The 288,358-nt window shown below is 41.9% G+C and overlaps 1 protein-coding gene across 5 annotated transcripts; it reads left to right on the top strand.

Moving 5' to 3' along the window:
* The first annotated feature begins 50,777 nt into the window (after nucleotides 1-50,777).
* Nucleotides 50,778-279,090, top strand: CADM1 (cell adhesion molecule 1). 5 transcript variants are annotated; one of them, XM_075839790.1, is made up of 12 exons: nucleotides 50,779-50,951; nucleotides 165,221-165,298; nucleotides 195,638-195,784; nucleotides 202,297-202,449; nucleotides 203,295-203,432; nucleotides 205,029-205,190; nucleotides 217,743-217,839; nucleotides 223,947-224,119; nucleotides 254,516-254,590; nucleotides 260,308-260,340; nucleotides 273,584-273,712; nucleotides 274,768-279,090. In XM_075839790.1, exons 1-12 carry the CDS (start codon nucleotides 50,876-50,878, stop codon nucleotides 274,884-274,886), a joined length of 1,380 nt encoding a protein of 459 aa, XP_075695905.1. In that variant the 5' UTR covers nucleotides 50,779-50,875; the 3' UTR covers nucleotides 274,887-279,090. The 5 variants fall into 5 exon arrangements, with proteins under 5 accessions (XP_075695908.1, XP_075695905.1, XP_075695906.1 ...); XM_075839793.1 differs by lacking the exon at nucleotides 165,221-165,298 and having other exon boundaries at nucleotides 50,778-50,951; XM_075839791.1 differs by lacking the exon at nucleotides 260,308-260,340.
* The last annotated feature ends 9,268 nt before the right edge of the window (nucleotides 279,091-288,358 follow it).

Here is a 288,358-nt window from a genome sequence, read left to right as displayed (position 1 = left end):
ATTACACGTCCCTTTTCTCAATGGTTAGAGATGTTCTTTGAGTCCATTATTGTCTTCCTTCCTTTCATACACGCTCTGATTCATTCTTGGACACAATAATTCTAAATCTTGACATTTAAAGTCTTTAAATTGTGTATTACTTGGAGTAAACAAGTGGCTGTCTTGAAAGCAGGCAAGAATATCAACTAAATCACCTCCACTTAGATACAATCTATGCCCCTTTTGCCAATATTTTACATAGAATAGGTTATACTCAGATGCTCCCATAACCTCAGCTCCACTTTTTTTTCCATTTTGCTGTGATTAAAAAAACATATTCTTTAGCACTTTATGTTCACAAATAAACTGCAATCTTGCACAAAAACAATATATCAAGAGTAGATGTGGCACATACCTTACCTACATGGCATTTAATCCATTCACTAATTGAGTAGAAGGCACCATGAAAAACTGGGAGTGGAACCTACACAGGAAAAAAATTGAATAGAAAGGTTTGTAACTCTTCCGTGTTTTGGATCGAAATACTGATGCAAAATACTGACCGAAATACTGCTGTATGAAAGATGCCTGAACAGAAAAACCTTTCCAAAGGGCTGATTTCAGTTTAGGGCTACGTTTACACGTGGCTGTATTGCTGCAGATTTTTTTCATCCAGATTTGCAGGCGTAAAACCTGCAGCGTATTACAGTAGCAGCAAAGTGGATGAAACTTAAAGAGGCTCTGTCACCAGATTTTGCAACCCCTATCTCCTATTGCAGCAGATCGGCGCTGCAATGTAGATAAGAGTAACATTTGTTTTTTTTTAAAAACAAGCATTTTTGGCCAAGTTATGACCATTTTTATATTTATGCAAATGAGGCTTTCTAAAGTACAACTGGGCGTGTTTAAAGTTAAAGTACAACTGGGCGTGTATTGTGTGTGTACATCTGGGCGTTTTTACTTGTTTTACTAGCTGGGCGTTGTGAATAGAAGTGTATGATGCTGACGAATCAGCATCATCCACTTCTCTTCACAACGCCCAGCTTCTGGCAGTGCAGACACACAGCGTGTTCTCGAGAGATCACGCTGTGACGTCACTCACTTCCTGCCCCAGGTCCTGCATCGTGTCGGATGAGCGAGGACACATCGGCACCAGAGGCTACAGTTGATTCTGCAGCAGCATCAGCGTTTGCAGGTAAGTAGCTACATTTTTTAACAAAGTGTTTATTATAAATAAAATTAGTAAAATATAAAAAAAACTGTATCATTTGGTATCACCGTAATCGTATTGAGCCACAGAATAAAGACAAGTTGTAGTTTTTACTGCACGGTGAAAGCGGTAAAACAAAACCCAAAAACTATTGAGGAATCACAGTTTTTTCCAACTTCAGCCCACAAATAATTTTATTTCAGTTTCCCAGTACATTATATGGAACTATAAAAGGTAACAAAAATAAAAAAGTTATGGCTCTTGGAATGTGGTGAGTGAAAAACAAAAATCAAAAAATGGCTTAGTCCCGAAGGGGTTAATGCTAAGTAGCCACCCCTCTCATGATTGAGGTGTGTTGGTGACTGTTCATTAGTATATATATTGCACCTGGGCTATCTCCCTCTATGTAGCATTTGGTCTGTCTGCGTCCTGTTGGAGGTTGTGTGTTTACCTGCCTCCTGGAATAATGTTTCATCCCATGTAACTGCTGCAGCCACCATGAGGAGTTTTAATGGAGCGGCGGTCGAACAGGCACTCTGAAGATTCATTCAAAGTCTATGGGGTTGACGGAAACTGCTAAGCACTCCATTCAACTCCTCCTCACCGTGGTCATGAGGAGAAACAGGGGAGATGGGTCCCAGCAGCCTCAGCTCCATCTTATGGAGACCACCTGCGATCATTCATCTACCACCTATCCTGTGTATACGTGATAAATGCCATTTGTGGGGAAAACCCCTGTCTATCCTGGAATACAGACAGAATTCAATCATTGAACTATGGCTGTGTGAAGGAGAAGCGAGAGATTTGGATGTGACAGAAAAACAAAACTTCAACCCCAATAAAGATATATTTTGAAAGTAATAAAAGCAGCAGAATTTTGGATCTAAAAATTAAATAGTCTTAAAAAGTGGGTGTACACAAAAAAGACTGGCATAAATTCTGGTAATATAAGCGTTTCATATAGAGGTATTGTGTCAGTTGCATACAGAATTCGACAAAACAAAAACCCAAGAGGAAGGTCTTCTATGGGAGAATATCTCGTAATATAGTGCCATATGAAGGCCTTAAACGGAGGCACCGAGTAGAGAATCCTCGTACCTCCATATAGGGCTCCGTGCACACAGCTCTGCCATGTGAATAAGGGGCACCGCTGCTCCCACTGTTGTATAACTGCAAAAAGCCGTAGCAAAAATCTGTTCATAGTGTTTCATTCAACAGGCACAAGGCTGTTTTGGAAAGCTTTTTATGGTAAAGGTAGAAAAATGTAGTAAAGTGGCATCTGTTTCTTAAAACATAGTAACCGTCTTTTAAGCTAGAATTACAGAAGACCATCCATACTGATCAGCTGCTGCATCTCTAAAGCGACGCATTCTCTTAAAAGGAGGAAAACTAACAAACTCTGCAAACTATTTAGAAAATGCAGCTTTGTTCTGCAATAACTCTTGAATGAAGTACTCTAGTGTATTTGGGAATAATCGCAGCAAATGAAGCTATACATTTCTGTTATTACTACTTAATAGGGTTCTGCTATGATGAATCAATGTATGCACGGTCTATAAATGTAAAGAATTTTAAATGTTTAGGATAACAAAAAGCTTTGAAGGAAAATCAATTGACTTTTAACTTTTTTTCATATGCATGTTGGTGATGTTGATATCACTGCTTAGTCAGCTATGCTTTTTAATACAGTTTAAAATAAGGTATTTCAACGTTTACTGGCCTAAAAGATGCCAAAATGACACTTTTTTAGCATCCACCAGATGAAGCTCTATGTACGTTTGGCGCATGTGTTGGTAGCTTTTCCGGCGCAGATATCAAACATAGGGCTCAAACGTAATGGAAGCAGATCATTACAATCCCAGTACAGAAATCATTTGGTCTATGTTACTAAAAAAACGATTAGTTGGTCGGAATAATTATTGTTCATGATTAAAAGTGTTATTGGTCATTAGTGGCAAAATCGTAATGTTTAATTTGCTATCGTCTCGGAAAATATGTGAGCAATAAAAATTCACCATTTTTTCATGATACGAATGATTGTTCATGGGAAAAATAATTTAGATTGTGGGGAAATATCTTATTGTGTATGGCCTTTTCCCGACATGCATTCTGATCTCTTGCAAGTCTAAGTCTATTGCAAAGCCTTATCTTCAATCAGACTGAGGTGTGTCGGCTTCATTGGTTGTCCTAATGTTTTACAACAAAGTAATTCTAATGAATGACCACAATTAAAAATAATTGCAATTTAATTACTATGAAAATACTTTCATTTTCATAATGTATTGTCATTTTATTTCTCACAGAAGTCCTCCCTTTGTAGATAAATTACCCCAACTTCAAAAAGCCTTTTACGGAAAAAAACACTGGTATAAAAATGGCAACCACACCATAGGCCACATTGGGTGGACTCACGACCACGGTAATTGAATTGATCAGCGTGTTTGGCACTCTAACCTATGAATACTGTCACGATCTGTGGGTATGTGGACCCACTGGGCCATACCGCCTTAGCGGGATAGCAGCTGGCCAAACAGTGTACCAAGTCAATGTCTATATAGTCCAAGCACAAGGGTACCTGTAGCAGTTCAGAAAGTAGTAACGGCTAGGCTCAAAATGGGACCTTGGCAGCAGACACCAGGCATGGTGTAACACAGCAGGCGTGACCGATGGCACAACACGACTCCAACTTTCTAAGGCACAGGAGCAACAGTAGCACGGGATACAGGTAGCAGGTACAGGAACATCGGCAACAGGATAACACTAAGGGACCATTTGCAAGGCTAACACGGGTAAACACAACAACGCTCAGGCAATGAATCAAAGGGCAGAGCCCTTTTTATCGTCCAGGGTGATCATGGGTTAATTGATGATTATTTTTATCCTTTGAGGCCGGGCACGAGTGTGCGCGCACACCCTATGGGACACAGAACGGAGCGGAAGTGAGCGCTGGCGTCTCCTGGGGAGGAGATGCGGGCCAGCGCTCACAGATCCATGGCTACGGCCGTCGGGGGGTGAGTAACGGTCCGTGTCCGCTACAAATACTTACCTAATTATTCCTGTAATAAATCAAAAGATGTAGAGGAAACATGTAGGGAATGGTTTACATGTTAGGGACAAAAATAAACTCTTCTCCTAGGGATAGCAATCTAGGATGAAAATAGCCAGTGTCCCTAGTGTAGTAACCCAGCTTTGACTTCTCCTACCTGAGTACCATTTTGAAGACATTTTATGCAAAATTATTCTCCATAGTACTACCATAGTACTACCTATAGTTGAAGACATTTTTGTAACACTGATGGTGGTATAGAATTCATATTTAATAAATGACATTAAATCAAAGTTATAATTTAATATTTATCCCATTGTTGTGTTTAGTGGAAGGGGTATTGTATTTATAGAGAAAAAAATAATAGAACAAAAACATAACGTGTATATATAATGTATTGCTGAAAGATCCTACAACCACAAATTAACACCAAAGATACCACATTGACAGAACATGTATGTTTGTCTTGAATTCCATAAAAAACAATCCCTATATAATGAGGAGTTATGCAAATTTCTTGCAGATCTAGCAGTTCCGGGGTTATTCCAGGAATATACATTGATGGCCTATCCTTGTTACTGGTGGTGGTCTGACCCACAGGACCCCCATCGATCAGCAGAATGAAGAGGCTACACAACCCGTTCAATGTTTATCCAGACACAGTGGCTCATCTGTATATGTGGCTTTTCCTGCTACTGCATTTATAATGCAGTCGTCTGGACAGGGCTGAGTTGCAGTACCAGGCATAGCTGCATACGTATTAGCGTCCATGTTACAGCCACAAGACCAAGACCTCCTGCGTTTCTACTAAAGTGAACTTAGATCACCGGAGGGTTATATGTATTTGGCAACCCCATAACCATAATGTAACGCACGCGGGTGCTGACCACGAACTCTTCTCATCCTGCTGACACACTTCTCTCCAGAGATGCCAGCACATGCAGCCGCCGTGTCCCGCAGTGACCACTAGGGTGTGCGCGTGAGCTCAGTCCAGCCTTAAAGAGCCAGAGAGCACACATGTGAGGTTGAACTGATTGCTCCCAGATCACCCAGGACTATATGAAGGGCCCTGCCCCTTCCTTCATTGCGTTGTTTGTACCTACCCGTGTCTGTCTCTGCAAATGGTCCCTTGAGTGTTCTCAAGTTCCCAGTGTTCCCGTTCCTGCTACCTGTATCCTGTGCTTCCGTGTTCCTGTAATATACAGAGTTGGAGTCGTGTTGTGTCGCCTGCTACACCCGCTGTGTTTCTCCGCACCTGTTGTCTGTATGCTGCAAAAGTTCCTTCCGAGCCTAAACCATCGCTACTGTCTGTATTGCCACACGTGCCTTTATCCGAACTATAGACATTGACTTTGTACCCTGTTTGGCCAGCTGCTATACCGCTACGACCCAGTGGGTCCACATACCCACAGCTCATGACACATAATAACCTGTATGTTATGACTCCTGAAATGCATCAGGGCAAAAATGACATAAAGTCCCTAAGGGGTTAAATATATAAGATAAATCTTGGGACACAATACAGCTAAAGTCACAATATTTTTTGCTTTGACTTTTATTAAGGCTATGTTAACACTGGCTTTATTTGCTTTCCATCAGGGGCTCCTAAATAGCATAGACTGCACCGCTATTCTTGCTGTCAAAAATATTGGAAGCCCAACAGCAACCTGAAGGGTCCCATTATCATGCCAATGGGATCCATCTAAGTAAAAGGATTGTCTGGTCTGATATGAAAATCTGTTGGTAATAAAAAAAACAATAGAAAATATGCTAACCTTCTGAAAACTTTCCCCACTACTGATGTTTGAGGTAAAATACTTCCCCCAATCAGAAAAAAATCGTTCTAGATTTATTTAACATCAGGACAATTCATCCTACACATTGACTTTCTCATTGAAAGTCCCAAACAAAGTTCTGAACTATTTACATTGTCCACTGTCCATGGGAAATTATTACTACTAGAGGCATAACTTGAAGCTCCTGTGTCCCAATGCAAAATCTGTAGCAGGGCTCTTTACCTACCATGTGCCATTTATAATCCTGGTGTCTTCTTATTTGGCAGAGGGGCTTTTCACCCAATGGAATATAATTCCTTTAGATTCTTCCAATAATCATATTCAAAAGCAAAGTAACAGATGCAAGCCCTCATGTAAAGAAGGCAAAAATGCTATAGTTTTCCGATCAGACTTGTGCTAATTTTCTCAAACCTGAACTAGATAAATTACAGTTGTTATCTAATTGGATGTTTTAGGCAACTGTAATTTAATCTAGACCAGTTTGCGTACATGAGACACTAAATATGACTGAGCTATGGCCTAAGAGGTGATCTTATTAACATATATACATATATGTGTGGTCAATACAAAGAACTGGCACATGATTTATTCATTCCAAGAACTGTACAAAGGACCAGGGGATATTCTTTACGTGTTGAGGAAATGCAATTCGGATATCAGTATAAGAAAGGGTTCTTTACAGTTAGGGCAGTCAAACTATAAAATTCCCTGCCACAAGAGGTAATATTGGCAAATACTACAACAGGATTAGAAAAAGGGCTTGATGCTTCTCTAATGACAAATGGCATTGAGGATTACAATTCATTTAACAATGAATGATACATACATAATCTATTGTCTACTGTGACGCAAAGTTGGCAACAGTAGGCCAGGGGATTTGTGTTTTGCCATCCCTTCATTATATATCTAGGTCTGGGAATGGTCGAACTTGATGGACTTGTATGTTCTTTCAACCTAATTAACTATGTAACTATATAAGATGTAACCAGCTCCATGTCTTTTACAAACTGTCTAAAATGGGAAAATTCTTCTAATCCGAGTTTTTACTGCAGCCAGTTGGCAGCTTCTCGCAAGTCCACCAAATTCATCAATATTCATGCCATTCAGGCCCTGTTCACACAGAGTGTTTTGCCGTGGAAAGCAACTCTCATTGATTTCAATGGGAGGTGGGGGTGCTTTTTTCATGCAAGCGGAAAAAAACTCTCGTGGGAAAAAGAAGCGACAAGCCCTGTCTTCGGGTGTTTCTGTCTCTGACCTCCCATTGACATCAATAGGAGGCAGAGAAAGCGTTCTTCGCACCTTTTCTTGCCCGCGGCGCTCAATGGCTGCGGCCGAAAAATTGGCAGATTTTTCTGCCTGCAAAAAAACTCTGTGTGAACAGGGCCTTACAATTTAGCCAAATGGATTTTGATATACTACGCACACTCATTTAGTAGGTAACACAATATTTATATCTTAATCGTTTGGTTTACAGATATAATATTGGAGCAATTTTCTAATTTGATAGTATGAACCTTATTTAAATGCTATTTTCGGAGTAGCATTCTTGATAATTGTGATGCTTTCAGGTCTAGTAAATTATGCTAATAGCCTATGCGTTAAAAACGCACATGGCTTTCCTTTCTTCAGCCATATAATCATCAAGTGTATAATATTCTGATATTCTTTTGTCATTATTACAAGTGATGCATTTCAGCACTATTGCTAATAACTATATAAGTATACTATTATACAGGTTTAGTATAAAGGTAAAATTAAAAGAAACCAATCTGCAGGACAGGTCTGTAGAAATCAAAGGAGTAGTTGTTCCCCTAAGGCTGGGTTCACACGTGGCGGAATTTCACTTAAATTCCGCTGCGGACACTCCGCAGCGTTAATCCGCAGCGGAGCCGTTTGTCCATTGACTTACACTTTAATTTAGCAGTGTTCGTTTAGACGAGGCGTAAAATTCCGCTGCGGAGCATAGGCTGCGGAGCGGAATTTGGTGTCCGCAGCATGCTCTGTCTGTTGCGGAGCAGTGGCGGACTCATGGCGGAATTTCTCCATTGACTTCAATGGAGATTCTAATTTCCGCAATGAAGTCCGCAGCTGTCATGCACATGTTATGTGTGCTGCGGATCCGTCTTGCTTTTTTAACTTGACATTTCTTCATTCTGGCTGGACCTATGTATTTCTAGCTCTACAGCCAGACTGAGGAAGTCAATGGGGCTCCCGTAATGACGGGAGCGTTGCTAGGAGACGTCAGTAAATAGTCACTGTCCAGGGTGCTGAAAGAGTTAAGCGATCGGCAGTAACTGTTTCTGCACCCGGGACAGTGACTACCGATCCCAATATACATGTATCTGTAAAAAAAAATGAAGTTCATACTTACCGAGAACTCCCTGCTTCTGTCTCCAGTCCGGCCTCCCAGGATGACGTTTCAGTCTAAGTGACGGCTGCAGCCAATCACAGGCTAATAACAGGCTGCAGCGGTCACATGGACTGCCGCGTCATCCAGGGAGATCGGGCTGGATGCCGAAGGAGGGACGCGTCACCAAGACAACGGGCGGTAAGTATGAATTTCTTTGACTTTCACAAGGGAAAGTGCTGTCCCTTCTCTCTATCCTGCACTGATAGGGAGAAGGGAAGTACTTTTACCGCAGTCCGCAGCAGCTAGTCCGCATCAATTTACTGCACATTTTGTGCAGATCCGCAGCAGAATCTGCAACGCAGATTCTGTGCGGCATTGATGCGGACAGTTGCGGAGGAAATCCGCCACGTGTGGTCATGCCCTAAACCAGGGGTGGGGAACTTTTTTTCCCCTTGGGCCATTTGGATATTTATAACATCATTCGTGGGCCATAAAAAAATTATCAGCCTAAAAATTTGCCTGCTATATTTAGTCAAACATTTATTTAACTCAACCCTAATATGATGGCAGGAACTGCTTCTCTTTGGTGAGGCGCGTGATGTCAGTCGGTATTGACGAAGTTGCTACTGCGTCGGTCAGTCTGGAGCGGTCGACTCTTTGGTAAGTTTTGAAAAGAATTGCTCGCAGCAGAAAATTGTTCTGACTTAGTTAGGCTATGTTCACATTTTTGCAGGCTGAATTTCCGCCTGTAAAATCCATTCAGGTTTTTCCTGTACGGTTTTTTACAGTAGACGCGGTTTTTGACGCGGATTTTGATGCGTTTTTCGACGCGGTTTCCGACGCGTTTTTTTAAGACATCCCACAGGAAGGCTGTACTTCCCAAGAGGGAAAAAAAACTCCTCCCAGCCTGCTCACAATCGCCATTACACACTGTTGGAGAAACAGCTATGGACCAAAATCAAGAGGAGCGCAGCAGTGTGGCATTACCACAGCCACGAATAAAGGTGAGGAGGCGTGAGATGCGCCTCCTCATGAAGGTGGTGATCAACGTCGTGCGTCGATGTAGGTTGCGTCAGGTAAGTTTTGACCAACACTTTTTCTACACTGTGTTAGCAATTGTTAGACAAAGAATTTATTTCTGTTCAACACTTCATTTTTCTCAGGAGGAAGAGCGATGGAGAGAACGGCACCGTCGGTACTGGGTACACCCTATAAATGAGCTTCGGCCACAGAGGGGACATATTGGGCATCTGTACACAGAACTGCGATGGTGAGTTTTTATTTTTTTTGTAGTTGCAATGGTAAAAAAATGTGAACAGGGAAGTATGATCCTGTCCATTTACGCACTAGATGATGTGATTCCACGGCATCCAGGCTATTAGCGAGGTTGTAACTACTACTGTAGCAACCATATCAGCTGCTACGGGGTACATTGCATGAGGATGCCCGTGCCGTCCTCCAACACAGGCCCCCCCTTGACCGTAGATGCCGCTAGCATCTGATATGGCCACACTACATTGAATAGTATCTGCTTCCTTGGACGCAGATACTATTGAACAGTATGGTATAGCAGGGAGGAATCTCCCTGCTCTGCCATAGGCTAGAGGCCATCTTTGTAATGCATCTTTATCATGCGCAGAGACAGGATCCCTGCGCCGGCCGGCGTGATGCCATCACTGCATCACGCCGGTCTATTCAAGGATCCCGTTGTTCTTGATGTTGTGGATCAGCTTAGTTCATCGCCTAGGTGAGTATAATGTTTTTTGTTTTATTTGGTTGGTGTGGCTGTATGGCGCTATCTACAGTGGGATCTATATGGCACTATCTACAAGGGGTAGTTGGGTTGCGCTATCCACAAGTGGGTTGTGACACTGTCAACAACAGGGGGGCTGTTATTTATGTTTGACAGGGGTGAATGTAAAAACTTAAAGATGCTTAATCCAGTGTGTTTTTTTAATTTACAGCTATCCTGAGAAATTTTTTGATTTCATTAGATTGACTGTGAGCGCATTCGATCGACTGGATGAAATCCTGCAGTGCCATTTGATGCGTCAGGACACCACCATGAGGAGGGCCTTCTCTCCTACGTATAGGCTGCTTATCACATTGCGGTGAGTTTCAAAGAAAAAACGAAAAAAAAATTCTGTGTTTTGCCTTCTTGACCATCGATTAAATTTGTATGATATTACTGGGTATGGTCAAGATAGGCTTGTATATACGCGATTGATCCTTGGACTAATTTTATTCTCTCTCTCTTTTTCAGATTTTTGGCAGCTGGGGAGAGTTACGCATTTCTGCACCTGCAATTCCGGGTTGGTAAATCGAACATCTCCGGAATTGTGAGTAGTACATGCCACGTGATCTGGCAGCACTTACAGCCGATTTCGATGCCCAGTCCGACCCAGGAGACTTGGTTGCAGGCTGCACCAGGCTTTTAGTTTGTGGCCAATTTCCTGAACTGCATAGGCGCCGTCGACGGTAAGCACATACGTGTGAAGCAGCCACCGCACTCAGGATTACATTACTTCAATTACAAGAAGTACTTTTCTGTGGTCCTGATGGCGGTGGCTGATGCCTCGTATAAGTTTGTTGCTATTGAAGTCGGCACCTATGGCAGTACTGGGGACTCCAGGGTGCTACTGACATCGACATTCGGCCAGTGAGTGCTGGTAGATCAGGTGACTCTGCCCCCTCCATGACCTCTTCCAGGTACCACGCATCCATTCCCTTTCGTCATGGTAGGGGATGAGGCTTTTCCGCTGATGACCAATCTGCTGCGCCCATACCCACGAAGGGGACTGGATGCCCGGAAGAGAGTCTTCAACATGAGGCTGAGCCGGGCACGGCGCTTCGTGGAGTGCACCTTCGGGATCATGAGTAGTAAGTGGAGGGTCTTCACCTGTGCAATGCAGTTGGATCCAGGTACAGTTGACATGGTCATTAAAGCTGCCTGTGTGCTCCACAACTATGCTCGGGACTATGACAGTTTGGACATTGGCGAGGAGCAACAGGCAGCTTTTCGTGACCTACCTGGCAATTGTTTTTTTGGCCGTTCATCCAACCGTACTGTACAGGTGAGAGATGCCTTTGCGGACTACTTTATCAGTCCCGAAGGTGCCGTGCCCCGGCAATTTGCATGTCTCAGCGAAGAGCAGCCTGTACAGGACTGATGGTTCTCCTCATGGGTCCCATCCAACCTCTATTCAACCAGCCTGCTATCAACTTTCTTCTGCTGGCTTTGGGTCATGTCGATTAGTTTCACTTTGATGTAAAGGCCTTGTATACTTGATTAAAAGTTTACTTTGTGTTGTAATGCATGTGTTGTGTTTTTTTTTTCATCTACGTTTGAATGAAGGCCTTGTCCACACGTAACGGAATTTGATCAGCAATTGCAGCAGACTTTCCGCTGCTGAAATTCAGTAGACTTGCCACAGCAGGAGTTGACGTGCCGTGGGCAAATAAATAGACCATGCACGTCAAGTTCGGCTTTGATTATGTGTGCAGTGTGTGTATGCGATTTGTTAAATCTCATACACTTTGCTGCTACTGTATTCAGCTGCGTATTTCCCATCCACAATTCTGTGCGGAAAATACGCAGCAATTCTGCTACGTGTGGACAAAATATGAAATGTTTGTAACCGATCCTGTGGCTATGTGTTAATTTTATGTGGTTGGATAATCCATATGTAAGTGTAAGGTTCTGAGATGTCATAGTGACATGGGCGAAGTTTTGCTTAGTGGGGGTCCAAGCACTCAGACCCCAACAATCAGTAAAACTAAGCAGTTGAAGTGCTTCTGTCTGCCATCAGACGCTTCGTGTGTGTTTAGCTTTTTACGTGAATCTATGTATCGGAGGATGGGCTGAATAAAAAGGCTATGAGCCCGTACTCTAATACATTTGATTTCGAGAAAACCCATACACAAGAAGCGGATGAGTGCTCACACGAGTACTTCAACTTGTTTGTGTAAGCAAGTGGAGGGGTTCTCCGTGCTTGTACCCCGCGCATCAAAACTCTACACATGACACTACCACATGTCAGAAGCTTCTAAAAGTTTAGATACACTTATTTTGTAATCTGAAATTTTATGAACAAATAGTTCACTACAGCTTACAAATTAAACTAGGGATTAGCCCTTCAGAAAACAGGTCCATTAATGCAACAATATAAGGTATAATTGTCATGGTCAACCCAAGTCTTTTCTTTCTGACCAGGACACTCTACAGTTGTGTTGTTGCGGAAATGTACCTCATGCTTCGTTCACATCTGAGCAGACACAAAGTGACACCGTCGGAAAACAGAGGCTTCCGTCTCCATCACTATTGATTTAAATGGTGACGGAGCCGATGCATGTGGTTTACGTTTGCCTCTTTTGTGCACTACATCAGTCATTCGCTGCACAAAAGAGTCAAATGTAAACCACTGGCACCGGCTCCGTCACCATTTAAATCAATGGTGATGGAGACGGAAACCTCTATTTTAGGACGGTCTCACTTTGTGTCTACTTAGGGTCCCGTTCTGATGGAAAACTCCCACGGAACGTAAGAACGGGACCCCAACGCAGATCTGAAGGAACCCAAAATAGAGTGGATTAAGCATAATGACATGTTTTCACATGAGGGACATTTATGAGCTATCCGCTAGATATGTCATGAATGTCAAGATAGATGAGGGTCCCAGGTCTGGGACCCACACCTTACATTTATGACATATTCCGTAGATGTATCATAAATGTCTCTCGTGTGAAAACACCAACAAAATTAACGTTAAAATAAATAGACACACACAATGTTATGACATAATTAACAAATAATTTATTACAAAAATAAATCAAATAAAAAAACAACGGATCCCTTATTACCCACCCACCATAATTTACCCGAATTGTAAAATTGTCCGCTGAACATAAACATGGACACCACCACCCAGAGCTAAACTATAAATTATAATAACTAGGTGGTGTGGTGGGGTTTGAGCAAGTAGGATGTGGCCCACTGTTGCGAGGGTGGTATGTCTGAAATGTTGGATAACATTGTGCTTCAGCAGTGGGCAGGGGAGGAGCGGGGTAAGTGGAATAAAGGGGTTGGCTGTGGGTCGCGGTGGTGACCGCGCCCGAAAGTTGGGCCAGATGGAGCTGTATGTCCTGCCGGAAATGGCTCAGAAATACACACAGTTCCAGAAGGGAGGGGGCGTTAGAGGAGTCTGCCGCCACGGCGTGACAAAAGGCAATAAATTGGTCTTGCCTATCCGTTGGCATCTGGCGGCAAGAAGACGCCAACGCGTACCCAAAATAATCGAACTAGTCATCGGCGTCCACCCTCCGGATAAGGGACATGGCCTCGGACTCCACATCCAATTGCCTGTCACTTACCCGGGGGCTCCTTCTACGCCCCTGCGTGGAAGAGGTGCTGGTAGGGGGGGCGGGATCACTGACCTGGGTGGCCACAGGGGGGCCTCACGATGAGACACCATCAAGGGTGAGGAGATAGTTGTCTCCTCCCCCAGCGGCATGTCTGTGGCCACCAAGTGTCCCACCAGATGATCTTCCCCCTCCGCTTCATGCTGGGTGGAAGTTGACGGAGTGGGTTCCCTCTCCATCTGCTGCTGTTCATCTTGGGTGGCAGGGGCCTCTGGCTCATGAAAATTGCCTTCAGTTCTGTTGAAAAAAAATTATTAAGCACCTAGGAAAATAGTTTTGGGAAATTAAAACATAGGCATCGATACTTACAGCCGTTGTCCCCTGCTAGGCAAGATGACCAGCAGCTCTTCATAATGAGGGACCTTTGGTTTTTTCAATGCAGAGGTCCCACTCCTCTCTGCCTTCCGCACCTCCTTCATAAAGCGGTCCCACACGCTCTTCCAACGTTTTTTCACATCTTCCTCTGCATTTAAAAATACTTGACAAAAAAACATAGCATGTTGGAAAAAAATGCAATTCTATAAAAACAAAACATACTCACCGTTACGACTTTTTTGAGCAGGTCAAAGACTACTCCAGTCCGGGTACAGTGCCTTACAAATCTCAATCCATGCATCCTCACGGACATTACGGTCACTGTACCCGTCCGCACCTTTGTCCCATAGGCAGGGATGTGAATGGACCTGTAATAACATATAATTGAAACGTCAGTTTATTTACTAAATTAACATTGTCCTGCAAACACAAGTTATCATACGCCACTGCGTATGTTCAGATAAAAGTTATTCATATTTGAAAATCTTCAGCGTACAGTAGAAGCAGAGTGGATGAGATTTAAAATCTCATCCACACACTGGCTAAAATACAATAATAACGTATGTTCACACAGGACGAACACGCTTGCGATAAGGGCCAGATTAGGTGACGGAAACCTACAGCTAGGTGTCCAAAACCATTCAGTGAAATCAAGGGGAAAGCTGCAGCGTAACTTTCAGTTGGCCTTTCCGTCAAGGGGATACGGAAACCTCCGTTGGAACCCCGGGACGGAAAGCCAACGCTGATGTGAACAACCCCTTAACCCAGTGTATCCAACCTGTCCGCACACGTAAGTGCCTGTTCACATCTGCGTTGGCTTTGCGTTGCGGGGTTCACCCCAAGTAAACCTCCGACGGAACCCCTCAACGGAAAGCCAACGCTGATGTGAACAGGCCCGAATTTAGAATAATCAAATTTCTGCTGGCATTGCCTGGTGCGGCCAAGGCAGATATGCTGTGTACATGATACTATGCATATCCGCCCTGTGTGAACATGGGCTAAACTAAATATGAAACAAATGTAAAAGCAAAAATGGGAAAAAACATACATTACACTTGGTTAAAATCTCACCATGGGCTCCATTCATGAATGGACCACCCATTAACGGAGTCCAAACTGAGAGTAACGTAAGCTGGAGGTTTGTGTTTGCATCACCATTGATTTCAATTGTGACGGATCGTGTCAAAATGGTTTTCGTTTGTCTCCGTTCTGCAGAAGACTGCGCTATTGATTTCAAAAAAGGAAACCTGGCGGAATGGTAACAGGCGTAAGGCATTAGCATTGTTTCCGTCACCATTGAAATGAATGGTGATGCAAAGGGAATCTGTGTTTTCTGCTTGACTTTCCGTTGCGGGGTTCCACAACGGAAACCTCCAACAGGACTCCTGAACGGAAAGCCAACGCTGATGTGAAACAGCGCAACACTTGCACAACAGAGCCAAACTAAAAACATTAGCGACAAATCCATCATCATTGAAATCAATGGTGATGCAAACGTAAACTGTATTTTGCGTTTGCCTTTCCGTTGAGGGGTCACACCAACTGAAAGCACTGACTGAACCCCTCAACAGAAACACAGCGCTAATGTGCACAGACACACATGGAAAAACATTGAATACTCACTTCCTGAATCATTTTCCCGACGTTTAAGTCCATTCTATGGTATGCCACTTGAGACATTTTGGTACCTGAAATGTAAATTTAAAAAAAAAAGTTAGTGAAATTAAGTGCAGCAAGAAAAAAAAATTCACATCTGCCCACATGTATGGCTTGTATGGCAGATGTGAGCAGTAATGTACTTACTTTTTCACAATTGCGATGGTGATTTTAAGATAACTGCAGCTCCTATCCGCATGGGAGTTCTTGCATAATTTTGATTTCTTGAAAATGGCTGCCTCCAGCTTGCATCAGATGCCAGCCCCTTGTTTGGGCTGGGCTTGTGTTTTACAGGCGGAAATAAGGCGAGCGTTATTTGACAAAATCTGTGTCAAATAACGCCTCGCCAGCTCGAGACGCTGTTTTTCCGTCTCTCATTGATCCCAATGGGGTTTTGGAGGCGGAAAACGCCTCAAGATAGGTCATGTCGCTTCTTTTTCCCGCGAGCGGTTTTTCTGCTCGCGGGGAAAAAAACGCCTCCGCCTCCCATTGAAATCAATGGGAGAAAATTACGGCCGTTTTTTTCCGCGGTTTCCGCGTCAAAAACCTCGTAAAAAAAAACTCAGTGTGAACATAGCCTTAAAGTGGTTTTCCCATTAGGGACATTTATGACATATCCACAGGATATATTATCACTGAAATAAATATGTGGGTTCCTCAAAGAAACAAGTAGTATCACAGAGTGGGGAACTCTTCATAAAACATAACCTTAAGGGTATGTTCACACGCACTGTTTTCAGATGTAATTCGGGCATTTTACGCCTTGAATTACAACTAAAAAAACAGCTCCATTACACCTACAAACATCTGCCCATTGTTTTCAATGGGTTTTACAATGTTCTGTTCCCACGAGGTGTTATTTTACGCGTCGCTGTCAAAATACGGCGCGTAAAAATACTCCCACGAAAAAGAAGTGCATGTCACTTCTTGGGATGTTTTTGGAGCCGTTTTTCATTGACTCCATTGAAAAACAGTTCCAATAACGTCCGTAAAATACGCTGCGAAAAACGCGAGTTGCTACAAAAACGTCTGAAAATCAGGAGCTGTTTTTGCCTGAACACAGCTCCGTATTTTCAGATGTATTTTGCTAAGGTGTGTGAACATACCCTTATTCATTATTAAGATTAAAATACTCTGGGTAATTCTTTTGAATGTAAATACCCCTGACATAACCAGGGTTGAATCCAATAAACAATACACAATACTCGCCTACAGTATCCAGAAAATTATATCTAGATGGTGCGGTACCATATACCACCTATGGAAAAACTCCAGGGATACAAAACTTTTTATCACACACAATTAGTGTAATTTCTAAGCACCAAATATTGCTCAGAAAGCTACGCAAGCTACGCTGTCTTCTTCATCATGGTCGGAAATCACAAGCTTCAGCCACAACACAAAGAGGTAGAACAGGGTTTAGTGGGTCCCGTTCTAGAGATAGATCTGGGACCCAGAGGTGGGACCCGCATCTATTTGACTTTTATGACATATCCTGTGGATACATCATAAATGCCATTGATGGAAAAAAAAAAACATTAAGTCACCTGACCTCACTTCAAGTGAGTAGGGCGGGCGGACGTAGCCAAGGAGGGAATGACACGGAGGCATCGGCGGTCAGAGTGAGGTCAAGGCATGCTGTGATGGGAGTGGACCGGTCCAGTCACCTGACCTGAGTCAGTGACGTGAGGTCAGGTGACTGGACTGTGCCTGCCCAAGTGTGGACCAGTCCGGTCACCTGACCTCACGACACTGACTCAGGTCAGGTGACTGGACCGGTCCCCTCTTGGGCCCGCACGCACCGACCTCACTGAGACCGCTGCCGCCATACTTGGCTCCGTCCGCCCTTCTCCTGCTCCTAAATGCGAGTGAGTAGGGTGGACAGAGCCAAGTAGCGAATGACGCAGCGGCAGCACGGTCTAAGTGAAGTTGGGCCAGACCAAATGATCTCACGGGCCTTATACAGCCCACGGGTCGGACGTTCTCCACCGCTGCCATAAACACCCCACCCCAGGCCTTAAATTGCCCATGTGGGAGGCAACACCATAGCCCTCTGCCGCTCTGTGAGCCCTCTTCACCACAGAATTGCACTGTAAGGGTACTGTACATGTGCCATTTTTACCCACTCCATGAGACACATAGAAAAGCCCCATGATAATAGATGACTTATTTTACAGGGGTCTGTCCTGGTGATAATCTAGAATCAAAAAGCAGGAGTAATCCAGTGTCTATTTTTGCTGTCTTCATATAAAGTTATGTATATGAAAAATTTAAGAAACAGTTGAGCAATTGTTGTCTGGGATGGCTCTCCTTTATTACACCCACCCTCTGGCTTCTGCAAAACAGGACCCTAGATCTCCTGATAGATGGGGGTACCATTGCTGGGACCCCAACTATCAGACACTTATGGACATATGCCTCAAATCTCTATGGTTGTAATACTCTTTAAAAGCATAGGTCAGGAGGAAGAAGCACGACAGGATGTGGGGCAATTTTGTCAGCAAAGTTTCTAATGGCTGAGCAGATTACTTTTTATCAACTTTATATAATTTTGCACAAGAATAAACAAAATTACAGCCACTTACACTTAGGAGTTGAATGTAGCTGCTGCATAGTAGTCAGTATGCCTTGGTTTTAGATTAGCTTTCTGTTAAATCACTACTATATGCGCCATCAGCCATAGCAAATATAAAGTACAGTACAATGCAAATCTAGTTGAGTGTAAGATCCATATCCATCTAAACCACGTGTCTTTATTTGCATAGATAGGACTATAAAACTGCTGAACCACAATTTACATTATACCTCATCACAGCTCTCTAAATAACAATATCCGCTAGACTGGATCAAATTGGGGACAGTGAAATTAAGCAAACTAAAATGCTATAGTGGTATATCCACAATGTATTCATCAAATAAATCTGCAAAAAACATGTTTTAGCCTTGATCACAGCACCGCTCTGTAGTTTGATTTTCAATTCTATTGCTATGAATATGAGAGCTACAAATGTTTGCATTAGTCTTGTATTTGTAGGAGGCTGCTGCTTAATGATGTCAATGGAAGGACTATATCCAGACAAAAATTGAGCAAACATTTTTCCTTAACCCAATTTAATAGTTAACCGAAGATAAATATGGACATTTTAGGGGACTTAAACGGTTATTGATTTATAAGAACAACTTCCTTAAAGGGGTTCGCCGGCACTTAAACATTGGTGGCTTTTCCTTAGGGTAATCCATTAATAGTTTGTTTGGTGTGGGTTTAAACTCTGTAACCTATGATGATCTGACAATGAAGGGGCCCCAGCACTCCTACGAGCGCCACCTTCCCTTTACTGTTTACACAGGCACAGCAGCTTGTCCATATGGGCAGCTTTGCTTGGCACTGTAGATTGTCATAAATTTTTTTGTCCCAGAGAACCCATTTAATCTCATGCATAACTCGTTGTTAACTCCTAAATAGCATATACACATTTTAAGAACATTTTTCCCTAAATTTACTATAAATCCTTGAGGGGACCATTCTTTTAACCAGTTTCTTATATCTTTCTTATATCCCTTTCTTCTAAAGATAGATGACAACCACTATGACAGACATTACAGTTCCCATGCAAGTTGTGACTCACATACCTCTCAACTATCCCTCTTGTAGGGGAAACGTCTGTACTTTGGACCCCAGATCTTCCTGAAACTATTTGCTCCTTAAAGGGGTTTTCCCATCAGAGACATTTATGACATATCCACAGGATATGTCATAGATGTGAGATAGATGCGGGTCCCACCTCTGGGACCCGCACCTATCTCTAGAACGTGGCCCCTAAACTCCGTGGATATGTCATAAATGTCTCAGTTGGGAAAACCCCTAAAATGTTCCTCTTTTTGAAATGAGAAATTTGAATTAGTACATTTAATATATTCTTTAGAAGGATATAATGCAATTGAATCTTTAAAAAGTCTAGCTACAGATGATTTTTGTGGTGATATGTGGATAAAAAAAATAATTCCAGCATATAGACATGAAGCCAAAAAGAGGAAATACAGGCATATAATGGAAAGCTTATACTTCTTCTCTTCTTTGCATCCACTCCTGATTTTAACTTCAAAACACTGATGCAAAATACTAACCTAATCTGCAAGATGTGAATGAGGCCTAAGCCTCCTAACTTGAACATCCAAAAGTTGGAAGGTGTGGACCAGAAAGGCAAAACCACCAAGATATACAGTCTGGATGAAAGTAGAAGAGGAGGACAACTTGTTTTTAAGGGGGTAATGCTCTTTATGTATAAACACATTTGATATTGTTAAATAGAGATTTAGCCAACAGATTTAGTCTCCCGAAAAACGACTGTTCCAGCTCTGTACTTTATTTTTACCCTAGAATAGGCAGGATCTCTGTTGAAATGTTTTGGGACCTATTGATCTTGAGAATGCAGAACCAATAGTAACTAATTTTATTGTAGTAAAGTCAATTTATTAAAATAAAGGGCTTGTTCATATCCAAAAATTGGAAGAAAAGAGTTAAAAATAATACATAAAACTAATGTTTGCAGTTGTCACGAGTTGACTTTTTACCAATACAATGTGTACTGTTGTGTTAGTAGAATGAGTACAAGGAAAAGCTTTACACAGCTGTCCCATTTTAGAAAGCAATGATATGAATTTTAATGCATTTTTCATGCATTTATTAATACATGTAAAGGGCATTAAAATGGATAGGTGTGAATGAGGCATTACAGGAAAGAAAAAATAGTGAAATTCTGATTTAACTAATGGACTTTGAGGGTCATTCAGAAAGCAGGAATGCAAAGATAAAGAAAACTCCATCATCCATATGCTTGCTCAAATGTTTTCAAATATAGTTATGGATTATATGTATTTATGTGATCTAGCTACACTCCTGAACATTGAAATTGCAACACCAAGAAGGAAAAGTTTTGGAATTGCAGAAATCACAGGATCGATAGACATGTTAATGATATGCAAATGATAAAAAAATGGAAACAAAATATTCCAAACATCTTGATTTATTCATTGTTTATTCGATTATGAGCACCACGCTCAGAAATACACACACTTACACACCTTGGAATGCTATCAATGAGGTTATTAATGGTTGCCTGAGGAATGTTATGCCACGATGAATGCACTTGGGCATGCAATTCATCAAGATTGGCTGCTGGCAGCTCCCTTTGCAATTGCCGACCAATGACATTTCAGATCTGCTCGATGGGAGACAAGTCCGGAGACGCTGCAGGCAATGGTAGCACGTTTAGGTCATGCAGGCTGCTCACAATAGCACGAGCAACATGCGACCTGGCGTTGTCCTGTTGAAAAACGGCTTCTGGGACACTATGGAAAAATGGCCGTGCCACTGGTTCCATGACCAAATCAATGTAATGCCAAGCTGTTAGTGTACCTGAAATTAAGACTAGAGGAGGCCAGCTACCATACATTATGCCAACCAAACCATAATCTCTGGAATAGGACCGGTGTGACGTTCCCTTTGTGAAGGCCTCTTCATGGCATTCTCCACATGGTCTCCAGACCAATCTCCGGCTATCATTGCACCCGAGAGAAAAGCAGGAATCATCGCTGAAGAGGATAGACCTCCATTCCAGTCTCCATTGCCGTATTGTTGTGCACCATGATAGCCCTTGAGAGCGGTGGTGTGCTGTCAATGGAACACCTGTAGCAGGATGTCTGGCTTGTAGCCCAATGTTGTGCAAACGCCTTCTGATGGTTTGTGTTGACACAGGTTGCGCACTAGGCTTGGGCTGTGATATCCAATTTCACTTGTAGTACAGAATGGACCACTACGCGCCATTCTTCCAATCAGACGATTCGTCCATGCAGAGGTTCGCCTCCGCGCACCTCTTTGCTGTCATTCCCATTCCTTGTTGTTCTCCCAACCTCTGGGACATGGAAATGTTGAACAGTGCTGACATGTCGGCCTCGGCGCGTAACGATTTGCCGGATTGATAAACCAAGGTCTCTCAGTTCAAGGATTCTGTCCCTCTCAGTTTGCGACAACTGGCACATTGACGAACAGGAGTCATTGTACAATCATCCCACACCACTTGATTTTTGAGGTTTCATGTGTCTAAAAAACTTTGCTTTCAATCTGTGTTATATGCCCCTCTCACATGCCACAGATTGGAGATTTGCAGATCTAAGCAACACCTGCTACTTCCTCGACTTGCATAACCTTATGGCTTGCCCTTCTTGGTGTTGCAAAGTCAATGTTTAGGTGTTATTAGGGTATATTCACACGGCAGCGTCCGTTACGGCTGAAATTACGGGGCTGTTTTTAGGAGAAAACAGCTCCGTAATTTCAGCCGTCATGGCATGTTGAGGCGCTTTTTCGCTGCGTCAATTACGGACGTAAATGGAGCTGTTTTTCCATGGAGTCAATGGAAAACGGCTCCATTTAACGTCTGAAGAAATGACAGGCACTTCTTTGACGCGGGCGTCTATTTACGCCCCGCCTTTTGACAGCGGGGCGTAAAAAAAATTACCGTCGGAACAGAACATCGTAAGACCCATTCAAATGAATAGGCAGATGTTTGCCGACGCTATCGAGCCGCATTTTCGGACGTAAATCGAGGTGGAAAACGCCCGAATTACGTCCGTAAATAAGCTGTGTGAACATACCCTTAATCTATCTAATGTCTGTCTATCTTTCCCCTGATGAACATTTTTTCTGTTGCTTTTGAAGCAGTTTGGGACTTTGTAGTGAGTGTTGCAAATAAAGAAGTTGAACTCTGCATGTTATGTGCTTCAGCGCTCCTGCTCTAAACTTCCAAGTCTACTGCTTCCAAGCTGAACTGGTATTGCTTTATGTGATAACAATTTTACCAATATAATTTTTTTTTATTAGCACCATAGATGCAGAAATTGTTGCTCTGATAGCTATAGGGGTTTTCTTAACTGGACAAAACCTTCTGAGAATGACTCCACCGCACATACAGCATGTCTGGCTTTTCTAACCTCACAAATCATCTGATATTGGCGTGTGAAGCTGCATGCAACGACTAGTATTTCATGCATTTGGGTAATTTTTCATAGCGCCCATTCAAATAAATGGTCAAATTACAGAATAATTAGATGCACCAAGTACTGCTCTTTCCAGCAGCTCTCCCAATTATGTTGTCTATATGCCACACAGGCACGTTTATGAAAGGCATATTTGTTGCAGATTTTCAGTGCGGAATCCACGACATACCCTATTTCAGACTATCTTCCCAAATTTGCTGTGGATTTCATGCGCAAAAAAACAGACCCCTTTAAATCTAACAGTATTGTCATGAGCAATATACCGCTGTCAGGCATTATGACTGGCATCTTAAAATCCTTCACACCGGTAATGAAGTAATAGTACGTTGCATTGAGCGGGATGCTCCTGTGAACCAACATATTGTTGCGTCTTGGTGATGGTGCTAGTATAGAGCTGTGCCCGCACCATCACCAGCGGGTGCTGGCAGTGAGGGGGCTCTTTATATTGCACAATAAACAGCATAAAAAAAATATTAAGGCAGGGTTCACACGAGCATGTTACGTCCGTAATGGACGGAACGTATTTCGGCCGCAAGTCCCGGACCGAACACACTGCAGGGAGCCGGGCTCCTAGCATCATAGTTATGTACGATGCTAGGAGTCCCTGCCTCGCTGCAGGACAACTGTCCCGTACTGTAATCATGTTTTCAGTACGGGACAGTAGTTCCACGCAGAGGCAGGGACTCCTAGCGTCGTACATAACTATGATGCTAGGAGCCCGGCTCCCTGCAGTGTGTTCGGTCCGGGACTTGCAGACAAAATACGTTCCGTCCATTACGTAACATGCTCGTGTGAACCCAGCCTAAGAGACAATCCCAAAGAGTTATATGTACCTCCAAAATGGTACAAATTAAAACCAGAACTTGTCCCGCAAAAATAAAAAGTCATCATATACCTATGTTGAAGAGAAAATAGAACTGTTATTGCTTTTTTCTTAAAAAAGTCTTTATTGTACAAAAGTAATTAAACATGCAAAAAAACTATTCATATCTGGTATCAGTTCACATGCCCTATTTATGGACGTAATTCAGGCGTTTTTCGCCTGGAATTACGGCCGAAAAAACGGCTCCAAACCGTCGGCAAACATCTGCCCATTGAATTCAATGGGTCTTACAGTGTTCTGTGCATGCAGGCTTTTTTTTTACGCGCTGCTGTCAAAAGACGGCGCGTAAAAAGACGGCCGCCTCAAAGAAGTGCATGTCACTTCTAGGGACGTAATTGGAGCCGTTTTTCATTGACTCCATTGAAAAACAGCTCCAATTACGTCCGTAATGGACGCCGCGAAAACGCGTGCACTTGCAAAAACGGCTGAAATTCAGGACCTGTTTTCGCCTGAAAACAGCTCCGTAATTTCAGACGTATTTTACGTTTGCGTGTGAACATACACTAATAGTAACAACTTGAAGAATTAAGTTATCATGTTATTAATACCACACAATATATGGCCTTAAAAAACTAAATAAATACCCCTGAAATTAATAAAAGTAAATAATAAGTTATATGTAAAATTAAATAATAACTCAAAGAATGTTAAGCTTCAAAACTGCCACAAAAAGCAAGTCATCATACAGATACATATACAGAAAAACGTAAAAAGTTTTTTGTTCTAGTAATGTGACGAAGAGAAAAACAAAAGAAATTCTGAATCCTGATGGTCTAAAAGACCAAGCAGGGCTAAGAAGACTTATTTATCTGCAATTGCAATACTACAGTACTGTCACTCCCCTATATAACACTATGTTGTCTGTCCTTGTGCCCAGTAAACATTGCTTCATTGATGCTTTTGACAGATAAACCAAGATTGCATCAGCATAATAATCTCTGTGTCTATGGCCCCTTAAAGAGGCTCTGTCACCAGATTTTGCAGCCCCTATCTGCTATTGCAGCAGATCGGCGCTGCAATGTAGATTACAGTAACGTTTTTATTTTTAAAAAACGAGCATTTTTGGCCAAGTTATGACCATTTTTGTAGTTATGCAAATGAGGCTTGCAAAAGTCCAAGTGGGTGTGTTTAAAAGTAAAAGTCCAAGTGGGCGTGTATTATGTGCGTACATCGGGGCGTTTTTAATATTTTTACTAGCTGGGCGTTGTGTATAGAAGTATCATCTTCTCTTCAGAACGCCCAGCTTCTGGCAGTGCAGATCTGTGACGTCACTCACAGGTCCTGCATCGTGTCGGACACATCGGCACCAGAGGCTTCAGTTGATTCTGCAGCAGCATCGGCGTTTGCAGGTAAGTCGATGTAGCTACTTACCTGCAAACGCTGATGCTGCTGCAGAATCATCTGTAGCCTCTGGTGCCGATGTGTCCCCGCTCGTCTGACACGATGCAGGACCTGTGAGTGACGACACAGCGTGATCTCTCGAGAACACGGCTGTGTCTGCACTGCCAGAAGCTGGGCGTTGTGAAGAGAAGTGGATGATACTTTTACTTTTCAGAAGCAAAAAAAGCAAAAAGCAAAAAGAAGCAAAAAGAAGTGGATTTACTTTTACTTTTCAGAAGCAAAGGAGCACCTAGAGGATTTTGGGCCTCCTTTTTATTAGAATATATTTTAGGCACCATGTCAGGTTTGAACGCCTCTTGCGGTGCCGAAACAGTGGAAATTTCCCAAATGTGACCCATTTGGGAAACTACACCCCTCAGGGTATGTGCACACGATGAGAGGCTTTTACGGCTGAAATGACAGACTGTTTTCAGGAGAATTAATTCCTCCTCCTCGCATTTTGCGAGGCTTGTCTGACAGCCGTAAATTTTGAGCTGTGCTTCATTGAGTTCAATGAAGTACGACTCAAATTACGTCTGAAAGAAGTGTCCTGCACTTCTTTTGACAAGGCTGTATTTTTACGCGTCGTCGTTTGACAGCTCGTCTGCACAGTACGTCGGCAAACCCATTCAAATGAATGGGCAGATGTTTGCCAACGTATTGTAGCCCTATTTTCAGACGTAAAACGAGGCATAATACGCCTCGTTTACGTCTGAAAATAGGTCGTGTGAACCCAGCCTCAAGGGTGTATAGTAAGTATTTTGGGGTATAGTAAGTATTTTGACCCAATAGGTTTTTTGCAGAAATTATTGGAAGTAGGCCGTGAAAATGAAAATCTATATTTTTTCAAAGAGAATGTAGGTTTAGCTAATTTTTTCTAATTTCCACAAGGACTAAAGGAGAAAAAGCACTGCCACATTTGCAAAGCAATTTCTCCCGACTGTGCAAAAAAGAGCACCATTTGGCTTTTGGAACTCAAATTTAGCAGGAATGGTTTGCGGAGGCCATGTCGCATTCGCAAAGCCCCTGAGGGAAAAAAAACAGTGGAAAGCCCCAAGTGACCCCATTTTGGAAACTACACCCCTTGAGGAATTCATCTAGGGGTGTAGTGAGCATTTTGACCCCACAGGTGTTTCATAGATCTTATTAGAATTGTGTAGTGAAAATAAAAACAATCCTTTTTCTTCAATAAGACGTAGCTTTAGCTCAAAATGTTTTCATTTTCTCAACAAATAAAGGAAAAAAAGAACCACAGCATTTGTAAAGGAACTTCTCTGGAGTACGGAAATACCCCACATCTGGTCATAAACGGCTGTTTGGGCACACGGCAGGGCTCAGAACGGAAGGAGCGCCATTTGGCTTTTGGAGTGCAAATTTTGCTGGATTGGTTTCCGGTCGCTATGTCGCATTTGCAAAGCCCATGTGAGACCGAAACAGTGGAAACCCCCCAGAAGTGACCCCATTTTGGAAACTACATCCCTTAAGGTATTCACCTGGTGAAGTGAGGATGTTAACCCCGCAGGTGTTTTGCAGAAATTAGTGTGCACTCGGTGTTGCAGATTGAAAATGGGATTTTTTTTACAAAGATATGCCAATATGTGGTGCCCAGCTTGTGCCACCATAACAAGAAAGCTCTCTAATTATTATGCTGTATTTCCCGATTTTAGAATCACCCTACATGTGGCCCTAATGTTTTGCCTGGACATTCAACCTGGCTCAGGAGTGAAAGAATACCATGCGAAGTTGAGGCCAAATTTGGCGATTTACAAAGTATTGGTTCACATTTGCAGAGGCTCTGATGTGAAATAATAAACGAAACCCCTGAGAAGTGACCCCATTTTGACAACTGCACCCCTCAAGGCATTTATTAAGGGTTGTAGTGAGCATTTTCACCTTACAGGTCTTATCCATAAATTATTGCACTGGGGATGGTGCAAAGTAAACATTTAAATTTTTTCCTAGATATGCCATTTCAGTGCAAATATGCGGTGCCTAGCTTGTGCCACTGGAGACACAAACCCCAAAAATTGTCTAAAGGGTTCTCCCGGGTATGCCGATGCCATATATGTCGAAGTAAACAGCTGTTTGGGTACACTGTAGGGCTCAGAAGGGATGGAGTGCCATTTGGCTTTTGGAGTGTGGATTTTGCTTGGTAGTAGTTTTCTTTGGAGTTTTACTGGTTACAGTTTATAATGTGGGGGCATATGTAAGCTGGGCAGAGTACATCAGGGACATAGTCCGGTGGTATAATAATGCAGAGGCGTAGCTAGGTTCTCCAGCACCCGGGGCAAAGATTCAGTTTGGCGCCCCCCCCCCCAACCTCTTTCCCGACATCTCCTTCCCCCTCGCCGTGTTTGTTTTCTCTACCAATCGACGTGTCATTTCTTTTTATGTAACGCGAGCATAAAAACATTTGTACATTTTACAAGTAATATGGTTCTATACACAACACCAGAACCAAGCTCGGTACATATATACAGCCCCAGAAGCAAACTCACTACATATATACAACACCAGCACAAATACAGCTCAATTTAGTGCAACCCCTGCCGTATAGGTATGTACGGCGTAAAACTACAGCTCCCTGCATGACCCGAACAATGGTAAGGATATGCTGGGAGATGTATTTTCACAAAAAATAAATCATATTATAATCACACCACCCATCATCTCACTGCAGATCGTTCAGTGACTACATTACTGATTAGAGGCAGAATAAACATTTACATTGAGCGACTCACCGGTGACGTCTCAGATTCTAGTTCTTTTTCTCCATCCGGTCCAGACCTATATGGTGGCTTCTCCCGGTCACAGACCATTTCTGCAGTTTGCCGCTCACATGTCTTCAGCATCTCACTTTTCCAATATTTCTGCACCTATAAATAAATATAAAGTTATCATTATACCACACACTACACCCCTAAATATAATAGCGCCATACACTGCACCTCTAATTATAATAGCACCATACACCGTGTCCCACACACACACACACACACTGTGCCCCCTGTAGATAGTGCCTGCCATAGAGCCCCCTGTAGATAGTGCCCCCATATAACTCCCCCTATAGTGCTCTACAGATAGCCCACCCCTGTATATAGTGCTCTACAGATAGCCCACCCCTGTATATAGCCCCCCTGTAGATATAGCCTACCCCTGTATATAGTGATCCACATATAGTCCACCCCTGTATATAGTGCTCCACAGATAGCCCAACCATGTATGTAGCCCCCCTGTAGATATAGCCCACCCCTGTATATAGTGCTCCACATATAGTCCACCCCTGTATATAGTGTTTCACAGATAGCCCACCCCTGTATATAGGCCCCCTTGTACATATAGTCCACCCCTGTATATAGTGCTCCACTAGATAGTCCACCCCTGTATATAGTGCTCCACAGATAGCCCACCCCTGTATATACTATATACAAGGGTGGGCTATCTGTGGAGCACTATATACAGGGGTGGACTATATGTACAAGGGGCTATATACAGGGGTGGGCTTTCTGTGGAGCACTATAGGGGGAGCTATTTGTGGGATACTATATACAGGGATGGGCTATATCTACAGGGGGACTATATACAGGGGTGGGCTATATCTACAGGGGGACCATATCTACAGGGGGTGGGCTATATCTACAGGGGGTGGGCTATATACAGGGGGTGGGCTATATCTACAGGGGGACCATATCTACAGGGGGACCATATCTACAGGGGTGGGCTATATACAGGGCTGGGCTATATACAGGGCTTGGCTATATACAGGGCGACTATATCTACAGGGGGTGGGCTATCTACAGGGGGGCTATATACAGGGCTGGGCTATATACAGGGGGACTATATACAGGGGGGCTATATCTACAGGGGGGCTATCTATGGAGCACCATATACAGGGGTGGGCTATATCTACAGGGGGCTATATACTATATAGCCCCCCCTGTAGCTATAGCCCACCCCTGTATATGGTGCTCCATAGATAGCCCACCCCAGTATATAGCCCCCCCTGTATATAGTCCCCCCTGTATATAGTCCCCCTGTATATAGCCCAGCCCTGTATATAGCCCCCCCAGTATATAGCCCCCCCTGTAGATATAGCCCCCTGTAGATATAGCCCCCCTGTAGATATAGTCCCCCTGTATATAGCCCCCTGTAGATATAGTCCCCCTGTATATAGCCCCCCTGTAGATAGCCCACCCCCTGTATATAGCCCACCCCCTGTATATAGTCCCCCTGTATATAGCCCAGCCCTGTATATAGCCCCCACCCCCAGTATATAGCACCCCCTGTATATAGCACCCCTGTAGATATAGCCCCCCTGTAGATATAGTCCCCCTGTATATAGTCCCCATGTAGATATAGTCCCCCTGTATATAGCCCCCCTGTAGATAGCCAACCCCCTGTAGATATAGTCCCCCTGTATATAGCCCACCCCCTGTAGATATAGTCCCCCTGTATATAGCCCACCCCCTGTAGATATAGCCCCCCTGTATATAGACCACCCCCTGTAGATAGAGTCCCCCCCCGTAGATAGACACCCCCCCCCCGTAGATAAAGCCCCCAGCGTGAAGATAAATTCCCCCCCGCAGATACAGCCACACTTTTATTACAATAAAAAAAAAAATTTTAACTATTCAAACTCACCTTATTCCCGCTCCCACGCCGTCCGGCAGCCATGGAGACCTGCTCTTTTCTGCGCAGGTCTCCTGGGGGTTGAACACAGCGTCCATGAAAGGCGCTGATTGGCTGGGCAGGATGACTTTCCCTGTCAGTCAGTCAGCGCCTTTCATCGACGGAAGCGTCACTGGTACAAAAGGTACCAGTCGCTTCATTCGGGGAAAGGCGCTGAATGGCCGGGCACATGCCCCGCCTGCCCCCCCCCCCTAGCTACGCCCCTGAATAATGGGGTGAAAAAAACAAAAACAATAAAATAATCCATAGATATTTGTTACGCTGTGAAGGAATCCTTTCTCCACAGGCCAGTTTCATCCCCCTTTTGGTACACACTCCGCACCTTTGCAGTTTGGGGAATTTTGCTGGGAAAGTGTTGTCCTGGTATAATACGGACACCGTCGCTTCCAGCAGATATGTTTTGGCCCTACCCTTCTTGGTTCCCTAATTTTAGGGACTTGATAAATCGCCTCTTGAAACAGAAGAAATGTTCCCCTCGTGCCTGCACAACTGCAGACTTTTTGGAGCCTTAACTAATTAATTTTTTCATAGATGTAGTGGTATGAGGGCTGTTTTTTTGCGTGACAAGCTGTAGTTATTATTGGTATCAATTTGGGGTATATGCGACTTTTTGATCACTTTTTCTTCCAATTTTTGTAGGGCAATGTGACCAAAAACAGAAATTCTGGCAAAGCTTTTTTTATACAGCATTCACCATGCGTTATATATTACATGCAAATTTTATTCTGCGGGTCAGTACGATTCCGGCGATACCTAATTTATAGCACTTTTTTATATTTTACAACTTTTTGCACAATAAAATTACTTTTGTAAAAATAATGTTTTTTCTGTCGCTAATTTTTTCGTCGACGGAGCTGTAGGAGGGCTTGTTTTTTGCGAGACGAGCTATAGTTTTTATATGTACAATTTTTGGATACATGCGACTTTTTGATTACTTTTTCTTCCAATTTTTGTAGGGCAATGTGACCAAAAACATAAATTCTGGCATTGATTTTTTACGTTTTTATTCTCACGCCGTTTACCACATGGAATAAATAACATAATATTTTTATAGTTCAGGCTGTTACGGACGCGGCAATACCAAATATGTATGGTTTATTTTTCAATAATAAAGGACTTGATAAAGGAAAAAGTGTGATAGCTTTTTATTTTATTACTTGAAACTTTATTTTACAACTTTTTTTTTACTTTTTATTACACTTTTCTTTAGTCCCACTAGGGGACTTGAAGGTCCAACTGTCAGATTTTTTTTCGAATACATTGCACTACCTATGATCTGTCAGGCATTCACTGACAGCAAGCCGATTAGGCTTCGCCTCCGTGCGGGGCCTAATCGGCTTCCGTAATGGCAGAGCAGAAGGCCATTGTTATGCCTCCTGTTGCCATAGCAGCTGCCGATCTGCTACAAAACTCTTAGATGCAGCGATCGCTGCATCTAAGGGGTAAATGGCAGGAATCGGTTAGCTCCAGTTCCTGCCGTTACAGGTGGATGTCAGTTGTAACATACAGCTGACATCCACCACTGATGACGCCAGCTCCTGAGCCGGCGCCATCTTGTCGGTGGCTACGGGGCCTGAAAGGCTTCGGTACTAGGTATACCGGGAGGCCTTTGCATCCACCGGCACCCCAGCAATTTCATTGCTGGGGTGCCGATGAGCTGCAAACCCCTTAAATGCAGAGGTCGCTTTTGACCGCTGCAATTAAGGGGTTAATGGCAGGGATCGGAGCAAACGTTGGTCCTCGCCATTACCCCAGGGTGTCAGCTTCTGAGCCGGTGTCATCCATGTGTCATACGGATACGGCAAAATGTGGGAAGCACTACCTTTCCATGATGTATCCAAACGACAAATGTCGGGAAGGGGTTAAAGTCTTATAGAGAAGCCGATAGAAAAATGATAGAAAAAACACATCATACCTAGAGTATACTACGTTTTGAATAAAACACCGCTGTCCCCTCAAAAGCCGCAAGCAAAAATGTTGTGCATGTAGGCTTTCTCATATACTATATGGACAAAAGTATTGGGACACCTTTACATTATACCTACAGGAGCTTTTAGGACACCTCATTCTAAATCCATAACATTAATATGGAGTTGGTCCCTTCACTGGAACAATTCCGCAGCAAAACTCGCAAGTAAGAAAAAAACAAAACGTTATACTTACCCAGAGTTCCCTGCTTCTTCTCCAGTCCGGGATCCTGGGATGACATTTCATCCCATATGACCGCTGCAGCCAATCACAGGCTGCAGCGATCACATAGCCTGCCACGTCATCCCAGGAAGCCGAACCACGAGCAGAGAAGAGTCAGGGGTTAAGTATGAACGTTTTTAATTTTTCTGCGGCTGCTTTTACGCAGTGGAAATTCTGCCAGAAAAACACACCACAAGGGGTGGTGTAATTTTTTGGATGGCATTCCCTGCAATGTTCAGGGCGGATACGCTGCGAAGCTTGATGCATCGTATCCACCCAGAACACGCCATGTGCGTTCCTACCCTTAGGCCTCATTTTGCTTTTCTCTTTACAAACATCCGAACGGAGTGTCTTAGAGATGAGCGAACCGAACTTCACCGGGTTCGGCCGAACTCGTTTTGACCGAACCCGGCAGGAGGCAGTCACTGTCCAGGGTGCTGAAAGAGTTAAACTGGTTCAGCACCCTGGACAGTGACTTCCGATCCCAATATACGTGAACGTGTAAAAAAAAAGTTCTGACTTACCGATAACTCCCGGCTTCTTCCTCCAGTCTGACCTCCCGGGATGACAATTCAGTCCAAGTGACAGCTGCAGCCAATCACAAGCCAAGCACAGGCTGCAGCGGTCACATGGACTGCCGCGTCATCCAGGGAGGTGGGGCCAGATGCCAAGAGAGGCGCGTCACCAAGGACGCGTCACCAAGGACGCGTCACCAAGGCAACGGCCGGGAAGTTCTCGGTAAGTACGAACCTCTTTTTTTTTTAAACAGGTTTCTCGATATGGTGATCGGAATTCACTGTCGAGGGTGCTGAAAGAGTTACTGCCGATCAGTTAACTCTTTCAGCACCCTGGACAGTGATTGACGTCGACTAGCCTCATCTCTATGATGGCGGCTGCGCGAAAATCACGCAGCCGCGCATACTGTTTGTTCCCCCTAAATCCATTCCTGACTTTAGCGGGGGAAAAAACGGCATGTATGATTACTGCCTAAAGATACTTTCAGGCCTCATTTACACGAGCGTATTATACGCGCGTGCGACGCGCGTGCTTTTCACGCGTGTCGTACGCACCTATAATAGTCTATGGGGCTGTTTAGACGATGCGTGAATTTTGCGCAGCGTGAGTGCGTTGCGTAAAACTCACGACATGTTCTATATTCTTGCGTTTTTCACGCAACACGCACCCATTGACTTCAATGGGTGCGTGAAAACAACGCATGCCACACTGACGGTCCTGCGTTGCATGCGCGAAAATCACGCAAGAGCTGTCAAACTCCTGAATGTAAACAGAAAAGCACCACGTGCTTTTCTGGTTACAAACATCCAAACGGAGTGTCAAATTAGAGATGAGCGCACCGAACTTCACCGGGTTCGGCCGAACTCGTTTTAACCGAACCCGGCAAAAAATGTTCGGGTACGCGACGTCAGGAGACAGTCACTGCCCACGGTGCTGAAAGACTTAAACTGTTTCAGCACCATGGACAGTGACTTTCGATCACAATATACATATACGTGTAAAAAAAAAAAAGAAGTTCTGACTTACCGATAACTCCCGGCTTCTTCCTCCAGTCCGACCTCCCGGGATGACAATTCAGGCCAAGTGACAGCTGCAGCCAATCACAGGCCAAGCACAGGCTGCAGCCAATCACAGGCTGCAGCGGTCTCATGGCCTGCCGCGTCATCCTGGGAGGTGGGGCCGGATGACAAGAGAGGGACGCGTCACCAAGGCAACGGCCGGGAGACCGGACTGGAGGAAGCAGGCAGTTCATGGTAAGTGTGAACGTCTTTTTTTATTCACAGGTTGGTGTAGATTGTGATCGGCATTCACTGTCGAGGGTGCTGAAAGAGTTACTGCCGATCAGTTAGCTCTTTCAGCACCTTGGACAGTGACGGGCGTCGACTACCTCATCTCTATGATGGCGGCTGCGCGAAAATCACGCAGCCGCGCATCATACACGGATGACACACGGAGCTGTCAATTGCCTTTTGCGCACGCAAAACGCAGCGTTTTTTTGCGTGCGCAAAACGCACACGCTCGTGTAAATGAGGCCTCAATCTGGTGTAAAAGAAATAGGAGATGATTTTTATATTTTTCTAGTAATTTCTTGTATACAACTGTTGTTGATTGTAACAATATTCCCCAATTCTAGCGGAAGTTACATTACATATAGTTTACAATTTAATTTGCATCCATTTCATATTCTTGTGTGCCCTTGCAGAATTCAAATTAAAACATGATTAAACAGGGGAAAAAAAGGAAACTGGAATTTTTAATTACACAGATGAATACAAAATAGACTTATTAAAAATAAAGTGGAAAATAGCTCTGTAAAGTGCTTGAATAACATATAAACATGCTGGATAGATGGACCTCACTCGTATGTGTCTACACTCTTTTAAAACACAAACAAAACTATACCAGTGGGAATATACTACAAACGAATGACAAATCACAGATGTTTTTCTTCACACCAGTGAAGGTATTGCTTTAGTTCTTCGAATAAAAACCAATTTTATACAATCTCACTGGTCGGGGAGTCCTATTGTACACGTCGGAAACACCACAAAAGATTACAGGTCTCTATATCGTATAATTTGGAGTCATTTGATTTCTCATCACTATTAGGCTATGTTCACACAGGGTGGATACGCTGCGTAAAAGCACACAGCGAATCTGCCCTGGGCGCCGCAGGGAATTCCGACCCAAAAAATGCACCAAATTGCGGTGCAGTTTTTCAGTCGGAGCGTCCACTGTGCAAAAATGCACGTAAAAAAAAAGTTTCATACTTACGACGCGTCCCTGCTGTCCTGCAGGCCGGCCACCTGGAATGACGTTTCATCCCACATGACCGTTGCAGTCTATCTAATCTAATAGGCGCTGTCACTGATAATGCTAGTGACAATTGTGTCCCAAAAAGATTATAATTTTAAAAGTTATGAGCTTTTTTTCTAAATATGCAAATGAGGCTATACTAGACTAGTGGGCATCAACACCAGCAATTTCTCCTGAGGTTGAGCTACGTCACAGCCTCTGACGCTGTCCTATCAGCATGAAGCTGCTTCACACAGATTGAGAGACTGAGACTGGAGGGAAGGGGGATCACTTCAAATAGCCATATCTCCAGCTGTGGACCACCTAGAACAGTGGCTCCAGTGGCATATGAAAGATGAGATTCTAATTTCGCAGTTCTAGCTGTGAAACAACCAGAGGTATCACTAGTTGAAAACACAGTTGGGAATGGAAGCTGTATAGTATCATATAGTATGATCACACTGTGTTGCTGGGCTGGGAAGAGGAGAACTGTATGACGCTGATTGGACAGCGTCATACAGAAAACATTACACCGCCCAGAGTGAAAAGAAAGAGTAACCTCCCATTTGGCAAATATAGACAAATTAGCATACTTAGAAAAATGCACATAAAACTTGGTAAGAAAAATTACACTGTTTATCAGCATCATAGTGCCTTCTAGATTAGTTAGGAGATAGGGCATTTTAAACTAGTGACAGATCCTCTTTAACGCAAAACAACGTAACAGTACGTTGTGTTTATGGTGCATCTATGGGGTTTACTAGCAGATTGGCACCCCCGAAGCGGTCGCGGGGTTCCGATGGCTGCTTTGGCAGATCGGAGGCGTAACAATGGTTTCCTTTCTGCTAAGTGCGGAATCCTGTTAGGCATCTGTCAGCAGAAATAATATGGTGCAGGCTCAGAAGCTGAACCTGCGACATCAGCCGCGGGTGTCGGCTGTATGTTACAGCTGACACCCTGCTGTAACGGCAGGGAACGCAGCTAGCTCCGATCCCTGCCATTAACCCCTTAGATGGCATGATCAAAAGCGATCGCGGCACCTTAGTGGTTTGTAGACGTACGTAATAAGGGTTAAGGGGAAGTATGGAACGAGCTCCCAGGCTTAGCTCGGTCCACCTCACTGCAACGGGCGGAATCAAAGTTCAACAACGTTTAACACCTTAAATGCTGCCGTCATTCGCGACTGCGACATTTAAAGTGTTAGAATCAGGGGGGCGCCCCCTCATACACATCATCTCGCCCCCCCCCACGGCATGATCGAATCGAAGGGTAACAATGGTTGCTATGGAAGCCCTGGGGGCCAAACAAAGACCCCCCCAGGTCTGCCATATTTGTACTCCTTTGAAGTTTTGCATCCGGCAGGGCTTCAAAGGAGACTGTCAGAATCACGATATACTGCAATACAATCGTATTGCAGTATATAATGCAAGCGATCCAATGATCACTGCTTCAAGTCTCCTAGTGGGACTAATAAAAAATGTTTTTATTTATGTTCCAAAAAAACAAAGAATTAAAAGCTCAAATTTTTTCCCTAAATCAATGTTAAAAAAAATTTAAGTTAACATAACTGGTATCGCCACGTCCGTAAAAGTCCGGACTATCACAATGTAGTGTTATTTAACCCGCCTGGTGAATGCCGTAAAAAAAAAAAAAAAAATCAAAAAAGTCGCATGTACCCCAAAATGGTATAGCCGAAAACTACGGCTCGCCCTGCAAAATTTAAGCCATCACATCGCTACATTTATTGAAAAATGAAAAAGTTATGGCTCTCAGAACATGGCGACACAAAAGATTTTTTTAATTTAGCTCATTTTTTTAAAAGTGGTAAAAAATAAAACAAAACATATAAATTTGGTATCGCCGTAATCGTATCAACCTGTAGAATAAGGTGAATATGTAGTTTTTACCGCCTGATGGCGGTGACATGCCAGACTTGAAAAAAATGGCCTGGGCCATTAGGCGAAAACAGTCGGTGTCCTTAAGGGGTTAAGAACTGTAAAACCTTGTTGGAACACAAAAAATCCATAACTCAATAATAATAGTAACGGGTTTCCTTGCTCATCCATTACAAGCTACAGAAATTCAAGAATCAGAGACAAAGGGTCCACTGGTTTATTGAGTGCTTGGATTCTGTTTCGGTTTGGTTTTGCCGTAATCGTAGTTAATTTGGAAAAAAAACAAACAGTATTAGGGCTTATTCAGATGAACGAGTGTAAACTCGGACGTGAAAAACGTCGAGTTCTACACTTGCGGGACCCGTTTTCACGGATCCCTCATATACGACTTGAGTCTATTGAGGGATCCATGAAAACAGACAAAAATAGGACATGTCCATTAAAACAATGGCTGTGTGAACAGCCCCATTTAAATACATGCAGCCGTGTGATGGCCGTTAAAACAACGGCCGTCACACGGACAAAATTTACGTTCGACTGAATAAGCTCTTAGGAAAATGTTCAGTGAATGGTCACTAGAGAGAATCATGTCACGGTATTACAATACAAACAAGAATAAAGAATAAAGTTTTACTTGCAGTTTTCATTGCAGCATTAGTTTCCCCATTGGGAAAAAAACATTTGCAAAAAAGTTCACAAATAGGGCTTGCTGCAGTTTTAAACTGCACTGTGTGAGTTAGATTTTATAAAGTACCATTTATTACAGTGAAGAACGTGGCCGATGCGGTTTTTACAGTAATACACAACTTGTGCACATACCCTAACATTGCTGTCTTAAAGTGAAGAATTCCAAAACAGCAACCTATAGAACATGCTACAGTTTTAGGCCTCATTTACACGAACGTATTATACGCGCGTGCGACGCGCGTGCTTAGCACGCATGTCGTACGCACCTATATTAGTCAATGGGGCAGTTTAGACGATGCGTGAATTGCGCTCAGCGCGTGTGCGCAGAAAAAAACTCACGACATGTTCTATAATCGTGCGTTTTTCGCGCACTCACGCACCCATTGAAGTCAATGGGTGCGTGAAAACCACGCATGCCGCACGGAAGCACTTCCGTGCGAACTGCGTGATTCGCGCAAGAGCTGTCAAACTCCTGAATGTAAACAGAAAAGCACCACGTGCTTTTCTGTTTACAAACATCCAAACGGAGTGTCAAATTCGAGATGAGCGCACCGAACTTCACCGGGTTCGGCCAAACTCGTTTTGACCGAAACCGGTAAAAAATGTTCGGGTACGCGACGTCAGGAGACAGTCACTGTCCACGGTGCTGAAAGCGTTAAACTGGTTCAGCACCATGGACAGTGACTTCCGCTCCGAAAATCCATGAACCTGTAAAAAAAAAAAGACGTTCTGACTTACCGATAACTCCGGTCCGACCTCCCGGGATGACAGTTCAGTCAAAGTGACAGCTGCAGCCAATCACAGGCCAAGCACAGGCTGCAGCCAATCACAGGCTGCAGCGGTCTCATGGACTGCGGCGTCATCCTGGGAGGTGGGGCCGGATGACAAGAGAGGGACGCGTCACCAAGGCAACGGCCGGGAGCCCGGACTGGGGGAAGCAGGAAGTTCTTGGTAAGTATGAAAGTCTTTTTTTATTCACAGGTTGGTGTATATTGTGTTCGGCATTCACTGTCGAGGGTGCTGAAAGAGTTACTGCCGATCAGTTAGCTCTTTCAGCACCTTGGACAGTGACGGGCGTCGACTAGCCTCATCTCTATGATGGCGGCTGCGCGAAAATCACGCAGCCGCGCATCATACACGGATGACACACGGAGCTGCCAAGTGCCTTTTGCGCGCGCAAAACGCAGCGTTTTTTGCGCGCGCAAAACGCACACGCTCGTGTAAATGAGGCCTTACAAAAACACAAGAATGCTCTTGAAAACCAGCCGCCATACTGCAACAAAAACAACCAAGACTCTTGACTAGCATGTAAAGCCGGGCAGGAGTTTTGCCTCTTGCACATTCAATGTCCAGGATTAGAAAAAAAGTCTGTTTTTTCCCCCACAAACAGCGCTTCTTGTTCATGGGCTGTGTCGGCTATTGAAGCGTATTTCCATTCAAGTGAACAGTGTTGAAATGCAGTACCAGAGACAGTCCATGGACAAGATAGGAGTAGTTTCTTAAAAAAGGGGTTTTGTGCATTTTGGCTCATATTATATTGTGTAGCACGAAACTGGGTCTGGCACATTGTGTGCCGTCATAAGGTGCCTCCGTATAATATTAGCAAAAAATACAATGGAGCGGACCTCAATAGTTGGTGGGCGTGCAACAGTTAAATTCAAAAAAGGCTGCCTGCCGGCAGAAATAAGCCCTGTTTTCCAACCATTATTAAAGAGTAAAAATAAAAAAGTCTTTATTCAATTTGCAACAAGGACAGACTACATGAAATTTAAAAGTTAATGTCCATTTCTGACAGCAATTAGCACAGTGCCAGACGTAAGAGCTCTGTCTAGAAAGGGTTAAGTACCACAACCACAGAGCGCTACATGCAGTTAGTTATTAGTTAGATTCAAAGGTGTCAATAGGACAATTATTAAAATAAAGGTAGAAGCCCCCCCGACATGTTTCGCTACGATGTAGCGTCCTCAGGGGTATCGGGGCCAATGACCATGGTACGAACAGCGGAAAGCCGTGAATGATTTCCTGATGCAGCAGACGGGCAGCGTTTGGAGCCAGTGTAATTTCGAGCTCAGGCATTGGCAGCTGGTTAGAGACGCATATCGCGTTTTGAGGCCCTTTGAAGAGGCCACACGATTTGTGAGCCGTGACGCTAGCGGAATGAACGTTGTTATGCTGCTGATATTCATTATGGAGCAAACGCTCACAGGGATGATTCAGCAAAGGATGGAGGAAGGATCACATCTGGCTATGGATGTTGAGGAGGAGGAGGATGAGGAAACAGGACCTGAAGAGGAGCTGGATTTGGAGATGGAATCACAGGAAGGGATAGGGGACGAGGCAGCCGTACAACATGACAGTGATGGTGATAACGAGTCTGACGACGACCTTGATGATGGACAACCATGGCAGTATGGGGCGGAGATGGAACCAACCAGGCCCTCTGAAACCCTGGCCAGGATGGCGAGCTGTATGCTTCGTTACTTGCGCGCTGACTGTCGTATTGTTAGCATGAAGCAAAGAGATGAGTACTGGATAGCCACACTTTTAGACCCTCGGTATAAAGCCAGAATGGGGGAGTTTTTTGCGCCTTCCGAGAGGGAGGCAAAATTGACTTATTATCGAGAGAAGCTATGCAGCCAGCTTGTCACGGCTTTCAAACGGCAAACACCTGCTGCAAGAATGTCTGACCGGGGGGCCACTCTCCGCTCCCCACTGTCTCATCGTTCCACCGCCTCTGGCAGAGCTACCTCTGCAATAGGCGGCAGCAGCAGCCAATTCAGTTTGGAAAATATGATGACAACATTTTTACATCCAATACCCCGACCTGACACACATTGTAGTCACCAAAGGGATGTTCACCATCACCAGGTGCAGCACCTAAACAACCAGGTTCACTCGTACCTGGACTGTGCCCTTTCTCCGTCAGAAATGCTGATCACAGACCACATGGACTTCTGGGTGAGCAGATTGGATCATTTTCAAGAACTGGCCGAGTTTGCCATGGGTGTACTGTCTTGTCTACCCTCCAGTGTAGCGTCACAGAGGGTATTCAGCACGGCAGGGGGCTTCGTCACCCCTAAGCGAACAAGATTGCCCGCCAACAGCTTGGAAAATCTCACGTTTCTGAAAATGAATCAAGCGTGGATCGGTGAGGATTTTAAAACCCCTGTGTCTGATGCCACTGATTAGATCTGACATTGCTGCTGCCGCCTGCTACTGCCGCCTGCTACTACGGGATTCTGTCCTGTCCATTCTTTTTTTAATGTGCCGCTATTGGTGCTGCTACTACTTCTACCACCAATCCACCCCCAGTGCCGTCTGCTACAAGCAGGCCTGCCCCACCACAGGGCTTTGTCCTGTGACTGTCAAGGCTCTTTTAATGTGCTGCTACTACTACTACCACCCTAGCTGTTTGTGTTGGCTACCTCTACTACCACCAATACACCTCCACTGCCGTCTGCTACAAGCAGGCCTGAGGCTTGCCCCACCACAGGGCTTTGTCCTGTGACTGTCCAGTCTCTTTTAATGTGCTGCTGCTACTACTACTACCACCCTTGCTATCCGTTGGCTACCTCTACTACCACCAATACACCTCCACTGCCGTCTGCTACAAGCAGGCCTGAGGCCTGCCCCACCACAGGGCTTTGTCCTGTGACTGTCGTGTCTTTTAATGTGCTGCTACTACTACTACCACCCTTGCTGTCTGTGTTGGCTACCTCTACTATTACCACCAATACACCTCCACTGCCGTCTGCTACAAGCAGGCCTGAGGCTTGCCCCACCACAGGGCTTTGTCCTGTGACTGTCCAGTCTGTTTTAATGTGCTGCTGCTACTACTACTACCACCCTTGCTGTCCGTTGGCTACCTCTACTAACACCAATACACCTCCACTGCCGTCTGCTACAAGCAGGCCTGAGGCCTGCCCCACCACAGGGCTTTGTCCTGTGACTGTCCAGTGTCTTTTAATGTGCTGCTACTACTACTACTACCACCCTTGCTGTCTGTGTTGGCTACCTCTACTAGTACCACCAATACACCTCCACTGCCGTCTGCTACAAGCAGGCCTGAGGCTTGCCCCACCACAGGGCTTTGTCCTCCTGTGACTGTCCAGTCTGTTTTAATGTGCTGCTACTACTACTACTACCACCCTTGCTGTCTGTTGGCTACCTCTACTACCACCAATACACCTCCACTGCCGTCTACTACAAGCAGGCCTGAGGCCTGCCCCACCACAGGGCTTTGTCCTGTGACTGTCCAGTCTCTTTTAATGTGCTGCTGCTACTACTACTACCACCCTTGCTGTCCGTTGGCTACCTCTACTACCACCAATACACCTCCACTGCCGTGTGCTACAAGCAGGCCTGAGGCTTGCCCCACCACAGGGCTTTGTCCTGTGACTGTCCAGTGTCTTTTAATGTGCTGCTACTACTACTACCACCCTTGCTGTCTGTGTTGGCTACCTCTACTACCACCAATACACCTCCACTGCCGTCTGCTACAAGCAGGCCTGAGGCTTGCCCCACCACAGGGCTTTGTCCTGTGACTGTCCAGTCTCTTTTAATGTGCTGCTACTACTACTACCACCCTTGCTGTCTGTTGGCTACCTCTACTACCACCAATACACCTCCACTGCCGTCTGCTACAAGCAGGCCTGAGGCCTGCCCACCACAGGGCTTTGTCCTCCTGTGACTGTCCAGTCTGTTTTAATGTGCTGCTACTACTACTACTACCACCCTTGCTGTCTGTTGGCTACCTCTACTACCACCAATACACCTCCACTGCCGTCTGCTACAAGCAGGCCTGGAAGGCTTGTGAAAAGCCATTGCTTGTTGCTTTTACATCCATGTATGGAAGAACCCCGGCAGGCATCTGCCAATAAAAAGGGTACATTTTTTGAGGGCTTGTCAAAAGCCATTGCTTGTTGCTTTTACATCCATGTATGGAAGAACCCCGGCAGGCATCTGACAATAAAAAGGGTAAATTTTTGGAGGGCTTGTCAAAAGCCATTGCTTGTTGCTTTTACATTACATCCATGTATGGATGAACCCCAGCAGGCATCTGCCAATAAAAAGGGTACATTTTTTGAGGGCTTGTCAAAAGCCATTGCTTGTTGCTTTTACATTACATCCATGTATGGATGAACCCCGGCAGGCATCTGCCAATAAAATGGGTACATTTTTTGAGGGCTTGTCAAAAGCCATTGCTTGTTGCTTTTACATCCATGTATGGAAGAAACCCGGCAGGCATCTGCCAATAAAAATGGTACATTTTTTCAGGGCTTGTTGCTTTTACATCCATGTATGGAAGAACCCCGGCAGGCATCTGCCAATAAAAAGGGTAAATTTTTGGAGGGCTTGTCAAAAGCCATTGCTTCTTCTTTTACCACCTTATATGTATGAACCCTGGCAGGCATCTGCCGCCAAAAATGGTTAATTTTTGTACCTTTTTTAACAATGCATTAAGCATACAACATGCACAAGTGCAGTGATTTCTGTTAGTTATCACCGTGTCCCATCCGTTTTCCTATAGCCATACATGTTGGCGTAACTTTGACACTAACTTTGTCTTAAAGACAGCTCAAAAGTACTTGGATACACTCATGGGTGACCTAAGGCTGGGTTCACACGACCATGTTACGTCCGTAAAGTACGGAACGTATTTCGGCCGGAAGACCCGGACTGAACACAGTGCAGAGAGCCGGGCTCCTAGCATCATAGTGATGTACGAAACTAGGAGTCCCTGCCTCGCTGCAGGACAACTGTCCCGTACTGTAATCATGATTACAGTACGGGACAGTAGTTCCACGCAGAGGCAGGGCCCCCTGCAGTGTGTTCGGTCCGGGTCTTCCGCCCAAAATACGTTCCATACATTACGGACGTAACATGGTCGTGTGAACCCAGCCTCAGAGTGTTATACAGGGTTTCTAGGGCTTTTAAACAGTGTTATACACGATTTTTAGGGGCTTTCTTGTATTACAGGTTCGGTCAGAACTAGTTCGGTCCGAATCAAACTTTTTCATGAAATTCGGCGAACCAGCCGAACCAAACTTTTCATAAGTTCGCTCATCTCTAGTCACAGGGATGCTATTATTTAGACGGAAGTCCTTCTTTACCCAAGGTTGTCTCTCCTACCAACCCTAGGCACTTGAGTCCCGAAGTGCGTCTGCGTTGTCTCTCCTGGGTAGAAAGTTTACACTGGTCCATCCTCCCAGACTCCTTAGGAGGGTCGGCATCAGAGGACAGCAGGGGTCGCTGCAAGGTAAAGACCGGACTAGGAATGCCTCCCTCCCAACGAGCTTCTTGGAGCCGTTCGCGGATCCTTATATTAATACGGGTGGCCAGAAGGATGAGGTCATCCAGGGTAGACAATAGATCTCAAGCGGCAAGTTCGTTCTTAATCTTAGGAGACAGTCCCTGCCGGAATGTAGCCACCAGGGACTCATTGTCCCACAACAGTTCTCACGCCAGGGTGCAGAAGTGGATGGCGTACTCGCCCACGAGACTCGTCCAGGCTCCTCAAACACTGTGAGAAATGTCCGGAGGAACCCCTGGAAGTCACGGGTCTCTGGTCCTTGTCTCTACCAGATAGGATTCACCCATGCAAGGGCCTTGCCAGTGATGGGAGAGATGATTAAAGCGACCCTTGGGCCATCAGACGAAAATGCCCTTGCATATAGGCTGAAGTGGATCTGGCACTGGTTCAAAAATCCACGACAGGTCCCTGCGTCTCCATCATAGCGGTCAGGAAGTGGCAAATAAAAACGGGGATCAACACTGCCAGGAGGTGTAGTCTGAGGATCAACACTGCCTGGAGGTGTAGTAGGAGGAACGGCAGTTGTCGCCTTCTGCCGACGTGCGATAATGTTCAAGGCCTGGAGGAGTTGGTCCTGTCGAGACCGGTGGTCTAGCATATCCGTCCGCATCTCTTGTGGAATCATCTTGGTCTAACCAGCGGGGTCCATGGCCTGAGCGTACTGTCACGTTGGGTTCGTGGACCCACTGGGCCGTACCGCCTTGACGGTATGGCAGCTGGCCAACAGGGCGCAGGCCACAGTCTATAGATCGTATAGTGTACCTGTGGCAGCTCGGACAGTAGAAAGGCAGGCTCGGCTGGGACTAGGCAACAGGTAGACGTCAGGTGTGGAGTAGCAGCACAGGCGTGGAATACAGCACAGCACAACTACAGCTCAGCACGGCACTTGACCAGGATAGCACGGGATACAGGAACGGGGAACACTAGGAACTGGAAAACACTAGGAGACCATTTGCATAGACAAACTTTACTGTACGACAACAACACTCAGGCATGGGAGGAAGGGGCACAGCCCTTCTTATAGCCCAGGGTGCTCTGTGAGCAATCAGCTCAATCTCCCACCTGCGTGCGCTTTGGCTTCTTAAAGGGAATGTGTCGCTAGAATTTTTTTTTATTTTCTTTTTTAGTTTAACAGTTAGTATATACATGATTAGACATTGTCTTATTTATTTTTTCACAACTCAGGAAATATTATAAATTAGATTCTAATTTATAACATTTCCATGTGCTGGTCACTAGAGGGAGCAATTCCCAAAATTGCAGCATTGCAATGTGGTAAAGCAACCTCATTGCTTTATGCTGCAAATTTGGTATAGACACACATGCTCTAGTGAGCTCACAGAATCCCCCCTCCCTTATCGTGGCTAGTGCCAGGAGAAAGGAGGGGGTTGAATGTTCAAACCTCCTACACTGTGTGCCGCCATTTTTTGAGCGATTGCACAGTGTAGTAGGCTTACATACAGTGGTAATCACACAGTAAAACCCAAACATAACTTACCTGCTCCTGCCGCCGTCGCTCCCTTCGCTCGCTCCGCTCCTAGTACTTGCTTCTAATCACATGTTCGGAAGCCGCGACCAGAAGTAGTCATCTTACTGTTCGGCCGTGACTTCCAGTCCACATGAAAACGGCGCCGGATGTCGCTCGGCTGAAGACCTTCCTTTTGGACTGTGTGGGAGCGGCGCATGCGCCGTTCCCACACAGACGGCGTACACCATAGTGAATGGAACGGCTCCCGTTCACATTCTCTATGGGGATGTATGTGCCGTATTCCATCTCTGTATGTGTCGTTAATCGACACATACAGAGATGAAAAAAAAAATGCCAGCCCCCATAGTGAAGTAAAAGTTAGAAAAAATAAAAAAGTAAAACACAAACACACAAATAAATATTATTTATTTTAATAACACACTAAAATCAAATTTCTATAAAAAAAAAAATTTCCGCAACACCCATCCTTTAAGTTTGGACTGAGCTCGCGAGCGCACCCTGGTGGTCAATGTGGAACAGTACGGCCGTGTAATGTCGGGGTAGGGAAACAGACAAGTGAGCCCTAATCTACCCGCCACTCAGTCCCTGCCTACTTGCAACGACCCGCCCTAGGCGACGGGGTACAACTGGGCGACAGTCCCTACACTCAATAGCTGCACGACAGACAAACAGACAAGGGTACAAAGAAGCCAGGGAAATGGGGAAGTTGCCCACGGGAACACCGTGAGCAACAAGCGAGGTGAACGAGCCGAGTCAAACCAGGAGATGAGCGAGGTACAAAAACGCAGAGCAGAAGAATGGTCAGTAAAGCCAAGGTCAATCACAAGCAGAGGATCAGTAGTTCAAGAAGCTGCAGCAGGGCCAGGAAACCAACAGAGAAGAATCACAAGCAAAGGAGGAACAGGAAAGGCAGGTATAAATAGACAGAGGGCAGGAGCTAGCTCCGTCTGGCCAGGCTGTGATAGGCTCTCCCACTCCTAAGCCTGCCATCCTGGGTGGTGGAAGATGAAGTCAGTCTCACAGACATAGAAGCAGGTGCAGACTGATTACCTATGGGAGTCGACACAGAAGTTGTGTCTGGCAGATCCTTTACAGGCCGTATGTGCAGACATCTCTGGAGAGAAGGGCGTCGACTGGATGGAAGGAGTTTGCGGTCAGCGACCCCGGACGTTACAATTATACACAGAGTGATTTATTTCCATCATATTTTTCTTTTAATGTTGATGATTATGGCTAACCGTTAATGAAAACCCAAATTTAGTGTCTCAATAAATTAGAATATTAAATAAGCCCAATTTAAAAAATGATTTTTAATACCGAAATGTAGGCCTACTGAAAAATATGTCCAGTATATGCACTCAAATACTCACATAAAGCTTGTCAGCAGAGGGAAGCATGAAGTGCTCGAAAATTTCCTGGTAGACGCTGCGCTGACTCTGGACTTGATATAACACCAGCAGCTGACATGGCTCCCCAAACCATCACTGACTGTGGAAACTTCACAATGGACCGCAAGCAACTTGGATTGATGCCTCTCCACTCTTCCTCCAGACTCTGGGACCTTGATTTTCAAATGAAATGCACAACTTACATTCATCTGAAAACAGGACATTGGACCACTGAGCAACGGTGTTGGTATCAAGTCCCGAGTTAACGCAGCCGTCTAGCAAGAAATTTTAGAGAACTCGTTCCCGGCCAGCGCGCGCATATGTAATTATTTCCCTGGACTATAAAAACGGCCCTGCCCGTCCACTCCTTGACTGAGCATTGTTGTCTATGTTCACATTGCAAACGGTCATTTAGCTGTATACTGCTCCCAGTTTTCCAGTACCTACAAAGCTGTATCTCGTGCTTTGTTTATCCCTGAGCCTTTGTAGTGTTGGAGTCGTGTTCTGTCGTTGCCATGCCTGCGGCTATACACGTCTTGTGTCACCTGCTGTTACGCCATGTCTGGTGTCATCTGCCACTCCTGGTATCCTCTGCCACGTCAAGTGCCATCCGTGCCAAAACTCTCTGCTACTGTCGGGACTTTCTCAGGTACACTTGTGCTACGAACTTTTGTATAGACTTTGCATAGACTGTGACTTGGTCAGCTGCCACTCAGCTACGGCGGAGTGAGTCCACATACCCCTGGATCAAGACAATAAGGAGAAATTGTTTGTGGCCACCATCTGAAAACATATTCCTTTTGGGGGGTTGTCTTGCTGATGCCTCTTCAGTGCACCTGCTGTCACTTTCAATTGCACCAAAGCAGGTGAAATAGACTTACAATTGCTTATGCCTTCTAACTGGACAGAAGTTTAATTCACTTGAGGTTATACTGTGATGTTTAAGTGTTCCCTTATTTTTTTGAGCAGTGATATGTAAAAAATAAATAAACAAATATATATATGTACACACACACACACACACACACACACACACACACACACACACACACACACACACACACACACAATGAATAAAAGTATTGGAACACAAACACATTACTCCTACAGGAGCTTTTATGACACCCCATTCTAAATCCATAGGCATTAATATGGCGTTTTTCCCCATTGCGGCAAAAACAGCTTCCACTCTCCTGGTAAGGCTTTCTATAAGGTTTTAGAGTGAGTCTATGGGAATTTTTGAACATTCATCATGAAGAGTATTTGTGAGGTCAGACACTGATATTGGATGAGACGGCCTGGCTCACAATCTCCATTCTAGTTCATCCCAAAGGAGTTGAGGTCAGGCCTCTGTGCGGGCCAGTCAAGTTCTTCTACACCAAACTCACCCAATCATGCTTCTATGGACCTTGCTTTGCGCACGGGGGCAGTCATGCTGGACCTAAAAAGGACCAAACCCCAAACTGTTCCCATAAAGTTGGAAGGATAGAATTGTCCAAAATGTCTTGGTATGCTGAAGTATTAAGATTTCCCTTAATAAGCCTAGGCCAACCCTTGAAAAACAACCCCATAGCATTATCCGTCCTCCTCCAAATGTTACAATTGGCACAATGCAGTCAGGCAGGTAACGTTCTCCTGGCATTCGCCAAACCCAGACTCATCCATCAGACTGTCAATAGAGAAGCGTGATTAATCAATCCACAGAACACGTTTCATTGCTCCAGAGTCCAGTGGCGGCGGCTTTACACCACTCCAGCCGATGCTTGGCGATGTAAGACTTGCATGCAGCTGCTCGGCCTTGGAAACCCATGCCATGTAGCTCCCGATGCAGTTTTTGTGCTGATGTTAATGGCAATGTTTTAAAACTCTGCAGGTATTAAGTCAGTATAGCGAGGGCGACTTTTATGGATTATATGCCTCTGCCCTTGATGAACCCACTCTGTAACTTTACGATGTCTACCACTTACAACTACCTTTTATTTCACAAATGTTTGTAAAGGCAGACTGCTTGGCTAGGTACTGGATATTATACACGTGTGGCAATGTGACTGAATGAAATACCTGAATTCAATGATTAAGAAGTGTGTCCCAATACTTTTGTCCATATGGTGTATGTCCAGTCATTGGACAAGCCTGTGAACTTGAAAAGAACAGGTCTGTTTTCGCAAATACTTGTATTCCCAATGAAATAATAATTCTGGAGAATCTTTTCTTAAAAGTATGCACTGTGCAATTCCTGTTATTCCTACTGGAAAATTATAAATAAATTGACAATGGGGCGCTGCAGTGATTGGACAGTGTCAGAGAGTAAGGAGACATTCTATAGACACCCCTGATCACACGAGATGTTAGTCTATTCATACATTTCCAGGAGAAATAATTGAGGAACGGCACAACACAGTTCTCAAAAAGCTGCTCTACAATTGTTGTCATGGGGAATGCAAGTATGTACTAAAACGAACACGTCAGGAGAGATGACAGGCCCAAGTTGTTGAATGTAAGATTATGATTCAGGGCAAACCAATCACCAGGCACAGCGGGCGGGGTCCAGCATCCATATAAGGAGGTGAGGTCACCTAAGGGGGGCATTATCATCTGACTGCAGGGGGGCACTCTCCTCTGACTGCTCGGGGGGCACTCTTCCCTGACCGGTCGGGGGTACTATTCTCTGACCGCTCGGGGACACTCTTCTCTGACCGCTCGGGGGCACTCTTCTCTGACCTCTCGGGGGTACTATTCTCTGACCGCTCGGGAGGCACTCTTCTCTGACCGTTCGGGGGGCACTCTTCTCTGACCGTTCGGGGGGCACTCTTCTCTGACCGCTCGGGGGGCACTCTTCTCTGACCGCTCGGGGGGCACTCTTCTCTGACCGCTCGGGGGGCACTCTTCTCTGACCGCTCGGGGGCACTCCTCTCTGACCGCTCGGGGGCACTCCCCTCTGACCGCTCGGGGGCACTCTCCTCTGACCGCTCGGGGGGCACTCTCCTCTGACCGCTCGGGGGCACTCGTCTCTGACCGCTCGGGGACACTCGTCTCTGACAGCTCGGGGACACTCGTCTCTGACAGCTCGGGGACACTCTTCTCTGACCGCTCGGGGACACTCTTCTCTGACCGCTCGGGGGGCACTCTTCTCTGACCGCTCCTCTCTAACCACTCGGGGGCACTCTCCTCTGACCGCTCGGGGGCACTCGTCTCTGACCGCTCGGGGACACTCGTCTCTGACAGCTCGGGGACACTCTTCTCTGACCGCTCGGGGACACTCTTCTCTGACCGCTCGGGGGGCACTCTTCTCTGACCGCTCCTCTCTAACCACTCGGGGGCACTCTCCTCTGACCGCTCGGGGGCACTCGTCTCTGACCGCTCGGGGACACTCGTCTCTGACATCTCGGGGACACTCTTCTCTGACCGCTCGGGGACACTCTTCTCTGACCGCTCGGGGGGCACTCTTCTCTGACCGCTCCTCTCTAACCACTCGGGGGCACTCTCCTCTGACCGCTCGGGGGCACTCGTCTCTGACCGCTCGGGGACACTCGTCTCTGACAGCTCGGGGACACTCTTCTCTGACCGCTCGGGGACACTCTTCTCTGACCGCTCGGGGACACTCTTCTCTGACCGCTCAGGGGACACTCTTCTCTGACCGCTCGGGGGGCACTCTTCTCTGACCGCTCCTCTCTGACCGCTCGGGGGGCACTCTTCTCTGACCGCTCGGGGGGGCACTCCTCTCTGACCACTCGGGGGCACTCTCCTCTGACCGCTCCGGGGCACTCTCCTCTGACCGCTCGGGGGCACTCTCGTCTGACTGCAGGAGTCAAAATTTTTGCAGTTTAACATATTTGCCATTTCCACTGTGAGGGGGGAGAAGCACAATTTCACTTTCGGACGCCAGATTAGCCGCCCCATAACGAAAATATATCAGTGCACAGTGACTGGGTGGCCGTCGTTGATCTTCGCATCAATAGTCTATTTTGCTACATGCATTTTTATAGCCGCACACAACTATTCCTCCCGGGCTCTGCTCCCCGCCTGTGTATAGTTTATTCCCGCCGTTATTTTCCACTATCAGCCGGTGTTGTGTCCTCCCCTCGCGCCCCATCCTCCAGCGGCCTCGCCCCCTCCTTCTCCCGCCGCTTGCTACTTTCTCACACACGTGGTTCCAGCAGTTCACAGAGCTCAGTGACGTCACGGGCCCGGCCCTCATCGACGTCAGTGGGCGGAAAATAAAGGCGTGTCCTGTTGTGTCGACCCAGCCTCCTTCTGAATGTGTTAGCATATGATTAGCATGTGATTATCGCCGAGCAGAGGCTGCAGAGTGAAGCAGGTGCCGAACATGGCGAGTCAGCCCGGAGCCGCTCTCCGCCTCTTTCTCCTGATCAGCGGGCTCCGAGCCGGATTACTCCAGCAAGGTACCGGGGATCGAGAGAAAGGGGAGGAGGACGAGGAGATCCAGAGGGAAGAGAGGAATGAATACCTGCAGATCATAGGACAATAGGCTTAGCTATGAGCGGCACTTCAACAGGGATCGGGAGGGAGAGTAGAGTGAGGAAGCCTGGAGCGGGGAATGGAACAGATGGGGGAGCTGGAGAGAGGGCTAACCTGTGAGGAGGGAGAGGGGGACGCAGGAGGGGAGAGGGGGACGCAGGAGCCTGGAGGGGAGAGGGGGACGCAGGAGCCTGGAGGGGAGAGGGGGACGCAGGAGCCTGGAGGGGAGAGGGGGACGCAGGAGCCTGGAGGGGAGAGGGGGACGCAGGAGCCTGGAGGGGAGAGGGGGACGCAGGAGCCTGGAGGAAAGTGGGAGAGAGAGCTGGAGGAGAGCGATGCAGGGTGATTGAGAGTCTGAGGGGCATTCAGGGTAGTGATGGGGCAGGAGCAGAGGTGAGGGGGGGAAATTCAGGAGATGACTGGAGAGTGGCAGAAGGACCAGACATGTGGAAGGGGTGAGAGAGGGCAAGTGCATTGGTGTGGCATAGTATTGGAGGTAGTTGTAGTACTGGAGCAAAAGTCGGGTATGCCATGGGAAAATTGGCATTATAAAAGAAGGGACATAAGCAGAGTATTTTGACAAAGACTGGCAAAGGCAGAGAATGGGCATAAGTGTTGTACAGTGGGGAGTGGAGTAGATGGGGACAAAGGTTTGTTGTTTTTCTGGGGAGAGTGGTACCTGAAAACTGATCAGGAGGATGTGAGGGTGTACTGGGGGATGTGAGGGTGCACTGGGGGTAGAGGGGCAGCTAGATGTAGACCATTGATCACAACCATGGGGCTCCTGGTAATAAGTAGGCGATGGCTGGAGAAGGTCAGTGCTAGAAGTGAGTTGAGTGATGTGGGAAAGATACAGACATGGATGAGTAAGAACACAATGTACAAGGGATAGATAATGGAACCGGCCGCCCTGGAGTATTTTAGAATATAATGGTGTATGTAAAAATTCTGTAGCGTTGAGTACAAATAGGGGGAAGAATGTTGGGGGAAGTAGAGGGTAAGAGGTAAAATGTATGATGGGGGTGGGAGGATAGCCGGAGAGGAAAGAGATTTCACTTGAAAGAGAGATGGAAGGATCAGGGAGATGAGAGGGAAAGAAGATGAAAGGAGAAGAACAAAAGGGAATGGGGAGAGAGAAAGGAGGGAAACCGGGAACTGGAGGGAGAGAGAGATGGGTAGACGGAAGAGAGAGTAAAAACCAGAAAAATGAGCGCTGGTGCAGGAGGAAGCAAGGAAATGTGATGCCCACAATGTTTAACCCTGTCTTCTAAGCACCCACTTGTTGCATGGCAGTTGTAGATGTGTAGGTCTTCGGTAGACCATCTTATCTTCTGGGGATCGAGCATTGTGGGCTCTCCAGATAGTTTGGGGTTTTACCAGTCTGCAAATGAAATCAAAGCATTGGGTATATTAATATTGGAGGCTCTGAATACCCTTATTATTGTATTGTCTCTTAGTTATTGGGTGTTGTTGGTACCATTGAAATACTGTAGCCCTATCTACAATGGTGTAGTGATGGGAAGAGGGATAAATCACTGCGTAGTAGACTGTGTGACTGCGCTCGAGCTCTGCATAGGGGGTTTGATTGTAGACGTATGGTCTTACCGCTCAGGCTTGTTTATTCTATGGTTTATACATTTTTTATCTTCTGCATTATATCATTGTCTTCAATGAATAAAATGTTCCATTTGTGATAAACTTGGAGCCTATGTCCCAGTCCCATTTTGACATGTTTTGGGTATTTTTGAGGGTGTCACACTTAGTTGGCAGAGAGGAAGCAATATTTACTATTAAGGTTTAAGTGTGATTGATTTCTAACTGCTGCTTGACCCCCCCCTTCCTACTCTCTGGGGGCACTGAGTGTGAATGGGGAGGACTGGATCCTGCTGGGGGCAGCGTTTTGCATGGGGGAGGGTATTGTATGTGCAGATTTAAGTCCCAGTATTGTTCATCGGGAATCTTTTCATTCTAGTATGTGGGTTGTTTTGCTAGTGTATCTTTTCCTGTCTGAGATAAACCCCAGCCCCCTCCTCTGCTGTTCATTCCAGTTGTGATTCCGCAGTCTGACTCCCTCTTTTTCGATCCTGATGCTTGTGTAATGTGTACGTTAAAGTGTCTGCAGAGCTGCTCACTCCAGCTGCTCTCCATGTCCCTCTTTTTAGAATTGTAGCTTTGCTTTTCCTTTTCTATCCACCAATTTAGCATTTAGGAGAGTCCCTCATGTGTGACATGGTTTGCAGGAGAAGATACAGGTTGTGTGATAAGGATGATAGGCTCAATGTGTATATTCAGGATGGCCTGCGTTGTCGGATTTTATTTTTGCTGCTCTCATGCCTTATCCGGGTCGTTCGTGTTCTTTCGAGATTGAAGCTGCGACTGTTCTGGCATAGCTCCGAATCAAGAGGGCAGTGTTTGCATTTGGAGAGCAAAAAACAGAAGAAATACTTCTCTCAAGCTCCATGTCCATCACACAGATGCACTCCCTGCAAAGCTTTTGCCCACCCTTTAGCCATTACTGAAAAATCCTCCATCCAGTCTCTCTCCGCCCATCATGCAGTAATATTCTCCCGTCCAGTTCTCTTGGACCCTCTAATAGAGAAAATATTGGTAGTGTGCCCACAGCAAAGCATGAAGACGTAGCCGTAGAACTGCCAGGCACCTGGAATGAAGCCTGCAAAGAGTAGAATTGTGTTCACCCCTTCTTCATAAATGTGGTCATATAAGTTCACAGCTGGTGGTTAATAGGGCATAGTGATTTGAGGTATTCTGTGTGTACAGATGTTAACCTGTTGGCATCTCTCATGTGTATTCTAGTTAAATTGTGCTTTTAATTTTTTACAATAGAGAAGTCCTCATACGGTACTACATTTCTTCTTGCTTTGTTAGTATTGACTTGAATGTTGACTGCCCCATATGGATACTGATACTCTTTGTTTTAGTAGGTTCCTCTTGTTTAAACAACCTTCTGATCTATAAGGATATTGTTATTTATGGCTATTAGGACCCCAGATGTAGAAAGTCTTAGAAGTCTTTGTTCTACCATGATTACAACCTCCATTCTTCCTGAAGCCTTTGATGGTCCACCAAAACCTTGCTTTTCCACCAACCCAAACCGTACTCCTCTCTCTTCTTCGGCTTCTTTCTTATAGCAACGTAAATGATTGGTGGCTATTTTTGTTCTGTCCTTCTCCATTCCAAAAGCAAAAATAATCAGTTGGATTTATTGGGTGCCCATGCCAATTTTGGGTTTAGCGGCAGCTTCATGTTTAGCAGGTGGAGACCGTAATTGTGAGCAACAAGTAGGAACATATCAACTACTGCTCTTCCAAGTAATGTACAGGATCCATGACTATGTGAAGAAACTATGTATCTATTGGACAAGTGTAGCCTTTACTTGTGATGGTAATTAATATTCCTAGCTTATATCTTTTTGCACATGTTTATAGGTGATGTGAAAAAATCTGACAGGGTAGGCAAGTAATCATTATGGATCGGAAGGTCAACATCTTGATGATAGAGTAGTTGTTGTGGATTCGTATCTGGTTATCATGATATTGCCGACTTCAGAAGTATGGTCTACGTTTTTCATAAAATCTCCTAACTAATAATAACAAACAACACAATATCTTGCTTTAGAAATCTTGTAAACCGTAATGTTAAGAGTTGATCCCATCTATTCGTATCCTTGAAATCCATAATGAGATATTTGTAAGAATTTTATAAATGTTCTTAATCACAAACACAGATGTGATGACATCAGAATTTACTATAGTCCCATTCATATCCACTGTAATTTCCATTTTCCTGGTATGAATAGATCTTATGTCAATCTTTTGTGTGTTACTGATTTAATTCATGGCCTGGTCCTCAGGAAAAGTTTTCCTTGCGATACATATGCAGTATTATTGTACTATCTTAATATCAGGCATGGTCGTCATGTCATTATGCTTCTTTGAATCTTTTAGTGTTTTCAATATTTAGTAGTGACAAACTATTTAAAATACATAAACTGGCGTTTACTCCAATGTTTTGTAAAAAAAAAAAATCATTTTTAAATTTGGGTCTGGATAGATACCAGGAGCCAGGTAGCCAATGCGCCAAGAAATGTGCTGCAACTTTCTAACTTTTTAGTTTGTTTTCTGTTGATTTCTATAAAGCTTATTATTGCTTGGTCACGTTCTCTTTTGGAATGGTGTAACTGGCTCCCAAATTTTGTAATATTTTGTCTGTTCCTGTTTCTAATATACTGTCTGGACAATACAGCATATGGACATATCCCAGGAGCTGGGTAGTCTGTGTGCCTGGAAACCTAATTTTTTTTAGGAGCTCTTATTGTCAGTCTACTAAAAAAAAAAAGTACAACTTGCTCATGGACTGATGTAAATGCCTCCGAAACTCTACAATAGTTTGGCACAGACGTTCCTTATATATCATGGCGGAATCCACAAGGGTGTCTTTGGTGAAAGTTAGTTCAAGTTCAGACATAGAGGATTTTTCTAGGGATTTGTAGTGCGGATACCACCGTACAATACATGTTGTTTTCAAAACTTCTTACGTTGCGGAAGAAATCCGCACGGATTTATGTCATGCTGTGAAACTTCAAATATGCTGCACGCCAATAATATCATGTATTTACATTGCGGATTTCACCCCTTTAATGTACAGGGAGAAATCCCTAATGAATCTGCAGCACGATTTGTTTAAAAATCTGCATCGAGCAGAGAATTTGTTGCAGAATTTCCGTGGATGTCCTGCACTGTGTGTGGCCGTTCCCCCTTGAGGTGCAGCATTTCTGTAACTAAGACAAGTTTGATTGGTATTCTGTATGTTCTTGGCAACGCTGTAGAAGATGAGACATTGTAGTGGGACTTGAGGAAAGGGATTAAAGGTGTGGTAAATCAGGATATGTTTCCAATAGACTGGAACAAAACATGATCATAGAGTAAACCTGTTACAGTAAAACTAGTCGTAGATGGATTATTCGGATCGTTTGACGTTAATCGTCCCACAAAACCATTTTTTTTGTAAGAATATTAGAATATGATCAACAAGCTGTATTTTCAATGTATCTACAGTGAAATATCAAATGTGTGTGTGGGAGGGGGTATATGTATTCCGATAATCCTGTGTAGGAAATGATCCCATGAACTGCAAACATGAGGAAAAAAAAAAAATTGAACCAGTAGTAGCAAGTTGTTACGTTCCTAGTCCCTTCTCGACTATCTCTTGTTGAATTAAAGCCGTTTTGGCATTCAACTGATTGCGACGGGTCCGGCTTTTTTTATACCCTGTCGACCAGATGTTGCTGCTCGGGAAACCACGTTTTGGTCACTTATTTTCTTTTCATTGGCTACTGCAGGAAAACTGTGCTAATGGAAAGCTAATGGATCTTGTGATCAGCCCAAGTTGCCCACAATATTTCCCTCTGCAGAGAAACATTGAGGTTACAAGGTTGTATCAATTTTACCAAAACCAAAAGTCACCACAGGCTACTTTCACTCAAGAGTCAGTTCATGGATATGTAATAAAAAATGAAGAGCACTCCACTTTGTGGCATGAGATATTCATATAGATAGTGTGGACATAACACTCCCCTTCTAAAACTGAGAGGAGCACACATTCTCTCTTCACAGTTGAAATCTCCAAACATTCCTTGCTGGTTCAATGTCTGCACAGTCTTCACACCAGACCCCTTATAAGTACAAACGTCATGTCACACTGCAGTACAGGAGCTCAGCTAAGCTGTTGGGGTTGTTTTCGTTGACATGCTTGCTGACTGTTTCTAACGACAACCAGCATAACTTTGAATGCAGCTTTGGGATATAATACAGACTGTAAGGCCTCATGCACACGAACATATTTTTTCCCTCCCGTCAATACTGGCGTAAATACGGGTCCGGTGTCACACGTATTCGACCCATTTTGCACCAGTATTTACGGACCCGTGCCCGGAAATACGGTTCCGGTGTCACCAGTATTCCACCCGTATTTACGGGCACGTTTTCTAATCGGCAGCCCCTTCTCTCTATCAGTGCAGGATAGAGAGAAGGGGCAGCCCTTTCCGAGGTAAAAGTAAAAGAAATTCATACTTACCCGGCCGTTGCCTTGGTGACCCGTCCCTCTCTTGACATCCAGCCCGATATCCCTGGATGACGCGGCAGTCCATGTGACCGCTACAGCCTGTGATTGGCCTGTGATTGGCTGCAGTGGTCACATGGGCTGAAACGTCATCCAGGGATGTCGGGCCGGATGTCGAGAGGGACGCGTCACCAAGGCAACAGCCGGGATACCGGACTGGAGGAAGAAGCAGGAAGTTCTCGGTAAGTATGAACGTCTTTTTTTTTAATTTTTTTATTTATATATATATATATATATATATATATACAGGTTGCTCTATATTCTGATCGGAATTCATTGTCCAGTGTGCTGAAAGAGTTACTGCCGATCAGTTAACTCTTTCAGCACCCTGGACAGTGACTATTTACAGACGTCGCCTAGCAACGCTCCCGTAATGACGGGTGCACACATGTAGCCACCCGTCATTACGGAAGCTCCATAGACTTCTATGGGCTGCCCGTGCCGTTATTACGGCCTGAAATAGGACATGTTCTATCTTTTTCAATGGCACGGGCACCTTCCCGTAAGAAAACGGGAAGGTACCCGTGGCCAATAGAAGTCTATGAGCCCGTTATTACGGGTCGTAGTTACGACCCGTAATAACGGGTGTTTTTACGGTCGTGTGCATGAGGCCTAAAGCCATGTTTTTTTTACAAATATAAAATGGTTCTCAAATGTGGACTTTCCCCTTTTAAATTATGAGCCACTGGTGGTCATTGAAGATAAAATATTAAAACCATTGTATATAATCTTTATCGGGACTTGCTCACCATAAAACAAAGTATGAAATAATGGATTTAGTGGATGGTCGTTATAAAGTCAAATTGACCGCAACGTGTGAACATAGACCTACCGTTTTCCGTTGAAGGGAGATAAGCCGAATGTCAGAATATATTTCTTAATAATACCACAATACGGTGTGTTCATACCTCTGCTGTACAGTGCCTAAAATAATAGTCACACGGCCCAAATATTATACCTGTACTCATCTCCTCTCACACAGTTCAAGGGACGCTTGGCAAGCCTGAAGTCATCGAGGGCCTATTGAAGTCTTCCTTCTAAAATGTATCCCTGGGTGGGGCTCCTGAGAAGTAAATGCCTAGATCCATGCATCTTTTCAACCCTTATTTAATAACTACATTGTAAAGTGGCCACATTTCCATCCAATTATGGGTTAGAGCTGTGTCACAAACCCTTTGAAAAAATAATTGCCCCTTCTTTTATGAGGGACCGTAGAAGTAGGCCAGGCTTTCCCACCTAAAGCGGCAGTGGGCATGGAAGTTTCAATCTCCTTTGAAGCCATTCACATGTGCGTCTTAAACCATTTATTGAATCTCCTTCATTAGGTCATGTCGAAGTTGTCCTGTGTTAAAACTATTCTACAACTTTCGGGAGCACATTGCTATGTCAGGTCAGCTCATAAATCTTTCACTGAGGATTTTAGCACAGGTTATGTTCACATCTGCGTTAAAAGCTCCATTGCAGATTCTATTCCATTTTCATTCAGCGCTATCTTTCCCATTAAAACGACGGACACTGCGGCAGAACCTAATGAACCCCATTATAAGTCAGTGAGGTCCGTCGGGCACAGCTGGTATCCGTCGAATCCAGCATTGCGTCCGTTATAAAAGCCGAAAACACCGATGTGGACGAAGCCTTAAAGAGGACCTGTCACTAGCTCCTATAAAATGAGTTATTAGACTCACGTGATTGCCGCTATGTCTGAGTCCAGCGGTGGTGATTGCTTACTTCTTTGTCCCCGCGTTGATGAGATATTGCCCCTCTTTATTTATTAATCAATATGTAAATGAACTGCTGGCTAGCCAAGTGGGTTTGGCCACCAGCTTTTCTCATTGGGCGGAGCTAGCAGACAGCCTCTGATGCTGACCTATCCGCGTGAGGCTGTTTGCTTCAGACATTTCTAGGCCAGTGTCATCATGTGAGTCTCCCGTGATGACACTGGCCTAGGAATATCTGAAGCAAACAGCCTCACGCTGATAGGTCAGTCAGAGGCTGTCTGCTAGCTGCGCCCATTGAGAAAAGCTGGTGGCCAAACCCACTTGGCTAGCCAGCAGTTCATTTACATATTGATTAATAAATAAAGAGGGGGGCAATATCTCATCAACGCGGGGACAAAGAAGTAAGCAATCACCACCACCACTCACGTTAGTCTAATAACTCACTTTATAGGAGCTAGTGACAGGTCCTCATAGAGACATATCAAAAGTTTTGATCGGTGGGGACTTGGGTGCCGAGAACAACACCATTGCTGAAACGAAAGTGCAGAAGTGCTCAGCTTAGCGATTTGCTCCTTTGGCTGCTCATCGTCAGGCTTAAAGAGGCTCTGTCACCACATTATAAGTGCCGTATCTCCTACATAAGGAGATTGGCGGTATAATGTAGGTGACAGTAATGCTTTTTATTTAAAAAAACGATCTATTTTTACCACTTTATTAGCGTTTTTAGATTTATGCTAATGAGTTGCTTAATACCCAAGTGGGCGTATTTTCACTTTAGATCAAGTGGGCGTTGTACAGAGGAGTGTATGATGCTGACCAATCAGCATCATGCACTCCTCTCCATTCATTTACACAGCGCATAGGGATCCTGTTAGATCGCTATGTGCTGTCTTATACTTACACATTAACAATACTGAAGTGTTCCACGGGATGTCTATTCACAATCTCTGCACTTCGTTACTCTGTCTGTGGTAGTTACAGCAGAGGAAGCGTAATCTCGCGAGATTACGCAGTAAATGACAGGTTACAATGAGATCACGCTTCCTCTGCTGTAACTACCACAGACAGAGTAACGAAGTGCACAGATTGGGAATGTCTATTCACTGTCTAAACACTTCAGTATTGTTAATGTGTTAGTATAAGACAGCACATAAGGATCTAGCAGGATCCCTATGCGCTGAGTAAATGAATGGAGAGGAGTGCATGAGGCTGATTGGTCAGCGTCATACACTCCTCTGTATAACGCCCACTTGGTCTAAAGTAAAAATACGCCCACTTGGGCATTAAGCAACTCATTAGCATAAATCTAAAATCGCTAATAAAGTGGTGAAAACGGATCGTTTTATTAAATAAAAAGCACTGCTGTCACCTACATTATAGCGCCAATCTCCTTATGTAGGAGATAGGGCACTTATAATGTGGGGACAGAGCCTCTTTAAGATGGCTTACATAGAACGCCTATGTAAGCTGCCTTCCTCTTGACAGGGAGCGCCATTCACAGCTGAGGGAGAAAAGTGCTCAGCTGAGCGCTTCTGCACTTTAGTTTCAGCAATGCTGGGGGACTCCGCACCCGGACCCCCACCAATCAAAACTTTTAATATGTCTCTATGACATATGAAAAGTTTGATGAAAGTGCAGTTACTCTTAAACCTCGGTGGAATAGACAGGTGAAGTTATTTCCTGGTATAAAATCGAGAGATTGTTGTGAGTGGTGTCACGGGTTCAGATATTGCTAGCTCTAGTTTGCTGCAGGCCTATTTGGATCAGAGTTAGTTTAGATTGCAAGTGAGGAGAAAGATCTTGGATCCTACATTTATGCTCAATTCACACAATGCTGCGTTTTTTGTGGCGCTGGGAAAAACTCATATACAAAATGACGCCGAATAAGAAATGCCACCAAAAATACATGTTACATTTAAAAAAACACTGGTGTTTTTACGTGCGTTTTTTTTTCTGCAGTTTAAAAACTCTGTGTGAACAGGGCCATATTAGTTTGGTTCCCTAATCTGTTCGTCTTTCCTGCTATCCTGGAGATGTCTTTGTATAAAGTGATAAATGGACAGAGGATTTAAGTCACTGGGATAGTGACTAGTTTTCCCCAGTGTTGGCTTTAACAACTTGGCATCTAATTACAAATAGGTGACCTTCGCAAATTCATCTGTTGCTGGGTTGTTTAACCCTGAATGGTCCAAAAGACGGCTATGAGCATACTTTACACTAGACTTAACCAACTGCACAATCTGCAGAACAAAGTAGCCCTGTCATAAAACCGTGTCTCAAGTACTCACCAAAGTGCATTACTGTTTACTAAATGTCATAAAGATGCATTACTGGACACTGCAACATGTTCTTGGGGCCATTTACGCCCACAGATAAAGACCATTGGCATATATAAAGTCTAGAAGCCGTAATAAGCATGGATTTATTTTCTCTTTTTTTTTTTTTGTACCGTGCATTGTAACTTTGTGATTGGCCATGTTGGCCACATCTACAGTGCACTAAAAATAAAGTTAGCGTCAATATAATTGATCCACAATGCCAGCTCACCTCGCTAGAATGTGGGCATAACCGATACCAGTTGTAATATTTAATGTGTGGTGCATGGACTTACCAGAGCTCTGAATGACACCCCAACATTTGATAACTCAGTGAACCCTTAATGTTTCATCCTGGTAAGTAAAGAAAGTATAAGGCTAGATTCACATGAGTGTTTCTGTTTTGCGCGCGTAAAATACGCAGCTTTTTTTCTTGCGTTGCAGTCCCGTGTGGCATCTGCTCCTGCCTTGTGTTTGTGTGTGTGTGTGTGCGCACACGCGGTCAGAATGATGTATACGGGCGGTGCTGCACTAATGATTGCCGAAGACAGAATGTGGCGGGCACACTACAAAACACCCTATGTTCTCTGTCTTCCATGCCTGCGCCACCGCTCATTAGTGCAGCGCCGGCCGCATAACCTCATGCTGACCACACGCGCACACTTATTGTCAGTGGCGGGGCAATGCCTGTAATAGACAGCCACAACCCCGCTCTAACGGTGGAGATCAGAGAAACCTCATTTCCGCCGCCATTTCCTTGAATGCTGCGATCAAAGCTGACCACATCATTCAAGGAGTAAATGAGAAGGGGGATGTCCTTTGGATTGCATCACAGGAAATCCCTGTAATGCGATTGAGGGACATACCATATATGGGCAGACAGCCCAGGGGCCATTGGGAGGACCCCAGGGCTGTCTGACCATATTTCCTGTTGTTAGGGCATACTTGGGTGTGTCCTAACAATTGCCTGTGTACTATCAGTCTAATGTACTGGCATATAGATATATTCCAGTACATTAAAGTTTAAAAGTAAAAAAAAATAGAGTAATGTTAAATAAAAAAAAATACACACATTTCTTACAAAAAATATTAAAGTAAGTCTCAATACATAAAATATACACACGTTCGGTATCGTCGCGACTGTAATAACAACTTTATAGCATCATTTATGATATTTACGCTGTTAAGAAAATAATAAAAACTTTCACTTATTAATGTGCCTCACATTCATAGTAATTAACCCCATAATGTACCTCACACATTAACCCAATGTTGTCCATTATGACTGTAAGAAACATGATGGGGTTAATTACTATTAATGTGAGACACATGGAGGTTCAAAATTCATCACACCTCGTGCCTCACATCAGAAAATGTCCAAATTCTTGTACCGTGACAACTCCACACGGATGTTGTCCGTGTGCTGTCTGTTGTTTTCACGCACCCATTTACTTCAATAGGTTGCGTGGTGCGCAAAAACGCACAAAAATAGGACCTGCGGTGAGTTTGACGCAGCGTTTGCCCGCTGCGTGAAAAACAACGCATGTCTGAATAGCCCCATTGAATTACGTAGGTCCGTGTGATGGCTGTTGTTTTAACGTCCGTAACACGGAAGTAAAGTACGCTCGTGTGAATCAGGCCTTAGAGTTTTTGTGATTGCAGTGCGGGTAGAATGTCCCCCAGGGGTCCCTTAGGCTTCGTTCACATCTGTGCTAGGGCTCCGTTCCGTCGGAACGGAGCTCTGACAGACACAAGCGGAAACCATAGGTTTTTGTTTTCATCACCATTGATTTCAATGTTGACTGATCCGGTGCCGATGGTTTCTGTTTGTCCCCGTTGTGCAAGGGTTCCGTCGTTTTGACGGAATCAATACCGTAGTCGACTACGCTATTAATTCCGGCAAAACTACGCACAATGGAGTCAAACGGAAACCATCGGCACCGGATCAGTCACCATTGAAGTCAATGGTGATGAAAACGGAAACCTATGGTTTGTGTCTGTCAGGGCTCCGTTCCGATAGAAAGCTCAGACGGAACGGAGCCTTAAACGTAGGTTTTTCGCTAATCTCCCTATGCTTCAAGATCCTCTTGCTGGATTTGTTGACGTGAGATATGACCTTGGTGTCCTAAGACATGCTGCATCTGCTGCTCTCACCCCTGATACTGCATGTCACAAAGGAAATCTGAGACATTTTGGGGTATCTATGGGAGGGAACAAGAGAGTCTTTGAGGGAACTTTTGGTTGACAAATGAGGGGGTTGTTGGAGGACGCGGAGGCCAGGAGCAGGAGTGCTGTAGCTGCCTTCTTCTGTCAAAACAATGCGCCTATTCATGACTGTGTTGTACATGCACGAAGTGAATGAGGTCTTTGCTTGCGGGTGGAGGAATTATCCCCCCTTTACTAATGAATGATCCATCCTGCATGTAACAAGTGACATTTACTGAGTTGTGCGTTTTTGTTAACCCCTTTCTCTCTAGTTGGCATCTATGACGGTGAGGCTGAGCAGTAAGAACCGTCTCGTTGCATAGGATACAAATGTCCGAGAGATAAAGAAAAAGATCAGCAATGCTATGGCTCTTGTAGCACTAAACGTCCCAGCAACAGACACAGATCACAGTGGTTTTAATTAAATCCACGACAGGTGGTGCTCAGTGGTTGGTAAAACAGGCCATGGCAAAACTTTTCCCTGCCTATATTGTCATAGGATATTGGCTCTATCCGTAGTAGGGCCTGAAGTGCGGTCCCTTGACCTGTAACAGGCGGTGGTACCCATTTATATTCATACCTTGCTGTCTAGCTCTGTAATATTCATTTAAAAAGTTCAGCTATGGCGTGCAAGGATTTACGGCCCTTATTGAAATACATAGATGGCAGTAAAGTCTTGAATTTTTCTTTTTTTTTTTCTTTCAATTTTTTTTTCATGGGTGTCATTTAAATGTAAAAGATAAAGATTGAGAAGGAAGGGATGTGAGGAGATAGGGACAGCGAGGGAGGGAGTATATGCAACGTTGCCCTAAATTGAGCGTTTCATTTTTTTGATATTTTATAAAACTCTGTCCTGATGATATTTCACGCCTCATTTGTTACTTTGAATTGCCAATAAAATGAACGCCGTTCCTTTTGTAACATGCTAAATCAGGCAGTGCACAAATAAAAATAACTCTGCATGCACCCGAGGGTTTGCCAAGCAGAGCGCTAGATCTGAGGTGGATTGCATGCCCGCTGTGGCGCACACACGTGTTCCGGAAGATTACATGGGACTGCAGGAGTATGGCTTTGAATGTGTGCATCGTTTGGATGTGTTCTCTGCAGCACGGCTGTTCTGTAAGGGGCTGCTAGAAGATTACTGTTCCTCGAAGTTTCCTCCCTGAGATGTTGTCGTTGGGCGTTTTTTAGGTCATTACATTTCATTGACGATAGTGGCGATTCTGGTGGTTGGAATAGTGTAGTTTACAGCGCTATTCCAAACCTTATTTTTTGCGCTATGCCAGCCCAATGAAGGCCAAGAGCACACACTTTTTGGCCTCCGTTGGGCTATTCAACCCCTATGGACACGTTTAGCCTGTACGTCGGGAGCTTTTCTGGAGTACAAGCTAAACGCATATTTCAAACGTAATGTGAACAGAGCCTAACACAAATAAAACGGTGAGAGCAGTTGTACCCAACCCTGCTTCCTAAGAGGGGCCATTGGCCTCTCTGCCACCTAAGAAGATACCAGTATGGCACAGAGTACGTGGGGGACCCTGTTACAGGATTTGCACTGGGGCCCGTGATCTTCGAGTTAGTGTTTTAGTTACCACAACTCTATCTTTAGTCACACATCACAACCTTGTTCCTTCATACAGTTGTTGGCCCTAAAATTGAGCTGTAATTTGGCCGTTTGGGTGAGGCATTAGGGTATGTGCACACGCAGTGTTTTCAGGCGTAATTCGGAACGCCTACAAACATCTGCCCATTGATTTCAATGGGAAATACGGCATTCTGTTCCGACGGGGCGTTTTTTTTACGCCTCATTTTTGAAAAACAGCGTATAAAAAGACGCCTGTATAAAAAAAGGGCATGTCACTTCTTGAGCCGTTTTTGGAGCAGTTTTTCAAACGCGAGTGGCTTAAAAAACTTCTGAAAATCAGGAGCTGTTTTCCCTTGAAAACAGCTCCATATTTTCAGAAGATTTTTGCTAAGTGTGTGAACATACCCTAAGGCTATGTTCACACGGAGTATTTTGGGGGAGGAATATCTGCCTCAAAGCTCCAAACGGAATTTTGAGGCAGATATTCCTCCCCCAAAATACTCCGTGTGAATAGCAATTATCGCGCCGTTTTTCGCCCGCGGCCATTGAGCGCCGCGGGCATAAAACACGCTTTCTCCTGCCTCCCATTGAAGTCAATGGGAGGTCGGAGGCGGAAGCGCCCGAAGATAGGGCATGTCGCTTCTTTTTCCCGCGAGGCAGTTTTACTGCTCGCGGGAAAAAGACGCCGACGCCTCCCATTGAAATCAATGGGAGGCGTTCTCGGGCCGTTTCTGGCGAGTTTTGCGACGCGGTTTCCGCGTCAAAAAACTCGGCAAAAGACCCCGTGTGAACATAGCCTTATAGTGATTTGACAACACCTGGTTGAAATGTTCACATTTGGTTTGCGATGGGCCACACATCCACTTTTTCCTTTTCCCCAATATTCTTCTATAAGCTCTGAACAATTCTGTGATCGTATCAGTGTCCGTGGACTGCGGCTAGACCACGGCCTAGCGATATACCATCCGTTCCAATAGTCAAAAAAACTGACTGATAAGCCAATATTTACAGTAAAATTCCTTCAATCCAGGAGCAACGAGACCTGATAGGTGTGAGATTATGAAATGAGTCCTAAGCTTCCTTCCCACACACTTTTTGTGTGGTGTCTTTTTTTTTCCCCCTAAAATGCATACAAAAAAAGAAAGAAATAAATTTTTTGGAGTCAAATGGTACTTTTTTTTTTGCTAATGGTGTGTTTTACTATGTACATTTTTTATATTGCTTATCATGAGGTACAAAGATTCCTCTTTGCACACATGATAAATTCTGAAAAACGGCATCAAAAAATCTCAACACGCATTGAGGCCGGATTCACACGAGCGTGTGCGTTTTGCACGTGCAAAACAAGCAGCGTTTTGCGCGCGCAAAAGTCACTTGACGGCTCCGTGTGACAGCCCTGTATGATGTCGGCTGCGTGCTTTTCGCGCAGCCGCCATCATTATTACACTCTGTTTATATGTTTGTATAACATCCTTTTCACAGCTGTTTGCGCAAATCACTCTTGTCCCACGGAAGTGCTTCCGTGTGGCATGCGTGATTTTCACGCACCCATTGACTTCAATGGGTGCGTGATGCACGAAATACACCCAAAGAACGGACATGTCGTGACTTTTTTTCAGCGGACTCATGCTGAGTAAAAATCACGCACATGTCTGCACGGCCCCATAGACTAATATAGGTCCGTGCGACGCGCATGAAAATCACGCGCGGTGCACGGACTTATATCCCGTTCGTGTGAATAAGCCCTAACATGAAGTGGCAAAAGAACCCTATAGAGGTTTATGGGAGAAAACCCCACTAAATTCTTGAAAAAAAATGCCACTGAGCCAAAAAACGCAAGACAAAAGAGAACAAACTGCCATTTAAAAAGCGCAATGTTTGCGGTGTGTTTAATATTTCCACAAAAAAACGGCAGGAGAAAGTTACAAATTTTTTCTAAAAAACGCTGTGTGAGAATCCACCCTTAGGGTATGTGCGCACACAAAATCAAAAAGTCTGAAAATACGGCGCTGTTTTCAAGGGAAAACAGCTCCTGATTTTCAGACGTTTTTTTTTCAAAGTAACATTTTTCGCATCGTTTTTAGAGGCCGTTTTTTGAGCTGTTTTTCTATAGAGTCTATGAAAAACCGCTCCAAAAACGGCTGAAGAAGTAACATGCACTTCTTTTTCGCGGCCGTTTTTTTACGCGGCCGCTTTGAAAAGCGGCCGCATTAAAAACGCCTCGTCGAAACAGAACACCGTTTTTCCCATTGTAATCAATGGGCAGATGTTTGGAGGCGTTCTGCTTCCAATTTTTTTAGCCGTTTTTCGGCGCGAAAAACGTCTGGAAACACTGTGTGTGCACATACCCTTATAATTGTTTTCTCTGCTCGATTTTCTACAACTGAGGTTCAGTGCTAAAAACAAGTGACGGATTATCAGGCTTCCTGTTTTATCAGATGCCGGAGTAAAGGAATTTTGCTTTAGCGGTTATTCTTGACCCAATGTCTGGGCGAGCTATCCCTGAAAATGTGAACCCCGATATAGATAACATCAACAAATGATTTATAAATCTACATTACGCAGCTATCCTGTTACGTGATTTCTTATAATGTTTTTATGAATTATTTTAGTATTCTGGAGGTGACAACCACTAATGGCAGCCATTGCAGTCCCCATAGGTGTGGCCCCACCTTATTCGCGCTCTACCAGTGGAAATATTTCTGCAGTCCCGTCCATTTTGAAGCTGTTGCATTTTCAAGTACCTAGAAGCTCAGGATGAACTTCAATACATCTAAGGGTATGTGCACACACACTAATTACGTCCGTAATTGACGGACGTATTTCGGCCGCAAGTACCGGACCGAACACAGTGCAGGGAGCCGGGCTCCTAGCATCATAGTTATGTACGATGCTAGGAGTCCCTGCCTCGCTGCAGGACAACTGTCCTGTACTGTAATCATGTTTTCAGTACGGGACAGTAGTTCCACGGAGAGGCAGGGACTCCTAGCGTCGTACATAAGTATGATGCTAGGAGCCCGGCTCCCTGCACTGTGTTCGGTCCGGTACTTGCGGCCGAAATACGTCCGTCAATTACGGACGTAATTAGTGTGTGTGCACATACCCTTAGGCTGGGTTCACACGACCTATTTTCAGACGTAATGGAGATGTTTTATGCCTCGAATTACTTCTGAAAAAACGGCTCCAATACGTCGGCTAACATCTGCCCATTCATTTGAATGGGTTTGCCGATGTACTGTGCCGACGACCTGTCATTTTACGTGTCGCTGTCAGAAGACGGCGCGTAAAATAACAGCCTCGTAAAAGAAGTGCAGGACACTTCTTGGGACGTAATTGGAGCCGTTTTTCATTGACTCCAATGAAGAACAGCTACAAATTACGTCCGTAAAAGACGCCTCCCAAAACGCCAGTTTCTCCTGAAAACAGCTCCGTAATTTCAGACGTAATTGCAGTTATCGTGTGCACATACCCTAAGGCTTGTTCACACCTGCGTTTTCTGTGTTCCGTCGTTCTGCTCCGTCAGAGGAGCAGAACGAGGGAATGACGGAGCCGATGGTTGTGCTGCACAACGGATAGCGCCGGTTGCCGACGGAACCCATTGACTTTAATGGGTTCTGTCGGGGTGTCCGTGATTTCACCGGACACAATAGCGCAGCATGCTGCACTTTTGTCTCCGGTAAGCTCTGGTAAAACCTGCCGGATCTGCGACGGAGGCCCCTAACGGAGCCTCTGACGCAGATGTGAACAGGGCCTAATCTGAGCTCCAATGCAAGGAAATGTGAAGACATCGTAAAATGGGAACTAAAATAGATGAATTGATTGATGAATTAAAGTGTGGTCCGTAAGGCGCGCTCCATCTATACATGGGGCCTGCTGGAATAGCGCGTCAACAATACAAATGATGGAAGTTACATGGCCACCTGTGGGATTATTAGTAAGTAGTCCAGGATTTTTTCAATAAAATACGTTATTAGGGCAGTCGTGAACTCGTTTCGATAGCGTTCCATATTCCGCATGCTTTTATGTGGCTCCTGAGCTCCTTGGTAGCATCTTTTCTTGCCTTTTACAGTAGGGGGTCTATTATTTCCATTACATACACTACCGAGGACTTGGATAGTATGCATTAGAATATAACCTGCAGACTGTCACAAATAAATATCATTGTTTCCTATGGTGAAAGGTACAGGTTGTTGGGGAATTTGCTCCGTAGGGGACAGTAATACTTGCTTATAGTCGGCACTAAGCAATCTTCCGTTTCTCAGCCTCGCCATTAGAGCGTGATGAGGTATGATTTTATTTATATTTGTAACAATTCTTCTCTTGGCTGAAATAAATGAGTCGCATACATTGTCCTCTTATCCTCTATATTTCTTTTTCCAGGTATGTCACAGCTGATTTTAACAAGTAATTTTAACCCTCTCCCACAGGGCGTGAAATTAATGGCCCGTCTGTGGCCTGTTGCCGGTGCCAATCTGCCACCGCTCATACAAAGGAAGCAACATGTGGTTGCCATTTGTTGAACATTGATTTTTCTTGCTTGTTAACAAGTGCTCACCTTGAACCGAAGCCTGTACTATCCGGGTACGGTAATTGAACGTGACAGGACCACAATGAGTCATTACTGGGGTGTGTGTTTACATACGTTCATTTTATGACATTTCCTTTTAACGTACAGCCTTCTCTCGTGAGCTTGTCTGGATCCTAAATCTCTCCTATGATGAATCTATTTTTTACTTCGGGTGAAATTTGTTTTCCCGTTTCTCGTGTGCTGTTCCGATGCCATATATACTATATTTTTGGAAGTTGTGTATGTTTTTGTAGTGTAGTTTTGAATGTTTGTTGGGAAGGCGAGAGGTTGCACAGTGGTAACTACTAGTCTCCTGCTGTCTTGTTAGCACTGGAGCAGATACAACCCGACTGGGGGATGTTCCTGGCCGTGTTCTCTTTATAAATACCCCACTGATCGAAGGATGGGGGCTCCGCAGGGCACACGGTGTACAGATGGTAAGAATGCTTTCTTTCCGTCTAGATTCTAGAAGAGGATTGGGAGGAATGCCAGAGATTTGTGTGAAGTGCTCCGTATGCTCAGGAGGAATATCTATCTCTTTGAGGTCTGCGAGAGATCTTAGGATTGTGCTAAGTAACTTTTCATGCCTCAGATTTGATATTTGTTTGAAGTTGGTAAATAATGCAGCGTTTGTTGTAATAGATGAGCCAAGTCCATCTTCCTTCTTAACCTTTAGGAGGTATTAAAGATTATAAAAAGTTGGGAACTTGAAAGTGGCTTCAGCAAAATTTGAAGACCAATCCCCATGTCTTCTGTTTTGTTGTTGAGTAAAAACTCGCCCATCTGGCCACTGTTAGGATTTAGCTTTGAAGTAGATATTCTGTGAAGGTTTATGGGACTGCAGGAAAATACATGTATATACTATTTACGAAAAAAAAGTACAACAGGAAATATTCCTACGCAAACAGTCCTATGTTGGCCATGTGGACCTTCTACCGCTGCTAGACATTTTACCGTTTTTATTCCCCCAAGGGCTGTATAACAGAAGGTATCTAATAAACAATAGATATACATATATTTTGCATTCTTAATTCTCTTTGCTATCACTGCTCGCTGGATATATCTCTTTTGCCTATTCAACATCTTTTTCTATTGGGGTTTGAGATTCTAAGTGTCGTCTACTAGAAAATCAAAATTGCCGCCTAAAGGTAATAAATATAAACAAACATACCGATATAAATAGTGAATTCTTATGAAATAGTGTTACATGATTAGCGTGTATAAACAACATTCCTCATCAATATAAGTGAAGTTCTACAATACAGACTAAAAAACTAATTTTATATTAAATTATGTCAATCACTCCTATTGAAGGGGGAGGCAGAGGCCAATCATATATTTAAATAAAATTAATAAATTGATGTGCATGGAACAGACCCCGGCATCTTATACTACATAATGCGCACGTGCAAATCCGTGAATGGAACGCATGCCTGGAACTCAAGGAAGATTCTGATAGTTTGCGCACGCGCAGAAAGAACATACTGTCCGCATGCGTCCGCATGCGTGAACAATAAAACTAAAAGGGAATAAAAGGGAATAATATTTATACAATAGTCGACTACGGTATTCATCCGGGCAAAACGACAAAACCCTTGCACAACGGAGACAAACTGAAACCATTGGCACCGGATCAGTTTGTGTCAGTCAGGGCTCCGTTCCGACGGAACGGATCCATGACGCAGATGTGAACGAAGCCATATTCATTTGCCGAATTACTACTCTACTTATAGAATAAATATAGTAAAAAAAAAAAAAGGTAAAAATATTTATTGAAACTTTTATATAATAATGTATTTCCCTGTAGTGTAGCCAAAAGATAATGGGGCATATTTATCAATACTGTTGTAAGAGAAACACTTTACAAGGGAGAGCAAGTGTTTAAATTTGTCATGAAAGATGGCACACGCTATGTTTGATGCAAGTTTGGGCGTTCTAGGTGTACTTCTCTTACTTACATTACCTCATATATACCAGTATTTTACACCCCAAAAATTATGGCAGTCCAATATAAATTTACCACACAAAATCTTACCATAAAGATCTTTCTTAAATATGACACATCCTTAATAAATATGGTGCTCGTCACTCATGGAACAAATGTTAAAGATATTTGTTTGATAAATGCCCCACAAAACGGTACACAAAATTGCTTCAAATTAGGGCATGGGACATTCTTCTCAGCTGTATCTGGCTGTATGTGGCTGTTAGGGTATGTTCACACGCAAACGCAAGATACGTCTGAAATTACGGAGCTGTTTTCAGGCGAAAACAGCTCCTGAATTTCAGACGTTTTTGCAAGTACTCGCGTTTTTCGCGGCGTCTTTTACGGACGTAATTGGAGCTGTTTTTCAATGGAGTCAATTAAAAATGGCTCCAAAAACGTCCCAAGAAGTGACAGCGACGCGTAAAATTACAACTCGTCTGAACAGAACACCGTAAAACCCATTGCAAGCAGTGGGCAGATGTTTGCAGACGTAATGGAGCCGTCTTTTCAGGCGTAATTCGAGGCATAAAACGCCTCCATTACGTCTGAAAATAGGTCGTGTGAACATACCCTAACAAAAAACAGGTAGTGCTAGCACCTGAAGGCAGGACAACACTGTGCACTACACTCCACCCTGAAAAGAGCTGAAAGCTAAAAACTATCTATAGTGTCGACCTACATGACTAAATGCTGCACATTCTAGTCACTTTGTGCTGTAAAAAAAAAAGTCACTTTGATTCTGAGATTTGAATAGATTTTTATAGCACTGGCGGGGGACCGAAAGTCTAGTTGCACAGTCTTCCTTTATGACGACACGACTCTTCGTCATGTGACCGACCCTGTTCTGCGCTATTTAATCGCTGTACTCCTGCTTGTACATAGAATACAGCTGGGCCGGTTACATGACGAAGAGTCCTATCGCCATGAAGGAAGATTGTGCAACTAGACTTCCGGTCCCCCGCCAGCGCTATAAAAATCTATTCAAATCTCATAATCAGCGTGTATGTATGTGTAATGTATATTGGTGAGTGTACTCACATACTACTGTGACTACACTGATAACACTTTTAGCTCCCCACATAATTAAGTTCCCTTTACATTTAAAGGGAACCTGTCATTAGTTTTGAACCCCTCAAAGCGCAACCACTGCTGTATAGGGGCATGTGTAGAAAGCTATTCAGCTACCCTTTAAGTATTAATAGCAGCGCCATTCATTGAAAGAGAGAATCTGATCGCCGCACGTGTCCGGCGGATCCGTAGTTGAAGCTGAGGACAGCACACCCCAGTTCACTTCACTGCGCATGGAGACAGTGGTGTCGTTCTAGGGGGGTTCAAAGCTAACGACCAGTTCCCTTTTAAGCCTTTGCATGCTTGCCGGTTATTTATTGTCTTCAGTGTTGGTTACTTTTTCGCTCTGCTCCTTAGGACACCGCTATGATCAGTGACTGCTACTCAGCTGGGTTATCTAATGGAAGTCTAAGGTAGTCTGAACTGTAACAATTCTCTTGTCTCCGCAGCAGCCTGGACCTTCTCCCATGCTTTACACTGCAGCTGTATGTGCTCAGATTGGGTGATGTACATAAGCTCGAGAGAGAGAGAGCGAGAACTTAATTGCCACACATATATTGAGCCATAGAAACCTCACTAATGGGGTGATTGTAGTCCCAGGACGTGTACCACAGAGGCTGGCATGGGGATAGAAATGTCTATTCTACAGGGTGACCAAAGTCACATCCAGGGGCTCATGCATAACAACCGTGCTAATGATAACTGGACTTTGCCAACTAGATAGAACATGCAAATTCGTGTCTTGAAACTCAAGCGAGTCACCCCCTTCATCTTGATCATGTGTTACTATAACTAATGTTTTGGTATTGCCACCTGCCCAATTATTTTTACTTGCTCGTGTCTTATATGTTGGCGCTTCTCGAGTGAGGCATCCATGATGCATACCTCCCAACGTATCAATCCCCATTTGTAGGAAATATTATATCCTGCCCACTATTTGCCCAGGAACACTTAAATTCCAGAAATGCCCACATTGGTTACGTTTTTAAAGGCCGCTTTGAGCGTCAATCCTGCAAAAAAACTGGACAGTTGAGGGTCATGCGCCTCTCGACCTTTTACAGGCCCTGAAATCTGATTGGACAGGCCGGAATCAGGATGGGGGTGACTATTACAAGTTGCATCTTATCTCTATTATCCCTATACTTTTCGGCACTGTTTGATTACAGTTGAGGACCCCCCCCCCCCCTCCACACCGGGACTTCAATAATTATAAAATGTTCATGTAAAGTTTGTCTTTGGGTGACTGTCCATATGGACTGCTGCCTTAATGTACTTTGTACACGGCCCGATAAACGAGTGCCAATAGATGATACAGCATGTATTGTCCATTCACAAGGAGCAATGTTAATGAATGGGGAAGAACTATCATTAATACGATAATTTGTCGCCATGCATTTGCGTCATGCCGGCAGCACATCTTTGTTTATACAGGGAGATGTGCTGCCGTCTCGCGACCTTCTTTTTGGCCACATAAAAGATCTGATCAGCCGATGAACGAGCGTTTGCTTACTCATCGGCTGATCGTTGCCCTGTTTACACAGGGCAACGAGTGCGAACAAGCATCAAATGAACACTCGTTTTCCAGATCATTGGCTCGTGTAAAAGGTCCCTTACTGTACTGTTGAGCTGAAGAGCGAGGCGGCTCTTCTGACCGTTTATCGCAGTTTACAGCGAAATGCGGAGCTAAAATATTTGTTAATACATAGTGCGTGCTACTAGTGCGTTTTATTACTGGCCCGTTGAAATGTTTGGCCAAATTTCTGATATTTTGAGTGTAGTAATAAGCTGAGGCGCATGCAATTTGTGTGTGTGGAGGGCATGTTTTCATTTCATTACTCTGGGAATATTATATCCTTTGTGGAAGGGGTCTGGGGGAATTGCGTGATTTCAGTTATCAGTAGGGGGCGTTGTTTAGGTTGCATATGTAGCTTTTGAATAGGAGTCCATCTTTTCCTTTTAAACTCATATTACATAAATGCCTCTCTCAAAGAACTGTACAGAACCATCATACATTTATATTAAAGTAAAGCTCCGTGTCACTTTCAATATTATGGAATTGTAAAAATGGCAGCTTCCTATGTGGTTGCCCGGACAGTTTCCTTTACAAGAAGGTGCACAACTGGACTGCAGGGAATTTTAAATAATCTGTAATCTAATGATGGCTCATACAAGACTTATTCAATTCCTGTCAGCAATGTAGATTATCGGGGCACCAACACACACAGGTGACACTGCCAGGTCACCCTGCCTGCATCGCAGGTCAAGAAAGTCAATCAGGCCGCTTTGCATGGGTTATCGCGAGACGACAGTCGCAAATAATCTAGCAGGTTCGCATTTCTAGCGACTGTCATGGTGAATCGTGGTCGCAATGCTTCCACATTGACTTTTTTTTATCTGAGATGCAGGGAGGGCGTCACAAAAAACTTGTGTCGCGGCCAAAGTCGCAGTGTAGCCCTAGCCCAGTGTAGCCCTAGCCCTGCAAACCACATATTTTTAAAAACAGCAGCTGTGTAAAGAAGTTGTACTTTGTAATATTGCTTGTCTACTACCATTAGGCACTTCTAGTCTTATGAAAAGTTATATAGCTTTCTAAGGGTATGTTCACACGTTTAACCAAAAACTTCTGAAAATACAGAGCTGTTTTCAAGGGAAAACAGCTCCTGATTTTCAGAAATTTTTTAAGCCACTCACGTTTTTCGCTGCGTTTTTTATGGCCGTTTTTAGAGCTGTTTTCAATAGTCTATGAAAAACTGCTCCAAAAACGTCCCAAGAAGTGACCTGCACTTCTTTTACGCGCCCGTTTTTTAACGCGGCCGCGCTAAAAAACGGCCCGTCGGACCTGAGCACCGTTTTTCCCATTGAAATCAATGGGCAGATGTTTGGAGGCGTTCTGCTTCTAATTTTTCGCCTGTTTTTCTGGCATTTGCGGCCCGAAAAACGGCCGAAAATAAACGTGGGAACATACCCTTATACCCTTTGTGCTTTAGTTTCCCATCGTTTGCAAAATCTCTGCTTGGTGCAAGTGAATGGAAACAGAGCCACCCTGACAAAGCCCTAGCTCACACAACTGATTGGGCAGTGTACAATGTATCCGTGTAATTAAAGGGGTATTCCCAGAATCGACAAGTATGACCTAACCTGTTGGCTGATCGCTGTGGGCCCCACTACTGGGACCCTCGCCAATTGCGACAATGCTGCTTCCGAATTCCCTGTTTATCCTCATTGCCTGACCGCAGTGAGGAAGACATTGCATGGAGCACCGGTCGAGCATGCGCTGCCGCTCCATTCAAAGTCTATGGGAATGATAGAAACTGCTAAGTACAGCGTTCAACTGTTTCCATCATTCTTATAGACATTGGATTGAGTGGCAGCGCATACTTGACCGGTGCTCTATTCAATGTCCCTCCTGTGGTGGGTGCAGTGAAGGGGATCTGGAGGTTTGGGACATCCGTTCTAGCGATCAGACAATCATCACCCATCTTGTGGAAAGGTCGTAATTGTCAATTGCGGGAAAACCACCTTAAAGGAACAGTCCAGGAAAAAACTGACACTGTGCTATGCCTAGAGCAGAGCCTGAAGGAGGGTGCATGACTTCTATCTCTATATTGTGCTGTGACAGAGATTTTATTTTTTTTTCAAACCTTCCAATCAATATAATCCTTTAGGAGGTCTGTGGTGTCAATATCATTTGATAGGTTGAAATGAAAGATCCTCAGTGAAAATCTGATTTTGTCCGTGCACAGTCCTCCAGCTGTTGGTGAACCACAATATCCAGTACACCCTTCCAACGTAAAGGTTGCCATACTTTTGATGTGACAAGTGCTGCAGCAAGTGATGAGCGTTCTCTGCACCATGTTCTTCCATGGGATCGTTAAAGGCCACTGCAGGCAGCTGGCAGTCGTGAACTGACAGCAGCTTGTCCCCTTGTCCCCTCTCCTCCCTCCTGCGTTCTGCGTTATCTCTGCCACCGGTGGTTTATGCCTGCGTGTTCCAGTAAACTTCTCTCCTCCATCGCTATTTTCCTAGTTAAAGACTTTGCATTTGATCAGAGCATTAATGTCAGAACGATTTGGCCCGTCTTGGATAACAGGAACACACATGCTGCTCCCTCTGCCGCCACTAATTTATTCGCCTTCTCTCTGAGAGATTTAGTGGGGTTTATTTCTCGCCAAATGCCAAGAGGGGAAGTAAGACCCATTGTATCTGATCGTAAACCTACTTTTCCTCCCGTATTAGTACTATTGAAAAAGGCTTTTTTTGTTCTTACGAGTCGCGGGGCTATTTCAATTGCATGGTTATCATCGCATGTTGCAGTCTTGGTTAACTCTGTGTTGGCTGTGAGCTTTCAGTTCTTAGACTGCAGGGTTGAGTACTCCACCAAAGCTTTTCAATAATATCTTTCATGGTAGCCTGGTTTTGAACTTTTGTAGGCCCAAAATTTGGTTGGGGCTATGGTTGTCAGTTCTTGCTCTTCAACCTATTTTTTGTAAAATATCTTTGAGAGGATTAACTGTTTGGCCCACAAATACCACAGGTCCAAGGTCACGGATTATGCCTGGAGCTAACTTGCGTGTCAGAATTCATAAAAGCTGGCCATAGTCAGTGTATTGTTTATACAATACGGCTAGTGATGAGTCCTCCGTAACCCCTTCACGACTGCCATATGGCTATATACGTTCTAACTGGCGAAGCCTTGTGCATTTAGCACGGGTATAAATGTTGACAGCCTGGAACGGGTTTAACGAGTGCAGTGCTGCTTTAGTGTGAGCAGCACTGCACTCATGTCGACCGGGAATACAACCCCCCACTGTAGATAGTGCCACCCACAACCCCCTAGAGGCAGCACAAAACCCTCTGTAGATAACGCCACGTAAGCTCCCTCCAGCATCGGAATCCCCGGCCGGCGCTCTGGCCGAGAATTTCCCTCCTAGAGGGAGCCCCTGCCGTCCCTCTATCCCTGCTGTAGATAGTGCCACCCCCCCCTGCATATAGCAACCCCCCCATGTAGATATCATCGCACCCCCACTGTAGATATTTAGACAGTGACGTTAGTGGCTCTCTCTAGGAGCGGAATCCCCGGCTGACACTGTCCGTGGATTCCGCTACAGGAGAAGCCCCTGGTGTCACTATCCATATATGGACAATGACGTCAGCGGCTCTCTCTAGGAGCGGAATCCCTGGCGTCAGATCGCTCTGTGTCGGGGTTTGCGCTACTGGATAAGCCCCTGGTGTCACTATCCATATATGCTCTGGCAGGGGATTCCGCTTTTAAAGTTAACCCCTGACTTCACTGTCCATATATGGACAAGAGACATCGGGGGCTTTCTGTAGGAGCAGAATCTTCGTCCAGAGGGATTCCGCTCCTACAGGGAGCTACAGTGATGCTATTTACAGGAAGGGGGTGCCATTTACAGGGGGTGGGGGGTTGGCGCTATCTGCAGCGGGGATGTTGCTAAATACAGGGGGGATGTTGCTATCTACAGGGGGGGGTGGCGCTATTTACAGGGAGTGTGGCGCTATCTACAAGGGGGTGCTATATACAGGGTTTGTGGCACTATCTACATGGGTACTGTGGCTTTATATTGGCACTAGCTACAGGGGACACTGGCGCTATCTACATGGGCACTGTGTGGCAATATGTGGGCATTATCTACAGGGAGAACTGTGGCACTATGTGGGCACTGTGGCACTATTTACAGTGGGCACGATTTATGTGGGCACTGGTACTATCTATGTGGGCAATGTGGCACTATCTACAGTGGTATTGCGTCACTATCTACATGGGCACTGTGGTGTTTTCAGGGGGTTGCAACGAAAAATCCTAACAAATAAAATTCATTCATTTTTTTAAGGTCCATGGAAAACGGATGGCAAATGGCTGTTAAAAACGGTCAGACCTCCGGGAAATGGACTCAAATTTTGAGACACATTGATGCAAAACAGCCATGAAAAACTGACCGTTGATTCGTTGTTGACTGCCATTTTTTGCACGGTCATGTGTATATTGCCCTCTACACTCTCCCCTCACAGCGATCCAGGGTGATGGATAGAGAAGAGGGCAATTATTATAGAGCTCTACAGTGTATGTATGTGTATATATATAATGTGCGTGTATATATATAATGTGTGTGTGTGTGTGTGTCTGTGTGTATGCTTCCGTCGCAAATGTGTGTGTCTGTGTGTATGCTTCCATCGCAAATGTGTGTGTGTGTGTGTGTATGCTTCCGCTCCATAAGGTTTCCTTTTTTTTTGCGGAAACAATAGCGTAGTCAACTGCGCTATTGTTTCCGCTAAAAGAAAACGGAAACCAATTGCAACGGAAACATTACCATTGAAATCAATGGTAATGCAAACGGAAGCTGTGGTTTCCGTTTGTCTTTCCGTTCATGGGTTCCTCCGACGGAAAGGTTTAATGGAACCCATGAACGGAAGGGTGATGCTGATGTGAACAGGTCCTTAGGACTTGTATTTGGGACTTGATGTAACGTGAATGAGTTGTGAAAAGAAATAAACAAAACTTTAAAAATTTGCTTCGCTATTAATACTGAGTCTGCAACAAACGTGCTATGTGTAAAAGTTGTCTGTGGGTGGCGTATTTGTATATTCACAGCAGGTTTTTTTGTTCAATGGGAAAAATATTCTGCATCTCAGGCAGTTTTCTGACTATTGATTTACAGAATATTTTTTCTATAGGTTTACAATGTAAAAGTTTCTTCAGCAGATTTTTATGCTGCTGACATACAAGGCAAATACACCTCGTGTGACTGCACCCTAAGGCCTCATTCACACGGCAGGGTTTCCCGGCCGGGTGCCGGCCGTTCATAAATCGGCCGGCACCCGGCTGCATTAGGAATAATAGACCCCTAATGGGGCTATTCACACGACCGATTTTTTGACGGCCGGAAAAACCGGCCGTCAAAAAATAGGACATCCTCTATCTTCACCCGGGTACCATAGAAGTCTATGGGGCCGGGTAATACACGGCCATCACCGGGATGTGTCCCGAGTGATGGCCGGGTTTTCCGGAGCCTGCGCTCTATCTCCTCCTCCTCCTCACAGCGCAGAGTGCATGTGAGGAGGAGGAGTTGATGCCATTCTGACGAATGGCATCGCTGTACACGGTGTGGCAGGGCCGGGGTGTACAGCAGGTGGAAGGGAGCGCTGCGCTGGCTCCCTTCCCCTGCTTGAAAAGCACCCTGGCCCGGCGACACCTTCGATGGCGCCGCTAGCAGCTGCAGCTGCTGCTGCTGCGGCTGCTACTACTGCAGCGACACCACTATAGCAGAGGTATCTCCCCGCTCTGCTATGTGCTAGCCGCACTTTAGCTCCTTGAAGGAGCGGAATCCCCGTGTTTTCGGGGATTCCGCTCCTGGACAGAGCGCTTGATGTCTCTGTCCATATCTGGGCAGTGACATCAGGGGAAACTCCTGAAGCGGAATCCCCGAACACATGGGGATTCCCCTTCAGGAGTTGCCGCTGATGTCACTGTCCGGATCTGCCCGGCCCGGCACGGATGCAAAACTGAATGCAAACCGGCCGGGCAAAATGGCCGATTTTACCGGCCGACACTCGGGCTCGGGAACGACCCGGTCGTGTGAATCTCGCCTAAGGCTGGGTTCACACCGAGTTTTTTTCAGGCGGAAAATCTGCCTCAAAATTCAGTTTGGAATTTTGAGGCAGATTTTCCTCTGCATGCATGCCGATTTTTGCGGCGTTTTTCGCCCACGGCCATTGAGCGCTGCGGGCATAAAACGCCGCCAAATACGCTTTCTCTGCCTCCCATTGATGTCAATGGGAGGTCAGAGGCGTAAACGCCCAAAGATAGGGCATGTCCCTTCTTTTTCCCGCGAGCCGGTTTTTCCGCTCATGGGAAAAAAAGCCTCCACCTCCCATTGAAATCAATGGGAGGCATTATCGGCCGTTTGTTGTCGCGTTTTGCGGCATGGTTTCCGCTTCAAAAAACTCACCAAAAAACTCAGTGTGAACTCCCCCTATTGCTTCTCCTATGTATAAAGTACCATGTATAACCACTCAAGAAGGAAAGCCTCGCCTATAGGTTACTTTTACATTTGGTGGTTTTAATGCATTTTGCCCAGCAAGATATTATTTAATAGTTTTTTTTATGTTTGTATTTTTTATTTTATTGGACATGGGTCTGTTTACATTTATGGTTGCCAATTTTAAGATGATTTTGGAAGATTGACTACAGCTGCCAACAGACAGGACTGCTAGTTCCCAATCCGACCAGTGGTACAATATTTTTCCCTTTCTGGGCACTGGTTGATACAAGGCTTTCTCTACTTTGGACAACCACTTCTCGTTACAAGGGTACCTTGGCAATCAGGTCACAATGTGTCCCCCTTCTGGGAACCCCAGCGATCTGTTGTAATCTGTGGGGAAAACTAGCAGTAAGTGATCTGTTTCCCTGCAGTGCCACCACAGGTAAAATGAAGCATTACATAAAGCACATTCAAACCAATGGGTTGTCTGTATAATGCAGAACAGGACTGGTCCTCCAGTATTGATGAAGATTTTTAACATTGGATGCCCCTTATTCAACTTAGAATTTCCTGGGGGTTTTCTAAACTAGACATCGCCTTGAGGCTAGGTTCACACGTAGCGTAAATACTGCAGGTTTTCCACAACAGATTTAATTGTAGAAAATCCACAGCGTAATACAGTAGCAGCAAGGTGGATGAGATTTGAATAAATCTCATCAACATGCTGCGTAAAAAAACCCTGCAGAAAAAAACTTTCACAAATTGACCTGCAGTTGGGCTTTTTAATCCGCAGCATGTCAATTTATTCTGCGGAATCGCTGGTTTTCTGTTGCTGGTTTTCCGCTTTGAAGTCAATGGGGAGGTAAAACCCGCAACAAAAAGCAGATGTTGCAATTTTTGCGGCGGAAAAGCTGCGGTTCTGCAGCAAAAAAATCGCAACTCAGAAAAAATAGACTATACTTACCCAGATCTCTATGCTCCTGCGTCCAGCCCGTCCTCCAGGGATGACATTTCATCACATGTGACTGCTGCAGCCAATCACAGGCTGCAGTGGTCGCATGGGATGAAACGTCATCCCAGGAGTTTGGGCTTCAGGACATCAGAGGGAGGCGTCGCTATGGGTAAGTATAGAGTTTTTTTTAGGTTTTTTTACCTGCTTTCCGCAGCGGACATAACGGCTGAAAAACTGCACCACAAGTTGGTGCGGTTTTTCGTCTGGAAATTCCTGGCGGGCTCCAGGGCGGATACCCTGTGTACCTTTCATGCAACATATCCATCCTGTGAACATACCCTTAAGAGGCAAACAATGTACTGTAATGTATTTTCAACGATAGGAAGGATTTTTCCGTACTGACTGTTGCAAATATTGTCACGTGTATTGCTGTGAGTGTATTCTCTCATCTGATTACAGGAACAATTTAATTCTCTGTTCTAACCGGTGGAGCAAATTTTCATTGGGTTGAAACCAATTATAAAGTGTTGTAGTCATTATTATTGTCAGTGTTGTTAGGGTCATCTTTAGGCCGTATTCAGACGACCGTAGTATACGGACGCATGTATTTTAATGGGGCCGTTCACACGGCCGTTGTTTCAATGGACTGTGTATAGGGTCCGTTGAAAAATAGAACATGTCCTATTTTCTTCCGTTTTCACGGGTCCCTCAATAGACTCAAGTCTATGGGTATCTGTGAAAACGGGACCCGCACGGGTGCTACTCGGAAGCGAAAAATTTCAGTTTTTCACGTCTGAGTTTGAACTTGTTCGTTTGAATCTGGCCTTAGTTGGATCGTTCTCCATTATCATCATTATGTTTTTGGCCAACTTTATTGTAGTGGGTACATCTTCAGGGAGTGGGCAGCATGCGGGGAACTTTATTACGAAACTATTGATTTTTGGGAAGAATTGTTGATTCTTGTTTACAATTGAGAATAAGAGAAGCCTTATACCCTGCTCTGCCCTCAACGTTCAACAACGCGAAGAGGGAAGATATAATCTGTGGTTCAGAGTATAATTCACTATTTAGATAGGAAGAAATGTAAAGGACGAGACTCTAGGCAATAAATACACTAAACACAGAGGGTGCAGGTTCTGACTTAATGGGGTTCAGCCACGACAGGGGCCATGAGGTCCAGCAGCAGATACCCCCACGTTAGGCTTAGGCTGGGTGTACACGTGAATTTGTGGCGGGCGGTTTTTGTAAAAGTGACAGGGCAAAAAAACCATCTAAAACCGTGGCAAAACCAGCAGACGTAAACCCAGACTATGTTCACATGTGTCAGACAAATCAGACTTGCAGATTTCGAGGACGAAAGTAAAGTCTACTCTTGGATCTCTAGCAAGGATGTGCAATGGCTTTCCCACGTCCAATAAGTGACATGTCACGTATATTTTAATGCAATGCAGATCTTAAATCCGCGCAGAAAACTTCTGCGACGTCTGCACAGAGAGGGAGGCAGATTTGTTCCCGGTATCCGCGTGAAATACCGAACTTGTGAGTTGAGCAGTTAATTTACTTTTGGATAAATTGTTAGGCCAAGGCCAGACGTTTCAAAAAATAAAATACGCCGTGGATTTGGACAAAAGTCAGCGGCTAAATACGCACAGAAAATCTGTGCCAAATCCGCAAGAATTGACTTGCTGCGCATTTTAAAAGCGACAGCATGCCCTGAATTCCGCGCAGTGTTTTAACGTTACACGTGGATAGGAATTTTGAAAACCCCATCTACGGGCATTGTACTCTGAAATTGTCGCTGATTTTAGGTGTATTTTCCGCACCGAGAATCTGCAACTTATTCATGATGTGTGAATTCACCCGTACGATTATTTAAACTCCTGTGCAATTAAAAGGGGTATCGCTGTATGTCCAGTTCTTCTGTGGGCCCAGGGTACCCCCATTTGACACTATGTTGATCATTTTGCTGCTGGAGGCCTGTTTTTTGCTGCTGTATTCTTAGTATTTCTGTTATTTTTATATAGAAGTACATGAATTTGTAAGGAAATACCTCCTTTTTGTGCCGAAATTCAGTTTAATTGAGGTCCAAAGTTTTTTGTAATATATTCAAGAACAGTTCCCCTTTGTCAGACAGATACCTGTAAATGTAAATCCTTGAATTAACAGATGCTGGATATGCAAAGCTGCCAACTACTAATGCCCTTGTAATGCCCAAAGGAATTTTTACCAGGTTTCCGCTTGGCATTGTTGAAATAGAGTTATAATATACTTCCAGCTTTGACTATCTGTGTGTCAGTCTTCACTGCAGTTCTGGAATTTGATTCATGAACCAGAAATATCATGTAATCCTCTACTCCTGGCTGTAATACACAGAAGGAAACCAGTTATAACCTTTTAAAGGGAATTTCTCAAATTTTTTGTCGAACATTGCAGATGGCTTCATGTGGATTTGTGCACGTTACATTGTATCTACGCAAAAGTTTAATCAAGGTAGCTTACTTATGTATTTGTCGTTCCTTTTAAGATGTAGTAGTGGTCTCTGAAATGGAGCGAGGCAGCAATCAGATGTAAAAATAAGACGTGTGATATTTCTCCTTGTCTTCGTGTTCCAAGGACATGGATCCTTGTGAGAAATGAATGAAGTATTATGCAGGTCCGGGCCTGTGTAACCAAAACAATGTAACCCAATCTGTTTTATACACACTGAACGTTACGGGGGTTGCCAGACGTGTTTTAGTTGAAGATCACCATTTTGCACTTCGTAACTACTGTCTGTACCACCCAAATCAAGTGCTATACATAGTAACTCGTTCTTAACTTCAGCCAATCCAGTTAGTAACAGAACCGATACCCGAAGCTCAGTGTAGATAACACTGCTGTGGGGACCCTGCCGCTTGTACTACTGTGGGGGACCTGAGGTCGGCACTGTTATGAGAGCATATGAGAGATTTGCCACAGCTTTATCTATCGATCGATCGATCTTACCAAAGAGTTGGCCTTAGGCTAAGTCCACATCTCGTTTTGTGCACACGTTTGTGGAATACGACGACGTATACGTTTTTGAAGTTCCAAAACGTATGCATTTGCAACATACACTTAAGTTTTTGTAGTATACGTTTTTATACGTTTGTGTCCGTTCTTCTAAAAACGTATACTTTTTTTGTTCTTGCGCTAAATCAAACTGTGTAAAGTCAAGATTTCCTGTATATGGTTACAAGAAACGTACACATACGTCGTTCATACATCGCCCCTTTCATCCGTCCTGACCGTAGAAATCAATGTACACGCTGTGGTACACGTTTTGACACTTTTTTTTATATGTCGAAACGTGCACGTCAGACGTACTGTAAAAACGAGATGAGAACTTCGCCTAAGGCCTCATGCCAACTTCAGTTTTTTTTAACTGATAGCACCCTGACACATTCATTTTAATGGGGCCATGCACACTTCCGTTTTTTTAACGGAACCGTGCGGCCATTCTGTCAAAAATAGGACAGGTCCTACTCTTGTCCGTTTTTGACGGAACAGTCTCGGCCTTTTCATTGATTTGGTCCGTGAAATTAACGGAAGCCATCTGTTTGCGGTCCATATTTCACAGATACGTCATTAGCAGCCATACAACGGCCGACGGATGTGTGCATGCAGCCTTAGAGTTGTATCTATTTTTTTATTTCAGCTGCGGGGAATCGTGCCGCTATATGGGGATGTATGTTAGAGATTACTTCCACAATGGCGCATGCCACAATTTATTTTTTTTCCGTTGAAAACACACACGGCAATCTTTGTTAAATAATGGACAGAAATCTTTCTTTTGATCATAAAAACCATAAAGTCTATTGTGGTTTCTTAGTGCCATAAAACGATAAAAGTACAGTAAAATCCTGATCACCTAGGGCTAATGTTTCTGAAGTCTAGAAGAGAACCGTAGCACACTAAGGAATTGTGTGGAGCACATACTAACTCTAAGGCCTCATGCACACGACCTTAGTGGTGTACACGGGCCGTGATTTGCGGCTCGGACGACCGCAAATCGCAGGCTGTGCACATTGCCGTGTGTGCATTCATTTCAACGAGCCTGGACCGCAAAATGTGCCCGTAATAAGACATGTCCTATCTTTTTGCGGTCCAGGCTCCCTGACAATGCACGAACCTTGGAAACCACGGTAGTGTTCATGGGCCCATTGAAATGAATGGGGCCACAATTCTCCAGCAGATTTGAGGGTGAATTGCGGCCGCAAAAATACGTTTGTGTGCATGAGGCCTAAGTCCTTGGTTGGCGTATTCACCAAGCGAATTCTGCAAACGCAGTGAGAATTCACAGAGATAAATACGTAGGCCCAGTAGCTGCTTGGGTTTGTCGGGAATGATTTGCTGAATAAGATTAATAGCCTATTCTCAATGAGTGTGAACTCTGCTCATGGGAAGTTTCCGGAGTCCTCATGTCTGGGTTGTGTAAACTCCGGGGTCAGCTAATGTTCACATTGCTGCACTGAGTGGGAGGATTTCTGTGTCTGGTCAGAAGTTTGTTTTACCTTGTCCCGGTTGTAGGTTCAGGACCATCACAATGATGGGTGAGGGACTGCTCTGCGGTTTTTGAAGACTTATGAGACCATTCTGGGAGCTGTGGGCCATAACAAATAAGTAGGAGGCAATGGAGTGTGTCTGGGAGAGGCGTCTGATTTCTTGACGGTGATTTTGACTTGGCGTATTTTAATGGCTTCTTATTAAAGGCTAGTTTGCTTTGGCTAATTAATTGCTTTTTAGTTTGTAACAATACAAGGATGAAAGTTTAAGTTGCCGCACGCACACAGGACTTGCTTTTGGATGGGACGGAGTTGAAATACCAGTTAGGACTCTCGATGAGTGGCGCTGTTTTTGGAAGAAAGATGCCATCTTTTCCTAATCTCATACAACCCCCTTTAAATAAAAATAAACTGTTTTGTTAAATGTTCCTCATGACAAACCCAAATAGGCTCCATAGGAAAACTCCAGTCAAAACTGCTACATTATGTTATGCCTAGTACAGGGCCTGAGGGGCGCTGCATGACACAGGGATTCTCTCTTTAGTGATGTTTAATCCCTGTGTCAGGCACCGCCCCTACAGGTCCAGCAATAGGCATTACCTAGAGTGTTCCTTTAATTGTCATACAGTGTATCATATACACTTTGCTCTGCCAGGCACCCTGTTACCTGTGAAATCTGCCAATCTCCCTGTATTTTGGGTGACTCTGCTAGGTGGTACTCCATTCTCTCATTGTAGATTTTCTCTCTGTTTCTCCCTCCTCTTCTTCACGCTATCATTCTCCTTATCCTCAATTCATCCATTCGGACACCTTCATTTACTTTTGCCTCACCCCTCGTCTTGTCTTGTACACAGTTATTTTCTTTGATATGTTTCTTGGGTGCTGGCCTTGTGTCCTTGTGATTTATAAATTTTTTTTTTCTCTGTACACTTTAAAGGTGCTGCTTTTTATTTTCATTGTCCGATAAACTACTGGATTTATGAGTTTGTTCCTGTTAAAGAAATTAACTGAATTTATTAGCACAAAACGTGCGCGCTGTAACGGCATTGTATTTACTGCGCAGGCAAATTGGATGGCTTGTGGCGGTTTTAAAGATGCAGTATATACACCGATCAGCCGTATCATTAGATCCACTGACTGGTGAAGTGAATAACATTGAGTATCTCATGTCATTGGCGACTGAAAATGGGTGTGATATATTAGGCAGCAAGTGAACAATCAGTTCTTGAAGTTGATGTGTTGGAAACGGGAAAATTGGGTAAGGATCTGAGCGAATTTGACAAGGGCCAATTTGTGATAGCTAGACGACTGGATCAGAGCATCTTCAAAATGGCAGGTCTTGTGGGGTGTTTCCGGTATACAGTGGTCAGTACCTTCCAAAAGTTTTCCAAGTAAGGACAATCCGTAAATTGGCCCAAGGCTCATATATGCACGTGGGGAGTGAAGGCTAGCCCGTCTGGTCCAATCCCACAGAAGAGCTACTGTAAAATGATGCTGTCTGTGATAGAAAGGAGTCAGAACACACAGTGCATCACAGCTTTCTACGTTTGGGGCTGCGTAGTCTGCCCGTTAGAGTGCCCGTAGTGACCCCTGTATGCCACTGAAAGCTCCTACATTGGGCACATGAGCATCAGAACTGGACCATGGAGCAATGGAACAAGGTGGTCTGGTCTGGTGAAGCATGTTTTCTTTTACATCATGTGGATGGCGAACTGCGTGTGCGTCCTTTACCTGAGGAAGACATGGCACCAGAATTCACTATGGGATAATGGCAAGCCGGCAAAGGCACTGTGATGTGGTGGGCAATGTTCTGTTGGACAACCTTGATTCCTGGCATTCATTTGAATGTTACTTTGACCATTATCTACCTACCTGTACCAACTACTCATACCACCTTCTAATGGGAGGGGTATCTGGGATTGAGCATAACTAAAAGCCAATAGTGTATTCGGTGTGTTCCTTTACATTGTTTTATGTATATGGTAAATGTCTCTGTTGGCAGTAAGTGTTATATTTTCATAATTAGTGTGGAAAACTTATTTCCGTCAAGGCAGACATTTGTGTGTATTATGTAAAAGGCTTTAGAGCAATTCTGATAATTGAAGGGACTTGTCATCTTTGGACAAGATCCTTTTATAAGAAGGGTTACCTGGCGATAATCATAGCAATCTGCTGTGGGGGACGCTGACAACAAGTGTTTAATTTCGCTGCAGTGCCTCCACAGGTGAAATTCAACATTACACAGTTACCATGTAATACGCAGACATGCCAGGTCCTCCAGAGTGAGAGACTGTTTTTGTAGCTGTCCCTGCTCTGACTGAGAGATGAAAATCTTGAACAGGGTATCCCCCCCCCCACATAATTCTCCGATGCTCTACTGCTTCCTCCTAATGTATGCAGCAGTTTTATTTTTATATCTTAGCTTTATAAAGTAATTTATATACCTAGATGCCTCATGTTAAAACCATGGTTTGCATTTAACCTGTTAACATTATTTTCCTACAAAGTGTTTTGTTTTTTTTTTTTTTTTTTACATATTACGGCTTCCCAACCTTTTTATTCTGGGGCCTCACCCGCCAGAACACGGGGGAATCTGGTCCTCGCTTATCATCAAAGTTCGTGCCAAAATTAATAATTAATCTCAATTTATCTTTTATTTGTCTCCTGAACCCGATATAACGCTAAAATAAACATAAAATCAGTTTGTTGCGTTGTTAAAACTTGGATTGCTGCAATTGGAGAAAACCTTGTGCGTATATTGTCACTTCTGTTAAATCTGCCTTCCCAGCTGCACCTCACCAGTAACTGGGGGGCACCTCACCAGTGCGGCCTGCCTCGCAGTTTGAGTACTGGTCCACATCCAGTAATACTTAATGCAAAGGCTGAATAGAACGCTATATAGTGTGTGTCAATTGCTTGGAAACATTATTCTGAGGATTAGGTGATTATAATCTGTCTGATGCAAGCCGGTTCTATGAGCAATGGCGTCGGCGGTAATAGACTTTACCCGTACAACCGTATCATAAGCATTTACTATATACAAAGATTTGCAAGCCATGCACAGAATCAATGTTAAGTAAAAGACGTAAGAAATCGCTATCAATTCACTAGGGTATCTGTAATCAGCATAAATGTGCCCGCTATAAGATTAGCCTCAGACATTATTGGCGTGGGGCCATTATTCCGCCATCTATGGCTAGACAGTCTAGCAGAGGTAGTTGGATTGGGGGGCCATTAGGCTTATGAACAAGACTGTAGAAGTGATATACTATATTTCCGGGGCTGTGTAGATAATCAAGCTCTTTTGTTATACAGCTTTTCAGTGTTGTTAATGTGATATTCTTTGGATGAATATTCACAAAATCACTTGATGATTCTCCAATGTTTTATGTGGTTAGAAATGGCTCCATGTGGATACTCGGGATTAGTTTGAAAAGTTTTATTTGTGCTTGCTCCTTCCAAAATTGTTGGGTCATCTGGTTCTTTAGATTGTCAGTCATTCGTAGAAACTTATTACAGAATTTGGTGTTTGTGCTCTCCTTTATGTGTAACCTGATTGTAACCTTTGTTGTTTTTTTTCTTTTTTCTTTTAGGTAAGTTTTATCTCTTGAAGATTTTGTGCCTTGATTTGGTTTTCAAGACTTCCGATGGGTAATGTCTAGCAAAAAGTTTACTTAAATATGATCCATTCAAATGAGTTGTTTCATATATCAGGGTGAATTCTTAGTCGCTCACAATGTAAGAACGGACGGCAGTACTGATTCATGTTATAGAAGACTTGTTAGCTCTCCTGATTGGTCTGTGTTAGTAAATACTTGTATTCAATGAAATATCAATTCTGGAGTATCCTTTCTCATGACCCTTTATTGTGCTGTTCCTCGGTTATTCCTCTAGGAAATATATAAATTAACTGGGCGTTACATTCCTCCTGTCAGTAGGGTATGTCCCTACACAGTAGTACAAATAGGACAGTGCCAGAGTATGTAGGGACACACAAGGGGCACACACAGGGCGCCCAGTTGTCAATCTATTCATAATTTTGCAGTAGTAATAACAGAGGAACAGAGAATGTAGAGTCCTAAGAAAAGATATAGAAGTATTTACTAAAACCGACAGGACAGGAGAACTTGGAGGTTTTTATTTTCTCACCTGTAGTTGTGTTCTGAAATCTTAAAGAGGTTTTCTGGGTAAAGTTTTTTTGGTGCTTTAAATGACAAGTGAGGACTAGTAACTTATAGATGGATGCTGTGTTGGTCAGATGCTCCATACAAGTGCTTTTAGTGCCAGTCATCTGTCCATGTCGCCCGCAGTTCGTCGATAGTCAGCGGAACGGCACGTTCGACCTACGCAGCATCCATCTATAAGTAAGTAGTCCTCATTTGTCGTTTAAAGCCACAAAAAAACATTTTTTCCCCGGAAAACCCCTTTAAGTTGGACGTAGATCTTTGTCCTAAAAATGCTAAGGCTCTATTCACAAATGTCAGTTTTTGGTCCAAATCTGTATGATTTTTGTGACCAACCAAACTGGCAACATTTGGGGAAATCTTTTAGAGCCGCTTTGGTGTTTTAAAAGGTATTCACTGTGTCGATAGATGTTTTTTTAACCGCGCAAATCGGACACGCTCGTCTGAATGTAGCCTTATGTGTTGAGAATCCATGACCTGTATATTCGCTGTGCCATCTCAGTAAATTATAATCCACAGTTTTGCAATTTGACAAATACATTTACATTTTCAAGATGATTCTAATAAGTTCTAAGGATTTACAGGATTTCAGCTGTTTATATCCGACACATCGATACCATAGACATAATATCTGTTGTTTTGGGGATTTATTATTGGTTATTTTATATGAAAAATCATTCCATCTATAGCCACCTATTTGCTGTGTATCCAGCCGTATGGATTCTGAGGGTCTCTTTCTCAGGGCTATTTTTTTGGTATTGCATTATTACACCCAAGCAGCAGTGGTATTATCTTACACAAAAGAAACTTCACTTTATTGACGGCTGGAGTTCCCAGAAGGATTTATGTACTGACCCTTCCGTCATCCATAAACCTAACCCTTTGTGAGGTCCGGTATATCTCCGCTGGGTAGTATGTATTAGGCTGTCAAGCCCGCTCCTTGTCTTTCACCTGCCCGTCTATAACAGATCGTCGTTGTCTTAATGCAGTGTTTTAGTGGCGCTCTGCTGTCAGAGTTATTGTCATACTGATTGCTAATTGACTGACGGCTCATCTCTGCTTCCGTGTGATGTCATCTCATCTCTTATCTTTGTTTTCCCTACTTCCTACCATAGTGCCCAAGCATATCTTTATCTTATCTGTCATCTCCGTCTCTCTATGATTGACGTATATAAGGTCAGATCTCCAGTCTACCTTCTACGAAGCGGATGGATAATGCACCTTGAATTTTATCTTCTTCCACACATTTAGGCTTGTGCTTGTATGCTGGCATAGACACCATTAAGGCTACATTCACACGAGCGTGACGTGTGCGTTGCGTTCTGCATCAGTGTGCTTTGCGAGTGGCATGTCTTTTTCACTCACTCTCAATCACTTCTTTTTTTTTCTTCAATGTAATTGATGCGTAAAACACGGACAGCACACAGATGTGCGTCCGTGTGCTGTGCATGGTTTTCACGCATCCATTGACTTCAAAGGGCGGCATGTGTGAATAGCCCCATTGAAATCATATATAACATAAACTATAGTATATGTTCTATTTACTCTATTCCACATAAGCATTTTTCTAGATATTCAATCTTTACCATGAGTGCCAGATTATTGGGGAATTGCATATATAGCAAATCACTTATATAATTTCATATATAAGGGGGGGGGGGTTATATTTCTCACCATTGGCCTGAGCGTTCAATATCCACTTGTAGATGGGTGTTTGTTGAACTCCTGTGTCATGCACCGCCCCCACACACACTCTGCGTTGGGTATAACACGGTATATATGTCTTGCCTGGAGTGTCCTTTGTTCTCTATCTGTTGGATACTTTACTGTATTTGCAATTGCTGCTAACCAGAGTGATGCCATTAATATTAGGGAATAATAATTTAAGCACTTTAGGTGCACTTTAAATGCTGAATTGCCTTTCCAGCTTATGTTAGGGGTCCCCTTTAATATAGGTCTTTGCTGCGTTTGTATTACTAATTGCAATGAGCAAGAAAATAGTTTCATACATATTTTACACATTGCTTCATTTGCACAGCAGTATGTGTGTCTCCTTTCGCTTATGGCTGTATGTATGTAAGAAATATCCCTTGAGGCATAACTCAATGACCACATCATTCGTAGCGGGTTATGTTGACCATTCTGGTAATGTAGACTACTTGAATAATAGTGTGTATTAGACATCCAGCATTAAATTAAAAATATGTTAAAATAGTATAGATATGCTAAGAGTTTTACTTTTACATGTCAGGCAAATGTGCGTTCATATGAAAGCTCCTTCCCGATCATTGCCCCGTCTAAACAGGGCAATGATCAGCCGATGAAAGCAAACACTCGTTCATCGTATAGTTTATGCAGTATGATATATTATCGTTTTCGGAAGCACATCTCCCTGTGTAAACCTGCCGACATGATGTAAATGTATGAAGACAAGCGATCGCAGTAATGATCGCTCGTTCCCATTCACTTCTCCTTGTGAAAGGAGCAAGCGGGCGCCGATCAACGAGCTGTCTCGTTGCTCAGCACTCGCTTACACGGCCTATGGCGGGCCGTGTAATAGAACCCGAAGTCCCCATGGAAGTCTATAAGTGCTGTATTATGTCTCCGTGCAACTCTGAGGTACTACAAATCTTGGTAACTAATGCACATAGACATCTGCTATTAGTAGCTGACTTTGCTTTCAGTTGATATTCATGAAAGTTATTTTTGATTGGCCACATTGGCTCTTATAAAGACTATATGATTTTGTCCACCAATATATCAGCAAACTTCTTAAATACGAATTACCTACTATAATGCTGAAAGAGGTTTGTCCTTGACATACTGACCCCCCGTGTATGAGGGTGAAAGGGTGATCTGGAAATAGTCAAGTAGATACCGGGGTACCCTTGTTCTCGGGATCAGAGTGGCCTTCCTGTAGTCTGATGGACCTGTAGGGTATCCATTATAACAGTTTGGGGGCAAAAAAAGTGACAGGCATTTTTAGTATCGCCCAGAGCATTTGCAATTCCCATTAATACCAAACAGTAATGGAGGGGATTGTAGCTTTTCTTTCTGGGAACGGAAGAGAATCGTAGTCCCAAACGTAACTTTTCCTAAGGCCAGGCTCACACACGCAGTTTTTTGTTGCAGTTTTTGCCTCACTGTTTTGAGCCAAAGCCAGAAGGGGATTCTTTAAGAAAGGAAAGGAAAAATAAAAGACGTATGCTTTTATTTTATTTTGTGTCCACTCCTGTGTTCGGTTAAAAAGATTTCAATAAAAACATTTAATTTACTGGTTCCCGACCACCGGCTGTGCATAAACATCCGGTGGTCGGTGTCTTTAAAACTCAGATAGATGCCTGCCCGAGCGATGTCCGGTCTCTTGCAGTCAGTGACTGCTTTCGCCGCTTCTATCTTCTCTGATCACTTGTGTACATGATCGCTGGGATGCCACTAGTGGCAGGCTGTTGCTGGGTCTAACTAGACCCAGCACAGCCCTATTAGTGACAATAGTCACTATAGAGGGCTGATTTCCCCTGTAACTGTGCAGCCCCAGTTACAGTGGGAAAATAAGGTGTAAAAGAAGAAAAAAAATAATGTCCCTGAATAGTCTTTTTTTGACCTTTTGATGGACAGACAATAATAATACATAAAATACCCACCTAAAAAAAACGTTCCCCACAGCCAATCATTTTCGTAACAGCCCTGACCCAAATACCCTAAAATAGACATGTAATATATCAAAATTTAAGGTAGACAATCACGATCGGAAATAAAAGGTCTATTTCAGGGTAAAACTATATTATTACCGGTGAAAAATTAGCTGAAAAGTAAAAAAGCATATTTCTTTTACTATTATGTTTAAACTTTAAGCCTAGAAATTCTAAAATAGCAAAAAGGATGTGTATAAAAATGATACAAAAAAACCTGCATTGTCTACGAAACAAACTTTGCAAAACAATCACATAGTTAGCCCAACAAATAAAAAAGTTATAGCCATTTAACTAACTCATGCTAAAAATGCCTAAACGATGCCTGGTTCTGAAGGCTCAAAATAGTCCGGTCCTGAACCGGTTAAAAAAACAAAACACAAAAACTGCATCAAAACTCTGTGTGTGATCATGGGCTAAAATATTTTTAGATGCCTACTGATCACATCCACCGTCTTATGTGTATTATTGTTTGGAATTACTTTTTCGAAGTTTACCCGCTCTAACCCAAAACTTGGACTGTTGGCCACCATTTGTCTTTCTCTCGCTGCTTCTTCTTGAGACGTGAATAGCACCGGTGTATTATCGGCTTTAAGGCGGTATTTAGGCACATTAATGCCCGGCTAACAAAAGCCTCAAATCCGTTTTTCCTTAAGATACAGTAAACGAGGACCTGGTTAGTCTGAAGCTATTAACCTGAGTGCGTCTTTGGTTTGTGGAGAACACCCAGCCTATATATATATACATGTAGTATCTTGTCAGAGTCAAGCCCAAGCTCCCACCACAGAGAAGCTGCTGTGTTCCTGCAATGTATTATTTATCTCTTCAGGCTCATTTGTCCTTTAATGTCTTCCGCTTTCATATTGCATTAGGAGTGATATTATAATCCACAGTTAAGAGTCCTATTTATGGCTGAATGTAATAGCACATGCTCCAATAATTGATGTTTTGCTTTGCAAATCTGCTTCTTTTGCTTGCGCATGTCTCACCCAGGGTGGAGTCTTTCATTTTCCTAATAAATCACATCGATGTCTACGTCTTGTGCGGATCATCGCTGTGTTTAAAGGGCCATGTTCTAATACACGGCTGCCTAAGCCGAGCCCTGAATTCTCCATTGCACGCCGCTGACCTGCAGCATTCCATTTCTTCTGTTCTTTGCTCCTGTTTTTTATTTATCCGATTGTCCCCTCGGGGTGGGACTGAAAATAGATTAAGAGAAGCGTGTTCTGTAAACGGTGCCTGTAACCGCCGCCTGTAACCGCCTGCTACTCCATTTGTTCTTCTCTCCTGCAAGCAGATTGTGCTCCCAGGTCCTGCAAACAGATCTGGATCTCCGACCATTCACATGACGGCTTTACATTGAATCCTGCTTTAACTCTATCATGTACAGCGCCTTAAAACACGTTCTGTTCACCGTTTCCACCCCTGTGTGTTATTGAGACTGTATTGTTGAGTACTACAAGGTTAAGGCCCTCGTAACTGTTGAGGGGTTAAGCTAATGACCCTCTCCTGATATTACGGCAAACAGTGCCTTTTTTTTTTCTTCTCGGAAGCGGGAAGCTTTTTCTTTGTGAGTGTTCATTCATGTTGATGGATTCTCTAATTGCTCCCAATTATTACAGTCTGGTGCTGTGGTTCCCAGACAGAACAGTCCATTGATTTTGCTTCATAAATGTAAAGACAATAGGGTGTGTGTGCCAGACCCTGGGGTCATTATTAGTCTTTGCACGGCCCCGGTGGTTGTAGAGAATCAATGACAAATCGGTGCAATATCCTACATGGTGCACCGTCATTGCTTTTCACCCTTCCTCAGGCCAGCGCTCTCCCCGATGACACAGACGCGTCTTGCCTGCCCAGCCTCTAGCATATGTTCTCCCGCACACAGCATGGTCCCTCACTAATTTATTCCATTACTTGCTCATCTCCGGTGCTACATTTATGTTCTGTTTGTTCTCCATCTCTCATTTTCTTTTTTTCTCCTGGTCCCGTCTTTCTTTTTTGGATTTAGTGTTGTTAATTCTTCACCGGGCACGCCTGCTATTACTCTTCATGAATATGGCTGCTTTTGTATCGCTGCATGTTTTCCTCTCTGTTTCTCCTTCTTCTCTTGGTTGCCGTTCTTCACCGTTGTCTTCTGTCGGTTTTCCAGTTCTGTCTCCGGTTTGCTGCTTTTTTCTGCCCGATATAAACTCGATATCTTTTTATCTGTCGTTGTTTGTTTGTTCTCCTTGTGATCAATGTGACTTTTCTTGTGCTCCTTTTTGCATCTTAACCTCATTGTGTGGTGTTTTCGGCTGGCTTGTCCATTCTTTTGTTTACTTATTGTTATACCCACCTATATGTCACTTTACCTTGCCCAGTTTGGTGATAAAGCTAAAAATGAGTCCATGTATATGTAGCGCTTGTTCTTGCATGTGGAAAATAAGAAATATTTGGCACCTGAAGATTTTTTTTTAGAAAAAGATTCTAGTGCTGCCCCTAGTGCATAGGAGGTCTGATGCAGCGGGATTCACACATGCAGTCTTTGATACACCAAAAACTGCATGTGTGAATACAGCCTTAGGGCTTGTCCACACGTAGCAGAATTCATGCGTTTTTTCCTTTCGAAATTGCGGACAGAATAAACCACAGCAGAAAAAACAGTAGCAGCAAAGTGGATGAGATTGAACAAATCTCATCCACACGCTGCATAAATAGTGAGCAGAAAAAACACTCAGAAATTGACCTGCGGTGCGGAAATTTATTCCGCAGCATGTGAATTGTATTTGCGTAAACGCTGCTTATTGGTTGCAGGAATTCCCTATTAAATTCAATGGGGAGCTAAATCCCGCAACAGATAGCAGTTGTTGTGTTTTTTTGCGACGGGTTTGCAGTGGTCCTGCTGCAAAAAATGCAACTCAGAAAAGGAAAAAAAAAACTAATACCCAGAAGTCTGTGTTCCTTCCAAAAGCATGACGACCTGGGATGACGTTTCATCCCATGTGACCTCTGCGGTGGCGGTCACGTGATAAAATGTAATCCCAGGAGGCCGGCCTGGATGACGTCAGAAGGCCAGCTTCCTGGGATGATGCTTCATCCCATGTGACCACCGCTGCAGCCAATCACAAGCTGCAGCGGTCTCCTGGGATGAACTGCGGCGCACGGGTTGGATACGCTGCGTGCTGTTACGCTGTGTATTCGTCCCTTGGGAACTCAGCCTTAGGATTCAATCACACAAGGTAGTGAGGGTGCAACTAAGAGCTGCACAGCGCCAAAACGGCATGTAAATTTATTCTGTTTATGCCTTGGTGTTGTTGTGATTGCGCAAAAAAATTGAGACAAAATAGCATGTATTTACATGAGGTATTGCTGTGTTGTGGCGATGGCTTCTCTGCCGTGCAGTTACCACATAGTATAAGGCCCCATGCACACGACAGCAAAAAACCTCAGTTTTTTGCGGTCCGCAAAAACGGAGCCATTCACTTTCATTGGACACTGACACCTTTCCGTAGCACTACGGAAGGGTGTCAGTGCCGTGGAAATGTTCCGGGAATTATGGAACATGTCCGTTCTTTCGCATTTTGCGGGCCGTACTCCCATACTTTGTATGGGAGCACGGCCCGAAAATGCGGCTGTCAGTCAGCGGCCGGCCGTGCCCGCAATCGCGGGCCGAGATTGCGGGCACGGTCGTGTGCATGGGGCCTAAATGTTGCCCTAAAACTGTAGATGTAACTTTTAGCATTAATGATCCATCACTATCGATTATCAATAGCAAGCATTTATTTGGTACTAAAATGATTGGTTTCGTCTGATATAACTTTTTCCATTGAAGGAAACATTTATTGTACATTCTTTGTATTATTTTTCCTGGTCTATGGTAGTAAATGAAACCTTTACCGTAAGTCGCAGCATTTAACGGTTTCCGGGTAAAATCCATGTAGGATAATGCAAGGGACTGATATGTTTCATGATGTCAATAATTGACCATGTGAAAAATTGTTGGCAAATAATTGTTCATAGAACACTGTATTGGGGGAAGATAAGACTTTCACATGTGTGGCTATATATATATATATATATATATAAATAAATAAATAAAACGAATACGTCTCCATGGAAACAGACAACAAATACACTGTATAGTCTGATCCTGCAGTCATACTGCCTTCCATCTGTCCCTTGTACCCATTAAGTTAGTAAGGGGCACATAAAAGGGAGTACGACTGCAGGATCAGACTATACAGAGTTTATTTTGTCATTTACCATGAAGACATATAGGAAAAACAAAATGATAGCAAATTTTTAATCAAGACCTGTTGCAAAGTTGCTTCATTTTTCGTTTTAAATTTACATAGTCTTTAAGGATTAACCCTTAGCTGCATTACTGGAACTTTAGACACACATTGGATCCAGAAACAGGCATGTGCCACACAGATAGACATCAGCCTGGGCATGGCTGCCTTATCTGCACCCACAATTACTTACTGATCTCATGTTGTTCATGTTCTAGTCCAGATTCTAGCTCTGTGTATATCAACTATTGCATTTTGTAGATAATAGTTTTTTCTAGATGCAGATTTCCCCCTCTCCACAGCTCATTGTCCTGCCTGCCCCCCTTTATAATAATACTTACACCCAATTTTCGTTATGAAACCTGACTTCATTCATTTATTTCCCCTGCATCAGCCCTCATGTTCTCCCTCCCCCTCTGTAATCAAGACATTTCCTCTCCTGCCATTAGAAATCACTTTTCCTGATTACCGTGATTCTCAATGTAAAAATGTTTTTGGAGAATGATCAATAATTCATCTCCGCTTATTCTCCCAGTGGCTTATCTTTTTTTTATTTATTTTTCTCTCCTATATGTTTACTTGCTCGTTTTTCACATTTGCAACTATTTATGTTCTTCATTTCTGAGAAAATTTTAGGCCTCTTATTATATTTTTGAACATGCCAGCCAGATTCTCCTGTTTCGTCTCCATCCCTGCCCCTCTGTTTATGTCAGTCCGCTATTTTACTCTCTTCAACTTTTTGGTTTTCATGATCTGCATCTTAAAGGTATTTTCAGAGATCCCCCCCCCCCCCCCCAAAAAAAATATAAACCTATAAAAATCTATTTCCCCAACTGTAGGCAACTTGATGGCCATTTGTCTGTAAAAGAAATATAGTTACTTACTGTGACCCATATTCCTGTCATGCGGCACTTGTCACGGATTTGGGGGCATTTACGTTTGCTTTATTGCACGCTCTAAAGAGGCTCTGTCACCAGATTTTGCAACCCCTATCTGCTATTGCAGCAGATAGGCGCTGCAATGTAGATTACAGTAACGTTTTTATTTTTAAAAAACGAGCATTTTTGGCCAAGTTATGACCATTTTTGTAGTTATGCAAATGAGGCTTGCAAAAGTCCAAGTGGGTGTGTTTAAAAGTAAAAGTCCAAGTGGGCGTGTATTAGGTGCGTACATCGGGGCGTTTTTAATACTTTTACTAGCTGGGCGCTCTGATGAGAAGTATCATCCACTTCTCTTCAGAACGCCCAGCTTCTGGCAGTGCAGTCACAGCGTGTTCTCGAGAGATCGCTGTGACGTCACTCACAGGTCCTGCATTGTGTCAGACGAGCGAGGACACCGGCACCAGAGGCTACAGTTGATTCTGCAGCAGCATCAGCATTTGCAGGTAAGTAGCTACATCGACTTACCTGCAAACGCCGATGCTGCTGCAGAATCAAATGTAGCCTCTGGTGCCGGTGTCCTCGCTCGTCTGACACGATGCAGGACCTGGGGCAGGAAGTGAGTGACGTCACAGCGATCTCTCGAGAACACGGCTGTGTCTGCACTGCCAGAAGCTGGGCGTTCTGAAGAGAAGTGGATGATACTTCTCATCAGAGCGCCCAGCTAGTAAAAGTAGTAAACACGCCCAGATGTACGCACATAATACACGCCCACTTGGACTTTTACTTTTAAACACACCCACTTGGACTTTTGCAAGCCTCATTTGCATAACTACAAAAATGGTCATAACTTGGCCAAAAATGCTCGTTTTTTTAAAATAAAAACGTTACTCTTATCTACATTGCAGCGCCTATCTGCTGTAATAGCAGATAGGGGCTGCAAAATCTGGTGACAGAGCCTCTTAAGCATCGTGTATTAGGCTCCTGCCTCTTGTTCCTGTGTATCTCCCTGCTCATCACCGCCTGACATCCTGCCCCATAGAAAGTACAGGGGGACCATGCATGCGTGCCCCTTCTGTAAAGATAAACACATGCCAACGAAATGTTACTAATGACGTGTGCTAGTCTAGGACTTTCAGCTCCTAGCCCATGTCAATGGTATACAACACATTACTAGAGACTAAAGGAAACATGACATCATAGGTCACGTTCTGCGCGGCGAGAGCAGAGAAACGGCGCGCTTTTGAAATAGTATGTAAGTTCAAGTGTTAGCATGGTGGAGAGCCTCAATATAGTGACAACATAAAACGCTAACTCCGGAAAAGCCCTTTAAGAATACATGGTGAGATTTTCTTTTTTTCTTAAGATTCCACTGTGCTGACAGATGATCAGGTCCCCCCCCATCGTGGCGGCCTACCTGATCTTGCCCTATTCATGGTTTACAACTGGCCAGCCCTGATTCTTCTACGTGCCCACCAGCATGCTCCTCACTATCTTCTTCTTGCCTACTGTACATATTATTTATATTCTGAACTGCAACCAAACTTCTTTCTATTCTTTTTCACACCCTCCAGGATACTCTTCCCTCTTTTTGCAGACATCTACAGGTATACCATACATTGCGGAATAGGACCATGTTCTTCCTCCGTCTCTTATTTTCCTTTCGATCAGCCAACCTGTCTACTTCTTAATTACAATTTTGCTCCCTAGTGTTGCTTTTGCCCATCTCTAGGGTTTTCTTTTTTGCCTTTTATACAATAAGTAGTGTCAAATTCTCTGGTACTGGCCCTAGGTCATGATGTGCCGCCAAAGGAAGCTTTGTTTAGTAGCCTTGCACATTCACCGATTGTGAGAACATTTATAGTTATGCATTCCCAGTATAAATTGTAGACTTTTCATAGAAAATGGTTTTTGTCTATTGTTTGTATGTGTAAAGCAAGGCCTTCAACATTGATACTTTATTTCCCCACGTTACTTAAACTGTGGCTTTTAGATGTTCATTTTACTTGTTGGGTTATATAAAATATTTTGTTACAGACAATAGTTCTTTGACCTTTTCACCCAGTCAGCCTTTAAAGTGTAACCATCATTTTTTTTCACCTTAAATCAATAGTACCAGCGAAGATAAGCAACTTTGTAATATATCCTATTAGAGAGAATCCTCGCCCATTCCCCCCTACCGCCTAACTGTTCACTCACTCTGAATTCACTACTAAATCTATATTCATTGAGAAAGAACTGAAGACAGCTCCTGAGATTTTAGGTTACTTGCTGCCCATAGAAGTCTATAAAGAGTGGTGCAGGAGGGGGGAGCTGCTGGAAGGAAAAAGAGGAGAGAGGCACAGACATTACTCAAATCCAGCACTAGAAACAATAAAACACTTAATAGAAGCAGCATGGAGGACAATACACAGTAAGGAACAGTGTAGCTGCCAATTAAGGGTGAGATAAATACCTTACCCAAAACTTCTTGCTCCCTCCTCCTGCTCCTCTCCTCCCCCCATAGACTTATATGGGCAGCATGCAACTTGACCTCTGTGAGTTGTCTTTATCTCTACCTCACTGATTCCAGATTTTAGCAGTGAATTGACAGAGAATGATCAGTGCAGGGAGAGGGGGAGAGGAGCCTGAAAAGTGGAAAAAGAGGCAGTTTTCTCTAATAAGATTTATTACAAAGTTTCATATATTCGCTTGTACTATTGATTTATGGGAGAAAAATTTGAAATGACGGTTACACTTTAACTCTTGTTTTGCTCATCCATGCTCCCTCACCAATTAAACTACTTCAACTATTGACAATTGTTCTCTTTTTCATGAAAATGTCTGGCAGGTTGTCATAGTCCTGGCATCATTACAGGCATCATGAAATTGTGACATATTGTCAGCTAATGGCATGACCAGAAACTGCATTACATGATAATACCAAGTGAAACCTTTCTCTATCGGTTCCTGGATTTTAAAGGTTACTAGACCTCTCCACACAGGCTTGTGGGATTAAAATAGAGGGATATTTTCTGTTTTGGAGTATTTGCCCTACTTTGCTCAAATAATTTTGTTTTACTTGGCTGTAAAATGAAATGCATGTCTAAAGCCTCTTGTACATTATGTGAGTACAAGGGTCTAAAGGCCCTTTTACACTGGCCAATTATCGGGCAAACAAGTGTTCACCAGATCGTATTGTTTTAAATACTGAAAAAGCACATCTCCCTGTGTAAACAGGGAGACGCGCTGCCGACATGATCAGCACTACTTTACACGGCCCAGGTCGGGCCGTGTAAAAGTACCTTAGCTCATTCACACGAACGTGAATCTCGTCCGTGTGACGGCCGTTATAACAACGGCCGTCACACGGACCCACACGACCGTTGTTTCAATGGAGCGTGTGAACGCGCCGTTGAAAAATAGGACCTGCTATTTTACTGCGTTTCATGCATCCCTCCATAGACTGTAGTCTGTGGGGGATCCGTGACAACGGGTCCCGCATGGGTCCACCTCGGACGTGGAAAACGGCAGTTTTTCACATCCGAGGTGGGCTATGTTCGTGTGAATGTAGCCTAAGTCTATTTTACACTTCATGGGGTTATCTGAGATTAGAGAAAAGTGTCTGCATTTTTCCTAGAAGCAGCGGAACTCTTTTCCATGGGCTGTGTCTGCTAGCCCAGCCCCATTCAGCCACATAAAAATGATTCACAAACCATACAACCCCTTTAATCACGGTATCATACATAAAATGTTAAAGGCGGTTGTCCAACTTCTGACAACTGATGACCTATCCACCGCATAGGTCATCAGTATGTCATCGGTGCGGGTCCGACACCGGGACCCTGCACCGATAAGCGACTCCGGTGGCCTTCGGGCACCGGATGTTGTGGCACATACTGCTATGGACGGAACCCGGAAGCAGTTGGCTCTGTACATAGCATAGCAGCCGTGCTGCAGAACTGCAGGTCTGCTCCTATTCACTTGAATAGGAGCAGAGCTGCAGTACTGCAGCTCGGCCGCTATTCCGTGGCCGGAGCCAACTGCTTCCTGTTCGTAGGTCCGGTGCACGGAGGCAGCGGACCAGCTGATCCGTGCGGGGCCCGGGTGTCGGACCCCTGCAGATCATGTACTGATGACCTATCCGGTGGATAGGTCATTAGTTGTCAGAAGCTGGAAAACCCCTTTAATGCTTTTAATGGTTTATTTGTGTTTAGGTGCTCTTCTAGATATGTGATGTTTGAGCAATTGTTTTTCCATAGAATTGACTTTTGCTTTGAATAAAAACTTACTTAACCCCTTAATGACCTAATAATCCTATATGCCACGGCTATATTCCTAATAGGCATATAGCCATGACAGGCCTATACAAGCCAGGGCAACCCGTCGGCAGCCAGAGATCGTGTTTGCGGGTGGCCGATGGGAAAAGCATCTGTGCCCGCATGAATATGATCATGTACATGCAAGTCGGAATATGCGAAGGGAGGCCTTAACTTACGTGTATGTACGTGATTCTACATTAAGGTGTTAAAGGCTATAGACTATATACAAGTTCATCTTGACAACTTGCCAATAAACTCATTGGTGGGATTTTATTAAGACTGGCGTTTCATACCTAAGTCTTGATATAAAGCACGTTGGAGTTAGGTGTGCTTAATTTATTAAAAGGTGCATGCTTCTTAATAAATGAGGTGCATCTCTGGCTGTCCGTGTGTCAGTAAGGCCTAAGCCCTTATTCACACCACAGGGTTTCCCGGCCGTCACATGCCCTATTTTCGGCCGTTCTCCCGGCCGCCCGGCTGCCTTGATCACTTGTGTTCTCCAAGTGACGGCCGTGTCTTCCGTCGCTTGCTCTCTCTCCTTCTCCCCACAGTGCGAAGTGCATGTGAGGAGGAGGAGGAGAATATGTCTTTTACTCCCTGTAGGAGCTTCGGCAACGCTGTGGCCTGGGATTAGGGATTCCGCTCCAGCAGAAGTCCCTGACTTCACTGTGTCCATATATGTCTGTGTGCTGTCCGTGTTTCATGCATCAGTTGCTAAAGAAATGCAGAGAAATAAAAAAAAAAAGAAAGTGCTCGCAGAGGAGAATCACGGACGTGAAAAACGGATGCCAGGCGCAAAGCACACTGATGGCACACGGACATGAAATACGGTGCGTTTTTTGCGCACGCAAATCGCACATGCTCGTGTGAATGAAGCCTTAGGCTGGCGTTGTTCCCATGGGTGAGGCAAATATATGACCGTGTATTCATGTATTTGTGTTAATACTTTGCTCTCGGTGTAAAAGACTATTTAATTAAACCTGGGGTTCACCTTGCCTGATGCAGGAGGGGGAGTTCTGCTCTGAGGACCAGTGATATAATGCCCTTCACGCCTCTGTAAGTCAGGTCTCTAATACTTGATCGCCTCCTCCTCTTCCTTTTCATGTGCCTATAAATCTTTTGACGGAGAATATGAACATTATCACGTTAATGGGATTTGGCTTTATGCTGACTCATTGTAATTGTAACATTGCAATATTTTATCTTCTACCCTACGTAATCATCTATTGTACATATTATTTAAATGGGGCCCACCATGTACTGGACACGTGTCTGAATTGATGCACATTTTTTACCTTTTTTTTTTTTTTTTTTGTTTTTTAACCCCTTGACCACCAGGCCTTTTTGAGCCTTAAAATTAATGACAAACCATTTTCTTTCGTTACTTCATCATCTCATTCCAAGAGCCATAACTTATTATTATTTTTTTTATGCCGCTGTAGCTGTATGAGGGCTTGTTTTTTTGCGGGGCGAGTTGTATTTTTTAATGGCACCATTTTGGGGTACATATAATTTATTGATTGGCTTTCCTTCATTTTTTGGGGAAAAGAATGCTAAAGAACAACAATTCTGCCATTTGATATTTTGTATTTATTTTTTATTTTTTTTGCAATCTACCATGCAGTAAAAATAACTCTACAGGTCGATATGAATGCGGCAATACGAAATATGTCTGGTGTTTTTACGTTTTAGTACTTTTGAAAAATAAAACATGTTTTATAGAAAAAAGTCATTTTTATGTCGCCACATTCTGAGATCCATAACTTTTTTTTATTTTACCATCAATGTGGCCGTATCAGGGCTGTTTTTTTTTTTGCGTGCTGAGTTGCAGTTTTTGTTAATACTATTTTGGGGTACATATAATATATTGATTATGTTTCCATCATTTTTTTGGGGAAGGGAATGCAAAAGAAACAGTAATTCTGCCAATGCTTTTTGCGTTTGTTTTCTTTCCGCTTTTTACCGTGCGGTAAAATGAACTTAACTTTATTCTACAGGTCTGTAGGAATTCAGCAATGCGAAATATGTAAAGTCTTTTTTACGTTTTAGTGCTTTTGCTCAATAAAACATTTTTTTATGGGAAAAAGTCATTTTTGTGTCGCCACATTCGGAGATCCATGACTTTTTTTTATTTTACCATCGATGTAGCCATATGAGGGCTTCTTTATTTGTGGGATGAGTTGCAGTTTTTATTAGTACAATTTTGGGGTACATATAATTTATTGATTAGCTTTCATTATTTTATCTTTTTTTTTTTTGTGGGTTGAAAGCAAAAACACCCAACAATTCTATAATTGTTTTTTTGCTATTTTTTTTTTACACCGTGCAGGATAACTAATAAGTTGTGTTTGTTCTACAGTTCGCTATGATTGCGGTGGTACATAATATGCAGGTTTTTTTTTTTTTTACGCTCACCCATTTTTAAAGAAATCAAAAAAAGGTTTTAATTTTTTTTCGTAGGGGTAATTTTTAATCAATTCCATTTGTTTGTTTTTTGTCCCACTAGGGGAAGCAGCAAATCTTTTATCGCTTGTATAATGCTTTGGTATACTTATTATTCCAAAGCATCATTGCCTGTCAGTGTCACTGACAGGCAAGGAAATTACTGCTGGCAGACCTGGGGGCCTTTGTTAGGCTACCGACTGCCATGGTAACCCATTGGCACCCAGTAATTGTTGCGCGGGGTACCTATTCGCTGACAGGGAGCGACTCCGACCTCTGTCAAATGCCTTTGATTTTGCAATCAATCTACCTAAATTCTTCCTCTAGGCACTGTAGATAAGCCGTAGTCACATATCACAGCTCTGCCCTAATGGAGCCAAGCTAAAAAGCTGCTGAACCGCAAGCACTAAGGAAAATTGATAGCAGGTAGGCATCGCCTATAGGTAGAGACTTGTATAGCATTTTTGAGTTCACCACTGGATGCCCACATCAAGGACTGTGCCAATGCTTATATAGTTGCGGTGTGTATGAATTCATTAGTAACTTCCTGCATGAATTAGATATGAAGTGCCATTGGTCATCAAGTGGTTGTTGACTTGTAGTCCTCTGTTGTCAGTTGCAAGAGCAATAAGATGGTTTAGATTCCCATGGGATCTCTTGGGTAACAGCTGTGAGAAATAATTCCAAATGGTTGTCATTAAGGTTGGTACTCTCATCCTGGGCTGGCAAATTTTTATTTGAGAGTCTTTTAACAAATTAAGGCCCTTAAAGAGGCTCTGTCACCAGATTTTGCAACCCCTATCTGCTATTGCAGCAGATCGGCGCTGCAATGTAGATTACAGTAACGTTTTTATTTTTAAAAAACGAGCATTTTTGGCCAAGTTATGACCATTTTTGTAGTTATGCAAATGAGGCTTGCAAAAGTCCAAGTGGGTGTGTTTAAAAGTAAAAGTCCAAGTGGGCGTGTATTATGTGCGTACATCGGGGCGTGTTTACTACTTTTACTAGCTGGGCGCTCTGATGAGAAGTATCATCCACTTCTCTTCAGAACGCCCAGCTTCTGGCAGTGCAGACACAACCGTGTTCTCGAGAGATCACGCTGTGTCGTCACTCACAGGTCCTGCATCGTGTCAGACGAGCGAGGACACCGGCACCAGAGGCTACAGTTGATTCTGCAGCAGCATCAGCGTTTGCAGGTAAGTAGCTACATCGACTTACCTGCTAACGCCGATGCTGCTGCAGAATCAACTGAAGCCTCTGGTGCCGGTGTCCTCGCTCATCTGACACGATGCAGGACCTGTGAGTGACGTCACAGTGTGATCTGCCAGAAGCTGGGCGTTCTGAAGAGAAGTGGATGATACTTCTCATCAGAACGCCCAGCTAGTAAAAGTATTAAAAACGCCCCGATGTACGCACATAATACACGCCCACTTGGACTTTTACTTTTAAACACACCCACTTGGACTTTTGCAAGCCTCATTTGCATAACTACAAAAATGGTCATAACTTGGCCAAAAATGCTCGTTTTTTTAAAAATAAAAACGTTACTGTAATCTACATTGCAGCGCCTATCTGCTGCAATACCAGATAGGGGTTGCAAAATCTGGTGACAGAGCCTCTTTAATTTCATGGAGGATACTCCGCAAGAAGTATTTATACATGGGTGCGGATAGCATTTATGTACTTACGCTATCTGTGTGGAATTGCAGAGTTAGGCCTCATGCACATGGCCGTGCCCGTAATCCCTGTCCGCGATTATGGGAACGGCCGGTGGCTGCGGACAGCCACTCGCATTTTCGGCCCGTGCTCCCATACAAAGTATCCTATGTCCTATCTTTTGCGGTACATTTCTACAGCCCGGACACCTTCCAGTAAATAAACTATAGAAGTGAATGGGTCCGTAATTGTGGTCCGCAATTACGGACGATTTTTACGGTTGTGTGCATGGGGCCTCATAGCTAATGGCTAGGGCTACACGGCGACTCTGGCCATGACACAGGTCGATGGGTGCCCCTGCTTTCATTGCACATAATGACAGTCAATATGGCCGCGCTGCAACCCGCATGTGACCACATTGACAGGGGAACACAGTGTTCTTTGGCCGATCGACCTGTGTTGCGGCCAAAGTCTATGTGTAGCCCCAGCCTTATTGTTGCCGTTGTCTGCATGAGGACATGGCCTGCATGAGCAATGTTTTGGCCTCTGCTGAGGCCGTTCCCAAGCTTGATAATGTCCTCAACAGAGGCCGAAACATCACTTTTTTTTGTAAATTTTATGCCTGAATAAAGAAGTTGAAAGTGATGTTGAGGTCCATTGGCTCTTTACTGGATTTACGTGGACGGTTGAGGACTGACCTGTCTGGATGGACTGTTGCATCTTTATTCTACTTGAGACGCTGTGCTATTGCTAACCAGTTCTTTGCATTTTTAGATAACCATTTATCATCTCATCAACAACAGCGTGTTACAACGTTTTCAACATGAAAACGCTTTGTGATTTGATGAGGTGGATTCTAGTAGGTCTCTCTCTATCAGTGGTAGATATATTTCTTCAGTTGGAACTTAATTCGGATAAGCTTAAGACAGGACTAGGCTACAGTAACGTGTTATTTATTTCAAGGCATTAGTAATATAAAAGAGTTGCTACATGGCATCTAAAGTCAATTTCTATGTACGTCTTTCCTGTATTATTACAGGGTGAAGTACAGCAGTTCTATCATGGTCCTGTTTTGTTTTCATTACAGTAGAAAACTAAACCATAGTGACCAGTGATGGCCACTCGGCAGGCACATTCATTCTTCAATCTAATTACAAGGTTCTAGATTATACTGGACTTCAGATGGTTGAATCAAAAGAGGCCACGCTATCAGTCAACCGGAGTCGTATATAATTACCTTCTTACGAGGAATGTGATCCTTCAGGCTAAAATTGTTCTCTGTGTTTCGAATCAGATGGTAGATTTCTGAAGACTAGATTTACCAAAATGTATTTTGGATATCCTACAATTAAATTTTGTCCAAATTGCAAGCTCCATAACTAGAAAGGATTTAATTTGTGCATCGTGCCTTCGTAAATACAGCCTGCAGTTCAGTGCAGGGCTGAAAAAAACCTCAAGAGCCAGCTGTCTGCAATTCCTTAAGTTTTCTTCTAAGATCTATGCGTTGATGCTTCAGAAAAATATATTATTTTACAAGTGTAACTCATGCTTGCTGGGCTATGAATGCTAAGTCCCCTATGCAAAATGTAATATTGGGCAGATTTAGCTGACGTGTTGATATCACACTTTTTCAGCCTGGGATACCATGAGCCCATCAGCAGGAAGGATTCTCGTGGTTTACCTAGTTCATGTCCAGTTTAATTTGCTTCATAAGCCTTATCAGCAAGTTATCCGCACTATATTTTAGGATGAGATGGGGTTGTATACTGCCGGACGTGATGGGCCCTATTGTGATTATATCCCTCCACCATGTCAGAACCTGAGCCCACCGGAAGGCAGTCGTACCTTGGTAGCATAAAATAATGTACAGTCATATGAAGCTTCTCTACATGAGTTGTCTGTCTTGGAAATAACACTATATAATGGGATAAAGTATACTGCTGCTAGCCCATTGACTACCTTTTAGAAGGCTTACTTTTGGCCTTGGAATGCCTTGATGATTTCCTAGATAACAGACCTGCAACAATACAATTTTGACATGCAGAATATGCAACCTTCAAAGAATTTATTCAAAATGACTGGTAGGAAGCTCCTCGTGTGAGCTGATGTTTAAAAGTGTGCAAAGAACGCAGTGTAAATGTGCAGTAACATTTCAAAAATGTACGCAACTTTTTAATTTACTTACTGTTAAAATGTGTTTCATCAATGCAAATTCTGTGTGAAGTCACTGCCAGAGAGGGAGCAGGAGAAGAGAAAGACACAGACACACTGCCCATAGAAGTCTATGGAGAGGGGAGGAGGAGCTGAATGAAAAATCATTAGATTTCACTCTGTGGGGCATAGCAAGGTAAAGGCCTCTACTGGGAACCGTATCTTGCCCCCTCCTGAAAATCAGACCACCCCCCCCCCCAACCATCGAACAATTAAATTTAAATAAAAAAATAGTATGCTCACCTCACCGCTCCACTTCTCGCCTCTGGATCAGCTCAGGTCCCTCAGCGTGACACGGCTAATGCAACGTACTGTAGCCAAGCAGCATCAGGACCTTGTATGAGGACCATCCGTTTTTTTTTTGGACGGAAGCAAAAGTAGAACTTTTGTTTCCGTGAAAATCGAAAACCTAGCGAACGGAGACAAACGGAAAGCAGCTGAAAAAAAAGAATTACCATTGAAATCAATGGTAATTCTAACTGAATCATTGCTTTCCGTTCAATCTTTCGATCCTCTCTTCCTCTGACGGAAGAGAGGTAAACGTATACTAATGCTAGTGTGAACTTAGCCTAAGGATAGTAGAGGGGTGTGAGTGTAAACGGGGTGCCTAAAAGAAGTTTTTTTCACATCTTGTAGCCAATCGTACAATTGTTTTTTTATCTATTTTTTTATAATTACCTATAAATTATAATTGCTTGACGTTTTCAGTTTTTCATACACAAGTTAGTCTTGGAAACCTGCAGGCTCTGGAATGGATTTTTCTTATATTGAAAGCAATTATCTAAATTTGCACACCATCACAATTGTGGAATAGAGATCTCTTCACTTAGGTGGCAGACCTGCCTAGATCAGGAGATGCTCTGTCAAATTTGTACAGGTATATAGGGCAGCATGATGGCTCCATTATCTCTTTTGTCTTGCAGCGCTGGGGTCCTGAGTTCGATTCTGACAAAATCTTCATAGAGTTTGTATGTTCTTCCAGTGTTCGCGCAGGTTTCCTCTGGTTTCTCCGGTTTCCTCCCACACTCCAAAATCATACTTTTAGGTTTGCACACTTCCCATGATATTGGGTCTAGTTTACATTTAGAGCCCCATTGGGAACAGAGATGGATTAGCTATACAAGCAACGGGAAATAAATAAATATGTCAATCTTATTTCGATGATCGACCTGAACTAACAAATCTGAGACTATCTAGAATACATACCTGATTCATGATCATCCCCTCGGTGCTACAGTTCCTTGGTTGCAAACCTGAAATAGACGGCTTCGTAGGTCAGTAGCAAATCAAAATGCTTTTCAAAGCGAGAAAAATAAAACTGACTTCAAAGGACAAATCTGACACGGTCAATTAATAATTAAAGCACTTTTTTTTTTTTTTAATGAGCAGCGCAATTACCTGATAGTCCCATGGGTGAGACTTTATGGTGTGTTTGTGAAGTGCCCTTTATTTCGTTGGTCATAGCACGTAGCATTTTGTAAATGAAAGCGGGCGAGACATGCAACAACGCTTTTATTAACCTTGTCTAAAGGCTCTTAATGATAAACGGATGCTTAAGAAACGCTTTTTGTCAAAAATACTGGAGGCCTGGGGTAATTAATGGCTTTGAAGGAAGATGAGTTGAGCGACACTGAATTGTAACATCAGAGAGCGAGTTCTACCTGCCGAACCATTTTTTTATGTTCTTCGTGTCCTCGCGTCTGGAGGCCATTTTTAACATTGTAAAATATCACATGGCAGGGTTCTAATCATTAAAAAAATCATAGAAAAATATACACAAGGCTTGGGACGCTAGGAGACATGGGAACATATATATTTATACATACACACGCGCACACACTCTCTAGGATGGAAGCTGCTAATTAAAACACAATGGCAAGCGATGGGAAGCGTGAAGATTAATTCTGCTAATTAGTGCGGTATTCAGAGAGACCGAGCGTTTCCTGGTACTCTGTGTCCCTCACATCTGTGCACAACCCGCACGTCAGTGCAGCTGAGGTCCTGAACCCGTTCTGCCAGTCAAATAGAGCCTTGAAACATGGGCATGAGCTATAAAACCGTATAGTCTTATTTAAGTAAAAAAAAAGGAAACCGCAGTTAATTTATCTTCCGATCATAACTCTCAACATTTAGATCTGTTTGGTTATATCGTCTTACCCTCGCACAGAATTAAGGCCTTATTCACATGAACACATTTCTCGTCCGTGTGCTGTGCATTTAAACATCTGACCAATGCAATTCTATACACTTATTCACACACCCGTGTTTTTTTTGAAGGAGCGTGTGTCCGTTGCGTGAAACTTATCGCATGTCCTATTTTTGTCCGTTTTTGCGGATCAGACTCGCTTATTGAAGTCAATGGGTGCTTGAAAAAAACGGACAGCACACGGATGACATGTGTGCTGTCTATTTTTCACGCATCAGTGGCTAAAGAAATACAGAGAGAAAAAATAAAACCAGGAAGCGCTCGCAGGGGAGAAAGTGGACAAGAAAAACGGATTACACACAAAAACCACACCGACGCAACACAGGCAGTCATGTGCTTCAAAAATAGCGTTTAGTTTTTTTTTGCGGACGCAAATCAGACACGCTCGTGTTTTGCTTGACTGTGCCACATGATATTTCTTTACTATACATTAGTGGATAATGGCTTTATAGGATAATTATATAATGTGTGGGTTTTGTAAGATATTTATAGTTTTAATGAAAAAAGAAAAAAGTATTCACTTTAAAAATCAACCTCCTATTGTTTCCTTTGATGGATCTGTATTGGTTTGGGTCCCTGGTCAGAAGAGCTTGCGTATACTTCTTGCACTGATTTATAGGTCTCCTCTAAAGACCAGCTAGAAAAATGTCTGCTAAATGGATGTGTATTTACCTTAGGGATCTCTAGACGTTCGTCTCGGTAGCTCATTAAGAGTCTCTGTATAGAGATGCATTGTTGGCAGTAGAATATTAAAATTGCTCAGATTTATAGGTCCAACTCCTGACCTACTGACAGGATGCAGCATGGGCGCAGCTTGCAACAGACTGATCACGGGAAGCTTTGCGTGGATGCTGGGATGTGTGCGATCATAGATCAGTGCAGTATATAGAGGACAGAGTGGCTGTCATCTGAGCAGCTCCGCTCCCTATATAAGGGAGGAATAGTATGGGGACAGGTTTGCTCTCCTATGGTCAAAATGGCACAAAGATTTATTGTGCAGTTTGGCTAATAGGAGCGATTTAAATAATACACTGGATTCATAGTGATGCGGGGAGCCCTCCCTCCTGCCCCTTTCGGCAGTGAATGACAGCTGGGTGCTGTGTAACTGCAGCCCGTCGCTCACTGTGAGGAGGGCAAGGAGAGGCAGGAGCGCTCCCCTCATGACTATGCCAGACTCAACTATTAGTCCGGTGTATTCTTCTAACACTCCTATTAGCCAAATGGCACAATTTAAAAAAATAAATAAATAATGGTGCCATTTTGGCAAATAGGAGAGCTGACCTGACCGCATATTATCGGGCAGCGTAGTCGGATGACATATCCGCTTTATGACTTATAATCCTTTTTGACAAGCTGTATTGTCATTTAAGGTACACATGTACAAAGTTGCGGCAAAGTAACATAAAGCATTTTAACGTAACTGACTATCAAACTAATTTGCTTTCTGCATTATTTCTGCTTTGTACCACCCAGTTTATTCAGTGGCTAAAATGTGAAAATGAATAGCCACTGCCAACTTTCAGCTAAAACTGGCATTGACCACAGTCTTTGTTGCAGTCATGACTTTATGCCCCAATATTAATTTGCTGCAACTTGCCAACTAGAGGAGGAGTAGTGGAGTAGTGTTGCCACCATAGAACCAGTTACCAGATTTAACCCAACAGGTCTGTGGCTGTGTAGATATAGGTATGGTTCTTTGGTTAGGATCATACAGTTCTCTGGACACCATATCCTATACTCTGCTCACTCTGTAATCATTGTATGGATGATGTTTGTGTTGCACAGACTGCTGTGCTCGGAGAGTCACCAGAGGAGTAGCTGAACACGTTAATGGTATAATGTGTTACTTCTTGTTTCGCTTCCTCTCTGTATTGAGCATTTTTTGTCTTGTCAGGACTTGAGACATAAAATTTATAAGACAAGTTGAAACTGGAAACCCCCGTAATAATGATTTTTCTCAGATTTTTTTTTTAAGTTGCACATTATTTTCTTGACCATATATATGGAAGACCGATTATTACAATGACTATTAAATCCAAAATAATGTCAATGCTGGTGTATGGTCTTGTGTGGGAAATCAGTATTTTGTGTGACCAGTAAACATGGCCATCTATATCTCTATATCCCTTTTTTGTTGTAGATATTACATTTATAACCCAACTTTTAGATAACCTCCTGATATAGGAGCTATGGAAGAACTTAAAGGGAACCCGTCACATTAAAATTCAGGCTAATGTATGGGAAAAATGCTATAGAGCAGGAGTAGGTGAACACGTTGATTGTAAAATTTTCTAACAAAAGACCCAGTATAACTGTGGTCCTACATGGGAATTGACAGCCTTCCCTGTATGAGTGTGAATACAGAGACAGCTGTCAATCAGAGGTAAAGACCGCCCACTGGACTCCTAAGCCCAGAATGGGACAGTGCTGCAATAACTTTCATATACTGCTACAAATGTAACGGCACGTGCAAGTACGGTTGGAGAGGAGAACCATGCAAACGATGAGGAGGCTGCGGTGCTCGTACGAAAAGCTGATCCTCAGGGGTGCCGGCAGTCGGGCTCTGCTATCAATTTCAATAACCCGGATAAACCCTTTAAAGAGGCTCTGTCACCAGATTATAAGTGCCCTATATTGTACATGATGTGATCGGCGCTGTAATGTAGATTACAGCAGTGTTTTTTATTTAGAAAAACGATCATTTTTGACGGAGTTATGACCTATATTAGCTTTATGCTAATGAGTTTCTCAATGGACAACTGGGTGTGTTTTACTATCAAGTGGGCGTTGTGGAGAGAAGTGTATGACGCTGACCAATCAGCGTCACACTTCTCTCCATTCATTTATACAGCACATAGCGATATATATATATCGCTATGTGCAGCCACATAAACACACTATAACATTACTGCAGTGTCCTGACAATGAATATACATTACCTCCAGCCAGGACGGGATGTGTATTCAGAATCCTGACCAGTTCTGTAGCGTCTGTGTGAGATTACAGCACAGCACAGCACAGCGAGATCTCGCTGTAAATGACAGTTTACAGCGTAATCTCGCGAGACTATGCCTGCTATGCTGTAAATCACAGAGACGTGCAGAGAAGTGGTCAGGATTCTGCTGAATACACATCACGTCTTGGCTGGAGGTAATGTATATTCATTGTCAGGACACTGCAGTAATGTTATAGTGTGTTTATGTGGCTGCACATAGCGATATAGCTATATCGCTATGTGCTGTATAAATGAATGGAGAGAAGTGTGACGCTGATTGGTCACTGATTGGTCAGCGTCATACACTTCTCTCCACAACGCCCACTTGAGCTGTTTTTCATTGACTCTGTAGAAAAACAGCTCTAAAAATTGTCCGTAAAAAAAGGCTGAAAATCATTATTTTGAATAAAATATATTTTATTGCCCCTACATTACATAAAAACAAAAAACCTACTCATATTAGGTATCTACACGACTGTAATAACCTGAAGAATTAATTTAACAGGTTATTTAGTGTGAAATGTGAATGGGATAAAAAATAAACCTGCAGAGAATTACTTTTTCCTGTATTCACGCAGTAAAAATTTATTTTTTCTACCCCCAAACTTTGAAAAAACAAATCATATTTCTCACGCATAAAACAAGGCCTCATACAGACACATCAATGAAAAAATAAAAAACTTTTTTCAGGCCCGGTCATTAGGGGGTTAAGGTGTGTTCCACTTTTTCAAAAATCTTTACATGTTGGGAGATGAAATACAGTAAAGAATGAAAGAATGTTGTTTTTTTATTTTTATCAGAGACCCTCACTATTTCTTACATGCAATGTGTTTTGGAACCGTTTAGCTGACCCTTAGGGTATGTTCACACAGAGTTTTTTGCAGGCAGAGAATTCTGCCTCAAAATTCCGTTTGGAATTTTGAGGCAGATTTTGATCTGCCTGCACACCGTTTGCCGCGTTTTTCACGGCGTTTTTCGCCTGCGGCCATTGAGCGCCGATAGGCAAAAACGTTGCGAAATATGTTTTCTCTGCCTCCCATTGATGTCAATGGAAAAAAACGCCTCCGCCTCCCACTAAAATCACTGGGAGGCATTTTCGGACGGTTTTTGGCGCGTTTTCCAACACTTTTTTTTTCCGCGTAACAAAAAATTTGTCAAAAAGCTCTGTGTGAACAAGGCCTTACTCCAAAAATTGGTAGTTTATGAGAATTCATGTTGATTGGTTGGGGGTATTGATTCTGCGAATTACTGGGAAATCTGTTTAGATCGCTTTTTATTTGCCCTTTTATTGACACTGCTTTGTAACTTACCTTCATTGTTTCAATTGTAATTTCTAATTATTGACAGTGGCACTTGATGCAAATTTCATGTATCTCATGTATATTCAGATACTGTACAAAACAAAAACTCCTGGCTCAGTGCTTTGGTGACAGTTAAGCTGCATTTTAACTGAATCATCTAGAGAAATTCATGCTTCCATTTTTACGCCTCGCTATATATAATTGGTCCACTTCTTTTTGTCTTTTTTGGGGTGTTTTTTATTTTACCCTCATTTATACATTTCAGCCTCTTACGGGACTCTGTTTTTTGCCCCATTACCTACTATTGACTCCAAAAGGTGGTTATATGTGAGGTACATGGTTTCCAAGCTAATCTCCTTCTTATGATCTTATCGTTCAGTGCCTCCGCTTTATCTGTGACTGATGCTCTCGGCACAAACAGATCTCTCTGGCTGGTGAGGAGGCGGACGGTGGATAATTCCTTTTTAAGCCTTGATCCCTGGTGTCCTCAGTTTAGGAAATAAATACATTTGTTGATGTGACATTTTTGTAAGTCTGTGACAGTGGCTCACACTTTAGAGATTCATTGTATCCTTATCATAAAGGGCAGACTGGCCGGCAGATTAAAGTTCACCCATACATTATAAATCAGTGGTATTTGGAGAACAATAATGTGGATCAGGCGTGTCTGGAATCTTTGGGGTTCTGTGTCATGGTGGGGAGGGGGGGGGGGGTGACTCAATGGCGCTCTCTCTTTACAGAGAGTGATATAAACTGATTTTCGCTGCACTAAAGACCACCCTATCTCATGTGGGCCCTTGACACTAAATAGGAGGAGATGCCAATTGATTCATACACAATTCATAACTGCTAAATATACGGAGCAGTAAATAATTGTGCCATGGAGCTTTCCATCCCATGCTATTTCTTGAAGATCCCTCCCTTGCTTATGTGCATGTTCAAGCCTGAGGTAGAAGAGCTGAGATTTGTAGTTATAGTCACTGCTTCGGCGCATTACATTTATATATTGCTGTATTAGAGCGCACAATTAATAGACCAATCCTCTCTCCGTTCTCGATTGCGTGTTATAATTCCTTGGTGCATCGTAACATTTTTACTGTATATATAATGTCTAGCCAAATCCTAAAGCCAGACAAAACTCCAAATATAAGTGGATATTTGTGGAATATTATTTTGTAACATTTCAAATATACAAAAATCTTGACATTCTGCAACAGCTCGAAGGGACAGTAAATGTGGGAATTAAGAAAACTACAGAAAATATTAGTTGCATAAGACATTTACATGTTCCATTAACAGCAAAGTCATAGAATCCTCCCCTAAATATTTGGCTTTGGTACAGGAATAACTGAGGGGATGATTCCTGTGTGGTCACCTTGCCAGATATGTCAACTGCAGAAGGTTTCTCTTTCAACATGCTGCCCCGCGCCATGGACAAATAACTTAGGCTCCTTTTCCCAAACTTACTGTTTTACATGCACTAGCACTGGAGGGGGGATTGGAAAATATATACTTCATAATAGTTTTTTGGACCCCGTGTATTGCAGTTTGGGACTGAGGAAGATCAAGGATAATGTCATAGGAAGATAATCTAAAGTTGGGCATAAATATTAAAGGGGTTTTCCCATGAGGGACAATTAAGACATATCCGCAGGATATGTCATAAATATTAGTTAGATGTGAGTCCCACCTCTGGGACCCGCACCTATCTCTAGAACAGGGCACCCTAAGCCCCGTTCTAGCTTTTTGTGCTCACGCTGCCTCCCGGCCACTTCCTGACTATATGGTCTGGAGTTACGGAAACAGCGGAACTCGCTGAGCGACGCTTTTTCCGTAACTCCCATAGTAGTGAATGGCAGTTACGGAAGCTACGTAGCATGCTACTGCTATTCAGTTCTATGGGAGTTACAGAAACCGAGTAGCTCAGCAAGTTACACTGTTTTAGTAACTCCCGACCATGTAGTCAGTAAGTGCCCAGGGGGCAGCCTGAGCACAAAAAGCTAGAATGAGGTTTAGGGTGCCCTGTTCTAGAGATAGGTGCGGGTCCCAGAGGTGGGACCCGCATCTATCTGACATTTATGACATATCCTGTGGATTTGTCATAAATGTCTCTGATGGGAAAACCCCTTTTGGTTCTTGTTGGTGGATCCCGCTAATTTAGTTGCCCCAAAGACATCAATTTGCAGTGTTTCTAGCATATTCAAATATCGTTCTTCTTTTTTTTGCTTTCCTGTATCCCCATTGGTGTTGCTTCTAATTTGTGCTGCTGGTGACGGGCTCTGAATAGAACCCATCTCCTTCCCCCTCTGGCAGCTGGCGATATATTGTGCTTTCTTATTTTTCCAGCAGAAGGAGTCTTCTGAGCTATACTGCCATGCCACTGCAGAGGCTCTGCTCCTTCCCTGACAAGCAGGACAGAAAGGTATTTCTATTTTCTGTGCTGCAGTGAACAGAGGATCACTGTGCAGAGACCTGGCTGTGGGGAGAGTGACTGAGTATGCGTCTGCACCAGCGCTCAGCTCATAAGTTGGACATTCACGTTGTTATACATCTTAAACACAAGGTGGCACCATACTATGTAAGTAAATGTCATAACTCTTCACTGGATCGTTTTGTTAACAGTGTATAAATGGCAAACCGTGTTTACTTTTTATGATCTAGGTAATAAATATTATATCTAATTGTGGGACAACCTCTTTAATTCACTTCCAGCTTGAAAATAGTTACGACAGATGTTGGTGTTATTGGACTATTTGCTCAGTTGGATGATATTGACTCTGTATGTGTCTGCTTTTGTGTAGATTACAAGGTTTTTTGTAAATGATTACCTATTTTCTGTGCCATTTATCCATTGCTGGAGTCTTAAACATGATCAGGAAGCTTTTCATGTATTGTCATTTGGTCCAAAGTGCATACAATTATAAATTTATCTGCCAGTTCATTACTTACACATTCTTGGGTCGGCAGAGTGCGAGGACTGTCCATGTGTCTAATTGAATAACGTCTCTTGCGAGAGCGGGTGCACACCTGTCTGTCCGTTCACAATCAAAACTGCATAGTTACTAAGCCTGGATTGGACAAGTCTGAGATATTAAAAGATCGTTCTCCAAGTTGGTTCATGTGTAGTTAGGCCAGGTTTACCGCCGTAGTTGTGGCTTGGTATATCCTGTATGATGACTGTATTATTTTTTTTGTTGCAATAACTTAGTTGTGTATTGACAGGCACGAGATATATAACGGCTAAAACGTTTGAAAAAAATGGCGATGGTGCTGGAGTACGCTGTAAACCAGGATGTGTGATCCCAACCCTTAGGAAGAAATAAACCTAAAAATACAAGAATGAGTTGAATCATTGGATTTACCTTCTTAAAAATTCACCCATTTTCATATCTACTATAGTTTGTGATTTTGTTTTTGCCAAATAAAAGTGATTGGTTCTTCCATTGAGCTCTACTGGCTCAGGGCAAATAAAATAAATCGGTATATTCATCTGTATCAACGACTCTGACAAGTGTGATAAATTTAAGGCGCTTATCACAAGTGAAAATATTGGGGAACAGTGCAGTCAGAACCGCGCAATTTGCACTTCAGTTAGATCTTATGCGGACGGCAATACCGTGTGTACAGACACCATTACGGCGACACACAGTCACTGTGGGTCTGTATTATGTTCTTTCAGGAAGTCCGTGGATTTCTAGGAGGCACCTTATTCTCCCCTAAAAGCAATGATTGAAGGCCAGAATACCGCCATAATACAACATATGATGGAGCACATGGAGGTGCGATGTACAATATGCAGTATGAACCTATGGAAGGCCATGTGCATCAGGTCTTATGGGGAGATCTTCCATTACTAGAGGACTATTGTGAGCCATACTAGCGGCCAACCAGCTAAGAAACAGTACGTGAAGATCTGCCTGGACTAGGAGAAGTTAGAATTTTTTATTCTGCAAAGAGCTCTATCAACACAATGTTTCTCTATCATTACTTCAAAACGATCTGCATTCAGCACACATGTAAAGTATAATCTGTTGTGCGACGTCTCTGCTGCTGACATGGTCTCTCTTTCTAATCATTTTGTTAACAGAAAGTTTTTGTGTACATCCGTGCAATATTTCTCAATAGGAATTTTGTGCCCAGTGATAGTTGTCTTGGGTGCCATGGCGTTCAGAACAATTTAATATAAATGGTGTAATAGTGTTGAACCTTGTCTGAACTCCTAAGACACTATTAGGAAACAGTCACCAGCATAAAGTATGGGAGCGTGGGCCGTAAAATTAAAAAAATAGGACATGTCCTATTTTTTACAGATGCTTTCTACGGCCCGTACACCTTCCCTTATACGTTAAGGTGTCCGTTGATCATAGAAATGAATGGATCAGTATTTTGATCCGCAATTATCGTCCGTAATTGCGGATCAAAATTAGTCGTCTGCATGGGGCCTTAGTCATACACATACATGTCCTGCAAACTGGCATAAGAACACCATCAAAATTAGCAAATTTGAGGGACACCTACACTATATGGGAAATATTAGGACACCTACAGGAGCTTTTATGACATCCATTCTAAGGCTATATTCAGATGAACGTAGCCAACCTTGGACTTGAAAAACTACATTTTTTCAGGTCCGAGGTGCATCCGTGGTGAGCCCATGCTGGACACGTTATCACGCATCCCTCATAAACTAGAGTCTATGGGGGGATGTGTGAAGCACAGAAAAATAGGACATGTCCTATTTTTTCACGGACCCTTCACGCCCCATTGAAGTACGGTCATGAGACCGTGTGACGGCCATTGTTTTAACAGCTGTCACACGGACTACATATACGCTCGCCTGAATGAGCCCTAAATACATAGGCATTAATATGGAGTCTACCCTTACCTCCCTTTTGCTGATAAAACAGCTTCCACTCTTCTGGGAAGGTTTTCTACAAGATTTTGGAGTTTGTCTGTGGGAATTTGTGAGGTCAGACACTGATGTTGGATGAGCGGGCCTGGCTCACCATCTCCATTCTAGTCCACCACAAAGGTGTTTGATGGTTTTACATGCTTTTTTTTATTGTTTTAGTTAAAATATAAAGCAGCATTTGGTGGTCACATCATTTTGTATAAAATGATCACAATTCCTTTTGTTTGGTGGTGGTTATACTGTTCAGGAGGTTACTGTTACTCCTACCTAAGCACTCCCTTATAGATGATATATGTGGCTGTCAATTAAACATGACCGTTATAACCAAATAATGGCAACCAGAGCTGTTACTGAACCATATCCACAAAATATTGGATCGTAAATGTCATAGAGTGTGATAGACGGGCATCTCCAAAGCTGGACCAATCCATCATTCACCGAACAGATACTCCAGGCTCATAGTCCCGCACTTCACCCACGATAAGATGGATGTGACTCATAGAGCGAATATTGGTCAGAGCCATTGAGAGCACAGGTCCAGTCTGCTGCTGTGTTTGCCCACACTGCAGCGGATAGGCTTAGAGCGGCTAATAAATAGCCATTTTAATGTACAATTTTCTTTTAAAATTAATTTATTCCTAAAGCAAAAGCTCTTTACAGTTGCATGCTGATCTAAAGGAGCACCAAACCTAAAGACCGCCGCTTATAAAAATGCAGCTTATATAAAGCACCCCTAATATATGTAAATGTTTCTCAGAACTGAATGTATGTATAATAAAGTACCGATTAAGGGGAAAGGGTGACTTTTCTGGACTTCCTTTCAATTAATCCCATTGAAGGACAGTACAGGCAGCCTGAAATGGCTGATAATGGGGAACAATAGTTTGCATTCTGCACAGCAAATGGAGATAAGACCGACTTTAGGTTTAGTGTCTCTTTAAGTTCATCTGAAAGTCATTTTGAATGAGTTGCAGGTGTCAAAGTTGGTATTAAGAGTCTGTAAAGCGCTTTTAGTCATTGGATTACTGAAAAGATAACTAAAGCCTAAAATCTCATTAACCAATATAGTACAGGAGGTGTTGTAAGGGAACACAAAAAAGAATGTTTTGAAAGTTGTATTTCCTCCAGATGGAAGAAGAGTCTCTCTCTAAAGTGATATTTACGGTACGGGCCTTACCACCCTCTACTGATGCTGTACTGATCAGGTCCAAAAGCCAGAAAGGGATCTGAATACACGACACTCTGATTCTCTTGTAAGCTGTTACGTCTTAAGACTCCCGGTTGGAGTTGACTTATAGGGTAGCCATGTAAAGGAGACCATCTTACGGACGGTTTTATTTATTCTAGAACCTACTGGTTCTCTATAATGGGAGAAAGAAGTCTTCTGAGACCCAAAAGAAAAAAATGCATAAAAGTAAATAAAATACAAATATTCTTGAGTTTTGACCCCATGCACACGACCGTATTATTTCCCTCCCATAAATACGGGTCCTTTGTTACACCTTCTTAACCCGTATTTACGGACCGGTGCCCGTAAATACGGATCCGTTGTCATCCGTATTTCACCCGTATTTACGGGCACGTAAAAAAAGGGCTGGAAATGTCACATGATCGCTCTGACGCCATTTTCTCTGTTTCTCTTTTTTCAAAAATTGAAACCTCCCGACGTCGCCTAGCAACGCTCCCGTAATTACCGGTGCACACATGTAGCCACCCGTAATTACGGGAACCACATAGACTTCTATGGACCTGCCGGGGCCGTAATTACGGCCTGAAATAGGACATGTTCTTTATTTTTCAACGGCCCGGTTACCTTCCCATATGCGAACGGGAAGGTATCCGTGGCCAATAGAAGTCCATGGGCCCGTAATTACGGGTGTTTTTACGGACGTGTGCATGGGGCCTTACTCTTGGGTGACAAATCTTGTTACTTATGCTGCGTTCTACATCCCTCACCCCGATATTGCTGCATAACATGGCTGAGTTGCCTTGAGGAGTTTAGAAAATTTGCATGATGGACATATTGGTTGTCATCCAGCTTCTCCATAAACAGATATTACTGAGAGTTGCTGAATATTTTTTTCTTAAAACTTGACAGAAGAGGATGACAGCCTAAAGGTTTATATGTGTAGGTATTTTTGTATTATTATTTGAGCTGGAAATATTCTTGATACTTTTTTATTTTAGTATAAATATTGCCGTTTCTATTATTTTTTTTTGGATATACGCTTCTATATTTACAAGGGGGTGTGGGGTGCTTGAGGAATGTAATTTTGCTTTGCTGGATGTTTTGCCAGTGACCTTCGCAGGGAATGCGAAAAGCTGGAGGCCTGCTGTTAACCTGCTGCCCATTTATATTAAAGATTTTTAATACATCTATAGGCTCTCAGAGAAGCTTCAATCTTGTGCCCGAGAAAGATGCAAGCTTACAAAAAGCGACGGACTATTATAGCGGGTACCAGACCAATTACATCTAGCACTCTCTATTATAAGTAGTGTACTGGGCTGGGATCCAAATCACAGTGATTGGATTGCAACCCTTTGATGGTTTGTACAATATCGTCCACATACAGTTAGCCGCTTGTTCATCAGCCTGTGCCCCGCTGCAGATATATTGGCTATGAAATACTGTCTACAGTGGAGAAAACAGAAGATGACCTATATCTTTCTGACACATTCCCATAGGACAGCCATTTATTATGAGGGATGATACACTGGGATGCCTCAAAGAGGACCAGCTAAGCTTCATCTCCCCAATAAAAGGGAATATATTTTCGAGGGCTCCACACAGACACTTGCGGCATGTTATATAAAATAAAGGCAAAACATTCGCTTTAGTTTATTCTTATTTTGCTAGATCTGCCTTTTTTATGCAGGTCTTTTAAGTTGCTTAGTTAATTGGCTTAATTGGGTTCAAATTTCGAGCAGTTCTGATGTTGCGATTGGCTGGGTAACCTTGTGATCTCCAGAACATTTAATAGTGATTTATGCTAGAGATGTAGTTACTCTATTCTGTTTGATCCCCAGTCTGTTAACATTATAGACTTGGTTAACATTATTGCCGAAATAAATGGTTTTCCTATAGATATACATGGAATGGGTCCTTATTTAAATTAGTTGTTTAAGATTAGATCAAAAGTCTGCATCTTTTTTTCCAGATACAGTGCCACCCTTGTCCATGGACTCTGTCTGATATTGCAGCTTAGATCAATACGAGTGAACATGGCTGATTTACAATACCACACTAAAATAGTCTAAAAGCAGATCTGTCACTTTACTTTGCCGCCCTAGGTAAGGGCAGCATATTACAGGGTCTGGTCTGTTTTCCGATTTAGCCAAAACAGCACATAAATATTTTGCCATTTGGCTAGTAGGAGTAATCAAAGAATACGCTAGAACCATATTTATGACTCCAGTGTCTTCGTGAGGAGAGCGCTTCCGCTGCCCCTCTCGACAGTAATTGATGGGCTGCTGTGTATGCAGCAACCAGTGTCAGTCACAGTGAGGATGGTGGGGCGAGCGCTCTCTTCATGAATGCACTGGACTCTAACTACGAGTCTGGTGTATTCTTTAATTGCTTCTACTCACTGAATGGCACAATGTTCTGTGGAGTTTTGGCCTATGGTAGACATACCTTCACCTAGGGCAGCATATTGAGGCGACTGATCCGCTTTAAATTAACTCTCCTTTCCATTATGATTATTTTGGTATGACCAAAAGTTTATAGAGTGGTTTCCACTCTGATGTGCAAGGGGGCTCCTATACTGTCCCCAGATGGCAGATATTAGGTGGGGGGGGGATTGGGCAAGTTGGATTAACATTTTTCCGATCCTTAGTTCTTGTGGTAGAAGAGAGGTGTGTGGCAATAGCTTATTCCCTTCTTTACATTATAATGAAAAATCAAACTTGGCCGACAGGTATCCTGTGTATGGTTGGCTTCAGTGCCATTGAATGACTTCACTGAAAAGTTATAAGTGCTCACTGAAGGTCATTGGGAGGTTCTGGAGGTTAAAAAGTATTTCTTACCTTTTTCACCAGCTGTAAATAAAAGATTTCTTTAAACTGTCACAGCTATCTCCCTGGACTCCACCATGAGAATGCCCATTGAAATATTTTCTGTGGTGAGAGTGGGATAAGAAGCTGCCAGACACATGTAGAAAAGGGATCAGAAAGTTTTAAATCCAGACCCTATCCCTATTTCCCCCAATGACAGACATCTTGGGAAGATTTACCAGTCAACATAAACATGAGCGTTGATAAATCTCATATCTGTGGCTAACGTTACTATTTTATGGTTAATCCCAATTTGCATCAAGAATGCAGCATTTTGCACAGTCATTATATCTATTCAGTCCACCGTTTCTACACAAGTTATTTCACAAAAAATCTGAAATGCGCTTGAATGGACTTAAAGGGGTTGTCCCAATATAGCAACTTTATCACCTATCCACAGGATAGTGTTTGATCGCTGGATGTGCCACTGCTGGCCAGAGACCAAACACTCATGCCGCCCAATTGTCCCAGATACAGCGGGACAGTCCTGGTTTCCAGGCGCCATCCCGGGAGGCCGACGGCATGTCACAGTTTAAACTGCATCACTATGTGACGGCTGCCTTGAGCGGCTTGGTGCAGTCAGGCGTGAAGATGTCACTGCTTCATGCCTATCTGCGCAAAGCCACTCACGGCAGGTGTCGTATACTGAATGCTGGAGCAGGGAGCTGATGGCTAATTGACCCACCACCATTGGATTCAAAGTAATCTGCGACCTGCCTGCACCAAGCCACAAAGAGCGCAAATGTAGGAGACCAGCAGAGGGATCTCCTACATTCGTTATGGGAATGGGGCTAAGTAAGTATTTTGTTATTTTTAGGCGGCACTATGGGGTCATTATACTGTGTGGGGGCAATTATTCACACAGTATAATGATACTGTGTGTGTGGGGAGACACTATGGGGGCATTATACTGTGTAGGGAGGCACTACGTGGCATTATATTGTTTGTTGGGGCACTATGCCAGCATTATATTGTGTGTTGGGGCACTATGGGGTTATTTTACTTTGTTGCGAGGCACTATGGGGCATTATACTTTTTGAAAAGGCACTATGGGGGCATTATACAGTGTGGGGGTCACTATGGGGGCAGTGTACTGTGTGGGAAGCACTATCGGGGCATTATACTATATAAAGCGGCACTATAGGGGAATTATACTGTCAGAGGCACTGGGGCATTGTATTATGGGGCATGATATTGTCTTGGGGTATTATGCTGCTTGTTGGGGCACTATGGGGGCATTCTACTTTGGGGAGGCATTGGGGGCATTATACTGTGTGGAGAGGCACTGTGTTGGCATTTTACTGTTTGGTGGCACTATGAAGGCATGATATTGTGTGGGAGCACTATGAAGGCAGGATGCTGTATGGGGGCATGATGCTATGTAGGGCACAAAGGAAACTGGGTGTTTTTGGACAGGGATTGAATGGGGTTAGAGACGTGGCCTAACAGTAGCAAAACTGGTTGTGGCGCATTTTGCGTGCTACATGAGTTGTCTCTTTTTACCATTGTTGGGAGGTATGGAAACACTTTTCACTTATCCTGTGGATAGGGAATAAGTTGTTATGGTGGGACAATCACTGTGACCCACTTGTAAAACTCTGTCTTTATTTTACTGGGCCCAGTTTTATCAATGACTTTAGAGAGGACAAGGCTAGTGAGAATGCAGATTGAAGGAGGTAGAAAGGGATTTTTAAAAAAATTGTTTAAAAAAGAGGATTTAACCTTTATATTAAGAATAATTATGTAGGCCGACTTGGCAAAATAAAATAGTGTCTGCACGCAGCATGGTTTAAGCTCCTATAGTTTCAGTACTGAAATTCAAGGCATTAATGTGACATTTATTTTTTTCACAACATGAAAGTCACCCCATGGATCTTTTTATGTGTAAATGCAATAAAAGAGATGAAGTATCAGAACCCCCATCCAGTTTTTTGTTTTTTTTACTTCGGATGAATCAGCAATCAGGATTTAGGAAATTAAACATTTTAATTTCAAGAGGTCTAAGAAACCAAAGTGCTGTGCACAAAACATTACAAAGGCCTCGGTTTTTACCGAACGTTTCTTTTTCTTAAGGAGTTTAAATGAGAACAGCCCAAGGCAAAGAGTAATTCCAGCAGTTTGTAATTTGTAGGCCTCTAGCACGTGGCCGTACTATAGATCTGTGTTAGATGGATGGTACAAATACTGTACCTGGACTTCCATGTGCCATGATTTGTTATGGAGGCAAACCCAGGTGTTTTTTTTCCCCTCATGGATTCATACTGAGTCCGGGAGAAAAAAAATAATGGTGGAATGCCCTATTAAAGAAGTATTCTCCCTTAGGGACTCTGTGTGCTGTTGTACATAGTCCATGCACACAAGCCCTTACTGACGCCCAGTTAACATGTATAATGGCAGTAGGAAGAGTCAAAACTGGTGGCGTCTTTGTGGGTACTGTGCTGAGCTGGTCACATACAGTGAAGGAAATAAGTATTTGATCCCTTGCTGATTTTGTAAGTTTGCCCACTGTCAAAGACATGAACAGTCTAGAATTTTTAGGCTAGGTTAATTTTACCAGTGAGAGATAGATTATATTTAAAAAAAAACAGAAAATCACATAGTCAAAATTATATATATTTATTTGCGTTGTGTACAGAGAAATAAGTATTTGATCCCTTTGGCAAACAAGACGTAATACTTGGTGGCAAAACCCTTGTTGGCACGCACACCAGTCAGACGTTTTTTGTAGTTGATGATGAGGTTTGCACACATGTTAGATGGAATTTTGGCCCACTCCTCTTTGCAGATCATCTGTAAATCATTAAGATTTCGAGGCTGTCGCTTGGCAACTCGGATCTTCAGCTCCCTCCATAAGTTTTCGATGGGATTAAGGTCTGGAGACTGGCTAGGCCACTCCATGACCTTAATGTGCTTCTTTTTGAGCCACTCCTTTGTTGCCTTGGCTGTATGTTTCGGGTCATTGTCGTGCTGGAAGACCCAGCCACAAGCCATTTTTAATGTCCTGGTGGAGGGAAGGAGGTTGTCACTCAGGATTTGACGGTACATGGCTCCATCCATTCTCCCATTGATGCGGTGAAGTAGTCCTGTGCCCTTAGCAGAGAAACACCCCCAAAACATAATGTTTCCACCTCCATGCTTGACAGTGGGGACGCCGTTCTTTGGGTCATAGGCAGCATTTCTCTTCCTCCAAACACGGCGAGTTGAGTTAATGCCAAAGAGCTAAATTTTAGTCTCATCTGACCACAGCACTTTCTCCCAATTACTCTCAGAATCATCCGGATGTTCTTTTGCAAACTTCAGACGGGCCTGTACATGTGCCTTCTTGAGCAGGGGGACCTTGCGGGCACTGCAGGATTTTAATCCATTACGGCGTAATGTGTTACCAATGGTTTTCTTGGTGACTGTGGTCCCAGCTGCCTTGAGATCATTAATAAGTTTCCCCCGTGTAGTTTTCGGCTGAGCTCTCACCTTCCTCAGGATCAAGGACACCCCACGAGGTGAGATTTTGCATGGAGCTCCAGATCGATGTCGATTGACAGTCATTTTGTATGTCTTCCATTTTCTTACTATTGCACCAACAGTTGTCTCCTTCTCACCCAGCGTCTTACTTATGGTTTTGTAGCCCATTCCAGCCATGTGCAGGTCTATGATCTTGTCCCTGACATCCTTAGAAAGCTCTTTGGTCTTGCCCATGTTGTAGAGGTTAGAGTCAGACTGATTAATTGAGTCTGTGGACAGGAGTCTTTTATACAGGTGACCATGTAAGACAGCTGTCTTTAATGCAGGCACCAAGTTGATTTGGAGCGTGTAACTGGTCTGGAGGAGGCTGAACTCTTAATGGTTGGTAGGGGATCAAATACTTATTTCTCTGTGCACAATGCAAATAAATATATATCATTTTGACAATGTGATTTTCTTTTTTTTTATATATAATCTATCTCTCACTGGTAAAATTAACCTAGCCTAAAAATTCTAGACTGTTCATGACTTTGACAGTGGGCAAACTTACAAAATCAGCAAGGGATCAAATACTTATTTCCTTCACTGTATGCCGCACCTATTGACCTTAATCATGCGTTACATGTCACCTTTGGATGTGCAAGTCTTTAAGCATAATCATTTTAGTTGCCATCACAACTTCTTAAAATGACCAAGCGCAAAGAGTTAATGGGAATCTGGCAGCAGTATATAGAGGATGGGGGACAGTGTAATGATACCTGCTGTGTCGCTCATTCCCCTGATGCCGCGATCACAAGTGCCACTGAGGCGGCCCCTTCGATGTTGAAGAGCTACAGACTCTCTTTACTGAAGGCTGCCAACCCCTCCCCTCTGGTCTGAGTATCGGTTCTAGCGGTTGCCTGATATAGAATCCAAGAGCCATCACTCAGAGCAGAGAGTGGCACTTGCGAGCGCGATCCCAGGGGCATTAACTGTCATTTTCTTGGTCATGCAACTTGCATGACCGATACAAAGCTATCGTTGCACTGCCCTCCCCCTCCTCTATATAGCGCAGTCGGCAGTTTTAAAGGCTCGATGCTGCTGACGGATCCCCTTTAAAGGAAGTCCTCTTCTGATTGACTGTTGCATGGTAACATGCTACAACTATGGTTTGCATTAAGTCGTTGCTACTTGGTGTATATTTATAATTAAATTTAAAAAATGCAGATTTTGCTAGGGTTATCCTCTCATGTCCATCCCTCTAAATTAAAGGGGGTATCCAGACAGAGCGATGTGCATGGATCAGTACAGCCTCTGTGCAGTGCCATACTGGCTTCCCATGGAGCTATTCTATTCTGTAAATATGGAGTCTAATGTATGAAACCAGAGGCATATGGAGGTACAGTAGAGGGCCCATGGACCTGTATGGGTGCCCTATTCCAGCTCTGGACAAAACAGAGCTGTATTACAGCGGTGTGCATGAGCCCTTATGTAACTAAAGTTTCAATATTATAAGAAGCTATGTGACTTTCTAATATACTTTGTCTTTCCAGTTCTCATTATTTTCAAGATCTCTTCTGTCTGTGAGTAGACAGAGGAAGAAAACTTGTAGTTAATACGTTCTCATGTCTGATGGTTTGCTACAATGTCTGCTGTCGAGGCAACATGTGAGTTAGGCCCTGTTCACAACTGCATCAGTGTTTCCGTTGCTTTGCTCTTTCAGAGGAGCAGAACGTTGGAAATACTAAAAGCGGCAGTTCCGTTGCATGGCTGACACCATCGGCACCCATTGACTTTAATGGGTTCCGCTGGGTTTCCGTCAGGGCGTCTGTCGTTTTACCGGAAACCGGTACTTTCGGATCTACGATGACGGCCACAAACAGAGCATCCAACGCAGATGTGAACTGGCCCTAAAACAGACCAGTAGTACAAATCTCTCCTGCGTTGATAGTTTGCTACAATATATTACTTTAGATAAAACATATTAGCCTGGAGTCCAGGCTGTTTAGTTCACACAGGATTGTCTTGACTAGATACAGCCGTAGGAAACATCTGTGATTATCCTTTTACACAAGCAGGTTATCCTGCCTGTTAAACATACACCTATCGACAATACAGCGTTTCGATCTGCTCTCGTTTGCTAAATTTACATGGAGCAATGGTTGAAATGTATGGGGATGAGCGATCGCTGATTCCGTTATATTTGCCGGAAAAAATAGTGCAGCATGCAGTGCTATTTTGTTCTGCAAAATTACAGAAATCTGACGGATTGCATTAAAGTCAATGGATTCCGTTGGTCGCCGTTTAGTGCCTGTCGTGATCCATTGCTTCCATTTTTTTGTTATTTTTTTTTTTTTCGTTTTTCTGTTCCTATGACGGGACAGATAAATGGAAATAACAATACAAGTGTGAACTGAGCTTCAGAAGTATTAATATGTTCAGAGTTTTATTTCATTATACAGTTACATACATTAAACTGGAAACTTCTTTAATATCCCCCACCATTTGTTGAATTAAAGGCTATGTAAACCTTTTGAAAAAGTGTTGTTTTTGTTTTGTTTTTATAAAAATGTGTATCTGTGTGTTTAGTACAACTTTCTAATTACTTTTTATTAAAATAGATTTTTACTTTTTGAGATACAGCTGCTTTGTATCCTGTATACAGAGCAGCTGTATATTTCGCTGAGACCTGTTACCGATCATATCTAAGTTCATAACTTAGATGTGATCAATTACAGGTGGATCTTGCGTCAGAGACACAAAGACCCGCTATCGCTGAACCCGTCAGTCCCGCTGACCTGACGGATTTAGGCCTCAGCGCAAGATATAGCTGCCCTGTATACAGGATATTAATGAAAAGGATTTCGAAAGTCGCACCAAACACACTGATACACATTTTTTTATATATAGTTCAAAGGTGTACATAGCCTTTAAGTTACAAATTCCTTACTACGCGGTCCTAACAGAAGACCCTAGGAGACCACCCTCACTAGAGCCTTTAAATAATGGTCATTGAGGCTGATATTAAATGTCCTTTTCACCATTATCTTCACGTAGTTTGTTGTTGCAATGTACAATTATTGCCTGAGATTGCAGATTCTGGTCATATTGTGGTGCAGTGCTTTTCACTGAGCAGTCCCACTGCACCAAAGTCTCTGTGTATTATCTAGATAATATATGGAATTTTCTCCATCGTTATTTTTCTTTTTTGTTGTGTTCCATCATGCGGCACGTCTCCTCTTTGTGAAGTCTATGTATGTGTGTATAAGACCCTTTCAGTACAATTTCTGCTTTTGACAACCATACACTGAGGTGATGTGGTTGTGGCTTGTTCAGGAATGTTCATTTATAATTGCTGTGGCTTTTATGAGTAACATTTTTTTGGTTGTGTAACATTCCATTTGAATTTACATATAGACCTACTGAGACTGTAGAGCATATAACCGGTTAATATCTGTTGCCAATATCCATAAAGCGACAACATGTTCCGCAGCGCCGTGAAAAAAGTGCGCTCATGTTGGTCATAGTCGAGCTCAAAATCTAATTCTGTCTCAAGCCCAGGAGCAAATTCAATAGGAATCTAGGTAATTACTGTATGCCTCAAACTCTAATACCTGAAGGAGCCTCTCCCAAGGGTATCATTCACACTCCATGCACTTGTTGCCCAGGTTGGGTTCAAACCAAGGGCACCAGTACTGCAGTAGAAGAATGAGCGGAGGTAAATAATTATGAGACTCCTCTAGTAATCAAAAATAGAGGGGTAGTAGATTTTATATTTAAAGGGGTTGAGCGGGACTAAGAAAAACATGGCTGCATGCGTCTAGAAATCGCGCCAGACCTGCCCATAGGTTCTGTTGAGTTTTAATGGTCCATTGAAGTGAATGAGGCCAAGATGCAACACCAGACACGACACACGGACAGGTGTGGCACGGTTTCTGGAAGAAAACAGCCATGTTTTTCCAATCTTGGACAACCCCTTTAAGGAATACTCGATGAAAAATTAATACACTATGAGGAGTTATACTGAGCTTAACTGGCGAATTTGCAAATTGAACTGGTGTACATGCCTTGCACAAGATTTGTGTTTTTAGACACTTTTTGTGCCTAATTAGACCGTTTTGAAACGTGTCTAGAAAAGGGGTGTGACTTAGTGAAATCGAGCGTAGTTTAAAATGCGCTAAAAATGTGTTTCAAACTTTTGGTCTAAAATAAACCGACCAAGAGGTAGGCTAAGGCATCGTTCACATGACCGTTTCTGTTTTTCGTACCACAAAACACGGCTTCTGTGTACTGTCCCTTTTTTTGGGCGGACTCATACAATGGATGAGACTGACCGCAAACACGGACAAAAATAGGATCTGTTCTATAATTTTATGGAACGGACATATGGATCCGCAAAAAAAGTGTATGGTTCAGTATGCTAGCCGCAAAAAAAAAACAGATAGGACACTGAAGAAAACAACGGTCGTGAGGAAGAGAAACGTTTATCATACAGACTGGCTAGTCTAGATTTAAACTGTCTAAGTTTAAGACAGTAACAAGATGTCTACCCCTATGTTATTCCTAGTGCAGGGCCTAAGGGGGCGGGGCATGACACAGTGTTCATCTTTGGTGCTGTTACAATCAAGGTGTCGTGCACCGCCCCTTCAGGCCCTGCAGTAGGCGTAACATAGTGTTTCCGTTCTGTCCGGAGTGTCCCATTAATATATCTTAGACAGCCTTTATTTCTATGACCACCTGATAATCCAGAATATTTGTTAATCTGGTACCAATTTGGCGCCGTTAGTGCTGTATTGCAGGCTGTATTCATCCCATTGAAAAAAAGACCCCAGTCATAATGACGAATTGTTTGCTGTGACACGTGTAAGATTTTAGTGATGGGCATATGGATACCACTGAAATCTTACACGTGTCACAGCAAACAATACGTTATCATGACATATGGATAGCGCAGTGTTGCTAGCTGCTCTCCTGGACCTGTGTGTGGGTGATTTATGGTATGGTTTTAGTTATATTAGCAGCAATCTTTTTTTAAACAAATATTCCTTGCGGTGTTGGTTAACATTAACTGCTTTTCCTAATGTCGATGCCCGTTTAATTAAATGCATTAATAAAATATACTGCAAGTGCGCCACTAACCATGATTTTAATTTACTAAATGGTGTAGACTACATTCTCCAACCCTTCAAAATTGTAATAAAATTTTGCAGCAATATATTCTCGATCTTTCACGTTTACATGTGAGCACGCCTACTCCTATTTCTGTGGTATAGTCTGGAGTAAGACCGGGTTGACACTGGATTTTACTACAATCCGTCATTTATGGTTGGATAACCGCTAGTTGTACGTGGTTACAATCACTAGATCGATAATGCGTTGAGTTGCAAGAACAACGAGTAAGCATTTGCCATTATAGCGAGATTAATCCCCCGAAATTGTTCTCGGCAGCAAAACATCGCTGTGTGTAAATGATCAGTTCTTCATAATGAAATATCACAATATAAGATGCGACGATACCAATGTGTACGCACAGTATAATGGCAGGTTTACTCAGTGATTTTTATTGTGACCAAGCCAAAAACCAGTCATAAACCAGTAAAAAAACATTAATCCAGAACTGAAAGTACATTCTACTATTCAGGTATGCAACACCAGTCAATCCTCCGTGAAGAAAACGGCAGCACTCCGTGGTATTATCCAGACTATAAATGATATTTTATTGCTTCATATCCCAAATTAAAGACCTCATCCCGAGACAATAGTTAAAATCATAGCTCACGCGTTTCAAGCGCTAAATCCGCCCTTATAGCATAATATTGAATTATTTTACGGTGTTTTTCAAGGCAGGGTCGCTTGTACTTTCCTACCATGATTGCACATACCTGCGTCACTACAACAGAGATCAAAGGTCAATAAAACATATAAACCCTTAAAAAGCCTTCGTTTGATCATAGTAATAAGCCAACTCGAATATATTTACATATATGCTCTTATCAAGGATTTATTGTTACCGTTCCATCCCATTTTACAGCGGATCCGATAAGACACTATAAGTTGCCAGTACTAGATAACACTATAGCATACGCCACACGCTTTGTGGGATTTTTCAAAACCTTTTAATTATTATGATTTATCACGTATAATCGTTATCCTGTAAGGTCAAAAGTGGATTGACATGATACATCTTATATATACGAGCTATTTCATTAGACCGAATCTCTTTTCACTGTTGAGCCTAATGCACACGACCAAAGTGGTTTTGTGGACTGCAAAACCACGGATCTGTGGCGGTCCACTTTTCAGCAAAAAATGTTCCGTAAGTGCATCTGTGTGACATCACTATTCACGGATCTGCAACAAAAACAATTGATGACACCAGTTTGTCAAGCTGCATATCCAGACCGTGTGAATGAAAGTCCTGAGCTTTTGCGGCCCGGATTTGTGGCCCCCACATTGATCTGTGAAAAATCAAATCATGGTCGTGTGCATGGCTCCATAGAAACAAATGGGTCTGTGTGCTATCCGCAAAATTGCAGATTGCACACAGACAAAAAACTAAGGTTGTGTGCATGAGGCCTTATAATGTGGGCAAGTAGTGTCACACGATGCCTGAACCAAATGTACAGGGAGTATATGCCCGCTGGGAAAAAGTGTACATCTAATATCCTATGTATACTGTATTTGGGTAAATACCAGCTCACTTATATGCAACACACATCAATGAAAGATTAAAAATTTTTTTTACTAGAAAAGCATTATGTTTTAGCATCATATTCGAGATCAGTATGAGATGGATCCCAAATATTTTCACACGGCATATGGCAGTGTTTTTTAATGTGGAGTATACATAAAAAAATAAATTAAAAAAAAACTGATGCATGCTCCATCAGATGCTGTATTCTCTTGTATGCCATATTCTATTCTGAAACCAGTGCTGGGGGGGGGGGGGGAATTTGGAGCGATATATACAGTACATAGTACAGTACTGACAGCAATATGGTGCTCAATATGGCTTCTGTATTACAAACTGAAATACGCATGGTCGAGTACATGAGCTTCTAAAATGGATTGTGCCACCAGCACTCGCCATGTGGGATCAGAAATAGATCTAGTGAACGTGGCGGAAGTGAACAACGGGAATGTAGGTCCATGAGTAGGCATAGACATTCACTCTTCTACTAGTCCACGGCTTCTGATAATCCAGCAACTCTGTCACCCCGATTATTAGAGTATTACTTTATTAGATCCATGAAATCCTAATTCTCTGACATCATTTTTTTTTTCCAGATACAAATTCCATTTTGTTGGTGACTATAGGGTAATAACCGTATTTGGAGCAGTAAAGCGCACCACAAGGACAAATAGCAGGGTTTTATTTTGTTGGCCTACTCAGATATGGTAGTTCCAATGGTGAATGACCGATTGGGATCAGAATCTCAATGTTTGGTCCCAGGCTTGCATGCTGTGTTTTCTATAGAGGGAGGTTGCGTGTGTCTCTGGAGGATATATCCCCTGTCAATCATGGCGTTTGTGTGTGTGTATCATAGGTCTGCATCTCCGGTTGTTTTGCATATATTGGTTCCCATAGGGTTTTGGTGACAGCTCAGGTCCTGATGCTGCAGCGTACCACTCCCAAATGTTGAGCTTTTCGGAATGCTTCGTATTTAGTCTTGCACTTCTATTTAAATCCTTGGCAGTCTGTGAAAAGCAGACGGGGCCTAGTGATACAGAACTGTATCCCAGGGCTGGCAGCAAGACGGGGGAGGGGGTGAGGAATCTGTCGTGTTTAGTATTGATGGAGGTTTATAAATCTGGCTAGGGTCTTCACATTTTTGACGTTTTTAATAGGAACCGGAGTGAAAGGTAGTCTGGGACTAGAAGCAACCCTCTTGATGGCGTGAATGTTGCTGTGGAGACATCTCTTCAGGGACCAGTAATTAAAAATGAAAGTGTAAGATTCTCTCAAGGGAGAGTATATAAATAAAATGTGATAAGATGGAAGAAGAAACTGCTTCCTTGTGGATGGCCGGCACTGCAATGAGACTGTTTTGTTGGCTCCCACTGTCTCCGTCTGGAATTGGTGACAGATCTGATGGATGATGTGACCTCTTTGTGAGGAGCTCGGAAAACTTCCTGAACGGCCCTCAGATTCCATTAACATGCTGCCAGGAGTCACCTTTCCACTACCGAAATAAATGAGAGGCTACAGAACTGAGATATCAATTACAAAATGAATCCTCGCGCTAAATTGGACTAATAAATGGCCCTAATCAAGCATCCATCATCGTTAATTTTGCAGAAGATGAGAAATGAGTGAAATCTTTATGATGATGTCCTTCAAGCAGGATGTCCGGTGCAGGCACAAATCCACCCAATTCCACAGTCGTCTAGCTCTCCGTGCATACGTTGTCTTCAGGAATAAACTGCCCCCTGCTTCATAGTGGGGCAGCATTATAATTCCTGTGGACTTAGTGATACTTTATTGTTACCTAAGGTATTGTTTCTCATTTATCTCCTCAGCTTTGCAGGGGGAGATTTTGATCTCCACATCATTTTGTTCATAAATTATTGGCAAACTCGCTTTTTATAATGAGACAGCAGCCATTGCTCTTTTTGCAATTGTCCAGATAAGCATCCATATAATGATCGCAGTATGAAAGCCCGGTTATAATAATTGTTTTCTGTAGGAAATGTAGAAATTCATATGATCCCAAAGATACTGAGACTTTCCTTTCGATAATCTAAAGTTTAGCGACTACTGTTTAGTGACAGTTATTGGTAAATGGAGAATGCGCAGAGCGCTAAGTCAAGTGCAGGTAGAATACTACGATGGAAGAATTTTGTAAGCCGCACCTTTCCCGATAGTTGGTTTGGTTGACGTCATCAGGACAAAATTATAATACAAATACTTTCGAAATATTAAAAAACTAGAACCAAAGACATAAACTTAAGCCCCAGCCCCCACCTATATTTTTGCTGTTGGGTTCTGCCGATGATCTTACCTATTTTTTGGGGGCTGCCAAACACCCTTGAGTATACACTCCGCATGTTTTACAAACAAATCCATTAATAAACAAATAAAATTATAATTTATGCACCAATCTGATCACCTACAGCAATGTAACCTTAAAGAGGTATTCTCATCTTAGACATTTTTGGCATAGCCTTAGGTATTTGTGGCACATGATATGCCATAAATCTTTAATAGGTGGGGTCCGACCTATGGGACACTCGCGTATCGGAAGAATATTTCAATGGAAAGATGGTCATTCAGAGGCACACAGAGTCCCTGCATCTCCATACTATGTTTCTAGAGGAGAACACCTCCATAATAAGGCATGTGATGGAGCATGGCCTAATGTCTGGAGGCACTCAGATGTACAGTAGGTCCCATGGACTTCTATGGGTGTCCTATTATATAACTCTGTACAACCAGAAGATTATATGTACCTATAATATGGTCATGTGCCAGACAAACAGGTACATACATTGTATCTGTTCCCTATTTTTCTATTTTGTATTTTTTTTTTTTATATAATAATCTAATGTCTGTGTGGCCCGGCAGACAGTTACCTTAGGGTTGCTATTTGGGGAAAACCGTGATCCCACAGAATGGATTTTTCCCCTCGATCGCCCTTTTTTTCCCAATGAGATAAAGTGTCACATGTATCTGGCAATTTCTTATCCATTCCCCATTGAAATAACGGGCACATCTGGCGACAGTTCTTCGGTGACTATAGCCATGTAAACACCTGACACGAGAAATGTGAAAGGATGTCCAAATTTGTATTTTTATTATTTTTGTATTTATTTATTTTATGTTAGTCCCTTCCTTCTGATTAGCAAGCTTATTATACTGACAAAATATCTGCTCACATATTAGCAGTTTTGACCTCATGACTATGTTAATGTTTGGGCCCCGCATAACCTTGACTTAAACCTGCATCTGACCTCTAAAAAGAGGTGACGTCTTCTCAGAATTATATTTTTACATCTTGTTTCTGTGTTCCAGTTGAGTACAAACCCTCCTTTATACACTTGTATGTGAAAATGTGACTCCTATTTAATATTTACCGAGGTTTGCTTCCAGAGGTGTCTGTGCACTTCTCTCCCATCAGAAGTATGTATGCAGCGCTTTTGGTCCAGTGATTTCATAGACGATGAGCCTCCCCCAATCCTTCAGTGTGTGTTTCTCAGAAATGGGTCATAGATTTTTCTTTTGGCTTCACTCCAAAGTGTTAGTAAAATGGGATTCTGAGTGAGTTGCTGATTCTTTGCTTTAGGTTTATATATGTATTTTCATTCATGCCCATTTTGGGTAAAACACTTGAAAACCCAAGAGCCTGAAATCTAATTTCAAGGGATTAATGCGGCCACTTCTTACTATAGACTAATCTTTCATCTTGAAATGAGGATCAGGGACTGTAAATCCTGAGCAGTTTGTCTTGGAGTTTCTTTGTGTCGCACTTTAAATTATTGAATGGCTCTGGACTACAATTTGCAACATTCATGGCGACTAGTTGCTGACAAAGACTTCAATCTAGCCTTATACTTCAGATCAATATCAGCTACTGGATGACCACAGACTAGATGACTCTCCCATCAACATTTTTGAATGCAATGTCTATTTCCTACAACCAGTGTTGCGGCTGTAATACAGAATCTTAGGAAGAACATCTGAAATGTGCTATAGTCTTAGTCTTCCTTTACAGACTTTCATCTCATACGTAGCAATCTTAAAGGGGTTTTCCGGGACTTTTATATTGATGGCCTGTTTTTAGGACAGGTCATAAATCTGAGATTGGTGGGGTCCGACTCCTGGTGCCCCCACTGATCACCTGATTGATGAGGCTGCGACATTAATCATTGCAGACTCTTCACAGTTCTGGGATTGCTGTTCCAGTCCCATTCAAGTGAATGGGATTGAGCTGCAATCCCAGGCACAGTCACTATGGATGTGTACGGCACTGTGACTGGTGAGGATTGAAGAAGCTGTGGCGATCGTCGACATTGCACCTTCAGTCAAATGATCGGTGGGGGTGCTAAAAGTCGGACCCCCACTGATCTTATATTGATGACCTATCCCAATGTTAGGCCATCAATATAAAAAGTCCCAGAGAACCCCTTTGTTTAAGCTGACCATAGACATTAAATAACTGTTGGCAAATGCTAATTCGGCTTACTACTATTTCACTTAACTCCCCTCTTATGTACATGTTTATTTTAACAGGGAGAGGGGGAATAACCTGCTTTCAGACCCCTCTGGCAGTGTTGATCTCCTTTGGGAACAAAGGACCTGACATGTTGAAATCCAACATGGCCGATCCTTCTGTGCCCTGACATTTGGCCACAAAGAAATCGGCAAGTTCGGAGTTGTGTAATGTATGTGGGCACTATTAAGCTGGCCATACATATTAGATAAATGTCTCAAGGATCGGCATATTCGTTTTTCATTCTAAAGATGTGCCTGGTAGCTTGTCCTCCCTCTTCTACACAGGGAAACCTGGTTGGCTGATCCTAACGTCTGTATTCTTTTGTCTGTAAGCAGCCGTTTGCGACAAATATTTTGTTTTTCTGTCGTATCTCAAATTCTTAGAACCTCCAGAAACAGTTCTATACACGTCTTCATCAATGATATAACTTATAACAGACTTGCAAGCTTTCAACTCTGGGTTTAAGAACTGACGTAAAGATCAGCCAGATGCTGGAAGTCTACTCACTGCTGCTTTGTATGGATGGGATTTATTAGTTACATTTTTTTTTAAGTTCTATCAAGTGTATTCTTTTTAGTCCATGTTCTCAGCCCCTAGATGTCATATATCAGAACCCCCTGGGTGTTATAACAGGACCATGACCAATTAAACATCAAGTGATTATTGTAATTGTGCTTCGTTCTCCATGATTTCTCTGGAATTGACAGCTCTTAAGACATACTTCTCACAATTTGCATATTGAGATACATGAACTGTCCTGGATGTTTCGGGACAACACTCAAGCAATGGGATCTATGCAGCGGATACTTATATTATACGGTTTCTACTGGTCACATGATCTACACATTGTAACCCATGAATGCATGCAAGGGTTATGACAAATGTATGTGGTTTTTTTTTCTTTTTGTTAATATGTCTGTGGTTGTCTATGTTTTTACAGTTGTTGAGAATTGATCAATGGCCCTTTTCGGGAATGATTGTCAGTAGCTGTATGATAGTAAACTAAGTGTTTACACGTTCCTGTCTGGGAATGGATCTTAAGTTCTCTTGAGGATTTCCATCCCCTTGTATTATTCAGATCATCCTTGGGAATAGGATGCGGGAGCTGTAGGGGCTTCTGAGAAAGCAAACAAAATAATGTTATAATTTAACCTCCCCTGCCCCGTATATACAAATAATAAAGTAAGGCATTCACATCTGCGTCAATATTTCTGTTGTTCTGCTTTGACAGAGGAACAGAACAATAAAAATACTAGAAGCGCCGGTTCCGTTGTACGATGGACACCATCGGTGTCCGACGGAAACCATTGACTTTAATGGGTTCCGTCGGGTTTCCGTCAGGGTGTCCGTGGTTTTACCAGAAACAATAGCTTTACATTCTTTGCTATAGTTTCCACTATTTTTTGGCCAGCTCTGTGACGGAGGCCCTTAATGGAGCCTCCAACGTAGATGTGAACCGGGCCTAAAGTCTCTGTTTTAGATTATGTTCTCATGTAGCAGTTTAAATACGTTTTACTGCAAATCGAGGCAAAATTGTGCCATTTAGCGACAAAAAAGAACGCATTGAGGCCACGTTGTGAGAACCCTGCCTTAGTAGGGTTACTGAAGCATAGTCTGGTGACAGATCGTTAATTATAAAATAATCTTCTACACATTCCTTGGCTAACGATCTGTGGCCTGATTAATAGCGTTGTGTGGAGCTGCTGCAGGCAGATGGGATCTATTCGATAGGGGGACCAGCCGACGAACAAACATCTTTTAAGAAATGAATTATCTAAAATGTGCTTTAAAAAGGCTAATTGCTGTATTTTACCGTCCCAGGTTAATATCTCTCTCTGCTCCGTCATTTACGCTCTCGTTAATACAACATTTGAAATAATCAAAATGAAATACACTTCTCTTTACTGGCTGTTATGTTGTGGAAATGTTGATGTATGAGGGGCATGAATAATCCATCTTGTCGGGAGCTCTTCCAAACGTACAAACATGTTTTATCGGCCCAAAACGAATTCAGCACAAACATCTTGCATTGAAATATTGGCATCCCAAGACATGTTCATCCACACTGGATACAATGACTTCATTGTCGTGAGCTTGGGGGGTGTCTCTGTCAAATTTTATTGTTTATGGGTTTTAACAATCTGTGAACCTAATTATCTTGTTTGTGTAGCAGTCTGAAACTGTTAAACCGCACAAATGATGGAAAACCAACACAATTCTATATTAAAAGGGAATGGAATATAGTTCACATCATCCATTTATGTAGCAACCCGAGCAACTGGCTAGAGAATATTACTGCTAATCAACATAGAAAATAATGGTCCAATAATCTGACACATTTGGGACTATATTCCAAACTATTGGAAGTTTTAAAACTTAATCTTGTAGATAACTGCAATACAAAGGGCCAATTCAAAACGTTCCTCCACTCAAAGCCTAAAAATTCCGGTGTATATGGATACCCTGTAAACTAAACAGAGCAGCACGTGCTGGCGCAGAATACAGGAGCGCCATACATTGTCACGAGGAATGTCTACAACTCCAGAGCCGCAGGGACCTGTATGGGGCAATACGGGACCCATGTCATTTGTTTTTTTTCTTAGCCACGGAGAGAAGCGAAACAAAGACTTCAGTGTTTCTTCCAAGTTTTTAGATGGGTTGCTAAGGTAGTATGAAGACCCCACCAAACTTCCCGACGCTCTGTGCGGTTGACATAGGCGAAGAAACTGGATTATTGGGGTTAACTGTGCGCACCCCAGAATTGTAGGGGTTTTGGTGGAGTTTTATGACTAGTACTCATTTAATATTTACTGAAATTGCTCCTCTTAAAATGAGAGTGATCTCATACCCTTGCAGAATTGTATCTCCTATATCCTGCCCGCCAACCGTTTCGTATCCACATTAAGGAATTGCCAGTTAGTCACCTTTTTGCTATAATCATTAGTAAATATATTTTGAGCCCCCCTTTTGTAATATAGGAAATAATACTTCGGAAACTCACCTATGGCTTTATCTTGTAGTTTCAGCCTCTGTTCCGGACCGCCGTTCGGTCATATGACCCCCGCTCTGACTAATCGAATCTTACAGCGTCTCCAGGAGGTCAATCTCTTTATTCATTCCTATGAGACTCGCATTTTTGCCACCTCAATGAATAGAGAATATACCAATGCGGAGAACGACCACAATCCTCTTCCACATGCAGGGGGGAGGCATGCCTTTTCCAAATTATTCGATGGTATCAATGGTGTCAACTCAACGGAAATAATAACATACAAAGAAATGGAAATTATTTTTATTTTTTTAATTGAAGTACAAAAACATAAAACAAACATGTTAAAATGTAGAGATGATTTCCACAGTGTAATAAATGGACACCAGGCAGCAGCAAGCCTCCATTTCTTTGTAGATTCTTATCAATGAATAGACAGACAGACTTGCCGTCTTCTAGCCACAGTATAGTTTATGCCACCTCAATTACAAACCGGAGGCCCAAATCATTTTTTGCTGGGAGTGCTTCTGCTTTGCTATAAAAAACAAAAAATTACCAATCCCATTGGATAATACAAAATGTTGGACGGAGCTTAACATATATGACGCCTAAAACAAATAAACTAAAGGGGACATCAAAAGACAGATTTATAAATACATCCCTCTGTGCGCGCTATACCAGGAGCTAAGCCATAAGCAGCTTGTACTGGTGCCGAGCAGCTTGTCTCAGGAAACGGTTATATACGCGCTACAGTGCAAATGTTAAATGTTAGTTTGATATTGAAGGATAATCCTACAGAATAACTCAGCACTCCATCTTATTTATCTCCTGGGAGATCAGAAAGGCCCTTTGAGGAAAATACCTCTGAATATCTAATTACTTCTACAGTCGTGGTACTGTCATTTTTAGAGAATAGCTAGTGTGCTCAAAAGACGTCAAGTCATCTATACGTTTCATTTTGTAGACAGACTTAGAAGAAGTTATTAATGAGTCAGTGAACAGACAGGACATTGACCTTGTCATTAAGACGCTGCCATCAAAGTATGCAGAATTTTGGTGGATGTACTTTTTATTGTCTCATCGAATTAAATGATTGCTCAGCTGTTTTTTTTCCCTACTTCAGACGGAATCAATAGCGCAGTCGACGGCGCTGTTGATTCCGTCACACCGACAGAACTCTGTCACAATGGGGACAGACGGAAACTATTAGCTAGGTTTCCGTCACCATTGAGTTCAATGGTGAGAGAAACAGAAGCTGATGTTTGACTTTCCGCTGAGGGGTTAACCCGAAGGAAACCTCCGATGGAACCCCTCAGCGGAAAATAATGCTGATGTGAACACACCCTTAATTAACTGGGTGTTACTATGCCCCTTGTCAAAGAAGTGTGTCCCCATACAGTCAGGCACTGTCAGCACTGATTGATCAGTGTCAGATATCGGTACCGTTATACTGGCAAGGGGGCTGTGACACTGTCCAATCAGATATGGACAGTGTTACAGCAAGAGCACACATTCTCTCACTCTTCAGCTTTCAAGATCAGTCTTCTGCCGAACTGGCAAGGGGGCGTGTCACTGTTACGGACAGCGTAAGAGCTGGGGAGAGCATGCACTGTCCCTAGCAGTGACACGCCCCCTTGCCAGTTCGGCAGAAGACTGATCTTGAAAGCTGAAAAGTGAGAGTGAGAGTGTGTGTGCGCACACACTCCTCGCTCTTGCTGTAACACTGTCCATATCTGATTGGACAGTGTCACAGCCATAGTAACACGCCCCCTTGCCAGTACACGCCCCATTGACAGTTCAGGGGGTTATTTAAATATCGGGCACCAAATATAGCGGCACCGATATCTAAATAACAGAGGGAGGTAGAAAAAAAATGGAAAGTGCCCCAGGGTTTGTGCAACCCTCCCCATTACATGCTGCACTCAGCTACACATATATGGGGAGGTGAAAGGTTCTCTTTAAACAGAAATGTCCGGAGAGGTGACCGTTCCTTTTTAAAATATCCGACCTAAAGGACTCAGGACTTCCCCTGCGACGTAGCTCGTCAATGTCACAAGCGTACAGGCTCATGCTGTCTCCTTAAGTTTGGTGGAGCGGATAGGAAGTAATTGCAGCTAGGAAATAACTTGCAATTAGCTCATTAATTAAGGGCAAGCTGTTAATGAGGGCGCTGTGTGAGCTTTTTCCCTCCACTCCAGGTTCTCTGGGAATTAGTCGGACCATTGTCACTGATGAATAATACTTGTTAACCCTACAGCTACCCTAGAGATCAGTGGACCCTTTTTGGCATTACAATGACCAACTAATCCCACCATTTTTTTTATTTTCTGTAACAAGATTTTACATTTGCATTATCTAGAATATATGTTGGGAATAATTGGTATTTTTGGTTAGGTTACCACTAAATCAGTGGTTGCGTTGACCCACAACGAGATCAGATTTATAATTGTAAATATATTCTGTATATATAAAAATATCACTAAGAATGAATCATAAGCTGAAATAAGATGTAGATGTCTTGTCTACTCTATCGATGGATGCCATGAGACTCTGTTCACATCTGCGTTGGCCTTTCCGTTTTTCATAGATGCGTAAAATTTAACAGAAACTGATGCCAAACTCAAAAAACAGAAGGTAAACGTTTTTTTGATGTATCTGATGTAGGACAGAACGGATCCGTTGTACAGAATAACTATTGATTGTAAACAGAAGACCTTTTGTGTCCATCATCCATTGGCTTAAGTGTTAAATAAAAAGAAAACGTATAGTTCCTTTCTTTCAACTTTCCGCCATTTTGGATAGAAAAAAAATAGCGCTGCAGCCTTCACTATTGTTTCCTGCAAAAAAGATGGAAACCTGATGGAATGGAGCCAAACTGAACACAACTGAAGCTGAAAAAAAATCCGGTGAAGGAAACGTTTTTTTCCCCCGTATTTTTGTTCCTGTAGAATAACGGAAAATACAACGCAGATGTGAACAGAGCCTAATTAGATACAGGGATGTGGGGAATTAAAAATTCACAATTTATGTTTTTATTTCCCATTACTTATACAGCGCCAACATATTCTGCAGCTCTGCACCTCATCACTCACCTCCCTGCCACCAATTTCATATGACGTTAACTGACCTATCAATATGTCTTTCCAGTGTGGGTGGAAACTCGCGCAAACACGGAGAGAACATACACTTTCTATGCAGATGCTGCCCATGTCCAAATTCTAATCCATGACCCCAGTCTACATGGCAACAGTGCTAACCACTGCGCCACCGTGCTGCCCATTTCACACTACAGACTGCTGTTTACAGCCTGGAGTCTGCTGGTAGGAAAACTTTGTGGAATTTTAATTCACTGTTGAACTTCTTCACTATCGGGATCCTTCCTTTACAGCAATTTATGCACTTCCCTAATATACTGGTGTAGTCTTAAATGTAAACATACATTTAATTCATTCTTATAAGCAAGAGATTGCTGCCTATGGATAAGAATCATCTGACCACCAGATTAGGATTATTTCTAGGTGTCTCTTTTATATTTATGCAGCATTGTGCTGTATTTGGATGCAATGATTTTGCTCCGCAGTCCTTCGTGCCGGATGAATTTGCGCAGTCCACGTATCCGTGCAGCATGTACCGTACGTACGTTGTGTTTAGCTTCTTTATTATTCGAGCTTATTTAGTAAGCTGTGGGGGAAGCGGAGAATCCCATCCTCTTATGTTTACTCTTGCCCAACCCCTGGGTAGGATGAGATTTGATCTGTCTATGTCAGATAATCCCAGTCCTGTTACTGATTGTATCGGCCGAGAGACGCGCCTGATTCCTGCAGTGCAAACGCTGTGTACCGATGATGCAGGATTCCTCCGTATCCATGGCAACTTAAGGGGAGATTACAATTTTAGCCGTACTTTCCTGCGGTCTGTCTCTACTGCCCACACATCGCTGCATTGCTGGGTTTTCAACTTTGGCCTTAAACAGCATAGAATTTTCTCTTTGTTTCCTCTTACTTTTGGATGATGTACCTCTGCGCCCACTAATCTTTCACCTGGAACAAGATGTTCTCCTTCCATAGTGTATGTGCATAGTGTATTGATCAGTGTATTATTTGTGTGAGACACTTATACATTACATACAGCAGATATATAGCCAGTATGCTTTGTAGTGGTGGGGACTATGGAGCTCACGGGTAGCACTTACAACCCTGAGTTTTCAATCTGCATGGAGTTACATTGTCCTTGTGTGGGTTTCCTACTCTGATCTTTTCCCACACTCCAAAAACATACTGAAAGGTCAATTGGCTTCCTTTGTTGGCCTAGAACAGGGGCCGGCAACCTTCGTCACTCCAGCTGTCACAAAACTACAATTCCCAGCATTCTCTGACAGCCTTTGGCTGGAATAATAAAGTTGGTGGCTGCCAGGGTATGCTGGGAGTTGTAGTTTCGCAACAGCTGGAGTGCTGAAGGTTGCTGACCACCTAAAATGTAAGAGCTCATTCTTTCATACTGTATTTAGGTCTGTGTTTTGGCCACATATTAAATAATGTGCTGGATCTTGGCATCGGAAAGTCCAATCTGTATGGAGCTATGATATAGCACCCATAATCTACAAGTCCGTACTGTTCCTCCGTTCATCATACAGAAACATTTTTTGCTGTGTTCCACCAGATGACATGTTACAGAGGTATTATCCTCTTGAAGCAATGCTTGTGTAATATGGTGCCGTACAGTGCACCATGCACTAGTAACGCATGGACATGTGCTCTGCGGTCTGTATGAGGCCTTAAAGGGGTTTGCCCATCAGGGATATTTATGCCATATTCCAGCTATGGGACCCGCACTTATCTCTAGTACGGGGCCCCCATACCCCGTTCTGTTTTTCACGGTTCCCACTGCCACTTATAATTTCCAACCATGTAATCAGAAAACCGCATAGCTCACGTGCTACGCTGTTTCCATAACTGCCATTCACTTCTAAGGGAGTTACAGAAACAGCGTAGCTCGGCGAGCTACGCTGTTTTCTGGTTACATGGTCAGAAATTGCAAGTTGCAGCGGGAACCTTGAAAGGTAGAACGGAGTCTAGGGGACCCGTTCTAGAGAGAGGTGCGGGTCCCAGAGGTGGGACCCACATCTATCTGACGTTTGACATACCCTGCGGATATGTCATAAATGTTCCTGATGGCAAAACCCCATTTGAAGTCAGGGAAAAAAAATACCTTTTATCTACAGACAACAGTTCTAATTGTGGTTTCCTTTGTAATTTTTTTTAAACTAAATGTGTTAAAAAATAAATACCTGAACAAGGTTTTCTACTCTAATTGTGTCCTCTGCTCCAATTATTTCCCGACTATACTTTTCCTCCACAGGCCCCTGTTTGGGAGGATGGGGGCATGATCCATACTTTCAGCTCAATGGATTCTGGGAAAAGCCATCAATGCAGTAATCACGCCTGGTGATAGAGGTGACACCTCTGCATCGGTGTTCCCAGATACCGGCATCCTCTTCAGGATAACATACGTGATATCATTTACATTGTCACAGGCCAGCACAAGCCGCTTTGTATTGCAGCATCAGCGATGAATGAGATCAGGAGTATATTCTACTGTGGGCTGGAGTGACAGGACGTGTTACGTGAATAGGGCAGACCCTAAATAGCACAAAATGACACAAAGTACCAGCCGTTAGAATGAACAGATGTAGTATAAATATCAAAAAATTAGGGTACTAGTAGGGGGTGACTTGGTTTTGCCTTGCAGAAAAATATTAAGGTAATGTGTCGATTTCTTGACAAAGCTTAGTTATCCTACTGAAGCGAATTTAAAGGGAAGGGAATAGCAGTATTTATACCGACCATTTACCCCACTACGTAACAGGAGGTGACACCAACGATGGCGCAACTACTCAATAGAATCAGTTTAAGGCCCCATGCACACGACTGTAAAATCCGTCCGTATTTACGGACCGATTCACTTCTATTGCCCACGGACACCTTCCCGTATATTTATATATATATATATATATATATATATATATATATATATATATATATATATATATATATAGTACTGTGGATGTGAACTCTGATCTTGTCACTCCATTAACCAATTGTTCTGTCACTATTGATCAAGTAGGAACAGATGTAAATATATTGTGGCCTAGTAAAACCCACAAATACCTCTTATTTTTGTTTCTTGAGTCATGGTTTACTTTGTGCCTATATCGCCTCGACTTACATTGGAATATGTTATTACCAGTTTTTATGGAAAATATTAGTAATTGGAGCACTTTCATAGTTCATTTGATTTCATTACGTGATCTAATGTTTCTCTCATCTATTATGTTTTTTTACCATCTTTTGCAAACTCCAGTTCAAAATAGTACCACATGAAAGTTCACAATGGACAAGGGTCTCTCATGCTCGAGTAAAGGTCCACTGTCCCCAGTGGCAGAAGCAACAAGCCATCTATATAAGCTCCCATAAGAGGCAACACATTGATCTTGATGTGGTCAGAGGTATTCTGTTTTTGGTTCTTTAAATGCCTCACGAGGACTGACCCTTTTGTTTTTGTGTCTCATCCATTTGTCTTTGTCAACCCCAAGACAAACACATTATGATTGTATGTAGTGGAGTATATAAATATGCCATCAAATGATGAAGTGGATGAGCCAAGGATGCAGGGTTCTATTGACACTAGAGGTTAGGTGTTATATATTACCAAGATCACTGAAAATATTAAGTGGATAAGATAAAATGTTTAAAGACCAGAGCAAGGTCATCTCTTTTGAAGGACACTTATACTATGTGGAAGCCCAGTAAAGGAGAATGCTGCTTCATTTTTGTCTTTATCATTGAATATCCATTTGGTTTTGGTGGTGACATCAATTGACTTGTTGAAACAGCAGTGTGTAGATGTTCATCATTATTTTGCATCAATGATACCTCCCCCATATAGCATTGTGGCTTGTCTGCATCCTGCTGGGAACTATTTTTCAGGAGGGCAGGGAAGAGTATGAAATAATAGACTAACAACTACTCACCGTTTGAAATGCCCTGTTCCAGCGATTGCACCCCATTTGCCACTGCTCCAGTTCCAGAAGCTCCTACAGAAGTCACGTGCTTGGCTGCAGTTGCACTTGACCAATGAATAACACGTGACCGCTAAAGGAGCTTCCGAGACCAGAGCGGCAGCGAATGAGATGTCAGCGTTGGAACGGGGGCCCGCCTGCAAAATTTTAAAACTCTCACATAACCCCTGTAAATAGGGGAAACCCTTTCTTAGGACTTATTCAGAAGAACGTGATATGATTTTCACACGCCTCGCACGGACCTATATTAGTCTATGGGCCAGTGCAGACAGTCCGTGATTTTTACGCAGCGTGTGTCCGCTGCGTAAAACTCACGACATGTCCGTTCTTTGTGCGGATTTCGCGCATCACGCACCCATTGAAGACAATGGGTGCGTGAAAATCACGCATGCCACACGGAGGCACCTCCGTGGGACGCGCGTAATTCGCGCAACAGCAGTCAAAGTATGAATGTAAAGAGAAAAGCACCACGTGCTTTTCTGTTTACAAACATCCAAACAGTGTGTCATCATGAAAAGCACGCAGCCGCGCATCATATGGTGATGACACACGGAGCTGTCAAGTGCCTTTTGCTCGCGCAAAACGCACACGCTCGTGTCAATCCGGCCTTAGAATGAGTGCCCTTGTCTGATCGTTGTGTGCTCGGCTACTCAAATCAGCGGCAATAACATCTGCGTGCAGCCACTTATTGCATGGGCATATTGCAAAGTCCTATTGTGAGGGCCACCATCTCTGTCCGTGTGCCATAATAGGCTCCTACAAGTTCATAATTTTAGCATCCAGTAGATAAAAACTTCCAAGAACATCATTAGAAAATAACTCACATAGCTAGGCGCCAGCAGCAAATTTCTATGCTCATTGGCTACCTTTTGAGATTTTGTCCCGCCCTGCTCTGATGTATTATTTTGATGGTCCCTAAAGTTGTAATTTGAGATGAGCGTAATGACTGAAATAGTCTAAAAATGTATAGAACATTTATTACCTGCTATTGCTTTCTGCAATCTGCTGTCAGTCAGTGCACTCATGTAGCTCATATGTAGCAAAACATGGATTCATGGTCTTCCACCAATGTGGTAGGAATGGGGTGAAAAGATGGTAAGGCCGTATTTCGCACTTAATTCAGTACATACAGTAGCATTTGGGAAATTGCTGGATCATGTCGGGAACTGTTCGCAATTTCTATAAGAACATTCTCCTAGAAGACTATATCTTGTATGCAGAGGGATGGGCTACAACCAAGAGCAGGTTTCTGTGAACTCTCTTCTTGGGAATAATCCTGAAGGTCTCGGCAACAAGAATTCTGCATCCAATTCTAGGAGAGCTCACCGGTTTGATCATAGGATCATTGTAATCTCTTTGGCTTTTTTATACTTGTTGTTTTTTTATTTTACTTCAAAGCCATTTTAGTGCTTGAAGGCAGCTGGTAACTCCAGAAAAGAAATCTTTATCCAAGTCTTTATCAGCAAAGTATAGCAGAATTAATGTCTTGTTAACAGTATGAAGCAAACACGGGGATCATTTGTCATCTTTTCATAACACGCACTTTTTTTTTTTTCATCTATAAGAGATGGCTCTTCATTATTTTCATATCCATGGAAGTAAGAAACAAAATCTTCCATGTTCGTCTGCTTTGACTTTTTAATTTTTACCCCATTATAACCAGTGACTCCAGTTCACTACAGTGTGTATTGGAGTCAGAAATCCACCTACTGTCACATTTCAGATTCTAAACCTGCTGCTTTCACCCTGTCTTTCCATTTTACTTTACACTGCAGCTCAGCTTATTAAGGTTGGCTGCTATGTCTAAGCACAAGCTCTTTCTTACATCACCCACAATACCAGGAAGTCATGGCACGGAAAGCTTTTTTCTATGACGGCAAGGACAAATTTTTACAGACTACAAGATACTATATTTACCAATGATTAGTGAGTAAGTGTTACGTATGTTGAGGCACCTGGATCCCGGAGTTCCTCTTTAATATGTACATTTCTAAATACCCTTAAGAAGATTATTATATTTTCTTGCTAGTTATACAGAACCTTCCTTCTTCCCCCTGCAATGCTTCTCCAATAGTCATATAAAAGATTATTATAAGCCAGAAAACATTCTATTCATGGTTTGCAACATTTTTATAGAAACGTGGAACGTGTTAAATCATTTTACATGCAGTACAATGCAAAACCTTGAAAAGCGATGCCCTTTGGGGAGTGTATTTTGCAGATCTCCTTTGCAGGGTATTTTTTGTTGAATAATAGAATGAATCCTATTGTCCCTCACACTTGCCTTCTCCTCGAGTCAGCTTGAATGTGAAACGCGTATGTCAAATATATCTATAAACAGAATTTGTTATAAGCACGATGTGTCTTACGCAGATGGATCCCATTTCTGTACAGGAAAAGTGTGTTTATGAATGCCACCTGCCGTAACAATGCCATGCTCCTTTCATACACCTAATAATCTGCATGTGGTGAAGGCGAGATGGTGAAGAGCCATTTTATTTTTCACCTTGACTATCGGAAAGGCCTCCAAGCAGCATTATGAATGCACCACAACGCACTTTTCCATGGTGCAAGAGTTTGATTGTCAGCTCTGCTGTGCAAGCTGATCACTTAAATAGTTCTGTGTGCAGCCCACTGCATGAGACTGATTATCAACAGATGGTGTTTAGCCCTCCGAACAAAATGAAAGGAGGGAGCGGGAGGGCGGTGTGTATCCTAACCTTGTCCATCTGTCGCCAAAATGAATATAGAAACCTCACCTGAGGAGTAAATGAAGAGACTGCTATTGCTGTTCTAGTTAACGCTTTTGGGGTTCTTAAACGGACATAGGTGAAAATCCTGATATTAGGATAAAGTTGTTTATAGATGATCTTTGCATGTATTGTAACAAAACAATTGTTTTATGGGGAGGCAAGGGGATCTTAAAAATCTATTACGTGTTTACTCTGAAGAGGGTCATTCTCCTTGCCATTAAGATGCAACAACATAAGCTTAAAGTAGCACTCCGTTTTTTTGTTTTGTTTTTTTCTATCATTAGGTACCTATCCCCCCAAATATATATCCTCAGCGAGTATTATCTTATTTAGTTCTTCTTTTCTATCTGAATTCTTCTCTTTAGCTGGGTCATGTGACCTCACTGTGACCTGATAAAATCCACAGCAGTTAAAGGGTTTTTCCCATTAGGGACATGTATGGCATATCCGCAGGGTATGTCATAAATGTCAGATAGATGCGGGTCCCACCTCTGGGACTCGCACCTGTCTCTAGAACGGGGCCCCATAAACCCCGTTCTACTTCTCTGTGTTGTGGCTGAAGCGTGTAATTTCCGACAATGAATTACGGAAACAGCGTAGCTCGCTGAGCTACAATGTTTCCATAAGTCCCATAGAACTGAATGGTAGTTACAGAAACCGTAGTTCGCATACGCTGCTTCCGTAACTGCCATACACTACTCAGCGAGCTACGCTGTTTCCGTAATTCATGGTCGGGAATCACACGCTTCAGCCACAACACAGAGCAGTAGAATGAGGTTTAGGGGGCCCGGTTCTAGAGATAGGTACGGGTCCCAGAGGTAGATCCTGTGGATATGTCCTAAATGTCTCTGAGGGGAAAACCCCTTTAAAGAGGCTCTGTCACCACATTATAAGTGCCCTATCTCCTACATAAGGAGATGAGCGCTATAATGCACTTGAGCATTAAGCAACTCATTAGCATAAATCTAAAATAGCTAATAAAGTGGTGAAAACAGATCGTTTTTTTAAATAAAAAGCATTACTGTCACCTGCATTATAGCGCCCATCTCCTTATGTAGGAGACAGGGCACTTATAATGTGGTGACAGAGCCTCTTATATGTAGATAAGTCAGCCTCTTCACTTCTGCATTTATGGACTGTACCAATCCGGTTCTCCACAGAGGGGATACAGAAACAACTGTCACTAACTACTGTAAGGCCTTGTAAGGCCACGTCTACTATTTGCGCAGATAAACAGGTGGTGAGAAATGTACATATTTTCCTCCTAATATTTTTCATATAGGTGTCTACCAGTTTTAGCAAGTAAAAGAAAGCCGAACCCAAGAGACCTTGTGGGCTGCTAGTCACTGACTTATTTTTTTTGATCAATAGAGCAAGTGACTGGTCTGCAGAGTCCTTTGAGTTGTCGTACGATACAAACAGTTGTAGGAGATGTTCCTGGTTTGGGATGCAGCAGAGGTGTGAATGGCCAACTGTGCCCAAGCCCCGTCACCCATGGCATATATGTTACACTGATTATTTTATGGTCGTTCAATACAGTCCTACAAGGCCTAACCTGTAATTATAAATAATATGTTCCTGTATGGGTTTTACACTGGCCAATTATTGGGCAAACAAGCGTTCAAGGAATTCTCGTTCCTGATCATTTCCCTGTGTAAACGATCAGCCGATGAACGAGCAAATGCCGATTCCATTGTTTTAAATGCCGAAACTATTATCGTTGTCGGCAGCACATCGTCCCCATACTAGCTCCTTGTGAAAGGAGCAAGCGAGCGCCGATCAACAAGCTGTCTCGTTGCTCAGCGCTCGTTTACACAGCCCACGTCGGCGGTGTAATGTTACCTTAAGAAGGTTCTGATCTAGTGATTAGGTTCCGCTGGGAAACATAATATTACAGCAATAATTAAATATGCCAAGTAATTCTAAACCCTGGACCTCTCTATTGCTAAGCCCCACTGGGCCTTGTGGTAGCCATCATGTACATCTTACCAATGTTCTGAATTATGTTATTCATATCAGGCCTTACAAAGCAGAATCTTTCAATCAAGCCACCTCTCCGAGTTGATGTGGCCTGTGTAATTTCAGTGTAGAGTTCCTTTCATTTAGTTTATAATTATAGTATATCCATACAAATGTTTAATACCTCTGACATGTGCGCTGCCTTATTAGCCCATTCCTCAATTCTAACATTGAGCCACAGCTGCTAAATGTCTGCCAGGCGGACTATTTCACCAGGGATGCCAAATCACAATGCATTTTCAGTATACATCATTAGCAATACTTGTTAATTTAAAACGTAAGTACAGTTTATTCTTTTTAGTTACTGCCCACTGCTGTCGGCACTGCCAGACAATATGCACTCCATTGCGCTGCTTATGTTCTGCAATTTGATTCACCGCTCGCATTATTTTATGGACTGAAACTCCATCCTGGTGTCTTCACAATACACACCTTTTAATGTGCTATGTAGTGGGCCTCATGGGATCTGCTCAATGTGCTTATTGAGAAGTGGTGAATTACAATTTTATTTTCGTTTGAGCTGCATTTTACGTTACCGGACTCTGTGCCGTGCGGAAGAGGCAGGCGGCTTGTAGTATGTCAGACCCATCCAAACGACAAATCTCAGCAAGACGCTACTGTGGTCATGAACACGTTGTTGTTGTTGGAACAAGGTCTTCGTTTACCGATGATGTCATCAGAATAATTTCAAACTAGTCACAAGACTTTTATTAGTAATGTCATGTTATGTGATCTGGAGAGAAGCCTGAATTTTTCATACCTTTTTTTTTTTACAGCGAGAAATTGCAGTATACATGCCAAAGGATCACTGGTTAAAAAAATTACCCAAAGGGTTTGTAAGGTTTCTTAAACGGTGGTATAATCATAAATATGGCACCCACTTTTTTTGCTCAACGTTTCAATGCGTACCCCCTGATAAATAAGACTTGACTTGCCACGGCACAGATTACTCTATAGTTTCTATACACAAGGTCACATGTTATGGATTTTCTGCCTCAGTATATGTTCTGGAGTTCTGATTCCGCTATGGTTGTCAGTATTGGCCAATTATTTGCCGTTGCCCATTGATCTTTGTATATCACCCCAGTCTTTTCCCATTATTTTACTATATAATGAGGTTCTGTTGATGGTTTTTGGCTGCACGTCTAGTAATTCTATGTACGTTAGGGATCTAGGGATTTGGCTCTTTGATGGGAAATAGGACTTTTACCCAGGAATCTTCAGATGATCTTGTACCCGTTGCTCTGGCATACAGTGCTCTTCTTGTTTCTGTCTATTATACAACCATTACGGTGGTAGATTTTAAGGCTTTCTTCTTGCTGTCGCTCACATCTCTCTTGTGCTGGTGCAGTGAGAGGCTGCAGGTTTTGTGCTGTTATTGAGTGACCCCCGTCTTCGAGACATTCCTCGTTATGAATAGTGAAGATTGCTTGTTAAGTGGAGAGAGGCGCTGGGCACATTTTATTCCGGCTCCTTTTGTGTTTTTCCTCTTGCTCGGTCTTTGCATGGACGCTGCCAGCCTCCCATTAACACTGGAGCCAAATGACTGTCAGCTGGATCCTCCACTTCCTATTCCTCTGCGCGTTTAATGAGTTTGCATTGTGCTGGACTCTGCGCTAAACCCTTTCCTGTCCAACCTTTGCAGAAGCTGGCAGCCTGGTGATTGTCAAAGAGGGCGAGGGAGATGAGGAAGAACACACGTAGAATATCCTCCCTGTTTATCTATGATGGTCATGCATACTGTATGTGTATGTATGTATTCCCACCTGGATGTACATGATCATTGCTATATACGATCCACATATAGTCTTTAGTTGGTCTTAGCCTGATCTCCCCCAATGGCAGATGTTGGGGGAAAGAGGGCATGTTGGATAAACTGCTGCCAGAGGTGTCGGCCGATTATGATGAAGTCGGGAGAAATTTCTATCCGCAGACAGTTATCTCATGTTTTTGGCCAGCTTAAGGCCATTTTACACGAGCCACTGATCAGGTGGACAAGCGTTCGTACAAATTGTCGTTCCCGATCGTTGAACTGTGTAAACAAGGCAAAGATCATTCGATGAATGAGCAACACTCAGCTGATTGCTTCTTTTATGCCGCCAATTTTTTTTCCCGCTTGTCGGCAGCACATCCTTGTTTAAGCACAGAATGTTCTGCCGATATGATGCAAATGCATCATTCGCCCCCAAACTTAAAGATCATTGCTCCTTGGGAACGGAGCAAACGAGTGCCGATCGACGAGATGTATTGTCGCTCGGCGCCTGTTATAGGTGGTTAAGCATGGGCAATATCTGCCCATGTAAAACCACCTTCAGGCTGGGATACCTCTGCAAAATACCGCCTGCAATGTTTTGCATGCGATTTCATACAACGTTGCAGGGCAAACTTGCATTCAATATTATATCTGCCTTTGTTGCCACTTGTTGACCTCAATTGGATTTCTGTGATAATCGTCCTTTAACCTAGGCACCCTTTGACACTCCAGGTTACAAGTTCTGTAAAAATTGTTATAGTGACCATATTGGTTGCATTTTGGGGGGAAATGCTTTTATAAGCAGCATTATATTGTATCCAAAGCATCTGGTAATGAAAGGAGTTCAACTATATCTGTCATAGCCACCTGGTTTCTAGGAATCCCTTTTATAATTTTACATCCCTATAGCAACAAATGGAATCCACATGTATGATCCGTGCCCCACCTGCTCTAAACATCCATCCTGCATCTTTACTGCATCTATTTGTACTGGCTACAGGTTTAAATTGTGGAGCACTTCGAGAAGGTGTTTGTGGGGATCATCATGTGTCCTGCATAAAAAAATTACTCGATCTGATACTTTTTCCAATCTTAGGGTGTAAGTAATAACTATGAGAGAAGCCCTATTATGAAGAATCCCAGGGCTTCCATGTCATATGTGCGGCTTTACAGAGGAAGCACATTAAAATGATTTGCTTCATCGGTAATAGCCGCACGGCCAAAGATATTTTCTATGTTATCATGAACAAGTTGCAATTTATTGCAACTTGTCTGCGACAAAACATCTAGTTGTATTTCCTCAATGAACGGGTGCTGTCTACTCCTGTCAATTACAGTCCTGATTTAGTCCCAGCCTAAATGCTCAGTCACAAGGCCATATTATGGATCCATCGGGCACTTACTGGTACTACGGCAGCCGTGCAAATCTATGGAGTCATACCATATCCTCTCATACAAAGGCATAGAGCATCTGTGAAAGAAATATGTACCATGATCCAGTACATGCCATATTACCTACCCTAGAAGCATTGATTGAGAATATGGCGCTACAGAGTAATATGGATCGGCTGCAGCTCCGATAAATGCGTGTGCATGCGGACTACTGTGCCTCCCTAAATACTATTCGAATTGCAGTTCACATTTTTCTCCAGGAACCCTTTTTACCTCAGTAATAACATGTTTTGCTGCTATCATTTTAAGAATATCCCCTAAAGATAAAGGTAAGGTATAGACCGGCAACTCTTGCTGCTGATCTATATCTCCCATGATGCCTCATTTCACTCGGCTATCCTGCAGCTGTGTTTGTATTACATTATGTAGTTCACCACAAGTTGGAATATTGATCATCTTCTGCTGTCAGAGAGGTCAGCAAACATTAGGTTGTGCCGGGAATAATTGGTTTCTGACTACTAAATATAATAAAAGATAATCCTCCTAATTGTCAATGGACGGAACACCATCTTTTATATATATACATACATACACACACACACACGTATATATATGTTGTCCGTTGCCATAAAATGTGGAATTCAGCGGCACGTGTCTGTTTAAGATGAAGACGCTGTTAACTAGAATGGGATTTTGAGAATTCCTGTGATGTTGAATGCTTCAGGAAGAAATCTTAATGAGACCCTGCTGGGTTACTACCTGGGATCACAATGTCAATATCTACTATGTATTTGCAGCCCATAACCCAGGAGTAAACACATGCGACTGCACCAGCTTGCTTGGCTGGCGCGTCATATTTGATTACTATGGCATAAGAGCAGGATGACCCTGCGTTAACTCTTCTGGGCTGCAGTGAGGACTCAGTGGGGAGATTCCAGCAAAGCACAGGTCCTGCTGACAGTCTGTGGAGTCCTGCAGGGACCTTTTTGTTTTTATTGTAATGTGGAAATGATACTAAATGTTCTCAGCTGCGAACAAGAAGCAATAAAAAACAAGCCCGTGCTCTTATGGCGTGCAGTCTCATGTCTCTGATGGAATGCCTGTGTTTTCTCAACACACCGACCCCTTCCATTCACATACTGTTAGGAGAGAATGCACTGAGGAACAAGTGCGATACCGTTGTGCCAGTGGGTACCTCCAACCTGGCGCAAGTTACAGCGCTGCCTGTTTCTTTATTAATTGTAATGTGCTGCAAGAGTAGCCGCTGCCATCATGGTGAGCTGTCCTACAGGAAGGAAACCATAAGGATAAGTGGAAGCAGAAGGTGTCTCTTCATAATACACTTGTGGGATCAGTGCTCTCAGGATTGGGTTACTGTGGATTCTCCATTAGGCAGAGATTGGCGAGCTTAACAGAAGGATCCAATAACATTGTAGCAGTCCGCACCTCACAAGAGGGGATTAAGCTTCATCTATCTATAGATTGTCAAGTTTATGTTAAATATATATAAAATAAGGTACAATTTATACAGACTTATTAAAGGGAACCTGTCACCAGCATTTCACCTATTAAGCCAGCAATACCTGGTGGAAGTGGGTGAAAAATAATTTTTATTTAACCTATAATTATCTTCTAATTCGGCTCTGTACCTTTAGTATTCAGTTTTTAGTGTTCCTGCACCATTTTCTAATGAGCATAAAAGTCATATCTTCGTATGAAAAGAGTCATATCTTCATTCCTCAAGTCTTTCCGAGTTAACCCCGCCTCCCTTTGATTGACTGCTCCTCACCCCCCCCCCCCCAGCACACATGAAATCCCGCGCTTGTGCATCGATGTCCTGTTCTGGTGCGTGCGCACAACGGGACAACATAGTGGCAAAATGCGCAGTATCTAGATTTGAGGCCCGGACGAAGCTGGGAAGGGTATTGGACCATACATGACAGGTGCAGGCGCAATTTTGGCATTCAGAGCGGGCCAGTTTTCGGCGGAGGGCAGGCATTAGAAGAGGAACGAACGAGGCTGCCGGATTATTACCATAAAAGGCGCAACATTTTTGCAGACCGTTATTTACGGTCGGAGGACAAGTTTAGGAGAGGGGATAACGGCAATGAACTTTTCACAGCAGTGGGTAGAGTTCAATAGGTGAAATGCTGGTGACAGGTTCCCTTTAAATGAATTGCCTCCAGTAAACGCCAGCTACAAGACCAGCGTTTCGAGCTTCTACTGAAAACATATGATCCTGAAAATTAACTATAATTAATATAAGTTGTCTTCATGTTTTTTCCCTTCATAAAATTGTTTTTATATACTCACTTTTTTGTTAGAACATTATTTATCATACACAGACCCTGTTCATATACCATTTGAATCTACCATCTGAGGATCCCCTGATGGATAGCTGCGACGTATGCCACTGTATAGGCATACGGTGGCATACGTCGCCAGTAGGCTCCGATTCTTGAATACAAATACTGCTATATATAAAAAAAAAAATTGTAGTGTAGTATGCTATGCCTCCACATATAGAACAAATGCCGCAGCACTCACCGATTCTGCAAAATTAATTCCTTTATTGGATCATCATGGTCTGTAGGATGAGGAAAGAAATAGGCCTACGGCCAGTTTGCATGGTCCCAGGCTTTGTCAAGGCTTCGGACAGAGTCTACTATGCTATTCTATATACAACAAAAAGAAAAGGTATGCTAACGCATACCAGCATGGTGTATACCTAAATGACACCCCTTTGGCATACGCCAGGTAAATAGGGCCCTATGGATACATATTCCCTCATTGCCCCTATACCTCAACTGAACATGGCTTTAAAGTGACAATATTGTGACATCACGCCGCCAAGTGCATGGCAGGTTTATCTGCATAGCAACAAAAATAAATGTCATATAATATCGATACCTGACTTCATCTGAGCGCTCGTCTTGCTGGGATTGGTCCATGTATACTTATCTAACCTTTAACAAGTAGCGTTCTCCCAATCAAGCTAATAATCTTCATTTTTGTAACAGTGGGATTGAAGCCTGAAATTGGTATGGGATTAGTTTCATTGCGTCAAATTATTTATCACAATCTTTGCTCATAAGAAGGGATTTGCTCTTGAAAAGCCTGCGGTATATTGCATTAATGTGGGTAGATACAGCTTTAGATGAGATGTATTAATGCTCTTTTAAGTTGAAGAGCCCAGGGGTGTATAGCATACATATTCTGTAGCATTCAGTTAATGCTTGGCCCTTGCGTTCATTATTTTATGTTCCTGGCTTTCTGGAGTAGGATGTATTTATTTTCTGAGGTCTGTTCTTTTGCCGTAGAGGGCACACGTCTTATTTCCTCTCGTAGTGATCGGTTTGATTTTCTGTCTTGACTTATTATGGGAGGGGTTGGTGAGAAAGGTGGAGGAATATATAACCGGTGCCGAGCTGTTTGATTGCGGGCCCTTCCATGGGAGGAAGCTCTGCCTGTGTATAACTAGGGCGGACATATTATAAAGTGCCTGTGGCTGCGCTGCACAGTGGCTCTGCTGCTTCACATTAATGTCACTGATCCAGTCACATTTTGGCAGGCACAAGTTCCGGAGTTTAGAAGTAATATTTCTTGATCACGGAGTTAACAAGATTTCGCCAGCTGACTGCTGAGCTTTCGGATGGGGAGGTGGAAGGATGTCTGAAGCTTACGTCCTGAAATATCAAATGACCTTAGAAAATCTCTTGTGAATTACCTTAGCCCTCTCTTACACACCTTTCCCTATTAGCTCACATACAGGAACACACAATCTTCCAATGCTTGGTACCAAAAAATAAAGCATACCATACATAACACACCCACCATAATAAAGAAAAAGCCCTAAAAATAACATGAGAATTTGATGTCGCTGAGTTATCCTGTGGAGTGAAGTTATTTCCTGAGTTATCTTGGGCTTCGGATTATTTTTTTGGTGCTTATATAGCGCCAACATATTCGATAGTGCTGTGCAGATATGGTCCTCACTCGCTGTCCAAATTGGGCTCACAAACTAATATTCCTATCTCAAAAACGTACACGTCCATCTTCATATTGAGCCGATTAACCTATCAGTATGTTGCTGGAGTGTGAAAGGAAACCGGGAAACCCGGAGGAGAGCCACAGAAACACAGGGAGAACAAACAAACTCCATGAAGATGTTGTCCTTGATCGGATTCGAACCCAGAACTCCAGTGACAATTAGTAACCCACCAAGCTGCCATAGAACTGTTATTTGCAGTCATTACAATAAACTTACGGATGTCACATGGATTTCCAAAGACCCTGACTTGATGTGTAGCTTGTTCACCATTGTAACATCCCTTGTTTGCATTTTTCTTGGTATTTTGCCTATGGAATTTTTCTCTAGAGTTCTAGCTTTTTCTGTATGTACCAGGAAGATCAGGATGAAAATTCCTATAAGTTTCTCCTAGATAGAGGGTGCTTAAGCAAGTAACATTTGTGGCTAGCTGTCAAGATTGGTAACTTCACTATGCACGTTCCTCATCACAACCCATTGGCCTTAGGGTCCTCTTACAAGGCCTGACATGGACTGTGTAAAGCAGCACCAATCAAAGAGACAACTCGTTGATCGGCGCTCGTTTGCTCCTTTCACACGGAGCTATGTATGGGGACGAGCGCTAGTTTCTACGATCGCTCATCCCTATATATTTCTATCATGTCGGCAGGGAGATGTGCTGCCGACAACGATAATATTTCTTGAAGCATAAACTATACAATCCGCTGATGACGTTGGCGCAATGATCGGGAACAAGAGTTTAAATGAACGCACGTTTGTCCGATAATTGGCTCATGTAAAAGGTCCTTTGAAGTCAAGGCTATAATTTGGCATGGCCAATTTTCTACATTTTTTTAAAAATTAAAATGCCCCTAAAAAATAGGCGATTGTTTTCTTACCTTTGAATCAGCACAACTCCAGCTTTTACATTTATTGAATTTACGACTTTTCCATCATATGGAAGATGTCCATGTACATTTTTTTTCACTATAGAAGCACCAGTGTACTCTCCTTGTACTCGATATTGGTCAGATTGGCCGACCTATTGGTGCGTCTATGGCCACCCTATATAACTGCAGATGAATAACGCTTATCCAGCAGATGTATTTCACTACGTGAATATCCACTTCTGAATTATATAAAGTACAACATATGGAAATACATTCTAGGTCAATATCACTTTTAAGAACATCTCAGGTTTTTGCTTTAAGGGATGTAACCCGGAGCTGAAATGCTGGAACTTCTTACATAATTACTGTACATTTTTATCAGATGCCTGCGAAATGTCCTTTACCACTCTCTGAATGTCTCATTTTTAACATTTGTATCCGTTGTTTCAACACAATTTAATAGGCTGCTTAACATTGTCAAAATGCAGTACAATGTTGGCACAGAATGCAGGTTACTGTACATACTGTAGAGGTCTCCGTACTCAGAGTCTGGTGAACTGTGAATGAAAATATTGTCTGCCACATACTCTTCCCAAGCTGCAGGGAGCCGCGATATGTTAGAATAATGCGTTAACTACGTGTGGGTAATCTGGACGGATGCAGATTCTGTGTCATTTTCTATATGTATGTATAACACTGTCATTTTCTCCTGCAGCGTATACATGCAAGCAGCTTTCTGCTAAACTGTGCTCCCTCCTGACCTTTGTTTGCTGTATTAGAATTAAATGCAAACTCACACCTGCCCGACATACCTGCACACTGCTTCCCAGATGGTTGCTGCCAATGGCTTGTGCCCCTGTGCCAGCTCCTTGTTTGGCAGGTCAGCATGCGTGGTATTTAATCTCCTGGCTGGGAATATGTGGGCCGTACATTCTCAGAAGAATCTCTGTACAGGAGCGTTCTGATATCCAGGCCGGGCAGCCAGTTTACTTTACTAATTAGGACAATTCCGGCAGTAACTGGCGTTATTAACAAAGCAAATAGTATGTGTAATATGTAACGGCAACATTACACCACGGTGCCATTACCAACACACTGCATTCCGTATTCAAAGCAAATCTTCTGATGGGAAGATGAGGAGACAGTCAGTAGGTTTACGTAGAGGATAAGGAACCCAACAGTAAAAAGAAACAGAATAAGATTTTTTTTTTCTCCCTTTCTTTCCAAACCCTGCAGGAAAGTTGAATGGTGTCACTCTCAAAACTGTTCCTTCTTCTATTGTTTTCTAATGCAAGAGAGAAGTGGAGCTCTGCATAGATTTACACTGCCTATAGAGGCGTAACTTAAAGGGGTATTCCCAGAATCAACATTTATCGCCTATCCTCAGGATAGATCGTAAATGTATGATCACCGCGTGTCCCAACGCAGGGACCCCAACCAATCGCAAGAACGATTGTTCTAAACCCTCTGTTTCTTCTTACTGCACCACCCTGCAGTGAGGAAGAGCTTAAATGGAATGGCGGTCGAGCATGCGACTGCCACTTCATTCAATGTCTACGAGAAAGACGGTAACAACCGAATGCTGTACTTGTTTTTTTTTTTTGTATTTCTCATAGACATTGTCAGGCAGTGAAGAGAAACACGAGGTGCGGCATACCTGTTCTCACGATCGGTGGGGCCCCTAGCGTCACACAATTATCACCTATCCTGTGGATAGAAAACTTTTGATTCTGGTACAACCTCTTGAAAGCTCCCAGGCCCTAATGAAAAATCTGTTACAGGGCCCCCAACCATCACACTTTATTTAAAGTACTTGTCTCCTCATATAGGGAAAAGGGACCTTTTGGGCCCTCTCAAACTCTAGAGCTCTGGTGCAACCTCTGAATCCTCTATAGTTACGTTGCAGTCTGCACAATAGGATGGGGCAAAACTAGCCCATAAGGGGGCAACCACTGTGCTACCTGCACCATGATGGTTACGTACTTGCCATAAAAAAGAAAAAGTCCATGAGGTAGAAGATGGTAAGACTGAGGTGCAGTAAATGGCGGAGACTAAAGGTTGGGATAAATTGAAGTACAGGCAAATGGAGGGAAAGATGATGAGTGATTGTTGACGGCTGACATACAAGTTGATTAAACCCGTAGGAAATAAATAAGTGTAGTTGTGTCTGAAAACGAATCCTAAAGTGCAAGCATTAGTATCTGCATTTCATTTAACATAAAGATTCTGTTTGCTCCGTGTTTCGGTTTAATTAACTGCTTCTAGTGGAAAATCCAGGGTCTGGAAGGTAAAATGAAGAACATTAGGACAATAGGGCACAGCGAGTAATTGTGTGCGATTACAGGCTTCAGGAGCACAACAGGTTGATTTCATGATGAATGTATGAGCAGACGCCATGTGTGTCCTGGTGTCAGGAGGAGACCAGAAGGTATGCTGCGTACACATCTGCAGACGGTTCACAGTGTATCTTGTCTCTGTCAGGGAGAAGTTCCAGTCTCCATGGGTCCTCAGAAAACTTTGCCATACCTGATTCGTTTTTTGAGCAACTTCAAAGCTCTGGTACGTGACAATGTGTATACACGTTGTATTGTGTCTGTGTTGCCAGGCGTTGACCCCTTGCATTAACATCTGTATTGACTACCCTGTGAAGGTGACCCTTTTATTCATTAACCTTTCCATTTTCATCATACTGTTTTGTATCCCCCCCCCATGTTGGTGAACATTATGTCCTTAAAATTAAAAATGATCTTGTAAATTCCGTTTTCTTCTGTCATGTTGAAAAAAATGTCTTCAGCCACCCTTTTCCAAGCTGTCATGGTGGCTACATTGGTGGTCACAGATATGTCTCACTACGAAAATGCAAATTTTTTTTTTTATCAAGCTTAGTTGTATGCTGTCGAACAGTATTCCCCAACTTGTGGATCTCCAACTGTTGCAAAACTACAACTCCCAGTATTCTCTGAGAGTGGCAGGCTGCTGGGAGTTGACGTTTTGAAACAGCTGGAGAGCTACAGGTTGGACACCATTGAATAATTTCTTGGAGGAGTTCGATGGAGTTATTTACATAACTGGCCTAGGAAAAAAGGTCAAATGATGATTTGCTGCAAACAAACCTCAAGATCTTGGTCCAGAAGTTCAAGTATAATCTATATTGAATCTAAAGAATATGATCTTCCAAAGTCATCATTCTTATGTATACGACTATGTTCACAACTGCGTTGTGTCATTCCGTTGTTCTGCTCACTTAACGGAAGCAACGGTTCTGTTGCACGACCGACACCACCAGCGGCTGCAGGAACCCATTCACTTTAATGGATTCGGTTGGCTTTTCGTCAGGGTGTTCGTGGTTACCGGAGACTATATCGCCGCATTCTGCACTATTGTCTCTGGTAATCTCAGCCGGATTTGCTATGGAGGCCCCTAACGCAGATGTGAACGAGGCCTACCTGGAGGAAGTAAAGTACTCAAAAAAAATTATTACAAAAACAATCTAATTATTCAATGGCTTTTTTTTTAATAAACCGTTCTCACCATGTAGGGAACGGTTTGTTGCTATAAACATTGTAATGTTTGTTTCTATAAACATTGTAACATTTAACCCCATCATCTTATTGTAACCTTTTACTTTTATAATTTGATATATTGTACAAATGGTTTTGAAGAACATCAGTGGTGCTAAGTCAGAACTAAACTTTACATGTAGGACTGTTCACATCTGCGGCGTGGTTTCCATTCATAATGTCCCGTGTAGGATTTCTTCTACAACGAATACCACCGGCCCCCGACGGACCCTATTGACTTCTAACAGAGTTCGTCCGTTTACGCCGGGTGTCCGTCATTCTAATTGGGAAAATAGCCTTTTATGTAACACTATGCTTCCCATCAAATCTTACAGAATCTGAAACTGAGGCTCCGACACAGGCAAACCTCCAATCAGCTTAAAGAAGCACACTTTTTTTTTTGGCCACTTACACTCACTAGCTTACCAGTGATATGAAAGACATGCTGCAACAGACATCAGCCTTACTGTGGCATACTCTGCCCCACCGCTGATTCCCCCATTCTTCGGCCATTTTAGATGTCTCCATGGCCTTTTTCACAGCATACCTCCCAACTTTCAAGTATGACAAAGAGGGACAACCGATGCAGCGCGTCGCTTCAAATGTTTTTTTTTTCATTTTAAGCCACACCTCAAATCCCACCCAATCCCCGCCCATACACACCCGGTTCAGCCCACACAGTATCATGCTCCCATAATGCCTCCCGCATAGTATAATACCAAATAGCTGCTCCCACACCGTATAATGCCCCCTTAGATGCCACCATACAGTATAATGCCCCCTTAGCTGCCACCATACAGCATAAAGCCCACATAGCTTCCCCCATACAGCATAATGCCCCCATACAGTATAATGCCCCCTTAGTTGCCCCTAGTGCCAGTGCCCATGTACATAGCACCACAGTGTCCATGTAGATAGTGCCACATCCCCCTTGAGGATAGCACCCTCTGTAGTGCCACACAGCTCCCCTCCCAGATAGAGCCAAATAGCTCCCCTCCTAGGTAGTGCCACAGTGCCCCTCCCCCTGTAGATAACGCCATTGGGACTTCCTCTGGGAGCGGAATCCACAGCCAGAGCATAGGCCGGGGATTCCACTCCTAGAGGGATGCCCTGGTGCCATTGTCCATATACGGACAGTGACGTCAGTGGCTACTCCTTAAGCGGAATCCCTGTTGCCGACTCTGGCCGGGGATTCCGCACCAGGAGGAGCCCTGATGTCAATGTCCATATATAGACAGTGACCTCAGGGGTTTCCTGTAGGAGTGGAATCCCCGGCCAGATCATCAGCAACAAGGAATCCGCTCAAGGAGTAGCCACTAATTCTGAAGCAGGGAACAGTTTGCTCCCTGCTTCAGATATAGTTCGGAGCAGAGGGAGCTCCTCCGCTCACCGAGGACTCCCTGGGTACAACGCTACTTTAAGCGCTGTGCTCGGGCAAGCCATTAACATTACTGTCCATTTATGGATAGTGACGTCATTAGCTACTGGTACTTTATGGACAGTGACCGCAGGGATTTCCTCTACGAGCGGAAACCCCGGCCAGATCATCGGCAACGGGGATTCCGCTGAAGGAGTAGCCACTGACATCACTGTCCATATATAGACAGTAGCGCCAAGGGCTTCCCCGAGCACAGCGCTTATAAGTAGCACTGTGAGCTGATGGTTCACTGCTTCAGAGTTGGCTTCAATTGTATCTTCATGACATATCCTCGGCTGCCCGGGACACAGCCCGGAATCCGGGACTGTCGCTCTGAATCAGTGACGGTTGGGAGGTATGTTCACAGCAGAGGAAGTAGTCCCCTGTGCATGCCTACTCTGTAGCATGTCTGAGAGAGGAGCTGAGTGGACGTGTGGAGCCAGCTCTGTGTGTGTCTGTGCTGCAGCAGGTGTGAGGACTGTGAGACTAAGCAAAAGGGTTAAGGAGGTGCTGTTAGAGGAGACATGTCACAGTGAGGTAGGGGGGGGGGGGTTCAGAGACGCGGGGAGGGACTAGATGCCGGTAGAGCTGTAGTTCTCAGGTAGTTGGGGACTGACTCCCAAGTGAATACAATAACTGCAGGAGATATAGTGGAGTCAGTGCAGGGTCACATGACCTGCCAGCCAGGAAAGGATTGCAGATTACACAGCCTGCAGGAAACAGAATATACTGCCCTCCTCAAATGTGACATAGCCACAGATTTAAAGGGGTTTTAAAGATAGTAAAAACGTATGGCCTATCTTCAGGATAGGCCATCAATCGCTGATCTGTTGGGGCCCGAGACCCCCGTCGCTCAGCTGTTTTGAATGTGAAGGGGGTGCAGCACAGGTACGAGCACTGCTTCCCCTTCATTTCTACTTGCTCACAGTTAATCGTCACCACACATAGCGGTGAGTCACAGGTATTGCAGCCTTCGTCTCCCATAGGAGAAAATGCTGCAATACCTGTGAATTGCACCTACATCCGTGTTGATGATTCACAGTGAGCAAGTAGAAATGAATGGGTGCAGCGCTCGTACGAATGCTGCACCCCCTTTAAAGCTGCTGATTGGTGGGGGTCCCGGGAGTCGGACCCCGACCCATCATCTACTGATGGCCTATTCTGAGGATGGGACATTAATTTTTAGTGACTGGACAACCCCTTTAATTTTACATGAGACACTCCTCATCGTGATGATGGGTCTTTAAAATGGAATGTATCTATTCTACATTTTTGTTAGGACACATCTTACATTGCCATTTCCTGAATCTTTCCTCAGTCGATAAATACGGGCTTGTCCATATGTAGCGGAATTGCTGCGTATTTTCCGTCCGGAATTGCAGACAGAAAATACGCAGCAGAATAAAGTAGCAGCATAGTGGATGAGATATAACAAATCTCTTCCACATGCTGCATATAATGCGGGGCGTATTTTTCGTACCGCAGCATGTCAATTACTTCTGCGGAAAGTGAATTGCTGCATTTTTCAGAGGAGACGTCATCATCTCCCAGCATTGAGAAAAACCAAGCAAAATACGCACCATTTTCTGCAGTAAAAAACGCAGGAAATGGTGCGTTTTTTCCACAGCAGAATTTTTGCTAGTTTCAACGGAATTGCTGCAGAAATTTAGTTTCAACGGAATTGCTGCAGAAATTTTCTGCAGCAATGCCGTTAAATTTGGACAAGCCCTGCCTGTGTGGGAAAGGAAGCATGACATATTGCATATGACATATTTTTGGTTTGAGACAATTTGTTGTGAACAAGAAACCTACTAGTTACTACAATGTAGAACCCAATTATAGGGATAGTTCACACAGAGTATTTTGGCGCTGTTTTTGATGTGAAAACCGTGTCGGAAACAGTGCCAAAAATGCCCGAAATTGCTTTCAATGGAATACAGAGGCGTTTCTTTCCCGCGAGCGGTTTTTACATCGTGTCCTATCTTTTGGCGTTTTGGTCTCTGACCTCCCATTGACATCGATGGGAGGCAGAGAAAGCGTTTTTTGCTGCGTTTTTTGCCCACGGTGCTCAATGGCCAAGAAATGCGGCAAGCAGCGTGCAGGCAGGTCAAAATCAGATTTTTTTTCCCCCTGCAAAAAACTCATGTGAACAGGGCCTAACAGAAGCTTTACACCATGCAGATAACAAACACGTGCTAACACTATGTGATTTCAAATTTTTTTCCCAAGCGTGAATGTTTTCCCGAATACAATGTCTCACATGGGTATTTGCTAAGAACCAGTGACAAGGCTCACAGTGGCCATGTGAACTCAAGCTCCTGATAAATGCATAGTAGGCATTTTCATTATTGCTGCATTAGTTCCACATGACCACCATGAAAGAACTCACATGAAAATATATTAACATTATGGGGGGATTAATAACAGTTGTCTACAGCAAAGTAGTCTATAGCAAGCAGTCCTCTTATGACTTCGGGTATGTTCACACGGGCTATTTTCAGACATTTTTCGGGGAGTTAACGCCCCGAAAAACGGCTTAAAATGCGGGAGCTGAATGCCTCCAAACATCTGCCCATTGATTTCAATGGGAAAAACGGCGCTCCGTTCTCACGGGGCGTTCTTTACACGGCAGTTTTAAAAAACGGCCGCGTAAAAAAAACGCCTCGTAAAAAGAAGTGCATGTCACTTCTTGAGATGTTTTTGGAGCCGTTTTGCATTGACTCAATAGAAAAACAGCTCCAAAAACGGCCGTAAAAAACGCAAGTTGCTTAAAAAATGGCTGAAAATCAGAGGCTGTTTTCCCTTGAAAACAGCTCCGTATTTTACGGCCGTTTTTCGCTTGCAGTGTGAACATAGCCTTAAAGGGTTGTCCATGTTTCATATGGGTCACAATTTGACATCTCTGGAGATCTGGGAGCATAGAACTAGGGTTGTCACGATACCAGAATTTGGACTTCGATACCGATGCTTCGTTTAGTATTGTGATTAGGGATGGACGATGCATCGAAACTTCTATACTGTTTCGATACTGTGCATCCTCAAACGGTTCGATACCGTTATTTCATGTATTTCGATACTTAGCTGCACAGCCGCACAGCTGCGTATTGTAATACATTAATGTATTAGAGCGGGGCTGCAGCTGTGTAATAGTCATTGCCCCCTCCGGAGTCCTGACAAGTGCGCGCCGTCAGGATGATGCGATGTGGCCGGCGCTACACTAATGATTTCCGGTATTGAAGACAGAACATGGCGGGCGCACTGCAAAACACCCCCATGTTCTGTGTTCAGTGCCTGCGCTCATTAGTGCAGCACCAGCCGAATCACGTCATGCTGACCGCGCGCGCACTTGTCAGGAGCGGGGCAATGGCTGTATTACACAGCCGCAGCCCCGCTCTATAACGGCGGAGATGAGAGAAACCTCTCATCTCCGCTGATATTCTCCGGAATGCTGCGATCAAAGCTGACTGCAGCATTCAAGAGGAAAGTGAGAAGGGAGGATGCCGCTTGGATCGCATCACAGGAATGCCTGTGACACGATTGAGGAACATACCATATATGGGCAGACAGCCCAGGGTCCATTGAAGGACCCCAGGGCTGTCTGACCATATTTCCTGTTGTTAGGACATAGCTAAGTATGCACTAACAACTGTCTGTGTACTATCCGTATATAGATATATGCTAGTACGTTAAAAATAAAGTAAAAACAAACTAATATTAAATAAAAATAAAATACACATACACCTTTTTTTACAATAAACATTAAAATAAGTCTCAATACATAAAATATACCCATATTCGGTATTGGGCTGCCGTAATAACCTGCACAACAATTTTTTTGCATCATTTATGATGTGTGCGCTGTAAAAAAAGAAAATAAAAACTGCTTTCTATCACTTCTTGTGAGGCACAAGCTGTGATGAATTTAACCTCCATGTGCCTTACCATGCCTTTAAGGGTATGTTCAACCGTCTTAACAAAATACGTCTGAAATTACGGAGCTGTTTTCAGGCGAAAACCGCTCCTGAATTTCAGACGTTTTTGCAAGTGCACGCGTTTTTCGCGACGTCCATTACGGGGAGCGTAATTGGAGCTGTTTTTCAGTGGAGTCAATGAAAAACGGCTCCAATTACGTCCCAAGAAGTGACATGCACTTCTTTGAAGCGGGTGTCTTTTTACGCGCCGTCTTTTGACAGTGACGCGTAAAATTATACCTCGTCTGAACAGAACATCGTAAAACCCATTGAAATCAATGGGCAGATGTTTGCAGGTGTAATGGAGCCGTTTTTTCAGGCGTAATTCGAGGCGTAAAACACCCGAATTACGTCTGAAAATGGTGTGTGTGAACATACCCTAACCCATTCTGACTGAGAAACATGATTGGGTTAATTACTATTAATGTGAGGCACATTCAAAATTCATCACACCACGCGCCTCACATCAGAAAATGGAAGAGCTTTTTTTTTTTATTATTGTTGGCAAAGTATCGTTTCGGTATCGAAATCGCAATACTACACGAAGTATCGGTATCGAAGTCCAAATTCTGGTATCGTGACATCCCTAATTTTGATACTCGATACCAAAACGGTACTTTGCCAACAATAAAAAAAACAAAGTTCTGATTTGAGGCACGAGGTGTGATTAATTTTGTGCCTCACATTAATAGTAATTAACCCCATCATGTTTCTCACTGTCATAATGAACAACATTGGGTTAATGTGTGAGGTACATGATGGGGTTAATTACTATTAATGTGAGGCACATGGAGGTTCAAAATTCATCAAACCATGTGCCTCACATTAAGAAGTGAAAGAAAGCCGTTTTTATTTTCTTTTTGTACAGCGTACGCATCATAACTGACACTATAAATTTGTTGTGCGGGTTATTATGGTCGCAACGATACCGAATATGTGTACATTTTATGTATTGAGTCTTTTATTTTAATGTTTATTTAAAAAAATGTGTGTATATTTTGACAGTTTATTTGACTTAACATTTGTTTTTTTTACATTTCTATTTTTAAACTTTAATGTACTGGCATATATCTATATGCCAGTACATTCCCTGTGACGTGATCAAAGGGGTATCCCCCTTCTCATTTTCCCTTTGAATGCTGCGTTCAGCTTTGATTGCGGCATTCAAGGGAACAACAGCGGAGATCAGAGGTTTCTCTGATCGCCGCTAGAGCTTGCCCCGCTCCTGATCCTGCGCGCACACTTGTGCCTTCGCGGACAGCATGATGTAATGCAGCTGGCGCTGCACTATTGAGCGGCACTGAAGACAAAGAACATGGGGGTGTTTTCGCCAGCCATGTTCTCTGTTTTCAGTGCCAGTGCCGTCGCCCAGTAGTGCAGCGCCAACCGTAACGCATGCTACTGACTAAATTGATGTTACAATACTAAGCTGTGTGGCCGCACAGCTTAGTATCGAAATACATTAATTAATGGTATTGAGCCGTTTGAGGGTGCACGGTATCGAAATAGTATTGATACTTCGATGCATCGTGCAACCCCACTTAGAACATGTCACCGATTAACTTAACCCCTTCCCGACATGCGCCGTACATGTACGGCGCTGTCGGGAGGTGCTTCCCGCAAAGCGCCGTACATGTACGGCGCAGTGATTGTGCGGGCTCAGAAGCAGAGCCGGCACCATCACCGCGGGGTGACAGCTGTATTATACAGCTGGCACCCTCCTGTAACTGCCAGGACCGGAGCTACTCTCCGATCCGGCAGATTAACCCCTCAGATGCTGCGCTCAATAGAGCGCAGCATCTGATAGGTTTTCACCCGATCGGCAACCCAGTGATGCAATCGCTGGGTTGCTGTGGCAATCGGACGCCAGGCGTCCAAGTCTGCCTTGTACGGGAGCCGATGAGGACCCGCCTTCGGCGTGTCCTCATAGGCTTGCTGTCAGTGAATAACTGCACTACGTATGTAGTGCAGTGTATTAGAATAGCGATCGGGGCATCAGGCCATCATGGCCCCTAGTAGGACAAGTCAGAAAAGTAAAAAAAAGTGAATAAAAATGTGGTAAAACAATAAAAACACACACATTTGAAATAAAAATAAAGCTAAACTGACTTTTTTCCCATAGTAAGTCTTTTATTATGGGAAAAAACGTAAAAATTAAAAAAACTATACATAATTGGTATCGCCGCGTCCGTAACGACCCAAACTACAAAACTATTATGTAATTTATCCCGCACGGTGAACGCCGTAAAAAAAAACATGAAAAACAACGCCAGAATCTTTGTTTTTAGGTCACATCTCCTTCCAAAAAATGCTATAAAAAGTGATCAAAAAGTCACATTTACTCCAAAATAGTACTAATAAAAACGACAATCCGTCCCGCAAAAAATAATCCCTGACACCGCTTTGTGCACGCAAAAATAATAACGTTATGTGTCTTAGAATATGGCGACACAGAAAACAAATGATTTTATAAAAAAAGTGATTTTGTTGTGCAAAAGCCGCAATACATAAAAAAACTATATAAATTTGGTATCGCCGTAATCGTATCGACCCGCAGAATAAAGCTAACATGTAATTTAGGGCGCACTGTGGATGCCGATAAAAAAAACAATAAAAAACGATTCCAGAATTGCTTGTTTTTGGTAATTTCCTTTACCAAAAAATGAAATAAAAAGTGATCAAAAAGTCGTATGTGTTCCAAAATGGTACCAATGAAATCTACAGCCCGTCTCGCAAAAAACAAGCCCGCACACCGCTCAATCAACTGAAAAACAAAAAAGTTACGGCACTAGTAATGCGGTGATGAAAAAACATCTCAATGCGCAGGCCGGAGGGGAACATTCCTGCAGTTTCAGGGCCCCAGGATTTAGGAACTAGGAAAGCGAAGGGACATCCGCTGGAAGCGAGGGCGCCCGTATTATACCAGCGCAAAACTTTCCCAGTAATATTTCCCAAACTAGGAAGGAGAAAAAGTCCCCAAAAGGTGCAGAGCGTTACAAAAGGGGCATAAGAAAGAAAACCGTTTATCAGTGTGACACCGGCCTGTGCATAACGGATCGCTTCACATCGTACCACACATCTATGGATAATTGTATTATTTACCCCATTATTATACCCTCTTATTATACCCTGATGTACTCCGCACTGATTACATATGCCACCACATTATAAACTGAATACCAGCAAAACTCAAACAAAACTACCAAGCAAAATCCATGCTCAAAATGGCGGTCTTTCCCTTCTTAGCCCTACAGTGTGCCCAAACAGCAATTTATGGCCACAAGTAAGGCATTACCATACCCGGGAGAACCCGCTTAACAATTTATGGTGTAAGATTCTCTAGGGGCACAACATCTTGTGCGGTGAATGGGCAGATCAGTGGAAAAATTGAAATTTTCACTTTGCACCATCCACTGCGTATTCATTTCTGAAAAACACCTGTGGAGTCTAAATTCTCACTACACCCCTTGATAAATGCCTTTAGGGGTGTAGTTTCTAAAACGGGGTCACTTTTGTTTGGTACATCAGGGGTTTTGCAAATGCAACATGCTGTCTGCAAACCATTCCAGCAAAATCTACGCTCCAAAAGATAAATACCGCTCCTTTTCTTCTGAATGCTCCCATATACGTAAACAGCCGATTATAACCACATATTACCACAGTCCTCGGGAGAAATTACTTTACAAATGTTGGGGTGCTTTTTCTTCTCTATTCCTTGTAAAAATGAAAAATGTTGATCTAAAACGACATCTTGTTGGAAAAAAAAATTATTTTTCATTTTCATGGCTTAATTCTAATTAATTCAGCAAAAAACCTTTGGGATCAAAATTTTCACTATACCCCTAGATGATTCCTCAGGGGGTGCAGTTTCCCAAATGGAGTCACTTTTGGGGTGTTTCCACTGTACTAGTACTACAGGGGCTCAGCAAATGTGACATGGCGCCCAGACACTATCCAAAATCCAAATGGTGCTAGTTCCATTCTGAGCCCTACCGTGTGTCCAAACAGCCGTTTATGACCACATGTGGGGTATTGTTTTACTCGGGAGAAGTTGCTTTACTAATTTTATGGTGCTTTTTCTCCTTCAGTCCTTGTGGAAATGAAAAAAAAAACCTAAACCTACATTTTATTTAAAAAAATGTAGATTTTCATTTTTATGGCCTACTTCCAATAAGTTCTGTAAAACACCTGTGGGGTCAAACTGCTCACTGTACTCCTAGATAATTTCCTCATGGGGTGTAGTTTCCAAAATGGGGTCACTTGTTGGGGTTTTCCACTGTTTTGTCCCCTCAGGGGCTTTGTAAATGTGACATGGCCTCCGCAAACCATTCCTGCTAAATTTGAGTTCCAAAAGCCAAATGGCGCTCTTTCCCTTCTCAGCCCTGCCGTGTGTCCAAACAGCCTTTTATTACTACATGTGGGGTATTGTTTTACTCGGGAGAAATTTCTTTACAAATTTTATGGTGCTTTTTCTCCTTTAGTCCTTGTGGAAATGAAAAAAAATTAGCTAAACCTACATTTTATTTGAAAAACTGTAGATTTTCATTTTCATGGCCTAGTTCCAAACATTTTTGCAAAAAAACTGGCCGGTCAAAATGCTTGCTACACCCCTATATAAATTCCTCGAGGGGTGTAGTTTCCCAAATGGGGTCACTTTTGGGGGGTTTCCACTGTTTTAGTTCCACAAGACCTGTTCAAAGCTGACATGGTGCCTAAAATATATTCTAATAAAAAGGAGACCCAAAATCCACCAGGTGCTCCTTTGCTTCTGAGGCCGGTGCTTCAGTCCAGTAGCACACTAGAGCCACATGTGGGATATTTCCTAAAACTGCAGAACCTGGGCAATAAATATTGAGTTGCATTTCTCTGGTAAAACCTTCTGTGGTACAAAAAAAATGGATTCAAAATTAATTTCTGGAAAAAAATAATGAACTTTGTAAATTTCACCTCTACTTTGCCTTAATTCCTGCGCAATGTCTAAAGGGTTAAGAAACTTTCTAAATGCTGTTTTGAATACTTTGAGGGGTGCATTTTTTAAAATGGGGTGACTTATTGGGGGTTTCTAATATCTAAGGACCTCAAACCCACTTCACAACTGAACTGGCCCCTGTAAAAATAGCATTTTGAAATTTTCTTGAAAATGTGAGAAATTGCTGCTAAAGTTCTAAGCCTTGTAACGTCCTAGAAAAATAAAATGATGTTCAAAAAACGATGCCAATCTAAAGTAGACATATGGGGGATGTTAGTTAGCAACATTTTTGTGTGGTATAACTGCCTGTCTTACAAGCAGATACATTTAAATTGAGAAAAATGCTAATTTTTGCAATTTTTCGCTAAATTTTGGTGTTTTTCACAATTAAATACTGAATGTATCGGGCAAATTTTGCCAGTAACATAAAGTCCAATGTGTCACGAGAAAACAGTCTCAGAATCACTTGGATAGGTAAAAGCATTCCGGAGTTATTACCATATAAAGTGAAACATGTCAGATTTGAAAAATGAGGCTCTGTCAGGAAGGTCAAAAGCGGCCAAAGAGGGAAGGGGTTAAAATAAGGGATCCAAGGTTTTGGTAAACGGCCAAATCGCTTTGACTTCTACTCTGACCAATATCCGCAATGGAAACCCAGCAATTTTATGCACGGCAGATATGTAGGTATTCTCATCTACGTTGGTCCATAGCGCTGTCATTCCCTCTACACAAAGCCAGAAACAGTACGTTCACACAGTATATAAAAATAATGTAGCAGGATTAAAGATACAAAGTAATGTTTTAGTTTGCATTGAATTACTTCTTCTAAGGCTCTGTTCACACAGTTTTTTGGAGGTAGAAAAAAAATCGGTCTCACAATTCCTTGCTGCTTTTTGCTTCCGCAAACATTGAAGCTAATGCAAGATCCGCGGGCAAAAAATGCTGCGAAAAACGCTCAGAGACAAGCGCAGTGGTTTTATTTTTCTGCCCCCCATTGATTTCTGCCCCCCCCCCCTTGAGCGGCCCAAAGCCACCCGCGAAGTAAAAACTCCTCTGCCTCCCATTAAAATCAATGGGGGAGATTTCGGACATTTTCTGGCACTGATTTCGCATTGAGTTTTCTCGTAGATTTCATGTTTTTTCTTTTTGTCAGTGGAGGTAAATGGGTTTAACTATTTGCACATAACTCGGTCATCTGCAGAGTAAACCAGCACTGACAGATGTAATGAAGTGGGCATTTTTTCCCATTACCCCTGTAATGTTTTCGAACATTGAAAATTGCTGAATTTGAACATTGCTGCACATCATGTTAATGTAGTGAATTGTAGGAGTCTGGCATCTTACACTATCAAATATCGGGTTATTTTATTTTTTTACATTGGACTCTTCAATCAGATCAGAGATGTTTTTTGTTTTGTTTTTTATACACAAGACTATTGGCACATGTTTATTCTGACACTCGAGTCCTGATTTATAACCACAGGACCAGTGAACTCTACTGGAACTCCTAGTATATTATGTTAAACCAGAACATTTTATACAAAATTCAGATGCACACAAAAATAGATCATTGGGACCCATCAGAATTCGTTTTGATCGGTTCAAAGCACATTTGTCAAAGCGGTCATGGATTCATAACACGTAGTGTAAAAATACGCTGTTCAACTAGCCTGAAAACCCACAACAAAATCTGTATGTACATGCATGGCAAAGGGTGAAATCTGTGGCAAAAATAAACAAAATATATGGCATTCTACAGATTTGGGGATCCGCAGAATGCCTAGAATCCACTATTTTTTTTTGGCGGTTTAACATGTTATTCACTTGCTACTTTACTTTCATGCAGAAGTTCGGTGCAAATTCCACATCCAGATAACCCTGTTCAACTTCCTTTACACATTTTTTGTATGGCATTTTTTTGGGCAAAAAAAAAATGTGTCTAAAAAACCTTGTGTTCTTAGTATTATGGTACATGCGGTTTTTATGGCTTTTTTTGTGTTTTACTATCTGCGTTTTATTTATGTACCTCATTTCACATTGCAAATGATGTGATGCAAAGATTCCTCTTTTTAGCTCATACTTTATTTTGAAAAAACACCACAAAATACGTAACACAATTTTTTGGTAGAGGGGGGAAAAAAAGAAAGAAAAAAATAACACCTAAAAATACGCAATATTTGTAGTTTGGTCAATATTTCAGCGTTTTTTGGGGGGTTTTTTTTCCAGGAAAAAACATGGTGTTTTTCATAAAAACAGTGTGTGAAGGTGCCCTTAAAGGGGTTCTCCGGGACTTTTATACTGATGGCCTATCCTTAGGATAGGTCATCAATATAAAAATAGTGGGGGTCCGAGTCCCGGCTACGGAAGTCTACAGCGGTGTTCCTGGCAAACATTAAAGACGCCTCAATGTTTGTCGCCGCGGCCCCTTCAGTCAGCTGATTGACAGGGATGCCAGGAATTTGACCCCCACTGATCAGATATTGATGGCTTATCCTAAGGATGCCAGATAACACCATTAATGTTAACCTAAGCAGGTATTGCTGTGTATGATGAACTAAAGAAGCCGGGATTAGGAGAGTTGCTGTAAATTAGCATGTTCCTTTAGCATGGAGGAAAAGAAGTGGTTTCCTTTAAAATTCATGACTAAAATAAATCGGTCATAATTATTATTTTTTTAATCACAATCTACTTCCATGAGAAGGAAATCCCGCTGTTATGGCACTACATTAATAGATATGGGCAACGACAAGATGCCCATGAAGAGTTAAACAGTCGATCTGGAGATCCAGTCAATAAAACTTATGAAGCATCTTCGCCTTTTTGGGGGCATTAGTCACTAGTTCACTTTAGGACTACGCGTGAGGCGGCTGTAGATCTGAATTCCTGTTTACGGCACAATGGCCTACTCAGCATTCTCCTGATGTTCAGTGTAAATTCTCTCTAACGAGATGCCGGCTCTAACAAGCTCACTTCATTAATTTTTACAGTTTATTAAAAACATAAAGTAGAGTAGCTGCAGGCTGCTCAGTATCTCAGAGTCCTGCAACAATTGTGTCATAGCCTGGGAATTTGCAAAGAAATAACGTCCACCATTGCCGGGCTGCAACATCTGTCTTATGCTAGAGGTTTATGCGCTGGTTCGGAGAAAAAATATTGTAAAAAAGGAGGCCAGTGTGTCAAACCTTGTCTACACGCGGCCTTACAAATGTGGGGCACAGGTGCGTTTAGTCAGTCAATGAAAGAATCTAGGGGCAATTGACAAATGTTGTTTATTTCTGGATGGGTCTAAGGTTCATACCATGTTTTTACATCCTGTTGAAAGATACTGTTTTTTCTTGTTTTGTTATTAGGATTAGGGATTAAAAGGAATTATTTAAACAGGATTAAAGTACCTCAATTTTTCTTAATGTGTCTCCTGAACCCAGTAGAACATTACAATAAGCACAGAAGGAGTCGGTCATGTTTCTAAACCAGAGATTGCTGCAGTCTGTGTGAGAGAGAGAGAGAGAGAGGACTGCGCAGCTTATATTCACTTCTGTCACAACTGCCTTACCAACAACTGGATGCACCTTACCAACAGCTGGGGGTTGCCTCACCAACAACTGGGGGTTGCCTCACCAACAACTGGGGGGCGCGTCACCAACAACTTGGGGGCGCCTCACCAACAACTTGGGGGTCGCCTCCCCAACAACTGGATGCACCTCACCAACAACTGGGGGTCGCCTCACCAACAACTGGGGGGTGCCTCACCAACAACTGGATGCACCTTACCAACAGCTGGGGGTCGCCTCACCAACAACTGGGGCTCGCCTCCCCAACAACTGGGGGTCGCCTCCCCAACAACTGGATGCACATTACCGACAGCTGGGGGTCGCCTCACCAACAACTGGGGGTCGCCTCACCAACAACTGGGGGGTGCCTCACCAACAACTGGATGCACCTTACCAACAGCTGGGGGTCGCCTCACCAACAACTGGGGCTCGCCTCCCCAACAACTGGGGGTCGCCTCCCCAACAACTGGATGCACATTACCGACAGCTGGGGGTCGCCTCACCAACAACTGGGGGTCGCCTCACCAACAACTGGGGGGTGCCTCACCAACAACTGGATGCACCTTACCAACAACTGGGGGTCACCACCAACAACTGGATGCACCTTACCAGCAACTGGATGCACCTTACCAACAACTGGCGGTGACCTCACCAAGAACTGGGGACACCTAACCAACAACTTAGTGGCAACTCACCAACAACTGGATTCACCTTACCAACAATTGGGGAGAACCTCACCAATAACTGGGGGGGCACCTCATCAACAACTAGGGGCACCTCACCAGAAAGGTTTACCTCACTGTTTGAGAAGCACTACACTGTCTCTCTATGTTTGGAACTATCAAGAGAAGAAGTTTCCGAGATGAGCCCAGTCCAGGCTTAAAACTTGTTGCGCTATATTATATTTGGATACAATTAGACAAGCAGAGTCATTCTCCTGGGACCCTTCCTTAGAAGACTGAAATCACATTTAGGGTATGTGTACACTGGTCAGATAAGCTGTGGAAAATTGAGCAGCAAATCTGACCCAGAAACTTCAGAGAAATCTCCCCGAATGCCTGCACCAAATCGTGTCTATATTGGTGCAGATATTCGGGGTAAACTTGCCACTGCAGTAACCGTTAACAGAAAAAAGTAGGGAGTGCCCTTCCTTGGCACTCCCATAGCAATGCGTTCCTGCTTCTGCTACCAGGACTAGTCTCTAGACAGAATGCCTCCTGATATGTCGTTTTGTCAGATGTGACTGATGGAGCCGGGGGAGCAGGGATGTGTTGTTAGGGGAATGCCAGGGAGGTAAGTATATTTTCTGTTTTCTTTTAATCTTTTAAATTAGTCCATTTGTTTTTTGATTTTTTTTTACTTGTGTGTTTTGCTGCAAATGCGCAACTTATTCTGCAGCAAAGTCCGCAACGATTGTCATTTGTGCATATTTTTACTTTCCCGTTGACTTCAATGGAGAAAATACAAAACAAATCCACGGCGGTTCCACAGCATAAATTGACATGCTGCAGATTTAAAATCCACACCGCACGTCAATTTTCACAGATATTCTGAGCGCATTTTCTCTGCAGCGCGTGGCTGAAGTTTTGCTGCTACTGTAAATGCTGCGTATCCGCCTTATGTGAACATACCCTTGAAAGTACAAAAGGAATTCAAGGGGGCCATTCTACTATTCATTATGCTTCTAACAATGCCACAGCGACATGCTTTGATGATGTCCTCATTAGAACAAGGTAAAAATGCAATTGTTGGGCCATAAATATTCCAACTCTTCTTGCATGATGCCCTGGGAGCCGTTCCTGAAATGAGTATTTTCTACAGTTACAAGCGTAATGAATAGATTCCACTTTTAAAAGTCAAACTAATTCTGAGCAAAACAATCGTCTTCCTACCGTCTTCTTATGTTCCTTAAAGGGGTTGATTGTCCAAGTTTAGAAAAAAGGGTCGGCTTTTTTTTTGTCCCCCACAACTACCACCACTAATGTCTGTTTGCAGTGTCCGCTATTACAGCTTATCTCCATTTAAGTGCTGTCTATTGGCAAAAGTGGCGCTGTTTCTGGGGAAAAAAAAGCATAGCCTTTTTTTTAAACATGGACAAAACCCTTTAATGAAAAAACATATTTCTAAAGAGGTCTCCCACACACGCCAAAAAGCATATTTTGTTTGATTAGCATCCTATTAAATGGCCCTAGAGTATGTCTAAGCGCTCCAGATAACGAAATTCGGTTATGAACCTTATTGGGTGAAGGGGTCTATGGGCCTTTTTGTGCCTACCCTCTACAGTGCTGTTGACTATTTAGTGCTGATGAATAAAGGGTTAATAAACATAGGTAATCTATTTATTATTGGGGCCATTTTCCCTATGTCCATACAAGCGGTTTGCCTGATCTTATCATGCTTTACGGAGGTCTAGATATGTATAGTGCATGCGTATTTTAAGGGGTTTTTCATCACACTCCTTTATGGCATATTCATTCAATATACTATAAATGTCCTATAGGTAGAGGTCCAATCACTAGAATAGATCAGACATAAATGGAGTTTCCAATTGACATACCATAAATGTGTGTGATGAGAAAAAACCCATTAACCTAGTCCCGTTAATGCGCATTGGATAGTGTATTATTAATGTGCACATGGTACTACAATAACAGAAACGTTACTTTATAACCGCGTGTTTTTTTTTTGTTTTTTTCTAACCACAAACTGTCTAAAATAATGGCTTGGAGCAAAATTTCCCCCATTACATATTGGAAGGATGGTGATTTATCAGCTAGATTTAATGCCACATCTAAAATACATGACAAGATGTTATAAAGTCTCTATCAGATATAAGAAAGCGTTTGATTTGTTGAGAAGTTGCGGTATCAAACCTCTAACATTATGATGTGTTCAAGAGACTCAATGTCAGACGTTAAAGACAGGATTATGGGTTTTGAGACTAAGGGTTGTGTTCATCAAAGGGTTTTATTTTTTACTGTGAGGGAAATAAGAAACATTTTATGTTCTATGGAGCCTATACAGCTGTAAGATGCTTTAAACTAAAGTGAAACAAATAAGGATCTTTGAAAAGAACCTTCAGTAACAAATGTCAAAAATTCAGTGATGTTTTTAGAGGACATGGTCTCGCTTTACTGGAGTCTTTTGATTTTGTGCAATGTGGGCAATGAGGTATTTTTCCAAGACCTCCTTTTAACCTCCTACCCAGACCACACAGCACTTGAATGTCCTGTGGCTTTAGTGCTCAATGGAGATGGACATTTTGTACGGCTTCATGGAATCGGGATATTTCTGAATTTTCAATTGATGAAAAGTTAGACTTTGTATACGGATTTCACAAGCAATGGAAAGGGCATTTTTGTATTATGTGGAAGACCAAAAAGTTTAGAGGCCATAGATTGACCTAAAGGGATAATGCTTTTCTGTATACTCCGTCTACAAGCTATTTTTCAGAGAAAGAAATATACCAGGAAAAAGAGGGGTATATTTAGTAGATATTGTGAGATACAAGAAGCCGTTTAATAAACTAATGTTTTTGTGAACTTAAAGGCCATGAAAACCTTTTGTAGCCAATTTTTTTTTTATAATTTACAATTATTAAAAATGTTCTATTGTTTTTGAGATGAAGCTTTTATGTATCATTTATATATATAAACTGCCACAAGCGCAGTCAGCCGAATCCGTCAGTTCAGCTGAACTGACGGCTCGGGTGAGATCGGCTCATTTGTCTCTATCAGACAGGATAATAGCAATCACATCTTCTCTAATAACGAATAAAAGGTTTGGGCATATTGAAATTCAGCATTCCTGACCCTTCTCTCTCCCGACATCTGCCATCAGGGGGAGCGTCAGGACGCCGCCATTTGCATTAGATGGTAGTCTGGTCCTGCCGAAATCAGAGGGTATTGCAAAAAGACATCTAATTTGTATGGCCAGCTTAAGTTCGTGATCGCTATTAGGATAGGTTCACACAGGGCGGATACGCTGCAGAAAGTACACAGCGTAATTGCCCTGGCGGCCGCAGGCAATTCCGTCCGAAAAAACGCAACAAATTTTAATGCAGATTTTCGGCCGGAATGAAAACAGAAGAGGAAAAAAAAAAGAAGCTCATACTTATCCTCCGACGTCCTGCAGACGGCCTCCTGGGATGAGGTTTCTTTCCATGTGACTGTTGCAGCCCAGAGGCCGGCCTGGACGAAGAAGCACAGAATTCTAGGTAAGTATAAGATTTTTTTTTCGGAGTTGTGGTTTTTGCGGTGGATGCTCAGATTTTCCGTCACAAAAATCACAACATCTGCTATTTGTTGTTGGTCATACCTCCTAATTGAATTCAATGGGGAAAACGAGGAACAAAAAATCAGCGATGACGCAAATACAATTGACATGCTGCGGATTAAGCAAACGCACCGCAGGTAAATTTTTGAGTGTTTTTTTTCCCGCTTATCATTTACACAGCGTGTGGATGAGATTTGTTTAAATCTCATCTATTCTGCTGCTACTGTATTATGCGGATTTTCCGCAACTAAATACGTTGCGGAAAATCTGCACTATTTACGCTACGTTTGAACCCAGCCTTAGAGTTATCCTGTATTTTAGAAACACAAAGGGACACAAATCATATCGACACATCATATTACCTGAACGGACAGTTTCGTCTGACCGCGCTTGATGCCCCTCTATATATAGAGGATACATAGAATCTACATCCCAAAATCTATAGAACATTTTTAATAAATTTAAATTAGAAACATTTTTGCAATCACCAATTACATACATTTAATGAAATACAAAGGTTTTCATAGCCTTTAAAATAATGGTTTTTGAAGTCTTTTGGACTAAATCGACCTAAATATCTCAATCATTTTGGAGGATAGAGGAAATTTGTAGTGACAACCAGAGGCATGCATAAAAAAGAGAGGGCGTTCTAGCAAAGATTAAAATGCCCCCTTGCCCCCATTATAGTGCTGGATTGCCTGGTGTTTGCTTACCTCTCCACGCCCTTTACGTTGGTCAAAGTCCCACCCTCTGGTTTGCTATCAGTGCAATTCCTTTAGAGAGGGAAATCCTACACTGGTTCTCAACACACATTAACAAAGTGGATGGCCCCCTCCCTCCAAGGGCCCTATAGCAGCCACATAGTCTACCTTAAAGGGGTATTTTCAGCTTGGACATTTATGGCATATTCACTGGGTATATCATAAATGTCTAATAGATACAGGTCCCTTCACTGGGACCCGCACCCATCTCTGGAGTGGAGCCCCCTGACCCCCGTCCTACTTTCTCTTGCTCTCATTGCTTTCTGGCCACTGACGGACTAGGTGGTAAGGAGTATGGAAACAGCTGAGCTACGCTGTTTCCGTAAGTTCCATAGAATTGAATAGGAGTCATGAAAACAGTATAGCATGGCGAGCTATGCTGTTTCCGGGACTTGGGTGCTAGGGAATCGACGTAGCTTGTAATGCTATGCTATTAATGTAACTTCCATTTACTTCTATGGGAGTCATGGAAACAGATTAGTTTAGCAATCTGGGCTGTTTATGTACTCCTGACCACCTCCTCATTAGCCAGTGGCCAGAGAGCAAGAGATGGTAGGACGGGGGCCGCTTTGGGGTGGGCCGCTCTCTAGGGATATGCTGTGGATCTGCCATAAATGTCCAAGTTGGGATATACCCCATTAATGATATGTACAAACTTGATGACAACTTAAAAATAGAGTGGCAGTGTCCGATCAAGTAGAATTTATGGTGGTTCTAGCCATAAGCTACTTGGTCGCTGATCCTGCTGCTAAATATCATATATATGTATAGAGTATAGACCCCATACATATTGCCATATTCCTATGGATTGCCGTAGGCTCGACTTATGTTTACAGTTGTGTGTATGACGGCTCGGCATATCTGAAGTCTTCACTTCACTGCTGAGATTGTAATTTCCTCCGCTATGGCTCAGCAGTTGCAGTCATTATTGTGTCAGTGATCATGTGACTTATTTTATTTGTCACCTAATCAATGATTAATAACCATCAGCTGCGTAGCGAGACAAGGAACAGATTCTCTCCCTCTGCTTCTAAAGTGTGTATTATGTTATGTGTCTCACTCAACACCTGGCATACCTATGATATGGAAGGGATTATGCGTCACGCGTTACTGATCTACTATCACGTAGACCCTCACTGGTGCTTTTATAATACAAAAGAAGCTAAAGTCTGTCATGGACTTGTTGCCACTTTATAAAACACGTATGCATCATTAAGCCATCGAGAGAGGATTTATCATGTTTTTTGTGAGCAATAAAATAAATTCCTTAACATCTGTACCTTTTTGGTAATATTACAATCTCTAAAAATATATGGTTTAAAATGAGACTTCATTCACAAACTTTCTTTTGCCCTCAGGAAGCAAAGACGTTTTTCCTTATGTCTCGTTAACTCTACATTTCGACCTCATCCAATGTAGAAGAGAAGGCTGGTGTGACCATTCTTCCTTCCCTTTTTGACTCATGTTGTGGTTCCCATGGTATGCATTTCCCATAGGAACAGGTGCCAAACTCAGCTAAGACTATCTACTACACTTAAACTAAGGCTGGATTCACATGAGCATGTTACGTCCTTAATGGACGGAACGTATTTCGGTCACAAGTCCCGGACCGAACACACTGCAGGGAGCCGGGCTCCTAGCATCATAGTTATGTACGACGCTAGGAGTCCCTGCCTCGCTGCAGGACAACTGTCCCGTACTGTAATCATGTTTTCAGTACAGGACAGTAGTTCCACGGAGAGGCAGGGACTTCTAGCGTCGTACATAACTATGATGCTAGGAGCCCGGCCCCCTGCAGTGTGTTCAGTCCGGGACTTGCGGCCGAAATACATTCCGTCCATTACGGACGTAACATGCTCGTGTGAACCCAGCCTAAGACTTTACTTGTATACGCATACTCTTCCAGGACTTTTGTGGCAGTGGTTGGTCCCATCTTCCTTCCCATGGGAACACTGATCAGATTTACTTTATTAATCGGAAAGGGGATGGGACCAACCTCATCTGAGACTCTCTTCTTCACTGGTCCCATAGCAGCTCTCTATATGATATGTATGCACTTGCATATTTTGTCTGCAATGTAAAAGAAACATGTGTCTCAAAGCTCTTGTTGGGTATATGTAAATTCTTTATTTGTATAGAAAAAAAAAACTTGATGAAACCACTACATAAATATTACACCTTACACCAATGCTTTCCAGCCACGTTACCAGTATCCTTGCTGTTCTATGGAACCAGGTCAGACGTTCCATAAAAAGCAGCAGAGAACAGTCACTTTTACAATAGGGTGAAGATTATCTCATAGTAGTGGAAAAAACAGTCAACAAATCTTCGACAGAACACAGCGTTAAAAGAGTAACTAATAAAACTTTTGATATGCCATAGAGACATATCAAACGTTTTGATTGGTGGGGGTCTGGGTTCTGAAACCAAACTGTCACTGAATCGAAGGTGCAGAAGCCCCCGGTTGACCGGCCTGCATCTTCGGCTGTGATCGGCGCTCCTCGTTAGGCTGAAGACTCACAAAGAACGTCTTTGAGCACTTTTTCAACCAAACAAGGAACATTTACTTTTTTAGGGTTCCACCATGGTAAATAGTTGGAAATCGCTACCTTGGGGACTGCATGTATAGATGGTCTGTTCGCAGCTTACTTTGAGGTCAAATACTTGTTAGCCACCTACATTGAAGCATAGATAATAGTGTGACCATTGCTAATAATATAGACTTAAGACTGTTGTTGGCCAAATGACTTGCCCATTTACATGGTTGGTCAGTTTGGCCAAACAGGCATAATATTTCTATAGAGGGATGAAGAAAAGTAAGATCTGTCTAGATATGAAGAAAATGGTTTATGTACCAACTGTTCTACTGCCAGGAAACTAGTTCACCACTATGCCATATCCTATAGAGCTCCCGTGTCTCGGTTTTCTGAATTTTCTCACCCCTTAGGCAGGGGGAAAGTAAATAGGAATGTTTATTTTCCTCGAATCATGACTCCTGGTCGTAGACTCGTATACCTGCTTTATTGCTACTCATAAGAAAGTGTGATATTGCTTTTATGGACTAAGAAAACCTCACAGCTCCTAATATGAGAACAAAGTGCATACTAATAAAAATGGCTTTTTCTAGAAACACATGGAGGATTGTTTTAGTAGCATGGTCTCCTCTCATGGGATGTGGTGGTGAATACTACATTAGACTAATGCTCTTCCCATACAGATTCTTACATTATGCAGTGCCAGCTAATTCCATGTCCATGTACTGAATCTCACGTGTTTTACGATGGAGCTTAGTCTATTGTTATCCCTCTTAATGTGATGCACGGTAATGTAAAGGCTTTCTGACAGACCTACGCTTCCTGTTCAGCAGGGGACTCCTGTTCAACGGGCAACGTACAGTAGGACTGACTTATTTGAGTGCTGGTTCACCGTCAGATTTTTTTATTCGGACATGCTTAATGCATCACACTACAATGTGGTCATTATGGTGTTCTATAATGCATCATTTCTTGTGATGCATAAAAACGTGGCGTGCAATGACTTTATCATAGAGCAAATCTACAATTTTTTTTTAGTTTACCAAGGAATGGATTCGTAAAAGAACAGTACCATTATACTGCTAAAAAGCAAGAAATCATAAATCCAATTTCATGGTAAATCCTTCATACTTGGAGTTGTTTTCAGTTATGAGTAAACCATTGACTTCCTTAGGCTATGTTCACACTGAGTATTTTGGGGGAGGAATATCTGCCTCAAAATTCCGTTTGGAACTTTGAGGCAGATTTTCCTCTCCCTGCACGCCGATTTTCGCGGTGATTTTCGCGCCGTTTTTCGCCCGCGGGCATAAAACAGCGCGAAATACGCTTTCTCCTGCCTCCCATTGAAGTCAATGGGAGGTCAGAGGCGGAAGCGCCCGAAGATAGGGCATGTCGCTTCTTTTTCCCGCGAGGCAGTTTTACTGCTCGCGGGAAAAAGACGCCGACGCCTCCCATTGAAATCAATGGGAGGCGCTCTCGGGCCGTTCTTGCCGAATTTTGCGACGCGGTTTCCGCATCAAAAAACTCGGCAAAATACCCCGCCTTAGAGGTTGAGTTGTACCTTCCTACTATTTTTTTGTTTTCACATAGACCCTTCTGTCAAAAAATGCAAGTCTTAAAGGCCATGCGCAGCTGCTTTGTGTCCTGTATACAGAGCAGCTGTATCTTGCGCTGAGACCTGAATCTGTCAGGTCAGCGGGACTGACGGGTTCAGTCAAAGCGGGTACTGCGTATCTCTGACACGCAGGATCCACCTGTTATCGATCACATCTAAGGTTAGTTTTTTTAAAACCTTCCCCAGTCAAGTGTCAATTTTAGTATTCTGTATAAATAACTTATATGTAAATTACCAGAAAAGAGTCATGTGGGTGGCTCCAAGTCTCCTGTCCTTGTCTGCCGAGAGCTGAAAAGTGAGTGAGAGCGTGCGCGCATGTGCGCCCACAGCTCCGATGCTGCTGCCGAAGGTACTTCCGCCGCCATGGAACAGAAGAAGAAGAATTCACATGCCCTCATGAGTGTACTCTACCCAAAATTTAATGATATTTTGTGCGTCCTGCCTGATGTTTGTAGCACCGTTATTTATAATTTGTGTACAGTATACGTATGTTCATATCGTCCTGATTTATTCACTCCTTTAATTTCTTATCTGTACATTTTATCGCCAGATAAAAATAATTCCTGTCCACTGCATTTTTCTGGGAGAGAGTCTATACTGAATGATATTGGACTGTTACCAGTGCCGTCTGAGCGGTAAACTTCACTGTACTTTAAAAATAATTTCTGCATGTTTTTTTTTTTGAGAAATTGTCTCAAGCGTGTGACATTTCTATAAAATGATATCTCACCGTGTATGATGCGCTATAGCATTTTCCACATCATAAATCTTTTCTAACATGAGGCCCTGTATTCTCTATAGATTTTTCTTGTGATGTATATTGAATTACACTATAGCTTGAAGCAGAAGGCTCAACGGGTGTCGTGCATGGTGCTATATGGTGTTGTGCATGTGTAATGGGGACAGTAGAGCTGTGTGCACGACCTAATAGCTCACATAAGGAAGCAGTCACTGCTGCCCTGCTGGGAATCGGGGTCATTACTGCTGAAGCATGCCCAGCTTCATGTGACGCCCACCACATTCTCTGGCGTCCCTTGGCCCTGCTGCGGACCTGAACCTATTTCTGGATGATTAGTATAGCACTTTATTCCTCAGGTCTGTGCCATGGCTCCAAGTCACACGGAAGGAGTGGAGAGGGGAGAGTGAGAATCCATACTAATAGAATCCACCTTGCCAGCTGCAGCTGCACAAAGCATCTTTTATGCAAATGGCAATTTGTAATATATACGGTGTACCTGTATCAAGAAAGGACGACAGTGTTTTTTCCCTGACTGGTTAACATCGGTGATGATTCTTTTTCAAGGATGAATGATTTTATGACACACACAGCTGCAAGTGTATGTGTGTCGGTGATGAAAATTTCCACTTGCAACCAGTAAATTAGGGGTTTGTACGTTACGATTCTGGACCTGGCTTGTGTTTATAATTTAGCGAGGCAATTTATTTTTATTGTTTTGTTTAATAATATACTTAATGTCTAAGAAATGGTAACGTAATTATAACGGCATGCATTATTAATTAAAGATGAATTACAGGTGGTGAACCCAGAGATTTACAGAATCTCATTTATAATCTCATTTAGAGAAAACGGATAGGGTTGTATACCTTGTACCACTTCTGCCCTTTCAGTTGACATAAGCCTGGCCTCTGACGGGAAGCTTTAACTAGTTTCACACGAGGATAGGATGTTGCCAAGGACGGGATTGGATCCCATCCTATGAGATCCGGAAAACCTTTACCAAAACAGTCTTTCCTGATCTCATAGGACGGAATTTGATCCCATGCATGGCTAGAAAAATGCACCAGATGTAAATGTGAAATCAGCTCTAGGCCTGTTTCAGATGGGCATGTAGCTACATTCTAACATCCGTATGACAGCTGCAATACCCAGGCCACCCACGGTTCTCTGAACTGGGCTTGGATCACCCAAGATATATAACTGGGTGAGCATTCTGGTAATAGGCATGGCTGCAGGGAATATTAGGACACACAAGCTCTGTTTTACAACAGCCTATAGTTTGCAGTCCATCCATAGGCTACAGGAACAACAAAGTGGAATCTGATATTCCCGACAATCTTATTATTGTAATATGTCCCACAACAACAGGAAGCATTTCCGATTACATGGTATTAGGAAATTGCTACTTAAGCCATACTTAAAGCATACGTACCTTTATGTGACTATTTTTGGTCATTATATGACTTGTATTCTGCAGTATTCCCCTCTGCACACTCTATCTCTAATTCTCAGTTGTCTCTGAGCTAGTGGGTGGATCGTAACCGCTATCATGTATGTATGTATGTATGTATATATATATATATATATATATATATATATATATATAGCTAGCTGTAATGATCAGTGTAGCTGAGAATCCAGCACTGGGGTGACAAAAAGAATCTTAACCACAGCCTTTGTCTTTCTCTCCTGCTGCCTCTCCCTGCTTCCCCCTTCCTTCTCCATAGACATGTATGGACAGGCAGTGAAGATACACACCCCCCACCTTCTGCAGTCCATTTCCTCTGCTCTGTAACCAGAGACAGACTTCGCTTGACAATAGAAGGTGGACAGCAGATTACAGGAAGGGAGACACCTAGTGGCAGCAACTTCACACAGAATTTGCATGAATGAAATAGCTTAATGCTACACTTACACGACAGTGGAAAAAATGGCCATTAAAAACAGATCAACTGTCAGTTTTTCATTGCCATTTTGCATCAGTGTGTCTCCAAATTTTCATCCACTTCCAGTCTTTCTGTCTGGTTTTAATGGCCGTTTGTCATCCGTTTGCCATTCATTTTTCATGGCTGATAAAAAAAAAAAAAAAAAAAGGGATGGACTTCATTCATGTAAATAGTGCCCACATAAAACCACAGTACCCACATATAAAGTGACATAGGTCCATACTGCCCACATATAGAGTGCCACAGTGCCAACATAGTACCGCAGTGCCCACATAGTGCCACAGTGCCCAAATAGTACCACAGTGCCCACATATAAAGTGACATAGACCTGTAGATAGCACCCCCATGTAGATAGCACCACCCCCAAATAGATAGCACACCCTTGTAGATAGCACAACCCCCTTCCTCTGTAGATAGCGCTACTGTTTCTCCCTTTAGGAGCAGAATCCCTCTGGCCATGGACTCATAGACAAAGCCCCTGATGTCACTGTCCATATATGGATAGTGACGCCGGGGACTTCACCAGGAACGGAATCCCCGGGCATAGCGGGGTCTGAATGCCAGGATTCTGTTTGGAGCTACAGTGGTGCTATTTACAGGGGGGTTTCTATCTACAGGAAGGGGTGCTATCTGCTGGGGTGGTTTGTGCTATCTACTGGGGGGGGGGGGGGTTGGTGCTATCTACATGGGTGGTTGCTATCTACAGGGGGGTTAGAGGGAGCCCCTGATGTGACTTTCCATTATTGAACAGTGACATCAAGGGCTTTCCTAAGACAGGAGTACCTGGCCAGAGATCTTGCGATGCTCTGACCCGGGACTCCATTGAAAGCCCGACATCATATGGACAGTAATGTCGAGGGCTTCCCCGGCTCAGCGCTCAAAACAGTGCTGTGTGCATGGAGTCGTCGGCCAGGATCAGTTTTCACCACCCGTTACAAATAATTGATTCCTGAAAAAAGGCCGGTGAAAACTGATCCATTGAGTTCTATGAGGGCCGTCTGGTCGTGAAAATGGCCAAAAATAGGACATGTCCTATTTTTTTGACAGCCAGTATTCACGTTAAAAAAATGGCCGTGTGAATACACCCATAGAATTTAATTGTTCTGAAAATGACTGTGTGACGGCCGTTAAAATAACGTCCGTCTTTCACTGTATTGTGAATATAGCCTTACTTTGACAGTAAGTAAATGACAAAGCTGATCTATATCATGTACACTATTAGATCAACATAAGTTGTTTGAAAAGTTTGTGTCCATTTAAGGCTCCAGTGGTTGAGCTGCCATGCTAGTAGACCCAGGATATTAAAGGACTTGTCCAGGGTTAGAAATATGGGTCTGCTTTTTTTTTTTTCCTTCTTGAAAACAGTGCCACCCTTGTCCATGCTTTGTGTCTGGTAGTACAGCCTCACTTGAATGGGGCTGGGCTGCAATACCAGACACAGCCTATAGACAAGAGTGGCGCTGTTTGTAGAAGGGAACATTTTTTTTTTTTTTTAATCCTAGGCAACTCCTTTGATCAATCTACTATCTCGTAGTGCAGAAGCGTAGAATAAACATGCACAAGGAACGTATGTAAAAAGCTGTTTATAGAGAAACCTGCACCTCTTTTCAGCTATACAGTATCCACCTCCACCACTTATATGCATATAGATAGATGTCAGTCTAGGTAAAATCACAGTGTAAATATACTGCTTTTTGTCTTACGCAAACGGCCTATTTGCTGACTTGAATGTTAATGGTATTAGTCAGGCCGGTATGTTGTATTCTGTATTCAGAACTTTGTCTATAATACAGATTGATGCTGCCCTGTTTACACAAAGCATTGTGTATGGATTTTATGCAGGGAAATTAATCTGCATTAGACACAGGACCATCTATATTGGTATTCTACATACAGCCGCTTGTATTTGTTTATTACATAGAACCGAATTAATCTTTATAATGCTGCATTGTGTGCATTGTTACCTCCACATCACATGAACAGCAGTGTCATGGAGCCTCGTGTTACAGATCCACTAAGGATTCTTTATTAGTGACGCACGTATTATACAGAAACTGCAGGAGCTGGGTGTGCAAGGGGAAAGTGTTCAGTCTCACTCCAATAGAAGCCAATGTTCATATTTTACAACGTGCGACTGTATTGGGTCGCTGCAGTTGATTATGACTTTTGCCAACAACCTCATTGGTTCGCACATATACTTCCGCTGAAGTGAAATATTATCCAAAAGTGTCTGTCCAGTGATCTCCGTTCAATTAAATCATCACATTTTGAGTGGACTAGGAAATATTCACTAGCATAATGTAAAATGAAAAATTCACATTTATGAAGTGTACCTAATAGACGACTTCAGATTAATATTTAGTTCCACAATATATCTTTATAATGGTCGGAGCTCTGTTTATTCTATTACAGAACGCCAAATCCCATGCTTCATCCATAGCCATAAAGATAAATTAGAATTTTCGCTACCTACAGCCACCACTAGGGGTGTCCATCCTGTTGTCACCTGATTTTCCATAGACCATGTATGACATATAAGTCTTTGTTATATTCCATTCAGATTCTTCTTTAGAAAATGTACACATCAATGTTCTTGTAGATGTTATTGCATAGGCAAGTTTCAATAGGAAGTCTTAATCAAGGACATGGTATTCACCAGCCATTGTTCCTGTTGTCTGTTGTTCCGGGGGAAGAGAGGTGAAAACCCTTTTTCGATTCCGCGTCTTTAACCATGAACATGCAGTCTTCAGCTGCTTTTGCCACAGCAGAACAGGTGGCCAGGACAGGGAGAGCGCTGCGTCTCCCTCCTCACCAATAAGGCTACTAAATGTACTTGGAATGGTGCCCAGTAGTCTGTGTCAAGTTTTCAGGGAGCCTGTTTTTGAGACACCCACTGAACAGACCTTCTTAAATAATTTAAAGTTATAAAAGGAAAGAAAAAAGAAACGTTTGTGTGTTCAATCTGTTCAACGTTTGTTTAGACACCGGTTGAGATAAGGTGTGCTTCCCTCAGCGCTACTACCAGGTGACTTCAAGGTTTCATAGAGAGTTCAGTCTAAGGACCTGTGCACGTGGACCTTTACGGAGGCACACGGGGTCCTTGCAGATCTTTACTACGAAGCTGCGGGCATGCCGTCTGCTGCCATAAAGTACCTCTGTATGGCAGCATATTATGTTGATCTTCCTCTATAATATGGCGTCCGATGGAGAATGTGAGGCATACGGAGATACAGTATATCCCTCTAGACTTCTATGGATGCCAAATGTCGAAAAGATTTAGGAAATGTCATATTACGATTATCTCTGCATGTAGATGACCTGTATTTCCTCCTTTTAGTTGACAAAAAAACATGAAAACCTCTGCTATAATTTTTAAAGATCCCAAATTAAATCAGCCATACTTGTCCAGATAAAGCATACAGAGGGTTTCACGGTCTACTCGTTTCTTAGCAGTTTATTGTAGCGCTTATGCCAATTTTAACAACCCTCCACCGTCTCTTCTTCAACACTTTCTTCCAATACATGTTCATTGTCCTCATGATTTATTATTTTGTTTCTAGGAGAGCGTCAGAATCTTGAGACAGAGAATGTGACAGTGGTGGAAGGAGAGGTTGCAACCATTAGTTGTCGAGTCAAGAACAACGATGATTCTGTAATCCAACTGCTGAATCCCAACCGGCAAACCATCTACTTCCGAGATTTCAGACGTAAGTGACTCTAGACAGTGTCCGACTGAGGCCACTTGGGCCCACAAAACATGTGCATGTCCTCTACTAATTGCATTGTAAACTTTGTTATCATTGCACACACATGACAAATCAATAAGTTTATTTGTAAATCATCCCATAAGAAGTAGATCATGGTGGTGAGTGTTTGGCTCCAACATAAATGGGGTTGACGTCTGCTGGTTCCCATTAATGAAACCCATTAATGTGTCGGAGCCTGGCCCACCGGAGGATCCTCTATTTATTCTGATGGGTCAGTCCGACCCTGACTCTAGATAAATCTATGGTGCTCTAAGTTTCAGCTTAAAGTTTACACGTTTAAGTGGGGGGATTGCCCACATCTGACATACATCTGGTTCATACAACTGTTCCGAACATAGGAAATATTTGAGATCCCATCTATTGAGCAACTTTATGGACGAGACATATGAAAACACGCATCCTCTTCCTCCTGCAGCTTGAGAACGGTGTATGTTAGGAAATGTGCCCGGTAATGTACCGCTGTTTCTAGAATTCCAGACAACCGTTTTAATAGTTATTCAATTATATACTTTCCCTATATATGATATTATGAGAAAGCGGGACACTTCTGAGAATACAGGAGGGCTGATGGGTTTATAGGAGAATGGCGGTCTATTAATTCCCCACAGCCTCTGTACTATGAGAATACACCTGAACTGGGGTTCCACGGTGACGTTTGGTTGCTTGTAATTTGCGGTAAAATCACAGCATTACCATGACTCACGTGTGTTTTCCTATAGGGAAAAACTCATGCGTTAATTGCCGTGTGACCAAATGTCGCTATGGAGTCATAGGCTAAAAGGATTCTGATAACTAGATTATATTATAATACAACGATTTAGCCAGTTTCCTAATAGATTTGTGTAGATTTAACAAATGTTTATTGACCCTTTAATACCCCATCGCCAAAATGCATCCGTTGATGCCTGTAAATACAACACATGCGTTGTTACTGCATCTGTGTTTGGATTTACAGACGTTGCGTGGTTTTGTCATAAGCTATCTTGCATTTTTTCCCCGTTTCTGACCATAGTGCTGTATATTGTACGTTTTTGTATGCTCCTTTTCTTTTTTTTTTTTTTTATAAGCCAGAAAGATTTGATTGTCCCAAGAATAATTATTTAATGCAGCTCACTTGTTTTGACAGCTGCTTTGCTCCACCGGCATGTTACATGTTTTATTACATACATCATGTTGCATTACATCATGGATTTGACAGTCAGCTGGTCACAAATGGCTTCTGATTTATTGATTGCTGCAGAAAAACAATCTGTCATCACAATCCACACTAAACAGATCTGTAAAATTTAAGGGTCCACAAAATCTTTGTTGCACAGTATTGCGGTTACAATCCCCGGCGCAGCTGTGAACGCAGTTACTCCCTTATCGGATGTATCTCAGTAATTCTTTATTACTTCCCAGCTCTGTAGGATGGCTTATTACAGGCAGTGTTACACATTTCTCAGCCGTACTTGTTTCTTTCCCCTTGGCCTGTTACTCAGTGATACGTAATGGTTTATTTATTCTCTATATTTTCCGTGCTCCACCACAGTAAATGCACTAATGCAGTGTCTGTGTTCCCTATCATTTACACATAGCTAGTTTGTGTGTGAGAGAGATATATATATATAGCGTGTGTGTGTGTGTGTGTGTGTGTGTGTGTGTGTGTATATATATATATATATATATATTTAAAATATATAATATAATTTTTTATTTTTTTTAGTTTAAAAGGTAAATTGAATAATTGTGGGTTAGCATCTTATACTTTTTAACAGACTATTTTTCTAGGGACAACATCAGGGCTACAAAGTTTTGTGAGGCATCTTTCCCAACAGTGAGCTCTTCACCGGAAATCCTTCCCACCCAGTGATCAGCTGGTAAGGCTGTGGAGCGATGCTGGCACTTTTTGTGTATGTTCACATGGGTCGAATACGCTATGGAAAAGTACGCAGCGTATCCAACTTAGAACCCACAGGGAATTCCGGCCGTAAGACCTCACCAAATTGCGGTGCAGATTTTCAGCCGGAATTGTCGATGCGGAAAGCAGTGCAGGAAAAAAAAAAGTGTAAATACTCCATGCAGCCCGTCGTCCTGTAATGACGATGCAGCCCATGTGACCGCTACAGCCTGTGATTGGCGGCTGCATTCACGTGGGATGAAACGTCATCCCAGGAGGCCAACAACAACAGAACATCTGGGGGAACAAGAAGCCATCACTATGACAACACCGGGGAAGTGCATACTTTTTTAAAATTAAATTTAAACAAGAAAAAGGTTTTCTAGATTTGCAATGTTTACAGGGAATCGCAGCTTTTCCACCGCAAAAATTGCAACATTTTCTATTTGTTGCAGCTTTTCCTCCCCAGGGAATTGGGAAAAACCGCAACAAAATTCTGCATAATAAAAATCTGCACCGCAGTTCAATTTATGCACGTTTTCTAGTGATTTTTAATTTTTTGCAGCGTGTGCATGATGTTTGTTCTGCAATGAAATCCGCAGCTCATACCCTTCTCCTGCAGTGACTACTTGCAGAATGTAGTATAACATGATGTGGATTGTCAATAGGCGACCAAGTCCTCCTGAGTGAGAATTGCTCTTTTCAGCCGCTCTTCTCTCGGAGTGGATACCCCTATGAGATCCATATGATTTAGTAAAACATGTGATCAGGGGTTCTCCTTGAAGGACCAGCAACAACTTAGAAAAAATTCTACTATTTTGCATAGTGGGTTCTTCTCTTCCTCTTGGATAAAACTGAGCAGGTCTGTGTTGCAACACAATGCAAAAGAAAACAATGGAAAGAATTTATCAAGCAATCTATGAAATCTAGCTAGAAATAAGGAAGCGCCAACAGTCGATTAAAAGTAAATTTAGCAAATTTGTTTTCTTTCTAACGCCACTCACAGCTCTGTTGAAAGAAGTGGGCAGGAGGGGAGGAGCCACCCACGGCCGACAAATTTACTATAATTTACTGCAGAAATTGGCGTAAATTATATCGGAACGCTACTCCAGTTCATAGATTTCACTTTGTGTCGCACAGGCACCAGAAGATGCGACAAATTTATTAAAAGGCGTGTAAGGCGTGTGCCTCTTAATAAATTTGTTGCATTTTACTCCTGCTGGTTTCGGACTAAAGCTTCATGCACACGACCATGCCCGTAATTACGACCCGTAATTACAGGCACGGACAGCCGACGTTTTTACGAGCTGTGCTCCAATTATAAAGTATAGGCGCGCGGTCCGTAAAATAAAAAAAAGGCCTATTTTTTCGGCAGGTTTTTACGGCACGGACTCCTTTCCATAGACCTACGGGAAGGTCTCCGTCATCCATAGAAATGAATGGGCCCGTAATTACGGGCAATTTTACGGTCCTGTGCATGGGGGCTTAAGTCCCTGGATTTGACAGTCAGCTGGTCACAAATGACTTCTGATTTATTGATTTTATTGCAGGCAGAAAATATCTGCCTCAGAATTCCTTCAGGAATTTTGAGGCAGATTTTGAACTGCTTGCGCTTTTTTTCCGCGGTCTTCGTGGTGGTTTTCACTGCATTTTTCGCTTGCGGCCATTGAAGCTAATGCAAAGACCGGGGGCAAAAAAAGCAGTGAAAAATGCTCGGAAACACTGCAAGAAAGGACATGTTGCTTTTTTTTCCTGCGAGCAGCCAAAAGCCGTCTGGGAAAAAACAAAAATGCCTCTGCCTGCCATTGAAATCAATGGGGGGTGATTTTGGACTTTTTTGGCGCTGATTCTGACGTGTTTTCTGCGTCAAAAACACTGAGTGAACTGACCCTAAGAGTGATCATAGTCTATTCCAGCAGTGGAAGGCATCATTTTAGAAAATATGTTCCTCTTATTTAGTTGCAGATTTTGCCTAGAAAATTGGTCTGATTTGCTTCCCAGAGGAAACATTGGAGAATATTTTCGTTACTTGCTTGTCTCGTGTTAATAATGTGTACAGCTAACACTCATATTATATATGTGCACACTGATTAATGTCCCTAAACATATGATTTAGAATAGAGATTTTAATATTAAAACTTAGATGTCATCAGGGTTGTCAGTTTTTAAATACTTGGATCATTTGCCACGTGGACTTTCAACCTTTTTGTAGAATTTTTTTGTCTTTTTCTCAGTTTGTGGACTTATGAACTCTTTGTCCTAGTTATTATCCCCGTGAAAGCGCAAATGTTGTTTTTTCAAGAACGGGGTGTATCAGTCACTCCAGCTGGCACATATAATGATTACAAAGTAATCTCTCGATAAGAATCGCACTTGATATTCACCTCCTAAAATTAATATCGGAACTTTGACTAAGATGGGCGTCCAAACTGAGGGCAAATGAGAGGTGATAAAAGTACATGGAAGCAGAAAATAAAAATCTAGACCTTTTTACATGTAGTGGACCGGTTGTATGAAACACGTTGGGGCCTGCTCATGACATCATAGATGACATGTTGTATGACGATATGCCACGGTTACATTTTATATATTATGTAAAACATTATAACTTTCATCAGCTTTCAAGCACAGTTGAAGCACAGCTTTAGGGTATGTTCACACAACCTATTTTCAGACGTAATTCAGGCGTTTTACGCCTCGAATTACGCCTGAAAATACGGCTCCATTACGCCTGCAAACATCTGCCCATTGCCTGCAATGGGTTTTACGATGTTCTGTTCCCACGAGCCTTTATTTTACGCGTCGCTGTCAAAATACGGCGCATAAAATGACGGTTCGTCAAAAGAAGTGCAGGACACTTCTTGGGACGTTTTTGGAGCCGTTTTTTCATAGACTCTATTGAAAACAGCTCCAAAAACGGCCGTGAAAAACGCGAGTTGCTCAAAAAACTTCTGAAAACCTGGAGCTGTTTTCCCTTGAAAACAGCTCCGTATTTTCAGACGTATTTAGTTAATCGTGTGAACATACCCTTATTGTTGTCTTTTGGAGTCTTCAGCATTTTGTTCTTCCTGGCCATAGAAGTCATATACTGCATTGCTTACGTTTATTCCTTCAGCTTTTTGGACTACTTCTTGTAGTCATCATTCATTTATCCATTTGTGGTCTTGGGGGGTATTACTACTGATGGAAACAATGTGAACTTTTGGCTCTCCATTGCCACCACCCTATATAATTGGTAGAAGTCTGACTTTCGAGTACAGATCAAATGTAGTATTTGCTATTATCAGTGGTTATGTAAAGGGAGCCATGGTAATAGACAATACTTAGACCTTGGCTTAGAGGTAATAGACAATACTTAGACCTTGGCTTAGAGGTAATAGACAATACTTAGACCTTGGCTTAGAGGTAATAGACAATACTTAGACCTTGGCTTAGAGGTAATAGACAATACTTAGACCTTGGCTTAGAGGTAATAGACAATACTTAGACCTTGGCTTAGAGGTAATAGACAATACTTAGACCTTGGCTTGGAGGTAATAGACAATACTTAGACCTTGGTGTATGCGGGAGGCATAAATGCTTTCTGAAGGCAACTTTATTAATACCATGAGACTGGGAAGTTTGAAAGCCTGAGGTCCGTAGCTACTCTAAGGGGTGGTACATATATTAATTCACATTTTCTTACACACTGTTTGAGCACAGGCTTCTTCCTTAGTCAAGTCCTTTTGCCAGAGGTTTATTTTGATGATAATTTTTTTAGTTCAGCTTTGGCCAGATTTGGGTCATCCTAGCATGTATTTGGTTTTTTATCTGTTTATTTAATTTAGCATGGTTTCCTGTCCAAAATTGTAGACATTCAGTACCCTTACGGAGCCCCCATAGACAACTTGAAGTGTGTCGGGGGTGGAATGGGCATCAGCTTCTTCCACTTTTTGACTTCCCCCTTGTGTGGACTAGTACAGAGTCCTGGCGAAACCTGTGGCAGAAACCAGGGCACATGATGCCTCTATCAGCTTCTAAAAGGATAGGTAGATGGTCGGTGACTCTGGATCGTGGTTAGGGACTGAAAAAACGTCACCTTCTTGAGAATTCTTCTGATCTACCCCATCCTTGCACAAATTTTGTCTGGAAGCAACTAGGCAAAAAGAGAATTTATAGGAAACTACGGATTAACGTCCGACCTGGGGAATCTCTGTTCACTTTAAATGGAACAGAGTGGGAGTCAGTATTTTTAAACAGCCACGCCGTTCATTGAATGGCGGCTAATACTAACTATTTTATTCAATACAGTATTTTTTAAAACCAGAGACCAGAAGTGACTAAGAACTCCACATACTAAGTGCGTTCCAATAAGTTGATTTCCAATACGTCTTGGCGCTATTGATTTTTTTTTTTAAATAGTGTTCTTTTTAACTAGTCCATTTGCTGACTTAATGGTTTTTAGTGTTTGCCTCTTGATACTTTGTATGAAGTTTTTTTCTGCCACCTCTGAAGAATGGATATTGATAACCTGTGTTTCTGCGCTTTGTGTCGTCTTTGTAAAATGTAAAAATATTTTTCCTTTACTCTTCAGCCTTGAAGGATTCGCGATTCCAGCTGGTGAACTTCTCCAGTAGCGAATTGAGGGTGTCTCTCACAAACGTGTCCATCCACGATGAGGGGAGATACTTCTGCCAGCTCTACACAGACCCCCCACAGGAGGTGTATACGACCATTACTGTACTTAGTAAGGAGTAACTTCTTTTTCCTTGTTGATATCCTTCTAGTTTTCATCTATTATTCTCATATACGGTATATCTTGCATTTCTTTGCTTGTGACTCCCTGTACATTTTTTTGTCTCTTGAATTCTACGGTTTCCTTGACAATACGATTGTATTTTTCATTTATACATGATGCAGTCTGAAAACAACTAATGTTACTACATTCTGTTGACCTTCATTGTCAACTCTTTCATTTACATCTGTTGTCTACTGAGCAATCTGTCCTGCCTTCCTGTTTCGTTTTTCATTTATTTTGTGTTAATATTTATCTTTCCGGTTTTGATCATTTATGTTGTCTTTTATTTTTAACTTTGCTTTTATAAATTTCTCACACATCGGATAATACAGAGTACGGGCCAGAACAAACCATCCTCATGGTTGATTATTGCAAGCCACATTTGTACTTAACCTTATTGACTTCTAGAGAATTAACCAGTTGACTAATTCCGGCCATACACTTGAGATAACTGTTGGACGAGCATGCATGTTTATTTCAATGGGGGCAATAACTTATCTCCCGCAGAATTTAAGGATCGGACTTATAAAAATCCAACATGCCAGATCCCTATTTCCATCGCTGTTAGAGGACAGTCCCAGATACACATGAGATTGTCAGATGATCCTGACAAAATTGAAAGGTTCAGCCGACTTTTATCTGAAGTGTATGGCCAACTTAACCATTGGTCCACATTGAGTTTGATCACCTAGTCTTATTCACTCTTTTTGTAAAATAATGCATTAAGTATGATTTTTTTTTATCTTTGGTGTCCCCCATTTTAACCCCAAAACTCATCTTTATTGTTGTTTCAGTTCCACCAAACAACTTGGTCATTGATGTGCAGAAGGACACGTATGTAGAAGGGGAAGTAGTGGAGATGAATTGCACAGCCATGGCTAGCAAACCAGCAGCAGTAATACGCTGGTACAAGGGAAATCAGGAGCTGGAAGGTGAGATAAAAGTATTAGAGTATTAGGTGCAGGTGAGGCAAGGGGCATTTTAAGTACTAATTTTTGGAGCATTAACTTTCAAAAGAAGGCACATATATAATAACATTGACGTTCATACCATACTGTGAACATAATGTGAGTCGGTGGTCACCAACCTGTGGCTTTTAAAGGGAACCTTTCACCAGAATTTCACCTATTGAACTCTACTCGCCCCACGCTGGCCGCTTCTGTCAAAAGCTCATTGCCTTTATCTGCTCTCCTAAGCTCCTCCTCCGACCGTAAATAACAGTCTGCAAATATTTTCGCCTTTTATTGTGATAATCCGGCAGTCTCATTCGTTCCTCTTCTAATGCCCGCCCACCGCCGAAAACTGGCCCACTCTGAATGCCAAAATCTCATCTGAGATAGCGCGCATGTGCCCGTCATGTATGGTCCGATATCCTTCCTGCTGCATCCGGGCCTCAAATCTAGTTATTGCGCATGCGCTGCTATGGTGTCCTGTTGTGCAACACGCACCAGAACAGGACATTGATGCGCAAGCCCGGGATTTCGTGTGTGTTGGGGGGAGGCGAGGAACTGTCAATCAAAAGTAAGGAGGCGGGGTTAACTTGGTAAGGCTTGAGGAATGAAGATATGACTCTTTTGAATGAAGATATGACTCTCTTATGCTCATTAGCATACGGTACAGGAACACTAAAACATTTAATAATAAAGGTACAGAGCCGAATGAGAAGATAATTATTGGTTACATAAAAATTATTTATCACCCACTTTCACCAGGTTTTGCTGGTTTAATAGGTGAAATGCTGGTGACAGGTTCCCTTTAAGCTGTTGCAAAACTACGACTTCAAGCCGACTAGGAGTGGTGGTTTCACAACAGATAGATATTGACAGGTTGGAGGCCACTGCGGTAACTTATACAAGCCAAATATGTTGAGAGAGGTTTTAGTGAGTGCCGAAACGTCAATTGGGTGGATGAACATCTGCCACTTGGAAATCATATGCTGCGCCTCTCTTTTTTTGAGGACTATACAGTCATACAGACAGGTCCATAGATATTGAATGATGATGATATCAAATACCTGAATGATTTTTAGGAATTTTATTGCTAATTATTGGCACCTATTAAGGAATAGGGTTTTGGAATTATGGGCAAGATAAAAGTGATGGTGGAGGTCATCGGTTGCCTTTAACAAAATGCTACACTGATTGTACTTCATCACTGAAAACCGTAACTTCTTTTTTTTGTCAGAACTCTAGAATATCTGTAAAGAGCTTGACACAAGAAGCTGGGTGGTTGCATTTAGGGAGGCAGGAAGAGATCCTCTATAAAGGCTTCTCTGCAGATAAATGGAGAGTAAGATTACATATTGGGAAGCTCTAGATCAGGTTATCCTGACATTGTGCTGAGTGGTAAATACAAACCCAGATCTAGGACATGTATTTCAAAATTTGCTGCAAACTGAGAGCTACAATGCACTGGGAATATGCAAAAAGACAACCAGAGGCGAGAGCGGGAATAAGGTAGTCTAAATTAAGAAAATGATAAATATTACATGAAGAAGTAATGCTATGGCTTCCCCTGGATATTCACAGGTAGCAAAACGGAGGTGGAAGCCGTAGACAATAAGATGTTCAGAGTTCGCAGTCAAATATCAGTCACCGTTCTTCGGGAAGATGACGAAGTTCCCTATGTGTGTCTTGTTGACCATCCCGCTGTGAAGGATCTGGAGATTCGGCAGTACATTGACGTGCAGTGTGAGTATTACCCTAGTTGTGCACTGTGGGTTTCACTTGTTCTTTAAGGAGGTGATTGGGTTAATTCACCACTAAACCACAATAGATTTTCAGATATGAATAATGGATATTGCATGTGTTCTGTGTTATTTGAGATTTGGCTACACTGCGCCTACACCGATGTCCATGTATGTAGCTTATGAATTATATATGTGTTTAATATGTATTTGTATGAATATTTGTAGATGCTTCCACAACTGGAGATTGTAGGGCAGATAGTCTTCCTGTCAAGAGTCCCATTGAAGAGCACTACGGTCAGGCTCCCCCAGCCTGTAATGGCTGCTTACAGAAAATAATACATAGATCCAGTTCTTGATTTCATTTAATTCATCAGACATTACAGCTCTAAAGACCTCTGCTACCTGCAGCTCTGGGGGGAAGAGTGAATGGTGGACATATTTAACGAATCATAGATATCGCTCTGATATCATGTATGATATTCTGCTCAATAATACACAGCCTTTGATATATGCTAATGTCAAATGTTGCCTTCGCCTGCTCTTTAAATGTCAGCCGCAGCAATATCTAGACACTGTAAACTATTGGAGCATTTAAAAAGGGAACGGAGACCTCATTATGTGTTGGAGCTTTACCTTTGTCCACTGCATGTAAATAGCGACGCTCCTTTTCCTCATTTCACTTTGTTTCCCGTACGTTGTCTGACATAATCTTCCCTGTATCTTTTATGATTGTTGGAAAGATGAATAGGCGTTATGTAATTCTCTATCCTCAAAGTTTAAGTTGCCTGTTCACTATGACAGGGCCCTATTAGAGCATGCTGATCAGACCCCCCCTCTCGTAGCCATAGGGGAGAGCTGCGTCAGCTGGCCCTAAAGGAGGCATCCATTGAAATAGCTGATTTCCTATTGGCTTCCTTGTGTCATTGTAAGTATGAGAAGCCTTAAAGGGGTGGTCCACTTTCAGCAAATTGTTATTTTTTGCATAATTAAGTTAAAAATTTTCCAATTTCCTCACGTTTTTCAAGATCTCTGCTTGTTGTTATTCAGTAGGAACATTTTTTGTTTGTTCCAGTGGATAAAATTCTGTCCATGGTCATGTGATGGACACACAGGGGCTGGGATCATTACAGGACACAGCTCTGATAGACAAGCTGTAACGAGCTGTTCACCTGTGTGTCCGTCACATGACCATGGACAGATTTTTATCTACTGAATAACAGCAACCAGAGATCTTGAAAACCGCGAAGAATTAATACAGAAAGTATATTGGAAAACTGTATAACTTTTTATTATACAAAAAAAATAACATTAATTTGCTGAAATCGGACAACCCCTTTAATATTGCAGTCCTCTTGGTAATAGCAACTGATCAGTTTATTGGGGGACCTGCAATAAGTTGAGTGGTTGTTTGAACTGGGCAAAGCCTTTAAAGCTCCGGTTACTTAGGAAAGTTTGCATTGTGGCGTTGGATGCTGTCATTCCCTTCAGCCTTTTTTTGTGAGATAGATGAATAAGCAACCAAGCAACTCACTATGTATCTGATACCAGCAGAGGGCTAACTAAAGTCCCAGGCTCCAATTAAAAATACAGTAAGTAACAGTGCCCCCCCCCGACTAGAACACATCATTTATAGTTTTGATCTGCTCATATGGGACAGAAGGACCTTTTGTGCCCCCCTCAGGCTTCAGACCTTGACCATTATAGATTCAGGTCATCCCCATAAAAAATAATCACGTTGCATAGTTTTTCTTTCCTATGGAAAACTTTTTATGGGCTTAACTTGTGTGCAAACACTTTACACCTGTCTATATCATTGTGACAAAATAGTTAGGCCCACGCCACACGGGACGGAAACGCTGCAGATTTTCTTTGTGGATTTGCGCGCAGAACATCCTCAGCAGATTACAGTACCAGCCATGCAGATGAGATTTAAACAAACCTTATCCACATGTTACTGAGCATTTTCCGCATGTAAAGAAGAGCAGGCTGCAGATTTTTTAATTTGCAGCTTCCTCATTCTGTTGCGGATGTTCGCAGCAGATTTCACCCTTTTCAATGTAGGAGGGGTGAAATCCATGGTAAATCTGCATGAAAATCCACACGAAAATCCACACAAAACAAATGCAGATTTTGCAGCTGATTTGTGTACGTTCCCACCATTTGTGTATGTGCCCTAAAAGTAATTAAAAATAAACATATATATATATATATATATATATAACATCCAATAATAGGCAGCAGTCCAATGTCAAGGTGAAAAAAAGGTAGCTTTAATAGCCCTCGTGCGACGTTTCGGCTCTGTGCAAGGAGCCTTTCTCAAGCCTAGGGGAATTTTAAAAAATGTGTCAAAGAAAAAAAGTTAGATACATTTTCAGAAGTGTAAAAAAATATTAAAAGTTAAAAAAAAAACAACCTTTTCCCATTTTTCCCCAAGCACAATGTAAAAAACAAAAATAAATAAAAAAAAAAAATTGGTATCGCTGCGTCCGTAAATATCTGAACTATTACAATATAGCATTATTTAACTCGAACGGTGAACGGCGTAAAAAAAAATGAAAACCCCAGAATCGTTGTTTTTTGGTCACCTTAGCGCTAAAAAAAATAAATAAAAAAAATCGTATATACCAACAAATGGTGCCAATAAAAACTACAGCTCATCCCGCAAAAAATAAGCCCCCGCACCTCTCAATCGATGAAAAAATATAAACGTTTTGGCTCTACGAATGTGGTGAAACGGAACAAATTTTATTTTTAACAAATAGTTTTTCTTTGCAAAAGTAGTAAAATATGAAATTATTTTCTGTTGTCTAAAACCTGGGTGCGTCTTATAGTCCAAAAAATACGGTTTGTTTGTGTGTGTATATATATATATATATAGTATATCATCATGTAACTGCACGATGAAGATGATGTGCTAAAATATTAATGCTTTTGATTACATTTTCATTTCATTTGGCCTCCACTGTAAGTTTAAATTCATAAAAAACGAGATTTTTTAAATTATCTCTATTTTATTTTTCGTTGCCTTTGAAATATATTTTTTCTGTGTAATTTTCATCTTTATAGACTATCCTTACCCACCTCATCAGATGTTGTATGCGATTAATTTAGATTTAGTCCACTGCTTGAAAATAATAGTAGAATTGGATTTCTCATAGAGACCTGTAGAAATAAAGACCGAAATCTGTAAAATGTCAAGATTTGGAGGTTGATAGCTGTAGTTCATGTGGCCATCAGGGGGCGATAGTGGCAGAATAGAATACAAGCAGGTGTGCAAATTACATGACTAATTAAAATACTTCATGTGCTCTCATCTCTGGATTTATTATTTCATCATACCAAAGAGCTTATCAGAGACGTTTTACATTAGAAGCCATTATATTTAATATCATTAGTGAAATCTTTACCAGACGTTTTCAAATTTATATCCAAGGGTTTGCTTTATGGACTGGATTAATTAAAAAAAATATATATTTTCTTTTTGTTAGCCAACCCCTTCTTTGGGCAGCATTTATTACCTCTTACATCACCAGATTTACTATTATTAATTACAATGTGTTCATAATGTAATTTCTAAAACTGTATTTGCAACGAAATGCAAACATTCATTTAACGAAATGCCTAATATTGCAACTTTTAAAAAAAAAAACATTTTATCTACATAGTTATGGCAAAATGCACAAGCTAATCCGACAGCAAATAAGGTGGATAAAATATGCACAATATCCACCGATCAGCCATAACCTTAAAGGGAATATGTCGCTATAATTTTTTTTTTTTTCAGTTAAACAACTAGTATTTGAGTGATTACACATTGTTTTCATTTTTTAAATTTTTTCACAAGTCAGGAAATATTATAAATTAGATTCTAATAGAGGGAGCAGTTCCCAAAATTGCAGCATGGTCATTGTGGTAAAGCAACCTCATTGATTTATGCTGAAAATTTGGGGTGGACACACTCTCCTCTAGTGTCCTCACACAATCCCCCCTCCCTTATTCTGGCTAGTGCCAGGAGAAGGAGGGGTTTGAATGTCTTAAAACCTCCTACACTGTGTGCCGCCATTTTCTGAGCGACTGCACAATGTAGGAGGATTAGATACAGTGCTCAGCAGACAGTATCACACGAACATAATACACACATCATACACGAACATAAATTACCTGCCGCCTCCGCTGGTCTACGCTCCTATTCCTTGCACCTTCGTTGAACATGCGGCCGGAAGTCGTCATCTTACTGTCCGGCAGCGGCTTCTGGTCCACATGAAAATGCTAACGAGCTTCGTTTTTGTCTGTGTCATGCGCAGTTCACACACAGACGGCGTACGCATCAGAGAATGGAACGGCTCCCGTTCACATTCTCTATGGGGTTGTTAATCGACACATACAGAGATGAAAAAAAAAAATGGCAGCCCCCATAGAGAAGTAAAAGTTTGAATACAGTAAAAAGTATTAAGTGACAACACTAATAAATAAAATTTTTGTTTATATTTTTATTAAAAGCAATATAATAAAAAATAAAACAAAAATCATTACACCTTCCATTTAAAACCACCTTCCTGAAATTGTGTAGGGCCCTCTGGTTTGCCTATCAGCTCTGGCCCGTTGAGGCATGGAAGGTGAAGGTGTCCTGTGATATGTGGCACCAAGACATTAGCAGAAGATGCTTAAAATTGAGATCACCTAAATGCTAGGGTACAAGGTTTCCCAGCTTGCCTTTTTTCCATTGTGGCATCTCTTCCCCTGGTAAGCGATGTACTCATACCTAGCGATTCACATGATGTAAAAGATTCATCAGGCCAGACCACCTTCTTCTGTTGTGTTATGGTCCAATTCGAATGCTCTCACGCCTTTTTGTAAGCGTTTGGGCAGTGGAAAAGAGTCATCATTAGCACTCTGACCGCTCTGCGGCGATGCATCCCCAAACGCAGTAAGCTCTGTGTGTTCTGACACCTTTCTATCAAAGCCAGCAATAACTTTCTCAGCAATTGAAGTAGCTCTTCTGTTGGATCAGACCAGACGGGCTAGCCTTCTCTCCCCACATGCATCAATGAGCCTTGAGCGCGGATAATCCTGTTGCCGGTTCACCGATGGTCCTTCCTTGGACCACTTTTGGTAGTCACTAAACACTGCATTACGGGAATACCCCACAAGATCTGCCAGTTTTGAGATCCCCTGATCCAGTCGTACGGCCATCACAATTTGGCCCTTGTCAAATTTGCTCAGCTCTTTACACTTGCCCATTTTTCCTTCTTCCAGCCCATCAACTTCAAGAACTGACTATTCACTTGCTGCATAATATATGCCACTCCTTGGCGGGCACCAATGACATGATATAATCAATGTTATTCACTTCACCAGTCAGTGGTTTTAAAGGGAACATGTCACTATTGGTAGAGATACCAGGCTAGGGCTAAAATTACAACATTACCATGACTCGTGACATGATCTCAATGTATCCCTATGGGTGGGGGGGGGGGGACTATTGAATATCACAGCAATCCCTATTGCCCTTATAGGGAAACCATGATTATCTGTAATGTTGTGATTTTACATGCTAACTCAATGTTTTCCTATGGGGAACTGAGCAAAAATATGCGGTAATAGTTAATCCCCTGAAAATAATCCATGCAGGATTGTCAAGATATTTGTTAGGAAATTAAAAAGATTCAAAACATGTGACTATTATCAGATTTGGCATATATTGGATCTCCGTCCACTTTGTTGAAGCAGCCAAACCACATGTTTGTACTATGGTTTTTTCTAATGCTTCCTATTGAAAACCACATGAAGAAAAAAAAACACAATATTTTTTTGTTTCTTTTGCCTGTTAACATTTAAATCATTGGGGTAAATGCCTCAAATAACCCAAGTTAGGGCCCTTCTACATGGGCCAATGTTCTGGAGATTTGCTGCTGACATGATAGAAACGCGTGGGGACGAGCGATCGTACTAACGATCGCTCGTCCCCACACATTACTGATCATAGCTCCTTGTGAAGGAGCAAACGAGCGCCGATCAACGAGCTGTCTCGTTGATCGGCCCTCGTTTTTACGGCCCATATTGACCGGTGTAAAAGGTCCCTTACAGTCCGAACCACTTAAGACGTGTTTGAATGGAAATTCTTGAATTCTCTCTTACTCCTGATAACGTCTCTATATATAAAACAATAAAGCCTTTCTGTGTAACGTTAATAAAGTACCGGCTGCTTTCCTAATATGCATAATACATTAATAGCAGTGTATATAATGTGTATGTTCCAGTATAATCTGCTGTGAATACAAGTGCGCAGCTTATTCCTATATTAATGGTCAGAAGACTACATTGTTTACACAGCAGCGAATTAGTCGATTGAGTGATATGTTCCCAGCAACAAACTGGCAAGAAAACATTGCATTACTAGTGGCGGAAAGCCTACTGCAGCCCATTTCTGATAACAAATGAAGGAATAAGCAGTGCAGTTAGATGCTGCAGCACATTTGTATGTTCAGCACTATATGCATAGTATTAATGAGAGAAACCACGGCCGCCAATTCAGCCTTGTTAACCGTATATTCCCTGTGCGTCTGTTCCATCCATTTACAGTAATATTTTTTTGGGCAATGTGTAGTGCAATTAAGAGTAAACTAGAGTATTAATTGGTACCATAGTACTACAGGGTCCTAGTATTAAATATTCAGGTGCTACTGCACAGCCGTATAAATATATGAAGTACAAATGCTGCATGATTTTATAGGCCTCGTGACTAGAATACCACAGTGTGGTTGTAGTAATAAATGTTTTAATGGTACTGAACACTGATGAGATGTAATGTGCAGTACTTGGAGCTGTCAGGCCTTTTCTGCTGTGCTATTACAGTGAATGGATAAAATCCTCAGCCACCCCATTTGCATTTTCTACCCCCCATTTTCATCCGTCAGTGTAGAGACCCTTCTGACGGATCAATCTGAGTTCACTGGATGTACCATGTCGGGCAGATTGGTGCTGCAAGAAGGTCCTCTTAGCCCAGGCTGTAAATCATCTTGTGTCAGCCTCGGAGACGTCCTTCTTCACTAATGATCTGGCCAATCTATAATCAGGGCACCCATCATTTTTTTTCCGATTGATTACTAAACATTCTGTTAAACAAATATACCCATGCAATCCATTTGGAAGATGACCTCCAGACTGATTTCCATTATTACTCACTTCAGTGATTGTGCACTTGTCATGGATCACACGAGACCTCAGCCCCCAGGTTACAGTTTTAAATGAGAGGTCTTGAAGGGCGGTTCAATCGAGGGGTTATTCAGTCATCATCCATTTATAAATGATTCAATTTATATTAACCCTTGAATGTTTTGTTCATGGTCCAACATTGGATCCTAGTCTGGTCCAATGATTCGGTTTGGTAGATATACTTCGGAAATGACTTCCAACTGGGCAGGTCCTCCACCTGCCTTGTAGCTTCATTTACACGATCATGATCATCCAGTGCAAATGTAGAAGAGACAGGACAAGCACTCCATGGATATCAGAATTCACCAGAGGATGTCAACTGCAATATAAATCGCTTATTGCATAGATATACATAGTGTATATCTTTAAGGGAGGCAATTTCACTAATTCCTGCACATGAACTAATATCTTGCCCTGACCTTGAGTAGAATACTCCCTTTCCACCGGGCCACCCGTCAGCATGGACCTCTTTTGCCTTATGCAGAATATTTCCTCCAATTCCCGTCCAATCTGTAAACCACAGCTCGTATATTTTTGCATGGCACCAAAGGTGTTATATGCATTGCTTGGTGCCATGCTGCTGTAAGGGCCTGCTGGGAATTGTAGTTTTGCAGCAGCTGGAGAGCCACGGCTTGGAGACCCCTGTATTAGGGGTTAACCCAATATGTTTTTTTCTCTAATAAATGCACTATAATAGCAGCTATGTTATAAATTCAATACTGCTTGATTGTACTTGATTTTACTGCTTGACTACTACCCAACACTCCGTATAAGCCTGTCTTCGAGGAAGTCTATAAAATGCTACAGTATAAGTCGGCCATCGCGGAAAAACGCCGATAAAACGTTACCTCCGCTCAACGCTCCCAATTTTTTGCTCTTCAATTTTTTATTCTAAACCAAAATCTCCTCTTCCATTGCAGTACTGCTTATTCTGTCCTCTATAATGTATCTGAATTGAAAGTATTGTGAAGTAATGTCTCCGTAATTGGCAAACAGAAAGGATCTGATCTTCTTAAATTGGCAGGTAGTGGAATTTCCAGCGACTCTTAATGTGTAATTCATTTATTCAAACTTAATGTCCATTAACATTTTGCGAGAGCTCGTTAGCTTTAATAATGCATTTCTACCTTTAGCTTCAGCCACCAAAAGCCAGATTTAGATCAAAGAGATGAAGCTTCATCAGATAATAAGACTTCCTTGGCTCCTGATGTCTCCGGCCCTTCATGTCAGAGGTGGGAGCGCAGAGAGTAGTGGTCCTGGAATTAATCCACTGGAGTGCATCTCAATGTGACAAGAGATTCTTATTTTACACTGTATGAAATTCTAGAGTAATTTACTGCTTACAGGAAAATCACAAAACATTACGACACATACGCTGTCTATTGCATGTAAGGAAATAACGTCCTGAGTTTTGAATGACCATGTTTAATGGTTTGACAATGACAGGACATGATAAATCACCATATAAAAGAGTATAAACTGGGTAATATTGGAAGAATTATAATTCGGTCCTAGAGAACCGTTCTCAGGAACTGCGCCTGCAGGAGGCGTTGTTTCTTTACTTGTCCATACAAGCAGCTTTATTGCTATTATACTTCTATAATTCTTTATGGATTTATCCTACCTACTATATAGACCGCATGTGAATGAACAGCCCCTATCCTCTACAGCAGGGGTCAGCAATCTTCAGCACTCCTGCTGTTATGAAACTATAACTCCCAGCATGCACTGACAGCCAAAGGCTTTATTACTCCAGCCATAGAGTAATTTATTACTCCAGCCAAGTCTATCAGTGCCGAAGGTTGCTGACTCCTGCTCTACAGCAACGGGTCTGTAAAGAGTCCCTTTAAAATGTTATAGCAGATCTGTCAGACCTCTCATGCTACCCTATCTGAGGGCAGCATATGATAGAGGGGAGATACTGGGCTTGGGATATATAGATTTTCTATAGTATTTTCATGTAAAAGCTGTTTTAATGCTTCCAGGACTCCTCAAGAAAGCCTGTGAGTCCTTCTTCCTCCGCCCCGAGTGAGTGACCGCTGTACCTGTACGCAAGAAAAAATGTCAATCACTCTGTGTGGGTGGGGAAGCAGGACTCACAGGCTCTAACTGTATTCTAACAACATTTTTCATGAAAATACTGAAGCAAATCATTGAAAACTACAAATCTCCGAGCTCTGCGTCCCCGTCCCCCCTATTCTGCTCAGATACAGTAGGTAAGCATAGGAGACCTGACAGAGCCCTTTTGATAGTTTTATAGCAGAAACATTAGGTCTACAGCTCTCATTGAGGATCATGACCGCTGCAGTCCGGTTATAGCTTCTACCATATGTGCATGCACTCCAAGTAGAGTCCCTTCACCAACGCAGGACCCGTATTTTAATGACCTGGCGACCATCTCAATGCTCAATATGTCCTTCGTTGTCTCCAGTACATAAGTGACAAATATTTTGTACCTTTTATCGTTTGTTTGCTTATTTGGTTGGACTGAATTGCTGTTGTTTCCCTTTTTAGCACATTTCTCCTATAATCTTCCAGTGTATACGGTACTCCATTACTGTTTATATGACGTCCCCTCCCTACAAGTATCGTCCCTTCCTGCTCTTTGTCTTTGCCTCTGTTGTTCAAGGTCAAATAGGGACATCGATGGTACTTAAAACACTAATCCATCCCTATAGAGGAGGGCTGGTGTGTACGAGGCATCTCCGCTCTTCTCCCGAGCTGTGTTGTCCCCTCCCCCGTGTACAGCTCAGGACTGCATTGTGCACCCAAGCTGAGAGCAGCCCATTACTGGCCTGGCGCACACACTGTGTCTCTCCGTTATATATGACACTCGGACGGATGTATCAGTGTGGAACATGGCATAGATCTGTAGCTTCACCTCAGCATGAAGGCAAATGAGTTTCCTTCAGCCTGAGCTGCTTCAAGTGTGAAACTCGGTCTGCAGAAATAGATTTCATGTTACTGTGATATAAATCTGACCGGCTTTTATTTCCTCTCAGTCTTCTCTCTTCACATGCCGAGACCCTCATGTCAGATATCTAGGGCCTATCTATGCACAAAAATACATCACAGCTTCAACACCGTCAGGGTCCACGGTGGTAACTGAATCTACTATACATAACATGTAATGATTATTACTTGGTGGCCCGACCTTGTGACTTGCCGTTACATTTTACCTTTTCTGTCTCCTCTCTTTCGTCCCTACTTTCCCTTTTCTCTCTTGACTTGACTCCATTTATTTCCCCCATACCTTTTATTGGGAAGTTGTTCCTTTTCTTTATGTTCTTTAGATTTGCCATTCTTGATCTCATTCTCCACTCTATCTCCTTCCTTTCTACTACTAACTTCCACCACCTTATTAAATTCTTCTATCATACCCTGTCATTTTCTTCGCCTGCTGCTGTTCAGTCTTCAATGTCCTCCATGTCCTACACCCCTCTATGATCTGTAGCTAGAACACTCCCCAGGACATGGGCTTCAGCTCCCCAGGAATCGTGCTTGGTAGTTTACTGTGCAGAAATATCACATACGTACTGTATGCAGCCATACAATTGCTACAGTGTGTGATTTTGTTTAGGTAGAGAATATAGGAACCAAGATAGTATGTGTAAAATTTTATAGTGAAAATTGTAATTGCTGTTACCTCAATTTATGAATTATTAGCCACAATGAATGGTTAAGATGGCCAAATACATTCTGAAACTTTTTACTGAAAGATCTTTCAATCAGCAGAGATGGCTGATTCACCCATCAGCACATATTTTTGGCTCAGCCAAACGTGCATGTTAAAAGCTATGTAAACCTTTGATGGCCATTGTTTTTTGTTTTTTTAATAAACAGGTCAGTCAGTGCGTTTGGTGTAACTTTTTAATTAGTTTTTATTAAAAATGCGTTTTACTTTTTGAGATACAGCTGCTTTGTATTCTGTATGAGGAGCAGCTGTAAGTAGCGCTAAATCCTGTTCCCGTCATGTCCTCGGGACTGACGAGTTCAGTGTCAGCGTGTCCTGCATGTCTCTGACACACAGGATCCACCTGTATTCTATCACATATAAGAGAAGCACCTACCTATCACATATAAGTGAAAATGAAGCACCTACCTGTAGCTACACTTTAAGGAAAGATTTTGGTAGCGGCAGTAGCTCACCGGTTGCTCCATTTTGTAAATTGCAGCATACCCTACTCGTGAACCAGTTTTTATATGTGCACTACAACACAGGTTTTTTTTCTTTGTGATTGGTAAGCCATCCTACTATCAGCCCAGGTGCGCTGCCCTTGTGTAATGCTCCATATTTGATTACAAGCCCAAGGACATAGCGGGAAGAGACTTCAGTGACACCATATAGACTTGTCAGCAAAGGAGTTGCGCTCCAGCACTGCTGGAGAAGTTTGGCAGGAGGCAAGGGTGATAAATGCCTAAGACTATTATTAAGTTGGTGCAGGCTAACCCAACGTGCAGTCTAAGGAATCGCCCGTTCTTCACCCTTTACCACTTCAAGGAGCTATGGACTTTGCCGGTAAGATTCCCAGGCCATAGTCCCAAGGATAGTCCTCAATAGATTGTCGGGCTACAGATTGCAGGTATAAATAGTATTGTGGTCAAACATATCTGGGTTAGTAACAGGTGATCGGATCTGGTAATCTGCATCAGGAGGCTAGATCAGGATCAGGCACAAGAGTAATCTGATTAAGCGGCGTGAAGAGGAAAGTCGGGTAAACCACAGGGAACAATAGGAAAAATGCCAGGAAACTTACCAAATGCACTGAGAACCAAGCAAGGAGCTCCAGGGGACAACAAAAGGCATTATTTACAGCGCCTGAGGATTGATACTGCGGCAGAGCCGCGCACCGTGCAGAAAGGGGAGGTGTTGGTGTCACCTAGGCAAGGTACGCCACAGCTCCGGACCGAACCAACATGTGCCTTTTCGGGAAGATGGCATCTGCCCATATTCTTGGCACCATGAGTTAGGATGAGAACTTTGCCTCAAGCTGCATCCGTCCCTTGCTAGAGTGGGTGGTGGGGCAGCATTTTGGGATCCATCCTAGAATTCTGCACTGTCCCAGAAAAAGTTATCAGTTATAGCCGCTCAAGAAGATACTGTAGACATACATCAGAAAGCCTTGTCACTGTTTTATTAGTAAGCAACCTTTTTTTCCAACCTCAAAGTGAAGGCCAGAGGGCTGTCATTGATCATGTATGAACATAAGCAAGCGCATGCTACTGTAGATTTTCCAATGTAATAGTTGAGGAGAATGACCCCAAAAGCTGTAAGTCAAATGTTTGTATATGGTGGTAAAGTTTTATTAATAGCATTTCTTTTTTCTCTCTCTTTCAGATAAACCAGTGGTCATGGTATCGGTGGTTTATCCACAGGGTCTTACCAGGGAAGGGGAACCTCTGGAGCTATCCTGCAGAGCCGTTGGTAAACCCAGGTAATTTGTAGGTTGTGAGCTGTATAGTGGACAGCCATGTAAACTAATGTCTAACGGTCAATATGTAGTCAGGAGACCGTTCAGAACCACAATTGACAATTATGTTACCGAGCCTTGAGAATGCTCTTGTCACCTATTTGGTACCAACTTTTGCTGGATCATGTGTTGTTCATGTCCATTGGAATCGGTGGGAATTTCAGAAATCTCCAAGTAAGGGCACCAGTGGGTGATGAGCTTTATACTCTTTTATTTAGTTATGTGGTTATTTCATGATTTTTTAAGGCCGTTTCAGACAAGAGTAATACGGGTGCAATTTTCGTATGACGGACACAAATCCGGGCGCATCTGCGGGTCTAATGACCCAAGCTAACCGCATCATAGGGGATCTATGATACTGCTACTTAGGATCATTTAACCTTCAGTCTGGCCATGATTTGTGGGTACTCATATTACACTCTGAAACCAGCCTTAATATGTTTTTACTTATTAGTGAACTGATGAATAAAACCCATAGCAAACAAGTCATGCTCCACACTGTGCTGGACGCGTCGTATAATATAGTTGGATATGATGGATAATATCAGTTGTTGTTGTTGAATTTTCCCTAGAGCTCTCCACTTATGTGATGTGTGTTATTGTCATTTCTTTGGGCTTGAAAATTTCAGGGAAAAAAATGTAAACATATCTAGACTTTAGCACTTAAACCAATATCTTTTCATGATTGGTCGACGGAGACAAGAATCTGTCCATTCTCATTGAAATCCTCTGCTCTTTGCTCTGATTTACAGATAAGATACTAATTATAGATAGCTAGGTAGTTAAAGTGTGTGGATTTGACAAATAAATGTGTTAAGATGTGTTCTGTGGATGTCATTTTTGTCTCCTCTACAGAGAAGCAAAGGATCAAAAAAAATTATAGGGCAGAAATAGCAAACCATTACACTGGCTTTTACTGAATTGTTGTTGTTTTTTTGGAGTGCCGAAATGTTCCTGTCGTTTATATAAGGACAGATCATCTGGTGTCTAACCACCGACTCCTAAAAATAGTTTTTATTGTATAATATGTCTTAACTTTTATATCCTAATCGAAAAGCCTGCAAACCTTTGTGTAGAAAGAAGAGGTGTAGTAATATTAATACTTCTAGAAATAGACATGTTACGTACCATTGTCAACACAATGTTTTACACAAACATGTATCGCAATATTAACGTCTTGATGTTCTCCATAGACATAAATGGCAAAAATTGATGCTTTGATGTTTTCCATAGACATGTATAGCAACATTGATATTTGATACTCTCCAAAGATGTTTATAGTGACATTGACTCATTGATGTTCTCCATAGACCTAAATAACAACATTGACACTTTTCTCATTCAAGAGGTCTTAAGAGGATTTTATCATATTGATATTACTTATAGATTGAGTGATCCCAATACTTCTGTGTACACATACATTATACATAAAGGTATTACTAAAATAGTGATTGTATCAGAATTCCTCCTTTTGGCCGATAATATTCAGGGCTGATGTAAAATGCAAGTGTTCCTCTGCTGCCCTGCGGATCTGTTGTGTATAGGAGGCGATAATAGGCTCTTTTCTAATGCTTTCTATTGTAAAGAGATGCAATTGTGATAATACAACGCCTGATGTATTCTTATAGGTTCCCTTCCCTCCAACTGTACTGGTTTGGGTGGTACACTGCTGATTTTGCTGGGTCTGTACTGCCCAAATTAAGCAGTAGCTTATACTCTGCATTCTTCAACTTATTTCAGGTTTATGAGTCTGTCCGCCACCACATACACACTGTGACTGTCATGGGGTTTCTAACGCTCTTTAGACAGTCACAGTGGAACAGTGGGAGATCTAGTTTTCTTCTCTTCCGGCTATGTTATGGGAACACTGTGGCTGGCACCTATGGCGGCAATGTGGCTGGTGATCCAGTTTAGGAGTGGCACTGAAAAGGGATTTGTGAAAACTTTGAAACGGCATGAAGAGCATATGCCTATCCTAATACGGGGTGGTACTTATTATTGATTCGGGATGATGGAGAGTTTGAGGTTTACCAGTGGTAAAACTACATATTAAGTGTGTGCTAGCAGCAAGATTTTATACTTCTACATACAAAATACTCTACATTTATAAACCCCATATTGGCGCACGATAAAAAAGCCACAAGCGGATATTATAAAATTGCTGGCAGTGCTACATGTTAAATAGTGTTGTATATTTGGCCTCGTGCTCTATTTATAAACATTTGACATTCATGGAATGCTGTAAAAATAAATAATTGATTATACCCCTTGGTTGTGACACTGATATGGTGTGAGCGACATTGAGCAAGGTGTGACATTGACGATGACGTTGATGTGGCACTGGCATGTAGTGCATTTTTTTTTTCTTTTGAAATGCTTAATGTTGATACGTACAGATGAAAGAGAAAGCCTTGACAACAACTACTTTGTTTTAATTAACGTAGCTGTCTAACGTGCCTAAATGGAACATGATTCAATTAAAGTTTGCTTCATTTTTTTTTAAATTTAAATGTGTTTTGTATTAGGAGATGGATTGTCTAGTATATACGTGTAGTAAGTTGTCCATTACAATAATGAGGGTTGAAGGACATGCTTATTGATCTGTAATAATGGTAAAAATGTGAACTATATAAACGTGAACCAAATGATTGACCGTGATGATGAATGTAAAGAAAGGCTTGGCATGCAGATTAGCTGGCCATACGTGTAAAGAGTGTTTGCTATGAAATAAGCAGGAGACGATGGTACGGACTGTAGAAGTCTGCAGAAATCACACAAATTCCTCGTACCTCTTTTTATCTATTTTCTGATTACAGCAGTTCTTCTCTATACTTTTTACCTTGGAGCATATAACCTATTGCTTCTGATCTCGGTAAAGGGACCCTCCTGTGTGAGCCTGAGTGGGGAGTTGCTAAGTAAGGGCAGCAAAGACAGCCTATCCATGTATTACATTATTCATTTGAATGGCCGACACGTAATACTACATGCAACTCGTGGCTAGCCAGAACCTATTGATAAGAGCTGATTGCTACGGGTTCAGGAGGTGAACCCACTGCAATCAGCTGATAGCAAGGTGGTTATTCTATGGTCTCGTGCACATGACCGTATTGGTTTTGCGGCCTTCAAAACCACGGGTCCCTTGTGGTCCGTCGGACCGCAAAACAAACTTGTTGTTCGTCTGTGTGTCATCCAGATTTACGGATCCACAACAATTCACCAATCTTGGCTAATCCGCAAATCCGGCCTGTATAATGACTTGTCCTTAGTTTTTGCGGTCTGGATTTGCGGCCCCCACACCGATCCGTGTAAATCACGGTCGTGTGCATGGGGCCATAGAAAAGAATGGGTCTGCAATTTATCCGGTCGTGTGCATGAGACCTAAGAGAACGGGTAGTCTTCATGAGACAACACCTTCAAATTAAACAAACAAAAGATGGAATGTAAGATGGAAAAAGAAAAAGGGACAACTTTACAAAATAGTCCTGACTAATTATAGCTTCTTTTTTTGTATATACAGCTCCTATGCGAACCTATGTGTCTCAATAGTTACAGACTACAAACAATCTTGTGTAGTCTGACCCTGCTGTCATGTCTTAAAACAATATCTGTTACCCCATCACTCTTAACTATTTTTATTTAAGACTTTTGACAGTGCCGTGCGAAATTCACCCCCTTGGTGTTTTTTGTTATATTACAACCTGGAATTAAAATGTATTTAAATTTTATTTTATGTAATGGATCTGACAAGAGTCCAAATTGTAAAAAAAAAATACCTTGTTTAGAAAAATTAAAAATAACTAAAAAACTGAAAACTTGTGAGTGCATATGTCTTTACCTCCTTTTGCTATGAAACTCCTAAATGAGGTCTGGTCAAACCAATGAACCTCAGAAGTCAGTTAGGGGAATAAGGTCCCCATGTGTTCAATCAACAGTGTCACATGATCTGTCGCATGATGTCCGTATAAATACACCTGTCCTGAAAGGCCCCGGAGTCTGCAACACAACTAGGCGACATGAAAACCAAGGAGGTCTCCAAAGAGGTCAGAGACAAAGTTCTGGAGAAGTATAAATCAACGTTTAACCTCCCACAGAGCACTATTAACTGCATTATAACAAAATGGAAATAATATAGCACAACCACAAACCTGACAAAAGAAGGCCACCCACCAAAACTCACAGACCGGCAAGGAGGGCATTAATAAGATTCAACAAAGACACCAACGATAACACTGAAGGAGCTTCAAAGAGCCACAGCGGAAATGGAAGTATAAGCCGTACACTACACAGAGTGGGGCTTTATGGAAGAGTGGCCAGGAAAAAGCCATTGCTTAAAGAAAAACAAGAAAACGCGTTTTCAATTGGCCAAACGTCATGTGGCAGACTCCCCAAATACATGGAAGAAGGTTCTCTGGTCAGATGAGACTAAAAATGTGTGACGCGAACCCAACACTTCCCATCACCGAAGAACACCATTCTTATTGTGAAGCATGGTGGAAGCAGCGTCATGCTGTGGGGAGGCTTCTCAGCGGTAGGGACTAGAAAACTGGTCAGGCTTAAAGGAAAATGGATGGCAGTAAATACAGGGCAATTCTTGAGGGAAATCTCTTTCGGTTTGCCAGAGATTTGAGAATGGGTTGGAGGTTCACCTTTCAACAGGACAATGGCCCTAAATATATTAAGGGGGTTAATACTTTCGCATGGCACTGTAAGTTGTTTAACTTTTATGGTAGATTTATTGAAGCAGTAAAAAACAGTTTTGAAAGTTCACTTGGTTTTAAGGAAAAGTATAATTCACAAATTGTTAAACCGTTTTCTGCAAACAATCACCACAGGTCCAACTCCTGGAAGTTCCTTTCGCCACACACCATGTAGTAATATATGCCATCCATTTAAATGAATGGCTGAACTTGTAATACATGGGTTCGCCAGGTCCATCAGAGTAGAAGTTGCCCTTAGCGGCTCATAAAAGAGGAGTCCCAAGTGGGAGAAGCCTCTTTTTATAGGTCAATGTGTCCTAATAGGATGGACATGGGTTGTATTAATTTAATGAAACCTAAATTACTTGTCCTCTAAGGACACTGACCATAGATATTTTTGTTTACATGCACTTTGAGGGTACGAACACACACAGCGTAGTCAGGACGGATGTGCTGTGTAGCGTATCCACCCTGAACACCGTAGGGAATGCTGCCCGAAAAATCGCATCACATTGTGCGCCGGAAAATAAAAAACGTTCATACTTACCCCCTCCCTCTACTCTGCGCGTGGTCTGGCCTCCTGGGATGACGTTACAGGCCATGTGACCGCTGCAGCCTGTGATTGGCTGCAGCGCTCACATTGGATAAAACGTCATCCCAGAAGGCTGGATTGTAGAAGTAGCAGGGAACTCTGGGTAAGTATAACTTTATTATTTTTGCGGCAGAATCACTGTGATTCTGCCGCAAATATCGCAACACAGACTACTTTGTTGCGGGTTTAAGCACCCCATTGAATTCAATGGGAAAACCTGCAACAGAAGAGCTGCGATTCCGCAGCATTAATTGACATGCTGCGGTTGAAGAAAGTGCACCGCAGGTCAATTTATGCGCGGTTTTTTTCCGGCTGCATTTGTGTGGGGACGAGATTTGTTGAAATCTCATCCACACTGCTACTACTGTAATACGCTGCGGATTTTCCGCAATTTATCTGTTCCGGAAAATCTGCAGTGTTTACGCCGTGTGTGTTGGTATCCTTAGCGCTTGAGCAGACCTACTTCATGTTTTCTACAAATGGCACTTTTATAGCTAAAAGGTTTGATCTCATTTTCAATATTTTTCAATATATAGATTTATATGTTTTGTATTAATAAATATTAGGGCCTATGTGCACGAGAAACTCAATAAATCAAGTATAATTCAACCAAACAATGGTTTACAGAAACTAATGAAAAACAACAGTAATAGCTGAATAAAATGATCTTCCCGCATACTACTAAATCATTTCCATAGGTGCTCGCCGCTTGTCATGCTATGAACGTCTATAGTCATTTCTCCATGGTGAGAGAAAATCTCACGTTGTTGTTATCTTTGCAGACCAGAGAAAGTCACGTGGGTGAGAGTAGACGATGAACTTCCTGACCATGTCCTCATTGAGGATGAAAAGCTCTACATCGGCAGCTTAAACAAGACAGATAATGGCACGTACAGGTGCGAGGCCTCGAACAACGTGGGCAGCTCATCAGCCGATTACACTCTCTATGTGTATGGTAAGTAATCTAGTCACAGTAACGTAGTATTTATCATACTTCTACCGATGACATCAGGTCTCCATAAGAGTAGAGAAAAATTGGATTTGCTACCCATGTAACTAACTTTATCATTTCGTTCATATTCTATGAAGCAAAAAAAAGTTCAAATTTGATTGGTTGCCATAGACCACACCCCCTGCGTCCTTGACATAAAAACCTCTGGATTTTGACCGTAATCCTTGTAGCCTTGTCATTTTATAATTTTTTTTTCTGATTTATGTAAAACTAATGGTGCATCCACTCAACTGTAATTTATTCCTTGTGTCATCTAGATATTTCATGCCAAATTAAAAGAATGCATCCCATTGGGGGATAATAGGAAAACCTTTTTCTATGCTCTAATTGGGTGCGTTCATGTGTTTGGCAAGAAACTGCAGATGAAACAATGAACAAAAATAATCATTATATTACAATTGGGTCCACACTACTGTGTAATTGGTTTTGGTGCTAAGTGGAGGGGTTTAAAAGCCCAAAATCATAAATCCACTGCACTCAAATATGGAGAGTTAGTCGATGTTTAAACATAATGGGGGAAATGGATTAAGACTACGCCAATTTTAATAAAAAAAACTATTAAGAGTTGCAACAAATTTAAGAGCCACTCGTCTCTTATTAAATTTGTCGCACCTTCTGCTGTTCATGGGACACTAAATTAAATCTGTGCCATCCAGGAGCTAGTGTAAACTTCTGCTATAATTTCAGCAGCTTCTGGCGTCAATTATAGTAGATGCGTTGGGGCTTGTGTGGCCACGCCCCTTCCGCTAAGCTCTGCTCACTTATTAGCGTCGAGAGCTAGGAAAACAACCCAAAAGTCAAATTTTTCGGGATGTTTACGATATTTCTACACCCAAAAACTTCCCCCGTAATATTTATTCATAGTAAGTGAATACAGACAGATATTTATTCTCAATGTTTGCATCCGAGCTTGGATTTTTCTCGAATATCTGTGGTGTAATCACGTACTGTGACGCTGTTTTAAGAATGGAAAATATAGTCATGTAAATGTACCCTAGAGCCCAGAATCTCAACCTGTTATACATGTACCCCAGGGTGGTACATGCCATGTCTATGGAGAGTACTTCTGCTGATGTTGTGCTTTTAATGTGCAGCACAATGTATCATCTTAGCCTGGTGGCTATTTTGGAGTAATTTATTTGGGTAGGGGGACTTGGATTTAAAGCCATGAGAAACACTGCCCTATAGCACACAAAAAAAAATCACCAGTAAGTATAAACTCTGGTTTCCAACAATTTCATGTAAAAATCTCACTTCTCCCACTGACTTTTGTGTTGCTCAAACTGAATGACAACTGGCCACCACTAGGTTTATAGCCACTTCAATCCAGGTTACTTATACAATCTGCATATACGTGCATAAATTGCCCTGTAAATACTTATTGACCCTTTGCACCCTACCAGTTGGATATCCAAAATGCATATCCATTTTTTTTGTGAGATCATCAGAATGGTCGCAGGTGATGTTGGACATGTGCAGTTTGCCCACTTATAGTGGTTACAGCATTGTGTATAGTACTGTAGTGACATGATCTTAAAAGGCAGTAGAGAAGAATAGACACACTTCATAGGGGGGTACTTTAATAAAACATAAAGATAATGCAATATGTGCTCAAATTAACTGGTTATGCAAAAGGAGGGTGTAGAGGACTTGTTCACCGTGCAGTAACCTCTTTACTCTTCCATGGCTGCCAGCATCTTGCCGACATGTAAAAATAACTTATGGCGCAGAAAAAAGTGGTGATTGCTGGAGGGTGCACTAGTGCATTATAACCTGATATTGTCTGAGGAACTGGGATTTACTGGCTCAAAAATTGTTCTAAAGTACCAGTGCACCCTCCTGCAACTACCACTTTCTTCCGCAGCTGATTAGTGATTTTAGGAAGAGAATGAAGGTTGACGTGCAGTGGAAAATGCAGGATCTCTGAAAGAACCGATTATGTTCATCGTTAAACCCATTCTATTTCTAAAGTTTTCCCTTTTTTTTTTTTATAAGATTATGTAATTTTCTTACTGTTAAAGCGTTTTTTTCACCAGATATATTTATTGCACATCAATATTTATCAACATCAAGAGGCTGCGCCATTCTTCCAAGTGCGGTGTGGCTTTAGCTCTTATTGCCTGCAGTCTGCTTCATTCAGAAGTCACCAGGAACTCCCACCGATCCTGAGAATGAAGGCACTGCAACGCTGATTTAGTGATGCATCCCCTTCTAAGTTTTTCCCTGCAGAGGAGCTCTCCCAGCCACCTGGCTGTGCAGGGAACTGAAGCCGGACCCATTCACAGCGGGTGGCCGGAGCGCTGCTGTGCAGGGATAAACAGTGGAGACTGCGGCACCTTCATTCTCCCGATCGGTGGTGGTTCCCATTGGTAGGTGCCATATCAGAAAGTGATGGCATATCCTAGAAATTTACTATCACTTTATAAGATGGGAATACGCCTTTAAGGGGTTGTCCACTTAAGATAACCCCTATAATTAGTCAGGTTTCCCTTTATTTAACAACTGTAATTACCAGGGGAGCTGTTATCGCTGGGGGAGCCGCTACTGCTGGCCTTATGGCTATAACTGATAGACTTTAATTAAGGATAAAGAGGGTCAAACACACTATTAGGTTTAGGTTGGCAAAGATTTTTTTTAAATTTACTTTTTTATGCTGTATATCCCTTAAATGGTTACAAAAAGATCTTTGTGGGACGTTATCATTTTGCCCTCCATAACTGAAGCTGCTATGATAAGCGGTGTAATGCACCCCCCTATATTGACACACATCCCAATCGCAGGACATCCGGGCCTAATAAGACTCTTCAGCTTGGAGACCATGACTGTACGGTGCAGATAGGAACCAAACTGATACCAGATTATACATTTGTTATTGTGTAGGGACATGCCAGGAGCAAAGGGGGATTTAGGAAAAAAAGTTGTAGTTGTCCTTCCTAAACGGGGACATTTTAGAGGTATAGCGATTGGGCAATCCCAGCACTTTTTGTCTGCAGTAGTATATATCCATGAGACCCAAGCACCATTGCATTTCATCATAATGCATACACTATAAGTAAATATACCCGTAAAGAACCAAGTGCTCGTAGATAGATAGATAGATAGATAGATAGATAGATAGATAGATAGATAGATAGATAGATAGATAGATAGATAGATAGATAGATAGATAGATATGAGATAGATAGATATGAGATAGATAGATATGAGATAGATAGATATGAGATAGATAGATATGAGATAGATATGAGATAGATATGAGATAGATATGAGATAGATATGAGATAGATATGAGATAGATATGAGATAGATAGATAGATAGATAGATAGATAGATAGATAGATAGATAGATAGATAGATAGATAGATAGATAGATGGTACTGAGGGCTGAAACTTTAAAAAAGTTTAATAAAGTAAAATATAATCTTACTGCAAGTGCTGCCTTCATCTTGGATTTAAAATTTAGAGTCCTGCATCTGTTAAACAGGTGGGAAATGTGTTTTAGGTTTTTCATACATAAAAATGTTTGCTTTATTATATGAATAGCAATGTGAAGGAGAGCAGGTATAGTTCTTGTTCTCAAAACATGAAATGAAGATAAGTAAATTAAACAGTGACACCTAGTGGCCAAACTTTATGAAAAAATGCAACTTTTAATTCCCTTTTAAACTTTACACACCTTTCATGTATAAGTTTCTGAAGTATAAATGAACTGTATTGTCTTCTATTAGCTTACGTATATTAAAATATGAATTTAACTTTTGTCAGATGTAAGTTCTTCCCCATAGCACTTCTATGCATGACAGGTCTTGATAGAAAATATGCACGCGGTGGCTTTCCATTTGGTTTCTATACTTTTATGTAACAATGACATGTATGAATATAGGTCTACCACACACAAGCAGTGCATAGCAAGACTCCGTGCCACATTAAGCTGTCACTTTGTCTTCTATTTGTCTTTGTCATCTTGACAGTGACACCATTCTGCAGCCATATTCCCTGAGCACTCATAAAAGTACTGTCTGTAATTAAGGGTTTGATGTATTAATTACAGACAGGCCGGCTCGGGGAGAGATAAAGGGACTTCCAGATGTGCCTGTGATTGGAGGCTGACATCCTGCTAACGTCTCCTATCACACGCGGAGTACACGCGCAGCACTCCCTGCTCACTCTACCTTCCTCGCGAGTTCAAAGCCAGATTACTTCTCTGCTTCTCTTTCATCAGGGCCTAGGGAACGATGACTCATTAACAGGTGGCAGCAGAAACATGAAAATGCTCCCCAATTTAACACCTTATTGTTTATTTTATCACTTGGGAAGCGTGGAGTGAACAGCTGGGTTATTATGAATGCGGCCATGCCTCTAATACAATGATGATGGTGTCACCATTGTACAAATACGCTATAAGTAGTAATAGGACCAGAGGGTGGATCTCGCTTATTTTCTCACTTTACTACTTGGCCACGTTCACACAAGGCGACACAGGTTTGTGTTTCCTAAAGACTAGCTTCATTTCAAAATCACGTCTCCGTCATTTAATAACAGTAAAATACCTTATAGCCCGCTACTTTGCATTTGTTGACTACATTATCTGTAGATGAAATAGCTGGTAGTTAATTTGTGGAGGACTACCCATAATACAGGCAGGAAGTTGCAAGGGGTGATTAGTTCTAACAAACTTGGAGGACAGGGGCGAAAAATAGGAAGACGAAGGGTCAGATTAAAAAGTGAATAAAAATAAAATGGATGGTATATAATATAGGGTGGGCTGTTTTGTATTATTACATAACGTCAGTATTTGTGTGGAGGCTTTGACCACACCACTTTTGCAGCTTAGTTTACCTTGTTTGTGCTGCAATGCTGGGGGCTTTTTTTTTCTTTCTTTTTATTAAGAACAGTACTGATGTGTGTGTAAAAAAAAAAAAAGTCTGTCTATATATATATATATATATATATATATATATATATATATATATATATATATATATATACATATACACTTTCATTCCATTTTCCATATCACAGATTTTTCGCAATAAACGCTTGCTGAAGTTGTAGTTTAAAATGCAGTTTGTCAGTGGGACTCCAGAAAGTCACTTCATTGTGACACAGTAATGCTCCTTATGAATGTGCTTTACTTTTTCTTTTGTAATTATTAATGGGGTTGTCCCTCTGCTGATTATATGATCGCTGCTGGTCTGGCATTTGAAATCCCCCGGCGATCACCTTTGATCCCCAGGGACGTTGCAGCCCATGTGGTCTTACATGGCGCCTGTTCAAATGAATACACATCCATGTAATACATCGTTGGACGAATACTGCAAAGTGGAAGCCGCTGATTCCAATGGCTTTGTTTTAGCTATTAGGCTGGGTTCACACGAGCATGTTACGTCCGTAATGGACGGAACGTATTTCGGCCACAAGTCCCGGACTGAACACACTGCAGGGAGCCGGGCTCCTAGCATCATAGTTATGTACGATGCTAGGAGTCCCTGCCTCTCCGTGGAACTACTGTCCTGTACTGAAAACATGATTACAGTATGGGACAGTTGTCCCGCAGCGAGGCAGGGACTCCTAGCGTCGTACATAACTATGATTCTAGGATCCCGGCTCCCTGCAGTGTGTTCGGTCCGGGACTTGCGGCCGAAATACATTCCGTCCATTATGGACCCAACATGCTCGTGTGAACCCAGCCTTAGAGAGGGATCTTGAGCAGGGGACCTCTATGGACTCTATTATGTCCATGTGCCATAATAGGGCATGAAGTCTGAGGTTGTCCTGATGGGACAACCCTTTTACATACATAAATTACTGCAGCAAGCCTGCCATTAGAGGACCAAACTGAAGACTGATTTATACAAAAATTACGTTTAATGGGATCTGTATGAATCAGTATTCAGTTTCTTCCTCCTAGTGGTATGCAATGAAACAATGAGGGAGATTTATTAATATTGGCGCAACATCGAATCGGTGCACAGTGTCTTCCCCAGAGCTGTGTGCGCTATATTCTTCAACAGGGTGTATGTTCTATTGAATAATATGGCGCAGGTTTAAAACAGCCACGGCTCGAAAAAGTTTATAAAGGAGTCACACGCATTCACAATTTATCGTCACCATAAATGCGGCGTTCCACCAGAAAACTTAACTAAGAACCATATTACATTTTTATTTAGTCTTTTAAAGGCATGTAACGTGGCAGTGGCTTGTTTAATCAAAGCAGTAAAACCCCGTCGAGTGACATCGATACATAAATCCCAATATACCTGCATGCTATTATATATTTGCCCATATCACAGCATTTTCGCCGCTTCTATCGAGATATATATTTCGCTAACAGCAAGCAGCACCTCTCGCACCAATTCTACCTTTTTTTCTTGTGATTAATTAAAGGCAAATTTTCCATGATACCAATCGTTGAAGACAAACACACCTACACACGGGGAAAACATCAAAAAAGCAGCTTGTTAGTTTTTACAATCCCAACGTGTTCTAGTCTTGCAGTTAATTCCCAGAATCACAAATTTGCTTTCATCTTTGAATGGCCTTTACTATCTGCTACTTCTTATACTCTGGAATGAGGACAGTTTTGGGCACAATCTGCTCTACATTTCTGATTCACTAATTTTTCTTAGTACATCTACCCATTAGCCAGTCATTTCAGTCTGTCATTTATAATCCTAAAATACCGAACGTAACCCGCTCTGCTAACAAAGACAGAATAAAGCGCAGTGTAATAAAGTGCTGGGATATGCCCAGATTAATTAATTGATTTTATTATATAAATCACACAATTAAATCCAGTGTTACAGGGAAAATTCCCAACGGTATATATTGGAATAAGACAATTAAAAACTGACAATGTTGTCAAACTGACCGACTATGGGAGCCACTGCTGTGCAGAACTGGTACCAGTAGAAATTAGTGTACTCCAAGATAGTTTATTCTAGGTGCAGGCTGGTATGGCATTTTATTAAATCGATTTAAAGGGAAGGTGCCGCTTCACAGTCATTTTATCTATCATTGTGTCTACAGGAGCTGTAGATACAAAATCTATCGTTTTTTGTCTACAGCTCCTATGCAGACCTATATGTTTCCATGGTATGAAACAACAAACTATCCCTGTGTAATCTGATCCTGCAGGCTTATTGCCATCCATCCGTCCGCTTCTTCTTGCTAACCTTCCAAATGTAGTGAGTAATAATGGGCGGACAGATGGAAGGGAATATGACTGTTGGCTCTGACTACACTGTTGGTTGTCTGTAACCATGGAGACACATATGTGTGCATAGGAGCTGTAGACACAAAATAATTTTTTTTAATTACGATTTGCAAAGTTGCTTCATTTTTTTTATTTTAGATGCATTGCGACAATAGAAGAAATGGTTGTGAAAGTGGATATAGCCTTGGTCATTTAAAGAAATATTCTGTGTAGGAGATAAAAATCCCCCCCGTCCAGCACCTTTAAAATCACATTATTAAATAAAAACTTAAAAACCACTCCACAGTGCTGGGTTCTAGCTGCACTCTTCCGCTGTTGAGCAGTGGAGTGATTACAAGATACTGGCTCTTCTTATCAATGTGACTTACAACACTGGTATTTAAAGGGAATGTGTCGCTAGAAATTATTTTTTTCAGTTAATTATTATTTAAGTGATTACACATTGTTTTAATTTTTTCACAAGTCAGGAAATATTATAAATTAAATTCTAATTTCTAACATTTCCATGTGCTGGGCACTAGAGGGAGCAGTTCCCAAAATTTCAGCATGATCAATGTGGTAAAGCAATCTCATTGATTTATGCTGCAAATTTGGGGTGGACACACTCTCTCTAGTGTCCTCACACAGTCCCCCCTCCCTTATTCTGGCTAGTGCCAGGAGAAGGAAGGGTTTGAATCTTCAAACCTTCTACACTGTGTGCCGCCATTTTCTGAGCGACTGCACAGTGTAGGAGGATTAGATACAGGGCTCAGCAGACCGTATCACACGAACATAATACACACATCATATACACGAACATAAATTACCTGCCGCCTGCGCTGGTCTACGCTCCTATTCCTTGCGCCTGAACATATGGCCAGAAGCCGGGGCCGGAAGTCGTCACCTGACTTCCGGTCCACAAGAAAATGGCGCCGGATTTTGCTCTGCGAATGAGCTTCGTTTTGGTCTGTGTGGGAGCGGTGCATGCGCCATTCCCACACAGATGGCGTACGCTACTGAGAATGGAACGGCTCCCGTTCGCATTCTCTATGGGGTTGTATGTGCCGTATTCCATCTCTATGTGTCGTTAATCGAAACACATACAGAGATGAAAAAAAATATGGCATCCCCCATAGAGAAGTAAAAGTAAGAACAATGTAAATAGTAGAACATGAGAACACAAATAAATAAAATTAATGTTAATATCATATTAAAAGCAATATGATAAAAAATTCATGACACCTTCCCTTTAACAGCACGTAGATCCAGCGTGGTCACCAGTTGGCCTCGTCCTTTGTTGCTGAGCAGAGGTTTGAGAGCACTGGCTCCCTGATGAGTATTTACAGTAAGGAACTCCATTTTCTTACTGTAAAAATGTGTGAACACCCGGGAGATGACCTAGTTATCCAAAGAAGTCAATGGAAATTGACAAGCGCACAACAGTAATATAACATTTTTATTGACTCCTATGGGGATATAAAAAAAAAGTTATATAAGTAGAATCTCAAGTTGCTCAGGGCATCACACAGCATTGTTTCGTTTTAAGATTTCTATATAGATATTTATATACTTGGAAACAGGTGGGCGGAACAAATATTTAATAACTCTTTAGACCTTGTTCACACGGCTTTCCAAAAAAACAACGTGTAAACGTGTCAAAAACGGTAGCGCTTTTTTGGCACTTAATTAGGAGTCCCATTGACTATTGGCACGTTTGGAATTAGGCACATTTTTTGGCGCGTATATCGCGCCAAGAATTAGCCTGCCGCTTCTATTTTTACACGACGCATTTTTTAAACGCGCGCACGTGAAAAAAAACACGTCGTATGCACTACAATTGATGTCAATGGGAAGTTTAAAGCATGCATAAAACACGTCAAATACACACCGTGTGAACAAGGCCTTACGCCGGCTATCCACATAACAGAATGATTGACCGCAATGCGTAGGAACGATCCCGCCAGCAACAGTAGAGACTAAACTGGCCGATTAAGGAGTCTGTTTTAAAGATTCCTGGCTGGCTGGGGCAGACGAATTTGTCCAATCATGCCGTACACATATTTTCAGCAGACAGAAGTCGGCCATCGCGAATGAACATTCTTGTAATTTTTTTTAAATTATGTTTGCCCAACTTTTATCTGATGTGTATGGTTAGCTTTAGGGCTCATGCACATGAACGAGCCCAGTGTGTGGAAGCCAAATGGCTCCTTAGTACAGAGCCACATATCCTCCGTGCATTGCCGTACAGGCCCAGTCAGGTGCCGTAAGTATGTCGATATTCTCAACTAGAAGTAATGCCTCTAGGGAAGAATACTTCTGTACATACGGATTCCGATGGAGCGTGCCATAATTAATTTTTTTCAATGAAAGAAAAAGAATGAAAAAAAGGTACGGTTACGTGCTGCCAGAAAACGAAGAGCAGGGACTTCCATCGTGCAGGATCAGTTGTAATCCACAAGTGAAGTCTCTTCTCTTCATTTTCTGGCAGCGCATACCATACCTTCTTTTTTCATTTTTTTTCCTTTATTAAAGTTTTCCTGTCGCTCATTCCTGCCATAGAATCGGAGGACCGCAGCAGCCTACCCTGTACACTGTCACTAGAGTTGTGCCTACGATTGCACAACTCGAACCGGTGAGCACTTATTTGGCTCTTGGGCAGCATATGTACTATATTCCTGGCTATGGTGCGCTGTGTCTTTCTGTCAGATTTGTAAGGAATGTATGAAATCAGTCATACAGCGGTACAGCAGAGGCCTCATGCACCTTTATGGAAGGCCGAGTACGGCTCTGAAAAATGGAGTTGTAATACAGCCGTGTGCATGAGCCCATCAGCTAGATTCACACATGTCGTTTTTCAAGCCAAACACAAAAGCTACAATTCCAAAAGAGAAGTAGAAGTTCTTTCTTTTGGCTTTTTCTTCCTCTTAGATCTACTCATTTGTCTAAAACTGTATCAAAATTGAATCCAGCCTAAGACGGGGCTACCCACAGACATTTGTCACACAACTGCTTTTATATCAACTGACCAGACATGTCTCTTAAGCCAATGCCCGTGTTCACATGTACTTGTGTATCAGGCAATTACATTTAGCAGCCTGTGGCCTGCAGACACAATGGTGCTCATATTATGTGATGTCTGACTGGTTCAGGGTGGCAGTGCCGTGGTGAAAACGAACTCATACAGTCAATCATTACCCCACTACCTGTACTTTGAGGGAATTTCCAGTCCATGCCTTTACCATCTACTTGTCCATTTGTGCATTGCATGTCATTCCCCCCAAATAACTCCCCTTTTCTAGTGTAACAAAACCTTTTATTCTACTGTACCCATATTACCACCCTTTTTTTTTTACATATCTGAATTGCATCCTCTAGTTGGGTTCCATCCTCCATAACGGATTCTTGCTTCATGGGTGCAGCCCCGTTGCATTGTTCTCTACCATACCCCAATTTGTCTGTTACCAGACAGTTCAGTCTGTTCGGAGACGAGACTTTGTGGTCACCGAGACTGGAAATTTTCATCTGATTGACAATGCAGAGCGGACATACACTATCTTCCCAAAATTATTTGGACACCTCACATCACACCTTTATCAGCTTGTTGGACATCCCATTCTAAATACATGGGTGTTAATATGGAGATGGGCCCCCCTTTTTTGCTGCTATAAACGTCCTTCACTCTTCTGGGAAGTCTTTCCGCAGGATTTTGGAGTGTGTCTGTGGGAAAATTTGCTCATTTACCCAAAAGAGCATTTGTTAGGTCAGGCACTGATTTTGGATGAGAGGGCCTGGCTCGCAATTGGCATTCTAGTTCATCCTAAAAGTGATTGATGGGGTTGAGGTCAGGGCTCTCTGCGGGCCAGTCAAGTTCTTCAACACCAAACTCACCCAACCATGCCTTTATGGACCTTTGTGCACTGGGGCGCAGTCGTGCTGGAACAGAAAATAGCCGAACCCCAAACTGTTCCCACAAAGTAAGAAGTATACAGTTGTCCAGAATGTCTTGGTATGCTGAAGCATTAAGATTTCCCTTCACTAGAACGAAGGGGAGAAACCATGAAATTCAGTAAATTATCCATCATAATAATTAGGAGGGGTTTCCACTTGTTTTTGTTTATCTAGTCCAGGGGTCTCAAACTCGGCCGGGTAAATGATAGATAAAATTTACAGGCCGCATTACTTTCAAATTTGGTACAAAAAATATAACAATACTAGATTACTATAACAATACTAGATTACTATAACAATACTACATTACTATAATACTACATTACTATAACAATACTACATTACTATAACAATACTACACTACTATAACAATACTAAATTACTATAATAATAATACTACATTACTATAACAATACTAGATTACTATAATACTACATTACTATAACAATACTAGATTACTATAATACTACATTACTATAACAATACTAAATTACTATAATAATAATACTACATTACTATAACAATACTAGATTACTATAATACTACATTACTATAACAATACTAGATTACTATAACAATACTACATTACTATAATACTACATTACTATAACAATACTAGATTACTATAACAATACTAGATTACTATAACAATACTACATTACTATAACAATACTAGATTACTATAACAATACTACATTACTATAACAATACTACATTACTATAATACTACATTACTATAACAATACTAGATTACTATAACAATACTAGATTACTATAACAATACTACATTACTATAACAATACTAGATTACTATAACAATACTACATTACTATAACAATACTACATTACTATAATACTACATTACTATAACAATACTACATTACTATAATACTACATTACTATAATAATACTACATTACTATAACAATAGTACATTACTATAACAATACTACACTACTATAACAATACTAAATTACTATAATAATAATACTACATTACTATAACAATACTAGATTACTATAATACTACATTACTATAACAATACTAGATTACTATAACAATACTACATTACTATAATACTACATTACTATAACAATACTAGATTACTATAACAATACTAGATTACTATAACAATACTACATTACTATAACAATACTAGATTACTATAACAATACTACATTACTATAACAATACTACATTACTATAATACTACATTACTATAACAATACTACATTACTATAATACTACATTACTATAACAATACTACATTACTATAATACTACATTACTATAACAATACTACATTACTATAACAATACTAGATTACTATAACAATACTACATTACTATAATACTACATTACTATAACAATACCACATTACTATAACAATATTATATTACTATAACAATACTACATTACTATAATAATACCGCTAGGTTTAAGGTTTAAACTTAACGGAAATTTGTGCGTTTACTCCACGTGCTTATTTTAACAATTCAGTTTTCCAGTTTGTGTCGCTAAATGCCATTTTGCTGCTCAGTTGGCAGTGTTTGGCAAACACAAAAATGTCAAGATTGGGCAGCCACTTTTTAGATAGTGCCACAGTGCCCTCCGTAGATGGTGTCACAGTGCCCTCTCCAGATGGTGCCACAATGCCTTCTGTAGATGGTGCCACAGTGCCCTCTGTAGATGGCACCCCACGCTCCCTCCCTATAGATAGCTCCATTGGCGCTCCCTCTAGGAGTGGAATCCCCAGCCAGAGCGTTGCTGACTCTCTAGCCAGGGATTCCTCTCCTGGAGGAGCCCCTTTCGTCATTATCCATATATGGACAGTGACGTCAGAGGCTCCTCCAGGAGAGGAATCCCCGACCGGGGGGCGTCGGCAACGCTCTGGCTGGGTATTCCACTACTAGAGGGAGCACCAATGGAGTTAGCGCTACACCCCCCTCCCTGCAGATATCTACAGGGGGTGGCAATATCTTCAGGGGGCTGTGTGGGGCGCTATCTACAGTGGGGTGGCGCTTTCTACAGGGAGGTGTGTGCAGCACTTTCTACAGGGTGTGTGTGTGTGTGTGGCGCTCCTCCTTTAGCCTGCTCTCTGCTGTATCGAGGATGTCTTGGGTGCTTCGATGCGCCGCGGGCCGCATGTTTGAGACCCCTGATCTACTGAAATTTTTGCGTAGATGGCATCAAACAGGAAGATTAATCTAATCATGTTACATGGCAGGTTGTATGTGTTACATAAGTCACAGTCTATTTCTTTCACTGAACTTTGGCTTTAAATTGGTTTTAGAGGAACTGTTCATGTGAACACAGTCCTTCCTACATTGGGATTGGAGATGGTAGAGTTGATACTTTGGGTTCAAAGTTTGCAGTGAGTGAGGGTGATTCACATTTTGGAGAATTGATGGAGAATAGAATTTTTGAAGATTTGCTCATCCAGAATTGGGATCAGTGACCCCTGTGCCTCAGCAGCGATGTGATGTGGCTCTTCGCCAGTAGCACTGAATCATAGCAATGGTGTCTTGGCAGGAAACCCAAAACCTTGTCTGAGCAATCCATTACTAATGATTTTTCAGAGCTGGCAGTTCGATCGGTCACCGCCCTTTTGTTAGCTAGATGGCCTATATGGCATATTATTAGTTATAAGAGCCTTAAAGGAGTTCTCTGGGAATATATAAATGAGATTAAAAAGCAGAGCTCTGTATGTGCTCCAACTTCATAACATAGACTTTGCACCACTTTTGTGAAGTTGTAGTGTTCGCCAACTTATATCCTATGCATAAGGCTGCTCTGACCTCTGGATACTATAATAGGGAGCAATGTATCTAATCTTTAGTGTATGTTTGCAAGTAAACAAGTTCTGCTCCCCACACTGGTGGTGTTCTTAATACCCTGGGGCAAAATTGTACTATATATGAAGAATAGGTTATGTTAAAACTTAATTTTTATTAATCACTAAAATATAGACGTAAATGACAATCCACAGATGACGGTAACCGGTCCCCAGCAATGGGGAGACAGAAGTAAATAAAGGAGTTATCTGTGATTTTAAAATTGATGGTTTATCCTTAGGAGAGGCCATCATTATTAGATAGGTGAGAGTCCGACTCTCGATTCACTCGAATGGGGTAATGCAGCAATACCTTGCCAAGCCGCTACGAAAGTAACGGCATGTACAGGTACAAACACAAATTAAATCCATTTAAAGAATGCAGAGACTGTGGCGCTCATACAAGAGAGTTGGGCCCTTACCAATCGACTATTGATGGACTATCCTAGGGTCAGCCAACAATTTTAAATTCCCTGATAACCGCTGTAAGGCTATGTTGACACAGGGAGAATTCACTGCGTAAAAGCACACCGCGTATCTGCCCTGGGCACCGCACGGAATTCCGTCTGAAAAACCGTATTATATTGTGGTGCAGTTTTTAGTCTGGAATGTCTGCTACGGTAAACTGTACGTATAAAAAAATAAAAAAAACGCATACTTGCCCTTTGACGCCCGGCCTCCTGGGATGACGTTTTATCCCTTGTGACCTTTGCAGCCTGTGATTGGCTACAGCGGTCACATGGGATGAAACGTCATCCCAGTAGGCCGGCCTGGACGAAGAAACACAGAATTCTTCGGCGGAATAGCAGCTTTTCAGATGCAAAAAAACGCAACATCTGCTATTTGTTTGCAGGTTTTATCTCCCCATTGAATTCAATGGGGAAAACCTGCAACAAAAAAGCAGCGATTACACAAATACCATTGACATGCCGCAGATTAAAATAACGCACCGCAGGTCAATTTATGAACGTTTTTTCCGCTCATTATTTAAACAGCATATGGAGGAGATTTGTTCAAATCTTATCCACTTTGCTGCTACTTTATTATGCTGCGGATTTTCCTCAACAAAATCAATTACGGAAAATTTGCAATATTTACACTTTGTGTGAACTTAACCTAACAGGTAACATGATGGGTGCCTGGCCATGGGTTCAAATCGTCTTGTTGTTCATTTTAATAACCGTCAAGACTCCACTTTGGCTCGTTTTCTGAACTTGCCCCTGGAACGTCTCACCCTTGTGTTAAATTTTTCCTATGCAGGGAACCTATAGCTTTTTTTTTTTTATTCAGTGTGTATTTTGGCCTATATTTTAGTGAACCATAAGTTGGCGCAATAGCCAGCATTTATTAATATTGTTATTTATTTTATTGGCTTTTTTCTATTCGGTTGTAGCTGCCATTGCTGTAGGATATGCTGCCATATTGGTTGTCACTTTTGCAGTAGATTCTCTGCATCTGATGATAGACTGTCACTATGTTATTAGCAGTACATGCTGAGAAAGTGACAGATTGTCATCAACTGCTGGGAAGTTACTGCAAAAGTGACAACCAATCGTTTTCACTTTTAGAAATTTGGCCGCCATAGAAGAATAGTAAAATGTCAGCATCTCTGGAAGTGAAATAAGATTATTAATAAATCTGGGCGACCGCTCTGATTTGCCAAAATATGGCTGTTGCTAAGTTTTGGCTGGAGTTGCTTTTTAACCCTTTCTTGCCGACACTCTGTAGATTCACGTCCTTTTCGCACATACCCCGTGCTGCCAGGGCGTGAATATACAGATCTCTGTTCCAGCCGGCATAGCACTGTGAAAAGCGCTCGGACGCCGGTGGTGTCAGTGTCCGTGTCCACGGCTCCCCAGCAACCTGTTCTCTGACAGCCGAACCGATTGGTACGGCTACAGAGAATATGATCACCGTTATTAACTGCTTCCTGACCGCCCACAGTAAATTCACATCAGCGCTTGCTGGGCTCTGTGCAGCGCTGACGTAAATTCACAGTGGGTGTTAAAAGCGCGATCCGGGTGTCTCAGAGTAGTGCTGACACCCGGATCGCGCTCTTAACCCCTGCCTCTGGTCATTTTGTGATTTGGTGATTGGTTCAGATCCCGATCATGTGATCGGAGGGAAAGTTTGTTGTTGCAACAAACTGGAAAGTTTGTTGTTGCAACAAACTGGAAAGTTTGTTGCTGCAACAAACTTTCCCGAGGACCGATTGCGGGTGTTGCCGACGGTTGCATGGCAAAACCGGAGGCCATACAACGGCCTCCGGTCTGCCATTCACGGAAGCCTATGAGGACCAGCTGGTCCTCATAGGCTTCCTGTCAGTGTGACTCTCAGCGTCACACTGACAGTTTATAATACGTTACACTACTAGGTAGTGTGTAATGTGTTATAGCAGCCATCAGTGCTGCAGGTATTCAAGTAAAGAAAGTAAAAAAAAAAAAGCATTCAAAATGTTTTATAACCGTATATATTTTTTTTTTCCTATAATAAGTCTTTTATTATAGGAAAAAAAAACGTTAAAAAAGTACACATATTTGGTATCACCGCGTTCGCAACAACCCCAACTATAAAACTAGAATATTATTTGTCCCGCACGGTGAACACCGCAAAAAAATAATTAAAAACAATACTAGCATCACTATTTTTTTGTCATCACCCCTCCCAAAATATAGAATAAAAAGTGATCAAAAATTTGCATGTAACTCAAAATAATATCAATAAAAACTACAATCCGTCCCGCAAAAAACAGGCCCTTACACAGCTTTTTTGACTGAAAAATAAAAAAATATGGCTCTCAGAATATGGTGACACAAAAAAGAAATCATTTTATAGAAAAGTGCTTTTATTGCGCAAACGCCACAAAACATAAAAAAAACTATATACATATGGTATCGCCGTAATAATAAAGTAAAATGTAATTTATAGCGCACAGTGATTACTGTAAAAAAAAAGGACAAAAATCATTGGCAAAATGTATGTTTTTTTTTTCACTTTGCTTGCCAAAAAATCGAATAAAAAGTGACAAAAAATCACATGTACCCTAAAATGGTACCAATGAAAACTACAGATTGTAACGTAACAAATAAGCCCTCGCACGGCTCCGGTGGAGAAAAAATAAAAAAGAGTTCTGGCGCTCAGAATATAGCGGCAGAAATTGTGCAGAGTGTCCAAAAGCGGATAAGATTGGGCACCATTTATCAGTGCGACACCGGCCACACATCTATGCATTATTTATTCACCCCCTTATTATACCCTCTTATTATGCCCTGATGTACTCCGCACAGATTACATATGCCCCCACATTATAAACTGAAATACCAGCAAAACCCCAAACAGAACTATTACCAAGCAAAATCTGCGCTCCAAAAGCCAAATGGCGTTCCCTCCCTTCTGTGCGTGGGTCCAAACAGCAGTTTATTACCACATATGGGGTATTGACATAATCGTGAGAAATAGCTTTACAAGTTTTTATTCTTTATTCCTTGTAAAAATTTCATTTTTTTATATTTTTTTCAGAAAAAAAGTAGATTTTCATTTTCACAGACATATTCCAATAAATATAGCAAAAGACCTGTCGGGTCAAGATGCTAACTATACCCCTAGATAAATTCCTTGAGGTGTGTAGTTTCCAAAACCACTTTTGGGGAGATTCCACTGTTTTGGCACACAAGACCTCTTCAAACCTGACATGGTGCCTAAAATATATTCTAAAAAAAGGAAACCCCAAAATCCACTAGGTGCTCCTTTGCTTCGGAGGCAGGTGCTTCAGTCCATTATCACACTAGAGCCACATGTGGGATGTTTCTAAAAACTGCAGAATCTGGGCAATAAATATTGAGTTGCGTTTCTCTGGTAAAACCTTCTGTTACAGAAAAAATGTATTACAAATGAATTTTGGCAAAAAAATTACATTTGTAAATTTCACCTCTACTTTGCTTTAATTCCTGTGAAACGCCTAAAGGGTTAATAAACTTTCTAAAAGCTGTTTTGAATACTTTGAGGGGTGCAGTTTTTAAAATGGGGTGATTTATGGGGTCTATCTAGTACATAAGGCCCTCAAAGCTACTTCAGAATTGAACTGGTCCTTGACAAAATAGCCTTTTGAAATTTTCTTGAAAATGTGAGAAATTGCTGCTAAAATTCTAAGCCTTGTAACGTCCTAGAAAAATAAAATAATGTTCAAAAAACAATGCAAATATAAAGCAGACATATGGGGGATGTTAATTAGCAACAATTTTGTGTGGTATTACTATCTGTTTTACAATTAGATTACATTTAAATTTACAAAAATTTTAAATTTTGCACATTTTCTTGACATTTTGGTGTTTTTCACAAATAAGCTATGAATTTATTGACCAAATTTTCAACTAACATAAAGTACAATATGACAATCTCTGAATCGCTTGGATAGGCAAAAGCATTCCAGAGTTATTACCACATAAAATGGCACGTCAGATTTGAAAAAATGGGGCTGGTCATTGAGGCATCGATGACCCTTGGTCCTGAAAGGGTTAAAAGGGTGTTCTACTTTTTTTGTAAATAAAGCATCATTGTAAACTGAAAAGTTGCGCAATATTCTAATATACATTACGGGAATTTATAAACTTTTCTGCACCAGTTTTCTGGCATAAAAAAATATTGAAAGGGACAAAAGTCGTAATTTGCATTAAAACTTGCAACTTTTTGTGCTGTTGCTGCCGCTCATGACACTTTTCTAAAAAGTGGGTGGAGCTTAGCGGAAAGGATGGCCGACAAATTAATTATAATTTATGCTAGAAATTGGCGTAAATTATGGCGCAAATCTAGGCCAGCTATGATCTGAAAAATGTTAAGATGCATGTTTCTTGGTGAGAAGGGGATCTGAGCACCTTCGCAGCCTCTGTCCACTTATGTCATTTTTTTTTTTTAGGAAATGTGTACAGCTCTTCGTGTATTAGAGGCATAATAAAACTGGAGCTGCCCTTTAAGGTTATGTAGGTTCTCTTCAGGCATTCTGCTTCATTCCTCTGCTGTTCTCCGCTTATGTATATTCATGTACTTAAAGAGGCTCTGTCACCAGATTTTGCAGCCCCTATCTGCTATTGCAGCAGATAGGCGCTGCAATGTAGATTACAGTAATGTTTTTATTTTTAAAAAACGAGCATTTTTGGCCAAGTTATCACCATTTTTGTATTTATGCAAATGAGGCTTGCAAAAGTCCAAGTGGGTGTGTTTAAAAGTCCAAGTGGGCGTGTATTATGTGCGTACATCGGGGCGTTTTTAATACTTTTACTAGCTGGGCGTTCTGATGAGAAGTATCATCCACTTCTCTTCAGAACGCCCAGCTTCTGCCATATCACGCTGTGACGTCACTCACAGGTCCTGCATCGTGTCAGACGAGCGAGGACACATCGGCACCAGAGGCTACAGATGATTCTGCAGCAGCATCGGCGTTAGCAGGTAAGTCGATGTAGCTACTTACCTGCAAACGCTGATGCTGCTGCAGAATCATCTGGTGCCGATGTGGCCGACGCTCGTCTGACACGATGCAGGACCTGTGAGTGACGTCACAGCGTGATCTGGCAGAAGCTGGGCGTTCTGAAGAGAAGTGGATGATACTTCTCATCAGAACGCCCAGCTAGTAAAAGTATTAAAAACGCCCCGATCTACGCACATAATACACGCCCACTTGGACTTTTAAACACACCCACTTGGACTTTTGCAAGCCTCATTTGCATAACTACAAAAATGGTCATAACTTGGCTAAAAATGCTCGTTTTTTTAAAATAAAAACGTTACTGTAATCTACATTGCAGCGCCGATCTGCTGCAATAGCAGATAGGGGTTGCAAAATCTGGTGACAGAGCCTCTTTAATAATACTAATTTCTTAAATTTTGCTAATGTAGTCTAAATGAGACACTGCACCCATGGCAAAGGGTTAAATCCCATTATACATACCTTAGGATTCTGAAGATTGTACTTTATATTTCACATTACTCCCTGTCGCCAGTTTCAGGCAATATCATCATATTACCCGTAAAAATTGTCAAATTAGAAATCTGCAATTCAGAATGAGAAGCTGATGTTATATGTAGTCAATATCAGCGCAGATTCTGAAGATAAACCCCTGTTCAGACCAAATGAGAAATAAAAGAGAAGTACAGTGAAAGTCCTTTACCCATATAGGAGACTCCTCTCATTAATAAATTATAAAAAAAGAACCATTATATTGGCAAATTTTATGTTTTATATCCATCAGGTCCGGGGTGTGTGATTTTTTTTTTTAGCATAATGGCACAACAGTAAATGTTTTTCTGGTGCGGTACGTCTGGAGTACAGGAGTTAAGCCCTTCAAGGGCTCTGTTCACACATGCCAACATATGCAATAGCGGTGCAGTTGAAAACCTTACCAAAAATCCTTTAAAGTGACATGCTGCATTTTCTTTCATTGTGCGGTACTTTTTACTAAAATCTGTTTTGGAATTTTTATGTTTACTGTGAAATTCCTTTAATCTGGCTTCCCATAATCCAGAAAGTATTAGAATCTTGCTTCTGTTTCCAGCACAGAACTGCACTATAATGTGAAATTTCATAGGGTTAGAAGATCTGATTACATTTACATTTATAGCAGCGTGTTTTGCGTTAACATGTTATTTTGGCCGTTCTTCCGGAAGGTTCTCAAACCTGCAGAATTGACTTTATTGTTTTTTTCTATGATTGTCTGATAATCCAGAATATTTGATAATATAGCACCAAGCAGCTCCTATGGATGCCAGACTAAGGATATTTTACTGTGCCTTGCTACATTTTGTATCTTCACTGTAATTTATTCTCACTAGTTAAAGAAGCACTCCAACTAACCCCCCCCCCCCTCTCCATTTGTACATGTGATTAGGTGCAAAGTAATGATATTTATTTCTTACCAGGCACCTTTGAATGGCACCCTCGCCGATCAGCTGTATGGAGGGGCTGTGGCACCCCCTTTAGTGCTGTGTCCCCTTCATTGTTTAATCACCCACAGTGCTGTACATTTGATAGTGGCTGTGCCTTGTACTGCGACTCTCCGTCAATGGGACTGTGCTGCAGTACCAGGCACAGCCACAACCAAATGTATAGTGCTGTGCCTATGTGAACAATTAAATTAGGCAGACGATTGGTGGAAGAGCTGAAGTCATTAACCCCTTAAGGACGCAGCCTAGTTTTGGCCTTAAGGCTCAGAGCCCATTTTTCAAATCTGACATATTTCACTTTATGTGGTAATAACGTCGGAATGCTTAAACCTACCCAAGCGATTCTGAGATTGTTTTCTCGTGACACATTGGGCTTCATGTTCGTGGTAAAATTTGGTCGATATATTCAGTGTTTATTGGTGAAAAATTGCAAAATGTAGAGAAAATTTTGAAAAAATTGCATTTTTCTGAATTTAAATGCATCTGCTTGTAAAACAGACGGTTATACCACCCAAAATAGTTACTAGTTCACATTTCCCATATGTCTACTTTAGATTGGCATCGTTTTTTGAACATTTTTTTATTTTTCTTGGACGTTACAAGGCTTAGAACATAAACAGCAATTTCTCATATTTTTAAGAAAATTTCAAAAGCCTTTTTTTTAAGGTACCTCTTGAGTTCTGAAGTGGCTTTGTGGGGCCTATGTATTAGAAACCCTGATAAAACACCCCATTTTAAAAACTAGACCCCTCAAAGTATTCAAAACAGCAGTTAGAAAGTTTTTTAACCCTTCAGGCATTTCACAGGAATTAAAGCAAAGTGGAGGTGAAATTTGCAAATTTCATTTTTCTTGCTGAATTTCAATTTTATTCATTTTTTTTTCTGTAACACAGAAGGTTTTACCAGAGAAACACTACTAAATATGTATTCTCCAGATTCTGCAGTTTTTAGAAATGTCCCACATGTGGCCCTACTGCGCTCGTGGACTAAAACACAAGCCCTAGAAGCAAAGAAGCACCTAGTGCATTTTGAGGCCCCTTTTTTATTAGAATATATTTTAGGCAGCATGCCAGGTTTGAAGAGGTGTTGAGGTGTCAAAACAGTAGGAATCCCCCAATAGTGACCCCATTTTGGAAACTACACCCCTCAAGGAATTCATTTAGGGTTGTTGTTACCATTTTGACCGCACAGTTTTTTCACAGCACGTATTTGAATTGGGCTCTGAAAAGAAAAAAATGTCATTTTTTCCAATAAAATGTCATTTGTGATCAAAATTTCTTATTTTCACAAGGAACAAAATACCCCATTTTGTTGCCCAATTTGTCCTTAGTGTGGCAATACCCCATTTGTGGTGATAAACTGCCGTTTGGGCCCATGGGAGGGCTCAGAAGGAAAGGAGCGCTATATGTTTGTTGGAGTCCAGATTTTGTTGGATTGGTTTTCGGGTGCCATGTCGCATTTGCAGAGCCTCAGAGGTATCAAAGCAATGGAAACCCACCAAAAGTGACCCCATTTTGGAAACTACACCCCTCAAGGAATTCATTTATGGTTGTTGTTAGCATTTTGACCACACAGTTTTTTCACAGCATCTATTTCAATTGGGCTGTGACATTAAAAAAATGACATTTTTTCCAATAAGATGTAATTTTTTACCAAAATTTCTTATTTTCACAGGGAACAAAATACTCAATTTTGTTGCCCAATTTCTCCTGAGTGCATCAATACCCCATTTGTGGCAATAAACTGCCGTTTGGGCCCATGGGAGGCCTCAGAAGGGAAGGAGCGCTGTGTGTTCTTTGGAGTACAGATTTTGCTGGTTTGGTTTTCGGGTGCCATGTCGCATTTGCAGAGCCCCAGAGGTATCAAAGCAATGGAAACCCACCAGAAGTGACCCCATTTTGGAAACTACACCCCTCAAGGAATTCATTTATGGGTAATGTGACCATTTAGACTCCATAGTTTCTTCACAGAACTAATTTGAATTGGGCTGGGAATTAAAAAAATATATATTTTTTCCAATAATATGTCATTTTAGCTCAAAAATTCTTATTTTCACAAGAAATAAAATACTCCATTCTGTTGCCCAATTTGTCCTGAGTGCGGCAATACCCCATTTGTGGTGATAAACTGCCGTTTGGGCCCATGGGAGGGCTCAGAAGGAAAGGAGCGCTGTGTGTTCTTTGGAGTCCAGATTTTGCTGGATTGGTTTTCGGGTGCCATGTCGCATTTGCAGAGCCCCAGAGGTATCAAAGCAATAGAAACCAACCACAAATGACCCCATTTTGGAAACTACACCCCTCAAGGACTTCATTTATGGGTGTTGTGACCATTTTGACCCCATAGTTTTTTCACAGAACTTATTTGAATTGGGCTGGGAATGAAAACAAAATTATTTTTTTCAAATAATATGTAGTTTTGGCTGAAAATTTCTTATTTTCACAAGAAACAAAATACCCCATTCTGTTGCGCAATTTGTTCTGAGGGCCGCAATACCCCATTTGTTGTGATAAACTGCCATTTGGGCCCATGGGAGGGCTCAGAAGGAAAGGACCACCATTTGGCCTACTGGGGATTTTCTAGTGCGAAGTCATGTATGCAGAAGCCCCTGAGGTACCAGAACAGTTGAAACCCCCAAGAAGTGACCCCGTTTTAAAAACTACACCCTTAAGGCATTCATCTACATGTGTAGTGAGCATTTTGACCGGAGACCTACACCCCATAAACTGTAATGTGGGTTCTCCCGGGTATGGCAATACCCTACATGTGGCTGTTATCAGCTGCCTGGACACACAGCAGGGCCCAGAGGGGAAAGACGAGGGGGGATAAGCTGTGTGGAGTGCATCAGGGTAAGTAAAATTGGGGTAAATTATAAACCAAGGGATGTATGATCAATTTTAAAACACTTTCATACAGAGCTCTGGTTATTCGGGACACGTGTCACATTGATATATTGTGTCCTCCCTTACCCCCTCTTATAGCAGACTTTGCACCTCTTTTGACTTTTTCCCTTCTTGCCAGTTTGGGGAACTTCTCCTGGAAAGTGTTGCCCTGGTACGATGCGTGTGGGCTCGCTTCCAGAAGTACTGGGTGCCCCCCCCTTCTTGGTCCCTAAAGATTAGGTTCTTGATAATCACCTCTTGAAATTCCAGGAAAGTTCCCGTCTGGCCTGCACATCGACGTAGCATGTACGCATTGTACAATGCCATCTGTATGATGTGCCCGGCCAGCTTCTTATACCACACCGCATGGCGCTGTAGGGCTTCAGGGCTTGATCTTACAAGTCCATCCCTCCCATGTACCTATTGTAGCCCAGGATGCAGTCTGGTTTGGGGGTGGCCTTTCCTTCATATATCCTAAACCTGTAGGTATACCCTGATGCACTCTCACAGCTTATACATCTTCACGCCATACCTTGCCCTCTTACCCGGCAGGTACTCGCGGAATTGAACCCTCCCTTTAAAATGTACCAGGGACTCATCAATAGAAATACACTTCTCAGGGGTGTATGCTTGGGAAAACCGGGCACTGGAACGGTCTAATAGGGGTCTCCGTTTATACAAACGGTCAAAACTGGGGCCATCTCGGGATGGGCACGGCTCATTATCAGTATAATGTAAGAAGCAAAGTATTGCCTCATTTTTTTTTTTATAGGTTACAGTTCAGTTCTGAAGTTGCTTTGAGGGGCCCATATATTAGAAATCCCTATCAAACACCCCATTTTAGAAACTAGACCCCTCAAAGTATCCACAACAGCATTTAGAAAGTTTATGAACCCTTTAGGTGTTTCACAGGAATTTAGAGCAAAGTAGAGGTGAAATTTACATATTTTTTTTGGTAAGAAAATCCTCTTTATACCATTTATTTTATAACACAAAAGGATTTATCAGAGAAACGCAACTTAATACTTATTGCCCAGATTCTGCAGTTTTGAGAAATATCCCACATGTGGCCCTCGTGCGGTAATGGGCTGAAGCATCGGCCTCCGAAGCAAAGGAGCACCTAGTGGATTTTGAAGCATCTTTTTTATTAGGCACCATGTCCGGTTTGAAGAGGTCTTGTGGTGCCAAAACATTGGGAACCCCCCAAAAGTGACCCCAATTTGGAAACTAGACCCCTTGAGGAATCCATTGTAGTTTTCTTGGGGTGCATGCGGCTTTTTGATCAGTTTTTATTCTATTTTTAGGTGGCGTGGTGACTAAAAAACAGCAATTGTACGATTGGTTTTTTTTTCGTTTTTTTTTACAGCGTTCACCGTGCGCTATAAATGACATATTCACTTTATTCTGCGGGGCGATACGATTACGGCGATACCAGATGTTTATAGGTTTTTTTTATGTCTTATGGCGTTTGCACAATAAAATAAGTTTTGTAAACAATCATTCACTTTTTGTGTTACCTTATTCTAAGAGCCATAAAGTTTTTATATTTCAATCAATAAAGCCGTGCGAGGACTTATTTTTTGCGTAACGAACTGTAGTTTCGATCAGTACCATTTTTAGGTACATGCGACTTTTTGATCTCTTTTTATTCCATTTTTTGGGAGGTGAAGTGACCAAAGTATTGTGATTGTGGTTCGGTTTATTATTTATTTTTTTTACGGCGTTTACCGTGCGGGATAAATAATGAAATAATTTTGTAGTTCAGGCCGTTACGGACGCGGCGATACCAATTATGTATAGTTTATTTGTTTGTTTATATATTTTTATTAATAATAAAGGACTGATAAGGGAAAAAGGGGGATTTTTACTTTTAATACTTTTAAATCTTTTATTTTCTTATTTTTACCCAACTTTTTTTAACTTTTTTTTAACTTTATTACTTTGTCCCACTAGGGGACATGAGGGCAGGAGGCCCTGATCGCTATTCTAATACACTGCACTACATGCGTAGTGCAGTGTATTAGAACTGTCAGCTACTCACTGACAGCAAGCATAGTGGGTCCTGACGTTGTCAGGACCCACTAGGCTTCCGTCTATGGCATCGCCGGACGCCATTGTTTGGTGTCCGGTTGCCATAGTCACCATCGCCGGCCGCTATCGCGTAGCAGGCCGGCGATGGCAGCTCAACCCCTAAAAAGCCGCGATCTCTATAGAACGCGGCTTTTAAGGGGTTAATCAGCGGGGACACAGCGATCGGTCCCCGCTGTAGGAGCTGTGACAGCTGCTGAACAAGACAGCAGCGTCACAGCTCCTGTATGTGTCGGGAGGACGGCCGAAACGGCCGTTACTCCCGTGACGTACTATTACGTCATGGAGCGCGAACGATACAGCTGCCATGACGTAATAGTACGTCAAGGAGCGGGAAGGGGTTAATAGGTCATTAATATTACAGTTACGGAAAACCCCTTTAATGACCAGGGATAATAGGCTGGATAATGAATGAAAAATGCATCATCTTCCTATTTTAATGTGAGGACATATGGACGGAACCCCTTGTTGTACTATGGTTTACATACCTAAGGTAACTTTACACTGGACCAGTTACCTTAGCCATCAATGTGCAGCCATCTCAGCCATCAATGTGCAGGATTTCTGCAGACCTTTCTTCTACCTTTACGTTTAAGGCTACATTTAGACGAACGTGTGCAACCTCGGAAAAGAAAACTTGATGTTTTTCATGTCCGAGGTGCACCCAAGCAGTACGCGTTATCACGGATCCCTCATAGACTAGAGTCTATAGAGGGATGCGTAAAAACGCAAGAAAATAGGACATGTCCTGTTTTTTCATGGACCCTTCATATGCTCCGTTAAAACAACGGTCGTGTGAACAGGCCCATTGAAAAACATGTGTCTGGGTGATGGCTGTTGTTTTAACGGCGTCACACGGACGAGTTACATGCTCGTCTCAATGAGTCCTTAGTCATAATCTTCTGGAATGGCACATTCTCTTCCCAGCAATCGCTGCATTGTATCAAGGTTCTCCGATTTACATTCTCTCTGTCCCGCTGAAAAAATGCACTTGGCAGAATATCTTTTACTATCATGAGATGAGCTGCCATTATTACATTTTTGTGCTTGCTGCCACTATGCCATTGTGCTGTGTGTTTTTTCTTATCTGACACAGCGGGGTCATTGTTCAAGCTCAGCAGAACCTCGGGCCAATGTGTGGTCCAATGCACAATCCAAAACTATTTCTCGCTTTTTAGCCTGGTCGATCAGTGCCAGTCCGACATCACCTTCTCATGCGCTGCCTGCAGGATTTCTTGTGAAAGCCAAAATAAATATCTGAAACAAAACTTCTGCATCTTTGTCTTTCTGGTCACTGTAAGTCAGTTAGTAGCAGCTGGGAGTCGATGGGAAGAGAAGCCCTGACCTCCGCAGGATACATTTCTGAATTGTTCCTAAAGAAAATATACCGAGAATGTCTGTTTCTGTACTTTATGTAGTTATTCTACATTGTTATCTCGCTTATTGCGCAGTTTCGATAATGACCTATTAGAATGTATTATGAATAGCAATTCCCTAAGTGACAAAAGCTAAAAATCCATTGCTATCACTTATTTTACGTTTTGGACTACAGGGTCACTGTAAATAGGCATTCCCTATTATTGTGGTAATCAAAGTTAACTTTTACATACAGGAATGGTCTATAAATCACCTTTTAGAGTATATATGATTATTCATATTCCTTGAGGCCTCCATGTTCACCCGTCAAGTCTGTGTGCCATTCAAAGACTATTGTCTGCAAGTCAACTGTAGGCGCCAAGATACTCTCTGCACCCTGGCACTTTATTATTAGAAAGATCTTGCGGGTAAATGTTGCAATGCCAATAATAACACAATAAATAGGATTTGCTCTTTAAACAGTTATAAAATATATCAATATATCGCCTAGCAACTAATTATGGACGGCTACGAGTGCACATCCATAGCCAGCCGTAATTACGGAAACGCCCGTAGACTTCTATGGGGAGTCAGTGCCGTAATTACGGACAAGAATAGGACATGTTCTATTTTTTACGGACTGGACACCCATCCGTAAAAATATGGAAAGGTGTTCGTTGCTCATAAAAATGAATGGGTCCGTAATTACAGCTGAAAGTACGGCCGTGTTCATGGGGCCTAAGTAGCCTGTGTAATACACAACTACTTGACATACACTGTAATGCTTATTTAATTTCCCGTCAAAATAGCTGAAAACATTCATTTATCAGAAATATAGTCAAAACTTAAAGAGACTCTGTCACCACATTATAAGTGTCCTGTCTCCTATATAAGGAGATCGGCGCTGTAATGTAGGTGACAGTAATGCTTTTTATTTAAAAAAAACGATCTTTTTTCACAAAGTTAGGAGCGATTTTGGTTTATGCTAATGAGCTTTCTTAATGCCCAAGTGGGCGTATTTTTACTTTCGACCAAGTGGGCGTTGTACAGAGGAGTGCATGACGCTGACCAATCGGCATCATGCACTCCTCTCCATTCATTTACACTGCACTAGCGATATAGATATATCGCTATGTGCAGCTACATACACAAACCCTAACATTACTACAGTGTCCTGATAATGAATACACATGACCATCCAGCCTGGACGTCATGTGTACTCAGAATCCTGACACTTCTGACTCTTTTCTGTGAGATTCCGGCAACGGATACGAAATCTCGCAAGATTACGAGGTAAACGAGATTTCGTATCCGTTGCTGTAAATCTCACAGAAAAGAGTCAGAAGTGTCAGGATTCTGAGTACACATGACGTCCAGGCTGGATTTCATGTGTATTCATTATCAGGACACTGTAGTAATGTTAGGGCTCCAACTCAAAGTATAATATATATAAGCCTATTTGTTTTTAATATCTATATTCTTTATCTGTTTGCACCCTACTGCCACTTTAACTCTTCCGTACTTCCTATCTTAAAACAAATGAGTAACAGTTTTGTCATCCTAACAAAACAGTATACATCTAACATGGCTACATGAGATATTTCTGAGGAGATGAGATATAATATAATCCACTTGCATAAGGAAGGAGGAAGGTCAAAGGAAAATAACTAAATAAACATTAGTTTTCAAAAGTGGAGTTTAAATCAATCCTTTTAGCCATGCAAGACCATACAAAATCCATAAGTAATTGGGCTGTAGTCAATGAGTGATGCTTTAACTTGGATATCCTAGAGGTTTTTGTGTGTTACCTACTTCTGTGTCCCCGTTACTTTTGTCCTTTTGCTTTTCCATTGTTTCTAGCGCTCAACATTACATCCCCCTCGCTCCTGCCTGTCTCCTGTTCTTGCAATCTTAATCTTTCACCCTTCCCTTCTTCAAACATCTTCCACCAACCATTTGTTGGCCATTTTCTCTCAGTACTCTGTGTGTAAGTAGGCCACCTATGTTTCAGGAGAATAGCCATTTCACTCATCTTCCTCACTATTCCATTTCTAGCTGTAAGACATCTGGCTGCAGCAGGAGCCTTCCTTTTCTACCCTGTCTGCAGTAGGACACACAGATCATTAAGCCCTACCACTTTGCTAAGCCACACCCCTCAATCATTCACCAGGCGAAAATGGGAAAAATCAGTAGGATATGTAGGATGTCCTCTATGTTTATCCTAGACAATACATCTTATATATCTAAAAAGTTATTTGCATGGTGCAGGTTTTTTTTAATCCGACAATTTTTAGTCAAGCAAAACCTTTTTTGTTTTAAACAGTAACAATCCAATTCCCTTTGTTTAGGATTAGTCCGTAAAGATTTATTCGTTCCAATAGTAGGTTAGTGATTGATATCATAAATGTTGATTCTCATCGTTCACATCTCTAAATAATGTCCACATACTTGCTAAAATGGTAGACTTTTTTTAAACAAGCACAGCCAAAAACACAATCCTTGTATGCCAGACATCAGAGCGATGCTAAGCATTTATGCAACTAATTAGCTTGATGTTTCTTGCTACGGCTTACAAAAATATGCTGTGGTTTATATGCTCATTGTTCGTCATGTCTATATTTTGTCTTTATTTCCGATATCTCCTGCTGACAGGCTGCATTTGCAAGTTTAATGCCGTCATTACTAATTTTAATTTTAATTTGGTATTTTTTTTCTTTTATATAAATGTTGTCACTTTTAATTTGATGTACTGCAAGTGTTTGTGTCACTTGTATTCCATGTTAAAATATATATATATATATATATATATATATATATATATATATATATATATACACACATATATTACATTACTATCCCGCTGATTTTCTGTTTGTATAATGTCTTTTGTTTTGGTGTTGTATTAATTATCCCTTTAATTACCTTATTTCATAATCATTTTATGGATGCTTTGCAGATTGTCCTGCTAAATTTTCACATTAATAGTGTGCTGGTTTCCATCGATGCATTGATCTCCTACTGATTTTCCATTGATATTGTGGTTTTTGTGATGTGTTTTTTTTTTTTTTTTTTTTAATTTGGAATATTTTTCCTTGTTTTTTTCATCCAGATCCCCTCACCACCCCCCCACCACCCACAACAACCACCACTACCACCTCAACTACCACACCCTCTACCACCCCAGGTATGGTAACTTCATTACATGTGTGTATGTCACTTCCCTGCATGTATTTTCGTTTGGGGTCAAGTGATCAAATTTTTTCAGGTTTTTTGCCGCCTCCAAGCCATGGATGAACATTATTTTATGATTTATAATAATGGTCTGGCGGAATAATTTGACAGTTAGACAAGCCCATGATCATTCTCTCATTCTTAAAGATCACTTTCACAACCAATGTTTTTCTTAGTGCTTCTAAAATGAAGCAACTTAATCATTTAGATCCAGTGCTTCTAAAATTAGGAACTTTGCAAATAGTCTTAATTAAAAATGTCCTGTTGTTTTGTGTCTACAGTTCCTATGCAGACCTTTCTGGTAGCAGGATACAATCAAAACCTGTGTAGTCTGATCTTGCAGTCCTATTGCCATCCAGATCTGTCCCCTACTTCATACTAACATACAGTTTAGCAACAAGTAGGGAACAGATGGATGTCAGTATGACTTCAGGGTCAGACTACAGGGTAAGATTATTTGTAGTCTGTTGCCATGGAGACACATAGGTCTGTATAGGAGCTGTAAACACAACACAGGAGATTTTTCCATTAAGATTATTTGCATAGTTCCTAATTTTAGAAGCATTGTGTTGACAATAGGCGTATTTGGTTCTGTTGACTGCAGGGCAGGTTTCCTCAGAGGATGTTCAGCTCTGATGGGATAACCCCATGTAGAATATTCTATTTATTTAAGAAAGCACCATATTATAAACAAATTGTGTATATAGACTCTTAAAAAAAAATCATCTAGTTATGAGTTATAACATTTAATTTATATATTATGGCGCCACCTGTTCAAAGTGTATATCAATATACACGTTTACCCCCTGATCTATGATGGTGGACACGCATGCTCAGTCACTCTCCCTACAGCCAGGTCTCTGCATAGTGATTCTCTGTTCACTGCAGAGCAGCCAATCAAAATAGTTTTCTTACCTGCTTGTGAGGGAAGGAGCAGAGCCTCTGCAGTAGCATGGCAGTATAGCTGAGAAGAATTCTTCTTTCCAGCTTGTTAGGCTGGTTAAGCTGGATTGAAAATTAAAAAGGGACTATTGTCAGCGTCCAGGGGGGAACGAGAATATTTCTGCTCAGAGCACAGATTAGCAGCAGCACCAAGGGAGACACATGAAAACAAAACATGATGAAAAAAGTATTTTTTTAATTCATTTTTTTAATGTTCGTTTTGAATGGCATGATCTTTCACGCATCGAATTTGTCCATTTTGGAAAATAGACATAGTTTATAATCTTCATTGCTTTCATTCTATCAACTGTCCATGAAGTTAGAAATATTATTTATTTGGCTGTGTGGATCCAGAAGAAGATTTAAAATAAAAAAAATTGTAATCGCTTTTATGTAAATAAGTCTTATCACATTGAAAACAAAATTGGTAGGGTGTGATGGTTTTCAAACAACATTCCCCTTCTTCCTGCAGTACTCTTGCTTGATGTTCACTACTGTAGCATCCCCCCTGTCTACCGATACTATATATCATTATCATGTGTTTTTATTTTTTACCTTCAACACTCTCCTACAACTAGAGTGACAGAACAAAAGGACAATTTGTGAATAACAGCCCTGTGTGTATTTAGCTAGGATAATACATTATGCTAAACCATATGGTCGTTAGGGCTCACATGCATTAACCTACGAAGGTAGATGTGGGTCACAGGATAGAATTCCAATGGCAACATGCTGAGCTATGAATCCACAGGAAAATCAATTAGAAATCTGTCAAAATTCTGGTGACGTGGACATTGTAGGACAGTTTATTGGAAGTATCCACTGTATTGCCCTTATTAAAGGGTTTGTCTCATGAAGACAATCCCTGTCTATATGGTCTATTAGGGAATACAAAGCAGAAAACTACCACAGCACTGGACCACAAGTGGGTGCACGCCTCAATAGGACCGGATCCGCGGTCCCCAATATCAGATAGGCAGAATAGACGAGGAGACAGCACTTCCAACATATGTCAGCTTTTTAATCACCCGTGCAACGGGACACATGCTTGAGAAAGGTCCTGTTGGACTGAAACATTGCACGGGTGATTAAAAAGCTGACATAAGTTGGAAGTGCTGTCTCCTCGTCTATTCTGTCTATTAGGGAATGCAGACATCATGTGGGGAAGAGAAAGGTCCCCTCTTTGGAAACCCAACCCACTCTATGAGCCAGAATGTAGCCAACCAAAAAGAATGGCTTCAGCTGTGGCGAACCCGACCTATTCATGTATAAAATGGTCGCCATTCATTTGATTGACCTCCATGTAATACTAGATTACCCCTGAATACCTTTTCAGATGCGGACATTCTAAAGCCAGACCTGCAGTGATCGCTAGGCTGGTTTCTATTAACAAAGTTTTTTTTTTCATAAGGCAACCCTTGTAATAGTATGACATGGACAATTTGAATTAGCAGGCAGGCCGGCCGGCCATTCCAGCAACCATATTAAACATTATATTACTGTGTTTGCATTTCCCATTTCCATATGTATTATTTTTAATAACAATAAAAGGGTTCATGTCTGCCATTACTTGTGTCAAACTTTGTGTATGAAATAATTGCAAATCATAAGAGTCATCTTAACAATGGTGTATCCCTGGTGGCACAGTTGAATCACACAGGTGTTTGCACAGCGCACAGAGGGTCAAGTGGTTTATTTATGCTGGTTCCTGTAGTGCATGGTAATTTCATGAGGGCATATTTGTCTAATTAAAAGGCTTTTCAAGTGTGACCAAACGATTCTAAGTTTCTGGTCTGTGGATCTGCAGTAAATTGCAGTGTGTGCTTCCTTTTCATCCTAAAAAAAATGCATAAGGAGGTTGAGCCGTGTGGGTGTGATAAATGATGCCATATGTAAATTACTCTTTGCTTATCAAGTTTGTGTGTATTTCAAAAGCTATTTCATGATGTGGAACCTATCGGTCAGTAAAGAAAATGTGCCGGATAATGTATTAAAATCCTAATATATGACACATTTCTGTAGACCAGTAAGAGAAAAACCTCTATTATTTAAAGGGGTATTCTCAACTTAGACATTTATGGCATGTCCACAGTATATGCCATAAATGTCTGATAGATGCGGGTCTTAGCTCTGGGACCTGAACCTTTATAGGGAACGTGGGTCACCTGACCCCTGGTTTGCGTGGTGAGGCGGCCGCTGGTTCTGCACGGGGTCTAGTGGAGAGGGGGGCTGTAGATGAATTAGACAGCATAAACTTAGACCAGCTAGTCTGAAGATGAGCCAAACTTATCACAGTAGCGCAACCTGTATGATAAATTTGGTATATCTAGCTAGACCCTCTTCTTTTCCTTATACCGGTTGGTTTTGGTTTTGTTTGGCACATTTTAAGACACGCCCCTTCCCCTGCTAAGCCACACCTCCTTTTCTAGAATATTTTTTCTAGTGAGGTGTAAACATCTGTTCCTAAATTAGGCTAAAATAAAATGTGCCAAAATGTAGTACATCTGCCCCGTTATACCAGCAGTCAGACATGATGATGTGGAGATGCTTTGCTGCCTCAACACATGGATTGTTTTCCATGAATTCTACAATGTTCTAGAACATTTTCAAGAAGATTTCCCTGTCCTCTGTAAATTTCTTATGCAACAAAGCAGCAATACTGCACCTGGATACCCGAGGAGAAACAAAATTTAAGTTTTGACCCAGTAGAGATGCTTTGCCAGGTTCTGAAATGAGCAGAAACTACCAGAGTGAGTTTTGTAATGAAGAGCGGGCGGGCTAATGTTCTTCAACCATAATATCACATACAGATGGGAAGCATTTAGTTTCAATTATTGCTGCTAGTAATTGTACAGTACAATAAGTTAGTAAATTTAAAGGGGTTGTCCGAGATTTAATGACTTTGTTAATGCTTGTAATTTATAAATGTAAATACATTTGTAATATACTTACATTTTCCAAAGTGGCCCCGTTTCCAGATCCTGCCGTGGGGAACTTGAGGGGTGACGTCACTCTCTGCACTGGCTCTGGCCGCTTTGTTGATCTTGAATTCTTTCCCGCGTATACGACACATCACTTGTGACGGGCCATGTATGGGCTGTTCTGCTTCACAGCCCGTAATGCGCATGCGCTGCCACTGCTGTTATCGCGGTCCCTGCTGTTCTCGAGATAACAGCAGGGGCCGCGCATGCGCGTTACAACAGAACAAGCCGTTGTACGACACGTCACATGTGACGTGTCGTATACCCGGAAAATAATTCAAGATCAACAAAGCGGCCAGAGCAGAGAGTGACGTCACCAGTCAACTTCCCCACGGCAGGATCTGGAAACGGGTCCACTTTGGAAAATGTAAGTATATTACAAATGTATTTACATTTATAAATTACAAGAATTAACACAAAGTCATTAAATCTCGGACAACCCCTTTTAGGACGGTTACATTTTCACATGGGTGATATGGGTTTTGGGGATCCTTGTCCTTAATATAAAATCAGTAGTAATTTAAGATTGGAGTTCTTTACTCCAGTTCCAATTGTCTAATAGATCAGAGGTCATTGAATGTGACAAATCTGAAATATAGATATTCTGGAAAGGGGAAAATACCTTTTCATATCAATATAAGTATAAGAAAAATTAGTATATGAGACAGGCAGCGATCTGGACAGTGAATGTGGTTGTTAGGTGGCATCTGTACCTGGTGTAGACCATATGGCCTGGCAAGTAATAATGAGTCAAAGCATTGAACATGTCATTCACAATGTTACACATGGCAACCACATTAATATGCATGTAAACTCTGCACATTAAACTGCCCTGTATATTCGCTAAAAAAAACATTGTTATATTAGGACCAAAGGAAATTGTCAACATAACACGTGTCTAAAATCTCTATAGAAAACTGATCAAAACTGTCACTTGTGAATGGATATGCTGTATGGTCAGGACTACTTTACTACTTTAAGGTGCCCAGGATTATAAAAAAAAAAAAGGTGTTGTTTTTTTGTTTGTTTTTTGTTCTTTTGTGTGTAACAGATATCTATGGGTTGTGTCTTGTATTGCAGCGCAGCCACATTCAAATTCAATAAAACTGAGCTGTAATACCAGACACCGCAAATAAACAAGCATGGCGCTGTTTCTACAAATAAATCTAATTCTGGACAACCCCTTTAAATTGAAGCTCCACCTTTTTGGGCTGCAACTAAAGGGAGGGATTCCAATAATACTTTACTAGGTAACTGTTAGTTATACAATTCCATTAGATATTCTTTAACATAACTATAAAGGAGAAGTTTTGTGTTAACCTTTCCATAGTAATAATAATATTCGGCATAATATAAATATAAAATACGTATAAATAAAATTGAATGATCACTCAGAGGATTGTGTAGCCAATTGTGTTAAAGTATAGAAAGTTACAGGCTTGAGAAGAGAATAATGGTAATGTTAAGAACAAAAATAAGGTTTCTCCAAAAGTTGTATTATTAAGGCCCCACTGCCCCTAGTTCCTTTAGTCCTAGAAGGTTGTGCTCCTTTCAGGACTGGAGGTAAGTGTAAGGTGTCTCTCTGGTGTATGACTGTCACGTTCTCCCTTGTCTTACAAATTCAATGCTGTGTGAGATTCATTATTGCTTGTGTATTATCTGTTCCCTTTATTTTGTCCCATTTTTCCCTTTTTTTGCATGCTGTTCCTTCCGTTTCTTCCCTTCCTCCTCCTCTTCCCGTGTGTAGACGCAAGTGCAACGACAGAGCCTGCAGTTCACGGTTGGTATCAGCTTTCTGTTCTCTATTTCCAGATGCCAACAAGCCATGCCAGTAATGTAAAGGGATCATGTAATGCATCCATAATGGAGTTGGGTGGTGAGAAGGATGGAGGTCCATTACCTACTGGCCATTGTGTATCCTAGGATTGATGATTTTCTGACATATGGTTCTTTTCCTCAAGGGGTGGCTTCTTTGCTCCATTCCCCTTTCCATTAGTAATTCCCTTTACAAAGTCTGGCCTGGCTTGTTGCTCTGTTTGGTTTGTCTTGTCTACATTCTGGTCCTTTCCTGAGACCTGTGCATGAAATGCATGACTGCACTAATGGTTTATGCAGCTGGTGGGATCTGCAATGGGCAAAGTGAAATGCTGAGTGTAGTTTTTTTGACGTCTTAAGAGAATTAGGTAAAAACAAAATCCACAGCATATGTGTTTTTGGTATTTGACTAACATTTCTGCCAAAAATTCATTAAGTGAATATCCAATATATGATTAAACTCTTGAAACCCAACCAAATACGGCAGATGTCGGGATAAAAGAAGAATTGGGCACGTTGAAGTTAAACATCACCAATCCTTTGTTCCCGCAAGAGATAAGCCGCTGCCAGAGGTGTCTGACAGCGACTTATTACCCTCTCCCTATTGAATACTAATGCACACTCAGCCTAGCGTGCCTATAGATGTGTCCTCCCTTAGAAGTAAATGGGGGAGGAATCCTCCAGCTCACCGATCCTATGTCCGACCCCGGATAGCGCACGGATCCTCGTGGCGGCACACGATGAAGATCAAAGCAGAAAAAGAGAAACTTGATCCAGCCCTGGGTTTAAAAGGAAGTAATATTCCAACTTTATTCAAAATATATTAAAATATCCATATACAAAGGGATGGATGCATCAGATAGCAGGCCTACGCGTTTCAAACACACCACTTGTTCTTACTCATGGCGTGTTGTCCTCCCTTACTTTCTCTCTAAATCCGACATAATCTGAGCTGTATATTGTGAGATGTTAAACAAATGTAAAAAAAAAACATGTATACATCTGACGGTTGACATCCCATATTAAAAGAATATATGTATACGTTACAGCCATCCAGTAAAACATTGCATCTGTTAAACATTTACGCTTTTTAGCATGGAAGTCTATGGGTGTTGGGTGACATTCATCAGAGCCATTGGCCCGCCATCCGTCTCCTATTGACTCTGTTAATTTTAAAAAAAAGTATACTTTGGCGCAAGGTTGTATTGAATTGGTATCATGGCAAATTGTATAACGTAACAATTCAAGAAGAAGTAAGGGTGGACACTTCTGTATGTATGGGAGTCGGGAGGAATAGCTGTCGGAACAGCTATCTTAAATGTATGGGCAGCTTTAGAGTTCCTCCTTTTGACTATATGGTACTATGTTTTTATAGTACTGATTGGTTTCAGATCTGCTGGGGTTTACAACAAAGAGGAAAATTGATCAAAACCCAGTAAAGCATTTACCCATAGCAACAAATCAGATTCTACTCTCATTTTTCAGCGGCCCTTTGGGAAATGCATGCAGCGACCTGATCCAGCAACTGCTCCTCTTTTCTCCTACACTAGTTTTGATAAATCTCATGTTGTGCTGGCATTAGCTGTTGCTGTATCCTTTTGTTACAATCCTGATGTCAAGAAACTGAAGTTTGCATTGGCTATTAACCGTACATGAGATTCATTTACTTTGTAGTACAGTACAAGAAAGTGTATCAGAATTGCTCTATTGTGATCGCTTCACGCTATTAAGCTAGTCTTTCAGTGGCAAAATGTAAGACTGTGTCCCTCAACATTTCTGGATAATGGGTGCACTATAAAGGCTCACACCTGTTTATCAACATAAAGGTGTGGGGACGTCTTCCCTTTTTTCCTCTTCTGGCATCTTTTTTTGTTGTGGGGGGGGGGGGGGGGGAGACGACACATCTTTCCAGTAAAAGTAAGAGCCTAGTTTGAGTGGTTTAGTTGCTGCTTTACATTAGCTAAATATGGATAATAACAAGACATTCCTGGTCATATGTTGAGTTGGAAATGTTTTGCTGTGTACACTTGGGTATATGTAGTAGTAGGTACAGCTACATTAAAAATCTCGCATTTTAAATATCTTAAAAGGTATTTACTCCTTTGAACAGTTTTTTTTCTTTAATAAATCAATGTTTTTAGTGATTTCAAACAACTTTCACATTTACTTTTATAAAAAAATTCTTTACTTTTTTACAGCTTTTAAGTATTCTGTATACATAGAAGCTGTATCCTGCCCTCAAAAGCCGATTCCGTCAGGTAAGCAGTACTGGCGGCTCCGGGGAATGGTGGTCCTGCCTGCCTGACACACAGGATCCAGCTAATATCGATCGCATCTAAGTCCATGAACGTAAATGTGATCGATACTGGCTGGATGCTGCATGTCAGGGACACGCAGGACCAGCTTTCCCTGGAACAGTCAGTCCAGCTGATCTGACGGAATTGACTTTGACGGCATAATACTGCTTCTTTTGAATACAGGCTACATAGAAGCTGTATCTTAATTTTAAAAGTTGTTTGAAATCACTAAAAACATTGATTTATTAAAAAGGAAAAAAAAAAAAAAGAATTTGATTTGTTCAAGGGTGTATATAGCCTTTAAAGAATGCCTCCACTTTTAGGGTTATTCTTCTGAATATTTGCTAAAAAAGCATATTAACAGATTCACTGCTGTTAGCTGCAGCAGGGGATAGAATTCACGGTTATTTCATATCCTTTCCATGACTAGTATATATATATATGTGTGTGTGTTCCTTGGATGGCACAGGTCTGGTTATATTAATATTGGTAACCTCTGTTGCCGGGGAGGTAATTCGGCCACTGTATATTAGGGAAGGACATATGTATGTTCTATTTCTTGCATTGGCTACTTTCCTGTGTAGTAGGACATTGTGCTGTGGAATCTCGTAGCAGCTCCGCACCTTCATCTAATTACAACGTCTGAGGTTCGGAGACACGTTCCCCATATATACATTGTGACATTCTGTCTGTATACATTAATTTCCAGATACTGTGAGTCTGCGGAGAAGTTTAATCAGGAGGAATTTATCAGCACTCCTCTTGTATAAATGATACAGTCACTGACAGTTTGCATTACTCCTCCTCTCGAGCTGGAGAGAATTTATTATTATTGGTTCGCCAGCATTGGCTTTAATCAGGATTCTTCACATGTACGAGGCTGCAATAACCTGACCTCCTTCCTTCTTCCTCTCCTCCTACGCTACAGTCACCACTTTGGGCCTTGTGCTCTCGCTTCCCTTCTCCCCTTCTTTGCCGCTATTCCTGCTACACCATGGGGTTTTTTGTCCTTAACCCTTCAACAGCTAATTTGCTTTCCACCCCTGTTTTTCCCTTGTTATTTTAGAGCTCCCTCTCTACCCTTTTTCATCATGTCTATTGTTTCTACAGCTGGCATTGAATACCTATTATTCTTAGAATCTCCTATACGTTCTACCTGCAGTATTAAAAGGGGGTTAGTTGGAAAAAAGTGACTGATTTTGTTATAAAATGTTGCTAATAATGGAACCAGGTTATTGGGGCAACACATTTGGAGTGCTACCTCTTCCTAAAAAATATTTGTTATCTGAGCTTGCAAATGTATGTATGCAGCTTCTTCACTGGCGGGCATAATACAGGGGTCCTGAGGGCAGTGGGCCTGCCAAATCCTGTCTAGCCCAATCCAGCAGCTCCCAACACATTTATGTTATTATCATACCACTATCCTTCCGCCACCTCTGACTCTGTGGGTCAAATACTACCAATTTGTAAAAATGATTGCTGGTTTTCACAACTGTGCCATGTTTAATAAGGGGCATGCAGCATTTTGAACGAGATCATTTAGAAAATCAACAATCCGATTTCCATTAAAGGCGTTGCATGATATTAGAAAAGCATGAGTTCTTTCTTCCAGAAACAGCACAATCCTTGTTCATGGGCTGTGTCTGGTATTGCAGCTCAGTCCCATTTAAGTGAACGAGGCTGCAATACCAGACACAGCCCATGGATAAGAGTGGTGCTCATTCTAGTAGAATACACTCCTAAAACCCCTTTTATTGTAAAACACCCTATATAACCCCATTCCAGGCACATATGACCCTTGGTGTGTCTCCCTGCATATGTGCTTTATGTTCGTTGTATGTGGCATCTTGGTGCATGCTGTACGCAACCAAATCATTGCATGGTGGTAAATTCCTGACCCTAGTATGTTACCTTGCCTCTCTTTTCCTTGTGTGTTTGGTATGTTTTTACGTGTGAGTTTAACTCTGTACAGAATTATTGTGCACATCGCCTATTGTAAAATATGTTTCTAGGACAAAAAACCTGCACGACGGTGCATGCAATATATGTATTCTCTTTTAGTTACACAGGACTACTGATCTGTCCAGACAGACTGTGACCTGGATAATATGCTTATAGGCCAGAAGTCTTTATTGAAGTATTGAATTTCAGATTGTAGCATTGTTCTTTGTTCTATTAACTCAGTTTGGTTCACGTTTTTGATGTGCATTTTCCTTTATGTCCCATTTTGCAGAATCTGCTCTTCGTCTTCTCTATTGTGCACTTTCTGCTGTCACTCTTCTTTTTGTCCCCTAACTAACCTGGCCTTTGTACTTCATTCTTACTATGACTTCTTTTTAGCATATGCTCTTTTCTGCATTGTCCTGCTGGGCGTTATGCCCTTTGCATTATCCTATATGTCAGCTCACTGCTCTACTTTTCATTATAACCTGCTGTGTAGACTTGGTCTCATTCTTACACCTTTCCAAGATCCGCTTCATGCACTATCCACCTTTACTATCTGTCCTTCCGTCCTCTTACTTCCCAGTGCACTCTACACCTCTACTGATAGTTACCGCTACTAGTCCTGTGTCGTGATGATCACTGAAAACTTTTCATCCTCGGTTCTTCTGTCTAAGGCCTTGCAAATTGTCCAATTTTTTTGTCTCGTGTCTGTGTTGTAGTTTTAAACTTACGCACCGCACCGTCCATGTTCTTCTACCATCCGTTTTCCGAGAACTTTGCACGTACTCCGTCCTCCTGTTTTCTTAATGCCTTGGATGTCCCCAACTGTATTAGCTTGCAACTCCAATTGCAAACTCCAAAATTTTACCCGGACAATGCCAACATGTGCCCATAATGCCCAGTGTCATTGATGCTACCATGGCTATTGCCAGTGAGATCTGCAATGTCTAATACCTATGTCTTTGATCCTGGTGACTTATTCCTTTTACCTTGAAGATGATGAATCCCACTTATCCCTATAGTAAAACATAGTTAAAGAAGTGAATACCTTTCAGGTTCTTGAGGTTAGTCTACTTCTTGTCTATCTACTATTAAATGACACCTTATGTCTTATAGTAGTGTATGCGATAAGCTTTTTTAATAAAACTAGACTCTACATGAGTTATTGATGTATATAGGGTGTAGTATTATAGCCTTGCAGTGAGAATAGATTCATGTCCCTTCTTGCCACCACTATTGTTGAGGTCACACGCACTTTGTACTACAGACCATCTACCCACCCTTCTTCTTCTATTCTATGTGAGCTGTACTCCTTTTCCATCTTAGCTTCACAATTTATCCTGATGTCCTTTAACACTTCACAATCTAGGAGCTGGGAGATAAATCAGTTTTGTGTGATGATAACTCTTAAAAAAGGCACACTACAAGGAACATTTTACTATGTTTTTTAATGGGTATATGTTTCCTATGAGAGATAATTAGGGAAATTCTAAAGGCAAACTATCCATTAAACGGATTAGTTTGCCATTTTATTACAATCCTGGGGGTTGCGTTAACATCCGTAATATATTTATACTGTTTAACAATCTGGGGCACAAATAGTTGCGCAGGAGAATAGCGTATCCTCATTGCTTGTTTTACTACATGCATGTGCAAAACAGGCAATTCATTCAAACGTACTTAAAATTTTGGCTATAATTTTGACTCTTATATGGATACTCAAGTACAAAACACAGGGCATTATGCTCATAAGATTACAATGTTAGCCTCAAATAACTTTGTAGCACAGACTAGGGCCTCATGCATATGGCCGTATTATGGCTCTGTACAAGGGCGTACTTGACATGGAGGTAGACCATGTAGCTGCTATGGCCCTGGTTCAATCGTGGGCTCATCTCCTTTGCTACTAGCTAGCAAAGGGCAGTGCAGGACTCCCCTCTACAGAGGAACTGCATTGTTAGCAAGAAAAAGGCTGTGGAACTGGCCCAAGAATAATGTAAAAAGCATTGAGGAGGAAAGGTACAAACAAAAAGAATTTAAGAATTAAAAAGTTGAGACTGGGTATTCACCTCCTTTGCGATGAAACCCCTAAATAAGGTCTCGTCAAACCAATTAACTTCCAAAGTCACATAATTAGTTTAATAAGGTCCCCGTGTATACAATCAAAATGTCATATGATGTCATTATAACTGTTGTGAAAGGCCCCGGAGTCTGCAACACCACTAAACAAGCAACAGGAAGACCAATGAGCTCTCTAAACGGGTCAGAGACAAAGTTGTGAAGAAGTATAGATTAGGGTTGGGTTATACAAAAAATAAAAAAAATATCCAATACTTTGAACATCCCGCGGAGCACCATTTAAATCCATTATAACAAAATGGGAAGAATATGGCACAACTACAACCCTAATAAGAAAAGGCCACCCACTAAAGCTGACCGACCAGGCAAAGAGGACGTTAATCAGAGATTCGACAAAGACACCAACGATGGCATTCAAGGAGCTCCAAAGATCCACAGCGGAGATGGAACTATCTGTCCATAGGTCCACTATAAGACATACTTTACACAGAGTGGGGCTTTATGGAAGAGTGGCCAGAAAAATAAATTTTTTAAAGTACACCATAAGAAAACACGTTTTGAGTTTGTCAAACAGCATGTGACAGACTTCCCAAACACAAGATCTTTGGTCAGATGAGACTAAAATTTAACTTTTTGTCCATCATTGGAAAATCTATGTGTGGCGCAAACCCAACACTTCCCATTACCCCAAGAACACGATTCCCAGAGTGAAGCATGGTGGTGGCAGCATTATGCTGTGGGGATGCTTTTCATCAGCAGGGACTGGAAAACTGATTGGAATTGAAGGAAAGATAAGGCAGTAAATACGGGGCAATTCTTGAGGAAATCTGTTTTTCTGCCAGAGATTTGAGACTGTGATGGGAATACAATTGAGAATCTGTGGCATGACTTAAAGACTGCTGTACACCAACACAACCATCTAACTCGAAGAAGTTGGAGCAGTTTTGCCTGGAAGATCAGGCAAAAAATCCCAGTGTCTAGATGTGCTAATAAAGACATATCCCCCAAAAAATTATATTGGCATATCATAGTAATGTGCATGGGAACATGACAGTGGCATCACCACTTTCTACAGTGAAAACAAGGGTGTGCCACGTTGGATTTCAACATACCTGATTCTTTGTTCCCCTTAAAGAATGACATTTCCAGAGGTGTCTGGCAGCGGCTTATTCCCCTCCCTCTGAAAAAATAAACATGCAAGCTGTCAACTGACTGGTGTATGGCCAGGATAACCTATATTATAACCTTAGATCTCTGTGTGCGCACATGTGCATTATCCGTCTGTAGAACTGCAAGTAAACAAAATCTATCTTCCATTTCAGCCACTGTCTCCAAATGAACACAAATTTACAAACTATATAAGCCATGTTCTTGTAGTTCTAGTTACATTTAACTCCATGTCTGATTCTAACTTATGCCGTCCTTCCGCAATTGAATTTTCTGAGTTTCCTGGAAGACTCTATTTCCTAAATTGCTGTAACTGCATTAGCTTCATCTATATTTATGTTCAAACTAAAGGCCACATAATTTTTTTAAAGAATTAACCAGTTATCATTTACATGATAAATATGCCTTGTTGAGCTATCCGAGCCATAGAATAAAAGGAATAGAATATTGTCTTAATTTTGTTTTGGAATATGGGGTAGGATTTTAACGGTAGTGTCACATTTTTATATTCTGTCTTCTACATAGTACAGTTTATATCCTAAGTAAAAAATACTACTCATGTTTAGCTACTGTGAAATATTATGTATTTTATATTTTCAGACTATCCTTCGTCTGGTGAATGCACCGTTGTTAAGGATCTGAAAAAATATGATGTAATTGACTATAAAACTCACATAGACAGTGAAGGCAGCGCTCTATACAAAATAATGGTACCACAATTCAGGTGCATGGCCACAAGCTGTCCTGCATCAATCCGAATTTCCACCCCATTCACACTAGGCTTATCCTGGAACGACCAAACCAGCACACAGCCTGTAAAGGTCTATGGGTCCTTTGAAAGGCAGGAGGGTTCCCAGAACCAAAGCAAGATTAGATTTTGGAATCTATACTATAGTGCAATAGAGATTTTTTTTTAATCAACATGTCTTAAAATTATAGTATTTTTTCATTGACATAATATAATGTCCTTGTTACAAGCTAGACCTTGAGCAAGGTCCAAGAATCCAAGCATAATTAAACCGGGTGATTATAAATATATAAAGGTATGATATAAGAGCATAATGCTTATTGAAATAAGCATCCACATATTAATCCAGCACTCTTGGATCTTAAAACCCTTACTTAAAATGGTCATGTATATTGAAAAAAATTGGGCAGGTTTGGACAACAATCTTATGTGTATGGGGGCAGCCTGATTCTCAGCATCTTAGATTTCAACATGCCCGATCCTTTGTTCCCCTGGGAGACATGTAAAGTGGTTATTACTTTTGAGTTGCCACTGTTCGGTATCAAAAGCAATAATCTAAACAAAAATAAAGATAAATTCTGCTCCCTGCAATATCCGAAATACTTCTAACATTTCTGAATCAGTGAAAGATAATGTTACCCATAACAACAAAAGAACTTTAACTTCTGAAGCCGATGTGAGACGGGAAGGACGTGATGTTGGCCGTGTTGTTAAAAGTGTGAACCATGGTATATTTTAAGTGTTGTTGGAAAGTATATTTCATGAAGCGAGGAAGATATGCCCAGTTAAGATGCTTCTTAAGATATTGTATTATTCATATTTATTAGGTTCCGTAACAAAGAGGGTTTGTTCAGCCTCATGGAAATGGGAAAATCTGATTATAATATGATGCGGTAATGCAGTTGTTCATGTGATATGATGAATCTACTAATCCTATTAGGGAAATATTCGTGTATGTCGTTCTAGTTGTTGAACAATGATATACCATGGAAATAAGGGATTCTTGTAAGAACTGATAATGATGCACATGAGATTGCCGAGCCGGTGAAGTAGCAATGCTGGCACAGATCTCTCTGTCATTAGGAGACAGATTGCAGTGTTGAAATAATTCAGCAATTATGGAGGACATATTGATCCAGTCCATGGAGAATAGCTAGTTGTCTGGTAAATCCAAGTTGTCTGCATTGGCCCTTTGAAATTTTTGGAACCAGTAATGTATACAAAGCTGAAGAAATTGCCCTACGAGCGTATTGCTCCTGCACTCCTTCACTCCTGACTCTACATCCCGCTCACATATTTACCATCGTGTAACCAGAATATTTCAAATCATCAGCATTTGTTTCTGCTGCAATTGAACTGGGGAGAAACTCAATGTTCTTCTAAAATAGCATATTAGGATTTGCAAGTAATGTGAATAATGTGGCATTTGTCATGTGAGGCTGTCACACCGACCTCTGCTCTGCCGGATTATTTTTTTATTATTTTGTTTTAATGCATTTTGTTTGGTATTTGTTATCAGAGCTACTCACAATGAGCTTAATCTTTTTGCAATACATTTCTGGAATTCAAAAAAAGGACAAAAAAACAGGCACGTGACGAAGCACCGCACAAAAGATTTTCACACAGTCGTCTATGAAATAACATTTAATGCATGAAGTGCCACTCACAAATGAATGAGTGATGCAAGGAGATAAAAGAAGTCTTGTTTATGTAGCAAACATCTAGTGGATAATTTATTTTTAAGGCAGCCTAATTCAGTTTAATTAATAGTGGACCAAGACGAAGATGAAAGAAGAGCCTAGTGTTATGGAATCTAGCATTTGTCCTTGGCCTGAAGGTTATGCATATACAGTAGGTTGAGGCAAGACCATTCTTAAAAACATCCAGTTTCAGGGGAAAACGTCCTTTAAAGGTGTGATCTCTTGGCACACCGCCCAATTGACTTTTGACCCCTTAAGGACATGGCCAATCTCCGTTTTTGCATTTTCGTTTTTTGCTTCCCGTCTTCCAAAAGCCATAACTTTCATCGACATAGCTATATGAGGGCTTGTTTTTTGCGGGACAAGTTGTAGTTGTTTTTTATGGCACCATTTATTGTATCGCATAATTTATTGGGAAGCAGAAAAAAATGTGTGGCGTGAAATGGGCAAAAAACAGCGATTACACCATTTTTTGGTGGGTTTTGTTTTTACGGCGTCCATCAGGCAGTAAAACTACATGTTAACCTTATTCTACGGGTTTCTACGAATACAGCAATACCAAATTTATATGGTTTATTTTATGTTTTACCACTTTTTTTTCTTTTTTTTAAAGCTAAGGTGACCCAAAAAAAACAATTTAGGTGTGTTTTATATATATATATATATATATATATATATATATATATATATATGTTTATATACATTCACACATATACATACTAGTGCTTCTCAATGAATTAGAATATCATCAAGAAGTTTCTTCATTTCAGTAATTCAATTCAAAACGTGAAACTCATATATTCTATAGATTCATTACACGCAGAGTGATCTATTTCCAGCATTTTTTTCTTTTAATATTGATGATTATGGTAACCGATAATGAAAACCCCAAATTCTGTATCTCAGAAAATTTGAATATTATATAAGCCTAATTTCACAACTTATTTTTAATGCCGAAATGTTGGCCTACTGAAAAGTATGTCCAGTATCTGCCCTCAATACTTGGTAGGGGCTCCTTTTGCATGAATTACTGCATCAATGCGGCGTGGCATGGGGGTGATCAGCCTGTGGCACTGCTGAGGTGATATGGAAGCCCAGGTTGCTTTGATAGCGGCCTTCAGCTCATCTGCATTTTTGGGTCTGGTCTCCCATCTTCCCCTTGACAATACCCCATAGATTCTTTATAATGACACGGCTCCCCAAACCATCACTGACTGTGGAAACTTCACACTGGACCGCAAGCAGCTTGGATTGATGCCTCTCCACTCTTCCTCCAGACTCTGGGAACCTGATTTCCAAATGAAATGCAAAATTACCTTTCATCTGAAAACAGGACATTGGACACTGAGCAGCAGTGTTGGTCCACTGTGTTATATCAAGTCCAGAGTCAGCGCAGCGTCTAGCAGGGAATTTTAGAGCTCTTCATGCTTCCCTCTGCTGACAAGCTTTATAGAGATGCTTGTGAGCAGAGGGATTTACTTATGTGCCAAATTTGGTACAGATTGGTCCAGTCGTTTGGCCGTGCATAAAGAACAGACAAATTAATTTTTTTATATATGGAGAGAGAGAAATACAGACCTATTTACAGTACTTCAATACCATATACCACCGTTGGGCAGGTGTAGCATTGTCTTTAGAAGAAAGCAGCAACCTTTTCTAATCCTGTATATCCCTTTTAAATTTTAGAAATGGGTTATAGATTTGCTCAATACTGACTCAAACTAAAGGTTTTGAGCTGTTTTAGTCTTTGTGACTACATTGTTTCATTCAGTTATCAGGTAACAGCCCGTTTATTGTTTACAATGATATTATTCCAATTATATGGGTGGTTAACATGTTAAGACTGATCAACAATCAAAGATTAATGGTTACCTTCCAGTTCTGCTGCTGACCGTATCTACCATCAGAAGTATAAACGTGACCGGTAGAACAAGTGGTCTGGTTGCATAGGCAACTGTACTACAGCTATTGCACAGTTTTCCATGCAAATGGACCAGCCACATTTTCCAATGTCACTTTTCAAGAATCTGTGAGGAGACGCTGACAGCAGCATAACTGGAGGGTACCCTTTACGACTAGATTTATCAGTATGTTGCTTTGATAAAATGTATTTGGGGTTAAAGTCTGAAAGTTTGGAAAAGACTAAAAGTAGATCCACTTTACCCAACTTCATCAAATGTCTGACTATGACTTTGCGATGATTAGATTTTGCCGATAATTTCAGTCCTGTCCTATAAATTGGATAGTAACTTACTTGTCAATTTTCATTTGAATAGCTTTAATGAAAGCGCCTCCTAACACCTTTGTTTTTTGACCCCACAGTGATGCTTGTTGCCAGCCCTGGCAGAACTACATAAGTAGACATTCTAAGCTATCTGTCCCTGGTGATCCTTCATACCTGTACCAGGACTTGAATCAATAAGTCACTTAGAATTACCAGTCTGAACCTGTCAATGACCGCTCTATCAGCTGAGATTTAATGGGAAGCTGTGAACTATTTCATTCCTGAGTCTATCATACCTTTAATTGGGTTATCAAAGATCAGCCCTTCTAATTCACTCTGTAATTCACATTCAGCAAATTAATTCAGGTGTACTACATTCTATAGCTTACATTAATATAGGTTTTAAACCACTTCTTGGCAATAGACCAGTCAGAGAACGTTATGGTAAATTTCTATTTTGTTGTTGGATCATTGACCAGTACAGATTGGCAGTTATAAAACACTATTATGGTAATATCTAATGGAAACCTTCCTCCAGAAAGAGTGGACTGTCATACATGACCCCCTCCGTTTTATAATGTGCGTTATCAAGGTTGAGATTCATACATTTTCGGCAGGAGTTCTATTGACTTTATTGGTTTCTGTGGTTTTATATCTGGGGTGGTATTTTAGAGCCCAGGAGAGCATGTGTTACGCACTAGAGTTATTTCTTCATTCATGTGTATAAAAATATTTTATACTTATATAGTTGACTAATCACTCAGTGTGTCGTCCAATCTAATACACTTATTTTAGAATTTGAAATCTACAAATTTGCAATGGCATTAAGAGTGGTTTCACATAACTGATGTCGCCTGATACCAATGTAGTTCGTAAGACCACCATACCTTTTATTTCACTCAAGGAAATTTATTTCCCTCAAGTCTACCGCTATCTTATTATTGAGATGGTCATCCATTCACAAACCTTCTTAGTGCCTCTGTAATTTTGTCAGTGTGTAACAATTCCCCTTGTTCGACGTTACTCTTAACCATCTATTTATCTAACAGATACCCGGGCAGCAGAAGAGGGTCCTCTTGGTGTAGACCATGCCGTAATCGGGGGAGTCGTTGCTGTGGTTGTCTTCGCTATGCTTTGCCTTCTCATCATCCTGGGACGCTACTTTGCTCGGCATAAAGGTAACTATGCTTTTAGATTTTCAGTTGATCCCTTCAGTGAACAGTTATGGCATAAAACAACATAGGTTGTATCATTGTATCCCAAATACTGCTAAGGCCAAGTAAGACTTGTATTCTTTGTACTTTGGTTACAGTTCTTCAACTTCACAGCAAACAAATAATTCCCACCTTAAAGGAAAAGTCTAATGTATCTCTTTTCACTTTCATTAATTTGATTCATTCATTTATTTATTCATTTATTACATACAAATGTAAAAAATAAATAAATAATTGAATAAACTTGTTTATAAGGGCCTGTTCACATCAGCAATGGCTTTCCGTTCCAGGGTTCTGTTGGAGGTTTCCTTCGGGAAATAGCGCTATTGATGCCGTCATTAAAACGGACACCTGACAGAATGGTGACGAAAGGAAACCATTCGCAATGTTTCGGTCACCATTGATATCAATGGTGACGGAAACGGAAGCTGTGGTTTCAGTTTGACTTTCCGTTGCGGGGTTTACCCTACGGTATCCCAGAACGGAAAGCCAATACTGATGTGAACAGGCCCTTAGAAATATATGACCAAAGAAAGGATGCAAATAGCAATTTGAGAGTATCAAAAAGTATAACAAAATCTTTATTAGACAAAAAATCCAAAACATATATGATTGAAAAGATATATGTTTATAATAAAACCTGATTAAAATAATGTCATTTTCTCATGCTATATTCCCTTTAATTTATCCAAAATATTTCTGACTCTCAAATTAAAATGATCACTTTTGCAAAAGTGTTTCTATTTATCTTACACTATATGACTTAACTTGAGATGATCTCCTCCTCTATTGAACCATCACAAACAATACCACTTCATCAAATGTTATATGGAACAGCTACCAACCTGCAAGCCTGTAAATTATGGAGCATCTTATAGATTGAAATATAAGGTTTTGCGTTCATGGGACATGGAATAATATTCTATACACCATTCTTCTCTCTGGGTTTCTTTCCCTGTTATTATAAGGGTGTATTGTTTGAATGTATTATATTTCATATTCCTTTTTCTCACCTACAGGAACATACTTCACCCATGAAGCCAAAGGCGCTGATGACGCAGCAGACGCAGATACTGCAATCATCAATGCAGAGGGTGGGCAGAACAGCTGTGAAGAGAAGAAGGAATATTTTATCTAGCCTGGCCTTGTTTAAGGGTGTGAGCTCTGTTCAGACTCACCGCCCTAAGGGAGAAGGACCTTCCAACGTCTTGCGTTTTTTTTTTATCATTTGGTTTTGGAGCGGATGGAGGAGCGGGGGACCCATCTGGTATAAAGTGATTGCCCCACAACACTCTCTGCTTTTATTGTTTGCCACTTTCCTTTCATGGGAATAACAGGAGCTTGAAATGTTTGTTTTTATTTTGTGGAAGGGGTGGGGGGGGTAGGGTTGCAAGTAAAATATGGATTGCGGGCTCCTCAGTGCAGGAGGATACTGTTTGCAGAACTTTCTGTACCCATGTGTAGGGAAATATTTCACAGGCTCCTCGTTCACTGAAGAGGCATATTTATCATCTGCAGACAATTTGGTGCCTTGCTTGTTTTTTATTTCACTTTCCCGAGAAGTTCTTCTTGTGTTCCCGGCTGGTTTTCGTGTCACTTCCTGCTGGGGTGCTTTATAATCTGTCTTGTGCCATTTCCTTCTGAGCTTTCTCTTATGTCTGTCCACCTCATTACACTACTTTTTACATATCATCTAAGTGTGGGCATTTAATTGTCCTTTCTGTTAGATTTTTGTACATCCTCTTGAGCATTGATGCTTTTATAAGAGCTCTTTCCTGTCAAAACCATCATGTTAGTCCGTTCCTACCCACCTATTTCCTGATCTATCTGTCTTCACGTCACCTTCTACAGGGACTATCCATATCATATCGTTTTTCCAGTTGCTTGTATTTATTGCTTTGCTAGTTCATCAGTGGTTCTTGGGGGCGCTCTTTAATTCCAACTCATTTCGTGCAATGCCATCTGTCTGACCCATTCTTGTGTTTCTTGCGCCCGTATGTTGACTCTCCATCGTGCTGCTTTTTCTGTGTGTCCCTTTCTGGATATCAAGCGTGTGATACAGAGGAGTCATTCTACTCTTCTCTGGGAAGTGAATTGTTCCTCGCTTAATTAACAAAGTAGAGCTTAAAAAAGAGAGACTTTACAGAACCAACTGCACTTCAGGCGTGAGGAAGCTCCTACAACTCCATCCCCCCAACCCACCTTGGACAGTTGGTGGAAATACAAGCGGATGTGCCTTTTTATTCACAAGTGAACAAGCTGGAGGAAAAGCGGGGTGTACATGGGAAAATTTCCTTCTGCTCCGATAAATTTTAACACTCATAGAAAGCCCTTCTATCTCCCATCTGTCGGTACCCATCTTTCTACGTCCTTTGCCCTTTTATCCTTTTTTTTTTTTTGCCTCTTATACCTTGTCACCGCAGGTTATTTTTTCTTCCTTAATCCAGCATTCCTCACCTTTTCTTCCACACAAATTTTCCTCACTCTCAGTGCTGTGTCTTAGTACAGGGCTGTGATGTTCACTACAATGTTTCTACTGTATGAGTGGATAACTGTACCCTCCTGCCATTTTGTTTGAAATTGATGGTAGTAAACGCGTGCGGTACCACCAACTGTGATACTAAGGCATTCAACGCTTCACGTAACTCTACTAAGAGCAGCCTGTATTATATAATCTGTAATATTATTGTGTTGTCTGAAGGGTTCAGTCTGAAGTTGTTAAAGTGTAAAACAATGAGATGTCATTGCTGCTATAGAAGGTGTTAGCAGGGTAAGTGCGTTGCTTTCTTGTCAATCCCACTGTATATTGCTGAGTAGAGCTGCACCTATATTGTCTTACAAAATATGAAACGTAGGGGTTATTTTAAGATGGCTCCCGAGCTGACTTATGTTTTCTGTTGTGTACATGTTAAGAAAGAATGAAGATAAAAGGTGTTTTAAGATTGAATTCCCACAATCCTAGGTAGCATTGTGCAGGTAGAGTGCCCTAGCTTGACCCATCACCTACATGTGTGAATGTGTGCACTGTCACAGGAGCCATTTTCATTTCAATACTTACCTTCCACATTGCTTCTCTGGCCTCAACCGATACATCTAACACGCAGACTCACACTAAAAGGAATTATACTTTAAACCTCGCGTCGGCAGAAATATCAGCAAAGTGGAGAAACTCACTACGAGCAAATATGTGGGTCATTCACAATGTATCTCAGCTCAATATAGCCTTCCATATTGGATCCCAGCAGGTGGAAGAAGGAAAACCCTATCTAAAGGAATTTTTGCTTTCTCCCTCCAGCTGAGATGCAATCTTCTTTTTTTTTTTTGGTAAAAAGAAATATGGAAGGAGGCACAAAGCTGAGATAGTCGTGTGAATAAGCCACGGTCCTCAATCTCATGTGACAGATTCATGCTTATAGTTTTTGTCCTAAAAATTCTATCATATATCTTTAAGAAAATCGACCACACTTTAATGACCACCATTGGGTTGTTTGTTTTTAAAGATGACATGTTGTTCTTATATTGTTACCTTATGGAATCCAGAACATAGGAATCTGTGATTTTTTTTATTTAAATCTTGTTTATCCAGAAATTGGGGGGATACGTTTAATCTCTTGATGTCATTTTGAAGGTGGGGATTTCTTTTATTGGGAAGTGTTAAAGTGGAAGCAGTTGGAGGTTATAGAAGTGGTCTTCGGCAAAGATGTGTTTTGGTTACATATCAACTGTTTTCTAGAAATTTGTATGTTGCTAGGGGGAAATATTCTCTTTACGTAACATTCTTTAAATGGCTGTGGATGAGTCAGAGTTTTACCTCAGGTGGGGTTTTTCTTATTTTTTAAACCCTTTCCTGTGAATTTTCAGGTGATCACACTTGATGTGGCTTTAGGCTCTGTTTGGTAACACAAACTGAAATTCTTTTCAGTGAAGTTGTGTACAAATATGCGATAATCCCTGCTTCGGGGACTTTGCAGCAGCAGCTGTATTGACCTGAATGGAGGTTTGTCACCCCTTCTGTAAAAAGAATATAAGAAGCCTTTCTATTGCTGCCACACAGACTGGTTATTGGATATTGCTCTTATCTTAGATTTTTTTTTGCAGCCTGCAGGTAAAGCTTGGATATGTGGAATGTTGATCATTTTTCTAAAATCAGATTTATTCTCTTACGCACAAATATTTTTTTTCTAACTTTTTGATTATTACTTACAAAAATAAAAATAATATTGCCTCCCCTCCCTCTTTCTCTTCCATAACCATTTAAAATATTACGTAAAGAATGTATGTCTTTCTGGTATATGAATTATGGTTTTGATGTCATTCCTTGACAAATACAGCATCACTGTGTATACATAATCCACTGAACTGAGATATCTATTGAGCCTGTAGTTCTGTAAACATATCAGTTTGGATATGAAATGTTAATTTCGCTGCCATGAAACAACAAAGCCCCAAACGAGAATTTTTTTCAACAACTGTGCCTGGGGCAATGATGGACAAAAATCAAAATTTTTAGATTGTTATTGTGTTATTACCATTACAGAAACTATTTTTCTTCTGTACGTTTCCTTTGATAAAATTATTATTATTCCTTGAAATAATGGAAATATTGTTTCCTATTTTTCTTGTTATGTGTGAAGTGTATTGTTTGAATATACTGTAACTGGACGATTCTACAGTTATCTGTCCGTGTTGTGCCATTGTTTGGCTGTCTGATCTCTACCCCCCCCCCCCCCCATCCTTCCTCCGCTCCCATAGCAGGATATCACAGGGTCTTAACTTTTTACTGGCAATTCATTTTATTAGAGCTTTGTCGAGTTTTTCCAGCCTTCTATGTCTTTTTAAAAACAGGCCATGGCACATACTCCCAAAGTTCTCAGAATGTGATATTTAACATGGGAGTGTGGGGAAGGTACAAAATGGACATTCCTCATGCTGGCTGGTTTTAGGGCAGATTGTAAGTCTATTTGGCAGTAGATATTTTTACCTGTGTAAGCTCTCGTGTTTACGCTCCCCTTTTGGCGGCTCCTGGAGTTTGTTTTGTTCATTGTGAGCACCCGTTTTTTCGCTTCTGCTTGTCTCAGGTCCCTGTGTTCCCACCCTTGTCTGTTCTGTCTCAGGTAGGCTGCTAAACCTTAGCCCCCACATTGGAAAACGAAACAAAACCAACCACGTTATGGATAGATAAATATTCATTCCTTTTTTTTATTTTTTTTTATTTTATTTTTATTTTTTGGTTTTTAGTTGTATGATTTCTGTATTTTTTTTTAATATACGGTACACTGTTTGAAATGTATTGTTGAGTATTACTTTGTAAGAAAATGACAATAAAATATAAAATTATTTCATGTTCATCTTCTTATTTTTCATCTCAGTCTTGTGTTATGCATAAGGAATTTTTAAAAACAGCTGAAAATGATAGTCCATGACAGTTATGGAAAGTAGTCGCAGTCAAGGGCTTTCATAGACTATAGATAAAGGTTATATAGTTAGCACGGTTGAAAAAATACAGATGTCCATCAAGTTCAACCAAGGCATGGGAGAAAGGGAAGAGATGAATGAAAAATTCTACACATTCACATTGAAGCCTATATTTTTGTTCTAGGAAATTATCTAAGCCTTTTTTAAATCCATCTACTGTCCCTGCTGTGACCAGCTCCTGTGGTGACTATTCCATAGATTCACAGTTCTCACAGTAGAGAAGACTTGATGCCTCTGCAGGTTGAACCTTTTTTTCTCCAGACAGAGGGAGTGCCCCCTTGTCTTTTGAGGGGGTTTTACATGGCACAGGTTTTCACTATATTTCTTGTATGGGCCATTCATATATTTATATAAGTAAATCATGTACCCCCTTAGTCATCTCTTTTCAAGGTTAAATAGCTTTAATTATTTTAACCTTTCCTCATAACTTAGATTCTCCACGCCCCTTATTAGCTTCGTTGCTGTTCTTTGTATTTATTCTAACTCCAGGGCATCCTTTCTATGAACTGAAGCCCAGAACTGACCTGCATATTCTAGATGAGGCCTCACTAATGCTTTGTAAAGTGGTAATATTATATCCCTGTTCCGCAAGTCCAAGCCTCTTTTAATACACGACAATATCTTGCTGGCTTTAGAAGCAGCTGATTGACATTGCATGCTGTTATTTAGTCTATGATCTCAAGTACACCCAGATCCTTCTCAACAAGTGACTCTTCCAGTATAGCTCCCCCTAGGACATATGATGCATGCAGATTGTTGGTACCCAGATGCATAACTTTATATTTATCTACATTAAAACTCATTTTCCAAGTGGTTGCCCAAACAATCAGTGTGTCCAAATCGGCTTGTAATTTATGAACATCTTCCATAGCCTGAACAATACTACATGGCTTGGTTTAAGGCTGGGCGAATTTGTCCAAAAATAAAATCAGGATTTTTTATTTTTTTTTCAACACTATGAACGATTCTCTATTTGAATCTCGATTTTTTATTTTTTTTGTTAAACTGAAAATAATACCAAGACAGGGTATAAATGGTGCCTTGCTAGTAAACAATGTACAGTGTATATGGTGTGGTGCATATATGAGCAGCAGGAGAACAGTGAGATCTGAGGAAAAATACATGTATGGCCCCATTCAAATCACTTTTCCCCTACGGTTAGTGTGTACGCCACGAAAGCTCCAGGCATACATGCTTAACGTGTCCTTGTGTTACAAATTAAATTTGTTGTGCCGTGGTGGTCACGCTGTGTTTCCCAGAGGTCATGCATCTTCCTACAAAAGTGGCGCAAAAAAGGCAAAAGTCGCTAGAACTAGTAAGCCCCCTCTGCATTGTATATCACCAGCACTGAGGCTCCTCCACTAACACTGATCTTAGCTACGTCGTTATCATAACTGACAATAACGAAAACCACTTCAGTTACCATCCACCCTATAGCTTGTAATGTAGCTGGAACTGAGTGGGTTAAGAAGCTGCCTGGGAGAACGGCACGCCAAACAAAACAAACAATCTCTCTAATCCTTATAACACACAGCAAACCTCAGTCCCCCTCACTGTTCAGTGTCGGCATTCAGTAATATAGATGCGCTGTGCAGCATGCCTGATTGTTAATAACGTTTTTTTTCTCTCTCCTGCTATGGGGGCGGGCTTGTAACGATTTCACTATTCTGGGAACATCCAGAATCGCTCTGACTTGAAATGGCGAATTAATCAAGATAATTTGATTAATCGCCCAGCCATACCTTGGTGTCATCTGCAAAAATAAAAACAATGCTTATTAATCCCATCCCCTATATCTTTAATAAATAAGTAAAATAATAGTGGTCCCAGCACTGAACCCCGGGATACACCACTTATAACCCGCGACCATTCAGAGTAGGAATCATTGACCACAACTCTCTGGATACGGTCCTTGAGCCAATTTTCGATCCAATTACAAACTATACTATCTAAACCTATAGTCCTTAATTTACCCATTAGACGTCTATAAGGGACAGGGTCAAATGCCTTTGCAATGTCCAAAAACACTATATCCACAGCTGCCCCTCTGTCTAGACTTCTGCTCACCTCTTCATAAAAACAAATCAGGTTAGTCTGACAACTTCTGTTCTTAGTAAATCCGTGCTGGCTGTCACTTATAATACTATTTATTGTCGCATACAGTTATCCTGTATATAGTCCCTCAATAACCCTTCAAACATTTTGGATGTTAAGCTTACTGGTCTATAATTACTCTGGGAAGACCTAGAGCCCTTTTTGAAAATAGGCACCACATTTACCCTGCGCCAGTCCCTTGGCACTATACCAGTCACTAGAGATTCTCTGAATATTATGAAGAGGGGGACAGAAATAACTGAACTAAGCTCTTTAAGAATTCTAGAGTGTAACCCATCTGGTCCCGGGGCCTTGTGCACATTTATTTTATTTAACTTAGCTTGGACCATATCTACATTCATCTAATTCAGTATATCAACTGATATATTAACAGCACTGGCACCGGCTACATCAGCTGCTCCTTCTTCTGTTTTATATACAGAGCTAAAGAATCCATTTAGTAATTCTGTGTTCCCTTGATCCCCTGTGCCAAACTCCCCATTACCACTATTTAGGGGTCCCACATGTTCAGACCTTAGCTGTTTTGCATTTATATATTTGAAGATTATTTGGGGATTTGTTTTGCTATCTTTGGCCACCTGCCTTTCATTTGGTATCTCTGCTGGTTTTATTACTTTTTTACATATTTTTATTAAGCTCTTTATAATTTACAAAGGCTGGAGCTGAACCCTTATTTTTTTCAAATGCCCTTTTTTTTTTTTTGCATATTTTGCCCTTTTTATAGAATGTGTTTCCCTTCCCCTAGAAACAGCACCATCTTGTGCATGGGCTCTGTTAGATATTTTAGCTCAGCCCTATTCAAGTTAAAATACCCTATTTTCTATTCTCATACTATCCCTTTAAATTCCTAGAAATCACACTTGATTATAAGCCATTTTTGGTAGTTGCATCACACGAAAAGTTGCTGGTGTAGTTTAATGGTGAGATCAAATGCTTTTTCCCAGGCCATAAAAATGTTCACGTTACATACAATTTAGAGTTACAGTAACTTTTTTTGCATTTAATTAAATCCAAAGTCTGTACAAAGTGTAAATAGGAAAATATATAGATATATGATGATCTATTCAATATTTCTTACATGCAAAAAAAAAAAACTTTTAAATAAAATTACATTTTTAGAATTTATTTTTTTTCTCATAACTGTCTCTCTCCTTTCTTCAATTTTGATTTTTGCTTGTTTACACTTTTTCTTTCTCTTAACCGAAAGAAGATTTATGATATTTTCTAACTTTCATTATTGCCTGCATGTTTTTACTTGGTCATTACTCGTTTTTTTTCTAAGTCTTTGATATTTTTTCCAGATAATTTCCTAATTAAAAATGTTGTTAACACAAACAATGACACATCCAGTGGCAAGAGAATATTCCAAGTGAAAAATCGAACACTGGCAAAGTTTTTTTTTTCAAATCTACATTTGCACCATTGAAGAATTGGTAAGATCTGGTCCTTATAATCAGCTGCATGTGCTTTTGTTATACTTCTGGAATAAATACCTAAAAACTTTTAGGAAAAACTGTCTCTTTTCAAATAATATATGAAAGGGTCGTGCAACCTTGAATGATCTTCACACTATCCTTGCTATAATTGATGTGTTATAAGTTTTTCTGAGAATAAACAAAAATTCTCACTCAAATTATGCGGAAATAAAAAGTTTGACGGCATGAGCTCTACAAACGTCTCTGAGGAATCTTTCATTTTCGCCATCAATGTAGCATCTACATAGGGAGCATAAGGGCTCAAATTCTAAGCTGAAATAGTATTATCTTGCACCTCCCTATGCAGCTTGAAATTCGCCTGGTCTAGCAATAGTATTTGTAGGGAGTTAGCCCTGAAGCCAATACATTAGAAAAGAGGTTGACATCAGCATTGGGAAGTTAGATTGAGTAGTAGTTGGGTCATTGGGTTTGGAACCAATTCGAAGTGGATTGCTATTTAAAGCGTCAGCCAGATGTATGTCAAGAAGAAACCAATTTGGTACTTTTCACGCGGCAGAATTTTTAGCAGGCAAAATGGTAAATTGCCTCATTCAAAAAAGATGTGGTTTCCACATTGTGTTCTACCGCAAAATCGTAGTCTCAGATTTCCGCCACAAAATCTTGGTCAATCCATGTCGGACTTCTCTGGAAAAATATGTTGTGTGAACAAGACCTTAATTTGGTAGTATAGGACGGTGAAGCCAACATTGACTTAGAGCCTTGAGAAATAAATATGGAGTGCACCCAGCCTTATTTGGGGAAAGAAGACATGGACTGATCAAGCAATCTGCTGAATTTGTTCATGTAAAGGTCTAGAACAGTGGCAAGATTTACTCTCACCTTGTCCAGAGATCTACACTACACTATATGGACAAAAGTATTTGAACACACCTCTTAGTCATTAAAGTTCAGGTGTTTCATTCACTTCCATTGACACAGGTGTAAAGAATCAAGCACCTGGTCATGCAGTCGCCTTTACAAATGTTTGTGAAAGAATGGGTCGTCCAAAAGAGCTCCCTGAATTCCAGCGTGGTACTGTAATAGGATTCCACCATTTCATCAAGTCAGTTTGTGAAATTTCTTCCCTCCTAGATATTCCACCATCCACAGATCGGGGTCATAGAGTGCTGAGGCGCATAGTAAATAAAAGTCGCCAGCGATCTGCTGACTCAATAACTGCAGTTACAAACCTCTTCTGGCATTAACATCCGCACAAAAACTGCCCCGGGAGCTTTATGGCATGGGTTTCTATGGCCGAGCTGCTGCATGCAAGCCTTACATCACCAAGCACAATGGCAAGCATCGGATGGAGTAGTGTAAAGCCGCCGCCACTGGACTCTGGAGCAGGGAAACGTGTTCTGTGGAGTGACGAATCACACTTCTCTATCTGGGAGTCTGCTGGACAAGTCTGGGTTTGGCGAATGCCAGGAGAACATTACCTGCCTGACTGCATTGTGCCAACTGTAAAGTTTGGTGGAGGAGGGATAATGCTATCAGGTGTTGACCTAGCCCCGTTTGTTCCAATGAAGGGAAATCTTAATGCTTCAGCATACCAAGACATTTTGGACAATTATATGCTTCCAACTTTGTGGGAACAGTTTGGGGAAGTCATTTCTGTTCCAGCAAGGTTGGGAGAGTTTAGTGTGGAGGAACTCTACTGGCCCGCACAGAGCCCTGACCTCAACCCCATCCAACACACTTTGCATGAACTAGAATGGAGATTGGGAGACAGGCCCTCTCCTCCAACATCTGTGTCTGACCTCACAAATACTCTTCTGGATTAAAAGGCAAAAATTCCCTGAGACAAACCCCGCAATCTTGTAGAAAGCCTACCCTGGAGAGCGGAAGCTCGTTTAGCTGCAAGATGGGGGGGGGGGGGAGGCACCACCTGTAATGATGCCTATGGATTTAGAATGGGATGTCATAAAAGCTCCTGTAGGTGCAATGTGTAGGTGTCCCAATTCTTTTGTGCATATAGCGGATGTATTTCTTACACAGTGGGGAGATTTTTTTTATATATTGTGGCAGAATGCATCAAGTGTCCTTCAAATTTACCAACATTGCAAATTTTGCATGATACATTTGACACAAAGCAATGGGCATGTCAAACACTCTTCTCTTCTTTATGCCACCTCATGACTGCCATACATGGATACAATTAGCGCACATCTTTATAGTTTTGAGTTCTCTTAGCTAGCTACATCCTTTTTTTCTTAGACGGTTTTCATGAGGGTATATTCACACGGTGCGTTTTTTGGTTTTTTTTGCAGCAGCGGTTTTTTTTACGTACGGCTGAAAACCGCATCAAAAAAACGAATGCGTTTTTACCGTGAGATACCTCAATTTTGCAAATAGCTGTAAAAACGCACACATTTTTTTAGGTGCGGTTTTTGGCTGTGCGGCCAAAAAAAAAAACACGGCAAAATCGCGTGAATACACCCTAAGGTCAAATGCACACTATTTCCTGCGGAAAATCTGCAGCATAATACAGTACCAGCTAAGTGAATGAAATTGCAAGTAATCTCATCTACACGTTGCAGAATTTTTCCACACTTACCTGTGGATTTTCTGCACCAAATTACGCAATGTGCATTGAGCCTTACTGTTGAGATAGGTGCATAGAGTGCTTAAAATGCATAAGATGTTTGTTGAACGCCATGTAATGCATTTTTGGCCTCAATTCACAACAGAGTTCTGCTGCATTTTACTTGGCAAAAATCCCCCAGTGTAAGGCCAGATTCACACGAACGAGTGCAAACTCGGACGTGAAAATGGCAGTTTTTCATGTTAGAGTTGCACAGGTGCGGGACCCATTTTCACGGATCCCCATAGACTTGAGTCAATCGAGGGATCCGTGAAAAAGGAAGAAAATAGGACATGTTCTTTTTTCAACCAACCCTTCACACGGTCCGTTAAAACAACGGTCGTGTGAAAGGCCCCATTGAAATACATGCGTCCGTGCTTACTACAGACTTGGCCTTTTTGGCTCTTGGCAATGATGCTTGATGCCAGAAGACGAAGTCGGCTCTAGTGTGTTTGAGAAAATGAGACTGTTAACCCCATTGGGGACAGGGACTGATCTGGTGTTGATTTATGGACAGCAGTGTGGAATATGTTGCCCCTATATAAGCAACAGGAAATAATCATGTGTCATTATTCCAAACCAGAGGCCTTCTTCTACAACAGAAATATCTAACATTTCAACTTAGAATAGATTTTTGACTAACAATTCTCAAATTATTCGAAACTGCATAATTATATAATATAAATAAATATGAAAAATGTAGCTTTACTTACAAGTACTTCATAAAGATGTGACACCTGATGACTCATTTGAATTACGATGACGCATTTTAATGGTGTTAAAATTGAGAACTGTAAAAAAAAAATATTTTACTTTGACTTCTATTAAATTTATTGCATTAAAGATGTTACTTTTGAGTAATAATAGATTTGGCATCTCATAACCTTGGAGTTAGAGGGTCGATTTTAGCCATAAGGTTTTTTTATTTTTGTTATCTGGAAATACAGAATTCTATGTTATACTAACTGGACACAATTAGGGACTATTCACACTTTGCAGTGTGGCTGGGTTCACACGAGCACATTAACGTCCGTAATGGACGGACGTATTTCGGCCGGAAATCCCGAACCGAACTCAGTGTAGTTATGTACGATGCTAGGAGTCCCTGCCTCTCTGCAGGACAACTGTCACGTACTGTAATCATGTTTTCAGTACGGGACAGTAGTTCCACGGAGAGGCAGGGACTCCTAGCGTCGTACATAACTACGATGCTAGGAGCCCGGCTCCCTGCACTGTGTTCGGTCTGGGACGTTAATGTGCTCGTGTGAACCCAGCCTGTCTGTTCGGCATATGCCTACGCCGAACATATCCATAGGCCACCATTCACCCAAAGGACGCCAAGAGTGTTCTTTTGGCACCCGCTGGGCTGGTATGCGTCGGAATATATTCTATTTCGCTGAGTGGACTGCGCTTTTCCAGTGAACAGTATCTAGTGAAAAATAGTATGCTGCGTGGTATATGTTTCTTTTTTATAATAAAAGCTTATACAGTAGCATACGTCAGAGGCTTATGTCTGAGTTATACATCAGTAGTATCTCCCGACGCATAGCTCAGATGTGTGAAGAGGCTATGGTCACACAGTGACACTTGTTGGAGGCACCATTTTTAATCACCAGAGAGATTTCTTTAGTGATGGGACAAGCTGCTATTTTCTTTTTGGGGATTGTCTACTCTTTACCCTGTAATTCCATTAGTGTTGCCCCTGTTAAGGTTTACATTTAAAGGGTATTGCGGTTTGAGCAAATAAAGCTTTACAAAAATAAAGCATTGTATAATGAAAAGTTATACAAATTCTCAATATACATTCTGTATTAATTCCTCATGAATTTGAAGATATCTGCTTACGGTCTCTCAACGGGAATCTTCATTGTTTATTTCCAGAAGAAAAAAAATATGTCCTGCTCGTGTGATGGACACAATGCTGTACTGCAATGAGCCTGTTTGGAAAGTGTCAAATACCTTTTAACAGTACTGTGCACTTGCAAATCCTATCAACAAATTCAGTTATCATAATTCAATATTGAATATGTTCCTGTGGTAATGGCTTCAGTTTATAACGGAGCCATGACCTCTATGCCAAATCTGTTTTTCAAATGGATACTGTCAAGTCCTGATCGACCCCATTGGCTTTAATGGGGGTCTGTCAAGGGTTTTGGGGTAGCTGCAGTACCCTCTTCAGATAACCATGATAGGAAAATTATTACTCTTACAAAATTAGCCTGAAAGAATATGTTTCCAACTTAATTATGTTTTTACAAAAGTCTCTAAGATTAGAGTTGGCCGTTCAATTGTAAATTGAAATTCTTTCATAGAAAAAAATGAACCCTTTGTTTCATACTACATAGTGACAAAATATCTTACTTTTCCTCAGTATAGAAATATATATATCTTTCAGGCTACAATTACGTCTGCTGTGCCCAGTAGGTGTACAGTTAATAAAACTACAATTTCACACTTTACGAATAGGAGTGAAAAAAAAGGAATCAATTATTTAGTACTTGTTTTTGCCATCAAACACACCAGACAGAATTGTCAAATAAAAAAGGGGATATACAAAAACCTAACCAGTTAACAAAAGTTTCTTGCAATTCCTCTTGTTCTGTAAGCGACTGGTGTCTTACATGCAGAAACTTGAGGTTTCACCCAGGCAGATGGACAAAATGATGCTGTAACAATTTCAATAATGTTAAATACATTTTTTTATTTTATCTTGTGATATCAAAATGTTGGTGCTTAATGTTACATTGTATGCTAAATCTGATAAACGTAAAAAAAAGTGGCTTTAGATGATAGCCGGAGGTGACGGTCAGATCCTGGAACTTTTTACCACAACTTGTTTGCAAAGTATCCACATACTGTTTTTTTGTGTTAAATATCATATCAAAAGTCTGTATTTTTAACTTCCACCATAATAATCTTCCATGTTTGGATACCAAATCTGAACATTCACTATATGGACAA

Source organism: Rhinoderma darwinii, chromosome 10 (genome assembly GCF_050947455.1).
Source record: "Rhinoderma darwinii isolate aRhiDar2 chromosome 10, aRhiDar2.hap1, whole genome shotgun sequence".
Classification (NCBI taxonomy): domain Eukaryota; kingdom Metazoa; phylum Chordata; class Amphibia; order Anura; family Rhinodermatidae; genus Rhinoderma; species Rhinoderma darwinii.
The sequence above is the reverse complement of the archived record's forward strand: the minus strand, read 5'-3'. Positions and strand labels throughout refer to the sequence as shown.

What these genes read in the sequence shown, in the direction of transcription:
- CADM1 (XM_075839790.1), top strand. Translation starts at nt 50,876, where the DNA reads ATGGCGAGTCAGCCCGGAGCCGCTCTCCGCCTCTTTCTCCTGATCAGC. An exon ending in GCAGTACATTGACGTGCAGT is followed by an intron (nt 205,191 to 217,742) that starts GTGAGTATTACC and finishes TCTCTCTTTCAG; the next exon opens with ATAAACCAGTGGTCATGGTA. An exon ending in GACAGAGCCTGCAGTTCACG is followed by an intron (nt 260,341 to 273,583) that starts GTTGGTATCAGC and finishes TTTATCTAACAG; the next exon opens with ATACCCGGGCAGCAGAAGAG.